Source organism: Carcharhinus amblyrhynchos, chromosome 14 (assembly GCF_965287045.1).
Source record: "Carcharhinus amblyrhynchos chromosome 14, sCarAmb.v2.hapA, whole genome shotgun sequence".
In the NCBI taxonomy this organism is placed as follows: domain Eukaryota; kingdom Metazoa; phylum Chordata; class Chondrichthyes; order Carcharhiniformes; family Carcharhinidae; genus Carcharhinus; species Carcharhinus amblyrhynchos.
Genome location: NC_137337.1, coordinates 40785637 through 41029429, shown reverse-complemented (window position 1 = coordinate 41029429; position 243793 = coordinate 40785637). Strand labels below are relative to the sequence as shown.

The 243793-nt window shown below is 43.0% G+C and overlaps 2 protein-coding genes and 1 non-coding gene across 6 annotated transcripts; 1 reads left to right on the top strand and 2 right to left on the bottom strand.

The window, feature by feature from the left end:
• Nucleotides 1-261: 261 nt before the first annotated feature.
• Nucleotides 262-27256, bottom strand: actr10 (actin related protein 10). The gene is made up of 13 exons (XM_080202775.1): nucleotides 27125-27256; nucleotides 18840-18912; nucleotides 15611-15693; nucleotides 10746-10854; nucleotides 8668-8775; nucleotides 6668-6735; nucleotides 6476-6555; nucleotides 6120-6155; nucleotides 5627-5706; nucleotides 5464-5537; nucleotides 3634-3715; nucleotides 2276-2477; nucleotides 262-847 (listed from the first exon to the last, which is right to left on the bottom strand). Exons 1-13 carry the CDS (start codon nucleotides 27199-27201, stop codon nucleotides 666-668), a joined length of 1254 nt encoding a protein of 417 aa, XP_080058901.1. The 5' UTR covers nucleotides 27202-27256; the 3' UTR covers nucleotides 262-665.
• A 104-nt stretch (nucleotides 27257-27360) lies between these two features.
• On the top strand, nucleotides 27361-170111 carry LOC145352631 (uncharacterized). 4 transcript variants are annotated; one of them, XM_080202768.1, is made up of 9 exons: nucleotides 27361-27545; nucleotides 42940-43160; nucleotides 74167-75480; nucleotides 90612-90878; nucleotides 92379-92651; nucleotides 94301-94525; nucleotides 155748-155779; nucleotides 156391-156525; nucleotides 162725-170111. In XM_080202768.1, coding segments are annotated over exons 1-9 (2538 nt in total). In that variant the 5' UTR covers nucleotides 27361-27543; the 3' UTR covers nucleotides 162794-170111. The 4 variants fall into 4 exon arrangements, with proteins under 4 accessions (XP_080058894.1, XP_080058895.1, XP_080058893.1 ...); XM_080202769.1 differs by having other exon boundaries at nucleotides 90609-90878; nucleotides 94301-94510; XM_080202767.1 differs by having other exon boundaries at nucleotides 90609-90878.
• Nucleotides 68460-68549, bottom strand: trnay-gua (transfer RNA tyrosine (anticodon GUA)). The gene is given in 2 exon segments: nucleotides 68460-68495; nucleotides 68509-68549. It is a non-coding gene; the product is annotated as a tRNA-Tyr (tRNA).
• Nucleotides 170112-243793: the final 73682 nt, after the last annotated feature.

Below are 243793 nucleotides of genomic sequence, written 5' to 3'. Positions count from 1 at the left end.
CCATTACTGAAACAAGCTTTTAATTCCAGATTTATTAATTGAATTTAAATACCACCAGCTGCCATTGTGGGATTTGAACCTGTCCTCAGCATTAGACTAGACCTCTGAATGATTGACATTACCACTAGCTTCACTAATTAATCAGTTTAAAATGTATTTATTTCAAAGTAACATTAGTATTGCACACAGTAAATGTTTTCTGGGAAAAGGCAAGTTAACTATAATATAGTGTAAGTTTGCTGTATTTAAAAACACTTGATGTAGCTTTAAGAAATTTTATTATTGTAAACAAAAGTATGCACTTGTGCACCAGGATTCATTTCTAGTCACCAACATTTGCAATTACACATCTTCAGAGCTGACTACATCATCTGCCAGAAAAATTCATCTCCAGGAGCACTTACAGTAAGAACTTAATGCCATACCTTTACTTCAGCTTTCAAAGTTCAGACCCTAAAATATTTCATGGAAACATGCAATGTTGAAGTAAAGAGCTTTTAGAATACACATCACTGTTTATCTAACAAGTGTTCAAATAGTTTTAATAGTTATAACCAAAGTATACAGAAAATTTGAGCAACATAATTTTGGAAAGCAGTTGACATATACTTGCTAGACAGTTTGTTACTTCTAAGGTCGGTTGTCTCAGAACATCAATGTTATCTCTATTTCTCAGTGGAATATGCTCTTTTCATCAGTGGAGGTGGTGCTTTACCAGTTTCATACATCATTTCTAATGGTGGATTACTCAGGCAGCACCAATCAGGAATACGACCTGTCTGGCTGTAATATTCTTTAGAGACTGAACGACTACCCAAAATGTCCTGCAGAGCACCAAAAATGGCTCCTAAAAGAAATGAAATGCAACACTTATAGTAATAAAACACCACAAACAAAAATATTGCATATTCTCTGTCTGACAGATCTGCCATTACTTTTTTCCAACCCCGTAGCTGATATTGTAAATATAGCAGCAAATGCAAATAGTCCAATAAAGCTAAATCACAGAGGGAAAGAAAACAACTTTGAAAAACTATGGATAGTTCTGAAATAATTTTTCAGGTTGGCTGCCAATGTACTTATTTGCAATATCAGTCAATTCAATGCTCAAAGATGCACCGATTGGCTTATGCATTGTTCCAACGTTGTTTTTCAATGGGAAAAGAAACGTGAAATGCAGTAGGGAATACAATCAATGTGGAAGGACATCTCGTGGTTGCAAGAATTTACCTCCATTGCTTTCAATACTAAAGGACATTACTGAAGTAGATTGTGTTTTACAACAATTGATGAGTTTCATGATTACCATTACTAAAACTAGCTTTTTATTTCAAATGCCACATGCTGCTACAATCAGACTTGAACCCATATCCTCAGAAAATTAGCCAGGGCCTCTGGATTATTACTCTCATGACATTACCACTATGCCATCATCTAAGCCACAAAATGATTACCTACCTGATATCTTAAGTGGATTGATCATATTTTGCTGTGCCCCTTGATGTTTTTTGTTAACAGTATTACATAAATACAAGTAATTATTATTTCAGATGGTCAGAAAGTGGTCAAGAGATAGGTTTCAATGAAGAGAAAACAGTTACAGGTATTGGGAGGAAATTTCAGAGGTTAGAACCTAGGTAGCTCATACAACCTGAATATACCTACTACAGATGCTATAGGAACTTTGAAAAGGCAACTAGTATATGAAGAGAATTTGCAGACTTAGGAAAAACTGGGATGTGGGAATAAATTGGGCAGCTCTTACAAAGAGTTGGAACAAGCACGATGGGTTAAATGGTCATTATGACTTTACATGATTTAAAATAATTGCAAGATGAATACTGAAATTGCTTTAGTTTGTTAGATTTGTAATCTTTGCAAATTGTCACTCTTACATCAAATCTCAAGCTTACTAAATTATTCTCCATTTGTACAGATAACCTGAAGGAACTATAGTTTTAAAATTACATACAACTTCAGAGTGCAGAATGGGGTAAAACAAAAGCACTGGACAAGCTTTTGCTGCATCAGCACCCTGAAGTCACACCTTCTTGTGCAAAAGCTCACTATGATAGGAATCTTGCTATGTATGCCCAATGTTGAATAAAATATGTTGAGCAGAAAGGACCACATGCAGAAAATTGGAGAGGTGTCCTACTGTGCAATGTTTTCACACTAGCCACCGGTTTATTAGTCTTAAACAATTCTCTCTCAATACAATAGAACTGTTCATAAACGCAAGACTTTGCAGATGCTACAAAGAATGTATTCTTACCTCCTAACCAAGCCACAGTATTTGGTTTTGCAGGTGGAGTATGAACTTTGAACGTCTTGGCAGCCAATACCTCTTTGTATTTTGGTTTCTCCACCAGGTACCGAATTTCAGCCATAATTCGATGTAGAAAACCAGGCAGCATAGCAGTTCCACCAACAATCACTAGGTTCTCTGCCAGCTGTTTTCTTGTGTCAATAGGACACTAGCAACAAGTATTACAAATTACTTCAGTAAACAGAAGCATCCCTCTATTTCTCTCAAACAATGCATCATGTATACTGAATAAGAGAATGATCTACTCCAAACCTCCCAGAATCACTCATACAAATGGCCAGGAGACAACAGACAGTGACTTTTCTTTCAAGATCATTTTGCCCTCTTGGATGTCATTAAACAGTGCAGGCTGGGGTGCTAGCAAACAGCAGGTAGCTCACAACAGAGATTTCATCAAATACTGTGGACAGCGCGGCAGAAACATTAAAAGATACGGCAAGGTCATCATTAGACAACAGAGGTCACTAAACAGCAGTAAGCACGTGACAGGGTATCAGCAAATGGCACAAAGAGGTCACTAAACTGTGTCGAGTGCTCAGCAGAGATGTCATTAAATAGCACGAAGAGCGTGGCAAAGATATTATTAACAGCTAGGGGTCTGTTGAATGACCGTGTAACGAGAAAAGTGAAATATCATTGGAAATTAGGTAAGTAATTTGTTAGCAAATATTTGGCTCATGTATCTTTCAAAACCCATGTAATTTAGTATACTGAGACATTAGTAGTAGCAAAGTTTGCTAGCAGTAGTAAAGCTAACTGGGAGTAGTCAGCTTGACTTATTATAAATAAGAAAAAGTGCTAAAATAACACAATCAAGATGGTAGGGCAGATGGTATATTGCAACTCCAGAATACGGGATTTTCTGAATGCCAATGTAATTCAGGGAAACAAGTCTGCAGCCTGAGGTGCTTTGGCTCAGAGTCATTGAGCTGTGTGCGCTTTGATGCATCAGGAAGGGGGACACTGGAAAAACTCTGTCTCTCTTCAAATACTGCCTTAAAATTATTCTTATCTACTTGAATAAAGCCTTGGTTTAAAATGTGTGAAGAATGCTATCAGAAAATACAGGCATCAGCCTAGATTGTGCGCTCAAGTAAAGCTTGAACTCAACCCAATACCACAAGTAATAGCACTACTGCTGAACTACGCTGCCAGTGAAGCTGTAGCTAAACATAAGTTCCATGATGGTAAAACAGCATTTAACTCTGCGACACTTTCAATAAACTATTATATGGTATCCAAAGAAGCTGACCAAATTTTTAAAAACAAATATCCATCAAATTTAGCACATTTCATCCTCTTACCTGTAAAAGAGAATCAAGGATTAAAGTGGCAATTGACTTCTCTTCATTATCTTGTTCAAAGAGAATTTCAATTACAGAATCTCTGAAGAAAAATTAAAAAGATCCTTGAACTGAAAATTCAATCAAATCACTTTGTTTATAACTATCACAAACAATTAAATTAACAATCATGTTACAATATACGCTCAGAATATACGATGACTCAACATAAATGTGAAAAAATCTTGACAAAAGGAGATTTGCATGTGGGCAACATTTATAGAATGACTATGTTAACAAAATTCCCAAGTTCATTATAAGTTTGCTTTAACACACCTATAGAAATCATAGGTCACTTTCTTAAAAAACTGTTAAGATTTCTAACTAACACTATTTTGTGGACAAGGTCACTTCCTATGGCTTCCTGTCAAACACTGCAAGTAATTTCCACATTTAATATGCTGAAACACGAATACTTGACAACTGATGCTAATTATATGTCAATTTGGGGTTAGTTGTATTTAGGTGGTGAGCATTGGGCGCCGCACCTGCGCAAGGATATTTTGGCCCTGGAGGGAGTGCAGAGGAGGTTTACTAGGCTGATACCGGAGTTGAGGGGATTGAGCTATGAGGAGAGGCTGAATAAACTAGGCTTGTACTCATTAGAGTTTAGAAGAATGAGGGGAGATCTCATTGAGACGTATAAGATGATGAATGGGATGGATAGGATAGAGGTGGAGAGACTCTTCCCGCTCAAAAAAGACAGTAGGACTAGGGGGCACAGCCTCAAGATAAAGGGGAGGCGGTTTAGAACGGAGTTGAGGAGGAACTTCTTCACTCAAAGGGTGGTGAATCTCTGGAATTCTCTGCCCGTTGAAGTGGTGGAGGCTGCCTCGCTAAATATTTTTAAGAAGCGGGTTGATGGGTTCTTGATAAGAGAGGGGATTAAGGGTTATGGGGAGAGGGCGGGAATGTGGAACTGAGACACGACAGATCAGTCATGATCTTATTGAATGGCGGGGCAGGCTCGAAGGGCTAGATGGCCTACTCCTGCTCCTATTTCTTATGTTCTTATTAATTGGGGATTCACCTGCATTCATAGATATAGGAGCTGGCTGAAAGTGTAGTTGTTGGTTGGAGGTGCACAGTGTGTAATGTGTATCTCTTTAAATAAAAGTTTAAATGTAAGAAGACTATACTCCAGTATTTATCCTTCACCACGTGACTCTAACCACTGAATCTGGTCACTTGTATATTTTCAACAGTACATGGAGTACAGTGAAAAAAATAAATCCATTACATTGATAGAGAAATATTTACTTGGAAGAATTTGTATTCGTATTAATCTTGTTTCAGTATCCACTGGCTAACACCAACTATTGCACACACTTAGTTTCTTCAATTTGTTCATGAGATGTGAACGATGCTGGTAAGGCTGGCATTTAGGTTGCCTTTCTCCAATTGTCGTCAAAAATGAATCACCTTCTTGAACCACTATATTACCCTTTGGAACTAATTTATTTTTTGGTTACTTAGATCCATTTTCCTCTAATCTGCCCTCTGGCTATATCCTTCACAAGTGGTTACTGATGGTTCCTCAACTGAAATACCAAATGAAATTATTCCAAATGGATGGATTAGTCAGAGGTAGGAAATGCATGATAACTGCCCAATTGCCCAATCCTCTACTCTTCCTTTGTTGCCTCCAAATTACATAATGGTTGAAACCAAGACAACTCAGTGGGGAGGCTGCAGTTGAAAGCTTCATATACCACATCAACATATTTTGCCCTTTAGCACAACCCAGTTATTATGCATTTTGATTTATGTTGTTTATACAAGTGGTCCAACCTGATTGATCCTTTTACATGTAAAATCCTCTCTCCATCCAGAGGGTATGCCACATCTGGAGGCTGTTGAGGGCGCTATAAACACAAAATATTAAATTACTGCCATGCACCTCTGACTTTGCAACTAGATTAGGCAATCTTATTCACCAGTAATTGACACTGACCTCAGCTTTTCCATCAATGTTAAACTTGGCAGCTTGAATTTTCAGTCCCCGCTGGAGATCACTCACAAAGCAAGTACGAACTGAAAAGCACAATTTAAGGGAAAAGCTTAAATTCTCCTAAAAGCTTAAATAAAACACACAAATTTCAATCGGGTGCTTGCTTACACAACACAGTTTAATACTAATGGCTTTTCTTGTGCTTCACCCTAATTACCATGTACCTTATGCAACTCCAGATTTCACATCAATGTGCTGTGAAGTTATTTCATGGTTTTAAAGAAAATGGAAAGTTTGTTAGTCCCAGTAGCAAGATTCTGGAACAGATGTAAAGTTCACATGCTAACTTCACACCCTCAAAAATAATTCAGATTAAGCCAGTCAAAGGTTACACCAGAAATATTATTTCCTAGATTTACAACATTTGTACTTTTTATTTGATAGGCAAATACATTTACTATATAAATCTTCACTAACAAGGAAAGATAGCTCTCACCTTTGATATCCTCTAGTGTTTCTTCTGGAAGTGAACCTGTTGAAATGAATTGGGAGCAACATTAAGAGCACAGATCATATAATAATACATTATAAAAATGTAGATACTGAAACTTATTACTAGATACTCTCAAAAATCTAATACGTTCAAATTCTTTGTAAAATGAACATTTTGCTATTTCATGTTTCAACTAATGTGCATACATAACTGGGACTACAGCACAAAGATGCAAAACATTTTAAATCAAAGAACTGTCTAATAAAGATGCTGCTTCTACTTTTATTAAAATAGAGAAATTATTGATGGAGCACCATGAAATATGCAATATATCAAAACACTGGTATTTCAATCCTTACTCATCACAGATGCTAAGCCTTCTCCAGTCTTAGTCCCCGTGTCCACACTACATTCTTCTAATAACCGTGACTGCAATTCCCTTTAGTAATAAAAATAATATTTGTTTTGGATTTTTTTCACTTCAATCTTTAAGCATGGCAAATATTAAAATATCAGTATATGTGCAGAAGTTACATATTTTAAATCCTTACACATGGATTGCTTTTCCTCCCAGTGGAAGCGCTTCCCAGGCATTCAAAATAGGAATTCCTTCATATATCTGATTAAGCTAAGGTTACATTTCAAACAGGCAAAAAATTATATAACACAAACATATTTTCTAGATTGCTTTGCATAACATTACAATCACCGTTTTCTGCAAAGGAAACATTTTATCCTCAAAACTTACTGGGCAGAAACAGGCCACCTAGCCCATCAAGTTTACTGCTCCCAACTCCACTTCTCCTCACATAATGCAACTTGTCTATACAACTTCCCTGCTTTCTCTACATACTTAATTTCCCTTTTAAGCATTTACAACCACTGGAAATAATTTATGGACTCTACTTCGGCAACAGCTTGTGTGGGGAATTCAACATCCTGATTAACTGATGAAGTATATTTACTCCAGCTTTTACAGCTATTCTATAACAAGTTACTGTAACCATAGTGACGTCAAGATTTTTTTTCCTGCATTTTGTGATGCCACAGATAAAACCAATCCTGACCTGCTCATTCACTTAATTTGAAGAAAGAAGTCAAGTTTTGCTACCCTGCGGTACAATTCTCTATTCCACAAAATTGAAAATTGTAGTAAGAACTTTCACTTTTTCTTCCTTAGTTACTGAGGATCCACAGATATTAAAACATATCACAAAGATATGATCAATTTAATTAAATTTTATATCCAACTTTCATTGAATAATCACCTCTACTGGATGTTTTACACCCATCCTTGATTGTTGCACAACATAAAAATCCATTGTGTGTTAACCACAACAAATAGCCAATTAGTATTTCTTTTACCCTAACATTTCATTGCAAATTTGTCGACTAACTAAACATTCTCCTCCTTTATTCTTTTTCTACCAAAATGCCTGTAATGGAGTTTTCTTTAAAAATAACCTTGTTCTTGTGTTAATTTTCGTATTCTCGATCTTGGTTGGACGTTTTTTACTCCTATCTGTAACTTAACTTTCAATATATATTGGCCCAAATATGCCTGGTAAGTGCTATTTTTGTAATAAGCAGCAGCCAAATTTGATTGAATCTCCCTTTTCCATCCATGAAACCCCAGCTTCCAATACACCTTTGACCTTTGATGAGGTGCACTATCACAGTTGAACTTGGTACCTTACTTGGCATTCTCCATGCAATAACCTAGACAGCAAGCGTGAGATGGTTATTTCTGGATATTAAAAAGGTAAAATTCCTTGTAGCAATCTATTCACCTAATGTTAATAAAGTTGTTATTACCAGTTTTAACTGCCAGATGTGGTGATGACTATTGAACCAATACAAGAGCGAAGGCGGGGAAGAAAATTGGGACCTCTGTTTAAAAATGCATTTTAATTCTTAAAATTAACTCAGTTACTGTATATAGAGAAATCCTGGTTTCCCTATATAAAGGGAAATATTTTCACTGTAACGTTGAAGAAAATGTGGCTTCTAACTATTTACATTATGAAACACTACTTCTACTGATTGTCTTATATCTTCTCTGGTCCCTTGATCTCATGTATAGATTTTAATTTAGTCTAAAACTATTCTAATTGTTTTCCTCCTAAAATATTTTACTGTTAATTTTTTTGCTAAACATTTGAAACAGAATAAGTTTCAGTATTTGAAAAGCTAAAGGACCTAAGATATTGCAATATTGCAAATGCAATCAAATCAACTCATTACAATAGGAAAGCCAGCCAATAAATGAACTATTTTGGTCATGGTCAACAGAGCCTGAAAGCACGGTACACTAATAAACACATCTACAGCATGCCCACATTGGAGGCCCTACTTTCTGAAACCTTACGACAATACCATTAAATTCAGACATTAAGTTTGCTTTTTAAAAATATTTTCTACAACTTAGCTTTTTATTTTACTAACAGTATTTCCCCCCACATGCTATATCGATGGTTTAAAAAAAGATGGATTGTTTTTAGTAACCACTTCTTCATTTATTTAAAAAAAAAACACATTTTCAAAAGGATACAGGTAATGCTAGTGCTTCTGTATATCCACAATCTAATACCACAGCAGAATTGATACCAAGAGTCAGGAGAGACATGAGATGGCTTGGAGCAAACAGCACTGAAGGAACCTACAAAGTATACAAAGTGGGAAATTGTATAACTTATTGTATAATGTCACCTCATTGGCTCATTTGTGTAACTAATAAGGCTTTAATTATTAAATTGAACTGTACATAAGCTTAGTGATGAAAAGTCTTAATTTGTATGTTAAGAAAGTTAACATCTAAGTGCCAAATACTGAAAGAACACATGGGTCCTTTGGCAGTGATTGAAGTTACAGCTAGGTACATTTGGGCTCCACCAAGTCTTACTTAGCAGTAAAAAGAAGCCAAACCTAGAATACTGATTGGCCAGGGAGGTGGCCCAAGGACTAGATGTTCAAAGATACAAGCTACAGTTTGGCAGTTAGAAGATTGCAAAGCTGATTGGTCTTAGGACTAGATGTTCCAAGGACATCTGGTTAGAAGTACAAATTAACGTTAGAATATTATGGGCGTGCTAGAAGTGTTCTTCCCATTGGTCAAGAGTTTGAAATATTGGGTTGAAAGTCATTAGCTGTTTTGATCCAGGTGCACATACTCAGACAAATGTTACAAAGCCATCTGCAAAAGAGCATGAAAAACAAGGTACATCAAGTCTTTGAAATGGTCAAGGGCTAGCATTTTCACAGGATGTTTTCTGGGCAGCATTTGTCAGAAGAAAGAGTTAGGAATAGGGCAAATGCAAGGAAGTAAGGATTTGTCTACGACATTGCCAATCGATGGGTATTTGTCACAGGCGAAAGGGTTTCCAAAAGAACCTAGCATTAGAGATCAGTGATTCTAGTATAGACAGGGTTACTACGGCTAAAGCAATTACCTTAAGGCGGTGAATAGAAAACATATAACCACTCAGTTTCTGAGCAATTTTCAGTTAAAGTTTAGCTTAGGAAAGTTAGAAAGTACAGTCTTGAGTCATTTTGGGAAAGCCACAGTCTTTATTGAAAAGCTGTTTCCACCTGAGAGAGAAAACTCTCAGATGGCAGCTGTTAAGTGTGTAGCTTCAGCAATTAAGATGGATTGGATGTGTCGGCTTGGATAAGATCCCATTAAAGTTGAAGTCCTAAAGCTGCAAAGGGATATAGGAGTTAAACTGACTTAATTAAAGTCTCGAAAGGCATTGTGATTCAAGAGACCAGGTTCAAGGAACCAAAAAGGAAAATCCCAGAAGACCCTGGATCCATAAAAAAGATAGACCAACATATGTTGAACTTGTGTATTGTGCCATGCCTCAACTAATGAGCTATTAACTTCTCTTTTCCAATAAACCTATTAGTTTACATTCTAAATCAATAATTATCTTAATTGCCAATATGGTTATTCCTTGACAAGAATTTTCTGACACTGGTTTTACAGTCCAAATCCCTACTTGTTTTTGACTTGAAATAATCACCCAGGTATTTAATTACTATGGAAAATTCAAATGTAATACTTTAAAAGTATTTATTTCCCATTTGCTCACACTTGTAGATTCTCTAACAGATAATTCTTACATCAACCAATTTTCTTTCCATTTCCCATTCCATCCAGAAATGGAGTGGGTCATTAAGGTGTGGTACTCCACCTAGTGGTATGGCAAAGAACTAACAAACCCAGTCTGGTTCTATAATTAAAAACATTGTAGAGATATTTTTCAGTATTTTCAATGGTTCAATAGTAAGCCTGATAGGTGTCATTCTGATAAACTTAATTTAATCCTGTGTGACTCACTGTACATACGGTCTTCTCCAATTAAAGTGGTAGATAATTCTCAATTATCTTCCAATGCTGCTAAAATCTTACTGGTAAAAACCACACAAGAGCTGCCTATTTCATGAAAATAGGTCATTGTTTGGTTGCACATTAGCTGTTTTTCACATCTGCTCAGGCAAATTACAAAATTTCAAACTCATCCAGAAATCTCAAAAACCAGTAACAGATTTATACAGCCAGTCACTGAGCTAACATATAAACTAATTTCCAATCAGATTACACTCGCAATTAGTTCCATTGCTTCCTACCTCAAAGTGCTTGAAGAATACTCTAGTAAGCGTTTCTCTGAAGTGTGATGGGCATAGAAGAGATTCAATAATAACAACTCGACGATCCCTTGGGTTTACTAGTAAATGTCTGTTAAGGTGAAAAACAAACCATGTTAAGTCAAATAGAACTGGTTGCAAATTTGGACATGGAAATTAATCAAACATAAATTAGTCAACTAGAAGCCACTTGGGTCTTAAAAATGGAGCAATCAGCATGTAACCTATAATTCAGGATCTATTGTATTTTGCTCAGAACCTCAATGAAAATTGCATTTTTAGGATATTTTTTCCCCTCCAGAGAAAATAGTATCTGACTGCAACTGAATTATGGAGATGGAATTAAAATTTGTACCCAATGTTTCCCAAACAGCGATTTTTCAATTTCATGCAATGCATTAAAAAGTGGGGAATAATTTTCGTCTGGCCTAACTTCAGTGTAAAACACCAGAGAATCAGAATAACTGGCTTTATTCACCACTTCTGAGGGTCTCTGCTAACACTCAATGACGTTATGGTGGGAGGATCAGCAATTCCCACCCCATCTCAGAAGCTTTAATGTGGTGCGATTTTCATTAAAAAAAATGCTTCTGTCCATGTTCTAGCAGCCAGATCAAGAGTACCCTTGTGCAGTGATTTGGAGTAAGTCTGCTCTCATTGGAAAAATGTAGACCTTCCCACACCAAAAAAAAAGTAACTGAGAAATGATTGTGTTCTAAATCTCAGCTTTCTTTGCATGTAGAATAGTGTGTTGTTCGTCCATGGTCATCGATGAGAACCTTGACACCATTAGTCATTTTGAGGCTGGTTACGGTGTGTCCAAAGATGACTAATCAGGCCAATTCAGACATAGAATGTCCTAGCACATACTGGACGGAATTGTGTAGGCACTGTAGTTGTTGTGCTGGTGGCTCTGGACTTGCGCAGCTCGCACTTACGTTGTGCTTTGCGTACACCTTGCTTCATAAGCTTGACAACCCTTGTGGATGAGACAGCGCCTGATAGGGCAGTTTTATGCCAGTGTTTCCCAGGTGGTCGTGTCGATGTCAAGTGACTTCAGGGAGGCCTTAAGCGTGTCTTTGAAACGTTTCTTCTGCCCTCCATGCGAGCATCTTCCAGCAGAGAGTTCTCCAAAAAGGAACTGCTTAGGTATGCGCTCGTCTGACATACAGATGACATGACCTGCCCACCGGGTCTGTGCTCTCATCAGCAGCATGTAGACTGATGGTAGACTTGTTCTAGAGAGAACTTCAGTGTCTGGTACTTTGTCTTGCCATCTGATGTGTAATATTCTGCAAAGACAAGTCACATGGAAATAATTGAGCTGTCTTGCATGCCTTCGATACACGGTCCACGTTTCACAGGCACACAGGAGGGTAGTGAGTACCGCAGCACTGCAGACCTTCAGTTTTGTTGCTGGGCTGATTCTTCAATGTTCCCATACAGTGGAGTGCAGCCTACCAATAGCAGAACTTGCCTTTGCTATTCTGCAGTTAACTTCTGTATCAATAGTCACTGCTTAGGAGAGGGTGCTGCCAAGATAAATGAACTGGTCCACTGCCTGTAGTTTCTACCCTTTGATTGTGATTATGGGTTCTGTGTATGGTGCATGAGGAGCAGGTTGGTGCACGACTTCGGTCTTTTTAATGTTGATGGGGAGTTCAAAGTTGTCACAAGCTGTGGAAAATTTGTTCATTCTGACTTGCATCTCTGGCTCTGAGCCAGTATACAGAGCGCAGTCATCAGCAAAGAGGAAGTCTCTCAGAACAGTCTCCTTCACTTTGGTAATAGCTTGAAGTCTCCTCAGGTTGAAGAGCTTCCCATCCACTCTGTACTTGAGGCTGATTCCAGCAATGCTTTCCTGGAAGGCATCATTCAGCATGGCAGTAAACATCATGCTGAACAGTGTGGGTGTGAGCACACAGCCCTGTTTGACACTATTGGTGACTGGGAATGCCTCAGAGGATTCTCCGCCATCCAGCACTCTGGTCATCACAGAACTGGCATATCATCCGAATGAATTTGGGAGAGCAGCCGAACTTTGCCATGATCCTCCACAGGCCTTGTCGGCTTCCAGTGTCAAAGCTTTCGCGAGGTCAACAAAAGGTTGCGTAGAGCTAGCAATTCTGCTCCTGACACTTCTCCTGAAGTTGGCAAGTAGCAAAAATCATGTCAATAGCCCCACGACCTTTGCGGAAGCCACACCGGTGACTCTGGAAGCAGGCCCAGCTCCAGATGAGTGACCAGATAATTTAGCAGGGCTCTTGCGAGGGTTTTTCCTGTGATGGAGAGCAGCGAGATTCCTTGGGTGGTTGTTGCATACTTGCTGGTTGCCCTTCCTCTTGTAGAGGTGTATGATGGAAGCATCTTTAAGTTCCTGAGGAATGGATCCTTGCTTCCAAACGGACTGGAACAACTCGGTGAGCTTCTCGATAAATACAGGACCGGCAGCTTTGTAGATCTCTGCAGGTATGGCATCCGCCCCTGGGACTTTGCCACTGGATAGCTGGCTGACAGCTTTCGTGACTTCGACTACTACTGGTGGGTCACCCATGGTGCTGTTGATATCAATCTGGGGAATCCTGTCTATTGCCTCATCATTAATAGATGACGGTAGGTTGAGTATGGCTTCAAAGTATTTAGCCCATCTCTGCAGGATCTAAGCCCTCTCTGTAATGAGAGTTGTACCATCCGTACTCAGGAGGGGGGGAAACTCCCAAGAGATTGAGGTCCGTAGAGAGTGTTGAGGGCTTCGTAGAACCATTTCAAGTCATTTCTGTCAACGTATCCCTGTATTTCAGCTGCCTTGGCACTCAGCCAGGCATCCTGCATTTTACAGTTTACTCTGGAGTGTCCTGCTAGCGCTGATAAAAGCATTTTTCTTGGCAGCTGATGATGGTTCGTTCTCAGGCCCAATGAAGACAGTGCTTTTCAACAAGTACAGCCTGTATCTCCTCATCAAACCAGTCATGCTGCTTGTGGGTAGAGGGCCTGAGCATCTTCAGTGCAGATGTATGGACAGCATCCCTGAAGCGTTCCCAGTCATCCTCAGCGCTGCCTGTGAGGTGTGGGTCAGCAAGCTTGATTTCTAAGTCTTCAGCCAGTGCTGAAGCTATGCTGGGGTTCTTTAGCTTAGGTGCATTGATTCTTTTCATAACCTTGCTTCCTTGTGGTTGCCTCTTGGATCTGATGCGGAGCCTCATTTTGGAGACACTGAGCTTGTGATCTGACCAGCAGTCAGCACCACACATGGCCATGGTCACTCTGACATCCTGCCTGTTTTTTCTCCTGACAACGACAGTCGATAAGATGCCAATGCTTAGAGCGGGGGTGCATCCAAGAGGTAGGCAGACGGAAGGTTGTGTTGGTGATGAGGAGGTCGTGTGCTGCACAGGTCTTCATTAAGAGTAGGCTGTTACTGTTACACACTTGCTCACTCCATGTCTCCTAATGACTCTCTGCCAGATTGCAGAGTTGCACCCTACTCTTGCATTGAAATCGCCAAGCAAGATCAGCTTATCAGTACTGTTCACTGCTGAAAGTAGGGCGTTTAGTTCTTCGTAGAACACGTCTTCCATCTCTTCCAGGTTGTTCATTGTGGGGGCATAGGTGCTGGTCAGAGTGGCTTGATTTCTGTTCCGTGGCGGAAGCTGTAACGTCATAAGCCGGTCGTTCACACCGTTGGGTAGACTATCAAGTTTCTGAACAAGGTGACTCCTGATGGCAAATCCAACGCCAGCATCACAACGCTCATCGCTGTCGCAACCGTTCCAGAAAAGAGCATATGCACCTCCAGTTTCAGTCAACTGACCTACGTTGGCAAGACGAGTTTCACTCAGGGCTGCAAAATCAGTGTTGTATCTTGCAAGCTTTCTGGTCTGTCTGCTGTAAGATTGTCCAAAAGCGTGTGCACATTCCAAGTGCCAATGGTGAGCGGTGTCACCTTGTGTTTTATTTTGTTCGCCTGACCGCAAGATGGACTCACCGCCAGCTGTGTAAACTGGCCAGGGTGTAGTGAAGCAGGCAATGTTTAGGGCACCTTTTCTAGCCCCTTCGTCATCCTACAGAGGTGGGCAGTGCGTTCCTGAAGATGACTTCTCAGTCGCCCAGGTAGATGCTGAGTTTCACTGCTGCTTCGGTCAGCGGAAAACGACCATTAGACCTGAGCTGCCTGCGTGTAGGTCTGTGACTACGGCTCCCAGTGTATCCACAACTGCTGCTTTGTCGCTCGCCCATCGTCACAGGACTTCAAGGGTTGAGCAGGACACTGGTGATGATGATGATGATGATGTCGATGTCGAGATTAGTGCTTGATTTGGATTAAAGTAAGGGAGCGTTGCGCAGCGTCAACCTCACTCTATCTTCCCAATTCCCATCTGGATCCAGTGGCAGGACAAGAGTCAAGACAGCTGGAGACAGGACTAGGCGCAGTGGATGACCAGGATGTCTTCTGTGTGTTGTCCTGCTCTTCGCGTTCCACGACACTTGCAGAGACCACCTTCTTGACCGTTGGACCTTCCATTGGTCTCGTTCGCTCAATCTGCCGGCGTCTATCTTCACATGCCAAGATAACCCTATCTCACCACGGGTTGAGACCCATCAGCTAAGCTCACCTGGTTTAGCCAGCTTGTCGAAGCCATTGCCTGGGGTGTGGCCACTATCGGTTATGGGGAACCACAGGTGAGAGCTGAGTGCCAGGTGGGAATAAAAGGTGGACAAACCACCCTGAAAGGAGGCAACATGTTCCCCCAACAGAGGTACTATCCCTCCCTGACACCCCATACACACCTGAATAGTATTTAAATATTGAATTACAATATTAAGAATATTTTTAAAATTCATTCTACCTGAAGTACAACATGTGAATGAATTCCTTCAAATAGCTATAAAGCTCTTCAGTATTGATGTTAAACTGAACGACTTTAACAGCCTGAAGAAAAAAACAAAAGCATCTTACCGACATTCTCGATGTGCATTTGAAGGTTTACAATGTTCAATCATTGCCTTGTAATCTACAGTGATGGATACTAATAAATTCATATATTACAGATGTAAAGCTTTCCTATTTGGCTCAGTTCATCACATGCAAAAACAAAACAATGCAAACAGTCAACTATTCTGATAGTAGTCAGTAAAAACATCTAGTATATATCAAAAACAGCTTGTGTGCAAATCATTCCATAGGCACCATCAGCATGTTATAGTATACAATAGTATGCAACAAGCTTAACACATTTGGAAGCACTCAGCTCATTCTGATTAAGTTGAAAGATTAAAACTGAACCAAAAATGTTGGAAAACTGGAAATGAAAAGCAGAACAGAATTGATGAAAAATTCTGAAAGAGCAATACTAAGTCTCAGCCAAAAATCAAAACAAAAAAAAATCAAGATTTACAAGTTAAAAATCATTTTGCTTAAAATTTCCACCCCAACTCCAGAAGACAGAAAACAGGACCAATCAGAAAATCAGACAGCTGCGAGGGAAAGGGATGGAATTGCGGGTTAGGGAATGGAGCTTGCACGGGGACCAATCTTCCAAATAGGTAATTGGAAGAAATTTGGGCTCTTCAATACTGGATGTCAGACAATCTGTCTAATAATTAAGAGACAGTGAAGGAGTTGAGAGGGGTGATGGTCAGGTAAATTCGGGTGCCCCTAATGCATTGTGAAAACTGATGTCAAGTGACAGCACGTAGAGAAGAACTAGGAAAGGGGCCAAGGATAATATCTTGGGGACACCAGAGGCAATGATATAGGAGCAGGAAGAGAAATCCATTGCAGGTGATTCCCTGGCTATAGTTAGCTAGATGACAGTGGAATGAGGGGAGGATAGTTCCACTCAGCTGGATGATGGTGCGGTCAACTATGTTATAAATTGCAGTCAGGCTGAGAAGAACAAGGAAGGAAGCTTACCTTTGACGCAGATATATAGGATATCAATTATGACTTTTGTAAGAGCCATTTCAGTACTTTGGCAAAGGCAGAAGAAACCTGATTGAAGGGATTCATGATGTGGAGATGCTGGCGTTGGACTGGGATAAACACAGTAAGAAGTCTCATGACACCAGGTTAAAGTCCAACCAATTTATCAAAATTCAAACATGGAGTTGCAGGAAATATGGATGTCGATTTGGGATTCAAAAACATCGGAAAGGAAAAGGGAGATGGGGAGATGGGGTGGTAGTTTACAAGGATGGCAGAGTCAAGGATTCTTTTTCAAAAAAAGAGTAATGAAGACCGATTTAAATGAAAGAGGGGGACACCTGAAGAGGGAGAAGTGTTAGCAGCATCGCTAACAATGGGGACCAGGAGAAGTTGAATAGTCAGCAGTTTCATGAAAACATGATTGAGGGAGCAAATGATAGATCTCCCTACACTTACTGTTGGATGTGATGGTGAATAAGACAGGGGAAAGGGCTTTAAGAAAATAGCAAATGGTAGAAAAAAAAGCTAAAGGTGATCTTCACATTGAGGATGATCATGGGAGTCACAAGCATTTTTGGCAGATGACAGCAGGACCCAGTGGTACTTTACATGGTCTAGCCAGATCCGACAGTAAATGGCTAAAGAAGTTATCCACCATATCTATTCTGAGTCCTTTTACCTATGAAATGGCAAATGAAGATACTGGGGGAATGGCCTAAGTAAGGCAGAGTAATGACTTTAGTGGAGTTGAAGTTATCACTGAGCGAAATAGTAGCTGCAAAAAATGTTGTGACGAGTGGAGGGCGAAAGGCTAGAGAATTGAAATTTTGAATGAGAAAACGTAAGTGAATTTGGGGATAGGTCCTTCGCCCTAGAGATAGACACAGTAGGAATTAGGCTCAAGGGCATTGATAGGGGTTGTGGTTCAGAATAATACAAGGAAATGTGGCCTTTAAGGTGGCCTTAAATCCTGGAACTCCCCATCTAAAAGGACTTTGAATGTGCTTTCGAAACAAGAGCTGAGTCTGTTCAAGGTGATGGTCTACTTTCTCTTGGGTAACTAGAAGGGTAATTATTTTTATTCTTGCCAGTGACACCCACATTCTGTGAACAAAATCCATCACATTAAAAAAGTATATTAAAAATATTAATGTTTATGAACTATTATCCACATTTTAAATTCATTGATAATCTTTTTTTAATTCATTCACAAGATGTGAGCTTCGCTGACTGGCTAGCATTCATTACCCATCACTAATTTCCTTTTAAAAAATGGTGCGAGCTGCCTTTTTGAGTCACTGCAGTTTATGCAGCATAGGTACATCCACAGTGCTGTGACAGAGTGTTTCAGGACTTTGACCCAGCGACAGTGAAGGAATGGCAATATATTTCCAAGTCAGGGTGGAGAGTGGCTTGGAGAGGAACTTCCAGCTAGTGAGTGGTGGTCCCATGTCAGCTGATCTTCTCCTTCTATATACTAGTGGTTGTGGGTTTGTAAGGTGCCTAAGGGGGTGGAGGGGGTGAATGTTTGTGGAAGAGATGCAAATCATGGTAATGTAATTGTTAAGTTTCGGAATTCTAAACCTGAGCAATGTTAGTAATTCATGCAGCAGCTTGTGATCATCTTAGTGCCTAAGTTTTGGTATATACTGTCAATTACACTGTAATAATACGAGAAAGCTACATTATCAACTAGTAAATACTTAAAAAAAAACAGACAGGACAATCTGCTTCTCAGAAGATTTAACTGTATAAAACACCTAGACAACCTGAATGGTTTTTTGACCCAGCCAGATAATGTACCAGTTATGTTCTATGCAGCATCAAGCCCTAAAAGCTGTCAGACAATATTCCTGAAAAATATTATGCTCCTGTGTCCCCAAGTCAATTGGATTACACCATGAACTGAAGTCTGATCTGCAATGTCAGAATTCTATTAGAAATAAAAACAGAAAATGCTGCACAACCTCAGAAGGTCTAACAGACTTCAAGTATCTGTAGTATTTTGCTTTTATTCCATTACCAATATCAGCCCAAAGCCCACTGTAGAAAAGCAAATAAAAGTTTTGCACTAATAGAACACTATCACATCTCAATTGTCACAAAGCATTTTAAAGTACTTTTTGAAATGCAGGTGAAAAAAAGCTTACTTGTGTTTTACCAAGCTTCTTAATTTCACTAGGGATGATGCATCTTGGCCCAGTTTCTCCAGCAAAACCACACCTAGAAGTTGAAAGAAATCTTCAATATACCAAACATTAAATATCATATCCACATTAATAGCTATTATGAACATGAAGCAAATCTTCAAAACACTATTTATGATGATGCTACACTTTTTTTTTCAAACAACAGATCAATTGGCAGAAAATAAGCATCAATACTCTTTTGGCAATGGAGTTTTTAATACTGGATTTCTTTCTCACCATGCTAGGCCTTTTCTCTGCTAATTTTTGCCCATTGGGGCTGTCAAAGTATAGCTCGAGAGGAAACAGTTTCATCACAACTTACTTTTCATTTCCTGGTGTCTTCTTGGCTACTTATTGTCAATCTTTGGTATGTATAATTTTTGCTATGAATTAGTCTAGGGCAGACATTCCATTTGAAAAGTTGTTGCATTTTGGAAATTGTGTTGTTAAGGAGATTATAGATTATGCATAAAACATATTGGGTCACAGCTACCATCTACTGATGTAGTAGCAACTGAGTTGAATTGCGACCCGGGGAGGGGATTGGGTTGGGCTTTGAGGGTTGGGCCACGTCAGGCCTCTTAGGGTGGGTATTGCGTGAGCATGGGGAGGACAGTTTCTATGGGAGAGGTAGTCTGGGGGACTACCCTGGCACCCTGTGGGTGTGGGATAGTCCTGTGAGGCATTGGTCTTGGTCTGAATCTGTGCAATAGTTACCAAGAAGTTAGAAGAGATTTTAATTCAAACCTTTTCTGGGTAACTATTAATGTGACACAGTCAGAAGCATCCAATGATTGCAATTTAAAATCACATTTCTGTATGATTCCCAGTACAGGGGAAGTTTGAATTTCTGGGCAACTGCCAAGCAAACCTTATTTGTGTACTTGTGGGAGGGTTCCTAGCAAATCTTTGGAGTATTCCCCAGTATGGCGCCCTGAACTTAGAGGTTACAGCCATTGTTTAAAATAAACGCTAATAAAAATGTTCTAATGTTTTAATATATTCTTTATCCAGCCATGGCATGTCCTTTTGTTTTTTTTTATTTCACATATAGGCTCTTTTTCTAAGTTATAGTGACAAAATGGCAAAGTAATGTACTAGATCACTTTGTACCTTTTTGCTCCCACATGGTGCAATGTATTTTATTTCTTCATTGTACTGCAATTATATTCAGGTTAGGGGATGCAGGATAGATTTGAACCATTTTGAACTATCTTTTCCTATCTCCAATTCCTCTGTTGAGGAAACTGAGTTCCTATCAAAACAGTTCAAATTTATAGTGCATGTAAGTGAGAGTGTTTACATTCCCTAAACACACAATTTAACCAGATAAATTCATACACCCAGTATCTCATCACTTACTTATTACATACAGTGCTTCACCAAAGCAGTGCAAAACTATTTTCCCCAGAGTACTGCATTATTACATGAGCCAGCTAGGTTTCAACTCTAAATTCAAACTCCATCTGTTTTCTAATATAAAATATAAAAGGCCTTTGGAGTTAGATTGTGGGATGCATGTGGTTAGCACTGCTGCCTCATAGCACCAGGGACCTGGGTTCGATTGCAGCCTTGGGTGACTGTCGATGTGGAGTTTGCATGTTCTTTCCCATGTCTGTATGGGTTTCCTCCCAGTAAAAAGTCTGACAACACCAGGTTTTAGTCCAACCGATTTATTTGATAATAGACTCACAAGCTTTCGAGGTTTCCCTGACGAGGTGAACCTGACGAAGAGGGAAACCTCGAAAGCTTGTGAGTCTATTATCAAATAAATCGGTTGGACTAAAACCTGGTGTTGTCAGACTTTTTATTGTGTTTACGCCAGTCCAACGCTGGCATACCCACATCATGGGTTTCCTCCCACCGTCTAAAGATGCACAAGTTAGGTGGATTGGCCATGCTGGATTGACTTAGTGTCCCAGGATGTGTAGGCTAGGGGGATTAATGGAGTGAATATGTGAAGCACAGGGATAGGGCCTGGGAAAGATGCTTTGTTGGAGTTGGACTGAATGGCCTCTTTCTGCACTGTAGGAATTCTACGGCTTCTACAGATCATGCTTCAACTTCAGGCACACTTGTGCACAGATGTAATCACAGAAGAAAGACAGGATTCCAACTAGCTAATGCTCAGTTATGCCCCCATGTCTGTGCTGGTTTCCTCCCACTGTCCAAAGGTGTGGACTGGTCATGCAGGACTGCCTCTTAGTATCCCAGGATATGCATATTAGGTGGAATAGCAGGGGTAAATACATGAGATTACAAGGATAGGATCTGGGAAAGATGCATTGTTGGAGAGTCAATGCAGACTCAATAGGCCAAATGGCCTCTTTCTGCACTGTAAGGATTCTTATAGATCTTGCTCCAACTCCAGGCAGACTCGTGCACTGACATAATCACAGAACAGACTCAGGATTCCAACTAGGTAATGCTCAATTGCATAAACAGACCAATTTGGAATTTTTTTTTCCTGATAATAAATTCAGTATTATCCAATAATATTATTCAAGAGGAAATGTAAGATCAGGCCAAACAGGTGGCAATGTTGTTTCACCATTATTTAGCAAGTGAAGAATTTATTCCATCCAGGATCCCAAGATATAGACAAAACAAATCACCGGGACAGTTCACCTACCAGAGAATGAAAATCACAAGCACACACAATAAAATATAGTGTCAGAACACACCAAACATACTTTTGTTTTATGGTAATCTGTGTTTTTTTATCCTACAGCTGACTAACAGCTTTATTTAGTGAATATGTCTTTGTTCTAATTTGACCTTTAAAGGGAAATGAGATATCTGACTCCAGCCTGCAAATATTCAGAATTGTTACAGTACAGAAGGAAGTAATTTAGCCAATCATATCTGCAGCAGCTCTCCGAATGAGCATTATGACAGTTCTCCGTACCCTGGCACATTGTTTCTATTTGGTGCCCTCTTGAATGCCTTAATTGAATCATCCAATGCTCTCTTGAATGTCTCGATTGATACCGCCTCCATCACACTTCGAGATGGTGTATTTCAGACCAGAACAATTTGTGCAAAAAATGTTTTCTCTCACATCACAGTTGCTTCTTTTACAAATCACTAGCTCTGTGCCCTCTCATTCTTGATCCATTTATGAGGTGGACAGTTTCTGCTTATCTAGTCTGTCCAACCCCTTCATGATTTTGAGCATTCTATCAGATCTCCTCTTAGCTTTCTGGTCTAAGGACAACAGTCCCAACCTCTCCAATCTATCGTCATTACTGAAGTTCTGTACAGGTTTAGCATAACCTCTTTCGTCTTGTATCTATCTATGCCCCTATTAGTAAAGTCCACAATACTGTATGCTTTATCAATTACTCTCGCCTTCAAATGATATATATCAGAAAAAGCACGAGTCCCAATACTGATCCCTGGGGAACTCCACTACAAACTTTCCTTTAGCCCAAAAAATATTCATTGACCATTATTCTCTGATTCCTATTACTCAGCCAATTTTGTATCCATATTGCAACTGTTCTTTTCATTCCATGAGTTATAACTTCTCAAGTCTGTTATATAGCATTGCATTGAATGCCCCTAACACCACATCAACAGCATTCCTCTCATCAACCCTTTGTTAGTTCTTCAAAAAACTCCAGCTAGTTAAACATGATTTCTCCATTAGAAATCCATATTTGTTCTTCCTAATCAACCTTCCTCGAACATATGACTAGTAATGCCATCCTTGTTCATGTGACTACTAATGCCATCCATGGTTCTCTGTGTCAGGCAAATGATTGGCTAGGGTAGAAATGCTACATAAGCACAACAACAATGTACTTTAATGTAGTATCTCTCGTGCAGTGAAATGCCAAGGTACTTCACAGAACCATTAGACAAAAAAAACGACCAGAATTAGTGATGTTTGTTTCACAACTGATTTGAAAGTTAAATATGTTTAAGCAAAGTCTGATGTTTTGATCTTTTTCTACTATTCAGTTCTAACTTTTCAAGATCTAATTATTTTAGCTTTTTTTTTACACTGCCTGCAATTGATATTCCACTAACTGAAAAATTAGGTAGGTCACAAAGGGATCATTAGCTGTGGGGAACAAAAAAAATCAGAAAATATCACATCGTTCATAAGCCTGCTTACAGAAGTAGTCTTTGGAATGATCATGGTGACTGACTGAAAATGGTAATTCCTATGGCTTGCGAGAGCTTCTGGACATGACTTGTCTTAGGGGGAACCATGTATGTGGGAAAGGTGTCCAGTTGCTTCCGCTTGAGGTCAAGATTTCTAAGCACGAGTGGCAGCTCAGATCACTGCACAGCAGTGAGGATGAGTCTTTCTTTGATTGTACATTCCATGAAGCGGCCACCACACAGGCAATAAGAGTTCAGGATAGTACATGGGTAGCTACCTGCAAGAAGGGGCAGGGAGTACAGGGGTTTTGGGGTGTTTGATACACTCAAGCAGGGCTCAGCACTGGAGGCAGCTTGGAGGACTGCAGTTCACACCATGGTGCATGCATGCAAGAAGCTGCAAAAGAGGGAACAACTGAATAGAAATTCAGTAATTATAGGCGTTTCCATTTTAAAAAAGTCATTTATGGGATGTGGGTGTCACGCTTGAGCCAGCATTCATTTACCTCCCCAACTGTCTTCGGGAAGGTATGGTAAGCTACTTTCCTGAACCACTGCAGTCCCTGGGTGGGTACATCCACCGTGCTGTTAGGCAGGGAATTCCAGGATTTTAACCCAGTGACAGTGAAGGAACAGCGAAATATTTCCAAGTGAGGATGGTGAATGACTTGGAGGGAAACCTCCAAGCGATGAGATTCATAACTATCTGCTGCCCTCATCCTTTGAGAGGATATTAGTTGAGAGTTTGGAAGGCGCTGCCTCAGGAACCTTGGTGAGTTTCTGCAGTGCAGCTTGTAGGTGGCGAACACTGCTGTCATTAGGACATTACCCTGAGGAACTCCTGCACAGATATGCTGGAATGGAAATGATTGTCATGGGGATCTATAAGAATTTCTGTCACTGTCATCAGCTTGGATAAAAAGGTGGAAAACAGCAAGTCGTGCTAAATGGTTTTTTTTTCAAACACAAAGACGGTAGGCAGTCGTGTTTCCTAATGGTCAATGCTAGGATCACCTTTCTAAAATTAAGTATAAATGTTTTGGATATTGGAATTCAGAGTAAATTTCAAAATTTGCTAAAGAATGGCAAACAGTGAGAATACCATTCAACTGAAAGAAGACATAGATAGGCCAGCAGAATGGGCAGACGAGTGGCAGATGCAATAGAACAGGTAATGTTGAAATACTCAGCAGGCCAGGCAGTGTCTTTGGCAAGAAACAGAGTTAATGGACTGGATCTTTATGGAGTCTGGTGGACTCTGAAGCCACTGCAAAATAGGGGATGGGGTTTGACTCTAGGATTCCCCCCCCGCCCAACAATTTTCCTTGATACAGGGTAACCCACATCTAGACTCCCAACATGGATAGTTCTATTGTTGGGATAGGCATCTCCTTGCCCCCTGCAATCTTGGGGAGTCAGTCAGCCTCTCTACGATTTAATGTTCATGGCCCCTCATTTTGAGTCACAGTCTGTGTTCAGGAACCTTTTGAAAGGTAACTTCAAAAGATCTTACCCGTGCCAATTATGTCCTCCATCTAACGCCATGGTCCCTTAAAACCCCCATGCCAACTCACGAGGGGATACTGGGGTTTTTGAGAAACATTAAGATAGACAAGTCCCCAGAGCCTTATGGGATATACTCCAGAATACTGAGAGAGGCAAGGGAGGAAACTGTTGGGCCCTTGAAAGAAACCTTTGCAGCCACACTGGTCACAGAGGGGAGGTCCCAGATGATTGGAGAATATCCAGTGCTATTTCTTTAAGTAGGGTGGCAAGAATAATCCAAGTAATTACAGGCTGGTGAGCCTTATGTCAATGGTAGGGAAATTATTGGAGAGGATTCTTCAAGACAGGATTTACTCCCACTTGGAAGTAAGTGGACATATTAGCGAGAGGCAATGTGGTTTTGTGAAGGGGAGGTCGTGTCTCACTAACTTAAAAACTTTGAGGAAACAATGAAGATGATTGATGAGGGAAGGCTAGTGGATGTTGTTTACATGGACATCAGTAAGGCCTTTGACAAGGTCCCTCACAGCATACTGGTGCAGAAGATGAAGTTGCATGGGATCAGAGTTGAGCTAGCAAGGTAGATACAGAACTGTCTGTCTCAGTAGAAGACAGAGGGTAGCAGTGGAAGGGTGCGTTTCTGAATGGAGGACTGCAACAAGTGGCGTTCCTTCGGGATCAGTATGGGAACCTTTGCTGTTTGTAACATATCGATTTGGAGGAAAATGTATCTGGTTTGATTAGGGTGTTTGTGGATGAACCAAGAGTTGGCGGATTTGCGGACAGTGATGAGGACTATCAGAGGATACAGCAGAATATATATGTAACTCGCTTGGAGGCTTGGGCGGAGAGATGGCAGACGGAATTTAATCCGGACAAATGTGGGGTAATGCATTTTGGAAGGTCTAATACAGAAAAGAAATATACAATAAATGGCAAAACCCTTAAGAGTATTGATAGAGGGATCTGGGTGTATAGATACACAGGTCACTGGAAGTGGTAATGCAGATGGAGAAGATAATCAAGAAGGCATACGGCATGCTTGCCTTCATCGGTCAGGGCACTGAGTTTAAAAACTGGCAAGTCATATTGCAGCTTTATAGAACCTTAATTAGGCTGCACTTGGAATATAGTGTTCAATTCTGGTCGCCACACTACCAAAAAGATGTGGAGGCTTTGGAGTGGGTACAGAAAAGATTTACCAGAATGCTGCCTGATGTGGAGGGCATTAACTACGAGGAAAGATTGGAGAAACTTGGTTTGTTGAGGGACGACCTGACAGAAGTCTACAAGATTATGAGGGGCATGGACAGAGTGGATAGTCAGAAGCTTTCTCCCAGGCTGGAAGAGTCGATTACTAGGTGGCATAGGTGGGAGGAACAAGGTTTAAAGGAGATGTACGACACAAGTTTTTTTTTACACAAGAGAGTGTGGTGGGTGCTTGGAACTCACTGCTGGGGGAGGTAGTAGAAGCAGATACGATAGTGAATCTTAAGGGGCATCTGGACACAAATAAGATGGGAAAAGAGGGGTATGGTCCCTGGAAGGGTAAGGGATTTTAATTTAGTCAGGCAGCATGGTCAGCGCAGGCTTGGAGGGCCGAAGGGCCTGTTCCTGTGCTGTAATTTTCTTTGTTCCCCCATCCACTTCCAGCAGCCCTACATATCCATGACTGAAACTACTTAAAAATACATTCATTCATAATTTGAAAAAAAACTGATGTTTCGACAACCGTATAAAAGTTCAAACACTGAAGTACCAATTTAAGCATATTGTAAACAGAGACATCAGAAAAATCTTGGAAATAACTTCTTAGAACCAGAGATGTCAGTTAAGTCAAGTCAAAATTTCTCTGCATTTGTGTAAATAAACTCATTCATTTGAACCTTTCATAAGAGTCTGGGTTCTCAGTCAAGCATACATAATGAGGCTTGGCATAGCTGTTGAAGTGGCGTACGACAACTTCCAGTATACTACATTAACAGCATTCTATCAAACCTCTATAAAATGTAACTCTAACAAACCTACACTAGCTTTGCTTTAATTAACTAGCATTTGCCCAAGCAACTATTAATTTTGTCTCAATTATTATTTTAAAAAGACTCCACATCACCAAGGTTGAACTGACTGGCTTGTAGTTGAACTCATCTTTACACCCTTTTTAACATTTGCAATTCTCCAATCCAGAGTCCAAGAAATACTGGAAAAACATGGCCAACTCCTTTGCAATTTCCACTTACATTTCCCTCAATGTTCTTGCATGCATCTCATCCAGCCGTAACGCCGGTTCAAACTGAAGTACAGATAGTGTATCCAACACCCCTCATCAATTTAAAACCCTCCCAGTGTCTGAACTAGTTCCACCAGGACCTGGGAAACTTCCTTAGCAGAGACAGATAAGAGTAGTGTGACAGATTCACTCAGGATAATTAGCTGCGTTGGGTACCAGTGTATCTGAAAACACCTTTGAATTTCAGCTGAGTAGGTTTTTATTTTTCCAGCCAGGAACAGGCCATTTAGCCTGAGTGTTGTTGACGATGATGATGATGTCTCTATACCGTCGTTTATCCCTCCTTGGACCCACCCTACATATCAGTAGAACCTACTAATCCTCTCCCCTAACTCACTTGGTGTACGCGGCTCCCAGGTCGATGACAACGGCCGTCTTCTCGCCGCCGGTGCCCAGACCCTCAAACAGGGGCATCTTGCTCACCCTCAGCCTCCCGCGCACGCGCCCCAGACTACAGGCCCTACTGACCCCTTACTGACATCACCGACCGGACAGCCTGGCTTTCGCGTTGCCTGATTCCGCCATCCTTTTTTTGTTTGCTCAGCAAGGATGACCCGCCTCGGCCTCGGTTCACTTGTCTCTATTTGCTGTGCACCGTTGAGTAATTGAAAAAATAAAAACCCATCAAAATTGTCAGGCACTTAATTCGGCTCAACAGTCCATGAGAAGCCCCACAGACGCGCAACGCGCGTCGAGGCCAAAGTACGTGGGAGCGGGGCTCTATGAAGTGCGTGAGCTTGGGGGCGGGGCTCTATCATGTGAGTGAGCTTTGGCGTGGGGCTCTATGAAGTGCCGGAGCTCGGGGTGGGGTTCTGTGAATTGGGTAACCTCGGGGGTGGGGGGCGCGCGGAGGGGGAGACGGGGAGCGCGCGGGGAGCGGGGCGCGCGCGGGGCGCGCGCGGAAGGGGGGGAGGAGAGGGGGCGCGCGCGGAGGGAGGGGGGCGCGCGCCGAGGGGGGGGGGGGAGGAGGGGGGCGCGCGCCGGGGGGGGAGCGCGTGGAGGGGGGGCGCGCGCCGGGGGGGGAGCGCGTGGAGGGGGAGCGCGTGGAGGGGGGGCGCGCGCCGGGGGGGGAGCGCGTGGAGGGGGGGCGCGCGCCGGGGGGGGAGCGCGTGGAGGGGGGGCGCCCAGGTGTGTTGGGGGGGGCGGTCGGGGGCGCCCAGGTGGGGGGTGGGGGGTCGGGGGCCGGGGGCGCCCAGGTGGGGGGGGGGGGGTCGGGGGCGCCCAGGTGTGTGGGGTGTGGGGGGTGGGGGGTGGGGGGGGGTCGGGGGTCGGGGGCGCCCAGGTGTGTGGGGGGTGGGGGGGGTGTGGGGGGGGGTCGGGGGTGCCCAGGTGTGTGGGGGGTGGGGGGTGGGGGGTCGGGGGTGCCCAGGTGTGTGGGGGGTGGGGGGTGGGGGGTCGGGGGTGCCCAGGTGTGTGGGGGGTGGGGGGTGGGGGGTCGGGGGCGCCCAGGTGTGTGGGGGGTGGGGGGTGGGGTGGGGTGGGGGTGGGGGGTCGGGGGCGCCCAGGTGTGTGGGGTCGGGGGCGCCCAGGTGTGTGGGGGGTGGGGGGGGGTCGGGGGCGCCCAGGTGTGTGGGGGGTGGTGGGGGGGGGTCGGGGGCGCCCAGGTGTGTGGGGGGGGGGGGGGGGGGTCGGGGGCGCCCAGGTGTGTGGGGGGGGGTCGGGGGCGCCCAGGTGTGTGGGGGGTGGGGGGGGGGGTCGGGGGCGCCCAGGTGTGTGGGGGGTGGGTGGGGGGGGGTCGGGGGCGCCCAGGTGTGTGGGGGGTGGGGGGGGGGGGGTCGGGGGCGCACAGCGGTGGGGGGGGGGGTCGGGGGCGCACAGCGGTGGTGGGGGGGGTGTGAGGGCGCACAGCGGTGGTGGGGGGGGTGTGAGGGCGCACAGCGGTGGGGGGGGGGTGGAGGTGAGGGCACAAAGTAGCGGGGCTGAACTTTGTGGTATGGGTCGGTCCTGTGTGAGGTGTGTGTTATAAGAACATAAGAAATAGGAGCAGGAGTAGGCCATCTAGCCCTTCGAGCCTGCCCCGCCATTCAATAAGATCATGGCTGATCTGTTGTGGCTCAGTTCCACTTTCCCGCCCTCTCCCCATAACCCTTAATCCCCTCTCTTATCAAGAACCCATCAACCCGCTTCTTAAAAATATTTAGCGAGGCAGCCTCCACCACTTCAACGGGCAGAGAATTCCAGAGATTCACCACCCTTTGAGTGAAGAAGTTCCTCCTCAACTCCGTTCTAAACCGCCTCCCCTTTATCTTGAGGCTGTGCCCCCTAGTCCTACTGTCTTTTTTGAGCGGGAAGAGTCTCTCCACCTCTATCCTATCCATCCCATTCATCATCTTATACGTCTCAATGAGATCTCCCCTCATTCTTCTAAACTCTAACGAGTACAAGCCTAGTTTATTCAGCCTCTCCTCATAGCTCAATCCCCTCAACTCCGGTATCAGCCTAGTAAACCTCCTCTGCACTCCCTCCAGGGCCAAAATATCCTTGCGCAGGTGCGGCGCCCAAAACTGCACACAGTACTCCAGCTGCGGCCTCACCAATGCCCTATACAGCTGCAGCAAGACCTCCCTACTTTTATATTCAATCCCCCTCGCTATGAAGGCCAGCATCCCATTCGCCTTCCTGACCACCTGCTGCACCTGCAAGCTGGGTTTTTGCGACTCATGCACAAGGACCCCGAGGTCCCTCTGCACCGTCGCCTGCTGCAGTTTTTCGCCACGTAAGTAATAGTCCTTCCTACCATTCTTCCTACCAAAGTGGACCACCTCACACTTGCCAACATTAAATTCCATTTGCCATTTCCTGGCCCATTCGCCCAGCCTATCTAGATCCTTCTGCAGACTCTCCACACCCTCCGCACAATTTGCCTTTCCCCCAATCTTGGTGTCATCAGCAAATTTCGACACCCTGCACTCGGTTCCCTCCTCCAGATCATCTATATAAATGGTAAATAGCTGGAAGTGAAGGAAGTTCTATTGTGGGACGGATGAATGCTAGTGGCCAAGGAGACTATAATTAGCTACATCGGGATGATAACTTACGAATATGGTCTGTTTAGAAACATTAAGTGTGAATTTAAAAGGCAAAATGTTCATTGAATCAAAGCCAGTTGTCTTGTCCCAAAGCAGTTCCTGCAGTTCTTGCAGTTCTTGAAATAGAAAATAGTAAGACCCTCCCCATCAGATCTTTTCTATATGCCCGGAGCCTTACTCTATCTGCTTTTGAGGTGATTGTGGTTTTGCGGGGAAGAGACTATTATCCACTGCCTTGTGGCATGTGCCTTTGCAAAAAAGGGGGATGAGTTGCCTTTTGTTGATTTTCATGCTGAGCTGCTCCATGACGCAGGAGTGTGTTCCACCCGCTGCTCCCAAGGACACACTGAGACAAACATCAGCTGTTGCTAGAAGGTCATCAACTCAGTGAAAGGTGACCTTTGGTTCCCCCAAAACATTTTGGTGTTCCAGTGCAAAGAGTTGCCCATGACTGAGTGTTTGCAGACTGGCACATTTCAATGTCCAATGACTGCATGCTAATGGACACACTAAAGTTTGGAGCAAGAAGCACAACAGCAAAACGTACTGTCTAAGATATTTCAGCTATGCTCAGGGGACACACATTGGTGTGTCAGACTTTGTCATGCATTGGTCATGTTAAGATTCTCCCTCTGTGCACCTGAACAGGTACTAGAACTGGCAACAAGGGGATTTTCACAGTAACATCATTGCAGTGTTGATGTAAGCCTACTTGTCACAGTAATAAATAAAATAAAATTCTCCAGCTTGTCAGGGAATGGGTGGGATTTGCTAACATGCTATTGGTCAGTAACTGGCGGATAGCTGCTGGTTGGATCATGTAAACCCCTGTCAAGTCGCAGTCTTTTGATTTTAAAAATCTACTCAAATGTCTGAAAAATAAAATAATTGTCTTCCTGTTCACTTCAAGTTTTGATCATAAATTTCTTGGCCATTCTAAGTTATGATCAAACCAAGTACTGGGGTTCATTTCCACAGGGAAGGAAAAAAAACCTGAAAAGTTATTAAACTTATATAAAAGTTTAGTTAGACCATACTTGGGAGTAATCTGCATGGGTATAGTCTCCATACTGCAGAAAAAGAAATGACACCAGAACTGAGCGGTTATAATTACCCAGGAAAGACCAAACTGGCTGAGTTCTTTTCTCCAAAAGATGTGAAATCTGTAAGGTTATGAAAGGATTTGTTCAGGTAGAGAGAATTGTTCCACTTGGGGGCAAAGTCCAAAACTGAGGGCCATAAACATATAAGATAAATCTAATATTGATTTCAGGAAGGACTTCTTATCCAGAGATTGGTTGAACTGTGGAACTTGCCTAACATTAGCGCCTTAAAGACAAAGAAGTAGACTTTGCTGAGGATTAGATGAAGATGGGTGGAAGGATATTGCAATATCACTGGTCTGGACCCGTTAAGCTGAGTAATCTGTTTTCTCTGTTGTACATTCTATGTAATAGTGCACTAAGTCCAGGTTGACAATTGATTGTATTCCTAGATCCTGATCATGAGGCATGTTCCCACAGTTTGCAATTGCCACTTATTTTTTGAAGGTTAGTGCCCTGTAAATGAGTAAATTTGCTTGTCATTTTGTGATAGTAGCTGCTGTGCAAGAAATTTGGAGAATCAGAAGGTTGTCCAAGGCCATTTAAGGGAAATAAGATTGTTCACATTTGCAATGTTGTACTTTCTCCTAGATTGCTAGAAGCATTGCCTGGGAGATTCATCTTCCATTCTCCACTTCTAGATAAACCAGGAGGTTTGGCAACCTTGGCATAACAATTAGCTCTCTCCAAACCATATACTGCAAGTCCTTGCTGAATATTCTAGTGGCATTGATGAAAAGTGCAACTTTAAATGAAACAATATTGAGCCAATCAGATTATCCCATTACAATCAATGCAAAAGTAGTAGTTAGGTTCTGTAGGAACTTACTCTCAGATAAAAATATTAAAACATACCCTGTAAGTTGAAATTTTTATATGGCTAAATTGCTATATTCAAAAATGAAATAATTTTTATCATAAAATAAATGGAAAAATATAAAAGACTCCACTTAGACTTGCTGCCTTTAAGTTATAAAAGGGGGATATTCAACCTCCAAATTCTCTTACTCAATATTAATTTGTTCATTTGAGCTTTTAGGCAATGGGAGATAATTTTGTGATGTAATTCAAGAAATAATTATCAAGCAACAAAATGTACACTTAAAGCTAGGAGTGATGTTACTGGTTCAACACAGTTCTTGCTTCCTGATTCAGCCCAGGTCACGAGGCAACATGGGGTCTTTTCTCCTTCCCTCTACCTGGAGTCCCCTTCCTCTGTTTTCAGCTGACAAGCAGTCTTCAATTTTAAATTTGGCATGCCTATTGGCTCAAAGCTGATGCTTCTTGACTCTTTCCAAACCACTATCAATGTGCATGATTAGTAAGATAAAGCAAAATGCTGCAGGTGCTGAAATCTGAAACAAAAACAGAAAATGTTGGAGAAACTCAGCAGGTCTGATAGCATCTGTGGAGAGAGAATACAGCCAACATTTCAAGTCTGGATGACCCTTCAATCTCTGACTAACTCCCTCATCAGTCAAGGTCCTCACCGGCAAGAAACACAGGCAAGAAACACAGATGGTTCCTACCAGCAGGGACCCGATGTGATGGCCTTGCCGGTGGCCATTGAAGCTCCTGGCTGGTTGGAGACAGGGCCATGCAGCGCCCATTGGGCAGTGCCAGCCTGCAGTGCCTGCCTGGCACTGATAGTCTCCACCAGGCAGCCTGGCACGAACCACCAGGCACCCTAGCAGTGATGGGCCAGTGCCAAGGGGATGTGCGAAGGGGGCAGTGCCTGAGGGGGGTGGTATCTGAGGGGCAGGGCATGAGGAAGGTGGGCTAAGGAGGTGGGGCCTGAGAAGGGGTGATGCCATGAAGGGAGGAGGTGAGATGTAGCTCCATCGGGGGTAGGAGGGAAGGGGAGATCTCTGCAGAGTGGGGGAGGGGTGTTGTTCAGTGGGGGCAGTGATTGGGGTGTGGGGGGAATTCTGCAATGGTGGCAATTGGCGGAGGGGAGAGTAGCACTGGGACTGATGGGTGGCAGGTCCCAATGCCCATGTGGCAGGGGAGTAAAATGGGATCTCCCAGTGCAGTGGGAGATCAGGTGCAGGCACAAGAGCACCCTAGAGCTCAGCAGCTGACATCACTGGCAAGAATTAGGCTTCGCCCACTCTGCTGATGGGAATCACATGACAGTTCATGTTTTGTACAATGTGCCGAAAATTCATGCATCTTACCTTGTTGAAATGACCAGCAAGAAAACCAAATGTTTTCTCACCCATTCGACACTTCGAACTTTTTTGGGAAAATTCTAGCCTATTTGGAACTGTGCATGGTTGAAGCTTTCAAGAAGAATTGTTATGTTAAATGAAAGTTTCAAGATCTCTCCATTCAACAATTGCTACATTGTCTAACATGTATATTGTAATGTTCATTTAGGATGTGGGTTGAGTAATTTGATTTTGTAGATTGTATAAAGAAGTTAAAGGGGAAAGGATGTGTGTGTGGAGTCTGTCTCTTTAAGACTGTAGAGTAGAAGTGAGTTACCTGCTTTGAGGGACCAATGGGAACTGTGGGGGGCAATCATACCAAAAAAATTCTAGATGCCAAATGAGTGTGAAAACGGGGAGAATCACACCCTCTTTTTGGGTGAGCTCCCAGACGCTATTGTATGGCACTTAGAAAAGAAAATGAGGCAAAATGTAATTTTCGTCAGTAGGGGGAGTGCATGGAGCCTATGTATACCGGGAAGCCAGCTCTGAACTGTTGGGGCATCATGGAGCAGATGCCCCGATCTCCCGGTGCAGTGTGTACAGTGGAAAATGTCACTCACCTCTCCTTTGTGGCATTGCACCCCCTCCAATGCCTCTCAGGACATCACACCACCCAGTAGTCCCCCCTCCAACATCATCACCCCACTCAACATTGCTCCTCTCCTTCAATCTCTGCTCAGTCGATTGGAGGCCCTGATCCCACCCCTTCGCCAGTCGCTGGTCCTGATGCAGGGTACCCCCATGGAGCTCCCCATCCCCCTGCCTTCCAACCTCCCTGTTCCTTCGGGCCTCCTTCAGGCCCCTCCCCCTCCCTTATTACCCACTCCCTTGGCACTGCCCGTTGTGCACTGCCAGGGTGCCCAACTAGTGATGCCAGGGAGCCCAGTAGGTACTACTAGGGTGCCAGGCTGGCAGGGAGCATTGCCTGCTCCTTCCGCTGACCACCCAGGGGCTTCAGTGGCCTCCAGTCCCATCGGTGAGGCCATCACATCTGGTCCATTTTGATGGGGACCATATTTGATTCTTGCTGGTGAGGACTTCTACTGGCGAGCAGGTAAGGACAAAGAACAACCCAGCACGGGACACAGGCCCTTCAGCCCAACGAGCCCCCGCCGCCGCATCTTTCTACACCTACCCTGCCCTGTGTGTGTGTGTGAATGGAACCCCTAATGTAGCCAGATTCAGGGGAGAATAGTGTCAATTTGATACACCAATCAGCCTAAGAGCACATCTTTGGGGTGTGGGAGGAAACCGGAGCACCCGGAGGAAACCCACACAACCACAGGGAGAATGCGCAAACTACCACAGACACAGGCCCAAATCCATGTATCTGCACAGCTAGCAGTGATAGTCACTGAGCTGTTGCGGTGCCTTGTCTGCTGGTCCAGAATTAAGCATACACAACGACACAAAGTACTAGGCCACTCTCGGAACCTCCAAGAGCAGCCCACGCATGACCCACCGTGTGCATGCCCGTCGTTTGACAACAAGGTGGACCGACACCTGTGGAATAAAAAGACAAAAAATTAACATGTAATACTACATTTCCGGTGTCGTCCCGAGGCTCTGACCCTATTTAATATCTTCTAACCCTCCATCCCTGTTTCGCTCATGTGTCTGTCTAAGTAAACCTTAAACAAGACTTGTACATCTGCACTCCCAGGTCCCTCTGTATTTCTATACTCTTAATCGGTCTACCTTTTATCACGTAATTCCTCCCTGCATTATTCCTTCTAAAATGCATCACCTCGCATTTGTCAGGATTAAATTCCTTCTGCCATCTATCTGCCCAATATACCAACCTATCTATATCCTGCTGTGTCACCTGACAGTTCTCCTCCAAGATGACACCAAGATGGCAGGATTAGCAGATACTGTCATCCACAAACTTGCTGATCACACCACGTACGCCCTGTTTCAAGTCGTTTATATATACTACAAAGAGGAGAGGTCCCAGTACTGAGCCCTGCGGCACACCACTGGTGACTGACCTCCAGCCAGAAAATGACCCACTACTACTCTGTGTCTCCCATTGCCCAGCCAGTTTTCAATCCACCTAGCTACCTGTCCTTGTATCCCATGTGCCTTAACCTTTTTTACCAGCCTACCGTGAGGGACTTTGTCAAACGCCTTACTGAAATCCATATAGATGACATCAACGGCTCGTCCATCGTCAACCGTTTTTGTCACCTCCTCGAAGAATTCTACCAGATTCATAAGGCAAGACCTCCCCCGAACAAAGCCATGTTGCGTATCCCTAATCAGATTGCAATGCTCCAAATGCTCATACATCCTATCCCTAAGAGTTTTTTCCAATAATTTTCCTACCGCCGATGTCAAACTCACTGGTCTGTAATTACCAGGGTTATCCCTACTACCCTTTTTGAACAGTGGTACCACATTAGCTACCCTCCAGTCCTCTGGAACCTCACCTGTGTCCAAGGAAGAGACAAAGATTTGCGTCAGAGACCCAGCAATTTCATCTATCACCTCCCTAAGCAGCCTGGGATAAATACCATCAGGCCCTGGAGCATTATCCATTTTTATGCTACCTAAAAACCTTAGCACTTCCTCCCTCGTAATGGATATTTCCTTCCACTGATCTACAGCTCCCTCCAAGGCATTACATGACACCAAACCCCTCTCCTTCGTGAATACCGACGCAAAGTATTCATTCAGGATCTCCCCCATTCCCTCAGACTCGATACATAGCTCCCTTCCTTTGTCCCGAAGAGGACCAATTTTCCCTCTAACCACTCTCTTGCTCCTAATATAAGAGTAAAATGCCTTTGGATTTTCCTTAATCCTATCAGCCAAAGCCATTTCATGCCCTCTTTTCGCCCTTCTAACTCCCCTTTTTAGCTCCCTCCTACTCTCTCTATATTCCTCCAGCGCACTCTCCGTTCCAGTTGTTTCGACCTAACATATGCCTCCCTCTTCTTCCTGACCAAGTCTTCGATACCCCCTGTAATCCACGGCTCTCTAATCCTGCCTTTCCCATCCTTCCTCTTTGCCGGCACATGCCTTTCCTGCAACATTATCAGTTTGCCCTTGAAAGCCTCCCACTTACCAACCGTGGACTTGCCAGCTAACAACCCCTCCCAATCAGTGTCCTTCAGCTCCCTCCTAATCCAGCTATAGCTCGCCTTCCCCCAGTTCAGCACCCTCCCCTTCGGATGGCACTCATCCCTTTCCATTTTTATCCTAAAGTAGACGGACTTGTGGTCAATGTTAGCCACATGGTCGCCTACTGCAACCTCAATCACCTGCCCCAGCTCATTACCCAACACTAAATCCAGTATAGTCCCCTCCCTAGTCGGGTTAGTTACGTACTGCTCAGGGACACTTCCAACACACATTTTACAAACTCCTCCCCATCCGTACCCCCAGCTCTAGGCACCTTCCAATCCACTCCAGGAAGATTAAAGTCACCCACTACAACCACCTTATTCTTTCTGCACCTATCTAAAATGCCTCTGCAAATACCTTCCTCCACTGACCTCGGGCTGTTGGGTGGCCTATAGTGTACCCCTAGCATCATAATCTCTCCCTTTTTATTCCTCAACTCCACCCACATCGACTCAATCCCTAACTCCTCCATATTGTCCTTCTGCACTGCTGTGATGTGCTCCTTTACTAACAGCGCCACCCCACCACCTCTCTTCAACCCTCCTCTGTCACACCTAGATGATTGTGTCCAAAACTCACTAATCATATTTAAATCACATGAATATTTAAATCCGCTGGGGCTCATTGATGCCACACCTGGCCAAATGCCGCTTTGATATCAACTAATTACAAGACAGCAACACTAGCACCCTTGAGATAATTCAAAACATATGTACTAAGAAACAATCAAAACAGCCTCCATTACACACAAATAGGCAATCCTGAGATTGCATTAGGTCTTGGAATTTTTAGCATCTAATTTGTATGTTCATTGGATTGAAAACTGCAGAGGCTAGTTATGTAATTAGTTTTTTTAGTTTTTACAGTTTATTAGTGTCACAAGTAGGCTTACATTAACACTGCAATGAACTTACTATAAAAATCCTCTAGTCACCATGCTCCAGTCCATGTTTGGGTACACTGAGGGAGAATTTAGCATGGCCAATGCATCTTACAAGCATGAGTTTCACATTGTGGGAGAAAACCGGAGCACCTGGAGGAAACCCACACAGAAACAGGGAGTATGTGCAGACTCCAGACAGACAGTGACCCAGCCAGGAATCGAACCCAGCTCCCAGGCGTTATGAGGTAGCAATGCTAACCACTTTGCCACTGTGTTGCCCCAAAAGTGGTCATTTTCTGAGTTCACAAAATAAATAACTTGGAGGGAGAATGCACAATGCTATAAATGTTAAATGAATAGAAGCAACAACAGATGAATCTTTCAAAAAATAAACTGAGATGGTTTCTGAAAGCGAAATGTCATAAGTTAACAAGTTCCAAAGCATAGTCTTGCCAAAGGAAACTCGTTTGCTTTAATTGCTTTAACGATGAGAAACAATTGGTGTGATAGAATAAACAATGGTGTAGGTAAAGCTGCAGTCATCTTCGAGCCCATTGGAATACCTGCTGAAAGAATCAGCATCCAGGAACGGTGTCAGGAAACTGGTAAGCCAGCTGGTGCCAATTTCGTTGTGCCCCATTTGCTTCTGTTCTGGCCTTCAGTTGTACCCCTTGTGGCTGACACTTGATACTTAACATCAGTTAAGGTCTGCAGCAGACAACACCAAAAACTTAAATTAATATAATGCCTTTAATATGATAAAACATCTCAAGGCACTTCATAGGCACATTACAAAACAAATTTTGATGCTGAGCCACTTAAGGTGATATTTGGGCACATGGCCAATGCTTGACTAACCAGAAAGTTTTTAAGAAGCGTTGTAAAAGAGAAAAGAGTAAAAGAGAGTTAGAGAGGTTTAGGGAGAGGACTTCAGAGCTAAATTAAACTGTTGACTATCCAATTTCCCTTCCTGTCTCCTATGTTTAGTTGGTTCTCTTTCATTAGGTGCTGTACTCTTTACCTTCAAATCTGGCATTATCATCATACTCCTGAAGAAAATAATCCTTGACCACTCTGTCCTTGTTATGTCCTCGTCTCCAATCTCTTTTTCCCATGTCCATTTTCTCTGGAACTCTATATTTGCATACTTCCAATCAGGCTTATGCTGTTGTCAAAGTCACAAACAATGTACTGTAAAGATTAGGCTATCTTCCCTTATCCTTCTTGAGCTGTCTGTAATTTCTGATAGCATTGGTCACATCATTGTGTTCCAGTACCCCTCTACCCTTCCTAAACCGGGTGAGGCTGTTAATGACTGGTCCAATTCTTAACCAAGTCAAAACAAGAAAATTACCTATAGTGGCTTCTTTTCCTGTTCTCAGTAACTGCTGGTGTCCTTCAAGGACCCATTCTTGACCCCCTCCACTTTCTCATCTACATGCTGCCCCTCAGCAACAACAACAAAAACTGCCAGTTTCCATGTATACTGATGACATCCAGCTCCATTGTACAACCACCTCCCACCGCCCTTCACCATCACTAAATTTGTCATCTTGTCTGTCTGACATCCAGTACTCAATGAACTGGAATTCCAGTAAATATTGGGAAGATGTTGGGCAGAATGCTCCCTATCCTCTGCTGGTGTGTATGATAGTGAGCACAATGGAAAAATATGAAGGAAGGGCCAGAAATCAGTTTCACACTGGGATGAATTTACACCAGGATCTTTCATTGGTGCCCACGGTGGCAGGCTGGAAAACCTACCAGAGGTCAGTGTGAACCTTATCGGCATCCCATCAATGGAACAGAGATGAAGGCCCGAACCCTCTCCCACACTCCAGATTCTCCATAATGCCAACAGGAAATACAATGTGTGTTAAGGTGACAGGACTCATCTGAACAATGCCTGGGGCTGTCTCCGGAATTCAGGATGGGGGCTGTCTGCAACCCTGGAACACCACAGCAGTGAGTCAGGGAAGAGTCTCCAGGTGGACCTTCCAGATTAAGTGTCGTGGAGTGTGGCCATCTTCCAGTCTCAGAATGTTCCCAGAGATCCATCTTCATTTTGAGGAGGTCCACTGTCTTTCTTCAGAAGGGGGGTCAGTGATGTTGAGTGCCTTTTCAAAATGGCACCCGGATGTGATGACAGATTACATTCCATTCAGGCCCAACCTGCCACTGAATATGGCGTGAAACACCCAGATGCATAACTAATGAGGTTGGGGGCCAGAAGATTTGGTGTGTTTTCTTGTTGCCCACTCTCAAGGAAAACACTTCACGTTCCCAACCCCACCACAGTACTTAGTCTCAAAATGGGAGAATTCCCCTCATTGTCTCAGTCCTCATTACAAACTTCATACCCAGCTTCTAGCTCTGTCCTTTTCGCTGACCAATGTCTGAGGCTACACCATACTGCTCGTAATTCTGGTGTCATATTTGATTCTGATATGAGCCGATGGTCACACGTCCACATCACCACTAAGGCCAGCTACTCCCATCTCTGTAATTTCACCCATCTTTGCTCCTGCCTTAGCTCATTTGCTGCTGAAACCCTCATACATGTTACCTCCAAACTCAATATCTTAATGCACCCCCAGCCAGCCTCACTTATTCTATCTCCATAAAGGTAAAGACATCCCAATCTCTTCTGATCAAGTCATCAGGCCCATTCACTTGTCATCCCTGTGCTTCTTCATCTAGTTTGGCTCCCAATTAAGCAACACCTTGATTTCAAGATCCTCACTCTTCTAATGTTTGCCCCCTTAAAAGGGTCGAACTGCAGAGTGAATCACATGATCCGATAATCAAATCAGGAACTTATACAAGGCACTTGCCAGACCTCAGCTGGAGTATTGTGTACAGTTCTGGATGCCACAGTATAGGGAGGATGTGAACGCATTGGAGAGAGTGCAGAAGAGATTTACAAGAATGGTTCCAGAGATGAGAAACTTCAGTTATGAGGATAGATTGGAATATTTGGGACTGTTCTCCTTGGAGAAAAGAAAACTAAGAGGAGATTTGAAAGACTGATCAAAATCCTGAAGGGCTGGATGGAGTAGATAGGGAGAAACTGTCCCTCGCTTGTAAAAGGATTGAGAATGAGAAGGCACAAGTTTAAAGTGATTTGCAAAAAAAAATGCAATGTGAGAAAATATTTTCTCTGGTACTGGAATGAATTGCCTGGGGCAATGTGGTGAAAGCAGGTTCAATAAAAGCATTCAAGAAGGAATTAGGTGATTATTTGAATAGAAACAATGTGCAAAGGTGCAGAGGAAAGGCAGCTGAATGGCCCAAATTGCACATTTGGAGAGCTAGTTGTAACATGATGGGTTGAATGGCCTCTCTCTACACCATAAAAATTCTGTGACATAAGTACAAGTTGTTATATATAACTCCAGTGCATTAGCAGACAATATACCAAGGACTTGCCTTCATGCAGAGCACTCATGAAAGTGAATAACTCTAGCCTCACACCTATGTGGTTGGCTTTTAACTATTATGAAATAGGCTAATGATTAATGCAGTTGTGGTTCATCACCACTTCCTCAATGGAGCTAGAGATGGAAAATAAATGCAGCTCTTGCCAGCAACATTCACAACTCACGAATCCATTATAAAGAGAGCAATTGAATCTATGCCATTGTTTACTTGAAGGTAAATTGAAAGAATTAAAGAATGTTAAAATTGGGAGTTATAATGTATTCAAATTCTCACTATGAACTGTTCAAAATATTGCAGAAGAGTTCAAACTTGTTTCCAACTATTGAGTACTTATCAGAGGAACTGTAGAGATTTGAAAGGTCATTTGGGAAATTGAGATGATTGCCTGTTTAGCCAGAGGTCGTGGCTCGTTTCAGTATCTCCAACTATGTTTGTGGTGAGAAAATTACATTTCTTTAGCTGCCGGTGGCAAGGACAGCTGAAGTTTCAGGTTAATAGACTTTAGGAATGTTCCAGAGAGGGAAGTGAAAAAATAACTTCAGCTCCATTAGCACTAAGATTGCTTAAACAATTGAAGCAACCGACAGCCAGTACGATGAGCCCTGTCGATATTTATGGAACTACTGTTGCACAAAGAACCAACTTGTCCAGATTCTCACAATTTGTTGCTGTTCGTTCAGAGAATGCTATTGCTGCTGCCCATATCCTTCAGCACCAAACAAAATAGCTGCTCAAAACACATAGACAAACTGTCTGATTTTTATTCCAGGCAATCTGCTAGAAGATAATGAACATGACGACAAAATACAAACTTCACAAAACACTGATTGGAATCATAATGGTAGATATTGTGTTTTAATCCCCAAAGAGACCAATGACTTTTAAAAAAAGATGCATTCCCCAATGGCTGATGGAAATAACCAAATGACAAGTTTTCACATTTTAAGACTTTTACTGCAACAAACTGAAATCTACAAAAACGAAAAACGTTTTGAAGGTTTCAAAGTGGGAGCGACTTTTGGGAAGAATTCCAAAGTGAGATCTTCAAACATACAGACTGAAGACCCTCGTAAGAAAGTGGTGGGATTTTCTGAGGTTTTTTTCCTAAGTGTCCAGCTGGTGTGAAAATAGTAGAGTTCCTCATCTGTTTCTCGGGTGAGTTGTCCCTCCCAATCTTATGCACTCAGTCACTGAAAATATGGGCTAGGCCATTTCTAGCCACTAGAGGCAGTGGGTGGGGCTTAACTCGCCGGACAGCCAGCAGCTTAGACCAGAGCCACAAACTACACATGCGCAGAAGAAGCTGAAAAAAAGAGCTCTCCAGATAAACCCCCCCATGCCAGATACAGTCCCCCCCCACTGACATTGGAGACCCCCACAACATTACTGACCCCCTTACCCCCCCTGACCCAATTGCACATGGCCCTCTCATCACTCCCTGGCCCTGATGGCTAAGTGACATGACCCTCTCTCCCCTACCCTGATCATCACAGAGGCACAAATTCACCCACCCTCTATCTGCAAGCACTGACTTGGCTTTCCCTCCATGGTAACAAGACAAACTGCATTAAACTCACTGAAATGTTCTAGTGGGCACGTGACCCACCCAAACTGCCTGCAGCTGATCTTCCCTAACAGGGGAAAGCTCCATAAAAGCCCCAAGGATGAACAGGCAGGCAGTGCAGGAAGAAATGACCTCCAGAAAGACAGCTCCCTGATTTTCAGATGCAGATCTGGCCAGGTTGCTGGAGGCTGTGGAGGCAAGGTGGGACACCCTCTTCCCCCCAGTAGGACTCCGTCCAGGGGAAGGAACAGAAATGCAGCCTGGGAGGCGGTGGCAGAATGTGTTAGTGCCAGGGCACTGGCCAGGAGAACCAGGAAGCAGTGCCGCAGAAAACTGAATCACCCAATCCAGGCAGCAAGGGTGAATGTTTAACCTCATCGAGCATCTTCCCCCTAAATCCCCCCCAGAACCCTGCATGTTTCCAGTCTCTGACCCCCAAGCACCGTCCTCCTTTCCCCGAAGAGTGTCACACCACTTGCCCTCTAAGGGCTACCCCCTGATGCCCTCCAGGACTCGTGCCATCAGATTTTACATGGCTTTTTCCATCTGCACAGGAGAAGAATGTCCATGATTGCCGAGAGAGGGCAAAGACAGGGGGTGATGTGCCTAAGATTTGGGCCCTGACCCACTTTGAGGAGCCGGCCCTGGAGCTTGCAGAGAGGAGGACCTGCGGACCATTAGTGACAGTATAGTCAGGCTGCAGCATCGAAGTAAGCCAATTCTCCACTTGTCGGAGATATTTCAAGTAGATTCCTCTCCTTTGCACTTAACCCTGTGTCCTGTATTGCAGGAAGAGACCCCAGTGCGACTGGGCCATCTGGTATTGTGGTCCCCAATGCTGCTCCCAACCATCCTACCCTGACAGCTTGGAATACTCCTCGGAGGAAGTAGATGAAGGGAACTCCGAGGCCAGCACCAGATTTGCGCCAGCTTCCGCCTTGCAGTTGATCAACCCAGAGACTCTCACATCAATGGGCCAAGCTTGTGGTGAGGCATCTAGATCATTCTCTGGTGAGCATGACACATCTGCTGATGTATATTGGGTGTTGGGGGGAACATCCGAGGCCTCTGGCACATGGGGGCCTGCCAGAGGCAAGGACTCAGCTGGCCCCAGGCTACATGCTGGGCCTCTGCGATCACTTCTCCCTCAGCTGCTGGAGATGCCAGGGAATGCAGGAGGGGCTGACGGCCACACTGGACCATCCACGAGGCTGTTGGGAGGAGTCCCAAAGCTTTCAGCTATTGCCTGGCATCACAGGACATAGGACGTGATAGGCAGCAGGCCACCTCCATCTCCGATGTGCATCCTAGGGAGACACCAAGACGTAGTGGTAGGCCATGTAAAGTTAAGAAATTGTAGTGGTTCTAAGATGGCACGGGTAAAGGGCAACACTAAATGGATAAAATATTTAGGCACTTTAAAGTCTCATATTCACATGTTTTTATATTATCACCTATTTTGAAGGCACTTTTATTTGCTTCAACAAGTGTTATTTCATCCCATACAAGTGACTAATTTGCCTCTGATTAGCTTCTAACAGGAACGTAGCTACCTTGGTGGTTGCCAGAAGGACTGTGCATGTTGATGTCAGTGGGGGAGGCCCCTCAGCGCATTGTTACTGTGAAAACCAAAGGTACTCAAATCATTCACTGGCTCCAGTGGGTGGCATGCATTGGCAGTGACTTACAGCATCTGCCACGGCAACCCCAGAACCTGGGCTAGATTCCTAGCTACCCTCCCCCCCGCCTCACCCATGGGGGTTTCATACTCCCTTACCCACCATCCAGATGTGGGCCCAGATGACAGCATGCATGTGGAGCTCAGGTAGGAGCCAGACTAGTTTGCACCAGGGCGTCATCATAATGGCGCATAGTTAGTTGTCACCACCATCCTGCCTTCCACAGAAACTTGCTAACACAGCATACAAGGGCCCACCATTTTGGTGTTTCAAATGTTGCACGAGATAGTAGGACCACACAGGGGTGGTGGTGGGAGCGGTGGAGATGGAACCCACTTGCAGCAACATAGGCCTCTAGTGACCAAAATGCGTGGGGACCAGGGCCTCCCTTGGCACCCTCACATGCCTGACCCCTGCTGCCGCCAGCCCTCCAGCGCCTGGCTGGTCTTGCTTGCCGTCCTCCTCCTCCTGCTAGGTGGCCTCCTCCTTAGCAACTCCCAGCTGTTTGGCCTCCACATCCTCCTTCTCCAAAAGGTCTCCTTGCTGCTGTGCCAGGTTGTGTAGAGCACAAGCACATGACCACAACACAGGACAATATCAGGAGGCTATATTGGAGGGCCCTGCCAGAGCAGTCCAAATACCTGAACCGCATTTTGAGGAGCTCAATGCACCACTCCAAGGGCCTCATTACACCGAAGCTTTGCATTAGTCTCAGGCCTCTGCGCGGATGTCATCAGCCAAGTCCGAAGCGGGCACCCCATGTCTCCCATGAGCCATCCCTGCACCCTAGGGTCCTCCTCAAAGATCTCTGGGACATTGGAGTTCCTCAATATAAAATTGTCATGCACACTGCTGGGATTTTGGCATGATGTTCAGCTGATGGTCACACACCAGCTGCACATTTATTGAATGGAAGCCCTTTCTGTTCATGAATTTTCCTGGATTCTTCACCGGAGCCTTGAGGGCGACGTGGATGCAGTTCATACCCCACAGCACATTTGACATCCCCATGATGGCCGCGAATCCTGCAGCCCGGGCTTCCTGCTGGGCCTGGTCCAGATCAAATTTAATATACTGGCCAGCCCAGGTAAACAGGGCATCCGTGACCTTCTTCACTTGTGGATGGATGGTTTGGAAATAAATGGCACAGGTGTCACACTGTCTCCTTTTAGATCCGGAGCTGTCGGCAGCACACGATGTCCAACAGTTGCTCAAAGGACACTCGTGTGGAATTGCCAGGATCTACACTCCCTTCTTCTCCTGTTTCCCGCAACCCCCTCCCCCCACCCCCAACCCCCAACCTGGGGCAAATAGTGGCCATGTCTTGCCTCTGGCATCTGTCTTCCTCTACTCCTGTGACTGATAAGCCCTGCATCGTCAGTCTGCAATTCATCCTCCTGCTCCTCCTCAGCTCCAGTAGCAACCAAAAGAACAGCAACATCAATGCTGGAGATAGAATTAGGGGAAGGAGAGATACAGATGGATAGGTTAAAGAGCTGTGCTCACCCCCAGCCCAGCAACACGTACTTCCCATATTCCCCTCCTACAGACCCCCAGCAACATGCACTCCCCACATTCCCCCCACAGTCTCCCAGAATGGCAACACAACCACCCTATTCCCCCCCACAATGGCAACATAGCACCCCCCCCATTCCCCCCCCACTCATAAACACAACCAGAACCCAAGCAAAAGTGGCCCCTGTCAATGCTGCTTGACAGAATTAGGGACCTTGCGGTGAAGGATCTTCTTGGGGAGAGTGATCATTGTATGGTGGAGTTTCTGGTGCAGATGAAGGAGGAGAAAGTGGGTTCCCGGACACGCGTCCTTTGTTTGAACAGAGGGGAGTACGGTAGGATGAGAGAAGAATTGGCGAATGTTGACTGGGGGAGTGCGTTGGAAGGTAGGTCTGCTGAGGAACAGTGGAGGATCTTTAAGGACATCTTTCTTGGTGCTCAGCAGAAATTTATTCCGATGGTTAAAAAGGACCGTGGGAAGCCGTGGATAACGAAGGAGGTGAAGTGTTAAATTAAAAGCGGAGGCGTTTAGAGTAGCTAAGAGTAGTGGGCGAGAAGAGGATTGGGAGAAGTTTAAATGTCAACAAAGATTGACAAAGAAGTTGATAAAGAAGGGTAGGAGAAACTATGAAGCTGGGCTAGCGCTTAATATAAAAAAGGATAGCAAGAGTTTTTATAAATATATAAAAAGGAAGAGGCTGGCTAGGGTGAACGTTGGACCCTTAGAGGATGAGAGGGCGGACTTAGTGGTAGGGGATGGGGAAATGGCTGAGGTCTTGAATAACTTTTTTGTTTCGGTCTTCACAGAGGAAGACGTGAATAATTTGCCGGGTGTTAGCGATGGAAAGGTGGTAGGACTGGAGGGTCTCGATGACATTATTGTTACTAGAGAGGCGGTGCTCGACAGACTGGAGGAACTGATTGTGGACAAGTCCCCAGGACCGGATGGAATGCATCCGAGGGTTCTGAAAGAAATGGCGGAGGTGATAGTGGATGCCTTGTTGGTTATTTTCCAAACGTCGTTGGATTCCGGGGAAGTGCCGGAAGATTGGAAAACGGCTAATGTTACGCCGTTGTTTAAGAAGGGTGCCAGGCAAAAGGCAGGGAATTATAGGCCGGTTAGTTTAACGTCTGTTGTAGGTAAAATGTTAGAATCGTCATCAAGGAGGAAGTAGCGAGGCATCTTGAGGGGAATTGCTTGATAGAGCAGACGCAGCACGGTTTCGTTAAGGGGAAGTCGTGTCTGACAAATTTATTGGCGTTCTATGAGGATGTGTATAGGGCGGTGGATAGAGGAGAGCCGCTGGATGTGGTCTTTCTTGATTTTCAGAAGGCATTTGACAAGGTACCTCACAAGAGGTTATTGCAGAAGGTCAGGGGGCATGGAGTTGGAGGTAGGGTGTTAGCGTGGATAGAGGATTGGTTGTCAAATAGGAGGCAGAGAGTGGGGGTTAATGGGTGCTATTTGGATTGGCAGTTGGCGACTAGTGGAGTGCCCCAGGGGTCGGTGCTGGGGCCTCAGCTATTTACCATTTATATAGATGATCTGGAGGAGGGAACCGAGTGTATGGTGTCGAAATTTGCTGATGACACCAAGATTGGTGGAACGGCAAATTGCGCGGAGGGTGTGGAGAGTCTGCAGAAGGATCTAGATAGGCTGGGCGAATGGGCCAGGAAATGGCAAATGGAATTTAATGTTGGCAAGTGCGAGGTGGTCCACTTTGGTAGGAATAATGGTAGGAAGGACTATTACTTACGTGGCGAAAAACTGCAGCAGGCGACGGTGCAGAGGGACCTCGGGGTCCTTGTGCATGAGTCGCAAAAACCCAGCCTGCAGGTGCAGCAGGTGGTCAGGAAGGCTAATGGGATGCTGGCCTTCATAGCGAGGGGGATTGAATATAAAAGTAGGGAGGTCTTGCTGCGGCTGTATAGGGCATTGGTGAGGCTGCAGCTGGAGTACTGTGTGCAGTTTTGGTCGCCGCACTTACGCAAGGATATTTTGGCCTTGGAGGGAGTGCAGAGGAGGTTTACTAGGCTGATACTGGAGTTGAGGGGGTTGAGCTATGAGGAGAGGCTGAATAAACTAGGCTTGTACTTGTTAGAGTTTAGAAGAATGAGGGGAGATCTCATTGAGACGTATAAGATGATGAATGGGATGGATAGAATAGAGGTGGAGAGACTCTTCCCACTCAGAAAGGACAGTAGGACTAGGGGGCACAGCCTCAAGATAAAGGGGGGGCGGTTTAGAACGGAGTTGAGGAGGAACTTCTTCACTCAAAGGGTGGTGAATCTCTGGAATTCTCTGCCAGTTGAGATGGTGGAGGCTGCCTCACTAAATATTTTTAAGATGCAGGTTGATGGGTTTTTGATCGAGGGGATTAAGGGTTATGGGGAGAGGGCGGGAATGTGGAACTGAGCCACGACAGATCAGTCATGATCTTATTGAATGGCGGGGCAGGCTCGAAGGGCTAGATGGCCCACTCCTGCTCCTATTTCTTATGTTCTTATGTAAATCCTGAGGCTGCAGCACTTCAGAGAATTTCCAGCCCCATCCTCACCAGCAATGGTACTTGTTGCTGACAGTGTTAGGACTGAGAGTCAGCACTAAGATCCGAAGCCCGTGCTCAGACCCGGGTCCATGTGTGAGAGTCCAAAGTCAGATCCCGTGAGCAACAACAGCCTCCCTCCCCACACACTCGCAGGCCCCCCCAACCTGAAATGCAACATTGCCTCCACTAAACAATCCCTCCTGAGCAGCACAGAGCAGTTTGAAAGAAGAGAATTACCTCCTCACTCACCCTCACTACCCCAGTGCCTGAAACTGACTTTTATACTTGAGATGTTTACCTGATCAATTCCAGCTGCACTGAACAAAGTGGTTAAGTCAGGTGAGCTGGGACGATTGGGAGTGAAGCTCACTAATTACATTGTGATGAATGCAAAGAAGTGCAAAGTGACATTTTGCCTATTTAGGGTGGGGTTCCGATTGTGTTGATATTTTTCTTGGTAAAATGGGAAGAGGCGCAAAAACAGGCACCATTACTGCGAGTTGCATCACACCCGATTTTATGATTTTTTTCCTGCCGCAAGATGGGTGCGATGAGGTGTTAAATTCCACCCATGATTTCAGCGAGATTGGTTGCCTCACAATGTTACAATATCTGGGTGTGTTGTTGAGAAATTTGTGGAATCTGTTTTGGCCACATCTATCAGTTATTGTATAGTGTGGTGTATTCAACCACCAGGTTGCCTGTTAATTTGCTTGAACCTCAATGCTGAACGCTAGAGTATAAGATAGAAATTGTAAATGGCTTTGTCTTTCCGAACTTGTAAAGCTTATTTTTATTTGTTCAAAATTCATGGGCCAAAACCACCTTTCCAGCCCTGGAATCGGGGTGGCTGAGTGTCCCAGAATGGAAACCTTCATTGGCCTCGGGTGGGATTTTACGATCTTGCTCAAGCGAGGCTGTAAAATCCTGCCCATAGAATCTTGTTCTTATGGGTTTATTCACTTAGTAAGCATCTTGAATTTCAAACTTTATCTACTTTAAATGGACTACTATTGCTCCCTAATTGATCTCCCCCTAGGGCCTAGCCAAGCATCATTGTAAGATATATTTTAGAGTTCCTTCATTATGCACTGCACTTCTGGTGGATTTGTAGCAATACAAGATCAAATCCCAAGTTATTCCCTGCTTTCCAGCTTACCTCTCCCTGCCATACTAATTTCAGCATCCTTCGAAAATCGTTCCAGTCAGCCCGAGTATTCCAGATTTGACTTTCAGCAAGACACACCATGGCGACTCCTTGTTCCGTACATGCCCAAAAGTCACGTCAGTCCAAACTTTTACAAGAATTCTGCTTAGCTGTTTACACAAAAGCAGTTCACCTTGCTCTTCACAGCAGTAAGCTGTGTTGTTCTTCTCTCTCTCTCTCTCTCTCTCTGTTACTGCATACAAAAATGGAATTGACCATATTTCTGTGTCAAGGTATGAAAACTTTAATTTGATTTTCAAAAGGTTTTGGATTAGGTTTCTTTCCCCATGACAAGATCACACAGGCCTGTCTCTGGGTAGAATTTTAGTATGATCACCATCCCCCTTTCTAGAACGTGCTGTTTCATCTTACATTGAAGAAGACATTTTAAAACATAGCCACCCTATAAAGTTCAACATTCCCAACAATAGGTGTGCTGAAAATTATGTAGATATTCAATACATATGAACAATATATTGAACTTTGTTTTAACCTGCAAACTATCATTTATTTAGATGATTAGATTAGCATATGCAAACATCTGACTCTTAATATATACAGTGAATATATTTCAACTGGTGAAAAGTATTTTGTACTATCTTACAATAGATTTCTTAGGTGGAATTTAGCAAAGGTGAAAGAGGTTTTGCCCATGAGCTGGAGAGCTAGCAGAGCCCCATGTTACCTCTTTTCAGAAGGCCTGCCTCATTAAGTGCCAATCAGTTATTAACTTGGAAACAGCAGGCTTACTCTGGGATCAATTTGTGGCAGGCATTCCCACAATGGACTTAATGGGTAGAGATGGGAAGTTGGCAGGGTCCCCACCCGCCACCTTCCTACCTGACTAATGCCCCCACTATCAATCTCACCACCCCAGAGGGAATTAAATTCCCTCCCTTGGGACTGACATTTCATGCCTAACAATGGTCTAAATATGTCTCAGACAATGGTAGCAACATACATTTAGATAGCATCTTTAATTCAATAAGGCCCAAGACACGTCACAGGCGTACACTTAACCACATAGGCAATATTTGGGAAGATAGCCAAAACTCAATCAAAGAGAAAGATTTCATGGATTGTCCTGAAGGTAATAGAGATAGAATGCCTGAGAGGTTCAGGGAGGGAATCTCAAAGTTAGAATTGGAGAGGTCAGCAACAGATGATTTAGAGAGTCACAGGATGATAGACTGTGTAGATGAGTCTGGATGAAGCCAGCATGGAGACAGCACCAATGCAGGGCTGAACTGTTTAAAGTTAGGTGTTAACAATAAACAGTTTACGTTCAATGCTACAAGCCTCGAGACTTCTTAGTGAGACACCAAGCAAGCTTACAACAGCCTTCATTTAATTCTCCTTGATCTTTGATACCAGCAAAGTAATGTTGTATTGTCCCCAGTTTGGATCTTAACTGTGTAACAAGTTTATTTAACAGAAACAGAAGTGGAACAGTTGCAGACCTGCATTACTCATTTGTAATTTGACATCATTGACATGGAAACAATTTCACCCTGCATTTAAAGAGTAGCCTCTAAGGACCAATTTAAACTATTTATTTTGTGAAATAAATACTTTAACCCAAATGTAGTACCTAAATGGTTAAAGATTAAACCACTTTCATTATGAAAATAAATCTTGAATAAAAATGTATGATAGCCAGGAGAATATTCATTTATTTGATAAATATGTATGCATAATTCTTTAGGCAAAATTATTAACTAAAAGCAATGAAGTAATTCAATATTGTACAAGTTTTTCTGAGATGAAACACTTGCTTCACAGTCAAATAATAAGATGGATCAGCAATATACTATGCCGAGATTAATAGCGTAAAAGATGTGAATGATCTATACAGTTTGGCAACTAAAATTCAATTTAGAATTGGTCAGTGACATATGCTAAAAACACATCAGATGCTTAAGTAGATTGGATTGACTTTTAGAAGAGTAGTTAGGAATTAAAACAGAAAATGTTGGCCCATATATGAAAACTAATAATGTTGGTTTTTGGGCTCTTGAGAACTGTGTACTTTAATTTGGCATTGGTGGTGCTGGAATTGCTTATGCCTTTAATATTTCAGAAAAAGAAATAAAAGAATTAAATTGCATTAAAACAAAGTAGTACTTTTGCTACCTTGCCAAGGCTCCATTTTTGCACCTTGGCGAACAGCACATTCGCTTGTGACAGATGGGGTAACTCTGTGTTGCTATCAGTCTAACTGATGACAGCAACGTTGTCTAATATGAAAGCCATGTAGCTAATTGGGAATCTAAACATGGCTAATAGCATTTCTGATTAAGAAATGAAATACACATAATAAGTGCTCTCAATGGCACATGATCTCAATATTCCTAATTGCATATTGTATGAATGTGTTCTTGGGCCCTTCTGTGCATTCACTGATAAAATATTAAGATGCAAAGTACAGAGCCTTTTGACTGTCGTATGTGCTTTATTAGCTTGGTTACTGCTTACTGGTAATCTGTTCAAATGCTGTGTAAATGCAACTTTCAGAACCGTAGAAGCACCACATTGTATACAGAGTTATCATCATGATCAATTTGAACAATCAACCTACCAGAATGGAAATCTTCGTTGGCCTCAGGCAAGATTTTACAATCCTGCCGTAGCGAGGCCGTAAAATCCCGCCCAAATATTTCTCTGTCAGTCGACGTGAAGTAAGTATGGCTAAGTATTAAGAAGCAGCTCCAACAGGACACATTCTGGCAAAGAGGAAAGAGGATCCCTCCACATTCTGGATAGAGATTTGGGGTGGGTCTGACAGGTCTTTTTCTCAGCAATTACACTAAGTAAAATTACACTCGCCAAGATGTTACTGTGTCCAATAACTTCATGCCTGAATTCCAAACTTTGTTGAAATAGAAAGACAGCAAAGTTCTGCAATGAACAGTGGTTAGATATTTGATAAGTGAATATACACATGAAGTACACCTACCTATTTTATGTGTGAGGCATTGTCTCATAATATTGCTGCATGTGGCTAAAAAGGTGTTGTCGTAGCCACACCTGTGATTAACCAGCAACCTCTAACGGACAACACTGGTCTAGGGTACAAGATGAGATTTTGAAAGTTAAGCCAATTGTATTTATTGAGCTTTGAGTAAGAAAGGACACTGCTACCTGCACTTTTAAAATGAATGAATGCGACTCCTTTAACATCATGCAGAGAATGCTTTTATGAGTGGACCTAATTCAGAGACATGGAATATTTTGCTAAATAAAAGGAATATTTATTGTGTGAGTTAGTTAAAACTTTTACACAAGCTATTAGGTCTACCATCCTATTGTTAAATTGTGCTTCCAATATGTAAATATGCAAGTGAAAGACAAAACCCATCTGAACAATCTGTTCTCTTGTATTATAATCTGTTATGTATATGTGCAGAAAGGTAAAACGTAATGTATCTGAACGACAGTACATTTGATGACGCAACTGCCACTCTGTAGCGCACTTAAGCGTCAGCTTAGATTAACGTGCAGGCCTGTAGTAGAGCTTGAATCCATAACCATTTGTGTCAACAGTTCCAGTTGAGCCAAGCTATCACTGAAGAGACAGGTAGATTCACTGTGTGACAAATGTTAATCACAGGATAATGAACAGCATAAAATTTGAATGTTTTTTTAATGGCGGGGGTGGGGGGGGGGAGTGGAAACAATAAAGTAAGTTAACTATAGTTGTCTCCTGCTAGATGTGATACTTGTGAGCCTGTCATTAGTTTGGTGCAGTAAACACAGTGTAAAGAAGGATTCCTTTTAGATGTGCTTTGTAGATTGAATCTTGAAGTTATTTCAGCTCAGCCTTTGCATGTATTATATCTCGCTTCCAGCTTCTGCATCCAGTTCTAATCTTATTTTTGTTCTTTCCATTTCCACTTCAGTATGCACCAAAGTAATAATCCGTTGTCATAGTTTCATTGTTCGTTTCTCCCAGTATCTGAATCTGTTGAGATACTTGAATTTGTGTCAGAGGTAATCAGCTTTCCGAGTCAGTGAGAATTATATTCTAACCGTTCCTTAACTTACCAGTCTTGGTGTTTTGTGATGATTTTGAAACACAAGACCATTTTAAGGCTGCAGGTTCAGAACTTGTTTCCAATACTGAAGTAAAACTCTGTGCTGTAACATGCTGTTGCTAATCATTACAGCATTACTGAACTAAGAAGTGTATGGATAAAGAGTAAAAATTGTCCAACCTAGTTTCCCAATAACAAGTTCTGTCTATATAATTCTTTTAACAATATTAAACATTCCAGGTGTGTTACCGGACAAATTTTGACATTAGGAGATATTAGTACAGGTGATTAAAGAAGTAAGTTTTAAGTTATGTCTCAAAGAAGGAAAGAGAAGTAATAAGACCAAGAGATTCAGGGAGGAAATTTCAAAACTTTTGGTAGATAGCTGAAGGTACAGCTACCAATTGAAATGCACAATAGGCCAGAATTGGAGGAATGCAGAGATATTGGAGGGCTGTTTGGCTGGAGGAGGTTAAAGATAGGGAGAGGTCTATGAATAGACAACCAGTGTACCTGGCTGTATCCTGATTTAAATATGCTGTCAGTAACTATATACTAGTTACATTTTACTAACCTGAAAATGACCCATTTATCTTGATTCTCTATTTCCTATTAGTTAGTTGATTTTCTATCCATGCTAATCTATCATCCCCAATTCCATGAGCTCTTACATTGTGCAATAACCTTTTACATGGCAACTTACCGAACGTCTTTTGGAAATTCAAATACATTCCATCTACTAGTTTCCCTTTATCTGCCCTGCTGAGTAAACTCTCAAGTAATTAAAAAATTGTCAAAAGTGATTTTGCTTTCACAAAACCATGTTGATTTTGCTTGATTGTCTTGTGATTTTCCAAATGTCCTGCTGCTACTTCCATAATAATAGATTCTAGGATTTTCCCAATGCCAGGTGTTAGACTAATTGGCCTTTGGTTTCCTGTTTACTTTCTTCCTCCTTTCTTGACTAACATTTGTAGCTTTACAACTCCCTGAAATCATTCCAGAATCTGGGAAATTTTGGAAGATTACGAACAATGCATTCAATATTTCTGCAACCACGTCCTTTAAAACGGATGGCCTGGTGGCACAGTGGTTAAGTTTATTTATTAGTCACAAGTAGGCTTACATTAACACTACAATGAAGTTACTGTGAAAATCCCCTTGTCGCCACACTCTGGCGCCTTTTCGGGTATTCTGAGGGAGAATTTAGCATGGCCAATGCACCTAACCAGCACATCGTTGGACTGTGGGAGGAAACCGGAGCACCCGGAGGAAGCCCTCACTGACACAGGGAGAACGTGCCGATTTTCTCCCACAGTCCAACAATGTGCAGGTTAGGTGCATGGGTCATGTTAAATTGTCCCTTGGTGTCAGGGAGCTTACCACGGTAAATATGTGGGTTTTACGGGGATAGGGCTTAGGCGGCATTGTGATCGATGCAGACCCAATAGGCCAAATGGCCTCCTTCTGCACTGTAGGGATTTTATGATTCTAACCTCAGTATGCAGGCCATCAGGTCCAGGGGACCTGTCAGTCTTTAGAACAAAGAACAAAAACAGCCCGGGAAACAGGCCCTTCGGTCCAAAGAGCCCGCGCCACCATTTTAACATTACCAGTCCCCCCCTCCACCCATGACCCTTATCTATTGTTTATGGCATTCCACATTGAGGGAAACTAATTTAGGGACAATTTATTACCTCCAATCAGCCTAATAGCAAATCTTTGGGGTGCGGGAGGAAACCGGAGCACCCAGAGAAAACCCATGCAAACACGGGGAGAATGCGCAAACTCCCACAGACACTGGCCCAAATCCATGTGTCTGCACAGCAAACAGTGATAGTCACTGAGCTGTTGTGTTGCCCAGCATCTGGTCCCGTTTAAGCGCACACTAACGACATGAAGTACTAGGCTACTCTTGAACATACAACAGCAGCCCAAGTACGACCCATCGCGTGTATGCCCCTCATTGGACAACAAGGCGGACCGACTTAAAACCTGTGAATTAAAAGAGAAAAACATTAGTATCAAACTACATCCTTTTACATTACCAGGGACATCCCAATGCTAATGAACCTTATTTAAAACAATCTCCTGTATCCTCCCATCTCCAACCCACTCATGTGCCTGTCTAAGTTACTCTTAAATAACTCCAGCGTGCCTGACTCCACCACCTTACTTGGCAGAGCATTCCATACCCCCACTACCCTCTGTGTGAAAAACTTCCCTCTAATATCTGTGTTATACCTCTCCCCCCTCACCCTAAGCCTGTGGCCCCTTGTACTGTGTGTCTCTAACATAGGAAATAGCTTACATCTGTTTACTCTATCTATACCCTTCATAATCTTATATACCTCTATTAGATCCCTCCTCAGTCACCGTCCTTCAAGGGAAAACAGCCCCAATTTGCTCAATCTTTCCTCATAACCCAGTCCTTCCATACCAGGCAACATCCTGGTAAACCTCCTCTGCACTGTCTCCAGAGTCTCCACGTCCTTCTGGTAGTAAGGCGACCAGAACTGGATGCAGTACTCTAAATGCGGCCTAACCAACGTTCTATACAACTGCAACATTAGACTCCAGCTCTTATATGCTATACCCCTTCCTGTAAAGGCTAACATACCATAGGCTTTCTTCACAACCTTCTCCACTTGTACTGCCACCTTCAAAGACTTGTGCACTTGCACCCACAGGTCCCGCTGCGTTTCTATACTCTTTAAAGGCTTACCCTTTATCATATAACTCCCCCCTACATTATTCCGGCCAAAATGCATCACCTCACATTTATCCGGATTAAACTCCATTTGCCATATATCTGCCCAATATACCAGCCTATCAATATCCCGTCGTATTGCCAGACATTGCTCCTCACTGCCCACCAATCCAGCCATCTTAGTGTCATCTGCAAATTTGCCGATCACACCACTTACTCCCTCTTCCAAGTCATTTATATATACCACAAAGAGAAGAGGTCCCAGTACTGAGCCCTGTGGCACACCACTAGTGACAGACCTCCAGCTAGAAAAGGACCCACCCACTACTACTCTCTGTCTCCTCTTAGCAAGCCAGTTCTCAACCCATCTAGATATCTGGCCTTGTATCCCATGAACCTTAATCTTTTCTACCAACCTACCATGAGGGACTTTGTCAAATGCCTTACTGAAATCCATATAGACGACATCAATGGCTTGAGTCCCATTAGCTTTCCTGGTACATTTTTCTCTCTTAATAGTGATTGTTTTAAGCTTCTCCCTCCTTTTCTACTGTTTTCCTATTATTTTTGGGATCCTCTAAAGACAGAATCAAAATACTTGTTCAAAGTCTCTGCCACTGCTTTGTTTCCTACTATTAATTCCCCAAGCTCACTCTCTAAGGGACCAGTGCTAACTGTCATTACTCTTATCCTTTTGATATATTTGTAGAAGTTTTTACTGTGTATGTGTTTATATTTTCCTGTTTTTTTTCATACTCCAATTTTCTTCCTTTATTTTTTGCCATCCTTTACTGCTTTCTAAATTTTCGCAATCTTCTGGGCTACCACTAATCTTTGCACCATTATATATCTTTTCTTTCAATTTGATGCTATCCTTAACTTCCTTATTTAGCCAAGAATAGTGCATCTGTCTCTTGAAATCTTTCTTTCTCAGTGGAGCATTTCTTTTTTTTGAAATATTTCCTTAAATGTCTCTCACTGCTTACCTTCAAAATTATTTTCCCATTCCATTTTTGCACCCCCATAACATGATAGAATTTAAATTTCAGTTTGATTACCCTTATATAGAGGATCTTTACTCAGGTCTAAAATAGCCTGTTCCCTGGTTGGTTCCAGAACACACAGTTCTAAGAAACTGTTCCAAATACACCCTATGAACTCATCCTCCAGGCAGCCTAAGCCAATTTGATTTGATTTATTTCTTTCTCTGTCCTATTGTGTAGCCACTGTTGTTGACCTATAAACCATTCCTGCCATTGACTTTCTTCCTTTGCTTTTTCTTATTTCCACCCAAAATGATGCTACATTTTGGTTCTCTGAATCAAAATAATTTCTCATGACTATACTGAAGAAGCTGTGATCTTCTATTATCTCAGCTATCCAAAGTCCTTGTCTTTTCCTCCTGTCCTTCTGAAATGTCAAATACCCAGCCCTGGCCATTTGCAGATAAAGGTTTTTTTCTTACCTGCCTGTCCTCCCCAGATCTAAAAGTCAGTCAGCACCTTGCTGACGTGGAACTTGACTGCTCTGCAGTAATAATATGATTGATTAGTGCAGGGTAGGACTTTCAGCCCTCAAGGTCAGGAGGACACACCCTAAAAAATGCCAGCCAATATGATTGGCTGTGTAGTCCCAGCCATGCTGGAAGACAGAAGTGGCCAATGCCGAGACTAAAACCAGTTTCTATGAAAAAGTGAAGTTATTTCCCAGACTTCAGATAAGTCTGGGTTTTTGGGCAGTTGGGCTGTAGTGCCTCAGCGAGGAATGAGAGGGCAAGCAAGTTGGGGGGCATTGGTGGTGGACAGTTTAGAGAGGCCAAGGGAGAATTTTGGGGGCTGTTCCTGATGGACACAGGGAAGTCCACAGAGGAAGTACCCCCTTTCCGATCCCACGGCAGCCCATGCTGTCAAAGATACCAGACTGCTAGCTTTGTTTCTGCCTTCCCCTATAGTCTGGTGGAGACAGAATGAGGCCTTTAAGTACAGTTAATTATCCATTTAAGGACCTGAATAGGCCTAAAAGTGGGTGGGTTGCCTGATGCCTTACCTACCCCCTAATGGATGGAAAAAGTTAGGGGTGGGCAGAAAGTGGTGGGCTTTTCATGGTCCCCAACTTCATATATACTGATGAGGCCCATAACATTCACCTGCTGAATCTCTAATGGCTATTGAATCAGACTCATTTATTTCTACTTGGCCTATCAATTTGCTCCTCTTGGTATGAATGCTGTGTGTATTCAGATTAAAAAGCCTTAAATTCTGTGTTTTTACCATTTTTTCCATACTTTGACCGTTCTTGCTGTTGTCCTGTCCCTTCCTGTCACACTGTGGTTATTATTACCTACATCATTACCTTGCACTACTGTCTTGTTGTTTCTCTGTAGCTTTCCAAATCATTCCTCAATATTTAGTTTAAAGCCTTCTCTTCAGTCCTACCATGCCAACTTACCAGCTGTTCAGGCTACACTCCTGCTGCAGTGAGGTTGGATGTTTGGCTAGCCAAATCTCTGTTTACTGTGGTGGGATGGGAAAATCCTGCCAGGGTGAATGGTGGTAAGTTTCTGGCCCATGACTTTCGATTTACCAAGACACTGTTTCCCCTGCCGGCCTGGTTCAGGTGAAAGCCATCCCAATGTTACAGCTCCCCTTTTCCCCAGTGCTGATGCCAGTGCCCCCGTGAATGGAAACCCAATTCCTCCTCCCAGCTCCCCCCCACCACACAAATCACAATGCTGTTTATGCCATTCCTCTGAAGTTTAACTCCAAAATCAGGTTGCAAGATCCTGAGAATCTCTGCAGAAAATTCCACATTCTCTCAGCATGGTGACACGGTGGTCAGCACAGCTCACCAGGGACTCAGGTTCGATTCCGGCCTCAGTTCACTGCCTGTGTGGAGTTTGCACGTTCTCCCCGTGTCTGCGTGAGTTTCCTCTGGGTGCTTCGGTTTCCTCCCACATTCCAAAGACGTGCGGGTTAGGTTGATTGGCCATGTTACATTGACCCTTAGGGACAAATTTTTCCATTCTGCCTGCCATGAGCATCATGGTGGGGGAGGGGCAGACCATGGAAAGGTCCAATGACCTTGGGTGCAATTTTCCAGTTTCAGTGCAAGCATGGCTGGAAAATCCTGCTCTTAGTTTGGGGGGGAGGGTTAGTGAGGTAAATATGTGGGGTTACAGGGATAGGGCCTGGGTGGGATTGTGCAGGCTCAATGGGCTTAATGGCCTCTTCCTGCACAGTGGGGATGAAACTGGAAGGGGGGAGCTTATACTTAAAAAAAATAAAACAGTTGAAATTTTATATGTGGGGATGTTGCTATCATTCTCAAGTTCCTGTGCAATTGGTTGCTTTATGACAGTGGGATTATGCCATTCTGTGTCAATGTTAAAGGTGAGTTTTGTAAATGAAGAGGTGAGGTTTGCACAGAGTCTCTAGCTCTGCTGCTTGCCAGTGTCGGAGCTAAGCCTGCACTGCTCCATCCAAACACACGGCGTCCTGGAGGATCCAGTGACGAGGGCTGAACATTACCAGCAACGTACAGCAACGAAGACAAACAGCACACTCACAAAAAAAACGCCTGCGAAAGGGACTTGCAGCAAAAAACAAATAAAGAATGTGAGTGAGATTGGGACGAGTCCCTTCTGGAGACAGGTGAGTTGCCTTTGGTTTTATTTCCCCCACTGCATGTCTCCTTGGAGGTTGTTACATTGCCCAGCAAGGGGGTTGCGGGGGGGGGGGGGGGGTGGCGGAAGGGGAAACATACAAACCCGTTAGCTGCATAAATCTGCTGGATGCTTTTGTGGGAAGAATGGGAAGGTTGTAATCGGCGGTTGTATTGCTGATGGAGCTAAATATGAGGCAAGAACAAACAGTGTTGTCTGTTCCACAGAAGAGGGGGGCGAACATTATGTTTTTTTTATTGACAGCTGCAAATTCTTAAATGCAACATTGGCGTTTTCTTCCCATTAAAGATAATGTACGGCGGATTTGTGCTGTAATTTGGGATTTAAAAAAATAGTTTCAAAATTCCGAAGCGTTGAGCTGTGTGTAGTGTATTCAATGTGACAGCTGTATCTTTGCAGTGTGCATATATATATATATGTGTGTGTGTGTGTATAATGTATATTGTGTGTTATGCTTACTAGCAATATTGTCCTGCTGGCTCTAACACATGTGTCAAATGAAATAACAACCCAAAGAACATATCACCCCAGGAAATGCCCTAACTCCATTCACTGCAGGCTACTAATATTTCAATAGACCAAATTTCCCTTTCTTCCCCTTCGTCCCCACCCCTTCCTAAAGTTTATCAATGTACTCAATGATTGAGCAACTGAATATTTGAAATAGAAACTTACACTTCTTAATTTTATGCTATATAATAAAAAAAAGTTGCTATTGGAGTTGACAGCACTCAGTTTATAATTTCTGGACACAGTTCCACAATTCTTGTGACATTTTTGAATATCCATTGATTACAGCATTTTCAATTGCATTATTAGCCCACAAAGGGTACACATAATTTTGCATTTAATTCTGCTATCATTTTTCCTAGATGGTTGAGATGCAGTTACAATTTACTTTTGTTGCTCTGATTTTATCTTCCAGTTATAAATGATGCAAGTGCTCCTGGCAGCTTTCTGGGAGAGTTTATCCTCTTGTCAAAATAGCCTTTATGCTTAAGAAGGAATTTAGATGGTTGATGTTGCTTATAGTTCTTGCTGCACTTCATTTCAAAGATTTTCTTTGACAAAAGTCATGAATAACACATACTATTTTAATTTGAATGCCCAGGAATGTTGGCGGTTTAAAAAACATATATATATATAATTTCTTCATTTTCTGCACCGTTCATATCCATTCAGCCACTCATGAATTATGGTTAGTGTCGCAAGTTATTCTTTGTGATGCAAGAAATTGGAGTGGTAGATGTGGAAATGTTATTCATGAGTAACTTTGAGAAAAGAACTAAAGGACATGGTTATAAACGCAGCTACTTCAAGCTGTCAAGGACAAACCAGCTTAAATTTGAAAATGGATGAGCTAAACAGTTTCAATTTTAACTCCTCATAATTTCAAAACTAGGAAATAGAATACAGAAGTCTTATTACCTTTCCATTTCAGGATAATAATTATTTAATCTGGCTCTGCATTGATTGCGTTAATATTGCAATCATTGCAAAACCATTTTTCAGATATAAGATTTAAATTTTAGAACACATCCAGCTAACTTGTTGGACTGTCTTTAAACCATGCTATCTTTTCTAACAATTGAAATTCCACCAACAATCAGAAGGTATTTTCCATCACAGGGAAAGGGTAGGGGAGTGAGACTAGCTGAGTTGCTTTTGTTAAGACCTGGCAAAGACATGATGGGCCAAATGGCATCCTCCTGTAACCATTCAGTAATTTTATGTTAACATTTTATTCAACCACATCACAATCAAGCCATTTCTGATCCACAGCTCAGACATGAACTCCATCAACCTTCAGGCTGAGTCCATTGATGCACATTTTGCAGCATCTGTTCACCTACAAGCCGGTCCTTCTACGTCATATCTGACTAATTACAAAGTCACTCCTTTCCTCTGCAGAATATTGCCTGCTTGTGTCCCTGTTTGGCACCTTCTACTGTCATACATTCATCATCTTGAAGATTGATCCAATCAATTATTTCTTCTCGAATATCCCCATCGGGTGGCACAGTGGTTAGCACTGCTGCCTCACAGTGCCAGGGACCTGGGTTCGATATCTTGGGTCACTGTATGGAGTTTGCATGTTCTCCCTGTGTCTGCGTGGGTTTCCTCCAGGTGCTCCGGTTTCCTCCCACAGTCTGAAGATGTACTGGTTTAGATGCATTGATCCGAACAGGCGCTGGAATGTGGCGACTAGGGGAATTTCACAGTAATTTCATTGCAGTGTTAATGTAATCCTTTCTTGTGACTAATAAATAAACTTTGACTTTGATATATGCCCGTCATGAGCTTCAGGTGTTCTGTGACTTGTATTTCACCTGTATACCTGTCAACTGCTTCCCACGCAACTTTCCTGCCTTCTTCTACCCCAGTGAGTTAATTTCAAGATCCCCATGATTGGTCTTGCATTATCTATCCTATTTTGGTAATTAGCTCTAGTTATATTATACATCTAGACAGCAGCTTCGACTCCTCTGATGCTTGATCGCTGTTTATCCCCATTTTCTCTGTTCCACCATTGCAGGCTGTTATTGCGATTATTATATTTCTGTGCTCTGGAAACTTCCTTCTTTCCAAATTTTTCAGAAAAAAATCTGTCTAATGACCTTTGTCTTGAATCCTATCCCAAATTATTTTATTTTCTACTAGATGTCTGACTCAATCCCCTGCAATAGCTTTAGAGAAGCTCCACTAGGGATTTGGATTCTATACCAAACCCCACAGTAAGAAAATTCCTGTTGAGGATTAAGCTGGGTTAGTGCAATGGTAGGCACTGTTGCCTCACAACTCTAGGGACCTGGGTTCGATTTCCGGCTTAGGTCACTGTCTGTGTGGGGTCTGCATGTTCTTCCCATGTCTCCATGGGTCTCCTCTGGGTGCTCCAGTTTCCTCCCACAGTCCAAAAGAGGTGCTGGTTAGGTGCACTGGCCATGCTAAATTCTCCCTCAGTGTACCCGAACAAGCGCTGGAGTGTGGTGACTAGGGGATTTTCATAGTAACTTCATTGCAGTGTTAATGTAAGCCTGCTTGTGACAAACAAATAAACTTACTACTTTAGAATGCAAACTAAAAACATTTGTTTGGCAATAAAGATTGATATTTAACATTTCACTATTTGAGACATGGCATGATATACAAGTTCAGTGTATGTCGGTCCGTCTTTCCTGTCGATCCTGGGACTTCTAGAATGTTCTCTCCTTGGTTCTTAGAACCTGGTCTCTTGACTCATGGCACTCTTCAGATATTAACTTCTAACACACATACAAATCCCTTTGCAGCTTTAAGACTTTAATTTCCCAGTCCACCCTAACTGCTGAAGCTATATACTTCCCAACTGGGATCTCTCACTCTCAATTTCTCTCACTCTCTTTCCTAACTGCTAACTATAATTTGTACCAAAATGGGAGACCTTGGTACACCTGCTCAGACCACCTTCCTTGAAATAATTAACTTCACAACCCTGTTGTCCCTTCTAAGTGCTACCTATAATTTGTATCTTTTTGACAGGAGGTCCTGGAACACCAGGTGCTCCAACCAACTTTCTGACCCAAAGTTCAATTTTTCTTAAAGCTATATGCCAGCTTTTAGACTTAACAACAAATCCCAAAATTCATAAAATCCCATTAACAGGTACAAATTAAGACTTTTCATCACTGAGCTTATTGACAGTACAATTTGATCATTTAACCCTTATTAATTACACAAATGTATGAACAATGTGAAGTTGCACAGTGGTTAGCACTGCTGCATTACAGCAATGCTAACAGGGACCTGGGTTCAATTCCTGGCTTGGATTACTGTCTGTATGGAGCCTGCACATTCTTTCCATATCTGCATGGGTTTCCTTCGGGTGCTCCAGTTTCCTCCCGAAAGACGTGCTGGTTAGGCGCATTGGCCATGCTAATTTCTCCCTCAGGTGCCGGAGTGTGGCGACTAGGAGATTTTCACAGTAACTTCATTGCAGTGTTAATGTAAGTCTACTTGTGATGCTAATAAATAAACTTAAGCTCAAGTCTAACCCTTCTTTTGTGGAACATTACATAAATACAAATCAATATTTGCACATGCACACTTCCAGCAAAGGTTGTTGGATAGTGGTCAGGATCCCTAGTTTAGTTTGTCCTGGCAAGGAAGCCAATTGTGGTTGACAACAACTAATTCTATACTGATCAGGGATAAATCTGGGCAATGCTTGGTGTTTTCTTCTCAGCTACTGTCTATTGTAACCATCTATTGGGTTTCCTCTTGCATGACATTCTACACCCCATTGTGGAGTTGCTGCTTATGTTTACATGGTGTGTGTAACTTTTCACTTGGTGAACTTGTGAAGGTACATTTTACAATGATACTTAACTATCTTAATGACAGAGAATTTACAGCACAGCACAACCGTCCATGTACCTGCCTAGTTTCCATAACTCTTTATTTCCATTTCTGCCAGTCATCCATCTGACTTAATATTGACATGAGCCAGGTTTGCTAGATAAGTAGCTGAAGGAGAAAGGAAGAAGATGGCACTGAGGATAACACTGCTGCCTCACAGCTCCAGCGACCTTGGTTTGATTCCCAGCTTGGGTCACTGTGTGGCGTTTGCATGTTCTCCCCATGGCCAGGTGCTCCAGTTTCTTCCCAAAGTCCAAAGATGTGTAGGATAGATGCATTGGCCATGCTAAGTTTCCCCTTAATGTAGATTAGAGGGATTGGTGGGGTAAATATGTGGGGTTATGGGGATAGGACCTGGTGGAATTGTTGTTGGTGCAGGCTCGAAGGGCCAAATGGCCTTCTCCTGCACTGTAAGGTTTCTAAAAAAAAGTATGTGCTTTTAGGTTTCAATGAATTAAGCTAGCAGGAGTCTTGTTTGGAACATAATCACCACCAGAAAGCAATTGGGCTGAATGGTCTGATTCTATGATGTAAATTTTGTCTAATTTTATGCACCCACTTTTCTGCTGTAACTCTATTGGAAGTGCGGCAGAAGCTGTATTCATCTGCCTGATCAGCATTTCTGCTGCACCTTCTGATGGACTGCAGTGGTGGAATGGGAGCAGCTCCGAGGAAATTGCTGACCATGAACTCTGCTCCAGTTACTAACTGAAGCACATTCCACATGCAGCCCCACAACCTTCCGTGCAAAAAATAAGTTTCTCTTGCTGTCTCTTCTAAATCTCTGCTATTTATTTTCACATCAAAGTCCTTTCGTTCTAAAACCCTCAGTTGCTGAAAAAGTCTATTTCAATCAACTCTGTCCCTTTATGCTTTTAACAACCCTTTTCAAAGGCCTCAAAAATGTCCTGTATTCCAATGAAGATAGTTCCCATTTTTGTAGCCTGTAATCAGATTTAAATTTCCTCACACCAAGCAGCATCCTGAATGAATCTGTGCTGTACCATCTCAGTCACCTGAACATCCTTCGACAATGTGGAGCCCAAAGAAGCTCACCACCACCTTTTCTCAAGATCCTATAAATATTTTAGTGTCACAAGTGGGCTTGCAATGAAGCAATTAAGGATGGGCAATAAATATTGACCTTGCTAGTGACATCTATACTCCATGAAAAAATTAAAAAAAAAGCCCTGCCAATGGTGACTTTATAAATATTAAATTCAATGTCAGTAAAGTGGGGTTAATACATTTGAAGAAAGTAACAATTCTACTTCGACAAAAAATCATCTGGACTTGAAACATCAGCTCTTTTCTCTCCTTACAGATGCTGCCAGCACTGCTGAGATTTTCCAACATTTTCTCTTTTGGTTTACAAATATTAATTTAGGTTTACTACCACATCTCAACTTTTTATAACCTGTTATAGTGTTGTATTAACTTTTTTATGGTCTTATTGATTTGAGCTGTTCTTTTACTATATTGTGAACCTGAATATTCCGTTTTATGAAGCTTTCTCTGTTCAAAGTAGAATTGTTACTTTCTGCAACTAAAAACGTATTAACCCCACTTTACTGACATTGAGTTGTTACCAGTTCCTCCATCTGCTTCACAACTTTGCTCCAAGGTACTATTTAGTGTGACTCCCATTTTAGTGCGTCCTGCATCTCTAGATTCCCTCTCACTCCGTAACCAATTAATTAATGTACACGGTAAACAGAAGTTGGTGTAGGACAGACCCCTACTAGATAAAACAACCCACTTCCAATCACTGAGAATCTCCTCTTTAATTCATCCTCTCTATTTCCTCCATTCCGACAAGTTTTTAATCCAATTTGCTGCCCTTCTTAGAAAGGGCTTGGATGAAGGAATGGAGAGCTGTACTTCTAAGTTTGCTTACAAGACTAAGTAATGTGACACAGTAAATCGTGCAGATAAGAGCAGGAAGTTGCAAAAACGACATTGATAGATGAGGTGAGTGGGCAAAAATTGTGGCAGTTTAATGTGGAAAAGTATGAGGTCATCCACTTTGGACCTAAGAAAGACAGATAAGGGTATTTTCTAAATAAGGAGGTGCCAAGGAATGGAAATGAGTGCTGAGATTTAGGATTCCAAGTGCAAAAACCAATAAAAGCTGATGGACAGATACAAAAGATAATTAAAAAGACTAATGGAATGTTGGTCTTTCTCTTAGAGGACTGGAATACAGAGCAGTAAAACTTATGTTCCAGCAGTATTATGTTCTGGTGAGATGCCATCTGAAATACTGCATTCAGTTCTGCTGCCCCACCTCAGGAAGGATATACTGGCCATAGAGAGAGTGCAGGGCAAATTCACCAGAAAGATACATAAGTTAAAATTGCTAAATTATTGGGGTAGGTTGGATAGATTAGGCTTGTGTTCACTTGACTGCAGAAGATTAAGAGGTGGATCTAATTGAGGTGTTTAAGATGAGGCGGCACAATGGCACAGTGGTTAGCACTGCTGCTCATAGCACCAGGGACCCTGGTTCGATACCCGGCTTAGGTCACTGTCCGTGTGGAGTTTGCACATTCTCCCCCTGTCTGCGTGGGTTTCCTCCGGGTGCTCCAGTTTCCTCCCAAAGTCCAAAGATGTGTGGGTTAGGTGGATTGGCCATGCTAAATTGCCCTTAGTGTCAGGGTGATTAGCTAGAATCAATGCATGAGGTAATGGAGACAGGGCTTGGATGGGATCATGGTCAGTGCAGATTTGATGGGTTGAATGGCCTCCTTCTGCAGTGTAGGATCCTATGATTAAAGGATTTCATTGTGTAGGTAAACTGTTAAGCAAATAGACAGACTGTTTCTTCAGGTGGATAGTGATGGTTCTAGCCTGTTCAGGGGTCATGCTAGAAAGCACTCCTTCTCACAAAGAAAGTCTGGAATACTTTCAAACCAGCCTCCAGCCTCCACCCCTCCCCCCCACCCTCCACCCACCTGAACTTCAAGCTACCTCTCCCCCCTCCAAAAAGGAAGCTGTTGAAACTAGATGAATGGAGAATTTCAAAACTGAGATTGATAGGCTTCTATTAGGCAATATTATTAAGGCTTATGTAACCAAGATAAGTAGATGGGTTAAGATAGTGATAAACCATAATCAAACTGAATGACAAGGAACTGAATGGCTGACTCTTGTCCACATGGTTCTTAAAACATTCCCTTAATTCCTTGGGCCTTAAACTTCTGCACTGGTCTTTTGTAAAAAGTCTGACAACACCAGGTTTCAGTCCAACCGATTTATTTGTTAGTAAATTCACTAGCTTTCGGGTTAGCCCCTTCGTTAGGTGAATGGCCTCAGACAGAGCATATAAAGCTCTGTCTGAGGCCAGAACTCTCCATTCACCTGACGAAGGGGCTAACCCGAAAGCTAGCGAATTTACTATCAAATAAACCTGGTGCTGTCAGACTTTTTACTGTGTTTACCCCAGTCCAACGCTGGCACATCCACATCTGGTCTTTTGTGACAGTGCATGTACATCACCACATTTACTACATTTTGTCGCCTTGCTTAATTTCATAGAATCATAGAATCCCTACAGTACAGAAGGAGGCCATTCAGCCCATTGAACCTGCACCAACCACAATCCCACCTTATCCCCGTAACCCCACATATTTACCCTGATAATCCTCCTAAAACTAGGGTCAACTTAGCCTAGTTAATCAACCTAACCCACACATCTTTAGACTGTGGGAAGAAACCAGAGTACACGGAGGAAACCCACACAGAATTTCCCCATTTATTGTATCCCTTTTCTTGCTTTTTGATCCTTTTCCTTTTTTTTGTTGAGTTTATTGCTGGTAGTTTTTTATTCACTCTTTCCTCAATTTATTTCCCTTAATGCTTTTACGCTTATGTTACAACTTCTGCAGATGTGGATTCAGCTCCCAACATGCACACCCACAGCGTTCAGCTCAAACTTCCCATTTGCTCACTTTGTACTTCCATTGCTTTGGTACAGACAGCTTGCTTGTCTGATATCCAGTCCTGGATCAACTGCAGCTGTTTCCAGCTAAACACTGAGAAGATCAAAACCATTGTCACCGAAAGCTCTGTACCTTGTCACCAACTTCAATCCTTTCTCAGTCACTATTTAGGGTGACTGCCCAAAACCTCGCATCATATTCAACACTAAATTGACTGACTCTATATTGTCCATGCATATCATAGAATCATAGAATTCGTACAGTGCGGAAGGAGGCCACTTGGCCCATCAAGTCTGTATGACCCATCTAAACAGCATCTTATCGAGGCGCTATCCTCATTACCCCACTTGTTTATGCCACTAATCCCCCTAATTGACACATCTGGGACACTAAGGGGCAATTTAACATGGCCAATCTGTCTAACTTGCACATCTTTGGAGCGTGGCTGGAAACTGGAGGACCCAGAGGAAACCCACACAGACATGGGGAGAACATGCAAACTCCACCCTGTCACTCAAAGCCGGAATTGAACCCAGGTCCCTGGCACAGCGAGGCAGCAGTGCTAACCACAGGGCCACTGTGCTGCCAAAAATTGAATTCCTTCGAGCTGGAATTGAACCAGCAACCTAAGGATACCTTTGAAAACTCTACAGTCCCCCCTCTGCTCTACCAGCTGAGCTATCGAAGGAGTGCTAAGAAGTATATCAAGAAATATTTGTAAAATTAACCTAATAGAGCAATTTAGCATCACAAAATTATTATATTTGGCTGTTCAGTTTGTTCTTTTAAGATTAATGCTGGAATATTCCAGTGGTTTTAAGTTGGCAAACTTAGATAATTGGGAGAAAGAGGTGGTTCTAGTCAAATAGAATTGAAGGCCCGGGAGTACTTAGTGGTAGAATATTTTCCTTGTGTAAGAGGAAAATGTCTTGGGATCAGACTCCAAAGTCAGTCCAAGTGGGAAGAGGAGGGATAAATGCTGGAATATGAGACAAGGAGGTAGGGTAGGGAGAAACACATGCTGGATTGGGAGCGGACTGTAATAAAAATTAAAAGTTTACATGAGAACCTCAATCAAACCAACAATGCAAATATAACCACTATTACACAGATAGTTTAGTCTTTATTGCTGTGCAGTCGTGTTTGATAGTCTTCCAGCTTATGCTAACTTGTTGGTACATTTATATGATTGATTTGGGATTTTTTAAAAATAGTCTTTACTTTTAAATGATCCTGTGTCAAAGCCTTTTAATGGCTTGTAATAAATCTGGGAATGCATAATTAATATTCTGACTGCAGTGTAAAATTGGAGATGTAAATATTAAGTTGTAACATTACTGCTCTAAGCACTTTCAGGATGTCATTTTGGATTAACAGTATGAATCATCCAATAGGCAAGTCCAACGCAGCAACTAACCCTGATCCAGCTTGGATGTTTCCCTCAACATTTGTATTGATATTTTACAGCTAAAACACAGGTTTCATAAACAGAGACACTGCATTGTGAATGAAAGCCTCTGTGTTTATTGATTACCATGTATGGATTGACTCCCAGCTGTGACACACAGCTCACTGAACAAATGGGATGCCTAAAATGTCTTGTTACCTCCAAAAGTAGGAAGTCCTGTGTTGCAGTGGGTAGTATCCCTCCCTCTGAGCCAGAAGCCCTGGGTTCAAGCTCAACGTCAGGACTTGTTGGTCACGGAAGGAGCATTCAGAACTAGGTTCAATGAGACGATTATCAGCTCGGGAATCCTTCCACTATCCTCCAAAGGACTTTCTCCCTAGTTCTGTGATGATATGTGTAAAAACAAAACCTCCAAAAATGAAAAATAATTTTTTTGCCTGAGCATTGTACGCAGGCTAAAATTTATTGATGGATAAAATATTAACTACAAGCAAAAATGACACAGCCACATATTAATACTGATATTAACTAATTGTTCAGTAACTCATTTACACCATATGTAGACAATGCTGACAGAAGTACGTCATTCTTATATTGTTTCTTAATGACGCCTTAGAAACAAACAATTTGCAATTCCTGGGGATCCTGCCAGTATTGAACCATACCCTTGACAGGAGACCCTCAGAGCCTCCTCACAAAATGAGGGCAAAATGCTTGTGCTGGATCCCCACCTAATCCAGGAGGTTTCTCTTTGCTGTAGGAAAGGTTAGAGCCTCCATTTAGAATCATAGAATCCCTATAGTGCAGAAGGAGGCCCATCGAGCCTGCACTGACAACAATTGCAGCCAGGCTCTATCCCAATAACCCCATGTACCCTGACTAAGGGCCAATTTAGCTTAGCAATCCACATAACCCACACATCTTTGGACTGCAGGAGGAGACCGGAACACCTGGAGGAAACCCATGCAGGCATGGGAAGAACATGCAAACTCCACACAGTCACCTGAGGCTGGAGTTGAACCTGTGTCCCTGGCGTTGTGAGGCAGCAGTGCTAACCACTGTGCCACCCCTACAAAGCAAATGATAGCAAAGTGGCAATTCAGGGGCTGTGACACAATGCCAGGATGTGCCCTCCTTAGGCTTAATTGGCATATCAATAAAGACCAATACGATGAATAGCATATTAGCCCTCTACATGGGTGAATGTGGCCCCAAGAGTAGAGTCCAGGCAGGGTAAGGGCTGAAGTCCCAAGGAAAAGAATATTAATTTTTTTTGATGGTTGCCACATTTATGGAAGGTAGTAGGTTGAGGTGGTGACGCAGTAGGGTAGCAGATGGCTAGGATGGCATGGTGGCAAGTGATGAGTTGGTAGGGTGACAAGTAGGGTGAGAGGCCTAGATAGAGTGGACATGGAGATGGTGTTTTCACTAGTGGAAGAGACGAGAACTTGAGGGCACAACCTCAGTGAAGGGACACTCCTTTAAAACTGAGATGAGGAGGAATTTCTTCAGCCAGAGGATGGTGAATCTGTGGAATTCATTGCCACAGAAGGCTGTAGAGGCCAGGTCAATGAGTGTCTTAATGATAGAGATGGATAGGTTCTTGATCAATAAGGGGACCAAAGATTAGAGGGAGAAGGTGGGAGAATGGGGATGAGAATTATGTCAGCCATTATTGAATGGTGGAACAAACTCAATGGGCTGAAAACCTCATTCTGCTCCTATCCTGAGGTCTTATGTAGGGTGTTAGTTGTGTCAGGTGGCATGTGGGTAGGGTGGCAGGTGGGTGATGGTTGATGGCTTGGGGCATATTTGGGTCAGGTCGGGAGAGATTGTCAGGTCTTGGGACTGGTCAGGTTGGATCAGGGCGAGTCAGGTTGGGTTGGGGGCAGTTGTAGCATCAGTGGGGGGTAGTTTGGTAGTGGGGCTAGTCTTGTCTGGTTGGGGGAGTCAGGAGGTCTGGGAGGAACCAGGTGGTGGGGTTTGGTCAGGCTTTTCTGTCTAACATTTCCTGGATAACTATTCAACTAATGCGTCAAAATTGAATAAAGTTTCCGAATCTAACCCAGCGTTCGAGACTTTTTGGAGCATCCGTGGGAAGAGGAGAATTGTCCATTGGAAGTTCAAACTACCCAAGCTTTCTTTGGAGTCAATGGGTTGGGATTTCTGAGGGGTTCTGTGGAACATCTTCTGGCATATATCTGTTCTTTGACTATCAGGAAACTGCAAGATCTGGGCCACATTCCTCAATCGTCAATCAATCAAAATGCAGACATTTTCTTTAACTTTTAACAAGGTATGAAGGGGGGACTTCTTTGCAAACTACTTGGATAACAAATTGGATATCATAGAAAGTGCAGTAAAATTCAGCTTTTCCCTGCGCAGCATGTTGCACTCTGATCTGTCTCAATACAATTGAAATGCACCTTGTATTTACTTTATACATTCAATGTCAAGTATGCAGCCCAAGAGGTTTTACATAGTTACCAGCCTCTCTGTTATTTTGGCTGGAAGGCCTTAGATTGTAAACTTTCCCTATTGTGCCTTTGCGGAGGCTGCCTCAAGCTTAGTGCTTCCTCAGCACATAGTCATGGACCTTGGAATGTTCCACTCTGTAACACTTGGCCATGGACAACTCTTTGCACTGGATGACCAAAAATCTTCAGGCAGACCAAGGAACATCTTTCACTGATTTGGTTATCCTCCAATAGTAATTTATTTATGAGTGTCACAAGTAGACTTACCTTAACACTGCAGTGAAGTTACTGTGAAAATCCCCTAGTCAGAGAGTTATAGAGGTTTACAGCACGGAAACAGGCCTTTCGACCTAACTTGTCCATGCCATCCAGTTTTTACTACTAAGCTAGTCCCAATTGCCTGCATTTGGCCCATATCCCTGTGTACCAATCTTACCCATGTAACTGTCCAAGTGCTTTTTAAAAGACAAAATTGTACCTGCCACTACTACTGCCTCTGGCAGCTCGCTCCAGACACTCACCACCCTCTGAGTGAAAAAATTGCTCCTCTGGACCCTTTTGTATCTCTCCCCTTACACCTTAACCATACTTCTGCTAGTTCTAGACTCCCCTATCCTTTGGAAAAGAAGTTGACTATCTACCCTATCTGTGCCCCTCATTATTTTGTAGACTTCTATAAGATCACCCCTAAGCCTCCTATGCTCCAGGGAGAAAAATACTAGTCTATCCAGCCTCTCCTTATAACTCAAACCTTCAAGTCCCAATAGCGTCTTAGCAAATCTTTATTGCACTCTTTCTGGTCTAATAATATGCTTTCTGTACACAGTTTTCCCGGTGTGGCCTTACTAATGTCTTGTACAACTTCAACAAGATGTCCCAACTCCTGTATTTAGTGTTCTGACCAATGAAACCAAGCACGCCGAATGCCTTCTTCATCACCCTGTTCACATGTGACTTCGCTTTCAAGGAGCTATGAACCTGTACCCCTAGATCTCTTTGTTCTATAACTCTCCCCAGTGCCCAACCATCGTACTTATCTTTACTTTGGTGTGCACCCCTGGGTACAGCTCATAGAATGCAGAGTCCAGCGTCATGCAAGTACTCAGAATGAACCTCAACAGAAACCAATGCATCTTTTTCCAGACCTACTTTGCAGTCTCTCCCACACTGCAGCTGCTTCAAAGGCAGTGTGCAGTGATGCTGAATTAGGTTTACTGCAGCTTTGAAACAGTGCATTTGTCAAAGTGAGTGCTTGGCTGCCATCTCAAGCTAGCGTATCACAAAACCTGCATTGGGCTCATTTACTTTAGTCTCATTACAAAACGGGCGTACAAGTGGCTGGGCCTAGCACTGCAGAAAGGCAGGATAACAGCTGCTGCAAGCCTCTTCGGCCTACTCTTGTGCCTTTGACCTTCGATTGAGGTGGAGATCAAGGAGCCAATTACCTCTAATCCATCTGTTGTTGGGGGGAGACCTTAAATGTAAAAATGTAACCAACTTTTTTATCTTTGGCCCTCTCCATAAATCCCCATGGAGACTTTAATTCCTGGTAAATTGTGGTGATTATTTGGAAAAAGCTATCATCTTGTGCCGTTGAATAATACACGAGGAAAATGAAGTAGGAGGTGAGGAACACTCACTTTCCACTTCATCTGCATTGGCATGTTGGCCCAGTGTCTACCACCCCCATCAGAGAAGTCTCAGAAATTCCTGGGCTGTGTAAAAAGGGCAATTCCTGATTAAACTGGTCTTTGTTTCTTTTAAAGTTGTATATTAGTGTCACAAGTAGGTTTACATTAACACTGCAATGAAGTTACTGTGAAAATTCCCTGGCCGCCATAGTCCGGGTACACTGAGGGAGCATTTAGAATGGCCAGTGCACCTAACCAGCACGTCATTCGGACTGTGGGAGGAAACCAGAGGACCTGGAGGAAACCCACGCAGGCACAGGGAGAATGTGCAGACATGATCCAAGCCAGGAATTGAACCTGGGTTCCTGACGCTGTGAGGCAGCAGTGCTAACTACCGTGCTACCGTGCTCTGTGCTTGATGAAATTACAGTTTCCCGAGGGAAATTGTTTACAAAAACATACACGTTCCAAGGGATGAAATCTCTATTTTCCCCACAAGCTGATGTTTCATCTAGCTATGGTGTACCTTATGTTTAAGTTATCTCATTCTACTTTATAATAGCAATCTGATTTTTGCTTAGAAGTGTGTGGAAATTTGATTTCTTTTATTCAGCAGGCAAATATATTTTTGTATAGCTTATTGCCCTGTACTTTCCAAACATTGATGTGCACATCAAGTGATGGTTGAGGTATACTTGTGCAAGATAGTTTACTTTGAACAGCATTAATACTGCGGTGGCAGTAGATAAATGTTTCGCAAATAATATTTGGCTTTTTTTATTGTTTCAGATTTCTTTGTGCAGCTCTCTTCAGGGAAACTCCTTAACCTTTGCACGTATTGGCTAATGATGAGACCAACAGAATTTCACGCTTGTGTGGCTATCTTGGCCACCCTCATCTGCTTACCAGGGTTGAGGTCATCGCCCATTCAGAAATGGCAAAGAAGGATCACACAAATATTTGAGGTTTCTACTGCAAAGCCAGAAGGTATCACAAGTTACAGTGAAAACAATAATGGGGTGAAAAGTAACACAGTGTTAAACAGAGAAACAGCAAGTTCCACTACTTCCAGTAATAATATAAGGTCTTCATTAGGAACATTAGCTGTGGCAATAAATCCTAGCATTGCCCATGTAGAAGAAACAAAACAAACCAATAAGGCAGAAAATGAAAATGTAATCACCATGACTGGCCTTGATATGTTGCCTACAACTACAACAATGGTGCCATTTCAGAATCCATTCAATGCAAGTACAGAGGATGCTGACTGGGACAAAACTCTACCATCTCAGCAGAAAGACGTTGTGACAGTCATAGTGACAAAATCCTCTTCCATTCCTGGTGCTGATGCCAGTGAAGTTAACAACAGTGTTTACACGACAACAGGAGCAACGCAGAACGATGCAGTCACCTATGTCGAAGAGGAAACTGAAGGAACAATGAAGAGCAAGAAACAAGTTCCAGCTCCGGTGACAATTTCAGCTGTATTTGGTGAGGTCGCCAAAAATGAAAGCAGAACTGCGACATTGGGGACAACTGATTCTAACAGTGAAAACTTTACACTGAATAGTCACGACACCACAGCGTTGCCTCTGACAAGTAAAACTATTCTTACTGTAAATACGACACAAAAAGACGTCAATGTATTGACTTCAGAAATGTTAAATTTCCCAGAATTCTCAAATACAAATGTTGACAGGAATGAAGAAGTAACAACAACAATAGTCAATGAACCAGAAGGTAATTACTTCAGCTGGAAAGTAAACAGTCCGAATGCTGATAAAGAAATGAATGAAATCATGGCAACTACAGTGGGTACAGTGACAGACAGCAGGGCACCCAATACATTTCAGGTGACGACCACGCCGAGAGTTACAACATCAATCAAGGGGGCTGCGATGACAGAGTCGGTGTCATCAGCTTCTACAGAAACAATGTTGAAAACAACTCAAACAACGCAAGCATTCAGCACAGAGGCTATAATTGAAACTACAAAAAAACCATATCAGGGATTGAGTTCAAGGTTGGCTGTGACAAATGGGATTCCAGCTGTCGGATCTGCTTTGCCAATAACACATCTCCCTCAGAAACAAATCCCTGAAGGTATAAGTGTAGATAAATTATTAAACAGTCTAATATTGCATGATTGTAATATTGTAGTGAGCCTCTGATGTTGGTTAAATTGTTCCATTGTTTCACAGGACATCCATCAATGAAACACTGGTAAAAGTTAAGAATTAATTTTAGCTTAATGATTCCCTACTCTCGCATCCTCTTAGTAAATTCTCTAGAACAGGCATTTTATTTGTTGTACTTTTCTTCCCCAAAAGTATTCCACCTCTAATATACTCTTCTCCCTGCCCACTATTTCCCAAATGTTCCGTTATTCTGTCTTCAAGGCCCACTTAAGTATTCCAGCTCACCACTGCATGCTCCATTCCCTTATATTGCATTTGGCACCCTTCAAACTGAAAACGTTCCCTGGTTGTGAGGCAACACAAATCTTTGATCTTCAAATATATCACAGAATGATTCTCTCTTTTGGTTTTAGTTTGAACTTTGGAACAAAACACAGGACCAAAAAAAACCCTCTGGGTTTAAAAACTATATTATCTTCACTTTCTCCCCTCCCTCAATTGTCTAGATTGGATGTTTGCCTAGTTAACCAGTCTCTCTTCCCTGCCAGATCATCCCCTCACTTGAATGACCTGTTTCCATTCCTTACTTTCACACTTTTCCGCTCTGCTCTCAGGCTCACCTTAAGTGTTCTCTCTTGGATTTCCTTCCCTTTCCCCTTTGAATATGTTATTTGTTCTCACTTTTACATCCTCCTTGCATCCCAGTCTCATCCCAAATCCCATTAACACTTCTTCATTTTCAGAAGGACATTAACTTTACAAGTATACCAAGCCTGTCCAGGAAAGCATGGGATACTCTCTGCCATTTATAGCTTGCATATTGATGATGAGTTAATTAAATTAGAACGATTTCACCAATTGTAATGTTCTAATATAAATGAGTTACGTATAGGCCTTGCATTGGAACAGTGAGCTTGTGCAATAATATAACTTATGCAATTATTTAAATTTAAACAGATGGAACACTGTGACCAAGATGACCCAACTGAATGGGTTTTCAGTGCAATAAATAAGAAACAAGTTAAAGCATTCACAGCAAATGAGCAATTGGATAGTCATGCAGAGTAATAGAACTTAGAAACACTGGGAGTGAAATTGAACTACACTGGTGTGCAAAACAGGATACACTGGATAAACCACTTGTTATACACGCTGCCTGATAATAATGTCAAATGAAAACCACATGGGACATCTATTTGTGGCCAATCTGTCAGCAATTGTTTTGTGCCCCAACCAGAGTTGAAATTCAGCTCCACTGTAGAAGTGGTTGGGGATAGGTTCCTATCAGGAAAGGTGGACCTGTGCAAGAAGGATGGGTTACACCTGAACTGAAGGGGCTCCAATATCCTGGCTGGGAGGTTTGCTAGTATGGCTCGGGTGGATTTAGACTAACTTGGCAGGGGGTGGGAATCAGAACAGTAGGTCAGTGAGTATAGAGACTGGGGATGAGCGTGGAACCAACCGAGGCCAGGCTGGCTAAGAGGAAGAGTAGACTGGGGGAAGTTGAAGTCAGTGGGCCCGGAGGTCTGGGGTGCACCTGCTTCAATGCAAGGAGTAGAACATGTAAGACAGATAAACTCAAAGCCTTGATTCTTGTGCGGAACTTGGATGTGGTTGCGATAATGGAAACATGGTTAAAAGAAGGACGGGACTGGCAGCTAAATATTCCATGTTATAAATGTTTTAGGCGAGACAGGCAGGAAGATAAAAGAGGTGGAGGAGTTGCAATACTGGTTACAGCTGTACAGAGGGAGGACATCTTGGAAGAATCATGTAATGAGACACTGTGGGTAGAACTCAGAAACAGGAAGGTGGCAATCACTATGATGGGGGTGTACTACAAGCCTCCCAACAGCCCACAGGATGTTGCGGAACAGATATGTAAGCAGATTCTGGACAGATGTAGAAATTATAGGGTTGTTGTATTGAGAGACTTTAATTTCCCTCATAATGACTGGAAATCCCTTAGGGCTTAGGGTTCGGATGGTGAGGAATTGGTTAAATGTGTCCAGGAAGGCTTTTTGCAACAATATGTGGATCGTCCGACTAGAGAGGGGGCTGCACTGGACCTGGTACTAGGGAATGAGCCCTGCCAGGTCATCAAAGTTGCAGTGGGGGGAACATGTGACGAATAGTGACCGCAATTCTGTAAGCTTTCAGATACTGATGGAAAAGGACAAGTGTTGTCCTTGGGTTAATGTTCTAAATTGGGAGAAGCCTTAAAAAACCAGATTAGGGAGGATTTGGAGGCTGTTGTCTGGGACAGGCTGTTTGACGGTAAATCCACATTTGGCATGTGGGAGTCTTTTAAGGAGCAGTTGATAGGAGTGCAGGGACAGTCTTGTGCCTATGAAAAGAAAGGATGGGGAAAGCAGAATTCATGGATGAAAAGAGAAATTGTTAGTCTAGTCAAATAGAAAAAGGATGCATACATGAGGTCTAGGCAATTAAAGACAGATGAGGCATTTAAAGAATACAGGGAAAGTAGAAAAGAGCTCAGACAGGGAGTCAGGAGGGCAAGTAGGGGTCATGAAATGTCCTTGGCAGACAGGGTTAAGGAGAATCCCAAGGTGCTTTACACGTATATTAGGAACAAAAGGGTGGCTAGAGAAAGAGTTCTTCCACTTAAGGACAAAGGAGGGGAATTATATGTAGAACCAAAGGAAGTTGGTGAGATCTTTAATGAGTACTTTGCATCGGTATTCACAAAGGAGAGAGATACGTTGATTGATGGTGCCTTGACGGGCTGTGTAAACCTTTAGAACTTCATCATTACGAGGGAGGAAGTGTTAGGTGAATTAAAAGGCATTAAGATAGACAAATCCCCAGGGCCAGATGGCATCTATCCCAGATTACTGAGCGAGACAAGAGATGAAATTGCTGGGCCTCTAACAGAAATCTTTGTTTCTTCATTTTTCCCAGTTGAGACATCAGAGGATTGGAGGATAGCCAATGTCGTCCCGTTATTTAAGAAGGGTAGCAAGGATAATTGGGTAATTCGAGGCTAGTGAACTTGATGTCAATGATAGGGAAACTGTTGGAGAAGATTCTTAGGAATAGGATCAATACACATTTAGAACTGAATGGCCTTGTTAGTGACAGACAGCATGGTTTTGTACTGGGAGGTCATGTCTCACTAATGTAATTGAGTTTTCTGAGGAGGTGACAAAATTGATTGATGAGGGAAGGGTTGTGGATGTTATCTTCATGGACTTTAGTAAGGCATTTGACAAGGGCCTTCATGGCAGGCTGGTGCAAAAGGTTAAATCTCATGGGATTAATGGTGAACTAGCCAGATAGATTCAGAACTGGCTTGGCCGTAGAATACAGAGGGTAGCGGTGGAAGGATGTTTTTCTGAATGGAGGACTGTAACTAGTGGTGTTCTGCAGGGATCATTGCTGGGATCTCTGCTGTTTGTAAATTTGCGGATGATACTAAGATTGCTGGAGTTGCGGCTCTTGATGAAGGTTGTCGGAGAATACAGCAGGATATAGATAGACTGGAAAATTGGGTAGAGAAATGGCAGATGAAGTTTAACCTGGACAAATGTGAGGTGATGCATTTTGGTAGATCCAATTCAGGTGGGAGCTATAAAATAAATGGCAGAACTATCAGGAACATAGACACACAGAGAGATCTGGGAGTTCAGGTCCACAAATCCTTAAAAATGTCAGCACAAATGGAAAAAGTGGTGAAAAAAGCATATGGCATGCTTGCCTTCATCGAACGGGGCATCAAGTATAAAAGTTGGCAAATTGTGTTACAGTTTTATAAAATGTTGGTTTGGCCACATTTGGAATACTGTGTCTAATTCTGGTCACCACACTTGGAAAGTGTGCAGAAAGGGTTTACCAGGATGTTGTCTGGTATGGAGGGTATTAGCTATGAGGAGAGATTGAATAAACTGGGATTGTTCTTCTTGAGAGACAGAGGCTGAGGGACGACCTGATGGAAGTTTGTAAAATTATGAGAGATATAGATAGTGTGAACAATTGAAAGTTTTTTCCCAGGGCAGAAATGACAAATACGAGAGGGCACAAGTTCAAGATAAAGGGGAAAGGTTCAGTGGAGATGTGCTGGGAAAGGTTTTTACACAGAGGGTGGTGGGAGCCTGGAATGCGTTGCCAAGTGAGGTGGTTGAGGCAATTACATTAGCCACATTTAAGACTTATCTTGACAGGCATGTGAACAAACGGGGAACAGGGATACAAGCGGTTGGTTTAGATAGATAAACCTGATTGGGTAAACCCTTTCTGCACTTTTCTCAAAGTCTCCACGTACTTCTGGTAGTGTGGTGACCAGAATTAGACACAGGATTCCAAATGTGGCCGAACCAACATTTTATAAAACTGTAACATAATTTGCCAACTTTTATAGTCGATGACCCTTTTCCACCTTTCTTCACCACCTTTTCCATTTGTGCTGCCATTTTTAAGGATTTGTGGACCTGTACTTCCTGATCTTTCTGTATGTCTATGCTCCTGATGGTTCTGCCATTTATTTTATAGCTCCCACCTGAATTAGATCTACCAAAATGCATCACGTTACATTTGTCCGGATTAAATTCCATCTGCCATTTCTCTGCCCAATTTTCCAGTCTATCTATATTCTTGGAGGGCCAAAGGACCTGTTCTTGTGCTGTACTGTTCTTTGTGCTTTGTTCTATCTATTATGCCCTTTTCAATGAGTACTGTTATAGTCCAGGTCTTAAATTTCAAGATATTGTATGAAGTCAGCTTAGACTATAAGACTTTGAATTTGGCACGGGTAAGCATAACATGTTTCACTCCAGATATGATTCAAACAACCCACGAGGGAGCTTTTATCAAAAGATGTTTATTTAAGAATATAGTTAACATTTAAAAAGAAAATTAGCAATGACATTTGGCAATTACCAGTGAGGAAAAAACATGATATTTTATGAACCTTAACAATTAAATGCACTGTTCCAATAAAACAAACTTCCTTACAAACATACACCCATCCCAGATTTTGCAGAGAAAATAAGAATGCTCAAGTGGTTTTGCAACTTTGCGGCACCTGCTGTGAAATAGTCCTTTGGTTGGAAAGTTGAAACTCTGGTTTCCCCATTCTGGAAATCCCAGCACCTTGAGGTAGAGATAGTGCCTCTGCTGGCTTCTTGCTAGCAAACCACCAACAGCAGAATCTTCACTTCAGGAAGGCAAGAAAACCTGCATCCAGCTAGCCAGCAGAATTTCTAACACCAGGGAGAGTGACAAACATACTGCCTCTAGTGTGGAGTCCAAACACCTTCTACTAGCCAGCAACCCAGAACCTAATGTAAAAGAATGCTTGGAGAGGAAAAAAAACTGTCCCACCTGACCTGTCAATCAATCTTCCCACAACAATGGAAAAAGGGTCGTAAACTCGTATGGAGTGCTTTAGGCTCAGATTAAAATAAACAAAAACCCATTTGAATCATTTAAGCAGCAATAAAAGATGCCACTACAGACCTCATGATGCCAATAACAAAAACAAAACAAAACATGTTTGCTTACAAATTTTAGAGAAAATGATTAAAAATACATTTGTTAAAGGCACAGTAGTGTCACTGTATCTAATCACAGTATTGATATTGGACCACTGGCTATGACAGCTGCCTTGGTTTTTTATAGCTGGAAGACTTAACTTGGAAGGAAGAAGAGAAATATCATAAAGCAATTTTTGTACCAAATAACTATACGGTATCTTCTTTGCTAAGGGATGAGCATGCTTCCGTTTCTTTGACTGTATACATAGAGGAGTTGGACTACTTTAGGCTAAAAGAATCTCCTCCCTTTTAGTTGACAGGCAATATGAGAAGATCTTTTTTATGTGCGAGTTGCTGTGATCTGGAATGCGCAGCCTGAAAGATGGTGGAAGAAGATTCAGTCCTAGCATTCAAAAGAGAATAAGGTGGCTACTCATCAGGAAAATATTTACAGGGCTATACAGGGAGCGAGCAGGATAGTGAGATTCATTAGATAGCTCCATCAGGCAGCTAGTGTAGGCATGATGGGCTGAATTATCTGCAGAAGGTTGGTTGTTTTGATATGAAATTCAAGTGATTAAGAAAATATCCACAGTAATTAAACCGAAGCAAGAATGAGTTGTTTATTGTTGAGATTTACATCAGTTTTGGGATGTAAGTATCTTAACATTCATATAAAAGAAACCAAGGAATGTGATCAGACCATTTAACACACTGGGCCGGATTTTAGGGCCTCTCTCAGATGAGACCAGAGGTTCCCGCCTGAGGTCAGCGGAGATTTCCATTGTCGGACCCTCACCCGTTCTGATTCCATGGTGGGCGAGGTGGTAGGGCTCCGGCCATTCAGTCCCTTCCATTAATCCCATATAATCAGCTCCATTATGACCTGTTCACTACTTATTTAGTCACTTGAGAAAATGTTGAAATCTCCACAAAATCTTTGCATGTTAAAACAGATGCTTTTCTATTTAACCTGTTTATTTAGTGTCTCACCTGAGAGTGGCTTTGTGCTACAAATTATGCTGCTATTGTGGTTTCTCTCACAACATTTGTGTGAATAACAATAAAATGTGGAATTAAACCCCAGCAGAAGCTGAGCTGTCTGAGCTACAGTTGACCAAATCTATATTTGAAACGTTACATCACTAAATAATTATGTGTTCTTTTAATTGAACTTTTAAAAACAATCCAGGATGGATTTGGGAACAGTTGAGGCCCACGATGTGTGGTTTATTTTGGAATTCAAATTTACTTACCGACTACAGTGAGATCTGAACCTGGAATGCCAGACAGTTGCTGTAGGTTGAGGTCTACTAGTTCAGTGGCCTATACTGCTAGGCCACAGGAAAGGTGCTTCATGATTGTCTGGTACCTGCACAATGTGGAAGGTTCTGGATGGTTGTTATCTAGGATACTCATACATGTGGGAGTATCTCTGACTCCCACCCCAATACTGATGCCAATGCCCCATAAATTCAAACCCATTCCTCCCACACCAATCCCTGAGCCACCCATTCACTACCTTAATCTTATCAACCTTACGCCCGTCTGCGCTCGGTTCAGGCAGTAGCCCAGAGACAACCACCTTGTCGGTTCTACTTTTTAATTCCATTCCCAGCTTTTCATACTCCCTCCCCAGATCCTCAGTCCGCATTTTGCCTACGTCGTTGGCACCCACATGTACCACAACGACCGGATTCTCACCCTCCCACTCCAGGTTCCTCTGCAGCCCAGATGTGACATCCCGGACCCGAGCACCAGGCAGACAACACACCCTTCTGTGCACTTTGTCATTGTGACAAAGGACAGTGTCAATACCCTTAACCCCACTATCCCCAATTACTACTACGTTCCTTTTCACCTTCTCTTTGCCTATGGCCTGCTGCATCACTGTACCGTGTGCAGTTTGCTCACCAACCTCACCTCCCTCGTTCTCGTCCAGACTGGAAGTGGGTGGGATGGGGTTGGTCTGAACCGTGCTGGGACCAGAGTCCTGGCGAATCGTGTAAATAGGACTGTAGACAGGGCTTTAAACTAATTGGGGGGGGGGAGGATGCGAGGGTAGGTGACATTACGGGGTCTAAAGTTAAGGAGAGGGTACAGGTAAGGGAAGAGGCCGAGGATGTCCCAATAATAAAGGGAGTAGGGGGCGTGAGTATGGTTGGTGGCATTCTGACAAATAGGGTCCAGGTGAAGGCTGGGATGAAGGCACTTTATCTGAATGCACAAAGCATTCGGAATAAAGTGGATGAGCTGGTGGCGCAGATTAGCACAAATGGATATGATCTGGTGGCCATTACAGAGACGTGGCTGCAAGGTGACAGGGACTGGGAGCTGAATGTCCAGGGGTATCAAGTGTTTAGGAAGGATAGGCGGGAGGAAGAAGTGGGGGTGGGGGGGGGGATGGTGGCGTAGCTCTGCTGATTAAGGATAGCATCAGGGTGGTAGCAAGGGATGATATAGGAACCAAAGAGCAGAACGTGCAATCGTTGTGGGTGGAGATTAGGAACAGCAAAGGGAGGAAGATGCTGGTGGGTGTCGTCTATAGGCCCCCAAATAATGACCTGGAGGTGGGGCGGGCTGTTAACGCGCAAATAAGTGTGGCGTGCAGGAATGGAACGGCGAGAATTATGGGGGATTTCAATCTACATATTGATTGGTTGACCCATGTTGGACGCGGTGGGCTCGAGGAGGAGTTCTTGGAATGCTGCCGGGATAGTTTCCTTGAACAGTGTGTGTTGGAACCGACGAGGGAGCGAGCTATCTTGGATCTGGTGCTATGTAATGAGGCGGGTAGAATTAGGGACCTTGCGGTGAAGGATCCTCTTGGGGACAGTGATCATTGTATGGTGGAGTTTCTGGTGCAGATGGAGGAGGAGAAAGTGGGTTCCCGGACACGCGTCCTTTGTTTGAACAGAGGGGAGTACGGTAGGATGAGAGAAGAATTGGCGAATGTTGACTGGGGGAGCGCGTTGGAAGGTAGGTCTGCTGAGGAGCAGTGGAGGATCTTTAAGGAGATCTTTCTTGGTGCTCAGCAGAAATTTATTCCGATGGTTTAAAAGCACCGTAGGCGGAGAGGTAATAAGCCATGGATAACGAAGGAGGTGAAGGAAAGTGTTAAGTTAAAAGCGGAGGCATTTAGAGTAGCTAAGAGTAGTGGGCGAGAAGAGGATTGGGAGAGGTTTAAATGTCAACAAAGATTGACAAAGAAGTTGATAAAGAAGGGTAGGAGAGACTATGAAGCTGGGCTAGCGCTTAATATAAAAAAGGATAGCAAGAATTTTTATAAATATATAAAAAGGAAGAGGCTGGCTAGGGTGAACGTTGGACCCTTAGAGGATGAGAGGGGGGACTTAGTGGTAGGGGATGGGGAAATGGCTGAGGTCTTGAATAACTTTTTTGTTTCGGTCTTCACGGAGGAGGACGTGAATAATTTGCTGGGTGTTAGCGATGGAAAGGTGGTAGGACTGGAGGGTCTCAATGACATTATTGTTACTGGAGAGGCGGTGCTCTACAGACTGGAGGGACTGATTGTGGACAAGTCCCCAGGACCGGATGGAATGCATCCGAGGGTTCTGAAAGAAATGGCGGAGGTGATAGTGGATGCCTTGTTGGTTATTTTCCAAACATGGCTGGATTCCGGGGAAGTGCCGGAAGATTGGAAAGAGGCTAATGTTACGCTGTTGTTTAAGAAGGGTGCCAGGCAAAAGGCAGGGAATTATAGGCCGGTTAGTTTAACGTCTGTTGTAGGTAAAATGTTAGAATCCGTCATCAAGGAGGAAATAGCGAGGCATCTTGAGGGGAATTGCTTGGTAGAGCAGACGCAGCACGGTTTCGTTAAGGGGAAGTCGTGTCTGACAAATTTATTGGAGTTCTATGAAGATGTGTCTAGGGCGGTGGATAGAGGAGAGCCGGTGGATGTGGTCTTTCTTGATTTTCAGAAGGCGTTTGACAAGGTGCCTCACAAGAGGTTATTGCAGAAGGTAAGGGGGCATGGAGTTGGGGGTAGGGTGTTAGCGTGGATAGAGGATTGGTTGTCAAATAGGCAGAGAGTGGGGGTTAATGGGTGCTATTCGGATTGGCAGTTGGTGACTAGTGGAGTGCCCCAGGGGTCGGTGCTGGGGCCTCAGCTATTTACCATTTATATAGATGATCTGGAGGAGGGAACCGAGTGTATGGTGTCGAAATTTGCTGATGACACCAAGATTGGTGGAACGGCTAATTGCGCGGAGGGTGTGGAGAGTCTGCAGAAGGATCTAGATAGGCTGGGCGAATGGGCCAGGAATTGGCAAATGGAATTTAATGTTGGCAAGTGCGAGGTGGTCCACTTTGGTAGGAATAACAGTAGGAAGGACTATTACTTATGGGGCGAAAAACTGCAGCAGGCGACGGTGCAGAGGGACCTCGGGGTCCTTGTGCATGAGTCGCAAAAACCCAGCCTGCAGGTGCAGCAGGTGGTCAGGAAGGCTAATGGGATGCTGGCCTTCATAGCGAGGGGGATTGAATGTAAAAGTAGGGAGGTCTTGCTGCAGCTGTATAGGGCATTGGTGAAGTCGCATCTGGAGTACTGTGTGCAGTTTTGGTCGCCGCACTTACGCAAGGATATTTTGGCCTTGGAGAGAGTGCAGAGGAGGTTTACTAGGCTAATGCCGGAGTTGAGGGGGTTGAGCTATGAGGAAAGGCTGAATAAACTAGGCTTGTACTCGTTAGGGTTTAGAAGAATGAGGGGAAATCTCATTGAGACATATAAGATGATGAATGGGATGGACAGGATAGAGGTGGAGAGACTCTTCCTGCTCAGAAAGGACAGTAGGACTAGGGGGCACAGCCTCAAGATAAAGGGGGGTGCGGTTTAGAACGGAGTTGAGGAGGAACTTCTTCACTCAAAGGGTGGTGAATCTCTGGATTTCTCTGCCTGTTGAAGTGGTGGAGGCTACCTCGCTAAATATTTTTAAGGTGCGGGTTGATGGGTTTTTGATAAGTGAGGGGATTAAGGGTTATGGGGAGAGGGCGGGAATGTGGAACTGAGCCACGACAGATCAGCCATGATCTTATTGAATGGCGGGGCAGGCTCGAAGGGCTAGATGGCCTACTCCTGCTCCTATTTCTTATGTTCTTATGATACGATTTGAATTCAAATTTCCTGAACTTGCGGAACACAAGGAGGAAGCTGAAGAATTCCTCAACGCAGTTGGCTATTTTGCTGTATCCTAATGTGTAAAAAGAAGACGAATGCCAGGGAAAAGAAAAATTCAACATTTCCACTATGGGAAAGAAAGTGATTTATTTCCAGCTGGCTCCCTTAAGAAATAGCCATAAGCAATGTTGTTTATTTATAATTGTCTATCTTCCTGTACCCTAATTAGTTAGGGAAAAATATCCCAGCATTTATCCAGCCTCATTTATTTACTTATTTCTTCGTTTGGATCCATTGCACCCCCTTGCAAAATGCTCTGAGACAGTTATTTAATTGTAAATTGAATCTCACTGTTTAGATGCATTATTTGATTCCTGTATCATCCAGACGATGTAGACGAACATATCTGTAAGTACCACTGACAGATATCAGTGAAATAATTTGTTTGTGAAAAGTAACCAACAATATTAATAATTTTCCTTCTTGCTTGTTCTTGGTTTCTGATCTTTCTGCTTTTAATGCCTCTCCTTTTAATTTTACTGCCCTTCACTCCTTTTGTGCTTCTGATACATTTTATATGTCTCTCGAAGCTCCTTATGCCTCTAGTGTTTCTTATGTTTACTCACACATCCCACCTCCCACCATGCCTGTTACATTTATTACGACAAAAGAGAAAGACTGCCTGGCAGTCTCACAGGGCGAGAGATTCAGATTCATGTAATGCCATTGTCAAGTATGCATGTCAAAGTCATTATTGTATCCTGGACATTTTGTATGCTGAAGGAGTCTCTGAACAGAGAATGGAGGGGGAAGAAAATGGCATATTCAACCACAAGTGCCCAAAGCACCTCATATAAGACTAAACGTTAGGTGCTCTTGATATGGAAGCTATTCATATAGATCTCTGCTTGGTCGCCGCACTTGTGCAAGGATATTTTGGCCTTGGAAGGAGTGCAGAGGAGGTTCACTAGGCTGATACCGGAGATGAGTGGGTTGGACTATGAAGGGATGCTGAATAGACTGGGTCTGTACTTGTTGGAGTTTAGAAGGATGAGGGGGGATCTTATAGAGATGTATAAGATAATGAAGGGGATGGATAGGCTAGAGGTAGAGAGATTCTTCCCGCTCAGAAAGGACAGCAGGACTAGAGGGCACAGCATCAAGATAAGGAGGGGGGGGTGCAGTTTAGAACGGAGCTGAGGAGGAACTTCTTCACTCAAAGGGTGGTGAATCTCTGGAATTCTCTGCCCGTTGAAGTGGTGGAGGCTACCTTGCTAAATATATTTAAGACATGGGTAGATAGGTTTTTGGTAGGCAAGGGAATTAAGGGTTATGGGGAGAAAGCGGGAAAGTGGAACTGAGCCACTTCAGATCAGCCATGATCTTATTGAATGGCGGGGCAGGCTCGAAGGACTAGATGGCCTACTCCTGCTCCTATTTCTTATGTTCTTATGTTCTCTGCTGGTGGGTAGGTATTTAGTTTCTTGAAGATCCTTATGAGACAGTTGGAGGTGGCTTATTTTACAGATATTGTCCTCTACATATTTGGTTTGGTTGTTTCGAATTGTGTAACTTTTGCTTCATTGTTTTGGAGAGTTGGTAACTTCCATTTGCTGACATATGATAAAAATTGTTCCTTTGTGCTGATGCCATCTTTTCAGGGGGTCCTGTTAGCTCAGTTTGCCACATGGCGAGCATGTGCTTCAGATTAATATCAACATTGTGGGTTCAGTTCCTGTTCCTGATTTGGGATCTGCCTCCTCTCCCTGCCCCTGAGAGAAAAAGGCTATGGCTAACCACAGTCTACGAAAAAAACAGCCCTGGGAAAATCAGGACGATAATGAATCTGGGACCTGCCTCTGGGCAGAGTGCACAGGAAGGAAGGAATCTTTTTCGATTTTACATTTGTATTTTCCAGCGTGATTTGCATGTGGAAGTGTGTAATTACAGTTACTTTTATTGATGAAGAGAAGGCTGTTTTTGAATTTGTTGATTATATTTTCCATGCTGCATTCTCCTGTGTCTGTTTCCTGGTTCCTAGTGAGGTGAACAGAGAAAGCCAGTGGCTTCAATTTTCTTTCCTTCTGAGTTTCGGCTTCTGTTCTTAGGATACCGCAGAACACTTTGTTAAGTAGTACATTAGGGATATTCGTTTTGTTGCCATTAATTGTTGCACTGCGTCAGTTTTCAGGAGGGCGTGGTGCTGTTTCACTCCACTGTCCACAGTGTTCTTTGGTTTTGTTCTTTGTGAGTCTGGGATTAAAACCATGGCTGGAATTTTCCAGCTGTTCACACCGGTGGGATCCTGTGGTTCCACCGATGGCACATCCTGGCTGGGAAATTCCTGGTGGTGTGGGGTGCAGTCACCAGGAGATCCTGTAGCCAGTCAACAACGTGCTGCCTGTCGCCACGGGAAACATGCCATGGGGAGGCCAGAAAATCCACCACCCCCAGTGCAAAATATGGGTGCATGATCAACATGTGATTGATCTTGGTGGGCAATGATCAGTTTCTAATGGGTTTCTCAAGGACGATGGTCATCTATTAGTGTCATTTCTCATTGTCCCTGACTGCCCTCTAAGGTGTCAGTTACTTGTGGGATCATCACCCTTATGAAAGTTTGTTTACCACTTACTTTTTGTTAAGATAAAAGAATGTTTCATGATATCTCCCTTGCCCATTTGTCCAGGATGGGGAAGTATGCTGTTTAGGAAAGTTTGCATCAGTTGTGACATGACGTAGAATCATAGGATCCTGCAGTGCAGAAGGATATTCGGGTTCAAGGGTGATGGACAGATGCATGAGAGAGACCCAGGAGTCCCTCTTTCTCAACAAATTCATCTGTGAAATGAGAGGACCTGCATTAAAGAACAAACAAAATGAGATTTTGTGGTATTCACGGTCCCTCTTTCCAGCTCTCTGTGTCTCCTTTCTTCTTGATGATTGACATCAGGCATGAGATCTCCTCATTCTCTTCCTTCTTCACTCCTGCCTCTGCAGTTGCCCATCTCCTCCTGCTTGTTGGCCAGTTCTATTATCTCCTCCTGTGCCAGTATGTCCTTATGTAGGTCACTCCTCCACCAGTTTTGCATGTTCTTTGGCATTATCTGCCATTTTCTCCTGCAGACAAAAGGGGAGAAGTAGTTTTAACTCAATAGACACTAACCCCCTTATTAGAACACATCCCTTTGGCAGATAATGGGGCCACCAAAATAATGGTCCCCTCTCCCACACTCATCATTTGAGCTTTGATAGGCATAAAGCTACAAATGTGGCCCAGGTACATTCAGACCTTCATTCATCTGCTGCTGTCCCTTACACTTCATTTGCCCACCTGCCCTTGTCTCTGAGGTCCATGTCTTGCTGCCTTCATGAGAACCTCAATGATCTGATGCCATTGTTGTACCCGCCCTGGCTTTGTGGAATTGGTTGCTGGTCCTCTTTCTGCATTAGCGTCAAGTGTGACTTTGGAACCCAAACCTGCTAATTTTCGCATTTGGTCAGGCAGGAGGATCTCCTGATGCCATCAGTGGGGAAGAACATCTGCTGTATCTGGGCAACCTGAAGGAGGAACTGCAGGGAGTCATCACTGAACTGCAGGGGCCGTACATTGTCTACTCTGAGCAATGTGAATTTGGAGGTCAAGATGATGATATTTGGGTCCTGTAACAGACTCTGCAAAGCAGATGCTGTTGACTTGGATACACTGTGTACAAGTCTGGGTGCCACTTAAAAATGGCATCTGAACCTCTGACTTTGTCAGTTAATGGCGGATTTGGCAACTTCCTTCCTGTCCCCACTGCGCTATTAGCCGGGCCCTGTGCTCCATCAGGTTTATTGGCTGGCTGGCTGCGGTGCACTCACGGTCGGCTGGCCATTTCTGCAGGTTCTGTCCACTTCCAGGTCTGACGTCAGGACCTGTGGTGGGACCACAAAATTCCACCCTATGTTAGTCTGTGATCTGTTGCCTTTACACAATGTCAAAGTGCACACTCTGCATCGTGGAGTAACACATGCGGGTCCAAAAGATGTGCTGATTAGGTGCATTGGCCAGGCTAAATTCTCCCGCAGTGTACAGGTGCCAGAGTGTGGCGACTAGGGGATATTCACAATAACTTCATTGCAGTGTTAATGTAAGCCTACTTGTTACATTAATTAATAAACTTTAAACTTTTGCTACAATGAAATTGCCCATTGAATTGTGGCAGGGTTAGAAAATGCTGCAACTCTGGGAATAAATTCCTAAGAACAGTATTGGAACTCTGATTACTTGCGAGAGTTTTACTGATGGATTTGTGATAGTTATTTCATGCTTCTATTTATTCTTCCTGTATGGTTCCTTGTCTGTTTTTTCATAATTTATTTGCAGTGCAGCTTTGTTACAGGATATGAGGCTCTATTTATTTTGAGTATAAATTTTATGTTGGACGGTTTTTGTGTTAACCTTTAAACATTTCCTTACAGCAGTAAACACAACTTCCACAGGAGAAATAGCACCTATAACTCCTACTGACATGGTGCTGCCGATTGCTGAAGCCGCAAGTACAAAAATAACCCAGGCAGTTACTTCAGACGCCAGCACAAGACAAACCATATCATGGAAAACTAAGAAAACCTCTACAGTGGCGCCGGATGTTACAGACAGAATGATGCTGCTGTTACTGACAACCATTGCTCCATCTGTGGAACCCACGGTGCCACCATCAGATACAGCTGAGCAACTTGAATCAGAAGGTACACATGTATCCTTTGTACTTCTTCTTCTTAGGCAGTCCCTCAGGACCAAGGATTACTTTCTTCCAATCTGAGATTGTGGGTGCTGAGGCAACCAAAAAAGACTGGATCCAGGTAGTGCTTGATGAGGTAGTGCTTGATGAGGCAATGTCCTAGTGGTATTATTGCTAGGCTATTAATCCAGAAACTCAGCTAATGTTTTAGGGTACGAATCCTGCCACAGCAGATGGTGGAATTTGAATTCAATAAAATAAAAGTTTGGATTTAAGAATCTGATGACCATGAAACCATTTTCAGGAAAAACCTATGTGGTTCCCTAGTGTCCTTTAAGGGAAGGAAATCTGCCATCTTTACCTGGTCTGGACTACATGTGACTCCAGAGCAATGTAGTTGACAGCATCTAAGGATGGGCAATAAATGATGGCCAGCCAGTGACGCCCACGTCCCACAAATAAATGAAAAAAGGCAGTTGGGTGGGATGTTCGGATTTTGGTACACTCCTTCCACTGTTTGCCCCTGGCCTCCAACTGGGCCTGTCAGGAGATAGCAACTTCAGGGATGCTTCTTCTCCAGTTTGGGTAGTCTCAATCAAGAGATATTGGTGGGGCTGTTGCATTTTTCAGGGCAGCTTTGAGGAGGTCCCTGAAATGTTTCCTTTGCTGTCCTGATAACCAGTTGTCATAATAAGAGCTTGCTTTGGGAATCTTGTGTCAGGCATGCGGATGATCCTTTGTACTGCGTGAGTAGCAGAAAACAGATGAAAAATGTAGAGCAAGATGATGAAAAAGTAATGTGTGGTATTCAACCTGGAGAAAACAGCAGATCTTGCTATATCTAACAAAGCATTTATCAAAATTGAAAATGCACTATGAAGTTTAAGTCTATTTATTAGTGTCACAAATAGGCTTTCATTAATATTGCACAGTTACTGTGAAAATCCTCTAGTTGTCACACTCTGATGCCCCTGTTCAGGTACACTGAGGGAGAATTTAGCATAGCCAATGCACCTGACCAGTATGTCTTTCGGACAGTGGGACAAAACCGGAGGAAATCCACACAGACACAGGGAGAACATGCAGACTCCACACCGACAGTGACCCTATGTTGGGGCAGTTTTATTCTTCATTTCATGTTCAAATATATGGCCACATTGCAATATTTTGGTTCATCAAAAGTAAAAAATTGAATATTTGTTCCTCATTCAACCATATTCACTGTAGCATACTTCAGATTAACTAGTAGCGTGCTCTAAGCTACTGCTTTACAGTTTAGTAATAGGATGTAATACACAGTCAAGCTGCAGGATAATAAATTATTTTGTTACTACTTGATCTCCAGCTATAATAAACCTGGCTGAAATTCCATTATAGCTAATACCATGATCATTTGAATTCAAATGAGTATAATTTATTGCTACTCAATGAAAGCTACTGTTAACTTCAGAATCAGTCTCATTTGTATTGTGATTTTCAAGTGATTTTTTTTCCCCTGTATTTACAGCAGTGACAAGTGCTACTGATTTACCACAACAGAAATCAATAGTTCCAGCCGAAAAAAATACACTTGCCGCCACGGAAACAGTAAACACCGAAACCAACCATACAGCACTGCAAGCACCCGCCACAAAGACAATGGAAATGGTAATGGTCAAGACTTCCATCTCATCCCCTGTGTTAAGAGATAACACATGGCCGTCCTTAACAGCGACAGTGGCTCCCTCTCTGAGTGACACAGAGCTGCCAACATATATGCTGGACACAACAGAGTCAGAAGGTATGGCTGATAACTTTGTTACTGGCTTTACTTAGTTACTTAGTTTACTGTTACTTAGTCACTGGCTTCAACTTTGGCATGATTGCACACTTTAACCGGAGCGGCTGCTTTCTGTTCCACTTTGTAATTTCATCTTTCTGCATCCCTTCTTTCTGTCAGCCTGCCCACTTACTTGCTTGCCCCCTCCCCATTGAGGTCCATCTTGCTCATTTAACTACTTGTCAATGTTTAATGATTCTGCATTTATTTCTTTGTCAATGACTTTTCCCCACTTTATCAGCCGGCCTGACTCTCTGCGTTTCTCCACCTTGGGACACCACTTCCCCATCTCTGTTCTTGTGCATCTTCCACTTCCTTAATAATTCAGTAGACTTTGAGACGCATTTACTGGCACCAGACATGGAGTGGGGTGGTGTATTGTGACAGGGATCTAGAGTGGTGGCTAGTGCAACTATTGTGAAATATAGTGTTTTGGAAAACCATTTGGGAACGGAATTCTCCGACCTCTCCTGTGGTAGGGATTCTCCGGTCCTGCTGCTGTGAACAGAGATTTGGCTGAGTGCCAATTTCTCTATTCTCTCTGGCGAGGTCAGCGCAGGATGCAAAACCAGAGAATTCCAACTTTAGTAACACAGCACGCAGAGGTTCTGACAGACTTTGGGCAATATTCTTCCATGCCCCTGTTGGTGGGTTTAATAACGCGCGGAGGAGGAGAATTTGGTGGGAGTCCAGAAATCAGCATAAGGCTGGCATGAATTTGCCATGAGATCTTCCATTGGTGTCCCCATGGCTGATTGCAAACCATAGAATCACTTAAGCACAAAAGGAGGCCATTTGGCCCATTGAGTCTACACTGGCTCTCCGAAAGAACATTTTACTCAGGCCCACTCCCCCTGCCCTATCCCCGAAATCCCATCCATTTACCATGGCCAGTCCATCTAACCTACACATCTTGGGACACTAAGGGGCAATTTAGCATGACAAGTTCAGTTAACCGGCACATCTTTGGACTGTGGGAGGAAATCAGAACATCCAGGGGAAACCCACAGGGAAAATTGGAAAACTTCACACAGTCAACAAGGCATGGTGGCACAGTGATTGGCACTGCTGCCCCACAGCCCCAGGGACCCTGGTTCAGTTCCCGGTTTGGGCTGCTGTTTGTGTGGAGTTTTCACTTTCTCCCTGTGTCTGCATGGATTTCCTCTGGGTGCTCCAGTTTTCTCCCGTAGCCCAAAGATGCACAGGTTAGGTGGATTGGCCATGCTAAATTGCCCCTTAGTGTCCCAAGATGTGCTCTTTAGTGTCAGGGGTACTAGCTAAGGTAAATACATGGAGTTGTGGGGCTAGGGCCTGGTGAGATTGTTGCCAGTGCAGACTGAATGGACTGAATGGCCTCCTTCTGCACTGTGGGATTCTGTGAGGCTGGAATTGAGCCCAAGTCCCTGGCACTTTGAGGCAGCAGTGCTAACCACTATGCCACTCTGCCGCCTTCACTGTGCATTTTAATGCATTTTGTTTCTACACTTCAATTCCCTCACATGTTTCTTCACAACCTTTAACTTTAAAAGAGTTATTGCACTGAATGTTCTTTTACGTATATATATTTTATACTGAGTTCCCTTCTATGTCAATGTTTTGTCCATTTGCAGAGGAAGATGATGAAGATGATGATGAAGAAGATGAGGAGGAAGAAGAAGATGAGGAAAGTGACTCGGACGAAGACAGCATGGATTATGATACAGAGGAGCCTTCGTATATAACACCCGGTGGGCCCATAAGAGACAACAGAAACTTGACAAAAGTGATGGAGATGTCATATCAGCTTCCGGATTCCTTTGAATGGAACCAGCATGATCAAGGTACGAAGAATCTGGGTAAGAATAAATAACCTTTTCTTTATGTACAGCCTATTTTTAAACAGCATTAAATTAGACCCGTTAAATGAGTGGTTGAACAGCAGGAGCTTTGAATATGATGACACAGTACTGGGAACTTATGCATGAATGCTCTCATTTGGGTTGGAACTTGTCTCTCTGCATGAAGGATAAGTATCAAAATTAATTTTGAATCCAAAAGAATCATAATTGCGTTGCAGCATCTGGAAAAGAAATCCAGTTAGATGACAGGAGAGATAGTCCTGATCTCTTCAGGAAAATGTGCACATACGTGTACACAATGAGATATTTTTCTAAATTTAATTTGTTCTGCCTATGTCTTGTTGGTCATAATGCAGTGGAAGAAATTACCTCTCTTTCATAGAAACTCTACAGTGCAGAAGGAGTCCATTCGGCCCATCACCTGCACCGACGACAATCCCACCCAAGCACTATCCCTGGAACCCCCACGTATTTATCCTTCTAACCCCCTGACATTAAGGGGAAATTTAGCATAGTCACTCAACCTAACCCACACATCTCTGGAGCGTGGGACGAAACTGGAGCCCCTGGAGGAAACCTACACAGACACAGGGAGAATGTGCAAACTCCACACAGTCACCTGAGGCTAGAATTGAACCCCATTCCCTGGTGCTGTGAGGCAGCAGTGCAAACCACTGTGCCACCATGCGTTCATTTTGGTGAGTTAGCGGTGGGAATAAAATGACAAATCTTAAACTGGCTCTGAATTTTCATATGGCTGGGATATACTTGTTGTACATTACAATGGTGATAACCAGCATTAGAATATCCCGAACTTGTGACTCGTACCTCATTGCTTCAAGTATGATTAACAGTGAGCTGCGGGAAGTACTTGTTGTAAATACTGGCACAAATACTTTACTCTGGATCCTGAAACAACTTTGAACCGTTGCTTTAGTAACTTGTTCCATTGATTAAGAACAAATATAAATGTTTATTAACCAACAACAACTATTTACAGAGTGGTACAGATTCAATGCTTCCAAACATGATTCTAGAATCTAACTGCTGGGACAAGCCCAGGCAAGTTGGCGTGAAGCCCCCAACTCAGTTCCCAAGTCGTCAGACCTGGGTCATGTGACACTTTCAGCAGATCACCCTTTAAATTGTCCCCAATACCTTAAGGCCACCTGGGATCACCCCCCTCCTTCCCCTTTCCCCTTGTCCCGTAAGGTGTTCTGTTGTGATTATGGAATTCACTTGGGCCATTCCCTTGTTTGTTATTTTACCGGAAGAGGAGGAAGGGGAACATTTGAGGAGGATGTACCTTAAAAGGTATTGACACACGGGCCACGCAGATTTGATGCAGATCTTATAAAAATGGGCTTTGTCTGCGAGGATGGTAGGTTGTAAGAGAGCTGGAAGAAGTCCAGTGACCAAGATCAGCACCTATATCTTTTATGCCAGCAGCTTAAACAGGCATGGAAACCTATACAATATCATCCAGGTGGCCATCCAAGGGTATATTTGCCCGGTCCCTGAGAGCATTATCATAAATACAGAGGATCTCAAGCCAGTTTGGCACGAATGTCAGACATCAGTGCGGCAGAGTCATACATTCTATCCAGTCACCAAGTTCTCTGAAGTGTGACAATGGAACAAGAGGTCACATCCAGCAGCTACTCCCACTCATTCCAATTGTGACAGTGCTATTCATCTGACCCCATCAGGAACCAGTGTCAGTTTGGCTGATGGCCTCTACTCTTGGGTGGATGATGGTCTACCAAGAACTGACACTGGAATCCACGTTGTCTTAAAAAGGAAAACATAAAAATGGCTGCAAGGCCATGAAGAGAGGAGGTTCTGCCCTGGGACTGTAAGAGAGAATGCAGAATGCTGTGAATTAAAAAGCATAATTTACAAAATGGCAAAGTATTACATGTTCTTTATTTTGTATCATTACACAAACCTATCAACCAGTTAATAAGGAGGACTCCAACAGTCAAGAACAGCTTCTTCCCTGCTGCCAACAGACTTTTAAATGGGGCTACCTTATGTTAAGTTGATCTTTCTCTACACCTTAGCTATGACTGTACCACAATATTCTGCACCCCCTTCTCTGTTTCTCCCCTATGTACTCTGTCAACGTTTTGCTTTGTATAGTGCGCAATAAAACAATACTTTTCACAGTACATGTGGACAATAATAAATCAAATCAAATCTAACTATTAAAATCATGTTTGATTTGAAAATTCGAGACTCCCTACAAAGGTTCACTTACCGTTAGATCTTCTTGCAATCTGTCAGTGACATCCTTGTACATTACTGCATTGGTGTTAGCAGCCTGCATGCATTATTAATTATGACGCTACCTGAGGCCAAATAATTTCCCCCATAAACAGGTTTTCCAAAGACATCCCATCTGCTGTCTCCTCTTTGAGCTCTTTCTGCATTGGTTTAGTTAATGATGTCACTAATATATGCAGACCTCAGTTTAGATGTTGGACTATAAAATCAAGCATCACTAAGAATCTGCACAAGTGTCATCAGAGTCCCACCATGAGTTACAGCAGTTACCCAAGCAGCTTTCCTGAGGCCACCAGGGGTGCACCTTGTGAAGTGTTCAAGTTTGTACATCTCTTCATCATTTTGTCTCTCTGACAACGCTGCTTTACCACCTCCACCCCATCCATCCACCCGAGGGACTGCCCTCAACAAGTCCCGCTACTCCAGCACAGAAGATATCTCAGAGGAGGGCCTCTGGAGGAAGCAGCACCAGAAACTCCGAACCTTTCCAGGCATCAGCTCAAATAATACAAAAAGCACCACAGTGTTCATCACTCGGAATGAGAGATTAATTCAAGGCAATTATTATGTTTGACATCAAATTAATCAGCTTGATCACATTTGATGCATTGGCCTGCAGTGTGGTTTAATAGGCAACCTCTGAGTTTGCATTGTCAGTTTGTTATCGATATATAAATTACTTGGAATGGTTTGAACAATCTTAGTTGCAGATCCAACAGAGTGACGAACAAGGATAGTTAATCAGAGGGCCAATTAGTTGATTCATCACATCTCTTGCTGCAAGTGTTTAGATTTGTAAAACAATTTCCACGAGAAATGCCAGCATTTGTAGAACTATGAACCTTTGTTCTATTCTTCCTTGCGGAGGTGATCCTCCTCCTTTTCCTACCTTCTCCAAAGGGCACATCAATATGATTCTATTAATTTTTTTTATAGATGTAACAGCACAAATCTGCTACTTTAATTAAGTGCAGACTGCTGCAGTTATAAAATTGATATTTCATTAATGAATAATATATCTAGGTGTGACCACATCTAAATAGGTATTCATCCCAGTATAGGTACAACATTGGCATCTACCCGACAAAGTGGAAAATTGCTCAGGTACATCTTACTTATAAGGTATCAGATAAATACAATCCAGCTAATTACCGCACCAATAACCTACCCTCAATCATCAGCAAAATGATGGAAGACATTGCTATCGGTGCTGTCAAGCGGTACTTGCACGCCAATAACCTAATGCTAACTCCTGGCTCTACCAGGACTTTTCAGCTCCAAATCTCATTGCTCCAAACATGGACAAAGTTCCAGAATTCCAGAGGGGAACTGAAAGTGACCCCTTGACATGAAGACAGTATTTGTCCTGATGACGATGGGACCTGCTGGTTAAAAGGTGAGGAAAATCAAGGGGGGAGCTCTCAACTGGATGGAGTCATATCCACACAAAGGAAAATGGCTACAGTTGCTGGAGGCCAAGACATTGTAGCAGGAGTTCCTCAGGGCAGTTTCTGAGGATGACCTTTCTTCTGTAATAATGTTCGGATGTGGAGATGCCAGCTGATGTTTTCAGTGTCCTGATCTATTTGCAACTCTTCATATTATGGACGGGTTTTTCCAGCCCTTCCTGCCAATGGGATCTTCCGGTCCTGCTGAAGGCGATCTCCCGTGAAGGGTTCCCCAGTGTGGATGAGCCACACAAAACGCCATAGATTTTGGTGGGACTGGAAGATCCCACCAACTCAGCAGTTGGAAAACACGCCTGAAGAGGGCCGGAAGTTCTGTCAAATGAGTCCCCAAATGCAGCAAGGCCTGGCCAATATTCAGTCATAGTCGATAACATAAGTAGCATGTAACAGTTATTCAAGCTGAAGAAGTATTGCTTCTCACAGAGGGTCATGAATCTTTGGAATTCTCTTTCCCAGAGAGCAGAAGCTGAGACATTGAATATATTCAAGGCAGAGATGGGCAGATTCTTGAACTATAGGGGAGTCACTACATGGAGCAGATAGGAAGCTGGAGTTGTGGCCACGATCAGATCAGCCTTGATTTTATTAAATGCAGTGAAACAGGATCAAAACATTGTGTGGCTTACTTCTCCTATTTCTTATGTTCCTGTGTGCCACCCAAGTGGCAGGTGGTAACACTCCAACAAGCGGGAGTCAAAATGTCTTCCTTTTGACATTCCATGACATTAGCATCACTGAATTCCCCTCAACATTCACATCCTCAGCGTTATTACTCATTAGAAACTTAAGTGGATCAGCCACCTACATTTAACCACAAAAGCAAGCCAGAGGCTGGCTGTTCTGTAGTGAATAATTCACCTCCTGAAAACTCTTCCACCATCTGTAAAGACACCATAGGTCTGGAGCATGATTAAACAAACACTCCAAGATGATTCAGGAAGCTTGACACCATTAAGGACAAAGGATCCCACAGGATTGCTGCCACTTCACCAGCAGTTCAGTATGGCTGCCGTGTGCAGCATCTACAAGATGCACTGCAGTAATTCGTGAAGGCCTCAATGTCAGCACTTCCCTAACATGCAAACCTGTAGCACACAGAAGGGTATCAGCAGATGCACTGACACTAACATCTGTGAGTTTCTGTCCTCACCATTGGGACTTGGAACTATTTTGTCATTCCTTCACTGTCACTGGGCCAAAATCCTGTAAATTCCTGCCGAACAGCACTGCGGAAGTATATTAATCTCACAGACTGCAGAGGTTCATGAAAGCAGCTCACTGCCACCTTCTTGGGGAACTCAACGATGCCTGCATCTCAAGAGTGAATTTTAAAAAAGAGGTGTGGCCTTGAAAGGAACCACTGGAGGGCGCCACATAAAAGGCAAGCTGTTTAAAAACAATCCAGTCAGAAGTGGATTTTAAAATCCAAACTGGATAGATTTTGAAAAATATTCAATCAAAATGGCCAATTTGAATTTAGAAATTATTTGGAAACACACTGCTGATTGATGCACATTTCAATATTTCAGCATCACTCATCACTAGCTACAGATTTTTTTTTAGATAGATTTTGTACTTGCTTGGTCATAAAAAGGTAGAAAATACAAATTTGTAAGGAAATTTAAAATAATTAATTTCGGTTGACTTATTTCATTGCTTGACCCTTGAAGCAGAAATTTGGAAAAATGCCGAATGTTTAAAATTATAATATGTTGCTTTAGGATACATAGAATCGCAGATGGAGGCCATTCAGCCCATCAAGCCTGCACCAACTGCAATCCCACCCAGGCCCTATCCTTGTAACCCCCTGTATTTATCCTGCCAGTTCCCCTGAAACTAAGGGTCAATTTAGCATGGCCAATCCATCTAACCTGCACATTTTTTGGACTGTGGGAGGAAACCAGAGCCCCAGGAAGAAACCGACGCAGGCATGGGGAGAATGTGCAAACTCCACACACAAGACCCCAGGCTGGAATTGAACCTGGGTCCCTGGTGCTGTGAGGCTGCAGTGCTAACCACTGTGCTGCCCAGTGGCATACATATTTACATACAAATATATGAAAATGCAGCAAGTTGTAAGGACTGTTCTAGTATTTTGTAAATGTGCACTATAATAGAATTTGATTTTCACTACAGCAATTCTTTCTGGTGAGAGTTACAAAAACTAGTTACTTCTATACAATAAACATGAAAGTTAGCCACTGGTTATACAATTTTTTTTGTTCATTCAAGGGATGTGAGCATCACCAGCTAGGCTGGCACTTATTGCCTATCCCTAATTGCCCCAAGAAAGTAGAGTTCAGCTGGTGAGCTGCCATCCATTATCACATTTTTATCAAACTGAATCCACATGTTGTTCAAATACATAAGATAACACTAGTTACCCTACAAATCCTTTACCTGTCCCTTCATTTCATAGGGAAGGTTTTAATTATTTAGTTGGCCCTCATATTTTAAACACATTATGGGCCAAAGCCATATATTTGAAGCCTTCTGTTTAAAATATGAATCTGACTGCACAAATCTAATGATCTGACTAGCTGCTGCGTAAATTTAAAACCTCTCCTCTTTTATTGATGACTTGGGACCAGGTTGCCGATCTGCAGTTCTTTCTTGACTATAAAATGCTGTGCGATGTATGGAGCGAAACATAAAGGGAGAGAAAATAATGAGAGCGGTTTGATCTAGTATTTGTGTTACTTGTAAGTACAATTGGGTTGTAGTTTTGAGCATCAGGAGAAACTGGTGGGATAAAATTAAAGTGGAATGGTGGAAGTTTCCAGTTAACCCCTCCATCCCTGGGAGGGTTTAATGGTGGGTTAGAAGGACAATATGACGGGAGCTGAGCAATCTGTTTCCCCACTGGATTAGAATGATGATGAAAACTTGCATTCCTGCTCAGCATTCCCACCAGAGACCGGCATCAAACCTATTTGCTTCCTGTTAATGGGATGCAGACGAAACCCCAACCAGAATCACACACCCTACCCGATCATCTGGACCGTCACCACTGGGAAAACACGCTGGTCCAGAACATACCTGAACTAACAAGGTATGCAAATGTTGGACTTACCTGCAAGATGGCTGAGGGCATCTCATGGAGATTGGAAGGGAAGATGGAGGAAAAACAGCATAATTATGGATCCCACACACCCTGGACATTCTCTCTTCCACCTTCTTCCATCGGGAAAAAGATACAAAAGTCCGAGGTCACGTGCCACCCGACTCGAGAACAGCTTCTTCCCTGCTGCCGTCAGACTTTTGGATGGACCTACCTCGTTTTAGAACATGGAATGTAGAACACTACAGCACAAACAGGCCCTTCGGTCTGCAAGTTGCGCCGATCATATCCCTACCTACCAGGCCTATCTATAACCCTCAATCCCCTTAAATCCCATTTTAAGTTGATCTTTCTCTACACCCTAGCTATGACTGTATCACTACATTCTGCACTCTCTCATTTTGTTCTCTATGAATGGTATGCTTTGTTTGTATAGTGTGCAAGAAACAATATTTTTCACTGTATACCAATACGTGTGACAATAATAAATCAGATCAAATCAAAAAGGCCTCCAGCAGCTGAACCCTGGAGCAGTTCGTGCCGCAGTGGGTGGGTGAAGCATCATTCAAGTGGATCCATCCAGGAAGGGGGTGTTCTTAGTGTAGCTTCTTCCAGGGGGCTGGTCTTTGTGCTCCAGGTGGACGATTGCAGGAGGTACTGCTGGGCGGTGATGGTCTGTGCTAAGGCGGGGTTATTAGATGGGGAGGAGAAGAATGAAGAGCAGGGATGGGTGTGGAGACTGAGTGTGAGGTGGGGAGATTGGGATGGAGGGGAAAGAGAGAGATGCCATGTGATCATGTAATGGGTGAAGTGGTCTGGAGCATGAGGGTGGGGGAATGGGGGGAGGGGTCGTGCGGATGTGTGTTGAGGCTTGGACAAGCATGGTGGAAGGGATAGCGGGAAAAGAGGTTCAGACGCTGAAATCGGTAGAGTCAATGGAAGAGTTCTGGGGGGTTATTTTCAGGGTACCAGTGATAGGACCCTATAGTGACAGCTAAAGGGGACAGTGGGAGCTGGTAGAGTCGGAGGGTAGGACAGTGGTGGGTTCAGGAGCATTGAAGCTCACTAGAGGGAATGCAGAAGGTGATGCAGATTTTGTGGGTTGGCAGGATGTACGGCGCATGTCAGTTATAATGAGGGTGGGCTCTTTGGGAGGGTAGGGGACTTCAATATTCACCTACACAGAATGGAAGATGAAGGGTAATGGTGGGAGGTTAAGTGTACCGCTGGGGGTGACAGGGGGAAGAGAAAAGACATTGAAATCAATGTGGAACGTTACTCGTATCATGGCTTTCCACAGCCATGCAGAGCTTCATGGTGGAAATCTCGAGACACTACGTGGAAGTTGGGTTATCGCAGGTGGGCAGAGATGTAGGTCAGCTCACCTGGACAACTGAAAGGGAAGCCCAGCTGGTAAGACTAATAATTCTCAGGCCTTGGGACAGATGAGAGTCTGAAGGGCAAAGGCTCAGCGTGCACAGGAGACAAGGAGTCCGAGCAAAGCCCTCACCTCCCTGCACATGTCTGATTCCAGGGACGGGGGGTGCGGGGGGGAGTGCCTTAGGGATCATTGCAAATAAGTCTCATCAAACATGATTAGAATGCAATTGAACTATAAAAATACGATCATTGTACACCTGTGCAACCAGTTGTGAAGCAAGAACTTCATAATCTTTCCTTCCCTACCATTTCTTCTAAGTGCTCCCCCAGCATCTGCAGCAGGATGGGGGTAGTCTGTTGACCAATTAGTCCTGTTCTCTTGGTTGATCTTAGCAGCTGTCCTTTGGAGATCCGAGGCCTGGAGAACCTTGACCTACTTTGGCTGTCCTGCTGTGGGGCAGTCACCCGTTCTGTGGTCACAGAGGGTGAGCCTGGAGGGGTCACAGTCAAGGAGGGTTTGGAAGGACTGGATGCCCTCGGAAAGTGGAGGTCCCGGGGTATGCAACTGTTGAGCTCCTCCCTTTGGGTGCTCATGGGGCCTGTACATGACTCCTAAGGAAAAGAGGTGGCTGGAGGGAGGTCAAAATGTCCTGTCTATCTCCTATATAGCCACTACGAAAGCTCACCCTAACTACAGTGATGCATGTGCATCTCTGACAGAAACTGCTGGATAAGGTTCTTCATCCTCTCCTGGAGACCACTACGGTGCACAGATACACGTCACTTCACCAGCCAGTAAGTGTGTGGTCTCCTCTGCCTCATGTGCAACTTGTTGGGAACCTCTGACATCTCTGCCTGATTTTCCCCGGTCTTTTATTGCCTCTTCAGCATCTCTTGGAAATCCGATTCCAGAGGCCAGTCATTGGGTGTGAACCTCTTCCCCAGCACCCCCCCAAGTATCGGTGAGCTTGTCTGAGCCTGCCTGCTGCTGTGGACATGAACAGTAACCACCAGATTGTGAGACCCTTCCTGAACCAGATCTAGTACCCACCAAGATGTGTGTCCCTGGGCTAGTGGAGGCTGCAGGTGGCTCCTGTGATGCCTCTACGTGTGCACTTTCTCCCTTTGCAATGTTCTTAGTCCTCGTCAGGATTTGAATGAGTGCTGGACAGAGCTTCTCCCCATCCTGCTGGCCCCTGTAAGTGAGAGAGGAGCGGGCGAGTGATTGCATGAGCTGTCTCCAACATGGAGGGAGGCATGAATGACCCTTAGGTTTCTATGACAAGCAAGGGTTGTGACTGGATGCAGGCCACAAACCAGTCTCTCCTTCGCAGTTCAACCTCTACCAGCTTAACTGCCTGCCCTCGAAGGTGGTGAAATCTTTGAAGTGTACCTCCCATCTTCTCCCTCTCTGTCCTGTTAGGCCTGACTTTTCCTGCACAAAGCGAGAAGATGGGGTGGAGAGTAATTGGGTTTTATGGATCTTTCTTGTGGTTCCAGTCTCACAAAGAACCCATTGGATTGTGTGCATTCTGATTGATGTCCACAAGGATTTAGGGGACAGAATAGTTAAAGCTTGCAGATATAAGGATAAGGCTCACAGAAGCACATCATAAGTGGTGCTTGCTGGTATCTTCAATGCCTGACGCCCTTACACCACCCCCTTCCCCTTCAGACATCATCTGACTCTCTGTTTGGAAGGATCAGGGACCCAGAGTGGCCTCTCCACCTGCAGAGAAGATGGACTATAGTGAGGAATCCCCTCTTCCAGTCAGTGAAATGAATGTGAGCAATTGAGGGTTGGCAGAGTGGATGAGGCCGTTCATCCACGTGAGCACTGATTGGGCAGCACTATTTTCCCTTGTGGTTCTCCACATTCTGGGTGCAGTTTTTGTGTCATTTTAAGAAGAATACAGATATGTTGGAAGCGATTCAGGGGAGGTTTAGTAGACCTGGAATAACTGGAATGAGCGGGTTGTCCTCTGAGGATAGGTTGGGCAGGCTGGGCTTGTCATCAGTAAATAACATCCTGAATAGTCTTGATAAGGTGGATGTGGAAAGGATGTATCCTCTTGTGGTTGAATTCAGAACCAGAGGGCATCGTTTTAAAATTAGGAGCCATCTTTTTAGGATAGCAATGATAAATATTTTCTCTGAGAGTTGTGCGACTTTGGAACTCTGCCTCAGAAGGTGGTGGGTGTGGAGGAACATTGGATATTATTAAGGTGAGGGTAGATAGGCAAGGGAATCAAAGGTTATCATAAGTAGATGGGAATATGGAACTTGAAACATTATTGAGTAGCTATGCAGGCTCGAGGGGCTGAATGGCCTACTTCTGCTGCTATTTTGTATGTTTGTATGTCCATATTCTACCTTGTTTTTATATTCTACCTGGGTGGTACAGTGGTTAGCTCTGCTGCTGCACAGAGCCAGGGATTTGGGTTCGATTCCCAGCTTGGGTCACTGTCTGTGTGGAGTTTGAATGTTCTCTCTGTGGGTTTCCTCTGACAGTCCAAAAAAGCGTGCTGATTAGCTGCATTGGCCATACTAAACTCTCCCTCAGTGTACCCCAATGGGCGCCGGAGTGTGACGACTAGGGGATTTTCACAGTAACTTTCTTGCAGTGTTAATGTAAGCCTACTTGTGACACTAATAAATAAACTTAAACATGTTTATGAAGACATAAGTGAAACTAACATGACATTATTGTCCTATTGAAGAAAATGAAAATGTGAGTCCATTGGTTATGGAGAGAGCAAACCTTCTTATTTTATTGAAATAGTGGTTTCCTCCCATGTTATTTATGTGGTTCATGGGGGTGCTGATGCTAATATACTATTAATGGCAATCTAGCTCAGAATAATGAGGGAACTCAGAAGAAGATGTACAGAAAAATTGTAAAGCAGCTCTGCAAAATGGGAAAGAACAGATTAAGACATCCTCTCTTTTGATTGTCAAACTATCCTTGACCACAGAAAATAGTTTGTGGTTATGCAGGGTTATCGAGCCTATTATATCAAAACTACAAACACTGAATTCTCAGAAGACAAAGCGAGGGGTTTGTTAAAATTCTTATTTTCCTTTGACTGCACTCCAACCGAGACATTAATACACTGACATTTTAAAATGAAAGGTAATAACTTAATTATCTGTTGGCATTCTTTGGAAGATGGATCAATCATTTCAAGCTGTTGTTATTTTTCAGCTACAATTTATTGATTTAGCCAATGTAAAGGACAAATAGTAATTTTATTGCTTATTTTGTGCCAAAGTACAAAAGGAAGTCAATGGATACTCTATCCTTGAGGACAAAATAATCTAAAATTAAACTAATCCTATATCAAGGAGTGACAATGCCTTAAATTATCTCTCTTTTGGGGAGCTTGTGGATATTTTAACCTTCTGATACATTGGCCACAGTGACAAGGGCTGGGGAATGGTTGGTAGTGGCCAATAGTACATGGAGAATCTGGAAGTCTGCATGTTGTGGAATTAAAGCAACAGTTGCATCTATTCCTTAGTAAAGACAACAGTGTTAGCAGGATGATTCTGTGTTAGTTATTGGTTAGCACGGTGCTACAGTGGTTAACATTGCTACCTCACAGCATCAGGAACCCAGGTTAGATTCCCGGCTTGGGTCACTGTCTGTGTGAAGTTTGCATGTTCTCCCCGTGTCTGCGTGGGTTTCCTCCAGGTGCTCCGGTTTCCTCCCACGGTCTGAAGATGTGTGTGTTAGGTGGATTGCCCCTTAGTATCAGGGGAACTAGCTAGGATAAATGCATGGGATTATGGGCATAGGGTTTGGGTGGGATTGTGATTGATGCAGACTTGAAGGGCTGAACGGCCTCCTTCAGCAATGTAGGATTCTATGATTAGTCATTTCATATAAACCCTATCGTGCTGAAGAGGCCATTCTGCCCGTAAAGTTTGTACTGACTCTCTGACTGAGCATCTTATCCAGGCCCACCGCCCCGCCACCCCCCCCCCCCCCCCCCACCCCCCACTTTATCCCCTTAACCTCACATATTTACCCTGTTAACCTCCCGAACCTACACATTTTGGGACACTAAGGTTCAATTTAGCACGGCCAACCTGCACAATGGGAGGAAACCGGACCACCCGAAGGAAACCCCCGCAGACACGGGGAAAATGCGCAAGCTCCACACAGACTCACCCAAGGCTGGAATTGAACTTGGGTCCCTGGAGCTGTGGGGCAGTAGTGCGAATGCCTGTGCCACTGTGCTGATTAAGAGAGAATTATCATTGTTTTACTTTAGTAGCCGTACCCTTACCTTGACTGGCACTCAATAAAATTAAACAAGTCTAAAAAATCCAAAGTGTACTGTGATTATTTTATCATTTATTTGTCAATTTATTTGGCAAATTTCATATTATTTGGCAGATTTTCATAGGTCAGGAGTCTGTGTTTTAAGATTAAACTTGGACTTACTTTGGGCCAGATTGTATAAATTCCCAGTGACCATGGTCAAGGATTATCAGTATCAAGTCATTTTTATCCAGTTCTGCATTATTGCCCTTCCCAACAGTTTGCAAAACAAAGCATTACTCTGCAACTTTGGGTTTGTATCTTTCTCCTCAGGGCTTCTCCCTTTGCTCTAAGGAGATTCCTATGGTCAGGTTATGTAGACTTTATTTGACATTTTGTTGAAGAAATGAACCTTCCATTTTTTTGAGCCTTTCAGTTATAGACAAAATAACACTTTTAACCTTCTAACCGTTCATTATGGCCAGATTTCGAAGGGTGGATTCCTTCACGTGATCCTTGACCCTGGCTGGGGGTCTCGGACTGGGGTCCAATCCCCAGTTGTGGGGAGTGGGATGCGTGACATGCGTGGGTGGAGGATGGTGGCTGAGGAGAGTCTGATCCTTGACCTTGGGTTGGGGGATCATGATTCTTGACCCTGGGAGTTGGGAGAGTGTGATCCTTGAAGTTAGGGAATGTGACCCTTAACCTCTGAGGTTGGGGGAACCATGACTCTTGAACGCAGGAATTGGGAGAGTGTGATTCTTGACTCTGGGGATAGGGGGAAGTGTGATCTCTTTTGTCAGATGGTAGATGTAAAGATGTTTACTACTGACAGTTGTATAAGATAGAAAGCCAGCAATATGAAGTTAAAAATTGACTTTCACTTCAAATTTGAGTTTTTTGTTAGGAAACAAAGTATGTTGAATTTTAGCTATCAAAGCTACTTTGAGCGAAATGAGGGGGAGGATGACAGAAAGAGGAAGGAAACAGGGGCTGAGGATGATGGTCCTTTTGATAGTTCATCACTTGACCTTGGAGGTTTTGTAAGCTCTGTATAAGTTCGGTTGGTCTCCTGAAGAGCTTCCAAGTCCTGTATAGTTTATCCTGTATAGTTGTAACTCCTTTAACCACATACATATATACAGTATCAGGCCCAAGCGAGGAACTGTCTCCGTGCTTGCCTTTACACATGTCTCTGTCCAGTGGAAGATTGGGGTGGCACGGTGGCACAGTGGTTAGCACTGCTGCCTCACAGTGTAAGGGACCCAGGTTTAATTCCAGCCCTGGGTCACTGTCTGTGTGGAGTTTCCACTTTCTCCCTGTGTCTGTGTGGGTTTCCTCCAGGTGATCCATTTCCTCCCATAGTCCAAAGATGTGCAGGTTAGGTTGATTGGCTATGCTATGCCTATGGGGATGAACAGAGTAAATGAGGGTTATGGGAATAGGGTCTGGGTGGGATTGTGGTTGATATAGTCTCAATGGACCGAATGGCCTCCTTCTGTATTGTAGGGATTCTATGAAACAGTTCTATTCCATGAAAACTGCCCTCAAGACTCAGGTCATGTGTTCCTTTACATCACACTTTTACATCACTTTGGAAGCATAAACAAGAGGCAGATTACTACCTGAATGGCTGTGAATTGAGAGAGGGGAGTGTGCATCAGGACCTGGATATCCTTGTGCGCCAGTCGCTGAAGGTAAGCACGCAGGTGTAGCAGGCAGTAAAGAAGGCAAATGGCATGTTGGCCTTCATTGCGAGAGGTTTCAAGTACAGGAGCAGGGATGTGTTGTTGCAATTATACAGGGCCTTGGTGAGGCCACACCTCGAATATTGCATGCAGTGTTGGTCTCCTTTTCTGAGAAAGGATGTTCTTGCTCTCGAGAGAGTGCAGTGAAGGTTTACCAGGCTGATTCCGGGAATGGCAGGACTGATGTATGAGGAGTGATTGACTAGGTTAGGATTGTCTTTGCTGGAGTTCAGATGTATGAGGAGGGATCTCATAGAGATTTATAAAATTCTAACAGGTCTAGACAGTGTAGATGCAGGGAGGATAACCCTGATGGTAGGGGAGTCCAGAACCAGGAGGCACAAGGATTCAGTGGAGACCATTTAGGATGGAGGTGAGATGACATTTCTTCATCCAAAGAGTGGTGAGCCTGTGAAATTCATTACCACAGGAAGTAGTTGATGCCAAAACATTGAATGTATTCAAGAGGCAGCTGGATATAACACTTGGGGCGAATGGGATCAAAGGTTATGGGGAAAAAGCAGGATTAAGCTAGTGAGTTGAATGATCAGCCATAATTGTAATGAATGGTAGAGCAGGCGCAAAGGACTAAATGGCCTCCCTCTGCTCCTATCTTCTATGTTTCTATGTTTCTATATTCTGAACAGCACTGTAGCCAGTCCCACTTCTATGTCAGACGCTTATACTACAGAAGGGAACAGGTCAAAGTGATTGGAGAGTGGATGAAGTTATCAGAGAAGAATGAATGACAAAAAGGAATGTATACCGGAGTTGAACAGGTAGCTTAAAGGGATATAATTAGAGGTTGTGATAGGAGTGAGTATAATCAATGATATTAATCAGAAGATAGTTGGAAGGGAATGAATTTGTGGATGGGAACGAGGATAAGGATTTTAACAAGATAAGGAGAGGAAAAGAGTTGAAAGAGAGCTATTGAGTGCTTCAGGCCTCCAATGGAAAGTGCAGCCTGAAGGCCTTGGCAGCAACACTATCCCATGCCAAATGTTTCCCAATTGAAAGGAAAGAGAAAAACGCAAGAGAACAGAGACTGAAGCAAGGATAGGAGTCAGGGGAGAGAAGCAGAGAAAAAGAGACCAAAGCAGAGATCTTGGGTGCAATTTTACGACCTCTTCTCGCCTGTTGTGAATGGGTAGGTAGGTGACTGAGGTAGGTAGGTAGGTAAATGAGTGGGTACGTAAGTGGATGAGTGTTTGAGATGGGTAGTCTGATAGTCTAGGGTACACATGGAGAAGGTCCCAAGTAAGGGAATGGGACAGGAAAATGTCCCAGAAGACAGTCTCATTAAGGGACAAGGACATGAATCAGGGACAGTCGACAAATCCATAGAATCTGCTTTGATGGCATCTGTTACTTGGTTTTAGGCTATGGTGTATTGGACCACAGTTCACCAATTAATTCATATGTACCGTGAATACTATAAGATCGATATTGTGTTATATTTACAAAGCAGTATGTATCTATAAAAGCATAGTTGGGGTGAGGGAATTTGACTTCCAGTTACCTGTGTTGTATTGAAATCTTCCAGCCTTTTTGTGAAGTGTAATATAGTTCATTTTTCTTGTTTAATAAATAATGTTAAATAATTTTTTAATGATTCTGGGTTAAAAGTACACCAGCAGACTCCTGTAAATGTGTTCAGTAACTGCCCTCCACAATGCAGAAAAAAAAATTAGGATCTCTCAGTCAGGTTTCACTCTGGGATCATAACAATAACTCTGAAATGATATTTTTCACTTGCTGCACTTACCATTGCCAGCTTAATATAAAATATGAGAAAGTTGATACTTAATAGCAAGTTATGGAGAATATCAACCTCATCATGTGAGTGACAGGGGTTTACAGGAACAAACAAATTGTGCAGGTACAGCTCATGAGTATATAAGAACATAAGAAATAGGAGCAGGAGTAGGCCATCTAGCCCTTCGAGCCTGCCCCACCATTCAATAAGATCATGGCTGATCTGTCGTGTCTCAGTTCCACTTTCCCGCACTCTCCCCATAACCCTTAATCCCCTCGCTTATCAAAAACCCATCAACCCGCGTCTTAAAAATATTTAGCGAGGCAGCCTCCACCACCTCAACGGGCAGAGAATTCCAGAGATTCACCACCCTTTGAGTGAAGAAGTTCCTCCTCAACTCTGTTCTAAACCGCTCCCCCTTTATCTTGAGGCTGTGCCCCCTAGTCCTGCTGTCCTTTCTGAGCAGGAAGAGTCTCTCCACCTCTATCCTATCCATCCCATTCATCATCTTATATCAAATTCTTTGTTTATTGCTTACCATTAAGTAATTCATTTCCCTCTTAGCTGTGATTTTAAAATTTAATTTTCATGTAATGGCTGCATCAATTGGGGTCTGTGTGACTGCATGTATGCATAATATATACTTTTATCGTCAGAAAGGTGAAAATACACTTGAAGCAAATGTGCAACAGCTATTAAACTGCCTTTTTTATTGGTTTTCCAGGGTTTCTGTAGTTTTATGGCAGATAAACTATTGAATCCTTGTAAAAGTTAGACCCTTAAATTTAGCTGCTGCGTTGAGATTTCCCTCCAATGAGCAATGAGAATTATTGAACAGACTGGATAAAAGAGAAACTACCTCAGTGGTCTCAGACCAGCATCTGGTACATAGAGACAGAAAGTAGGGGCTAATTCAGCCCCTTGAGCCTATTCCCCGATTCAGTTAGATCATCTGGATTTTAGTGCTGTCTACTCTCCTCAATTCCACAGATATTAATATCCTTGTCTGACTAAAATCCATCAACCTCAGTTCTGAAATTAACAATTGACCCAGCCTCAGCAGCTATGTGGGGGAGAATTAGGCCAGTTTCCCAATGCCCGCTATCAGCTCCAGAAAGATAAAACTTGGCGACTCTTTTCCCTGGTACGTGCAGGTAGTTGAGCAAAACTGGGACATATTAATTTAATATTGGAAGCAATATGCTGACCAGTTAAGTTCTACGATCACACATTGCCTGTGTCAGCACACAGGAACCATCATCTCCATTGAGTCTTTAATCATTTATATCCATCTTTAAGTTTATAACGTTTAATCCATCCTATAAATTTAAGTTAAACTATGCTTTAAATTTTCTTTCAAATTGCTGCAGTTATGAGTTTAGTCTCCAAGAATTGATTTACTTATAAATCAGCTACTTCCCGATGCCTGAAGTTTCAATTACAAGTGTCTAAGCTATCAAAAGTTGGCAGTGATGGAGTGCTTTAGGTACAAGAGGGCTTCTCGGTGTGCTTTTCAGTAAGGAAGAAATGGATAAAGTGGTCAGTGAAGAAAGGGACGAGAAATGATGATAGTGAAGAAATGAATTGATTAGGACACGGGAAGAATTTCCTGCTCTTTTTTTCTGTGATGCCAAATTTTGTGCTGCCTATTAATTTAAAGCATGCAGGAGGCTAGCACCAAGTATGCTTTAGAGTAGGGAGCACAGTAGAGTAGGGAGCACAGAATGATGGGAGGCCAGCACCAGGTAAAGTTGCACTACTTAAACCCAACCTGCACCTCTTAAAGGAGAGGTTTGCTGTAGCTGGTACAGACACTGAAAGTCATTGTGCAACTGATTCTGACCCAGGCAAGACAGAATTGGAGAGAGTGGGCTCTTAAGATTATTCCGACACTTCACTGGGGGCCGTGGTGCAGGTGGAGAATAGAGCAAGAGAATTCCACTATCCACACAGAACCAGGAGACTTCCAAACAAGGACTGAGAAGGTGGTGGAGCAGATAGCCGTGGCTGTCAGTGCCAGCAATCTGTTCCCAAGAACCTGGACCCAGATCCGCAAGAAGTTCAGTGACCTCACGGGAGTGGTTAGTGTCAGTGAAGGTATCTTCAAATGCTGTACCTCACCAATGGCATCACTCTCCTCCCATGCTGCACAATGCAACACTTCCCTATCAACAATCTCTATCACAAACACCACTCATGCCTCAAATTCATAGCCTCAACTCACTCTCACACACTCAACGTTTCTGTATGCCTCACATCTACTTGTTACAGATTGCACACGCTGCCAGCTATTCTACCATGACAGGCACATCACGAAATCAATTGCATCACAGTCACTGTCAGACTTCCCTGTTTTTGAGATGCTGGCATTGGACTGGGGTAGGCACAGTAAGAAGTATCACAACACCAGGACTCTGAAAGCTAGTGCTGCCAAATAAACCTGTTGGACTTTAACCTGGTGTTGTGAGACTTCTTATTGAGACTTCCCTGTAACAGGACAAGATGTGCACAACAGGAGGTGAGGGCACCTAACTGGCAGGAGCAGGAAATCACACTGATGGAAGAGACAGTTCCTCCCATTATTGGAGCAGGAATGATTGAGATCCTGACCAGCGGAAGAACTCAAACCCGACAAAGATGACAATATCTCATATCTAATCCTCCTCCTCACATTCCCTCATCCCCATACAACCTGCAGCTGTTCTAAGCATTCACTCCTTTCCCCCATACCCAGCCACTCCCCACCCCTCACCTCAGTCTCACTCTACTGCCTTTCCTCCAACAACTGCAGCCTGGAGGTTGGAGGAGGAGGACAGTGGTGAAGAAGAAACATTCACTTGCTCTCACACTCACTGCTGCTAATTTGGATACTGACAGTCTGCACACTGGAGAGGTTGTGGTGGTTAAATCCTTTAGGACACATACAAACCCAACCATGATGTAACTTCATGATGGCTAATGTCCCAGCTCCCAGTGCAACAGAAGCTATAGTCCTGATGACACGGTGGCACAGTGGTTAGCACTGCTGCCTCACGATGCCAGGGACCCGGTTCAATTCTGGCCTCGGGTCACTGTCTGTGTGGAGTTTGAACATTCTCCCCGTGTCCGCATGGGTTTCCTCCGGTGCTTCGGTTTCCTCCCACAGTCCAAAGATTATAGAAATCCTAGAAACCTGACAGCGCAGAAGGAAGCCATTTGGCCCATCAAATCTGCACGAACAGCAATCCCACACAGGCCTTCTCCCTGAAACCCCACATATTTACCCTGCTAATCCCTCTAACATACACATCCCCGGACACTAAGGGGCAATTTAGCATGGCCAATCAACCTAACCTGCACATCTTTGGACTGTGGGAAGAAACCGGAGCACCCGGGGGAAACCCACGCAGGCACGGGGAGAATGTACAAGTTCCACACAGACAGTCACCCAAGCCAGGAGTCAAACCCAGGCCCCTGGATTTGTGAGCCAATATTGCTAACTACTGTACTACCAGGCCACCCCTGTGATGTGCGGGTCAGGTTGATTGGCTAAATTTTCCCTTAATATCAGGGGGATTAGCAGCGTAAATACATGGGGCTACAGGGAAAGGGTGGGATTGTTGTCAGTGCAGACTCGATGGGTCAAATGGCCTCCTACACTGCAGGGATTCTGTGAAGATTTCTGACATGTAAATTCTGCTCTTTGAGCAAGTTTAGCTTACTGTGTGACACCCTTCAAGCTCAGACAGCTGCCATTGTAGCTGAGGATATCAGTGTTGAAGGAGGTTCACAGCGTTCACAGCAATCTGTCCTCCAACGGATCACTTGAATTGCTGAGGTGCAGGCCCAAGGGAGCGACAGTCGCTCCATGGAACATGAATCTGCTATTTGCTCTCAGGATGACAGCTTTTCAACATCTCACTACTGCAACTCCGTCAGTGCACTTGCTGTTGCGAGTCAGCCAGCCATGCTAGACTGCTGCTGCCCATCCTGGGATTGTGCAGTTCAAAACTGCATGATTTAGGGATGGAACTTCTCCAGCTCAGTCTCCCTTGCTAAAAGTGAGCAGTGTGTGGGAGCATTGGTGCAGGCAAAGACACAGGGAGGACAGGCACTAAGGGATTGCGTATGGATGATGATCTGACTTTTGGATGCAAGTACGTCATGGTTTAAATTATAAATTTACATTGGAATGTATATTTGTGTTGACTTTTACTTTTGCATTGTAGCCAAGTGCCCATTTTGATGGCCAGTGTCTGAGGGTAGCTATTGGTGAATGAGGATTTGTTTGAGGTTGTGTTTTACAGTTTTTGCAGTCAGATTTGATGATCACAAACTGTTTGATCATAAAGTAGTTATATTGATTATTTCCTGCCTCCCTTCGTTCTTTTCCTTCTCCTCCTCTTCCCTACTATCAGATCATTGTACACCTTAACCAATAACTTTTAAAAACAGATTTGAATTCTCAGTAACCAGCTTAAAGGAATCACACAATGAGATTCCAAGTTTTAAGACTTTTACTGTAACAAACAAACAAAAATCAATATGGACTAAACATGACTTAGTAGGCAACAAGAGAACTGCTTTTCTGAACTATAGAAAAGATAACCCATATTAATGCCATAATGTAACTGATAACCCCATGCTGTTTTACAGCACATTCTCCACAAAATGTCAATCTCTACAGGAAATACTACAAAGTCTTTCACAACTTCCAATGGGTTCACTTCTCCCCCATTTTGCTGAATTATAATGTCCAGTCTGCATTGAAGGTCCTGTGTCTCAGTCTTCAGTGAATTCCAGGACTGTTTTCCAGCAACAAGGCTTCGCGATAGCAAATCTCCCAGTAGAGTTTTCGCAAATTCTTTCTCGTTGTCCAGGGGAAACTCATTCACTAGCATTCTGCCTGGTAGCTGAAGAACAACAGCTTTTGCCTACTGCTCGAAACAGTTTTTTTCTTTGTCTCAGGCAGTAAGTCTGCCAAAGCAAAAAAAACCTACCATTCCCTTTGTGTTCCTTTGTTAAACATGGTACATGCGTTTTAGAGCAATTGAACTGGGCCCTTGGACCCCGTGGTGAGGAGACCTCACAGGCCAATCATCAGGCAGAACTTGTAGCAGATCATACGTCCCTCTTTATTACTCTGCTTCACCTTAAATTAAAAACAAAACCTAAAAAAGTTCACAGGGATCTCAGTCTCATCACTAGTAGCTGGCTGAAGTGCACATTGATAACCGTGTGTAAAAGCCATTACTTTCTTGATATATTATGCAGCAAAATTTCTATTTCTCACTGTAGTTAGAATCTAATGTTAGACAGCAGCGCATCAGTTGCTGGGTTTAAAACACCCACTTGATTTTCAGTGCCATGAACTGAGTACTGGGTGGAATGTATAACAGGCTCTCAATTTGACATCATCTATTTATCCTACTAACTAAGATGAATTTCTATACCAACAGCCAAGTCTGCATTATACTTGTGTGCACTCTGAATTTTACTCGTACGGTCAGAAAACTGGTATAAAAACGTTATTAATTGATCTTTCAATTCAATGTTTTCATAGGTTTTCATTTGCAGTTTGCATTCAGTGTCTCAAAGGAATACATTATTCCTGCAAAGTGCAATTGCAGCATGAGTGAAATCAAAGCAAAACTTCACAAAAAAATTGATAAATAAACACAACCCTGTGAGGAGGTGGTAACTAGAAGCAAATGTTATTAATAGTAAGTTCATGCTGGTGGACAACTCTATTGGGCTGTGTTTATAATAAGTTGGAACAAAGAAAATTCTGGGGTTGTCATTCCTCTTGCTCCCTATTATCAGTGGAATCCAGGTGAAATCGTAGAATCACTACAGTGAAGGAGGCCATTCGACCCATTGAATCTGCACTGACTCGCTTTCTGAGCATCATCCCTGGCCCACCCCTGCCCTAACACCATAACCTCACCTATTTACTCCAGTAATCCCCCTAACCTGCACATCTTAGAATCATAGAATCCCTCCAGTGCAGAAGCAGACCATTAAGCCCATCAGGCCTGCACCTAGACGCTAACCCCATAACCCATGTATTTACCCTGCTAATACTCCTGACACTAAAGTCAATTTAGCATAGCCAATCCACCTAACCCACACATCTGTGGACTGTAGGAGGAAACAGGACACCCAGAGGAAACCACGCAGACTTGGGGAGAACGTGCAAACTCCACACAGACCGTGACCCAAGGCCGGAATTGAACCTGGGTCCCTGGTGCTGTGAGGTAGCAGTGCTAACCACTGTGCCAGTATACCACTGGACCGTCCGTCAAACCAGCTGGAAAGATCAGGGAGTTTTAAATATCAGTCAGTTACTCACAAACTCCAAAGCTGATTCAGGGCTCACTCTCCCTGGATCAGATGCTGCCCACAACTCTGGCCACGCCTGGACACAATTGTAGAATTCTACCTATTCCACTTGTTTGGGAGGCCCCATCAAGTTTCAAACATTGTCTTAGGCACACAGGCACCAGTAGGCATGTTCTAAAAGTTTCTCATGTTAAAAATAGTTAAATTACTGAGAAATTGACCCTTGCGCAGCAAATAAATTATTGCTCGGTTCAGACTAGTTTTTTTGAAAGCCATTTTCAGCTGTTTAAAATCGGGTTACACACAGAAGGAGATAGGACTGGGGCGAATTTGCGTAAAAAATTGGAGTGATCACGCTGGTTTTTTTCAGCAAGGCTAGTGGGCCTGGAGATTTCAGTCCTGGGCTCGCTAATGATATTGAAATTATATTGAAATACACATTTAAGTAACTTATTCAGCTCCACGCCGATTTCTGGAGCAGAGCTGACAGTGCCGGAAATCCAGCATCCGGGGGGCTCACGGAGCCATGGTGTCCACCGGGAAGCCCGTGAAATAGTCTCTGCTAGAGCCTCCCAGCTGGGAGAATCAGCCGGACATCCTTACAAAAAAATGGTTTAGTGTTCTGATAAACCCATTTTCAGCTCTAGACTGTAACAGGTTACCACACTCTTGGAATGCCTTTTAATGGGAAGAAAAATAAAGAAACAATATGATGTGTTGCACCTGATTGTGCTGTTTGATGCAAGGTGTGGGATGAGATTCTCTGGCCTCCCAGCCACATGTTTTCATTGATGGGAGGTGGAACGTAGTTTGTTCGTGATGGGATTCTCTGGTCTCCCCATTAATGTCACTGGGGGAAGCCCGTAGGCAGGGGTGTGCTGCCGATGGGATTGGGGAATCCCCTTGGCGTGAATGGCCGGAGAATACCGACCTATATGTTCATGATTATATTTTAGTGGAAACTTGAAGCCTAATCTAACTTGGCACATTTCCAGTTCTTCTCACTCCGTAATGGAATTAATATTTCCCATGACAGAGGTACTGACGAGGTGAATGTTTGGGATGAGTCTCTGTGAAGAGTGCAGAGTTGCAGTGGTCAGTTTTTGGTGCATTTCTGCCATAAAATAAGCAGCCAACTGGCACATATTAATTATGGAAAATGTTTTCCGGATATAAAAACCCAGCATTAATTGATTTACTGATCAATTCAACAAAAGCCTTAAGGGACAGTGTGAATCCACATCATGCCAGGTTGCACCTAGCTTTAAAGCTGTTTTTATTGCCAGTTGATGCCTAATTGATATTAATAAATCATCATTGTTGCTCATGTAAATACTGCCAAATGTTCACTTGGTTTATTCACAAAGGAATTGTGGGAATTAGGTCAGGTAGAAAACACCAGCGACTCTGCAGTAAGTGTAATAAGATGTGAGTCACTTTCATTGATGCTGTCTCCTGCCTGCTTATCAGTTTTTAACTTAAGATACCAGAGCAGGCCCTGAGTATGGAGAAAGGTTAAGCAAACAACCTTGATAACTGAAATTAGAGATCTGAATCGTGTGTTTCTTCATAATCTCATGGAATGCCCCATAAACTGGTAATAGATGTTGAATTCCAGAACAATATTAACTTAAAAGATAACACTGCAATGATGAATCCTTTATTTAGATAAGTTAGATAACAGCCTCCCATCTCCTGTCAAGATAATACCAATATCTAGAAGACTAAGGAAATTTGGCATGTCTGCTACAACTCTCACCATCTTCCACAGATGCAGCATAGAAAGCATTCTTTCTGGTTGTATCACAGCTCTGTCCAAGACCGCAAGAAACTACAAAGGGTTGTGAATGAAGACCAGTCCATCACTCAAACCAGCCTCCCAGCCATTGGACATTGTCTACACTGCCTTGGATTAGCAGCCAGCATAATTAAGGACCCCATGCACCCTAGACATACTCTCTTCCACCTTCTTCCGTCAAGATCACATACCAACCGACTCAAAAACAGCTTCTTCCCTACTGCCATCAGACTTTCTAATGGACCTACCTCGCATTAAGTTGATCTTTCTTCACACCCTAGCTATGACTGTAACATTACATTCTGCATTCTTTCCTTTCCTTTTCTATGAACAGTATGTTTTGTCTGTATAGTGCGCAAGAAACAATACTTTTCACTGTATACTAATACATGTGACAATAATAAATCAAGTCAAGCAATAATAACAGAAGACACTACGTAGATTGTGTGAAAAAAGCAATGAGAAAAGTAATTCTAAAAAACAATAACATTGTTGGTAGGATCTTGGGAGGGATTATAACCCTTCACCCACCCTTTGGATCACCTTTCTTAACGATGCGCGATGAAGACCTCCAGAAAATGAGTGATAAATACCTTGCTGAAATGCTTATTGAATTAGTCCCATGAATATTAGTTCCATGTATATGCAATTCATTCACAGAAAGCCACACACCCATCATGTTCAATATATTGTTTAAAAGGAAGCCTTCACTGCAAACAGCTCGAGGAACATTTGTTTCAACTCTTTGAGGAATTGTGCTGTTGAAATGTTAAACAGATTCACTGAACCTATTTGTTTTGTGTGCTTCACCACCAGGTGGTCTAGTTCATTCCATTGAACTTGTTTTGTTTCATCTATTTGTTCTAATACATCAGTTTGTAGCAGGAGTAAAATCTCTCTCACTATTACATACAGATTTTAAAATAAAAAAAATTTGCATTTTTATATTGTGTCTTTCATGATCGCTTGACAGTCCCAAAGTGCCTCACAGCTAGTGAAGTACATTTGAAGTATAGCTACTTTTGTAATGTAGGAAATATGACAGCCAATTTACACAACAGCAAGCACCCACAAACTGCATCATGATAATGGATGGATAATCTGTTGATGCCATTGTTCTTTTAGGGATAGGTATTGATGGGACACCCAGAGATAACCCCCCTGCTCTCCCTTGAATTAATGCAGGAGATCTATAAGAGCCAACTAAGATGGATGTTGGGTCTTAGTTTGACATCCCACCTGAAAGATGCCATTGGCCTGAATTTCACCATGGAGGCTGGAATGAGGAATCGAGAATTTTCCCAACGTTGCAATCCCACCTTTGTCCCAGCAGTGCTTGCAGGTGGGATTCTCATCTCCTGAAAAGCGGGATGGTCCAAGGCAGAGTTGGATGTGGGCCAATATCAAGGCAGTGAGGTTAACAGAACCACTTCTGTGCACAGAAGCATTGGCCCAGCTCTTCAGTTCAGTGCAAAGCCCCCTTCACACACACCTCATTCACCCTCACTTGCTTCACCTCTACAATACCCCTTCACCCCCTTACCCCCAATCTCCCAAATATGTACGCCCCTTCACTCCCACACCCCTTTGGTAACTCAGCTCTTCACTCCCTTTACCTCCCCCAGCTCCCTGTAACCACATCCCCCCCGAACCCTGCTACCAACCCAACCTACTCACCCAGTAACAGCTTTGTAAACAGAACTCATAAGGCCTATAATAAATAACATTTTGATTGCTTTGAAATACTCTTAAATATGTCAAGATAAACAAACATTACTTGCATAGGGATTTTTATAAAATTTTCTTCTGAAGACCAATAACCAAGAGGATAGCTGCATACTTCTGAAAAGAATGGAAGCTCAGACATCTGTCGAAGTTTTCAAATGGTCAGATAGGTGGCTGAGCTCTTCTACAACAAATGAATGAAAGCTCCGACATCTGCCAAAATTTCAAACAGCCATGAGGAGTGTTTAAACAATGAGTTCTGAATTTTACATTGCGTCAGCTTTTCAATACTGCACCATGCAGAATAGCACTTTATCCAGTCAATAGGCTATTCCAATGCATCTGAAGGTTCTTGCACATGTACACTGCTGTTCTTTCACTTTATTGCTTGTTAGTTATTAGAGGGAACAACCTGGCAACCATGTTATTTAATAGCCGCTTGCCTATTCCAATCAGAGCACTGTTGTCACTTACTTTAGTAAACAATATAAATCATTTCAAGGATGAACTGTAAAGGGGACAACACCATTTTTCCTCACGTTACACACTCCCTGCCTCTAATCCATGTAAAAAGTCTGACAACACCAGATTTTAATCCAACCGATTTATTTGATAGTAAACTCACAAGCTTTCGAGGGGACTCCCTCTTCGTCAGGTGAATCAGACTTTTTACTGTGTTTACCCCAGTCCAACGCCGGCACATCCACATCATGTCTAATCCATGTGTCATACCTGTACTCTGCAGGTGTGATTTAGGAAGGCTTCTAAAATACAGTTGCATTGCTTAAAATTGCAAAAGGTCTGAAATGCCCATTTCTGGAATGGTGCCTGCAACTTCCAAACATCAGCATCAGGAATTTCCAAACCTTCCCCTTTCTCAGTCTGCTGAAAATAACCGGAGATAGCAACAGATTCAGAACTTCTGCCTTTTTTTCCAATTTCTGAATTCATGTGGCCCCAAAATGTGACTGCAGAGTCTGGCCACACCTTTTTCAGGACAGCACTCTCTCAGTACTGCACTGGAGTGTAAGCTGAAATTTGAGAAGTCCTGGAATGGGCCTTGAACCCATAACCTTCTGGCTCAGAGGTAGAGGTCCGGTTTTACGTAGAGTGGTGGAGACGCCATTGATGGCTAAAATGGTGGATGGGAATCCGGTCCAAAGACCCTACTGCCATTTCTGCCAGTAGGAGAAAGAGGACAGAGGATGACTCACATGTGTGGAAAACTCAAATGCAGCAGGACTTTTTGAACTCAGAGCTTTGTCAAACAGATCCCTTTTAACTGGAACATAATCCATAGTGTGGGAATTACATACTTTTAAAGTAGGTCAATCCTCTGGAAGGGTGGAAGAGATCTGTAGAACTGTCAAGTCATAAAGTTATTTAAATCCCCATCCCTTTAAAAATTAAAAAGCATCTGCCTTTTCCAAGAGAGGTAAAGAAAACTCAAGTTGTAAAGTTATTTAAATCCTCAGCTTTGTAAAATAAAAAAAATGGTTGCCTGTGTCAGTAGGAAATAAAAACAATTCTGGCAGTTACAATAGCTATTTGTTGACATCACCCTAAGGGCCATCATTATGTTATCAGTGCTTGGGTTACTATTACTATCCCAGGTGGGAATCCAAAATTCGCAGTCTGACAACTGAAAGAGGCTATTAAGTGATTGTCTGTAGTTTATGTGTGGTTATGAACATAAATTTGTTTTTATAATGCACCAAGTGCTTGAGAGAATTTAAAAATTTTGAATAGGCTTTAATGAATGAGACTGTTTTCATATAGTCAAAGCTATAATAGATACACAGAACATGTGGTCCCCATGATGGTTACTGGGTGAGCTGGCATGGAGGTGGTAAGGGCAGATAATGGTGGATATGTTGGCGTGAGTTGGTTTTGCAGCTAGGAGCAATGGAGGTATTTGAGATACATTCGCAGCTGACTGGAACATGAATAGAAATCCATTAATGTCAACGAAAGTCTCTTTCCAAAGCACTGATGTTGAAATTGACAGATCAGGGATTCCATCAGAGGGTTTCAAAGATTTTAAGCTTACTAAGAAGCCTCAGAGACTTCAGATCTAAGCTGTGTGAATACATTGAGGCTGAATGAACAACTATGCAGAATAGAACACCCTGTTTTCACTCCCTTTCCCACCATTGTGGGCACCTAGCCTGAAAATGGGAGAATTCTGCCTTTAGAGTGTAAAGGGGAGAATTGCTCCCACTATATAATCTACGAAGATCAAGTGTAGTATCGACATGCTGTACTTGGTTGAAGTCATTAGCTTACATTTCAGCTTCATTTGAAGCAATTTTTAAAAGTGGCATCTTGGCCTTTTGGCTAAAATGCAATAGAGATCAAGCCTTGGAGGAGGAGCTACACCTACTCCAATCAGCTTGGATCATGTAGATCAAGCCCTAGAAGGAGGTGAGAGCCCTGTCTTGTCAGCTTATTTTGGGAATACCCCAACTTGTTGAGACTCTGAATTGGAGTTGATTGGATTGAATTGGAATAAAAACAAAAAAAAAACAAAAGATCAAAGCGATGAATACTTCAGATTAATAGTGGAAACAGGCCAGTTGTCTAAACCTTATTTATCAAGTTTCCACAAGCTCAAGTTACAATAATTGAGCACCTTTTTCACTTTGACAGCATAAATTAAGAACTGGTTCAATGGTGGGATTGGAAGATCTTTACATAAGTAACGGCATCAAAAGAAATCTCTTTTGTTTAAAGCTTATGGGCGGGATTTTCCGGCTGCGCTCGCCCCTAGGCCAGAAAATCCTGCCCGAGGTCAATGGACTTTGCATGGTCCATGTCCCACCTGCTACGATTCCTGTGGTGGGCGAGATGGGAAAATTCCGTCCTATGAATGGGATTTTCCAGCCCCCCCCTCCTTCCCTGCAGTGTGTCTTCTGGCAGCGAATGTGGCTAACCATTGGGCACTGATGGAATCTTCCGTCCCACGCTCTCGGTGGGGTTTTGAGTGGGTCACCCAGCTCACCACTATGGAAGACTGCCGCAGTGGCGGACACACTTTCGGCGGGACCAGAAGGTCCCACTGGAAGGAAGGGTTGTAAAACCCCACCCTAAGTCCAAGCTATCAGTAATGAAAAATTTCTTAGGAACTTCAGTAATGTGTTTTCACAGAAGAAACATGTTCACGATCCAAGGGTATTATTTAGGTTTGATATGCCACCAAATCACACAAAAACAAGCTGCGTTAATTTTTATTTGGATCATTTCTCTTTTGTAATTTGAAATTTAAGAGCATGATATTTAAAAATAGCGCGGAAATTATTTGTAATCTTAATCAGCAATAAGAAGAGTTGAACAGTTTTTCTATGCGCTAGGATTGACGTAGACCTTCAGAGGATTTTGTGGGAAGGAGGTGACCTAGTGGTATTATCGCTATGCTATTAATCCAGAAACTCAGATAATATCCTGGGGGACCTGGGTTCAAATCCCACCGTTGCAGGTGATGGGGTTTGAATTCAAAATATCTGGAATTAAGAATCTACTGATGACCATGAAATCATTGTTGATTGTTGGAAAAACCCATGTGATTCACTAATGTCCTTTAGGGAAGGATATCTGCTGTCCTTGCCTGATCTGGCCTACATATGACCCCAGAGCCACAGTTATGTGATTGACTCTCAATTGCCCTTTAAACAAAGGACAACTAGGGATTGGCAATAAATACTGGCCAGCCAGTGATGCCCATGTCCCACGAATGAATAAAAAAAAATACAAATGTAAATTCTAACTCCACTGGACTGGCAGAAATCAGGTGGGCAATAAAAATGGAATGGGCTCTCAACCTTCTCTGCTATGACATAAAAATGTATTTCATCAGATATCAGAAGTGCCTAGCTGAGTCACGTGGGAGCCACATCTATGTTTGCGAATCAAAGTGATATAACAGAAAAAGGACCAAAACAGCACCTCAAACCAAAAGAGAGTGGAACACCCACGGAAATAACTAAAACTTAGTCTGAAGACCCAAGTGGCCTTTCTGGGTCCCACAGGGGTATATCCCTTCCCTCCTTGACTCCACCCACCTCCCTCACAGATGCTCTGTACCCTCCTCCCATGTCCTCATATCAATCGTGGGCCTAATGGCTGTTCTCTGGGTCACTTTCTGCTGCTTCCCACAGACCCCTGCCCCATTTTGGGTGGAAAATTTGCTCACGGCCTGCCCGTTCTGAGCAGAGCAGTTCTGGAACACAGTGGCACCTCAGCAGAGCCCACTGAGCCTGCACTGACAACAATCCCACCCCAGTCCTAACCCTGTAACCTCATGCATTTACCATGCTAATCCCCTTGATACTAAGGGGCAACTTAACATGGCCAATCAACCAAACTTGCACATCTTTGGAGTGTGGGGAGAAACTGGAGCACCTGGAGGAAACCCACGCTGACATGGGGAGAATGTACAGACTCCGCACAGACAGTGACCCAAGGCCAGATTCGAACCTGGGTTCCTGGTGCACTGAGGCAGCAGTGCTAACCATTGTGCTATCATGCTGTCCAGGTTAAAAAGTGAGGAACGGCATACTGTTGACAGTATTCCTCTCCCCATTATAAAGCTTTGACTTTGCTCTGTTCCTTTTGTGCAAAGGTCAAAGGAACACTTAGGACCTCACCAGGCACCAACCGCTCACCTGCCAACCATCCCTCACCCCTCCATGGCAGCCATCAGATATCCTGATGTACCAGCGCATCCACCTACTCCATACTGATGGGGTGTCCTCCCATTGACCTTGCAAACTTGGGTGGCAATTCTTTTCGAGAAGTGCTTAATTGTGTTAAAATAATCGGGCTAAAGTTTCAGAGCAGACTAAATACCCTTAAATACAATTACTCTGTAAGTCAGTATCCCATTATTGATGAAAATAGAGTTTATGTGGGATTATTGCTACTTGAACATATTCTAATTAATTTATAATTCTCCTTCCCTCATCTCCCCTATTTTATGTTTAGGTTTCTGATACAGTGGTAACTAAATATAATGGGGTAAATTCTAATGATGGCTGATATTGAATCGGCCACTAATTGCTTGTTTGACTTTCATATCCATTCAGTTCCATGGGAAAGAAATCAGGCTGAGTGTATAATGGTGGAAATTTGACATGGGGGTTGTATTTTCTGTTTCCTTTCTGGGGAGGAAGGCGGAGGGAGTGGCAAATCCCACGTGAGTCCCATGATGCGATTTATGCTGGTGGGATTTCCAATCAAATTGTGTGCCCCCCCCCCCCCAACCAATGACATAACGGGAATCCTGACGTTAAGTGCAGGGTCCAAATCTGAATGCAGGTCTTTACATCTGATAGCATTCCTCCGCCCCCCCCCCCCCCCCCCCCCCCCCAAAAGTTAGATTGACCATTTATGTCGGCGGGAGGACATGCCAACATGAAACACAACAGCTCTCCCACAGCGTACAACTGGCGAGCAGAACCCGCCAGAAGAGTTCTGGTGAATGCTTGACTCGGGGCGAAATGGTCATGCCCAGGCACAGTCCTCAGCACTGCCCTGACACTCCACCCGGGGGGCTACCCCCAGGCACTACACTGGCACTCATTCAGACAAGGTGTCGTGGGACCCGCCCCTTGGAATGTTTTTACCTATGTGCCTAACAGTTTGGCGGAGGAAGCTGCCATTGGCAGCAGGGGGTTTCCATGCCAATTTTCCCGCCTATTGCCAGAATCTGAAAAAAAATGAGAACATACCGTTATCCTTTCTGGACCTTGCGCCATTGTTAACACTAGTTACACACTGACCCCCCCCCCCCCCCCCCCCCCCTCAGTGTGTAACCTGAATGTATCCTGTACAGCTCTATGTTGCAGCATAGTAGGGACGTTGTTACTTGGCAGCACAATCAGGTTTTCTCTGATTTGCCACGGCCTGGGATTATGCAATTTATCAAAATGTAATATGTGGAAAAGCCATTTGCTTTTGTTGGCTTACCCCGTGAAGAAATTAGTTGAACCATGCTGGGAAATTATACCAGGACTTGGATCAATACTTTCACTTAATGTTGTTGGCTGAACTTCCCATCCAGCCAAAAAAAAATTATTTGGAGTAGACGTATTACATTCCTGTAGTGACCTTGCATTTATAGTGAGTTTGCGCTTTCAGCTTCCGTCTGTGCAGATAGTTAATATCTGTCCTGTGGATGCGAAGAAATTTCAAATTAAAAAATTTAAAGATAAATAACGCAAGACTTGGAAACAGGAGTTTTCACTGAATGTATTTGGCTTCCTCCACATCAAAATACTTAATAATAATGTAAAGAAAAACAGCTGCGTTAAGAATACATTCAGTCCAAAAATGCTGAGCAAGAAGTTCTTGTAACTTTGGAAGCACAAGAAGATAAAAGGCTGTTTGCAAATGATACAAAATATTACATTATCCCAGCCAAATTTTTGAAGTCTGCGCAAACACGGATAAAAGTGGAGACAAGCAATTTTGTTTTCCATGGGTAATATTTTTTAAGCTTTGTTTAGACTCAAGGACCTAGAAATTCAAACACACTCATTTTTAGATGAAGTGGTGGTGGGTTGGGGGGGGGGGACCGTTGGCGGCAATAGGATTTATGAAGGTATTATTTCTTGCACCTGAATGATAAGGTTCAGGGATGTTATGCTCCCCGTGGAGACTGACAACTTCTGAAAAAAATTGAATTCCTAACTTAAAGGAATTGCAAGACAAGATTTTAGGTTTGAAAACTTTTACTGTAATAAGTGAACTAAAAGCAACATGGACTAAACATTGATTAGTAGGCAACTGGTACTTGGAAGTACAGAGAGGACATTTCCCGTTTAACTTTTTAATATGATTGAAACCTCACACTACACCTTCCCTGTTCTCTGCAGAATTGCAGTTTTTACAGAAATCAGTCTGACATTCCTCCCAGCTTCCAGTGGGATTGCTTCTACTGGTTCTTTGGATCATAATGTCAAGTGAGTGTCAACAGCCGCTTCTCTCTGTTTTGGGCAAAGTCACAAACCAACTACAAACAGTATGGTCAACATTTAGTGATTCCTTCCATACCATAATGAATATTCCTGAAATTACCACAGATTAAATGAGAAAGGTAATTAAAAAATCCTTTCAATTACCACAGATGTATCTCTTTGACCAGAGACAGCGTTCCTTCCGCATTCTGTCTGGTAGTCCACAGAAAGGGAACACACTCCTCTACTGAACACACTAGCTGTAGCCTTTTATCTCTCAATCTTTCTATCCAAAATCTTAGGGACAGAAAGTCTGCCCAGAGTTGGCCCCTGCCTTTGTTTTCAGGTGCAGGAACATTGCACCTTGCTCAGAAAGTCTCAAGCCAGGCCTTCCAATCCCCCTGGTAACCAAGGCACTACATAAGAACATAAGAAGTGGAGCAGGAGTAGGCCATCTAGCCCTTCGAGCCTGCCCCGCCATTCAATAAGATCATGGCTGATCTGAAGTGGATCAGTTCCACTTTCCCGCTTTCTCCCCATAACCCTTAATTCCCTTATCGATCAGAAATCTATCTACCCGTGACTTAAACTGTTGGACAGAATTCAGAGCAGATCACAAGACTCCCTTCACAAGCCCACTTTATCTTAAATTAAAGAAACAATCCCAGAACATTGTCATCTTATTAAACCTCATTCATTCAAAGTGCACTTGATCTTGGGCTATGGGCCTTGTTATTATTTGGCCAGTGAGATCTGAGTAGCAGCCCTTGGGGGTTGAAGGACATTAAGAAGGAGAGCAACAGGGGACAGTTGTATTAGGAGGAACATGGGCTGTGAGGCAGTGGATGATGGGTGAGTGGTGGCCAGCAGTGACCTAGATTCATCTGTGGCTCCTCTTAGTTTCACCTTCAGGTAAGTATTGTTCTGACCAGGTTAGGAGGAGTGAACAAACTTGCTCTTTGTCAAACTCCAGGGCTGGTTATATCAGAGATTGAATTTTGTTTATTTCAGTTATTTATTCGTGTCACAATAGACTGCAATGAAGTTACTGTGAAAATCCCTTAGTCGCCGCAGTCCAGCACCTGTTTAGGTACACTGATGGAGAATTTTGCATGGCCAATGCACCTAACCAGATGTGATATTGCCAGTTTAATATGTACTCAACTGTGAATAGCTTGGTGTAAGAACTAACCCAGCCAGAATCCTTGATTTAACAAGTGAAGAGTTTGTTTTATTACTAAACCTCTAAAGCTAAAGATGCAGAAATCAACAAAAAGGTTGAAAATGCCCAACTTCCCCAATAAAGCAAAGGCCATACCCACAACTTCCCCGAACATGCCGAAAAGTAAATAAAACTTTAAGGAGTATCAGATGTTAAAACTTTGTCAAACAAAATAAGGGGAAGTCATAAAAATGTTTTATGGGTTGTCTGAATACTTGTTCCCAGCTAGAGAATCACTTTCCTCAGATGACTGCTGGTATTGTGGTTTCTCACTCAATTAGTTGCTCTGAGTCGTGGCTGCTTAATTTTCTTTTATCTTGAAGACAGTGGTATTGAGTTGGAATCTTCCTTTAAGAAGTTTCGGTGTGAGGTCTTCTGGTGGGTTTTAAAACCATAAAACAGGGCACTGCTTTGTTGAGAGAGGTTTTAGAGAGGGGGAGGTTAAGGCTATTGCCCCTTCTATCCCTTGGCTGGCCCTGGCCAATAGTTCAAAGCCAGTAAATTTTACACCCAAAAGTGGGCTCATGTGACCTCTGTCAGGTTTCAAAATGGGGGCTTAGCTTAGCCATTGTCTCAGAGCTCCGTAAGCTCCGTCTCTTCATAAAGTGGCTCATGGCCTTCACAATCAAAATGGTAGCTACTGTCAGCAAATGTCCTTTGTTTAGGGTAAAATGTTATTTTCAGAATGTTCAATATCTAGCAGATAACATTACAAATCAATATTCTTCATAGCACAGCTTTGTAGAAGTAAATGTTAAAACCATTGTGGCCAAACAAACCATTCCTTTAAGCACCATCTGTTAGCGCTGCATCCAGATCCAATTTCTTGAGTGACGCTGACTACTTCAAGGCTTCGTGTAGGGTCTTTGAAGGGTCTCAAACAGGCAATGGGCCCTTTATTTGCATTTTGGCACTGCTTCATATTCACACAAAAGCGGCAGTATGCTAAATCTTAAGGAGATGAGCTTCAATGAACCGTGTGACTTTCCTTGTCCCTCACTGTTGGTGGATTTATAGCAGATTATATAAATCATTCAGGAAATGCAAGCCACCTGTGGTGTGGACTTCGCTTTCCCATCTCTATGGGTGTCACTTTGACTTTGTGGGATGCTGGAAAGTGGGTGATAATAAACCTGCAGCACTGATGGGAAGTTTGCAGGTTACAGGTAATAAATCTGCAGACCTCTGTCTCTCCCTGATTCAGTATTTATCTTTACTAACTTCAGTGATACAAACGCATTACTCCCATCTATCTTAAATTCTCTCACAAAGTCAAAATGATCACCCTGACCATTCTCCACTGCCACTCTCCAAACTTATTGGATGCAAGTAGAACATTGCAAGTTGCCTGATGAGCCTGTTCATTAATTAATTGTGGAAATTGTTATTTATCAAGCTCAACATCTCATTTTGCTCCCTGACAGGGAGAGCAGCATCTGTGGAGAGGAAAACAGAGTTAATGGGCAGGGGTTTTATGGCCTCGTTCAGACAAGACCAAAATTCCTCCCTGAGGTCTACGGAGATTTCCGTTGTCAGACCCTTGCCAGTGCTGATTCCGTGGTGGGTAAGGTGGTAGGGCTCTGGCCAATGTTTGAGGATGATCTTTTCACCAGAGTTTGATTAAAGGTCAGCAATCTGAAACATTGGGGTGAATTTTTCCATCCTGCTGGCCACAGGAATTGGGTTGGGCGAGGGGAGGATCAGATCATGCAAAGGTCTGTTGACCTTGGGCGGGATTTTCCAGTTTTGGAGTAAGCGCAGTTGGAAAATTCTGCACTCTAGTTCTGTTTCTCTGTCCACAGATGCTGCCAGACCTGATGGATATTTTCCATATTATTTTGTCTCTATTTCAGATTTCCAGCATTCGCATTACCTATATTTGGCTTCTCATTTCCCCCCACCCCCGAATTCTATATTATTCATTTGTGGGACATGGGCGTCACTGTCTGGCCAGCATTTATTGCCCATCCCTAGTTGGCTGAGGGCAGTTGAAAGTCAACCACATTGCTGTGGCTCTGGAGGCACATGTTGGCCAGAGCAGGTAAGGTTGGCAGATTTCCTCTCCTAAAGGACATTAGTGAAGCAGATGGTTTTTTTCCGACAATTGGCAATGGTTTCGTGATCGTTAGTAGATTCTTAATGCCAGATATTTTTTATTGAATTTAAATCACACCATTTACTGTAGCGGGATTCGAACCCAGATCCCCAGAACTTTAGTTGAGTTTCTGGATTAATAGTCTAGCGATAATACCACTAGGCCATTGCCTCCCTGTTTTACAGTTGTACATGCGCTGAACACCCATTGTACACTGTCCAGGTGAAGTGTGAGCCAAGATAATAAAGCTTAAAATATTCAATCAGCGTTATTTTAATCTAGATGAGAATGTCAACAGGCTATTTGATAATGCAGGGCATCATAGGTGAGTCTAACGTGTGCATAACACAGATAGGTATATATAGGTATAACACAGATAGATATAATAGCAGGAGTCAGTTGACAGCAATCAGGTCTTAAATTTCACTTTACGCTGCACAAGTTTAGCGTTGGTGAAAATAGAAGATTAAACTTATAAATGAATCTTTAGAGACTAGAGGGTAAAAATGCTCAAGCCATTCTGTGCAGCAGTGTTGCAAATGTATTCAAAATTTGTCAGTGATGTTACACATTGAAGCTAAACAAAATCCATCCAGTGCCGACTAAATGAATGGAATGTAACAATTAACTTTTTTCTGAAACAATGTTCATTTTAAATCACCAGAAAAGCGCACCACTGCTGACCCACCATTTGTTTGACGACACAATACATGCCTAAGCTGCTTGTTGATGAGGCTGTAAATCCAAGATATAAAGTCACGTTCATTTCAGTTGCAGGCACAGTTGTTGTAAAATTTTCACACTATCCCCTACTCGAACGTAACCAGCTATGAATTTGTATTTTACGCAGAAGTCAGCATTTGCAGTTGACAGCCCAGAAATAAATGCTAATGATCTTCTGCTGACGAAAAGAATTCATACTTTGACTCTGCCACTTGAATCGTTCACGTGTAGCAAGAAGAATTTGAGCTCAGCAGAAAATGAACGAGAAAGGCTCACCAAAATATTCGTTCGATCTTCAATATAATCAGTTTATAGGAGTTCATTTCCACATTTTTAACATCAATTTTAGCATTGTGGCTTGTTCTTGATTGGATTTTGAAGTGTAAGATCAAATGGTATTAATTTGTATCCATGGTGCATGGGATGAACTTCACCTAAACTAAATGCGTGGGTTTCTTCTGGGTGCTCCTGTTTCCTCCCACACTCCAAAGATGTGCGAGTTAGGTTGTTTGGCCCTGCACCAGAGAGATTAGCAGGGTAAACACGTTGGTTTACGGGGATAGGGCTTGGGTGGGATTGTTGTCAGTGCAGGCTCGATGGGTTGAATAGCCTCCTTCTGTACAATTGGGATTCTATGATTCTAAATAAGATGAATTGGAGCAATAGAGCTTAAAAGATAACTATTGAGGCAAATCCAGATAATTAAATCAACTATCGTTAAAAGTATATATTAGAAAGAAAGACAAAAGTAACCCAGGCTTATACTTTGTTTAACACATTGACCAGGTAGAACAATGTAACCTGTTCCAAAGTAGTCTTTACCCTTTCCAGAGTGTCCAGAATGTCTGTGTTGCCCAGTTGATATTGGAAAAGTAACTGTTACCATGATTCCTCTTTGTATTAGGATCCATTTCTTTAAAATGAGTGTTACCCTTCTGTGGGATCTTTCTCCTCCATATTGTTTCATAGAATTATCATAGAATCCCTACAGTGCAAAAGAAGCCATTCAGCCCATCGAGTCTGCACTGACTTTCTGACAGAGTATCTTAACAGGCCCTTTCCCCTGCCTTATCTCCATAAATTCACCTAACCTACATATCTTACGGGGGGGAAATTTAGCATGGCCAATCCACCTAATCTGTAAATCTTTGGACTGCGGGAGGAAACCAGAACACCCAGAGAAAACCCATGCATACACAGGGAGAATGTGCAAACTCCACACAAATAATCTCCCAAGGCTTGAATTGAACCTAGGTCCCTGGCACTGTGAGGCAGCAGTACTAACCACTGTGCCAGTGTGCTACCCCAATCACCTTGCTGAGCAATCTGTTGTCTTATGCTCATGGGTCTCTGACTTAAATTATCAGAATGAACAGGGTGAGTTTGCCCATGTGCAGTGGATTGCACACAATGGGAGATTGAAGCAGTTTAGAGAGAGGGTTAGCAATATTGACCAGAAAACATGAGACCAATCGAACGGAAGTCCATTGTTGCCAATGTCGTCTTATGGCAAGGTATCTGCAGGGTTAGAATGGTACAAAGATAAGTCTGCTGTGCGGAACAAACATTTGTAGCCGGAACAAGGAAATACATGGGCCGGAATCTTGCCACCATTCACGCTGGTGGGTCTTGCCCATCCGCCTCACTGAATGGAGATTTGGCTGGCTACCAAATTCTCCGACCTCCCTGCAGCGGGAGTGTGGCGTCAACGGCAGATAAGACTGTGTCCAGGATCTCCAAGGAGACTGATTCAATTGAGAACAATGCTGTGGAATGTATATGTTCTGCGTCATCCCAATGCGTGCTACTCTTTGTTAAACAAAATAAATGGCATGTAGTGCTTCGTAAAGGAGCCGTGAAAGAATGTGAGGCACAAGGATGTTTACAAGAAGTTGATTCATGAATGAGAAAGACAAAAGGAGACACTTACTGTAGGAAGAGGTTCAGAAGAGCGTTCCCAATACACTGTTCAAATCTTAGTTCCATGCCAAATACTTCCACACATTCTAGAATTGATCACTTTTGCTAGTCATTTTATTCACATAAAATCCAAACATAAATTTGAGAACTGGTTTACCAGAAGCACTGGTTGTAAATTATGCAGTTAAACTCAGTGAGATGCATTATCTCATTAAAAACTTGCCAAAATGATTTTGCTTTTACAGTTTCTTTCTGGATTGATTTTGAATATGGCCTGCGTTAATGAATAAATTAGATCCTTTAGATATATAGTGCCATTTCACTTCATAATTTTGTCCATGTTCAGAAATGATTTGGAGTATGATGGCTACATTTTAACCTTGCTGAGTGCCTGTAAAATTGCCATGTGGGTCATGTGGAATAAGTGGCGATGTAAATCAGATAGATTCTATTATAGGCAGCAAATCTGCAATGCCAAGTCTGAGATCACATACCAACCCCCGACTCAAGGACAGATTCTTCCCTGCTGCCATCAGACTTCTGAATGGACCTACCCATATAATCCCCATCCACCACCACTCTTCTTCTGCCTGAACTTGTTCCATGTCTCAACAACTTCTCCTTTAACTCATCCCACTTTCTCCAAATCGAAGGAGTAGCAATGGATACCCGCATGGGTCCTGGCTACGCTTGTCTTTTTATGGTTTATATGGAACATTTCTTGTTCCAAGCCTACCCAGGTTCCCTCCCACAACTCCTTTACTAGTACATCGATGATTATTTTGGTGCCGCTTCATGCTCTCGTCCAGACCTCAAAAACTTCATCAACTTCTCTTCCATCACCTTCACTCTGGTCGATCTCAGACACTTCCTTTTCCTTCCTTGACCTTTCTGTTTCCATTTCTACTAATATCCATTACAAGCCCACTGACTCCCACAGCTATCTGGACCACAACTCTTCACACCCTACATCCTGTAAGGTTGCCATCCCTTTCAGCAACTTCGCCTCTGTCATATTTGTTCTGATGATGCCATTTTCCAAAGTGGTGCTTCTAATATGTGCTCCTTTTTCCTCAACCGTGGATTCCCATCTACAGTTGTCGACAGGACCCTCAACAGTGTGCAGTCATTTCCCACGCCGCGACCCTCACCCCCTCCCCTTCCTGCCACAAAAAGAATAGAGTCCCCCTTGTTCTCACATTTCACCCCACAAGCCTCCGCATGCAAAGCATATTTCTCTGCCATTTCGCCAACTCCAGAGTGATGCCACCACCAAATACATCTTCCTTCCACTCCCTCTGTCAGTATTCTGCAGACACTGTTTCCTCCGGGATAACCTAGTCCTCTCCTCCTCTGCACCCAACATCTCTCCCATCACTCATGGCACCTTCCCATGCAATCGCAGAAGGTGTAACACATGTCCCTTTACCTGTTCTATGCTTACCGTTCAAGGTCCAAAACATTTATTCTGGGTTAAGCAGCGTTTCTTTCAATTTGGTGTATTCGCTGCTCCCAATGTGGTTTCCTCTATATCGGAGAGACCAAGCGTAGACTGGGTGGTCGCTTTGCTGAGCACCTTCGGTCTGTGCACATCAGGACCCTGACCTTCCTGTTCCTTGCTATTTTAACACCTGCTCCCATGCCCACATGTCTGTCCTTGACTTGCTGCAATGTTCCAGTGAAGCTCAACACAAACTGGAGGAACAGCATCTCATCTTCCAGCTAGGCACGTTACAGCCCTCCAGTCTCAATATCGAATTCAACAACTTCTGATGATTTGCTCTAACCTACCTTTACTCCTTTGTTTTCATTCTATTTTATTTAATTTTTTACTATTCTCTATCTTTTATTTCTTTATTGTCTTTCTTCATTTTTCTTCCCCTCCACTTTCCCCATACTTTATTCCCCTCCCCTTATCTTTTCTCCCGCTTTGCTTCCCCTTTTCTAAATTTCACCTCCGTCTCATCCATCCCCTCTCCCCCAAATCTTCATCTTTCACAGTTTACCCTCTTATTTTAGCCTCTCTGCTGTTTGGCCAGTCACACCCTTTATTCTGTCTGTGGACAGCCATTAGCAGTCTTTTCCCTGGTTTCAGTGGCTATAACTCATCGCTCATTCCCTCACCCTGCAGTATAAATATCTCCCACTTTCTATGCCTTTTAGCTTTGACAAAGGGTTATCTAGACTTGAAATGTCAGCTCTTTTCTCTCCTTACAGATGCTGCCAGACCTGCTGAGATTTTCCAGCATTTTCCCTTTTGGTTACCCACACATTATTGCTGATCTCTCTCTACACCCTATGCCAAGATTGTAACTCTATGGCGGTGGGATTCTCCAGTCCTGCCGGCAGCGCAACCCTGCCCGCAGGTTCCCCGCTGGTTGAGGTGACACCAGTGGAAATTCCGATTGACAGTGGCGGGACCAGAGAATCTCACCACTAGCAAACAATGTGCCACTTCACACTGGCAGGAAACACTTAGCTGTGAGGCTGGAGAATCCCACCCTATATTCTACACCTTCTTTCCTTCTCCCCTACATATTCTATGAACAGTATATTCTGTTTGTATAGTGCACAAGAAATAATACTTTTCGCTGTATCCCAGAATATAGAATCATAGAATCCCTACGGTACAGAAGTAAGCCATTTGGCCCATCAAGTCTGTACTGACCATAACCCACCCAGGTCTTATTCCTGTAACCGCACGCATTTACCCTGCTAATCCGCCTGACACTAGGGTCAATTTAGCATGGCCAATCAACCTAACCTGTACAGCTTTGGGCTGTGGGAGGAAACCGGAGCACCCGGGGGAAACGCACGCAGGCACGGGGAGAATGTGAAGACTCCGCACAGACAGTGACCTGAGGCCAGAATTGAATCTGGATCCCTGGTGCTGTGAGGCAGCAATGTTAACCACTGTGCCACCGTGTCGCCTTAACATGTGACAATAAGAGGTCAAAATAAAAAAAATTGTAATCAAAGTTGCAAATCTACTCATGTGTCTGTGTTTTGAGAGAAGAGCTGTGTGATTAATGAATTGAAGAACTAACTGTGGCATTCTTATGTTCTGTAAAAAGAGGAGTTGAATTCCAGAGCAGTTGTTTGAGAGATGAATTGATAGGTATTTTATTGGCCAATGTTGTATTTCTCAGTTTAATCTGTGTGAGTGAAGGGAATCGCTGTTGGTGCAGTATTCAATGGTTGTCTGACTGAGACGTTTACTCCTGCTCATTAATTTCCAGTGTTTTCTTCTTCAGGAGAAAGTTTTGCACAGTAATGGTGGCAGAGTGTGCTAACCAGTTAATCGGCATTGTCAGACCAACTGCTAAATGACTTTCAGCGCGTTAACTAAATCAGCAAATCTTCTTGCTAAATATCAGTGTCAGGAGCTGGTCCCATCTGTTTTCACAATCAGCTGGTGAAAAGATCATTCACGAATTATGGGAAAGGAGGCCTCTACTGCATAGTACCATCCGGGAAATATTGAGCACACGAGATTTGGGAAGAATTGCAGAGAGGATAAGTTCAGCCTCCAGAATCTAACATCAATCAGCAACATGATGGCTGACTGGAGATAAAAAAGATACTGCTGAAGCAAGGCTAATTAAATACCTTTGCTTCTCCACTTCTGGCAACCTCCATAAAAATAACCTCTGACTATTCCTGGTCATTCTTCAGAAAATCTCCTTGTTTTTTGTAATGATACCGCCAAGCGATGGCTTAAGGATTTTCCCCATCAAAGGTGCATTGTAAGCGTTAGAAGTGTAATGCAGGTCTGAATGCTAAGTTCTTATTCAGTGCAGGCAAATCACAAAATTTATATTCATAATTCTGCAGTGTTTTTCTGAGGTAAACTGGCTATTGAAATGTCTACCATGTATTCCTGCAACATGGGGAGAATATTTATACTATATAACTCAAACTGTAGGCACCGAGAAACCTGAAAGGGATTTCCTAGAACGAACCACAAGATATCCTTGTAAGGCATCCCAGAGCATATTTACTTAGTTTAGATGGGTGGGAGGGTGTTGTTGTTCCTGGTAATAGCAGTTGCACGTCATTACCTATGCTGCTTAAACTAGAAAAATGTCAAGGCTCCATATCTGATTCAATATTGACTCATAGTTTGACAGAACAGAGCAGAAATTTAAATGTTTTCAGGCACTACAAGCCCTTGACAAAATGTGACGTGGCCACTGTGGTATTCAAAATATATGATAACATTGAGGAAGTAAGCAAAGGTGAAGCTTGAGGCTCCTACAAGCTCAGGGCTACCAGTTCTGTTCATATTATGTCTTGTTTCCCTGCTCAGTCACTGACGCACAACCTCAAAAACATCACAGTCCTATACAGTGCAAGGACTACTCATTTAAGCTATCATTGTGGTGTGTATTCTTGTTTTGATTTTGGCTACAAAGTGTGTTAAAAGACCATTGGTATAAATTATTTTTCATTAATATAGTTATAATGCATAATGTTCATGAATTCAATGGACATCTTTGAACTGTTAGGACATAAACATTTACACGCAATATACATATTTTGGAGGCACCCTGAATTGCCTTAGAGTTCCAAAATGGCATTCACAGCGTGTGTATTTAATTCTGGTGTAACAGAGGGTCGACGCCATATCGGCAAGCTACCTTGCACTTCTCGTTTGAAAGGCACAGTCTGGTTTTATGTCACGCAGACCAGTTTTAACCTGGGTTAACCTCTCAGGCTTTTGGCCACTGTTGAGGTGAACAGCCGCTCAGCAGTGCTGACTGAATTTATGGGATGTGGGCGTCACTGGCTAGACCAGCATTAATTGCCCATCCCTAGTTGCCCTCGAGAAGGTGGTGATGAGCCGCTGCCTTCAACCACTGCACTCCTTGAGGTGCAGGCAAACCCACTGTGCCTGTGGTAATGAGCAGGCAGCAGAAGTTGAACTACTCCCTGGACCACATTGAGTGGGTGTGGGATAATTGCACATCACCAGCCCCATGACCATATTTGGGGACGGTGCAGTTTAGCTCCATGGAACCTTTTGGCCCATTGAGCTATGCTGACCCTTTGAAAGAGCTGTCAAATTTAGCCCCACCTCCAAGGCTTGATCCTGCAAAGGTCTTCAATTACACATCCAAATGCCTTCTGAAATTTCCTAATGGAATCTCCTTCTGCCACCCTTTCAGGCTGGGCTTTCTCTTTCCCTCCCTTCTATCTCCAATTTTTTGCCAATTATTTTAAATCTATGACCCTTAGTTATCAACCCATTTGCCAAGGGAAACAGTTTCTCCTGTCTGTCTTAAAACTCCTCATAATTTTGTACATCTTTATTAAGTTTCTCCTTTACCTTCTCTGTTTTAAGGAGAACAATCCTGCCTCTCCAATCTTTCCACACAATGCAAGCCCCTCTTTCCTCCTCTGCCCCCTCTCAAAGGTTTTGAAATCTTTCCTGAATTTCCTGCCAGAATGATCAGCTTTTGGGAATGCATCCTGATCTTAACCTCCTGTGTTTCTGTGAAGAAATTGCTTCTTATTTCCCCTGTAGTTACTTGGTCAATTAGTTATAACCCATGACCTCTGTCAGAGGAACAGTTTCTCCTTATTTCCTTTATCACCCCCACACCCTCACAATAATTTTGAATATCTTTAGCTCTCCCCATAACATTCTCTACTCTAAGGGGAACAATCCAAGTTTTGCCAATCACTTCACATAACAGAACCCTCTCACCCCTACTATAATTTATTACGTAACCCATTGCGTATTTTGTGGTGGTGGAAGATAACCATTGGTAGGTGGAGGTATCTTCTGGTCCCACTGTTTACATCAGACTTTCCATCGAGTGCATTCCTCGCTGCTGTAAACCCCCGCGGCGGAGTTGCATTGTCGGCGGGACTGGAAAATCCTGCTGGCGTGAATGGTTGAAAGATTCCAGCCCTATACTTCTTCCAGGGCCTTGACATCCTTCCTAAATGTAGGGTGCCCAGAACGGCACACAACACTCTAATTGAAGCTTAGCCACAGATTTCTAAAATGTTGGCAGGATTTTCTCCAGTGTCCCTGTTTTCAAAGCCAGGCATCTCATACACTTCTTAATTGGCTCATCTGTCAACTTCTGACTGGCTGTATAGAAAGAAACATAGAATTAATGATGATGTACATAGAAACCCTATAGTGCAGAAGGAGGCCACTCGGCTCATCGAGTCTGCACCGACAACAATCCCACCCAGTCCCTATTCCTATAATCTCACATATTTACCCCTTTAACTTATGCATCCTGGGACTCTAAGCTATTTAACCTGGGCAATTTAGCATGGCCTGTGCACCTAACCCGCACATCTTTGGACTGTGGGAGAAGCCGGAGCACCAGGAGGAAACCCACGCAGACACGGGGGAATTTGCAAACTCCGCACAGACAGTGACCCAAGCTGGGAATCGATCCCAGTCCCTGGCGCTGTGAGGCAGCAGTGCTAACCACTGTGCCACCATGCCGCCCCATGCATTGTATCAGTGCAATCTATTTAATATTAATGGATCACGTGTGTGGTAACATGTGGACCATCAGTGTTTGTGAGCTCCACTTTTTAATGAGTCTAAAGAAGCTACTAGTATTTTCCAGTTGGCTGATTTTACTTACACTGCTGTAAAATGGAAGCATTAACCTCCCAGGATTTAGCTGTTTGCGCGGCGGTGATATAATCAAATGCAATGGTTCATTAACCGTGTAACAGTACACATAAAATGAGCAAATTCACATTATGCAACTACAAAATAATTAGCCGCGATATTGCAGTGCTGACCTGATGTTTATGAAAGAAGCAATAAAGTAATAAGTCTTTGTAAGAGAATTCATAGGAAATATGGTTGACTGGAGATGGAATTGTAAAATGCAGTGATTTCCTTGACTTAATTTCTTTTGCACAATGTAGGACCCATTAGGTAGTTTCACTGCAGCCAAGTGAATTCCCTTTGGGCTGGCAAAATATAAATGTCCCGTGAGAAGAAATTCTGCTAAATTACCTTCATGCCTTGAATGTTTTAACAATGTTTCTTTTATGTTAATGGCTATAAGCGAAGAGAATTGTTTTAATATAACTTCTCTCTATGGAATAAACCTTTTGAATCTGAGGCAGCCCATTTCAGACAGATAAGGAGGCACAGGGAACGGTGAGGTCTGTGACACATCCAAAATTGGATCACAGGCCTTGTTGTGTACACCTAATGGGCATCTATCTGCAGGCACCTCCCCGGCGAAGCACAATGGAAAATCAGGCTGCTGTGACAGTGGTAGCAGCCCTCGTGAAGAGAGGTAATCAGGAAATGTGGGGGTGGGCAATCGAGTCAGGAGGAAGAAGTGGGGGATCAGGTTGGAAGGTAGCCTGGGTGTGGAGAGAAGTACTGGGGTGGGCAATGGGATTGGCAAACGGGTGGATTGGGACAAGCAGATAAAACTATGTGGACACATTGGGTGAAATTTTACCATCCCGCTTGCCACAGGAATTGTAGTGGGAGGGACAGTGACCGTGCAAAAGTCCGTTGACATTAGGTGGGATTTTCTGACCTCAGGGTGAGTGTGGTCGGAAAATCCCGTCCATTGTTTTCCTGAGACCAACTGACTCATGGCAAACCAATCTTGGAGAAACAGCTTCAAATATTTGGCTTTGCAAAGCTGCCAACAGACACCCTGCTACTAACTATGGATAGTCAGAAGCTTTTTCCCAGGGTGGAAGAGTCAGTTTCTAGGGGGCATAGGTTTAAGGTTTAAGGTGCAAGGTTTAAAGGAGACGTACGAGGCAGATTTTTTACACAGAGAGGTGGGTGCCTGGAACTCGTTGCCGGGGGAGGTAGTGGAAGCAGATACGGTAGAGACTTTTAAGGGGCATCTTGACAGGTACATGAATGGGATGGGAATAGAGGGATACGGTCCCTGGAAGGGTAGGGAGTTTTAGTTAAGTCGGGCAGCATGGTTGGTGCAGGCTTGGAGGGCTGAAGGGCCTGTTCCTGTGCTGTAATTTTCTTTGTTCTTTGTTAACAAGTGTGGAAAGTAAGATAAAAAAATAGGAATTAGAGTTTGGTTCTTAAAGTATGTTCCTTATGCATACTGTGCTGTCCAGTAAGATTAATGACTTATTCATCATTAGCCAATATAAGATTAATGACTAGGACTCATGAATAATCTTCTATCTTGGCTTTAGCTTTTCTGTACTTTTTAAAAGTTGTTTTTATTATTCATTTTATGAGTCTATCCCTTAATTTTCTTAGTATCCATGGATCTAGTGACTTCTTCTTGAATATACTGAATGTTTAAGCATCCCCAGTTTTCCTCAGTGGAGAATTCTAAAGATTCACAACCCTTTGAATGGAAACTATCTTGTGATCTCAGTCCCTTCTGAAACAGTGGCCTGAGGTTAACATAAGAACATAAGAAATAGGTGTCGGCTCTGTGGCCTTTTGGGATCCCTTTGTCATTCAGTATGATTGTGGCTAATCTTCCTCAACTCTACTTTTCCACCTGCTCCCCATATGCCTTGATTCCAGCTGAGGGTGTCCTGGATTCTCCAGCCAAGGGACGTGTTTTTGCAGCACCAACCGATGTCTGGAGATTTTATCTGATTAAATTAGACCACCTTTCATTCTTCTAAACTCCAGGGAATAAAAGGATTTAAAACCTGGATGGCTGTTTGAATCAAAAACAGAAAATGCTGGAAAACCTCAGCAGGTCTGACAGTATCAATGGAGAGAGAATAGGGTCAATGTTTTGGGTCTGGATGGCTCTTTGTCACAGAAACACAGAAGTTAGAACCAGGAGTAGTTCATTTGGCCCTTCAAGCCTGCTCCTCCATTCATTTTGATCATGGCTGATCATGGAATTCAATATCCTGATCATCCTTTTCACCCCCCTCCCCCTATATCCCTTGATCCCTTTAGCCCCAAGAGCTATATATAATTTCTTCTTGAAATCACACAACATTTTGGCCTCAAATGTTCTGTAGTAGTGAATTTCACACATTCACCACCCTCTGGGTAAGAAATTTCTCCTCACCTTAGTTCTATAAGATTTACTTTTTATCCTCAAACTATGACCCCTAATTCTGGACACCCCCACCATTGGGAACATTCTTTCTGAATCTACCCTGTCTAACCCTGTTAGAGTTTTGTAAGTTTCTGTGAGATCCCCTTCTCACTGTTCCAAACTCCAATGAATAATCCTAACCAGTTTAGTCTCTTCTCATATGACAGACTTGCCATCCCAGGAATCAGCCTGGTAAACCTTTGCTTCTCTCTCTACAGCAAAGCTGTCATTCCACAAATAAGGACACCAAAACTGCACACATTACTCTAGATGTGGCCTTACCATGTCCTATACAATTGCAGCAAAATATCCCTATCCTTGTACTCAAATCCTCTAACTATGAAGGCCAACATTCCATTTGCCTTCTTTACTGCCTGCTGTACCTGTACGCTTACTTTCAGTAACTGATGCGTGAGGACATTGAGGTCTCATTGAGTATCCACCTCTCACTTTACATCCATTCAAGTAATAGTCTGTCTTCCTATTATTCCACCAAAGTGGATATCCTTATATTTATCCATATACTGCATCTGCCATGCAGATACCTATACACTTAGCCTGTCCAAATCACGCTGAAGCATCTCTGCAGCCTCCTCGTAGCTCAACCTCTCACCCTACTTTGTATCATCTGCAAATTTGGAGATAATACATTCAGTTCCCTCTTCCAAATCATTAATATATAATGTGTACAGTTGGGGTCCGTCCACAGACCCCTGTGGAACTCCGCTAGGCACTGACTTCAAATCAGAAAAAGACCCCAAAGCTGGAGACAAAGAAAATAGAATAAGATTTGTACTGTAAGGCTGGGGGGTGTGGCTTATAATTGACCAAGGTGTCATAGGCAAAAGGATAAAGGTTGTAAGGGCTGAGAGCTAATAGCGTCTGTTAAGTGACCGGAATGTATAAATGGCAGAACAAAGGTACAGAGTGTTGATGGACAACCTGAGGAATGTGGCAGATAGCCCTAGTAAGGTGGGCAGGGGAAATAGGGTGAAAAGTGAGATTTAGAAGTGGACAAATGAAACGATGGAAGAAATTAAAATTTCTGAGCGAATAGTTCAGGGACGCTAAAGTGCTGGTTGTCTTGGCAGGAATAACTAAACCAGTGAACCAGGGAGTTATTAATTGGTCAGTTGAAAAATAACTCTGGGGAGCGATACCATCAAGAGTGCTGTGACCCAAGGGAGAGAAGGTTTATAGAAGTGTGCCTTGTAGATGACAATCACCTTCATGAAACACAGAGGTGAAGCTGTTGTCAGGTAGAACTCATGACCCACTCAGTGTGAATAAATAACAACCTGTAGTGGAACTGGGTAGCAATGTAATGCCATACTCCTGCACAGAGCCATGTGAATGATTGTGTATGACGTATCTTTGTTGTATCAACTACTTCAAGTGAAATTTACCTTTTTACTTAGAGTATCGTTTGCCTGTTAATTCATGTTTAATTTATGTTGATTCTGAATACTGTTAACGTAAAAATTACAAGAAGTGAAATCTTGTTGATCATTTCATCATTTGGGGATTGTTTGGAAAATTTGTTGATTTTGGTCTACAGTTACCCCAAGGCAACTAACAATCACTGGCGAGGGAAACAACTTGCTTAATGTTAACATTTGCTTAAAGTTTAACATTTCAGGTGCATGGCCTTTCATCAGAAGGATCCCTCTGCAAATTTCCTCCACTGTCTCACCATTTAAAAACTTTTCTACTTATTTATGTTCCCCCCCAAAGTGGATAAGCTCACAATTTGCCCCATCTGCCATGTTCTTGCCCACAAACCCAACTTTCTGTGTACATTTCCTCCCCCACCGTAATGTTGACCGTGAAGGTCGTTGGTGCCTGAAAAAATCAAAATCATCAAAACTACTTTGTCTTGAAAAACCTTAACCTCTTTGATTAGTGTCTGAAGAACAGATGTTGCTTGGTCAAATTTCTACATGCAAGCATACAATTTAGGAGCAGGAGTAGGCCACTCAGCCCATCGAGACTGCTCCGCAATTCAATAAGATCGTGGCTAATCTGAATGTAAACTCAGCTCCACATCCCTGCCTAGTCCCAATAACCTTTCACTCCCTTGCTTACTCTCTCCAGCCCTACCTTAAAAATATTCCAAGACTCAACTTGCACCATCTTTTGAGAAAGAGAGATCCAAAGACTCATGACCCTCCGAGAGAAAATAATTCTCCTCCTCTGTCTTAAATGTGTGGGCCCTTATTTTTAAGCAGTGGCTCCCCTAGTCCTGGATTCTTCCGCAAGAGGAAATATTGTCTACACATCCACCCCACAGGATCTTAAGAGTTTCAAGCAAATTGCTTCTTACTTGTCTAAGCACTAGCAGACAGGCTGAGCCTGTCCAGCCTTTCTAGGTCAAGGTATTGACTAAACAGGAATATTGTTATGACTTTATTGCCTTGGCTTAATGCTATCTCATTCAATGTGACTTGGGCACTTAGGCCTGAGTCCAAGTCCACATTCATGCTGCAATATCTAGTGACACCATGCCAATGCTAACATTCTGGTTGTGTGAGTTTTGTGGACAAAATCCTATTTTGTCCAGTGTTTCATAAATTTTTACTGGTTTTCTGCAATCTACATTAGCCATTCCTGCTTGCAATCATTGATTGCATGTCAGAACACAATCCTTCCACCCAAAGTAACAGCACTTTTAACACTGCTGTGGAGTGATTGCTTTAAATTGTCTTCACTCAAAATTTATCCAGAAAAAAGGGACTGCAGAAATTTTGAAAGCCTTGAAGATATGCTTTGAACCCCAAGTGAACTTGACTTATGAACAGTATGTGTTAACATTAGGGCTCAAGGTGAAAAAGAGTCCATTGATCAGTAAGTCACTGCAGTAACAGTTTGCTGAATTCCGGGAACTGAAAGGTGGTTTCATTAAGGATGCAATTGTCTTCAGCATATGAGACCTGGCAATGAGAGCAAGTCTACTGAGAGAGAAGAAACTTACTGTCAAGAAAGTAATAGACATAGGCAGGAACACAGAGGATGTAAAATGTCAACCATATTACAGAGCAGGAGATAAGTTATGCTGGGAGACATTCCAGGCTGATAGAGAAGAACAATGGTGGACAAAAGGCAGGATGCCAGCACCAAAGAGGACATTATACAAAGGAGTAGAGGAATTGTCCAGCATGGGGAATGCAGTGTTTTAACTGTAAGAAGCTAAATCATTTCACACACATGTTTGGCTAGAAAGAAGCAAAACAAGTCTATACCGATGGCCCGTGGAGAGAGATCAACCAAAGAGTCTGATGAAGCATCATACACCATGTTGCTGATGTCAAGTCTATAGGTGATTAATGGTTTGTGACTGTTAGAATGATGATTGCAGAAGAAGAGCATCAAGTGAACAAGAAATATCAGATAGACACAGGTCTGTCATGTAACAATATGACCTTCACACACCTGTTCAATATGGCTCAATATGGCAATCTGAAAATGAAGCCCTCGAAAGCAGGGTTGAGGCTATATGGTGGCACAATATTCACTCAGAGAGGACAACTTTGTCTCAGAGCCCAATGCATTGGCGTGAATGAAGATCTGGGGTTCTAGATCGTAGATGGTAAACAATAGCCACTTATCTCAATGGGAGTAAGCCTAAAGCCTGATCTAGTAATCCTAAACATGTTGACAGAGATTTACAATGTGCTGCAGCACACCGAATCATTGACTGCTAAATAGATCTTAAAATACAAAGATGTGATTACAGGGTTGACACATGTTTGTTAAAATAGTGAGTACTGAGGATCTCACTGGAGATGCTTGTAGTTAAGAGTGGCAGATTGAGGGTGTAAAATGACCTGACTCACGTCAAAACCCATCAGTATCAGTAACTAGTCCAAATCAGATCACAAAAAATAAATAGGCTGGAATTCTCCAGCCGTGCAAGCCAGCAGGATTCTCCGGTTCTGCCAGCAGCGCACCCGCCCGTGGGTTCTGCAGTACCCTGGGGTGACATCAGTGGGAAACTCCATTGACAGTGGTGGAAGCAGAGAATCCCCCACTGTTAGCGAACAGCGTGCCACCTCCCGCTGCCAAGAAACGCATGGCTGGGAGGCTGTTTTTTTGGTTTTCTTACATTTTTATCATGGATTCTGTATTCATTGAAAAGAGGGACACTAGGAAATGCAAGATTTGCCAATTCATAGAACTCTACAGTGCAGAAGGAGGCCATTCAGCCCATTGAGTCTGCACCAATCACAATCCCACCCAGGCACTATCCCCTTAACCCCATGCATTTATCCTAGCTAGTCCCCCTGACACTGAGGGGCAATCCACCTAACCCGCACATCTCATTCCCAAGAATGAAGTCCAGCAGATTCTCCTTTCTCTCAGGACTGGAAACATACTGCTGTAGAACGTTTTCCTGAATGCACTCTAAAAATTCTTTCCTCTCTCTGTCCTTTACACTATTGATATCCTAGACTATATTGGGATGATTAAAGTCCCCCCCTTATAAGTACGCTACAATTCTTGCATCTGTCTGTAAATTCCTTACAAACTGGCTCCTCTACATCCTTCCCACTACTTAGTGGCCTATGGACTGTACCAAGCAATGTAATTGCACCTTTTTTGCTCCTTAGCTCTAGCCAACTAGATTCCTTGGAACCTCTGGGTTCCAGCACTCTAATATTCTCCTTAATCAATATCACCATCCCCTCACCTTTCTTTCCTTTCTTACCATTCCTGAGCACCTTATATCCAGCAATATTTAACACCCAGCCAGGTCTCTGTTACAGCCTCAACATGGTGGCATGGGTAGCACTGCTGCCTCACAGCGCCAGGGACCCGGGTTCGATTCCTCACTTCTGTGCAGAGTCTGCATGTTCTGCCTGTGTCTGCATGGGTTTTCTCCGGGTGTTCTGGTTTACTCCCACAGTCCAAAAGACTTGCTGGTTAGGTGTACTGGCCATGCTAAATTCTCCCTCAGTGTACCTGAACAGGTGCAGGACTGTGGCAACTGGGGGGATTTTCACAGTAACTTCATTGCAATGTTAATGAAAGCCTACTTGTGACACTAATAAATAAAATTTACAGCATTATATTTGCATCATAATCTGCACCCGTAACTCACCAATCTTACCTACCACACTCTGTGCATTCACATACATACAGTAACTCTGATTTGAACTTTATTACTTTCTCACATGCTCTTAACTGACTTAATAACTGTTTGGTCTTAATCTACTCCGATCAAATATGGAACTGTTCCATTCTTGAGCACTGTCTAATATTTGAACTTTATGTACCTTAATCCTCTGTTCTACTTCCTTTGTAAATGTAGTTTAAAACCTCCCAAACCACGCCAGTGACTACCCTATGGGGACATTGGTCCTGGTACTGTTGAGGTACAATCCATCCCTACTGTAAACCTTTATTAAGGTGAGACGATCGTAACATTTAAATACCCACTCGAACTGCAGCTCAGTCTCGCCTCCACTGCATAAATGAGTTTCCAGAGCCCCATGGTGAAGAGACAAAATTTAAACCTGAGCAAAATTCAATTTAAAAACACAACACTAATCTCTCCGAAGGACATTAATTGTCGCAATAATTATCCACATGCCTGCACTGATTAACACCCCAATTTTGGCACATCAATACCAGCAGGCATCCTTTAAACCTGCAAGTGAGCCTATTAAAGTGGGGCTGTGTTTGTGACCCCAAAATCTATCATTTTAACCTCTCACCAACCCCCAAGTTTTAAAGCTTATTTATTAGTGTCAAAATTGGTTTGCATTAACTCTGCAATAAAAGTTACTGTGAAAACCCCCTAGTTGCCACACTCCAGCATCTGTTAAGATACACTAAGGAAGAATTTAGCATGGCTAATGCATCTAACCGAGCACATCTTTCGGAGTGTGGGAGGAAACTAAGCACCCAGAGGAAACCCACGCAGACACACAGAGAATGTACAAACTCCACACAGACAGTGACCCAAGCTGGAAATTGAACCCGGGTCTTTGGCTCTGTGAGGCAGCAGGACTAACCATTGTGCCACTGTGCTGCCCCACCAGGGGGGTCCAAGTCTCCCGAAAGACGTCCTTTGTATTACGGAAGGAGCTAACGTGTGCTATTGTGAGCAGACTGTTATTTGAGGCGTTCAGCGCTTCAGCTAGGAGAAGACAAAGTGGGTATGACATGGCCAATGTTGAAATAAAATCAGTATCTGAGCAAGCCAGCCTGCGCCAGTCCCAAGTGAGCTATGGCTGCTATCCTGAGCTGATATGTTTATTGTATTTTACAGCTGGCCACAATGTGCTCGGTTTCTGTCGCAAAGGTATAACTGTCTAAGCAATGTATTAAATTATATTTTTATTATGCCATAGATGACATCACAATTGTCTGGATGATATCTGTGGTCCAAAGATGCTCACTTTGCCAAGAGTAAGATTATAATAACAAATATTTTATTTATTTTGCTGAATTGAGTGATAGCGAGAGACAAAGTTGTCCATTCCCACTGGTTGATCCCTTAAAGCAATTCTTTTTGAAAGCAGCACCAAGGATATTAGAGTTTCTAAAATAATATTAAGCAAACACCTTATATGCATTTATATATGGTCTGTGAGAATATCTGAGGAATAGGCAAAGCAGTCAAGCATTCCATTCTGGAATTTAGTACAGTACTTAAATCAGTCAGAAACATTTAATAATGGACAGGAACTTTGGAAATGGAGCCAAAATAAAATCAATTTCACTTAATATGGATGTGAAAATCATGATTCAGCAGACTCTCTTCTGTATGTAGGATTATAGGGGAAAGAGAAGGAGAAAGCTTTTAAAATAATTGTGAGCAATACATTTAGTAAATGTCAAGTAAATTTGATTCTATGGATGGTATTTAATGGAGATGATGGGGATCTTGCCTGCCAGCTGAGGTGTCAGTGAGAGCAACTCTTTGCCCACTTTTGGGAATGCTCGCTGTATTTATGCCAATCTGGCACATAATTGGGCAACCATGGGCCTTCCTGTGAACTAGGACCCGGGTGGCTGAAATCCCGCCCTCCGAGCTATCAGCAAATCAATGCCACCAGTTGCTGCTGGTAACGCACCCACCCAAGGCCCAGGATTGGCAATGCACTCTGCACACCACTGATGAGTGATGGCAGGACGAGGGTCATTGTTTAAAGTTTTACAAGTTTATTTATTAGTATCACAGATAGGCTTACATTGACATGGCAATGAAGTTACTGTGAGAATCCCCTAGTCACCATACTCCGCTGTCTGTTTGAATACATTGAAGGAGAATGTGGCTCCACTATCCAGCATGTCTTTCGCACTGTAAGAGGAAACCAGAGCACTCGAAGGAAACCCACGCAGACATGGGGAGAGCATGCAGACTCCACACAGACAGTGACCCAAGCTGGGAATCGAACCTGGGACCCTGGCACAGTGAGGCAGCAGTGCTAGCAGTGGCTTTCTTTTCGGCTCCACCCCAAAGTGTCTTTGGAAGAGGGACCCACCTTGGAAAGCTGCAAACAACCTCCACATGGTGTGTCCCTTTGCCTGCTGCTAGGTGAATACCGGTGGAATGAGACCCTTAAATGGGCTTCAGTCACCCACTTAAGAGCTTCAATTGGTGACAGACAGGAAGGCTGTCCTTGAACTTTCCCACCCCAGACTTAATCAGATCAGAGGTAGGAAAGTGGTGGAGTCCTCACCTGCTACCCTCCTCCTTGATTAAATGCCCCCCACCACCACATTTGCCACATTGGTATCTATTGGTATTTCCAGATGGGGCAAACATTTTGTAAGAAGTACTTTTCATATAATACCTTATCAATAAGTAAAGCAGGATAAATGGGTAATGTGGGAGATCAAAGCATACCAGAGGGTTGTAGTCAACTCACAACCGATCTTTTAAAATTTTAGTGACTGAAAGGTTTATGTTGCATAAAAGTCTCTGGATGAAATTGCTGCATTTATCAGTGTGGTTTTAATCACTGTCTTGCTCTGTGCCTACAATGAGTTTCATTTAAAGGCAGAATTTAACCTGGGGCATCATTACCAGAACCCACAAAGTTATTGCCTGCGTATAAGCCAAATCAACAAGTGAATTAAGTACAAGAGAAGCACTCTGGTAAAAAGATTCTATTGCAATTCTTGCAGGGTAGTTATTCTTTCACAGCACACTGCAGTGTTCAGCATTCCTCCCTGACAAGGAAACCACTGCGAATGGACAAATATGACTGCATTGTGTAGCTTTAGACTTGTTTCAATGCTTGCTGCTTGCAGATGCTATTAGAGCCAGAAATGTATGTGGGGAAATAATGGGAATGTACAGTAGAGGTCACTTTTTTTTCATCCTGCTGCACTGACTCATTTTTCCCAAGCGCCAGTTGTTTTGATTTTATTTCCCCGCTCCATTTGATTTTGGTCATGTCACTTCCCTCTGCCTCGTGCACCCACTGTTTTCCTTTTGTTGGTCAAATCACTCAAATGTTGTCAATTATTGCAGCCTGACGATGGCCAATGAAATTGAGATGCTGCGGTCGCTGGGAAATGCAGCTTGTTTCTTTGAATGACGTTATTGTGAAAGCAGTTCATGATTTGCTTCCTCACTGGGGTGGGAAAGGGCGTTTGTAATTTTTAAAGCCCAAAAGGATGGTAATCAGTAACGAGGGAGTTGATATACACCCAATATTTCTTTAAAAACTGAAATGCCTCTCCCTTCCAGTTGTTCCAGAGGCCACTGACCATACTGTTGTATGGCAAGGGGGAGAGTCTATGATCGGAGAGCATAATCTCAGAGTAAGCGGTCGCTCATTTAAGACAGAGATGAGGAAGAATTTCTTCTCAGAGGGTAGTGAATCTGTGGAATTCCTTACTGCAGAGGGCTGTACAGGCTGGGTCATGGTTCAAGGCTGAAATTTTTCAATCAGTAAGGGAATCTAGGGTTATGGCGATAAGGTGGGAAAGTGGAGTTGAGGATTATCAGATCAGTCATGGTTCTGGAGGCACAGTGACACAGTGGCTACCGCTGCGGCCTCACTGCCCCAGGGACCTGGATTCGATTCCTGGTTTGGGTCAACTGAGTTTCAAAAGGTCTAGAACAGGGGGCTTTGATTGACAGTTTTAAGAGATCACTAGGTGATTAACTGCCTGTATGTGATTAGTGAAAGAGATGGGTTTACTTCTACAACAGGCTAACCACTTTTGAATGGGTTTCATGAATGAGGTACTTTTTCAGTATCAGGTGTGTTTGAGTGTCAGAGTAATAGTTATTAGATTGTTAGAAGTTTACTTTATTTCATCTTCACATGCGTCAGGTCTTTTCATAATGGATATGGAGAGAGTCGCTATGGAGGATGTGTAGGTAGCATGGAGCCAGATGCAGGTGCCAACCTTACACTGTGGTGGAAACGGTCACCCAAAAGTGACTATCCTTGAATTTGCCAGTGTGTGTCCAGAAGGGATGCCTGTAGTCCAATTGATGATGGCGACTCATGAGATTATAGGGACCCTTTCAACAACTTTAAACAATCTGAAATAGAAAATCACCACAGCCATCAGGCCATCATTTTGCAAGAGAAACCCACTCCCCTCCTCCCACTGGTTGGCATAGCTGTAACGAGGTAGCTTGGGGAGAGTGGGATGGGTGAATCACGTGTGGCCTCAGAGATTGCCTTGAGCATGGTCCCCAGTCTCCCTTAGGAAGACCAACTCCAAGATAACGGAAGCTGCAATGGATTCATACATCTATAAGGTTATCAGGGGCTGAATGAAATCCACCTTCCAGTAGCAACACCTGACATCTACTGTTGCATAAGGGAGGCAGAGCGCCACTGAGCGCACAAGTAGACTGTTTGCAACCTTGGTGTCATGTTTGATTCCAAGGAGAATTTCACTCAGCTTCTGATAACCTTAATTGCCCTTAAAATTACTTTACTTACCCACTTGCAGGGCTGGGATGGAATTCAAGAGACAGTGACTGGATGGATAAGAAATTGACCAACTGACAGAAAGCAGAGGGTAATGGTGAATGGTCCTTTTTCAGAAGTGTCAGTGATGTGTCCCAGGGGTTGCATTCGGGATGACTAAACATTTAGTATGTAAATGACCTGGACTTGGGTAGACAGGACAAGATTTCAAAGTTTACAAATGGCAAGGAAGTTGGAAATGTAATTAACAGTGAGGAGAATGTAGTTGCAGACTTAAGGAGTGAGAAACTAGTGAATTGGCCAAATAAATGGGCAGGATTTTCACCCCAGTATGGACAGGAGGCAGTCACACAAATGATTTCACAACAACTCCACATCAAAGCTGTACAGTACTCCAGACCAAAGATCTGTATAGTTGCAGTTGTTAATTGTACCCGTATACTCTAGCCCATAGTGTAGAGGCTAATATACCACTTGTCTTCCTGTTTGCTGCAGTACTTCGTATAAATAACAGATTAGGAACTAAAGCAAGCAATGTTTTGGTAGTTACAATAAATGCAAATTGATTCTTAGCAATAATCAACTTTGGTATAACAACATACTTAATTATCAGCTCCACACAAAATAAGTAAATGGAAATAGGTACAAGGAAGGACATGGACAGGAGAGTTTTGGACAATAAATTTATGAAGGTTAGAATGTGGGAAGCTGGCCAGAATGCTTTAGAATTGTCAAGTCTAGAGAAACTATGGTATGGGTGAGAGTTTCAGCAGCTGAAGAGTTGAGATAAGGGGAGAGTTGGACAATGATACAGAAGTGGAAATAGTGGATCTGAGTGAGTGCGTGGATGTGCCACTGTGAGCTTAGCTTGGGATGAAATATGGCACCAAGGTTGCAAACAGTCTGCATGTGTACTTAGTGGCGCTCTGCACCATGAGGTAGTCTGCATCTTTTGCAAAATGGCGTGGCTGCACTTTTATAGCAAGGGAGAGTGAAATGTATGGAGCCCTCTTTGCATAATGAGCCTCATAGGCCTGCCTTATGCAACAGTGGATGTCAGATGTTGCTGCTGGAAGGAGACATGCTGATAAGTTGTCACGGTCACCTTCACAGCCACTGGCTCTGTGATTGCAGTTGTGGCAGATTTCAGTCTAGACATCCTTCTTGAAATGCAGACATCTGACATATTATTTCCCACTGAGAGGCTGAAGGAGGGATAAGGAAGTACAAATTTCCCCTGATCATCGTGGGTGGGTATGATCTCCTTCCCTTCTCCTTCCTTCTACAGCAGCTTATCTTGCTCTGTGCCACCACAGCTCAATCTCTGTATTATGGTGTAGCCAAGGGCAAATGCACACAGCTGCATCTATGTCTGGAAGCAACTGGTTTGTACAGTATCCTTGAAGTCAAGATAAAGTCCTACAGTACATGCCACACTGCTCACTATAGCCCACAGCAACTTTAAACAATGTTTGATTCTGTGAACACATGTACAATCACAACAAGGACCAGGACAAATCAATCAATAAATGACCTGTAAGTTTTCACTGACCTCTTTAAATAGTGCTGGTTATGTGGTGGGGTGGATGTTTAGCTGCGTGAGATTAACAGAGGTCATTATCTGGAGCATTGAGCTCCAAATGCCAGAGCTGGGATCAAATAAAGTTTCATATCAATTATTCATAATCTCCCCATACTGGAGGGTGCCTCTGAACACTCTCACTAAAATGGTATTTGGCACAGATAGCACCAGGCATGTAAGTATGCACTGCGAATGCCGTTTTAAGGAAAATGCACTTGTTGTGCTAGAAAACCAGCTGCAATGAAGCCAAACTTTGGGGCCAGTGATTTAGGTTGAGTAGTATCTTCCATTATATGCTTGCTTGAGTTTATATTCTCCTGCTGATGGCTAAGGACATTTGCAGGACAGCAGTTTTGTAATACCAGAAAGAGAGAATTCACCTTTATTTTAAACCTTCTGTATTCCAAGTAGTACAGAACTGTACATCGGTTAGTATGTCTTTACAGTTCATGATTTGAAAATGAATTCAATGATTATTTAGCAGTCAGTCCACAGCGATTTTCATCTAGTAAGTGGAGATGGTTGGATTTCAAAGGCATGGATATCAGATCAAATACATGAAGAATTTACAGTTTCTCAAAGGCTCATAATCTGTAATAATTTCATATTTTTTCTGGTAATATAAAAACAGTGTATCTGTGGTGTGCACAATTTTTCTGGTACAGAAGTTCTGGGTAATTATGGTGTGAGGAACTTACACATTTATTTGTGCCGCTTCCTAATTTCTGGGGATTTCTGGGCTGTGCTGTTATACTTCAGAAAAAAATAGCTCGAAAGCAAATGTCATAGCTCCAACTTCATTACCATCAATGACAATTGCAAATTTGCTGCACAGCCAGTGTTCACACTGCTGTCACACCGACTGAAATATAATGATGCTGAAGACTGGCAGCAAGGTGATTTATCTGCTTATTCAAGACGCTTGCTTCTGATGCCTCATTATTCACACTTAGTGCACACAAGATCAATTGGAAGAGAATCCACAGACCCATTATTATAAATGGAATCACAGTTATCATTTCTCCCCGCAGGAACACAGAGTTCATCACAGCAGGCAATAAGTTATTGATCAAAGCACTGTTATTGAGATCCAGCATTTGGCATCGTAATCATTTCCCTTGTAATAAGCAATAGGGTAATAGAATATTTCCTGTTATTTTATTGTTTTTGAGTTCAGTATTACCATTATAAGAACCAAATCATACACTGACCATCTCAAAAGCTCAATAATGACTATTTCCATATTAATATCCTGATAATGATTCTAGTGAACATGGATTGGAATCAGACTACAGTGTATCGTTATGTTCCTGAGTTTTGCAATGCTATTCATAGGGGCAAGTAAACAGATAACAATAATCTGATTCATATTGTGTAGCAGAGTGTGAAGTGTCTCCCTCAAGAATCTAATTGTTGCATCAATAAAGTATAACTGAGTAAGGAATGGCAGATGTCTAGTGGTGAGTGTTTATATATCCTATTAACTTTCTCCATTCTATTTATTAAGTGAGCTAGTGAAATCTAACAGTAGCTGTGATGGCCCTTAGGTACACAATGAAAGACAAATTGATTTATTAAGAAACACAACAAAGCATTTTTACAAATTCCATTACAAGTTGTTCTCAAAATGTGCTTTATCTCATGGAATTAAAAATCTTTGTGATAATTTAGACTTGAGAGGAGGAATATTACAATCTGCTACCAGTAACCATCTTGGGAACCATAAACTATTAATACGCCAGTAGATTAGTATTTGTGGAAACTCTATGACAATCAGAATTAACTACACAATTGGCAAGATCAATCCATTGGTTGTGCCATTTCTGATTTGCCACTGTGATCAATGGGGCATATTCTTGTAGATGTTGGCATAAACAATTTCACCATTCTTCAGTGCTTGTGAGTATTTATTCTCTATAACACAACTCTTTTCATCTATCCCTTTTTAGTAAGAAGCTGGCTGGAGAAAATCAAAGACAAAGTGAGTGCCTCAGGATGTCTCAGTTTTTGGGTCTGTACTACCTAGTCACTTATTTCATTCTTTGGTTCGACACTGAACTGTCTCTTCTTGTCCTGCAGTATAAATTACTCATTTAAAATAAGTCACTGTTGCCTTTTCACCTTCACTGTTTGTAACACTGCTTGAGGCATTTATACTCGAATGGACAAACACCAAATTTTTCTTGGTGTGTTCAGTGGGAATCTCTCATGTAAGTTGCATAAATACACACTCTTTACATGTTTTCAACACCGAGTCCCGGTGACATATGAGCATAGGAAAGTTTGAAGAGGAACAGGGCAAATTGGACAGTGACTTCTGATTACCGCATTTAATTATACAAGTGCAGAAGTTGCTGTTTGTTTACTTTTATTATTGGTGAATGATTAGTCTCACTGTTATTTCTACCACAAAAATCTAGGTTTATGGGTTTTATTTTTGTTAATTTATATACTATAATTTACATTAGATTCTGTATATTTCATGAGAATTCAATGAGTAAAGTTGAGAAAAATGATTTCCCCACGCACAATTAAACTGCAATGTTGTGACTAATTTTCACGACATACATGTTAAACCTTTTGTTATTCCAGGCAGGTTATATGTCCGGGATGCTGGTACCTGTAGCAGTTGGTGTGGCTGGAGCACTCTTCATTTTGGGAGCTCTCTATAGTTTCAAGGTGATGAACCGGAAGAGGAAAAATGTCTTCAAAAGACGTGAATCAAAGGTAATTGCTCAGGGAAGTAGTTTGACAAAACCTACAATGCGTACTCATCTATCTCTTGAAACGTCATTAACATCTTACATCTTCAGATCTTTGCTTTATTTTCTTGGGTTATCTGTTGGACTCTGAGCATTTGCTATCACTTCAATTGGGCATTCCCATTTTTAAAGTTTCATTAGATTGAGTCAGCTCACAATATCCAAAACTTCGTCTCATCTTCATCTAAATTGGAAAAAAAAGGACATGGGAGGGATTTCTCAGGCCGTTCAAGCCAGCCGGGTTCTCTGGTCCTGCTGGCAATGCACTCCTTCCTGCATGTTTCGCAGTGGCATTGGATGACAGCAATGGGAAATTCCATTGAGAGTGGCATTAGCAGAGAACGCCATCACCATTGAACAGCATTCCACCTCCCACCATCGAGAAAGACATGGCTGGGAGGGTGGAGAATCCCCTCCATTAAACTCCCACGCACAATACTCCACTGGAATGTCAGCCAAGATGTTTAGACTCAAATCTTTGGAGTGGAATTTGAACCTACAACTTTCTGACTCATAGGCAAGATTACAACCGCAGCCAACCCAGCAAATAGAATTGATAGGCCAAGCAACAGAACTGAACAACATTCCCCCTTCACCTCCACCATTTTGTGCCACCAGATGTTTTAACACTCTCTACTCACCACTCCAATAGAATACAGAGAGCCATTCAATCTCCCTTTTCATCCTCATGGACATTGAATCATCCTGTGTTGACAAAGATGCCTTGAACTGCTCATGTTTATTATTGAGCTTTTAAGAACGACACTTTGCACATTACTTAATGCAATGTTTCTGTAGCTGCAATATATATAGCTAAATATTGATTCATGAACTAAATTAAAAAAAATTAAGTGTAATGAATTTAGCTCACCTTCAGACGTACTGTTGAAATCCCAAGCCTACTAAAAACAAACTACCACAAACTTTACAGCAGCTCAAGCCCCATTAAAATGACAGACTCACAGAGGGCTGGATCTTTCATGAAGCAGCAATCACCAGCGGACTACTCTTACCTCTCTGCACCTTGGCACTGCTCCATACTTCTGGCTGTGTTATCTAGGCTGATTTTGTTAGAAAGGTCCCACAAAGAGCTTCATCATTGTGCTGGAGTGTTGGAGACAGGGTGGTGGTCTGGGTGGGGGGGAAATGCTATGCCCCCTTTACACATGCTAGTTGCCTGAAGGCAAGTTTGAATATCCAGTGTGGATTCTAGTGAGTGGGTGGATGGATGAGTGGGTGAGTAGGTGGATAAGTGAATGGGCAGGGTGCATGCAATAAGAGGGTATGGTGAGTGAGGTAAGTAGATAGTCTGGTAGAGTGGCAAGTGCATAGGGTGGCAGAAGGGTAGGGTGATAGGTGTGTAGTGTGGCAGGTGAATGAAATGTGTAGGGGGAATTGGGTCAGTGTTTTGGGGTAAAGGAGTTGGGTCTGGAGGGGCTTTCAGTTTGGGGGCCAGTCAGGTTGAATTGGGGAGGGTTGAAGTGGGTGTGGGGAGTCAGGATGAGGGGGTCATTATGAACATTTGGGGAACCAATTAGACAGATACTCAGGACTTAGACTAGGACTTTTCTGTCTAACATCCGCTGAATAACTATCCAGTTTCACAAAACTGCCCAACGTCTCTGACTCTATCTCAGAGTCAGACACTTTTTTGAGAAGGGTCCCAACCCAATCTTCTGTCATAGGTCGGATCTTTGATGATCCAGAGACTGGAAGATCTGGACCATAGTCTAGACTGGCATTCAGTGTAACAGAGAAGGAATGCTGCAGTCTTTCAGATCCCAGCTTTAAACTAAAGCTCCTTTTACCTTCTAAGGTAGATGTGAAAGATTCCATGTCGTCATCTGAAGAAGAGCACAGGAGTTGTCTTTGGTGCCCTGGCTAACAGGGCATCACTCAACCAATATCTCTAAAGCTGAAAGCCGTTTATCTCAGTGCTTGTTTGTGGCCATTCAGTGAGTGCCAAATTGGCTGCCATGTTTCTCTACAGCAACTGTACTTAAAGTGCTTAACTGGCTGTGAAGTCAGAGAATTATACAACAGTGGTTATGATACTGGACTAATAATCCAAAGGTTCAGACTAATACTCCAGTGAAATAAATTCAAATTTCACCATGGTGGTTGATGCAATTAAAATAAATTAACTTAACTTAACTCTCAGAAATTATAATCTTCTGGTTGACTAATGGCTTTGATGCAGAAGGAAATTTGCTGTTCTTATCCTATCTGGACTTGTGCGACTGCAGACGCACAGTAATGCGATTAATTTTTAACTACCCTCTGAAATAGTCAAATAAGGAACTCAATCTACCAAATCTTTATGAAAAAGCCAAGGAAAGAGAGAATTAGATGGATGCCCTCAGCTCTGGACAGATCGAAGGTCAGCCAAACCGGCCAAGTCTTCCTGACTAATCTATGAGGACTTGTACCAAAATTGCCAGAACCCTTCCACAGACGAGTTGAATAACAGCCTGACATGGACACATTTACAGAATCATACCTTATAAACAATATCCTAGACTCCTCCATCACTATCCCTGGATCTGTTGCCCCTACAGCAGCACAGACCAATAACAATTAGCATCTTACAGAGTTAAGGATCCCATAACCAACAGATGGGGTCAGAGTTTTGAGGTCTTGCCATGATAATAATAAATTGTGATGGAGGCTTCACATACCCATTCTCAGTGATGGTTGAGCCCAGATAGCAAAAGACAAGGCTGAAGAATTTGCAATTATCTTTAGCCAGGAGTGCCGAGTGCATAATCCACCTTTGTGTCACCCTGAGTTTCCAAGCATCACAAATACCTGTCTTCAGCCAATTCAGCTCACTCCACATGAAGTCAAGAAACTCTGAGCACACTGCCTACAGCAAGGCAATGGACCCTGATAACATCCCAGCTGTTGTACTGAACACTTATGCTCTAGAACCTGCCATACCCTAGCCTAGGTCTCCCAGTGCAGCTACGATACTGGCATCTATCCTACAATGTGGAGAATTATCCATGTATGTCATGTCCACAGATCCAGTCACGTCATTTCCCATCCCACCAACTTGTTCTCAATCATCAGCTCAGTGATTGAAGGCATCATTGACAGTGCTTCAAGTGGCACTTTGTCCGCAATAACCTTCTCACTGATGTTCACTTTGGGTTCCAGCAGAACCACTTGGCTCTAGATCACAGCACATCTTGGGACAAAAGAGCAGACTGAATTCCAGAGGTCAAGTGAGACAATAAGGCAGTTTCTGATTGAGTGTGACATCAAGGAGCTTGAGTAAAATTAAAGTTAATGGGAATCGGGGAAAATTCTCCACTAGCTGGAATCATACCTAGCACAGAGGAAGATTACTCTGGTGGATGGAGGCCAAACATCTCAGCCCCAGGACATTGCTGCACAAGTTCCTCAGAGTTCTGTCCTAGACCCAACCATCTTCAGTTGCTTCACTAATGACTGCCCTCCAACTTAAGATCAGAACTGGGATGATTACATAGCATTCAGTCCCATTTGCAACTCATCAGATACTGAAACAGTCCATGTCCAAATGCACAAGACCAGGACAATATCCAGGTTTCAGCTGACAAGTGGCAAATAATATTCAGGCCAGTCAGTGACCATCACCAACAAGAGATAATCTTAGTGCCGCCCTTTACTGTTTAACGGCATTACAGGCCTGGATTTTCATCCAGTTGGGTTAACTCGGGAACCTTTTCAAAATGGTGACTGGGTTGTGCTGACCCCATTCCCCGGATGTATGATTTTTGGGAGTATTAATAAAGGGCGCAGGCTTTTTTGTCAGAAGCCTGGATCCAGTATTCCCAACCTGGCTGGCTCTATTGTGGAGATAGGCAAGTCTTACTCATCTGCAATTTTCATTTGAGTTGGACGAGGTTTTGAAGAATTGTGGTTCGCAGAGTATGACCTTTCCATAGAGTCATAAAGGCTAATGTGCATGAGGAGACCTTTTAGAGTAAGTTCCAAAGGTCCCCTCATGCCCTCTATGCCAAGTTATGTCCCCCACTCATCCCCTCAGGCCCCTCATGATCCTCTGCCAAGCTCTGCCCTTCCGCCCAACTCTATGTATTCATGCTCCTCCCCCCATATCAAGTTCTGTCCTTTTGTTCCCTTGTGCTGCCTATGCCAAACTCAGACATTTTCATGCTCATTGAGTCACTGTAAATTTCCTAGAACCTATGAACCACAGTGTAATGTGACAAAGAGAAACTGTATTCCTTTGATCACATTCCTCGATGTTTGAATAAAAATGTCTGGATAAGATAATAGTAGTGTCAGTCATCCAGGCTCTGAGATTTCCAAAGCCGCAAAACATAAAAGTACTTGATTTGTGTAAAGAAGCACAATGCATCAACCACAGAGATCAGAGAGCCTGAGCTATCAATCGAACAATGTTTCATCTGGGGAGCAGAGATTCAGTTATTCTAATAGCTAACTGGGCTCTCAGACAAGTATACATAGTGAAACAACATTCCAGAAAAAAAGGACTTACATTTATAAAGTGCTATTCACAACCACCAGATGTCTGAAAGCACTTTGCAATCAATTAAGTAATTCAAAATACAATCACTGTTATAATGTAGAACAGCTTATCATTATTCAGGACAAAGCAGTTTACTTATTGTCACCCCATCCATCACTTTAAACATGTGCTCCATCCAGCACAAACACACCATGACTGCAGTTTGTACCATCTACAAGATGTACTGTAATAGCTCACCAAGATTCCTTCAGCGGCACCTTCCAAACCCAACTCTAACGCTTAGAAGAACAAAGGCAGAAGGCACATGGGAAAACTGTCACCTGTAAGTTCCTCTCCAAGCCATACACCATCCTGACTTGGAATTATACCATCATTTCTTCATCGACACTAAGTTAAAACCCTGGAGCTCCCCACCCTCCCCCCCGAACAGCACTGTGGATGTATCTACACCACCAGGACTGCAGCAGTTCAGGAAGATAACTCACAACTATTTCAAAGGCAATTAGCGAAGGGCTGCAAATAGTCACATCCCTTGAGCAAATAACAAGTGTGGGATTTCCCAAAGTTGTGAAACATACTATATTAATGCAAGTTCTTTGTCTCCCTCCTTTGTGGAGGAGTTTCTGTATTGATTTTGGTGTGAAATTCAAATAGTTTGTTTTATTCATTCTCTATATATCACTTCTCATTTTCTCATATTTAACTAATGGCTGTTAGTTTAGTGTAACATACTGGTGCTGAATAATTTGTTTTAATAATTTAACTTTTAAGAATTTGAACAAAATTTTAATTTCAGTGGACCCAAATTAAATTAAATTGAATCTATACACGTTGAACTTTTAAGCAGTAATAAAATGAAACAAAAACATATTTCCGTAGACTTAATGTACAATTCAGATCTTTCTAATGGATATTATGGGGCATATTTTCACAGTTTGTGTTGCAGGTTGAGAACCAAACCCACCAGCACTGTGCATTGGAAAATTGCGGATGTTTTGCACGTAAATTTTACATCCATTAGAATTACCTTTTTTAAAAATTGTCAATTAGCTAAATTGTACCACGGTCACCTGGTAACTTCAACTCCCAGTCCAGGACTTAAGTATTTAATCTAGGGTAATAGGATAGTGCAGTACTGAGAGAGCGCTGCTTTGGATGAGAGCTCAGGATTTCTTCTGTTACCCTGACAGGATTTAACTCTTAGCCAACGCCAACATAGGATTAACTGATCATTTATTTCATTGCCATTTATGGGATCTCACTGTGAGAAAACTGGCAACCAAATTGCCTACTTATCTGCAGTAAGTACACCTAAAAATTAGTTAATTGGTTATGAAATGATTGGGATATTCTTAGGACATTCTTGGCCTTTTGGCTAAGTTTAAATGTTGGATCAAGCCCAAGATGGGGTGCAATGCCTCATCTTGTCAGCTTGGATCTGTTTGTCTCCCATGTGGGGACCTTGAATTGGTTTCATTTGGAATTTGAATTTGGTTTTTGGAGCAAGCAAGGAATGGATTTGGGTTTGTTCACTCTATTCTGAACATTGGCTTTGTAACTTTAAGAGCGGAGTAAAAAATTTAATTGCAAAATCTTATAAAATGTGTATCTATGATAGATGTGTGATAGTTCAAAGTACTGCTAATATCTTTGTTTGAAATTGCAGCCTAAAGATTTCACGAGCATGCAAGATCGGGTGATGCTATTAGCTGACAGTTCAGAAGATGAGTTTTAAGTATGAATAATGCTTCTTTGATGCAATACGATAGTCTGAAGCTGCACTGGAGTCAGGGGATATAGGATGCCACTGCTTTTTGCTACTTGCTGTTTCCCTTTCAAGTGCTTTTTATTTTAATAGTCTTCAGAAGTTATTAAGGTTGCCAACGTTATTTGTGATTTGATGTATGGTCTTGTTTGATAGAAATTTATTTCACAGGGGCAGTCTCTCATTTTGATTTCACTCTAAATTCATTCTGAAGGATTAGAATGACCAGATGTTATGTGATGATGTTGCTATAGCCAATAACTGCTTGGTTGCTGTAATTTCAAAACTGCAATTTTTTGCTTTTTGTGTCCAAAATTCTGTTAATGCTTTGGAGACCACGTTACTAAGAGATACGGTTTCCTTAAACAGTCTTTATCAAGTCGGTAATGGATTTGTAACAATGCTGAGCAAAAAAAATTCACAGAAGAAGCCAGAGACAACTGCATGAGCATGTTGCTGGTATCTATCAGAGGCAACATCAAATTATTCATTTCCTTTCAGAGTGGATAACCTTCAATAATGGAAGTGATAAGAATGAATGGAATTCGTTGCATAACAGGCAGGTTTGATTATTGGATTGCCTTGAATTCTGTGTAGATTTCAGGATGAATGTGCAATGTGGGTGTATCTACTCCACCGTAGAGCATTCGAATTGCTCCCTAACAGCTAAACCTTTGAGCTGCAACTTAGAAAGTTAGCTGCACTTTTACCAGGTTAACGATAAGTGTGGAGGCTCCTGGGATAATCTTTCCATTGCTTTCGTCCACTTTGTCACATGCGCACGCATGTATCCAATGTTGGCAAGATTCAAATACCCAAGTCTTCTTAGCACTGGAAAACTTGCATCTCATCAACAGAAAGGTACTGTGTTGGCATTTGTTAAAAAATAGTTTTTAGAACCATGGATAAAAATATGATGTCATAACAAATGAAATGCAACCTATTTGTCACTTTCTGCCAACAGCCATAATGTTCAGCAAACCCCCTGAATTTTAAAAAATAATTTTATTTCTCTTCACTAATTTTCTTTCTTAAAAATACTAAACCCCAGATACACTGCCAAGTTTGATATAAATTAGGTAGGAATGGGTAACAAGGTGAAATAAAAATAAAATGTCTCCTAAGTAAGGATGATTGTAATTTCTGCAGTTTAGATTTGATGGTGTTTGGACTTTTAATGAATCAGCTAGATAAATACATGCATTACGAACAGAAAAGAATGTTTTGTCTGATTACATTTTCACTGTCTTACCATAGTAATGCAGATATCAAGATGTCTTCAAGCAGATATGGTACTAACTGACTGGTAACTAGCTGCAGAAATAGCTACAAAGCTTGTGGCCGGAAAGTTAAAATGATGTCTCGTGGAAGGTTGCATGACTCTGGTTTCTTGGTAGATAGTTGCTCCTTGGCTGTGATGTGGTAGGTAGACACCCTTGTTTCATTGTCAGTTTAGTGCACTTGAAACTGAAATAATCATCATTGGATTTCCAAACTCACTTCACTCTTACAAAGTAATTCATTTTGTGAAATATTTGAGATATTTTGATACAATAAGGTGCCATTTATATACAAGTATATCTTGTGGGAATGTATCCAGCTACCTAGCTAACAATCTGCTGATCCATCCTTGGACTGTTTATGGGGAAACACATTGGGAATTGGAGAATAGCTTTTGCATTCCAATTGAAATTAAATTGAGAATGGCTGGGGATGAAGGCAACGCTGGAAGACACATAGGCTGGAACTTATCGGCCATTCATGCTGGTGGGATCTTCTAGTCCAGCTGACGGTGCACCCCTGCCGTGGGTCTCCCAGCCGGGAAGGGGGTGGATTCAATGGGAAATTCCATTAACAATGGCAGGAACTAAGGATCATTGAGTACATTGCTTGAATGCAGTTTTCTGGGTTAGTTCATTACCATAGATCTCAGTTCCAAGTGCAGCTATTGGGGAATAGAATGTATAATTATGATTCAGGTCAATTTAAAATAAATGGACTTTTAAGTGGGAGCTCAGGGAGACTGAAATTCTTGGACTCGGTGGAAAGCTTCATAAGTTTTTGAACTCATTGGGCGGGATATTCTGACCTCGCTCACCCCAAAAACCAGAAAATCCCACCTGAAGTCAACGGACTTTTCCATGGTCCACCCTCACCTGCACTGATTCCCATGGCGGGCAGGATGGTAAAGTTCCAGCTATTGTAGTCTGGACCAAGGCTGAACGGGAAAGAAATAACAGACAGAAAGATATGCACATGTCTTGCATTCAGGTTGAAATGATGTGATTACAATTTTATTTAAATATTGTAGTCATCCTGTTTTAGGTATGAAGTGTATACCTAAACATTTAGGTATACACAACATTTAGTATCGCAAATGTGTATGATTTGAAATGTGTTTTCATTTATTCTTTCATGGGATGTGGGCATCACTGGCTAGGCCAGCGTTAGTTGCCTATCCCCAACTGCCTTTGAGAATGTGGTGCTGAGCGACTGTCTTGAAGTCATGCTGTCCATGGGGTGTAGGAATATGGGAAGCATTGCTGGGAGGGGAGCACCAAGATTTCGACCCGGCGACAGTGAAGGGTTTTATTAATTGGAAAATCTATCCTATGGGACCAAAAGAAACCCATTCTGGAAATGCAGGAAGATGCTCTGAGGAATTGGCTTCATTCAAATCAGACTGGTACCAGTGGATGAGCATATAAACTAGTGAGACAGGGGATGTGGTAGTTAACAGGACTAGAATCAAAGGAAGTTAGTGACATCAGTAGCTGAAAGATCAAATTAGGACAGGAATATTTTGAACAATTACATGTTTTTTATATGAATGCCAAGAAGGATGAGGAATAGAAGTCTGGAGTTAGAGATATATTCATACTAATATTAGTGACACCTTAACAAAGATGCTAGCAACAACAGATAGCACAGATCTGGAGCTGAGAAGGTGTGAAACCCTTCATAAGATTAATCTTCTGTAGCGAGGTGGAGCAATTGCATAACTGCAAATAAATGATACAATAATTAGAAAAATAATGGATTTGTTAGTAGAAAAAGATATATATTTATTTAGTGCCTTTTAATGTAATAAAATGTTCCAAGACATTTCAGTTTTAAAGTAAATTAATTACCCATTAAGATAAGGTGCTACTAAAGCAGATGATTAAAAGCTTTGTCAAAATTGTAATGTGCTTCTTAAAGGACGATTGAGAGGTTGGGAGTCACAGGGAGGACATTCTGATGCCTAAAAATCAGGGTTATTCAAGAGACCAGAATTGGAGGATTGCAGATATCTCTGTGGGTTGTTGGACTTGAGGACATTACAGAAGTAGGGAGAGACAAGGCCATGGAGGGATTTGAAAGCAGGAATGAGAATTTTAACATCAAGACATGGCTTGTCTGGGAGCTACAGTAGATCAATGAGCGCAGGGTGATTGGCAGTACTACCTCCAACTTCTGTCTGTTGTGCATGGCTGGCTTATTGACAACACGTTCCCGTTAAGAATGATCCATGGCTGTGGCATGCACGTTTCTTAAAGGGAAGGTTATTTGTGCATGGTTTGTTTTCCCTTTGTGGCATATTCCTAATTGCTCTTGGCTGTACATCCACAAAGCTAGGTATTAACATTGGTGATGGTGACTTGGTGCGAATTGATGTGTGGCCTCGAGTTTGCAAAGGATAGAGTGTTGGAGGCCAGCCAGGAGTGCACTGGAACAGTTAAGTCCAAAGGAAACAAAGAAATGGATGAAGCTTGTTGCAGCAAATGACATGAGACTGGAGCAAATTGTGCAGTATTTTGTAGCTGGGATCAGACGGTTTTAACAATGATGGGAATATGTAGTGGGAAGCTCATTATACAGATATAAACATCACCAAATTTATTAACCCAAGAGCACACAAGAAATAGAAGCGGGAGTTGGCCACCAGGCCCATCAAGCCTGCTCCACAATTCAATATGGTCACGGCTGATCTATGCCAGCCTCAACTCATTTTCTGTGCCATTTCCCCATTGCCCTCTATTTCTCGATCTATCAAACATTTATCCACCTCCACGTTGAAAACTTCTAATAATTCAGCCTCCTCCACCCTTTTAGGAATTCCAGAATTTCACCGCCCTCTGTGAGAAGAAATTTTGACGCACCTCACTTTTAAATGATCAGTTCTTTATCTTGTAGTTCTATCCCATTGGTTGAGACTCTTCCACTAATGAAAACATTTCACCATCTGTGCTGCCAAGCCCTCTCAGGATCTTACATGTTTGAATAAGGTCACCCCTCACTTTTCTAAACTCCAAGGAATACAGACCCAGACTATTTAGTCTTCCTTGATAGAACAACCCTCCCACCCATGGAATTAGCCTGGTGAGTTTCCTTTGGACTGCCTTCAATGTTACTCTATCCTTTCTTAGGTAAGGGCACCAAAACTATTCCAGGTGAAGCCTTCCCAACACCCTGTACAATTTCAACTAAACTTACCTATTTTTAAACTCCAACCCCTTTGCAATAAAGGCCAAGATGCTGTTTGCTTGTTGGACCTGCCTGCTAGCTTCTTCTGATTGATGCACTCGAACACCTAGATCCCTCTGTACTTCACTGACTGCAGTCTCTCTCCATTTAGATAATAATTTGCCTTTTGATACCTCCTACTGAAGTGCATGACCTCACACTTCCTCACATTAAACTCCATTTGCCGGGTTTTTGCCCAGTCACCTGTCATCTATTTCTTGTTGCAGAATCACAATGTTCTCATTACAATATGCCCTAATCTATCTTGGTATCATTGGCAAATGTGGAAATTTTCCATTCTGCACCTTCCTCATTAACTTAAGTAGTGAACAATTGTGGGCTGAGAACTGGTCCCTGCAGTGCTCCACTAGTTACATCTTTGCACTGTGAAAAGGACCCATTTATTCCAACTCTGTTTTCTATGTGACAGCCAGTTTTCAATTCATGCTAACACACTTCCTCCAATTCCATGGGCTTTTACTTAATGCACCAGCCTCTTACCCAGCACCTTGTCAAATGTCTTTTGGAAATCCAAACTCACCACATCTGCACTTTCCCCTCAATCTACTCTCCCTTTTGCATCTTCAAAGATTTTGAACAAATGTGTTTCCTTTGGTAAACCATGTTGACTAGGTTTGATAATATTCAGTTTTCCTAAATGATTAGCCATTTCCTCTTAATTGTTGACTCCAGCATCTTGCCAATTATAGGTGTTAAACTAACTGGCCCATAATTCCCTGCCTTCTGCCTTTCTTCCTTTTTGAACAAAGGCATCACATTGGCTGTTTTCCAGTTTTCTGGTACCCCCCGGAATCTAGCGAGTTACAAAAATTTCAACCTATAGGGCCACTATCCCTGCAGCCACTTCCATTAAAACCCTAGTGTGAGTTCATTGGGTCTTAGCGACTTGTCCACCTTTAGCCCCTTGAGTTTCTCTAAGACTCTAACCTTTGTGATTCGGATTTTTGTAAGATCTGCCATGCTATTTGAAAAAAGTTAATCTGGTCCCTTAGGGATATTTGCCATCTGGCTATTATTAACAGTCTGGTTTGAATTGAAGGTTGAAACAAGATGCATAGAACTTTGTGAAAGCAGGGAAACATTAATTTGTAACTGATTTAGACACATGGGCTGAAATGTTATGGAGCCTTTAGGGATACTCTAGGAGACAGACTGGCAAAATGGTACAGGATGGCAAGAGTGACATGTTTCAGTAGAGTCACTTAAACTGCCAGTTAAGAAATATGCCTCTTGTTGCTTTCACTGGCATTTGAGGGAGGGGCCCAGAGCTGTGGGGGGAGATGACCAGCCTCACAGGGGGCTCCGGGTAGTGTGAAAATAGTGTGTTGGGTCAGCATGCTGTCATATTCTTGTCTCCAAATGAGAGACAACAGTGGCTGGCTGGCAGTGGTGGTTAGTCAATTAGGACAACTAAGGGACCAAAATTGGGAGCAAATTGGTGATGCCACTGGTATTGTCCTGACATCAGACTGGTTCCCCACCAAGACGAGATCCTGGCAGCTATGTGGTGGCAATCTCCAACCACAGGTTGGGGGTCCAGATAAAACTCCTGTAACTCCAGCTTGCCATATTCCAGTGCCAGGAATGCCAGTCGGTCATTCCTGCCATCCTTTGGAGTGATCTCTTGCCATGATGGTCTGACAGCTGTGGCCACATTAACTTTCAATAATTTGCGAAGTCTTCAGAGGTTGCCTTCATCTTAAAGCGTCCTTGCAATTTCCCACCTATATTGACAATGCTGACTTTTCCTGGTGAGGGCTGCTGGCAGCCCAAAGCTCTGATTGACCCGCCCAAGTGCACAGACCATCCACCATTCTTAACTGGACCTCAACATTGGGACTAAATGGGGGTCCTGAGCTTTCCAATGATTCCAATAGTGGCCACTGACACCTTTTAGAGATGGCCTCTTAATGGCCACCTTCACACTCGCCACCCTAATAAGGGGGTGATTTCCCAGAACTAAAGGTTCAAGCAGAAGGTGCACAGTTATGTCTGAGAGAGGTGGGTGCTGATAGGCCAGGCAGGTGAACATGAAGCCTCTCAACATGGAGCCGCCCTTGGGGTGCCTGGCCAGAATTTGTGAAATAAGGAGGCTAGAAGCCAGTAGAGTAATTGGATTTGAGTCAAACCATCTCTATAGAACATGTGACAGATAATGCAGTGGCCTTTCATCTCTGCTGTCCCATCATTGGGCCAGTATAGCTTCCAGCACCACTGGCCTTTCCGCTTGTTGCCAGCAGGGTGCCTCATTTGCACTGGCAGCTTCAGCAGAGGGCAAGGGCTCCTTCACTAATGGCAAAAGACTGGCACTGTCGCGACGTGGCCACTAAGCGGGCTGTTTATACATAAGCGTTGTGCCAATTAGCTGTTGCCTCTGTGGAATGTGCAGCCAGCCCTGCTCCCAGCTCAACCCTTGGAAAGTCCTCCAGGGGCAGGAAGGAGCTGGAAAACCAGCCAACGTGGCTGCCCCATTGTTTTCCTGAACTCCAACCCCATCATCACAGGGCTGATAAAATCCTGTCCTAAAACAGTGAAATTTCCTGTGAACTATTAAGGTGATGGAACAGAAATTCAGGACCTTAATCCAAATTATTCCATTGCTGTAACTAATGGCCTTCTTTGGTTTTGGCAACCCCAGCAGCAGCAGAACGCAGAGTGGAATATTGTGGTAAATTAAACAAACAGGACAAAAGGTGGTGGTGGCGACAGCACTACAAAATCTGCAGAGCTGGAAGTTTAAATTTATTTATTAGTTTCACGAGTAGGCTTACATTAACACTGCAGTGAAGTCACTGTGAAAATCCCCTAGTTGCCACACGCTGGCAGCTGTTCAGGTATACTGAGGGAGATTTTAGGATGGCCAATCCTCAATACTGTAAAGATTTTTTTATTTATCCCTATTCTAACAACTTTCACTGTGGTTTCTACACTGATATTTACCCTTTTGTGACCACTCAGTCTATTGATAAAGTTACTTGTTAGTCTCATGGTATTTAAACAAGATTTATATTAAATGCTACTCTGAATAAATTATCATTATATTGGAACGGAATTCTGTTCTTGACTATTTATTATTGTAGGCGGCACAATGGCACACACAGCGCAAGGGACCCGGGTTTGTTTCCCGGCTCGGGTCACTGTCTGTGTGTGGAGGCCGCACATTCTCCCCATGTCTGTGTGGGTTTCCTCCTGGTGCTCTGGTTTCCTCCCATGGTCCAAGAAACGTGCTGGTTAGATGCTTTGGCCATACTAAGATTTTCCCTCGATGTACCCAAACAGCTGCTGGAGTGTGGCGACTAGGGGATTTTCACAGTAACTTCATTGCAGTGTTAATGCAAACCTACTCATGATACAAATAAATAAATTCAAAAAACTTCAAGTTTTGCGTGGTAAATGAAAAGAGATGGTAGACTGCTACTTGTGACCAATTTCCTCAGGGATGCTTCTGCGCTGTCAGTGTGTTGGGGGCAGCGTTGTGGCTCATTGGTTAGCAGTGCTGCCTCACAGCTCCCAGGACCTGGGTTCAATTCCTGGCTTGGGTCACTGCCTATGTGGAGTTTGTACATTCTCCCAGTGTCTGCGTGGATTTTCTCTGGGTGCTCTGCTTTCCTCCCACATTCCAAAGATATGCAGGTTAGGTTGTTTGGCCATGCTAAATTGCCCTTTAGTTAGTATCCGAGGATTTGTAGGTTGGAGGAATTAGTGAGGCAAATATGTGGGGTTATAGGGATAGAGCCTGGGTGGGATCGTTGTCGGTGCAGACTCAATGGGCAGAGTGGCCTCCTTCTGCACTCTAGGGTTCTATGATTTCTGTGCAGGGAAATTAAGGTTTCATTGTGATTTTGGTGATGTTAAGGCAAAGGATCGGGAACAGACCCAAGGCAATTCCTGGCCACTTTTTGTGTCATTCCCAGTTTACAAACTGGGGAGAAGGGAAGTGAAGAAGTTGAATCTAGAGGTTCCTATGACTGTGCTTAGTAATTCCTTCTTCCTTTAATTGACCTTAGTTTCTGATTAGAGTCAATGTTTTGCTTTGATATGGTTACCAAATGGTTCACTGATTTGATAAAGACTGTTTAACCGGTTTAAAAAAAATCAATACTTGTTCATAGTCTATGTACAGAGAATAACTATTTCATAAACCCGTTCAGCATGATGTGGCCTGATTTTAAAAAATGCTATTGCACTCCATCAACAAATGAATGTAATGGTGGTTCCAGCAAATCCAGCATAAAAATTGAGGTTCAATGCCCAGTTGATGTTACAAATCCTCATGTCCTGCCTTTTGCAAGTCATTTTGTGTGAGGACTGATTGTAGAATGATGTTCTTTGTGCAATTAAACTATTATAATTTTAACCAGAAGAAGTTACTGATGTAATTGTGGAATGTGATATTTAATTTGATTAAAATCTAATGAAACAAAATCTGTGGTCTCATTTTCAGTTCATAATTGCGTTCGGGGCTTTGTGACTTATAATGGAGAAAAGTTCATATTTGTTCGTTGATGTCTGCGAGGTGTTTGATTCTCCATAAAAAAATCTTTGTTTAAATTAATTACAGAGATGTTGATTTGTGGTTGGGCGATGATAGCAAAGCAGGATTTATTGCTCAACTCTACTTCCCCCAAAGACAGTCAGAGACAACCTGATAAACAAGTGTAGTCGAGACTCGGTTCCTTTCCCTGAACATCATGAGGGAACAGTTATTGTTGCAACAGTTCAGCAGCTTTCAAGGTCATCTTTTTGATGCCATATTGAATTGAATCATGCAGTGGTCCGCAATGGAATCTCTAGGCTACTGGTCAACACCATAACCAGTACAACTTAAAAAATGAAATTATTCTCAGCCTATAGCTTAATGGACCTTGTTTTAACAAAATGTAGCAATGATGGATTATTGCGTGATTCAGTTAATATTCCTTTCCGTTGTAGTACTTGCACCATTAACACACACCACCAATTTAACTGGCTCTTCCATTGCACAAGACAGTTACCATTTTATTGCTGTAATTGAAAAGTCAGTCTTGTCCAAAATTTATATTTTTTGGGGTGGGGGGGCGGGGGGGAGGGTAAGGGTGCATAACATCTTCAATTTAAACATTCAAATTTCTGCTGCACACGTTTTGCATTACAGAATCCACTCTCAGTGATCACTGGACGACTGTAAGTCAGATCCGAATGATTTCTTAGTTCTTTATCTCTTCCATTTCAATTTTCACCAACATGATTAGATTTCTGTTCTCTGGGAATAGAACTTAACCTTTGCAAACTGTGAGAGGACTTGCAGAGTGCATTAGTGATGAACTAAGATTGAGGGCCTAGTAGTAATCCATTTTCAATATTGCTGCTAGGTAGAAAATTGACCTCCTGCAGGCAGTAACTTTGACCCCAGTTGCAGCACAAAAAAAATCCTTTCTGTCTTTCTCTATAATTATATGGGGCAAAAAGCTATTATTAGCAATAAACCACCTTCAGAATTAAAGTTAGTGGTACCATAATGCTAACCATCATTGCACACAGGTACCTATACATGTACTTTGAACACAGATCTTTTCTCTTGATGTAAATCAATAGTGGTTCAGTAATGAAAATACAATAACCTTTACTTCATCATCGGCTATCAAAATTGGTTTGATTCAAATTGCATTAAGCAAAGTAATCTTCAAAGATGGAACACATTTGTGTTATTGATTGCAAGGTGACAGGTAGAAATTCAGATTAGAAGTCAGATTCTCTCTTGTATTAAACAAACTTCTAATTGTAAATGACTGGTTATCAAAAACTATGTGTGATAATTGGAGAGTATTAGTGCAAAATACAGGAGCAGCTTTCTGCTGTTATATAATCAAATCCCTGTAAAATACCTCCAATTACCAGTAACTATCCAGCATAGTAAAACGCTACTACTGCTCATGTTTGGGTTTGTGGAATTGGCTCTGGTATCCTGATCAGCAAACAGATTTTATTCCAAAATAAAACAACTACACTCGCAAGAGTAATACCTGATTTAATGAGAGATATTGCCTATTAAACAGAGCCACCAGATAGATCTTTTCTACATACCCAGAATGGAGTAAGTACGAAAAACTTTGGGACCTGTTATAGTGCAGTATTACAGTTTTGGATCCTTTTGCACCAATTCCTCGCTCAGCTGGTTTTGCTGAACCGCTTTTTCCTTGGTGTCATCTTCCTGCTGCTTTGCAGTGTGGGCAGGTCCTGAGATGAACAGATATCAGACACATGTCGCTTCTATTGGATTAAACCTAGTTTCATGGATTTCTTTGTCACTAGAATTGAGATGGTTTAATCGGTTGCTTCTGCCGAGTCCCTATTTTCCACCAACCCGTCTGGCCAAACTTCATTTAGTGCTCCTCCTTGCCCTAGCCCTGAACTTGCATCTTGCTGTAGTTTCATTCCTATCTTATGTCCTTTCTGAGTTTAGCTTTGCCATGAGACCTGTACTAACTTCAACAAGGCCCATGAGGTTGGGCTCTTGGAGTATGAGTTCCCTGATTGAGGCCATAATTGCCTGCTCAATCAGGGAGTCTCACCTGAATATAAATATGGGAGCGTCAGGTCTTCTGGATTTTGACTTTGTACCTGAAGCACTCTTAGGAGTGGAACTGAGTTTGTAAACAAAAGGGAATCTCGTGAAGGAACACTGGCCTCTGAGGATTTATTTCAACACCTGCACAATGTTCACTCTATTCTACTGTCACTATACTGCTAATCATCCAACTTCCCCTCCTGGTCCCCATGTTAGCCAACATTGCTCATGGTTCTCTCTCTCTTCAGGTGTTGTCCTTCCCTTTAAATCTGTTGTCATCATCGCTCTCAAAACAAACAAACCTTTGACCCCCATTACAACTCCTGCCCCAGCTCAAATCTCCCTTTCCTCTCCAAAACCCTTCAAGATGCTGCCTTCCAAATCTGTTATCTTTACTAGAATTAGGGAGCTTTATCGAATATTGCTGATCCTTTATTAGGGTTCATATTCTGTTCATTTATAATGAAGTCACTGGAAAATCAGCATCCCAGCCAGATCAGATGGCTGTTGGATTTAGAGTCCAGAAATGTGCCCAACTGCACTCATCACATGGTATTTTCACAATTCCAGGCGTATCTGATGTTGCTTTCGGTGATGTTTAGAGGTTTTTCAGTCCAGAACTCCAGGGGGAATTACCCGCCACATGTTTCGTGACAGCAGGAATGTCGAGTCCCTCCGTTGTCAACAGTTTTTCCCGTTGAACACACCTCTCGCTGCTGACGGCTGGACTGGAAAACCCTGCTAGTGTGAACAGCCGGAAAATCTCACCTTTCATCTTTGAATCTCTCCAAACAAAATTCCACCCCTGCCACAGTACCAGAGTGGCTCTTATCAATGTTCTAAACAACATCCTATTTGACTGTGACAAAGGTAAACTTTCCATTCTCGATCATCTGTAACCTTTGACATGGCTGACCACACAATCCTCCAGTGTCTTTCCATTACAATCCAGCTAGGTGGGACTGCACTTGCCTGATTCCATTTGCAGAAATTTCCAAATCTTAAAGGAATTCCAGCTTTCCATTTATGGAATTCTGCCTTTTGGAGTGTTTTCCTGACCCCCCGCCAACCCTTTCTGTCGTTCTTTGTTTCACATCATGCAAAGACAATCTAGATTGTGTCTTGTTCTATTCATGCCTGATCCTGCTCATTACCACCACTCAGAACAACAGCCGTTATTGCCCAAGTTATACACTCCAGATTTCCCACTCCTTCCATCCTCTCTTGCCTCATCTGAGGAGAGAGATGTTTCGGAGGAGTGGTGGACCTTGTAACTGTAGAGGTGGAAGACAGAGCAGACTCTTTCTTAAGACCCAGAGCGCAAGTGAATGGAGTGGAGGAAAGCATTTCCACCTGAATGCAAGATCACTCTACTGGAAAAGAAGTAAGAAGTCTCACAACACCAAGTTAAAGTCCAACAGGTTTATTTGGTAGCAAAAGCCACTAGCTTTGGGAGGGCTGCTCCTTTGTCAGGTAAGTGGGAGATTTGTTCACAAATAGTGCACATAAAGACACAATTTACAAAATAATGGTTGGAATGCGAGTCTTTACAGGTAATCAAGTCTTAAAGGTACAGATGATCTGAGTGGACAGAGAGTTAAGCATAGGTTAAAGAGATGTATATTGTCTCCAGCCGAGACAGTTAGTGAGATTTTGCAAATCCAGGCAAGTCGTAGGGGGTTACAGATAGTGTGACATGAACCCAAGATTCCAGTTGAGGTTCCTCATATGTGTGGAACTTGGGCTATCAGTCTCTGCTCAGTGACTCTACATTGTGTGTTGTGAAGGCCACCTTGGAGAACGCTTACTCGAAGATCAGAGGCCAAATGCCCTTGATTGCTGAAACATTCCCCAACAGAAAGAGAGCACTCTTGCCTGGTGATTGTCGAGCAGTGTTCATTTATCCGTTGACGTCGTGTCTGCATGGTCTCCCCAATGTACCATACAGGACATCCTTTCCTGCAGTGTATCAGGTAGACAACGTTGGCCGAGTTGCAAGCGTATGTACCATGTACCTGGTGGATGCTGTTCTCATGTGAGATGATGGCATCCGTGTCGATGATCCGGCATGTCTTGCAAAGGTTGTTGTGGCAGGGTTGTGTGGTGTCGTGGTCACTGATCTTCTGAAGCCTGGGTAGTTCGCTGCGCTCAGTGGTCTATTTGAGGTTGCGCGATTGTTTGAAGGCAAGAAGTGGGGGTGTGGGGATGGCCCTTGGTGAGATGTTCATCTTCATCAATGACATGTTGAAGGCTCCGGAGAAAATGTCGTAGCTTCTCCGCTCCGGGGAAGTACTGGGATGATGAAAGGTACCCTGTCTGCCGTGTCCTGTGTTTGTCTTCTGAGACGGTCAGTGCGGTTTTTTGCTGTGGTGCATCGGAACTGTCGATCGATGAGTCGAGCGCAATATCCCGTTCTTCTGAGGGCATTTTTCAGCATCTGGAGGTGCCTGTTGCAATCCTGTACCTTTAAGACTTGACTACTTGTAAAGACTCGCATTCCAGCCATTATTTTGTAAATTGAGTTTGTGTCTTTATATGGCCTGTTTGTGAACAGAACTCCCACTTACCTGACAAAGGAGCAGCAAGCGCTCTGAAAGCTTTTGCTACCAAATAAACCTGTTGGACTTGTACTGGTGTTGTGAGACTTCTTACTGTGTTTGCCCCAGTCCAACCCAGCATCTCCACATCCTGGAAAAGAAGCCCAGCAATGGCAACGTTCTGCAGCCCAGAGCCACTTGCTAGGCTGACTAGAACACCTGTTCACATTGGCTGTTGAGTGAAGGAGGCACAGCCCACTCTCATCATTTGGGTTTTGCTGATCTTTCATTAGGGTTAATATTCTGTTCATTTATAATGCAGTCACTAGAAAGGCAGCATCCTGGCCAGATCAGATGGCTGTTGGATTTAAAATCCAAAAATGTGCCCAACTACAATCATCCCATGGCAATTCCACAATTCCTGATGCATCTCATGTTGCTTTCAGTGATGTTCAGAGGTTTTTCAGTTCAAATATACCAGATTACAGTAGTTAATAGTTGAACAAAACCAGTTGTTAAAAAACTAGCAACTGCAGTGATCATTCAATTGTTGCTACCAGTATTCAGAGCAAACCAGCTAATTACCCTTATGTGGAATGTGGTCAGATACAAATATTTTCCATGATTTGGCTGATTTCTCTTTTGATCTTAAGTTATTTATGTGGGCGGTACAGTGGCACAGTGGTTAGCACTGCTGCCTTATAGCACCAGGGACCTGGGTTCAATTCCAGCCTCAGGTCACTGTTTGTGTGGAGTTTGCATGTTCTCCCTGTGTCTGCGTGGATGTGCTCCAGTTCCTTCCCAGTCCAAAGATGTGCGGGTTAGGTTGATTGGTCATGCTAAATTGGCCCTTGTATCGGGGGATTAGCGGGTACATATGTGGGATCATGGGGATAGGGCCTGGGTGGGATTGTGGTTGGTGTAGACCTGATGGGCTGATTGGCCTCCTTCTGCACTCTAGGGATTCTATAATTTGTAAAACATTTTGTCCTTATGAGCAACTATTTTTGAGCAATTTGACTAGAAGTTGTTCTTAACCACCAGCAGATATACAAATGAAAATGCTCTCTCATAATAAAAACAGCTTTACTTCAACGTGTAGAAAATTATTCTTGGATGATTTGATGGGGCTGTGATTTTTGCTTTTGTTCTTTCAATGAAACATACAGAGGTTAATTATCACAATTCACAATATACAAGTTACAATATTTGCATTATCCAGATAAATTCTCGAGGCTAAAATGCACCATTAACTTCTACCCAACAAGGTATGTTGAATTATCCTGAGGAATGTGATGACGACGTGTTTATTCCACCAATAGAAACAGAATTTGATGTTAATTCTTTGAATGGATGAATCTCCCTCAATCTTCACCTCTCTTTTTCTTTGTAATCCTACCTCAAGAATTTAATCAGCTGCTCTAATATTTATTAATTTGCATCTGTGTCAACCTTTGATTATGCATCTGTGAAACAGTTGTTTCTTCATTAACAGCATCAATGCAAGTTCTTCTAGAATAGACAGGGAGATTAGAGCCACCCCTTTTACCTTTAGAATCTGCTAAAAGGCAAATCAAACCAGTTAGAGCTTGTAGAGCTTTGTAGGATGTTGAAGGTGAAAGATTTATGAAAATGCTTTCAAGGTCATGTTGCATCATTAGTATTGACTTTGTCCTGTATTACATACATTGACAGCATTGAATGCTGAGGTCACTTTGGTGATTTGATACAAATGCATTCATTGCTCCACAGTCTTGACGGTAATAGAGGGTAAACAAAGAGAAAACAAATGTTTCTGTCCACCTGAAGTCCAATTAACTTCAAAATATTTATTCCCGTGATGGATAATGAATTCAAAATGTTCCACAATGTGTGTTAAATTCCCTTCCCTGAAACCCAAGGAGAACACAGCTTCAGGTAGTTCACAACCAAAACGTGACTCAAGTTTCCCACAAAAATATAAACAAAAGTAACTAACTTATACTTTCAATATTGAAGGCTGGATGGCAAAGTGTTAACGACTTTTAGTTCTGCGGAATAAAGCACATGCCTGCACAGAAATAAACAGAGCCAGGAAGCTTTCAACATTCACACACAACTAATGAAAACAAATTCCCTTATCATTCTCTTAAAACAGGAATGACATTCTTTTCTCACTGCAGTGTTAACTACTGCTATGGATATGCATCTTCTCCTAGCTCTTTACACCCCCACACAATCTTAAAAGCATTTTTATGGCACAGTAGCTGAAAGCCTTAGTTTCATGTACTAAGCTTTTTGTTCAATTTTGAACTGTCTTCTCAACAGTTTGTTTTGGTAAAGTAATTCTCTTTTTTTAAAAGATTAATTCTCCTCCTGCATTCTTACCTCATGAGCTTCAATCATGGCCAATCTAGTGTCTCGGTTATAGACATGCTGCCAAAACACCAAAGTTGTCGCACACTTTTTGTATAGCTCCAGATGTTGAACCCACTGTTGCAGTCGTTCCATTTCTTGACCTTTCTACTTAATAATCTCATCATCCTGCTGACCACAAAAGTGAACATTGTAAGCAGGAAAGTCTCTCACCCTTCCACTGGTTTATTTATTTATTAGTCACAAGTAATTTTACATTAAAACTGCATTGAAGTTACTGTGAAATTCCTCTAGTCGCCACAATCTGGAGCCTGTTCGGCTCAATACACCTAACCAGACTATGGGAGGAAGCCCACGCAGACACAGGGAGAACGTGCAAACTTCACACAGAAAGTGACCCAAGCCAGGAATTGAACCAAGGTCTCTGGCACTATGAGGCAGCAGTGCTAACCAGTGTGCCACCCTATCTTATCCTATCTTGGATAAGTTCTAGTTTCTACATTTAAGTTTCTAGTTTCTACGTTTAGCATTTTTAAAGAAAATTTTGTCTACTCTTTAAGAAAAATGCATCTCTCCATCTCTCTCCGTCTCTCTCTCGCCCTTAACCTCATGTCTTGTTCTGTTCTCGTCTCTGGATGGTCTTTCCCTCTACAGTGCAGAAAATAAAATGATAGCATCTTGCATTCTGGCTGTTATCCATTTAAGCCATCCCTCACCCCAATTTTCTTCAGTCCTTTGTGGGAAGACATTTTCCTTGATCAACCAGGAATCATTTACCTTACAATGGACAGCATGGTGGCACAATGGTCAATATTGCTGCCTCACAGCACCAGGGACCTGGGTTCAATTCTGGTCTCGGATCACTGTGGAGTTTGCACATTCTCCCCATATCTGCATGGGTTTCCTCCGGGTGCTCCGGTTTCCTCCCACAGTCCAAAGATGTGCAGTTAGGTTCATAGGACCATAGAGGTTTACAGCATGGAAACAGGCCCTTCGGTCCATCTTGTCCATGCCGCCCAGTTTTTACCATTGAGCACTATCCAGCTCCAGTTTTCCCTCTTTTTTGTCTCGGTCTTCACGGAGGAGGATGTGAATAATTTGCTGGGTGTTAGCGATGGAAAGGTGGTAGGAGTGGAGGGCCTGAATGACATCATTGTTACTACAGAGGCGGTGCTTGACAGACTGGGGGGACTGATTGTGGACAAGTCCCCAGGACCGGATGGAATGCATCCAAGGGTTCTGAAAGAAATGGCGGAGGTGATAGTGGATGCCTTGGTGGTTATTTTCCAGACGTCGCTGGATTCCGGGGAAGTGCCGGAAGATTGGAAAACGGCTAATGTTACGCCGTTGTTTAAGAAGGATGGCAGGCAAAAGGTGGGGAATTATAGGCCAGTTAGTTTAACGTCTGTTGTAGGAAAAATGTTAGAATCTGTGATCAAGGAGAAAATAGCGAGGCATCTTGAGGAGAATTGTTTGATAGAGCAGACGCAGCACGATTTCGTTAAGGGGAAGTCGTGTCTGACGAATTTATTGGAGTTCTATGAGGATGTGTCAAGGGCGGTGGATAGAGGAGAGCCGGTGGATGTGGTGTTTCTTGATTTTCAGAAGGTGTTTGACAAGGTGCCTCACAAGAGGTTATTACAGAAGGTCGGGGGCATGGAGTTGGGGGTAGGGTGTTAGCGTGGATAGAGGATTGGCTGTCAAATAGGAGGCAGAGAGTGGGGGTCAACGGGTGCTATTCGGATTGGCGGTTGGTGACTAGTGGAGTGCCCTCGGGGTCGGTGCTGGGGCCTTAGCTATTTACCATTTATATAGATGATCTGGAGGAGGGAACCGAGTGTATGGTGTTGAAATTTGCTGATGACACCAAGATTGGTGGAACGGCAAATTGCGCAGAGGGTGTGGAGAGTCTGCAGAAGGATCTAGATAGGCTGGGCGAATGGGCCAGGAACTGGCAAATGGAATTTAGTGTTGGCAAATGTGAGGTTGTCCACTTTGGTAGGAATAATGGTAGGAAGGACTATTACTTACGTGGCGAAAAACTGCAGCATGCGACAGTGCAGAGGGACCTCGGGGTCCTTGTGCATGAGTCGCAAAAACCCAGCCTACAGGTGGAGCAGGTGGTCAGGAAGGCGAATGGGATGCTGGCCTTCATCGCGAGAGGGATTGAATATAAAAGTAGGGAGGTCTTGCTGCAGCTGTATAGGGCACTGGTGAGGTCGCAGCTGGAGTACTGTGTGCAGGTCGCCGCACTTACGCAAGGATATTTTGGCCTGGAGGGAGTGCAGAGGAGGTTTACTAGGCTGATTCCGGAGTTGAGGGGGTTGAACTATGAGGAGAGGCTGAATAAACTAGGCTTGTACTCGTTAGAATTTAGAAGAATGAGGGGAGATCTCATTGAGACATATAAGATGTTGAATGGGATGGATAGGATAAAGGTGGAGAGGCTCTTCCCGCTCAGAAAGGACAGTAGGACTAGAGGGCACAGCCTCAAGATAAAGGGGGGGCGGTTTAGAACGGAGTTGAGGAGGAACTTCTTCACTCAAAGGGTGGTGAATCTCTGGAATTCTCTGCCGATTTAAGTGGTGGAGGCTGCCTCGCTAAATATTTTTAAGACGCAGGTTGATGGGTTTTTGATAGGCAAGGGGATTAAGTGTTATGGGGAGAGGGCGGGAATGTGGAACTGAGCCACCACAGATCAGCCATGATCTTATTGAATGGCGGGGCAGGCTTGAGGGGCTAGATGGCCTACTCCTGCTCCTATTTCTTATGTTCTTATGTTCTAGATCTTGCCTCTTCAACAGCAAAAAATAAAGAGTGGGTGTGGTTTGCACCATCAGTATGGCCTTGACCATGCTAAATTGACCCATGCTAAATAGTGTCGGGGGATTAGCAGGTTAAATATGTGGGATTACGGGAATAGGGCTTGGGTGGAATTGAAGTTGGTACAGACTCGATGGGCTGAATGGCCTCCTTCTGCACTGTAGGGATTCTATGGTTGTTGCTAACATCATCTCCAGTATATAAATGTTTTTATTTGCCGTGGTTCCTTATCTGGTAGGGAGACATCTATGTTCTCACACAAGTAATTTTCCACAAACAGTCCCCAAGGTCTTGTCATTTTTGCAGCAAATAAGCTCTTAAAACTTGACGCAAACTCCCAGAATTGCTGTACCTTGGTATCTTTTCCTTATTACATCCTACTTCAAAGTTTATTCACTTTACTATTCTACGAGGAAAGATGTCAAATCAAGTTGTGTTACTTAACCACAGGGTTAAATGTTATATTTCGAACAATAAAGTTGGATTTTAACAATTAGCATTCTTGTCCGTAACCTAATAATCTTGCAGCGTAGCCTACATGATAATGAGTTTGTTAACTTATTTTGGAATCAGTGAAATTTTCTTACACATCCTGTGAAGATGTCTCAGATCCATTTTGGCTGTGAACTGAGGGTGTTTTGAGGACAGGGTTACTGGCACGGGTAGGTAGTCCATTCCAGTGAAGGATGTGTGGTGACTCGGTTTAAACAGCTGAAGGAACAACCAGGTTGAGAAGGAGAGTGCAGGAGGTTAATTCATAGTTATTTTGTAAAGGCAAGTAAGATCATTCACTGATTGGGGAAACATGATATAACAATCCTTTTGTATTATATATAGGCAAATTGTACTCATGAAGCATTGTGAGGTAATCATAACTATTGCAATTGTTCGCTTACTGAGAAATAAGATAGTTTAACTTGTCTGGCCTTTACAAGTGATTTCTTGGTCCATCTTTAATGAGTTTTGAAGAAGCATGTGTAAAAGACACAAATATCTAATTCAGGATACAAAGACCTGCTATCCGTATTGTTTTTATATTGCAGGATGACCAAGACCATTGCTGTAAACTAACTTTATTACTAACACATTTTCAGAACAGGTAACTGTAAGGCATCTACAGCCTTATTATAACCCTCTGTCAGAAATGCTACCTGACCATTGATCCACAGGTCAGGCGTCCCCATGAAGTACAGAGTGTACTGTATTGTATCTAATACTGGAGTCTATAATTACAGTTGCCTGATAACCATGACATTTCCTTTTCAAAAAAAACACTTCAAACGAATTCCTATTAGAACAAACCAGGCTGTGTTTATTCGAGTTCACAAATTCACTTATCTATTCTTTCGCACTTCGCTTTGATCAGTCAGTTTTGGCTTTTCTTCATCTCTGTATCTCTATGGTGTTTTCACAATTCTTCCATCGAATGCGTGAACGGTGACAGAGATGGTTTTGAAAGACAAGGGGCCTTCTCCAGCTCTCTGTCACTTTCACTCCTTAGATTGTTTTCCGGACTCTGAGACTTTGTCTGGTCTTCTATTGCTTCATTGGTGGATTCTGGTTCTTGATCTGCAGTTACACTGTCTGGTTCAGAGCAGGCTCAGATAGGAGTTTCTGGTTTCTCAAGTACTGTTGTCTGGTTGAAGTCTGAACTATTAAAGACGTTGGTTCTCCTGTAATTCCCGTGACAGCAGGAGGATTCCAGCTCCCCTCCTGCTGAATCCTCACTGTCTTTCCCATGTTCAGTTCAGATAGAGGTCAGGCACCTTGATAAAAGTACTACTTCTGCTTCTGCTGTCTCAGTTTTACATTCTAACTCACTGACTGAAGAAATTGCAGTTGGGGCGCAGTTGGAATCTTAATTCTTGGTTTTCTCCCCATCAGGAGCTGCGCTGGAGATGATCCGACACTCTTCAGTAGAGTATTCCTGAGATCTACCAGGGTACCTGTGGGTCATGCTTATCACTGCCCATCGCTGTCAGGTACAAGCCAAAGTGCTGCTGGAATCTCCTCCAATTTTTGGTGAGATTGCACTCCAAACTGAACGCTGCTTGTGGTTTCACAACTTCCATTGTTACATTTTTACATTTAGTTTGCTCCTGACACCATTGGGGGGGAGGGCAATTTTCCTGTCCTGCCTGCCACGGGAATCACAGTGGGCAGGGTTCACAGAAGTCCGTTGTCCTTGGGTGGGATTTTCCAGATCTGGGTCGAGTGTAGCCGGAAAATCCTGCCCCATATCTTGTTTTTATGTTGTAGGAGGACCAAGACCATTGGTGTAAACTAATTTTATTACTAATGCATTTTCGGAACATGAACACACAGCTGCAAGATATCTGCAGCCTTATTACAATCCTCTCCTACATGTGCTATCTGATTTTTGGTCTGTTGACTCCATGAAGTACAGAGTGTACTGTATTAAATCTAATCCTGGAGTTCACAACCACAATCACCCTGTTACCATAACACTATTACTGTGTCCTATGTTTGCTATGACGTGGTTAGAGATAGGGAGCTATGTACACACTCTCAATGAAAGATGCTCAGACTGTCTATGGGGTGCAAAAGAATATCTAAAGCATTTTTCTGAGCATGTGTTTACATAAAGATGTCATAGAAGATTTGTCAAGAGTATAAACACCTTCAGGAGCAAATGTTTTGGCATTAAGGAATTCTGAATATTGACATAACGTAAGTTAAATTATTCTACATCAGGGGAGTTTATTGTAAATGTGTAAGCCCGTCTTTAAGACAGCTCCTTCATAAGGACATGAGGACATAAGAAGTAGGAGTAGGCCATCTGGCCCCTCAAGTCAACTCCACCATTCAATAAGATCATGGCTGATCTTTTTGTGGACTCAGCTCCACTTACCCACCTGCTCACCATAACCCTTAATTCATTTACTGTCCAAAAATTTATCTATCCTTGCCTTAAAAAACATTCAATGAGGTAGCCTCATCTGCTTCACTGGGCAGGGAATTCCACAGATTTACAACCCTTTGTATGAAGAAGTTCCTCCTCAACTCAGTCCAAAATCTGCTCCCCATTATTTTAAGGCCATGCCCCCTAGTTCTAGTTTGACCCACCAATGGAAACAACTTCCCTGCTTCAATCTACTCCATTCCCTTCATAATCTTGTATGTTCCTGTAAGATCTCCCCTCATTCTTCTGAATTCCAATGAGCATAGCCCCAGTCTACTCAGTCTCTCCTCATAAGCCAACCCTCTCAACTCTGGAATCAACCTATGAATCTTCTTTGCACTCCCTCCAGTGCCCGTATATCCTTTCTCAATTAAGGAGACCAAAATTGCACACAGTACTCCAGGTCTGGCCTCACCAGCACCTTATACAGCTGCAACATAACCTCGCTGTTTTTAAACTCCATCCCTCTAACAATGAAGGACAAAATTCCATTTGCCTTCTTAATTACCTGCTGCACTTGCAAACCAACTCTTTGTGATTCTTGCACAAGGACACCCACGTCCCTCTGCACTGCAGCATTCTGCAATTTTTTATCATTGAAATAATAGTCCATTTTGCTGTTATTCCGACCAAAATGGATGACCTCACATTTACCAACATTGTACTCCATCTGCCAGACCCTCGCCCATTCACTTAACTATCTATATCCCTTTGCAGACTTTCAGCGTCCGCCACATACTTTGCTTTTCCACCCATCTAAGTGTCATCTGTGAATTTTGACACACTACACTTGATCCCCAGCTCCAAATAATCTATGTAAATCGTAAACAATTGCGGTCCAAACACTGATCCCTGAGGCACACCACTAGTCACTGATCGCCAATCAGAAAAACACCCATTTACCCCCGGTCTTTGCTTTCTGTTAGTTAACCAAACGTCTATCCATGCTAATACATTAGCCTTAACACTGCACACCTTTGTCTTATGTCCTTTGTCTTTGGTGCGACACCTTGTCAAATTCCTTCTGAAAATCCAGATACACCACATCAACAGGTTCTCTATTGTCCATTGTGCATGTAATGTTTTCAAAGAATTCCACCAAATTAGTCAAACATGACCTGCCCTTCATGAACCCATGTTGCATCTTACCAATGGGACAATTTATATTCAGATGTTTCACTATTTCTTCCTTGATGATAGATTCAAGCATTTTCCCTACTTCAGAAGTTAAGCTAACCGACCTATAGTTACCTGCCTTTTGTCTACCTCCTTTTTTAAACAGTGGCGTCACATGTGCTGTTTTCCAATCTGCAGGAACCACCCCAGAGTCCAGTGAATTTTGGTAACTTACCACTAGTGCATTTGCTATTTTCCCCACCATCTCTTTTAGTGTCCTGGCATGCATTCCATCAGGGCCAGGAGCCTTGTCTACCTTTAGTCCCATTAGCTTTCCCAACTCTACCTCTTTCATGATAATGATAGCTTCTAGGTCCTTACCTGCCAAGGCCTTCCTGTCATCAATTTTTGGCATGTTATTTGTGACTTCCACTGTGAAGACTGACACAAAATACCTGTTCAATGCCTCAGCCATTTTCTCATTTCCAGTTATTACATCCCCCTTCTCATCCTGTAAAGGGCTAATGTTTACTTTAGCCACTCTTTTTCATTTCATCTGACAAACCTTTAGAATTTCAGTAAATAGGGCAAATAAACACTTGGACTTTTATCTACTTAATGTTTTTCAAACAGAGAAGAAATTCTTTGAAATGGGAGAAAAGTAATGTTGGCAAATAAATAGACAAGTTCTGGAACAAGTGAGAATGTTAACGTAACTTGGACAGAGTATTGGGAGTGTGTGGGATCTGAAAAAGAAGTCATTGCCAAGGCCAGCTGTGTTAGAGTGAAAGACATTTTCACATCAAAGAAACAGAACCTGAATCTTAGATAAATAATGTTGAGATGCTACACCTGGTCATCTGTATTATATACCTCAGAGAAATGAGCAAAACATGAAGAGTCTGTTGATAAGCTGAACGCTTTGAGATGCGGACATATCTCGGAGGATTTTCCACATACCCAACACAGCCAGAAAGATAATGAGAAAGTGCTGGAAATGGCTGGAGAAAAGAAGAAATGAGTGTGTAACATCGAAGAGAAAGCAATATAATATTTTGGTTACATTGTTTGGTCAGATGGTAGACAGCGACAGTTATTGGAAGGAAAACTGTTGGAAAACACAGCACAGGGAAGCAGAAAAGGAAATGGAAGACAGATATAATGGACTGGATGTGGTTGATCATGTAGAATGTTTTAGGGCAGCACAGGCACAGGTGGAGATTCAGGGCAGTCAACCTTCGGGAAGAAGATGACACCAATGAATAAAGAAATGTTGGCAAATATATAACTGCTGATATTACAGGTATCCCAAAACCCCAACATTCACTGAGTGAAACTTAGTGTTTCTTAGAAGACTATCTTAAGTGATAAGGTGGTGCTCTGAGGCATCAGTGATTGAATTCTGGCCTTGAGTCACTGTCTGTGTGGAGTTTGCACATTCTCCCCGTGTCTGTGTGGCTTTCCTCTCCATGCTCCGGTTTCTTCTCACACTCCAAAGATGTGTGGGTTTGGTTGATTGGTCATGGTAAATTGCCCCTTAGTGTCAATAGGACTAGCAGGGTAAATGTGTGAGGTTATGGGTAAGGGCTTGGGTGGGATTGTTATTGGAGCAGACTAAATGGGCCAAATGGCCTCCTTCTGCATTGTAGGGATTCTATGAAAGTTCAGTGGTATAGTAGATTAAAATAATGACTTTGTAAATGCTTGGGGGCTGTTTGCCAGAGTTAGATTTTTTTCACTGAAAGGTCATTCAATCTAAAACATTTGGTGGAATTCAGTGGTCGCCGTGGTGCGTCCTTCCACTAACTGGAGAGCCAATACTTCACAAGGGTTCCTGTGTTTCTGTCGGAGTCCCTTCATTGTGCTTCAGATACTGGGGAAGGAGGATTACAGTCTACTCCCCCCAACCCCAACCCTCACTAGGTCACAGGCATACTTGCCAAGATGTATCTGGCATGGCATGGTCCCTACCCTCTGCAGGAGGAATATCAGTGACAATGGGACAAGATATTTGAATGGACACTGAAAGACTTATGTGGCCTCCAGGCTGGAAGGTTGTCTTTGAATCTTCCCATCCTGTGCTTCACTGAGGGGAGGCAGTAAGGCAAAAGGGTCTTCACTCCCACACCTTCCTGCCCTATTATCAGGCTTCCCCTGCCTCTCAGCATGTTAACACTGTTTCCCCCTTCAGAGATACTGCTGACTGGCTGAGTATTTCCAGCATGTTCTATTTTTATGTCAACCATGCCTGATTTCCAGGCTTTATGGCATATTATATATAATGTGAAATACTGCAAACCTTTCAATATTCACACTTTATTGATTGACAATTTTTCAAAGTTGTTTCAGTTTATGCAGCACTTTAGATTAATTATGGATTGGAAATGAGCATCATAATAGACTGAACTTTCCTAAGTGTCCATTTTCAAATCACCAAAGAGGTTCTGACTTTGAATGAGACATGTGAGTTGTTTCAAAAAAAGCTGTGGAAAAAATATAGATCCTTCAACCCATTTAACAAATTAATGACTAGCTGTTGCCATTAGTCCCTGTCCCAGATAAAATCATCTTCTACCAGATTTGATTTTATCTTATTTTCTAAAGTAATCCATCAGTTGCTATTTGGACAAGGCATGCCTTGAAACTCAAAACTTGAAACAGGGGCAGCACAGTGGCACAGTGGTTAGCACTAGTGTCTCACAGTGCCAGGGACCCTGGTTCAATTTCCAGCTTGGGTCACTGTCTGTATCGAGTTTGCACATTCTCCCTGTGTCTACGTGGGTTTCCTCCGGATGCTCTGGTTTCTTCCCACTGTCCGAAGATGAGCGGGTTAGGTGGATTGGCCATGCTAAATTGCCCCTTAGTGATGGGGGCCTAGCTAAGGTAAATGTATGGGATTATGGAAATAGGGCTTGGGTGGGACTTTGGTTGGTGCAGACTCAATGAGCTGAATGGCCTCTTTCTGTACTGTAGGGATTCTATGATTCTATTCAAACCATAATCTAGAGATAGCCATTGGCATCTTCAGGGAAAGAGGGAATAATCAGGGAGAATGCAAAATTGCTGTAATTACTATGATGTGATATTAATCCCTTCACCAAATATTGTCTTGATTTAATTCTCCCTGACCCCATTAGGCCAACTGCCAATAAACTGTGTGGATAATGCTTGGAGCTTGCCAAACTTCATAAAAAAAACCATGACACCAGAATAACTTGTGCCTCTTGCACTTGTGAAAGCACACATAGAGCAAGCATTCTGCTCAGCTTTCTCAATGAAACTGACAAGTCAGACATCAGTGACAAACCACAGGCGCTAGAAAAAACATATTCGCATTGTTAGACATTTTGTCGTTGGGATGGAATGTTTAACCAATGTTTTCCCTGGATGCAAAAAATCTTGAGGTTCTATTCAAAGTGAAGCCCTGGCCAATTTTTATTCCTCAACCAATGTCAGGAAAAGGAAGATTACTGGTTATCTATTGATCTGCTGTTTGCTGGAACTTATTGTGTGAATATTTGCTGTTGCATTTCCCTATCTACCAATGTTCCAATAAAGCTGCATGTATGTGTAGACACACTGAAGTCCAGAAGTTATTGGACAGGTCTTGGTCTATCTTAGATACCAAGTGCGCAGTGGCTACAGAAAATTATTTAAACTGACCACACATAGTAACAAAACTATAGGATGTTCTAGAACCATAAAAGATTCTGTATAAAAAGCCCTTTCCTAAAATAAAGGCATCTTGACTGCCTCTTCATGATGGCGGAGATTCTTGTCCATTATTTTGATGGTTGCACTCAAGTTGTACATTGATTGGGTAGTTCATGCTTCTTTGCAATTCCTGTACAGGGTATTGTTATTGACTGGAGCAAGCAAAGTACTTCGAGAAAATCTGTCATTAAAAAATAAAGGTTCTGTCCAGTAGCTTTCTCTTATCTACAAGGGAAGTGAATAAATGGTTTTGTGGGTGCAGTGCAAAGTGAATGATATTTTAAAAAGAGCGGAGAGCTAAAAAGTCTAAAACATCTATCACCTTGACTGCTGTTAATGCTGTGATTATTCTACTGCTTAGACTGACGGTATCCTGCAAAAAAATGACACAATTCGAACAAAGCTTCACTGCTGAATCTGAGCCTCTGAAGTGATTGCCACCCTGTGAGGTTCAGGTAATTCCATTGAGCTGATATATTTGATATAAGAACAGTGGGATCCAGTAACCCAATAAAGAGAGGAGCATGAATCAAAAGACAGATGACTTATTAACCATTCTGATCTCGTTAGAGAATAATTTAGAAATTCATTGCCCCACATTTAGGGAGCTGAAATCTGACACACCAAATGATCTTACACTAATGGCTTCTGATTCTATTAATAATTACACCAGCAAGCACCTCTCATAATATATGTAATTTACTGAGTGTAAGTTAACCCATCTTTGCTGAAAATAATCAAGGAAACCAGACTATAAAACTAACAAATATTAAAACACTTAATATAAGCACCCACCCAGCAAGAAAATTAGAGTGTTTCTAATTGGCATTTACCCACCTGAAAGATGCAAGTGAGCCCATCCTGAGTAACCTGCCGGCCAGCCCTGCCATTCAGAGATTGGGGTGCCATTTTTAAAGGGTGTCCCAATCTCTCAGCATTTGGAGACATGTCCCCCTCGTCCCTTAAAAAGGAAATGTTGACCACCCTGCTGGCCAGGGGAGCACCTCCAGCAAAGAGTAGCATCCTCCTTCCAGCACCATTCAAAACAGGCCACCCCCTCACACCATGCAGGCATGAGGGTGACCCGACCTAGCCCCCGCATCAGGCTTCCCCTTCAGCCACTCTCCCTACTCAGACCCCACTCAACCCCTCCTCCCCCCTCAGTCCCACTTCCCCCCGTCCCTCAGTCCCACCTCCCCCTCTCAGAATTGACTGAGTGACAGAGAGCAATAGTTAATGGGTGTTTTTGTGCTGGAGGAAGGTTTGCAGTGGAATTCCCCAGCGACTGGTATTGGTACCTTGCTTCTCCTGATATATATGGATGACTGAGACCTTGATGTACAGTGTACAATTTCAATGTTTGTAGATGATAAGGAACTTGGGAGCATTGTAAACTGTGAGGAGGAAAAGGTAGAACTTCAAAGGGGCATGGCTAAGTTGGTAGAAAGGGTGAATAGATGGCAGATGAAATTTAATGCAGAGAAATGTGAAACAATTTATTTTTGTAGGAAGATTATGAAGAGGCTATACAAAATAAAGGGTGCAACTCTAAAGGGGGTGCAGGAACAGAGGGACTTGGGTAAATATGTGCATAAATCACTGAAGGTGACAGGACAGGTTGAGAGAGCAGTAAATAGAACATGCCATATCCTGGACTTTATTATCAGGGACAGAGAGTACAAGAACTTGGAGATTATGGTAAATTTGTATAAGTCACTGGTTCTGCCTCAGTTAGAGTATGGTATCCCAATTTAGGAAGATCCTAAAAGCATTGGAAAAGGTTCATAAAAGTGTCACGAGGCTCTAGGGATAAAGAACTTCAGTTATGTGAATAGACTGGAAAAGTTAGATCTGTTTTCCTTAGCAAAAAGGTGGAGAGGAAATTTGATAAAGATATTCAAAACCATGAGGATCTGGACAGAGTAGACAAGGGGAAAACTGTTCCCGCTCATAAAAGGATTGAGAACAAGAGGGCACAAATTTAAAGTAATTAGTAAAAGAAGCAAAAGTGATATGAGGAAAAATGTTTTCACGCAATGTGTGGTTCAGTTTTGGAATGCACTGTCTTAGTGTGTGGTGGTGGCAGGTCCAATTGAAATATTCAAAAAGGGATGAGACTGTTATCTGAAAAGGAAGAATGTACAGGGTTGTAGTGAGAAAATGGGCCAATAGGTGATTTGCTTAATCAGGGAGCCAGTGCAGATATAATGGGCCAAATGGCCTCCTTCTGTATTGTAACAGTTCTGTGATACCTCCACCAGCCTGACTTCACACCTTGTTGCCATGTGAGTAGTTTTGAGGTTGCTCAACATTTTTAGAGAATGGCTGTAACAAAAGACATTGATTTTGGAGGAACAGCTTTGGCTCCATGTAGGGGAAATTTGGTTGGTAAACGGGACAAAGTCACCCATCCCCTCCCCTCCTCCGTGATCTCAGTCATAGTGTCATAGACGTTTACAGCATGGAAGCAGGTCCTTTGGCCCAACTTGTCCAGGCTGCCCTTTTTTTAAATCATTAAGCTAGTCTCAATTGCCCATGTCTGGCCTATACCCTTCTATACCCATCGTACCCATGTAACTATCTAAATGCTTTTCAAAAGACAAAATTGTACCTGCCATTACTATTACCTCTGGCAGCTTGTTCCAGACACTCACCACCTTCTGTGTGAAAAAATTGCCCCTCTGGATCCTTTTGTATCTCTCCCCTCTCACCTTAAACCTACGCCCTCTAGTTTTAGACTCCCCTATCTTTGGGAGAAGGTATTGACTATCTAGCTGATCTATGCCCTTTATTATTTTATAGACTTCTATAAGATCATCCTTGAGTCTCCTACACTCCAGAGAAAAAAGTCCCAGTCTATCCAGCCTCTCCTTTTAACTCAAACCATCAAGTCCCGGTACCATCCTAGTAAATCTTTTCTGCACTCTTTCTAGTTTAATAATATCCTTTCTATAATAGGGTGACCAGAACTGTATACAGTATTCCAAGTGTGGCCTTACTAATGTCTTGTGCAACTTCAACAAAACATTCCAACTCCTGTATTTAATGTTCTGTCACACATTTGACTAGCTGGTCATCGGGAATTTATAGTGAGCTCTTGTCTTTAAAGTATTGAGTTTGAATTTTTCACCAAAGTTAGGAAAGGCAGTTCAATATCTCTTCATAACTTAAATCTTCCATCCCAGACAGCATTCTGGTGAAACTCCTCTGCACCCCCTCCAAGCACAATCACGTCCTTCTGATAATGTGGTGACCAGAACAGGACACAGCACTCTAGCTGTGGTCTTACCAAAGTTCTATACAACTCCAACATGACTTCCCTGTTTTTATAATCTATGCCTCGATTGAAAAAAATAAATGTCCTATTTTCATCACCCAAGAAATCTATGGACAAACACACCAAGATCTCTTTGTTCCTCAGAACTTTCTAGTGTCATGCCATTTATTGAATAATTGTCAAATTACACCTTCCAAAGTGTATCAGCTCATCCAGTAAGGTGGTTTTATTGTTATTCCTAATTAGTTGTTATGATGCACAACATGATTAACTGATAGAATTAATATCTGACAGTGCATTACTTTAACACAGCAATTACTTAGCTCTATTTCTTATCAATTAATATTCTGCTCAATAATGAAGATTATCATATCATCTTCAAGGTATTTGATCCCCATGGGGGTCTGTAAATTAAATCAACCAAACAACCCCAACTAAAGGAATGACTGAACAAGATTTTACTTTTTGTGACTTTTATCTCAACATGGATCAGAGTCAATGTAAATTAAACAAAAAATAACAGGAAAATCATGGTCAATATGGACTATAAATTGCACATGGAAAAAATTGCACATACAACAAAGATAGAACTCATACATCTTATAGGCTACTGCCTGCATAGCACCAATTTCAGCCACACAGTTCTTCCAAGCTTGAATTTTCCTCAAGCAGTATTCTAGTCCTTTTCTTTCAAGGACTTAGCCAATTCTCTGCAGGCAGCAGCTTCTGTGTAAGCAGAGTTTTGCCTGTGAAACCTTCCACTTAATGGCAAATGTTTTTCTGGAACCTTCAATTTTTAGGTCTCATCAATCATTGTAGAATGGATCTACAAGCACCATCCTCAACTTTATATGGTATGGTTGATTCTGGGCATTTAATCACTCGGAAGTGAAAGAAATAGCAGCAGCGTGAAATGTGCTTTATATCAGTAACCCAGACCCTCTGACTCAGCTCACTGACCACCTCCTCTCTCCATCCAGGTCCTCTCTTTCCTTTTTATTTCTCTGCCATGAAATCGCTATAGTTTAACTTCCTTCCTGTTGATACTGCTTCCAGATCAAGGGGTGCCAAACCAAGCCGCATGGATCAATATTTTTTATTACCCTTTCACAAGTGATACAAATTCTTATAATAATTTCCAAACATTTTTAAAAATAATTATGTATTCCCAAAACATTTTAAAGTAATTACAAATTTTGCTTACCATTAATGCTACTGGGTCAAGGCCATCACACTATTTCCCTTGGAAAATGGTGTTTGAAGTAAAGCAAGTTTCTAATATCATCAACACTTTAACAAATAGTGTAATACATATTATACAGGTAACAACAAGGGTACACTGTATTTTTGTTTAATTTAATTGTAAGACATGGGCGTTGCTGGCTGGCCAGCATTTATTGCCCATCCCTAGTTGTCCTTGAGTAAGTAGTGGTGAGCTGCCTTCATGAAATGCTGCAGTCCACATGCTGTGAGTGACCCACAATGCCGTCCGGGAGGGAATTCGAGGATTTTGACCCAATGACTGTGAAGGAATGTTGATATATTTCCAAGTCAGGATGGTGCGTGTCTTGGAGGGGATCTTACAGGTGGTGGTGTCCCCATGTATCTGCTGCCCTTGTCCTTCTAGATGGAAGTGGCTGTGGGATTGGAAGCTATCAAAGGATCTTTGATGAATTGCTGCAGTGCATCTTGTAGATAGTACGCACTGCTGCTACTGAGTGTTGGTAGTGGAGGGAATGGATGTTTTGCCAATCTAGAGAGCTGCTTTGTCCTGAATGGTGTAGAGCATCTTGAGTTTTGTTGGAGCTTCACTCATCCAGGCAAGTGGGGACTATTCTATCAGACTCTTGACTTGTGCCTTAGTTGGTTTTGGGGAGTCAGGAGGTGAGTTACTTGCCGCAATATTGCTAGCCTCCGACCTGTCCTGGTAGCCACTAGTTATGTGGTGAGTCCAGTTGAGTTTCTGGTAAATGATATTTACAAAACAAGCTTCATGACAATCATTGTTTTATTTTACAGTCTTATAAAGCCCAATGCATTCATCTCTCTTTAAGACATTGTTACCATTACTTGTTCCTTAAACTCTCAAAAGCGCACCTGCAATCACATTGCTTCAGTTTGCATTGTGCACTGCTTTTAATGTTAATGGCTATAGCATCAAACTCCAGGCAATCAGTCTTTGGTTCTTGGTTCTGAACAGTTCAGGAAGTCCAGTGGGTTTTAATCTGTACAAACCAGTACCCACCCCAATAATCTGACCCATTTCATCATTAAATATTCTGTCTTGGTAAGATTATAAGATGTAAGCCACAACGAAAGTAATGTGAAAGTCAAGATTTAAAGTCCAGCTGAGATCTTATACTCCCAACTTCCCTTAATGATGTGTTTTTCATGTTGATTTCTAAAATCTGTACTGGAGTTTGTACGTCAGGACTTTGGATTAGCATTTATCAGAGATCTAAAGGTTTCACCGTTTGTTTAGTCTCGCTATGTTCGCCATGAACAACATTGCTGGCAATCCATCTGATTTCTGAGTACTGGCAGCTGTGAACTGGAATCAGTGGAGAAATCCTCTGTCATTTCCTTTGCTTTACTTTAAAGTCAGACACTTTGGGAGCTATTTTACCATTTTTTGTCTAAAGTGCTGGGTGGACTTGAAACCGGGAGAGTTTCAGATCTGTCTTTTGGAATGTTTTTAGGCTCTCTGTCTGCAAAAATATCAGCGAGTCTGATTCTCACTCCGATCGGAGCCTCCAACTGTGCATGCACAAAAAAAAAATCTGCTCCCCTGCCACATCCTTCCTGGGCCGGATAATGCCTGCCCCTAACTTCCACAGACATTGCCCACCCCACAACGTTATTGACCCCTTATCCCCTCACTCCCCACCACCCAGGCCGATCATGCCTCCCACACTGATCGCAGGCAGGGTGGCAGCGGCCTCCCCTCCCCACCACCCCAGACCTACCTGCACTTAGCCCCCATCTCCCCTTGACTCCAATGGCTGTGAGACAGCTCCCCCTCTCTCCCCTGCCCCCAGTCTTTGAGGCACTGAACCACCACCATCCCCCTCCCCCTCAGCACACCAGCAAGTGCTCACTCGCTTTCCCCTCAATGCTAACAAGCAAACTGCATGGAACTTGCTGAAATGCTCTGTCAAACTGCCTGCAACTGATCTGCCCTAACAAGGGGCAGCTCCATTAAAAACCCCAAGGGTGGACAGGCAGGCAGACAGTGCAGGAAAAAATGTCAAAGCAGCCAGTGCCCAGGTTCACAGAGGATGACCATAGCAGGTTGCTGGATGCTGCAAAGGTGAGGTGGGACACCCTCCTCTCCTCAGCAGGATGCAGATCCGGGGGGGGCTGATGACAAAGCGGCCTGGGAGGCTGTTACTGACTTGGTTACTGCCATGGCACTGGCCCCCAGTACAGAGAAGCAGTGCCACAAAAAGATCAATGACCTCATCCTGGCAGCAAGGGTGAGTGCTTAACCCCATCTTCCCCTAAATCACCCCCTGATCCCCCCACTCTCAGCACCCTGCGTGCTTCCAGCCCCTGACCCGCAAGCACCCCCCACCCCAAGATCTACACTGTGCTTGTCCTCTAAGGGCCACCCCCTGATACTCTGCAGCAGTCATGCCATCATTTCTTTTATGGCTCCTTCTGTCCCTACTGGAAAAGACCAACTACAACATCCACCTGTGAGAGGGTGAAGACAGGGGGTGGTGAGCCTAACCTCTGGGCCTTCACCCCCTTTGAGGAGCGGGCGCTGGAGAGAAGAAGACATCTGAGTTGTCAGTGACACATGGTCAGGCTGGAGTCTAGAAGTGACCAATCCTCCAATCAATTTGAGGCAATTACCGGGGGGCCTGGGTTTAAGGTGTGAGGAGCAAAGTTTAAAGGTGTACGAGGCATGTTTATGTACACAGAGGGTGGTGGATGCCTGGAACATGCTGCCGGGGGAGATCGTGGATGCAGATACGCAAATGACTTTTAAGGGCGTCTTGATAGACAAATGAATGGGATAGCAATAGAGGGATATGGTCCCCAGAAGGGTATGGGGTTACAATGCCGATGGGCAGCCTGGTCGCTGCAGGCTTGGAGGGCCAAAGGGCCTGTTTCTTAATGTAAATTTTTTTGTGCTTTTTTTCTATGTTCAATGGAGGAATGTCAAGACGCATTCTGCCATCCCAGATTCCTCTTTCTCCCTTGCATTTAACCTTATCTCCTGTGTTGCAGGAAGGGTCCTGGACACGCCTGGGTCATCCGGACTCCAGGCCCCTACTAGAGCTCCCGCCCATCCTGAGGATGAAAGCTCCGCAGACTCCTCGGAGGAAGCAGGTGAGGGGACCTCCGAGGGTGGCACCATTTTTGGCATCAGCTTCCACCTCACAACTCACCATCCTAGATAATCTTTCATCGATGGGTCCAGTTAGTGGTGAAGTTTCTGGGTCAGTCTCTGGTGAGCACGACACATCTGATTATGTACATCGAGTGGAAGAGGGAATACCTGAGGCCTTTGGTGAGTGGAGGCCTGCCGGAGGTGAGGACTCAGCTGGCCCCCAGCCTACATGCTGGGCCTCTGAGATCCCTTCTCCCTCAGCTGCTGGAGATGCAACAACAGAGCCAGGGAATGCAGGAGGGACTGATGGCCACATTGGACCAACTGCGGGGCTGCTGGGAGGAGTCCCAAAGCTTTCAGGCAGATGAGCTATTGTCTGTCTTGCATGATTCCCAGGCCAACATTGGCAATCAATGTGTGCAGTGGAAAGCCTGGGGATCCTCACCATGAATGGCAGGTTCCAAGCGATGCCCGAGTCACAGCAGGCAACAGTGGAGTTCCAGAGGGCCTTGGCTGAGTCACAGCAGGCAACAGCTGAGGGATTGAACTGGACTCTCGAGGTTCTACAGCCCATAGCTGAGAGGCTGGAGAGTTTGCACGAGACCCAGCAGGACAGCACTGAGACACAGCGGGCTATGCAGCAGCCCTTGAGAACATAGAGGGTCATGGCTGAGGGGCTGCGGAGTGTGTGGTCCAGTCTCAGAGGGCTCTTGCTGTGGCCATTGAGAGGTGGCCCCCAACTCAAGTGGCCATCACAGAGGGCTCAACCACCATGGGTAGGATGCAGGTGGTCCTCCAAGACTTATAGTGGCAGGTAATGCCAGAGCTTCTGGAGCTCACTGCAGAAGCACTGGCATCCTACAGAGTGACCCAGGGGCCCAAAGGAACCACAAGGGAGGAGGAAGGGCTTGAGCCTGTGCCGGGGCCTTCCAGCCAGGGACCTGTGGCTGCGGCTATGCCTTCTGACTCTCCCCTTCCTGACACTGAGGCATCGCAGGGCAGTGGGATGAAGAGGGTGTCATTGAACCGTCCCAGACACCTGGAAGCCAGCTGGGGCCTCAAGGTCCAGGGCCTCCAGAGGATGCCCACCATGTGCACGGGTCATGGTAGGCAGCTGGCTCCCCCCCCCACCTCCGATATACATTCTGGGGACGTACTCCCCTGGGTCCATTCCCTCCCCACTTATATCCGGGTTCCTTTGATGTCCTGTGTCATATTGACACCTTCCAGTTTACAGGCCCTAACCACCTCCTAATTACCAGGTATGTGCAATGTCTCTACACTCCATCCCACACCAGGACTGCCTGAGAGTTGTTTGCTTCTTTCTTGAAAAGAGCTCACCTCTCTGTTGGGTAAAGACCCTCTTTGGCTACTTCATGAGCTTTATCGAGTTTATGTCCGTGCTCTGCTAGGAAAGCCTGATCGTCCTTTTTATTCTGTTCACGAATGTTCTAAATTTTATTTTGCTTTTCTTCTGAGTTCAAGTTTTATCTACTTCCATTCTAGCAAGAATGATTGCTTCATTTTAAGTTTTAATTTACCACCAAGAGCACATTTCCTACCTTGCAAATCTTTAATGTCAACACTGGATTGAGTTTTTTCCATTTTCCTTCAAAGCCATTCCTTTCCTTTATTTCATCATCAACTTTGAATACTGTTGTTATCTGTTTTGCCACTGCGTGGATCACACTCTCCTGCATTTTAATTCAGAACTTATATCCAACTGTTATTACTTTTTCCCTTTTAGCAACATGCTCCCACGTTCTGTTTAAATTAATGAGCTGAGTTTCTGGCTGTTCAATTTTGATACATCATTAAATGAAACATTAATTCTTGGGACAGGTTTACCGAAAGTAATTGATTCTTTTAAGCCACCCGTCTTATCCTGTACAACCTCAGTTTTAGCAGGTCAACAGGTTTTCCTGAAACACTGGGCTGACGAATGACAGGTGGAGTTTAATTTAGATAAATGTGAGGTGGTGCATATTGGTAGATTGACCCAGGGCAGGACTTACTCAGTTAATGGTAGCATCTTGGAGAGAGTTATAGAACAAAGAGATCCAGGGGTACAGATTCATAGCTCCTGGAAAATGGAGTCACAGGTGGACAGAAAGGTGAAGAAGGCATTCAGCATGCTTGATTTTATCGGTCAGGACATTGAATACAGGAGTTGGGATGTCTTTTTGAAATTATACAAGACATTGGTAAGGCCACTCTTGAAATACCGCGCATATTTCTGGTCATCCTATTATAGAAAGGACATTACTAAACTAGAAAGAGTGCAGAAAAGATTTGCTAGGATGCTACAGGGACTTGATGGTTTGAGTTAGAAGGAGAGACTGGGACGTTTTTCTCTGGAGTGTAGGAGGCTTAGGAGTGATCTTATAGAGGTCTATAAACTACTGAGGGGCACAGATCATCTAGGTAGTCAATATCTTTTCCCAAAGGTAGAGAGTCTAAAACTAGAGGGCATAGGTTTAAGGTGAGAGGTGAGAGATACAAAAGGGTCCAGAGGGGCAATTCTTTCACACAGAGGTTGGTGAGTGTCTGGAACAAACTGCCAGAGCTGGTAGTAGAGGCAGGTACAATTTTGTCTATTAAAAAGCCTTGGGCAGTTACATGGGTAAGATGGGTATAGAGAGATATGGGCCAAACGTGGGCAATTGGGACTAGCTCAGAGGTTAAAAAAAGGGGTGACATGGACAAGCTGGGCCAAAGTGCCTGTTTCCATGCTGTAAACCTCTATGACTCTATGACACTCGAGATGGTAATACCATTTCCTCAGCTAAGTCATTTCCTGATAAGAAATTTACATTGCTAAAAGATGAATGAGCAACAACACCCAACAGTTACTGGACCTCTGATTGTGTTGGCATTTTAAACCAATCCTATACAAGGGTTCAAGAAAATAGCTTTCATTGATCCCAGTAAACAATCTGATGTCATTAACTGAACTATCTGGGAAGAAATTCATGTCATGAGCCAATATCAGTGAGAGTGTCACCATCATATTCTTGAGGATAATAATAGATTTTCATACGTTACCTTAAGCACTTGGGGACACTTTACTCTCAAAAAATCCCAAAGGGCAAGGCCAACTGGTAAGATTGTAAGAGAACCGAGAAAACTGTTTGCTCCCGATTTCTTGCCTTTCCTGATCTTACCAGCACCAGATATCCGGTGAGATCCGCCTTGCCGCCAAGAAGGGTATAAGGTTGATTTAATATTTAAATAATATTACAAGTGAGCCCAGGATGTCCTTTGTTGCCATCTGTCAGCAAGCTAGGCCCCAGCTCCTTGCGAGAAACAAGTTTGGTCTTTTTTTTTGACAGAGTCAAGTAAGTTTCAATTTTTATCTCTCCCAAAAATACAAGGTGATTCTTTCCCCTTTTCTTGCTCATTTTTGGTAAGATTGCCTCTACCCTCTCCATGAATATGGGGGAGACTCCCTGCTTGCTGTGAACTTTATCAGTATTATTAATGGGGTAACACCCCTTAACTGGACAAACACAACAATTTATTTTTTAATTCACAGCATTCAGTCTTCACCTGTCCTCACATGACAAAAGTAGCACGTCGGCCCCCTTGAACTAAACCTGTCATCCAATTAAGTGCTTTGGTACAAAAACCTTCACTTTTTCCCATCTCCCTCAGAGGGGCCTGATCTCTTCTCATCATTCCTCTCATTCCAGTTTCTCTGGAAGATTCTAAAGTGGGGAGTTATCATTAGTCACATATGAATTAACTCATTATCATCTGCCATCACTGAGTCTCGCTCATTTGACAAATTTGGTAGCCTTTCAGATAAGGCACTATTTTTGAATTCCTCCACCAATGGCATCTCCCTAAGGTTACTGAAGTTCTGATCCACCTACATCACCTGGTGAACGCCATTTCCTATTCCCTGGCAAATGTCTGGCTTTTCTCTTCCTCACATTTTTAAATTTCTGCCTGTAGGCCTCTGGCACCAAGTTGTGAGTTTTGAGTATAGCATTCTTTACTTCCCAGTAATCAGACAAATGTTCTGCTGAAAGAGAGGAGTGCAGCTGCAAAGCCTTTCCTATTGAGACTCTTTGTCAGAGAAAACCCACTGTTCCCTTAGCTAATTCAGATTCATGGCAATTTTCTTCAATGACTTAAAGTTCATCGACACTCCCTCCTTGCTAAATTTAGATCCTAAGCAAAAATTCCTTTTCAAATCAAAAACAAGAGGAGTTTTCTCTGAGTCAGATTCACTTCATAGAATCATAGAATCCCCACACTGCAGAAGGAGGCCATTCAGGCCATCAAGAGTGCACCAACAACAATCCTATCCAGGCCGTATTCCCGTAACCCTACATATTATTACCCTGCTAATCTCCCTGACACTAAGGGGCAATTTAGCATGGCCAATCCACCTAACCCACACATCTGTGGAGTGTGGGAGTAAACCGGAGCACGTGGAGGAAACTCATGCAGACACTGGAAGAACGTGCAAACTCCACCCAGACAGTCACCTGACGCCAAAATTGAACCCGGGTCCTTGGCGCTGTGAACACCACTTCTCCTCATAAATTCAAGTTTGCATAATCGGAACTCTTGCTCTATTTCAGGCTTCTTTTTAATCTCTCTCTTGTTTCTTTCTCTCTCTTTATCTCTTTCCCCTCTTGCTAATTTCCTTACTTCTAAGAAAGTCTTTCTTAGTTCTATTTCTTTCTCAACTCTGGTCAGTAGTACTTGATCACTTACAGATCTGATCCTTTTTCCCATGGACCCCATTTCTCTTACCTCTTGATCTTATGTTAATCCCTATGTGTTCGATCACAGCCTGTAAATCATCTCTCCAGAGTCTGAACCTTTCCCTCAACAAAGGCTTGAAGGTGTTCATACTGATTTCCCAATAAAATACAACAACAGCAAATGTGAAATGCTGTTTGTTTAATTGATGGGATGTTCCAGTAAACCTTTTAACAGCCTCTGCGTTCAATCCCACAAGGGCCCCCAATTTTGTTATGGTCCCAATGGGGATCTATAAATAAACACACCAAAGTTACCAAACAACACCCAAATGAAGAATTCACTGCACAACATTTTACTTTTTGTGACTTTTACTTAAACACATGTAAGAGTCAACCTAAATTAAAGAATAATTAACAGGTAATGAACAATCAGTACAAACTACCAATTACACATTGGAGAGCATATACAAAAAAGGTAGCATTCATGGATCTTTTTGGCCTTCCACTCCACCTGTATTGCACCAAATTTAGTCAATCTATTCTTTCAAAATTAAATCTTTCCCAAGCAGAATTCCAGTCCCTTTTCTTCAAGGACTTAGCTGATACTTTGCAGACAGCCACTTCCATTTAAACAGAGTTATGCTTCTGTAATCTTCTACATAATGCTGCATTTCTTTCGGGAACCTTCTCATCTATTGGTCACAGTAGCTTTGATCTACCAGAACTGTGATAACCTTTTTGTGATCTGGCTAATTCTGGGCATTCAGTTACGCAGAAGTGAGACAAACTGTGGCAGCAACCTTAAATGTGCTTTCCAATGACTGAGGAATCCAACTTTCCAACTCAGCTTTCTGCCCACCTCCTCTCTCCAGCTCCTGTCTTTCCTCTTTTTCTGTCTATCCCATGGTCTCTGCATTTTAACTTCCTTCCTTAGTACTGCTTCCAGCTCAAGGGACACCAAACCACATGGACCAGTATTTATTATCCAAAAATTATAGCTGACCCTATTACAAGTGATACAAATACTGAAAGGTCATTTTCAAACAATTTTAAAAACAATTAGATATTCCCCAAAGATTACAAATTTTGTTTACTGTTCTTGCTTCTAGGTCAAAGGCTATACAATGGTTAGTTTGGATAGGATTAATTGGCAATTTCACTGAAGGTTCTTGTCCCAGTGATCGTCTTATTTTATCCTAATCCTCGCTCTGTTCTTTTTTGCTGTCAACTATCAATTAGATAGGATTGTATTGCTCAACCCAAGCTTTCCTCCCAGAAATAGCTCAGAAATGTTGGGCAAGTACTCATTCGATGTACCCATCCAGTTGTGCAGAGTTAAGGTCAGGCTCTTCATGTTACTAATTGATGGTAATTTGGGCTATCTGATGGATTACTTTCCCAATGAACTCACAAAAGACTCAAAACATGTTTTCAATTTCAGGCTGGAGCTTATGCCTGCTGGCAGGTGCCCAGCAGTGGATACAAGATTCTAAACAAGTAAGATTAACCATGACAAACAAATAAATAACTGTCCTGAAATTCTTCTCATGCATAGTTATGGGAACAAAATAATAAAGTAAACCCATTCTCAAGAGGAGGATGCAAAGCTGCAGACCTTGTTATAATCTTGTTTTATTATTATTAATAAAACTTTATAAGAACTTTAAAAAAATCTTGAATTTGGATGGACAGTGTGATTCTGTGCTTTGATTTTTGAGTGTAACTGTGAGTAGAAACTTCTCTTCTGGTTGCTTGCTTTTTTTTTCTGTGTCTTCTATAATTTCCAAAATATGCTTAAGAAAGTTGCTTGCATTAGTAAAGGTGGATCTTGATTTTGAATACTGTAGTCTTAATCTGGAAAAGTGTTGGACCACAGAATGTATATTAATCTCTGCCCATGAAGCAGTGTTCCAGATTTCCCACTTTATGGCTGGTAGCTGACGGCTGTAATTCACTTGGCATTGGATTTTTTGCACTCCTGGTTAAAGAGAGCAGATTAAAATCTGGAGATGTGGATGCTTCTGCCAGAGGCAGATGGGTGGAAAGTTTGCCAAAACATTAATTGTGGGTTAGCGCATTTTTGTGGTTATGTCACTGGGATAGTAATCCAAGGATTGTAAATTCAAGTCCCACAATGACCAAATTTATATTCAGTTCTAAAAAACCTGGAAATATAAAACTGTCATCAGCCAAAGTGACCACAAAGCTGTTGGACTTTTGTAACAATTCTCCATTAAGAGTTAAAAAGTTGAAATTTCAAGCCTTGTCAACTCTTATTTTGATAAATGAAGATTTACGAAAAAGTCCATTAATTTTGGAACTCAATCTGTGAATCTCCATTTCAACCTAATAGATGATGACTAACCACCTCCTTTCTAGTCACTGGATTTATTATATTCATTACCAATTCATCTGCTTTGAAAATGAGAAACGACTCCCTGGTGATTTGTTGAATTAAGTGAGGGGAAACCAAGAACATATCGGACTAAAATTTCGAGATGCTGTGATACTTTTTGCCAGTGTGGAGTAGCCATACAGGTACAGGGGATCAGGCAGGCTATAGCTTTTTATGGGCCATCATCCACATGAATGCAGTTTGAAAACTGCATGAAAGCTCAGCACCTGTGCAAGTGAAGATTCTGTGATGATTTTGATCAGGCAATAGAGGGTGCCTTACTTGAGCATGAACTCCCCGATCGAGAGCCCCCACTGCCTGGAAACACAGTGGCGGATTAACTACTACCTGGACTCCTAAGCTGAGCTTTAGTAAGGCCCCTTGACCTTGCCCCCTGTTTCCTGCCCCACGCTTTGTTGAATAGAATAAAGTGACATTAAGTGACGTTAGATAACTTATATCATTGTACTATGTATAATGTACTACATGTATAATATCATAAAGTTATATGAATCAATTACAGCCCTTTTATTCATTTAATTTTCATTTTCTTTACATTTGTACTTTATGCAGTGGTGATAGTGGGAATGATTTAGATGCTGAGGATTTTGATGTTGATATTGATGAATTATCAAATGATGATCATGAATTTGATGATACGTTGATTGTACTGGAGCCAGTAGTGACAGTCATCGTGCTGTGGTGTGGGACTAACACTATATAAAGGTTAATGTTGAACAAAGTACTATATGTAACTAAGTATGCACTAAAATAAGTACATATACATGTTATAGCATGACAATAAACTCTTTGTTGCATTTATTTTGTATTTATTTGCATGTAGTACAAGCCCGGGGATGAAGCTCCTCTATTTATAGGTATTTCTTATATTAGTTCACCCACAGGGTATAGTTATGAAAATTTATTCACCCTTAAAAGGGTTAAACAAATTTTTTTTTGCTCTCGGGCCCCCTTCCCTTCCGGGCCCCTAGGCTTAAGCCTATTCAACCTAATGGTTAATCCTAATGCAGATACACCTTGGTAGATCTTGTTGCTGCTGGGCGGCGAAGGTCCTCAGTGGAGGTCCTTCTATGGAGGGATCTCCCCCACTATCTTGGGGACCTGAGGTGGAGGCTACTGTACTGGTTCATGGGCTCCCAAGCATGCCCTTTTTGCAACCTTATGGAATCTGTGGACCATGTCTATGTTCAATGTTATAGGCTGCACAACTTTTTCAATTCCCTCAAAAACCTTTTATTGAAGTTTTGTTTGCACTTCAGCTCAATGCTCCTGACCTACGGGCACCTGGTGCGGAGATGGGGGGGGGGCGGGGGAAGGCTCCTGGGCCTGGCAAGGTGCGCCATCTACAGGTCCAGGCAGCGGGCAATGGAGGGGGTCATCCAATTTGACTGTCTGCCCCTCTACCGCAACTACATTCTCGTTCAGGTGTCCCTGGAAAGGGAGAATGTGGTATCCAAGGGAACCGTTGATGCCTTCTGTGCCCGCTGGACACCACAGGGATGGGGGTGTATTATTGACCCCTTTAATCCCATTTTAATTTGATGTTTTAAGTTTCCTTGCCGCTTTGCCTTTTGTTTTGGGCGGTTCCCCTCCTTTTAGGTAGCTTCCCCTTTTGAGTTGCCCCTAAGTTAATTTGATTTTGTTTATTTGGTTGGACAAAAAGAGTTCCCTGATTGAGAGCCCTTGTTTTCACCGTTGCAGCTAAATGTAATTAACATGGTTATTTGTTGATTGTTAAATACAATCTTTATAACTCGTAACGTACTTTTGCATCTGTATTTTGTACTGCTTTGTGATAGAAAGAGTACCCTGATTGAGAGCTAATTGCTGGCCCAGTCAGGGAGCCCCTTGCCATTATTTAAACAGGAGTACCAGTCCCTCTGCACTCCTGAAGCAGATAGCACATTGTGAGCACTTGGTATGGTGTGGTGTGGTATGGTGTGGTGTGGCATGGTGTGGTGTGGTACGGTGTGGTGTGGTGTGGCGTGGTATGGTGTGGTGTAGTATGGTGTGTGGTATGGTGTGGTATGGTCTGGTGTGGTGTGGTGTGGTATGGTGTGGTGTGGTATGGTATGGTGTGGTGTGGTATGGTGTGGTGTGGCATGGTGTGGTATGGTACGGTGTGGTGTGGTGTGGCGTGGTATGGTGTGGTGTAGTATGGTGTGTGGTATGGTGTGGTATGGTCTGGTATGGTGTGGTATAGTGTATGGTGTGGTGTGGTATGGTGTGGTGTGGTGAGATATGGTATGGTGTGGTATGGTGTGGTGTGGTGTGGTATGGTATGGTGTGGTATGGTATGGTGTGGTATGGTGTGGTATGGTGTGGTATGGTATGGTGTGGTGTGGTATGGTGTGGTGTGGTATGGTGTGGTATGGTATGGTATGGTATGGTGTGGTGTGATATGGTGTGGTGTGATATGGTATAGTGTGGTGTGGTGTGGTATGGTATGGTGTGGTGTGGTATGGTATGGTATGGTATGGTGTGGTGTGATATGGTGTGGTGTGGTATGGTATGGTGTGGTATGGTATGGTGTGGTGTGGTATGGTGTGGTGTGATATGGTATAGTATGGTGTGGTGTGGTATGGTATGGTATGGTGTGGTGTGATATGGTGTGGTGTGATATGGTATGGTATGGTGTGGTATGGTATGGTGTGGTGTGATATGGTATAGTATGGTATGGTGTGGTATGGTATGGTGTGGTGTGATATGGTGTGGTGTGATATGGTATAGTATGGTATGGTGTGGTATGGTATGGTATGGTGTGATATGGTGTGGTGTGATATGGTATAGTATGGTATGGTGTGGTGTGATATGGTATAGTATGGTATGGTGTGGTATGGTATGATGTGGTGTGATATGGTGTGGTGTGATATGGTATAGTATGGTATGGTGTGGTATGGTATGGTGTGGTGTGATATGGTATAGTATGGTATGGTGTGGTATGGTATGGTATGGTGTGGTATGGTGTGGTGTGGTGTGGTATGGTATGGTGTGGTGTGGTATGGTATGGTGTGGTGTGGTGTGATATGGTATGGTGTGGTGTGGTGTGATATGGTATGGTGTGGTGTGGTGTGATATGGTGTGGTGTGGTATGGTATGGTGTGGTATGGTATGGTGTGGTGTGGTATGGTGTGGTGTGGTGTGGTGTGATATGGTATGGTGTGGTATGGTATGGTGTGGTATGGTATGGTGTGGTGTGGTATGGTACGGTGTGGTATGGTATGGTGTGGTGTGGTATGGTATGGTGTGGTGTGGTGTGATATGGTATGGTGTGGTGTGGTGTGATATGGTGTGGTGTGGTATGGTATGGTGTGGTATGGTGTGGTGTGGTATGGTATGGTGTGGTATGGTATGGTGTGGTATGGTATGGTATGGTGTGGTATGGTGTGGTGTGGTATGGTATGGTATGGTATGGTATGGTGTGGTGTGGTGTGATATGGTGTGGTGTGGTATGGTATGGTGTGGTGTGGTATGGTATGGTGTGGTGTGGTATGGTATGGTGTGGTGTGGTGTGATATGGTGTGGTGTGGTATGGTATGGTGTGGTATGGTATGGTGTGGTGTGGTATGGTATGGTGTGGTGTGGTATGGTATGGTGGTGTGGTGTGATATGGTATGGTGTGGTGTGGTGTGATATGGTGTGGTGTGGTATGGTATGGTGTGGTATGGTATGGTGTGGTATGGTATGGTGTGGTATGGTATGGTGTGGTATGGTATGGTATGGTGTGGTATGGTGTGGTGTGGTATGGTATGGTATGGTATGGTGTGGTGTGGTATGGTATGGTATGGTGTGGTGTGATATGGCATGGTGTGGTGTGGTGTGATATGGTGTGGTGTGGTATGGTATGGTGTGGTATGGTATGGTGTGGTATGTTATGGTATGGTGTGGTATGCTATGGTGTGGTGTGATATGGTATGGTGTGGTGTGGTGTGGTATGGTATGGTGTGGTATGGTATGGTATGGTGTGGTATGGTATAGCATGGTGTGGTATGGTGTGGTGTGATATGGTATGGTGTGGTGTGATATGGTATAGTATGGTATGGTGTGATATGGTATGGTGTGGTGTGATATGGTATAGTATGGTATGGTGTGGTGTGATGTGGTGTGGTGTGATATGGTATAGTATGGTATGGTGTGGTATGGTATGGTGTGGTGTGATATGGTATAGTATGGTATGGTGTGGTATGGTATGGTATGGTGTGATATGGTGTGGTGTGATATGGTATAGTATGGTATGGTGTGGTGTGATATGGTATAGTATGGTATGATGTGGTGTGATATGGTGTGGTGTGATATGGTATAGTATGGTATGGTGTGGTATGGTATGGTATGGTGTGGTATGGTGTGGTGTGGTATGGTATGGTGTGGTGTGGTGTGATATGGTGTGGTGTGGTATGGTATGGTATAGTATGGTATGGTGTGGTATGGTATGGTATGGTGTGATATGGTGTGGTGTGATATGGTATAGTATGGTATGGTGTGGTGTGATATGGTATAGTATGGTATGGTGTGGTATGGTATGGTGTGGTGTGATATGGTATAGTATGGTATGGTGTGGTATGGTATGGTATGGTGTGGTATGGTGTGGTGTGGTATGGTATGGTGTGGTGTGGTGTGATATGGTGTGGTGTGGTATGGTATGGTGTGGTATGGTGTGGTGTGATATGGTATGGTGTGGTGTGGTGTGATATGGTGTGGTGTGGTATGGTATGGTGTGGTATGGTATGGTGTGGTGTGGTATGGTATGGTGTGGTATGGTATGGTGTGGTATGGTATGGTATGGTGTGGTATGGTGTGGTGTGGTATGGTATGGTGTGGTATGGTATGGTGTGGTATGGTATGGTATGGTGTGGTGTGATATGGCATGGTGTGGTGTGGTGTGATATGGTGTGGTGTGGTATGGTATGGTGTGGTATGGTATGGTATGGTGTGGTATGGTATGGTGTGGTGTGATATGGTATGGTGTGGTGTGGTGTGATATGGTATGGTATGGTATGGTGTGGTATGGTATGGTATGGTGTGGTATGGTATAGCATGGTGTGGTATGGTGTGGTGTGATATGGTATGGTGTGGTGTGACATGGTATAGTATGGTATGGTGTGATATGGTATGGTGTGGTGTGATATGGTATAGTATGGTATGGTGTGGTATGGTATGGTGTGGTATGGTATGGTGTGGTATGGTGTGATATGGTATGGTGTGGTGTGGTGTGGTATAGAATGGTGTGGTATGGTCTTGTAAATAAAGGAACTCTGGAGACAGGACTTTTACCTCTGTGGATTTATTACAGATTCATTCCCCAGTGATGGGATTATTTTTGAGGGGAATGCTTGTATAAAATGGCTGCTAAATTCCTGATCTTTATAGAATCCAGCACATATAGCTGCCATCCGTGCGGCTGGAATTCTTAAAACAAGTGTCAGATTGAGTGTTTCTCTCTTTAGGATTTTTGCAGGCAGAAGAAGAGGATGTATTTTATTCCGCAGGTGGAGGTCCACCTCGTTGTCAAACGAGGGGCATGCACACGGTGGGTCGTGCGTGGGCTACTCTTGGAGGTTCCGGGAGTGGCCTAGTACTTCGTGTCGGTGTGTGTGCTTGATCCTGGACCGGTAGACAGGCGCCGCAACAACTCGGTGACTAGCACTGCTAGCTGTGCAGATACATGGATTTGGGCCTGTGTCTGTGGGAGTTTGTGCATTCTCCCTGTGGATGCGTGGGTTTCCTCCGGGCGCTCCGGTTTCCTCCCACACCCCAAAGATGTGCTCTTAGGCTGATTGGTTTTACCAAATTGACACTGTTCTCCCCTGAATCTGGCTAAGTTAGGGGTTCCATTCGTAGACACGCAGGGTAGAATAGGTGTAGGGTGATGCGGCGGCGCGGGCTTGTTGGGCCGAAGGGCCTGTTTCCCATGCTGGGTTGTTCTTTGTTCTTTGTTCTAAAGACAATGCAAGGCCTTGCTTGTACTGATGGCAGACTGCCCAGATCCACCCCGAGCCACTCCATTTTGTGCATTGCCATAGGCACAACTACCTGGAAATATCCAAAATAACTGTCCTTTCAGGCTGTCTGTCACTGGAGAAATAGTAACCGAGTTTTACATCTGCTGAAATATGACCTGCAGTCAAAGCAAACAACAGATTTGGCCTTGTCAGTGACTGTGAAGTTGACCTCATCAAAGCTTCCTCGGGGAATATCAGTCTGTCAGTCAATATGCAGCACCAAGATCTTGACTTCCAGAATTAATGGGTTTTTTTGTAAATCTCCGTTTATCAAAAAGGAGTCGACAAGGCTTGAAATTTCAACATTTTAACCCTTTGTGAAGAATTTTTACAACAACCCGACAACTTTGAGATCGCTTGGACAAATTACAGCTTTTTATTTTCAGGTTTTTTTAAAAATTTGGCTATTGCGGGATTTGAACTCTTTGGATTATTGATCCAGGCCTCTGAATTGCACATCCGCTGATGTACTGTTCACCAGGGCAAATACCTTCAGAGATTTCATGGTTGCAATTTTCCATTAATGCCTATTTGGGACATTTCAGAGTGGAAATCAACATTTATCCTAAAAACTGATTCCCACCATGACTAAAGATTTCAACTTAAGCTCTAATTGGACACAATTTGACTAACCTAACAGAAGCCGTTGTTTGCTCCTTACAACCATCCAGCTGTTAGGAATTGAACCATAATAGTGACTTTTGGAAATACAGAGGTGGGATTTTAACGACGAACCTCCGAATTCCGGTTAATAGAGAATTCCGATTGGTGGAGTGCCTGATAACAGAAATACTACTGGATCAAGAAAATAATGCAAATTCTGCCCTTCAAGGCCGCTGTGAACTCAAGTCAACTTGGAGCAAATGTGAGCTCCACTGAGGGACCCATGAAGGCCCCAAGCTTTTACTTGGAAAGTTCCAGTATTGACCCAGGAGGAAATCAATTAGGTGCCCCATTCATTGGGAGTAGAAGAATGAGAAGCAAAGTTTCTAGATGGGCTCTTGCTAAGCCTCTGCCGTGTCACTGGAGACGTGGCATTGCTCTACCATCCTGACTAGCAGATTCTGTGAGCAATGACTGAACTAGCCATACAGATATGATGCACCTATCTCTGCCACATAAATTAACTTGTAGCAACAATATTCCAGGTGGGTCAGTAATGGGTTTAAGATAATGGGCCGAAGTGCCAAAGGGAAGACAAGAAGTATACCATTTTGCCTCATGAGTTGTTATGTTCTGGAACGCATTACCTGAAAGGGCAGTGAAAGCAGACGTAATATTAACTTCCGACAGGAAATTGGTTAAAGCAAGAAAATTGCCAGGCTGTGAGAAAAGAGCGGGGGAAGGGAACTGATTGAACGATTCTTACAAAAGAGCTGACATGGGCACAATGGGCTGAATGGCCTGCTCTGATTTCTGCAATTTTAGATTCTATGATACTGGAGTCTGCACATTCATGCTTGAAAAGACAAGAATTTCAGGGCCTGCACCTTTAACTGTGCAGCAAACTCCTCACACCCCTGTGCCCCATCCCCCCACAAACCACCTGCCGCGGCTGCGCTTAAATTATGTAATCAAGTCCGTTGGAAAGGAAGCTATGAACCGAGCCAAGCTGTCACACGAATTGCGGCTGTAGAACTATATTTAGTTCTTTCATCAACACATCCGCCTGAGGCCAAGCAATCTATTAAGATTGAAAATAGATTTAATCAATTATTTGGGCAAGCTACCTAAAGTCTCATAAATCTAAACCTCGGTATTCTTTCAGAGCTCTTTGCCCAGTGGTTCTTGCCTTTCTATAGGACTGGAACTAACTATAAACTGGCAGAACAACCTGAGAGAGCGTCTTCAATCTGGGTAATATTTCAGCTACCACCTCGCTCCACCTCACACTGTATTGGATGGCACCATTAGTTTCATGATATGTAATTCTCAATTCTGCCCGCAGGCTTGCCTGAGGCTTTATGGTAATAAAGATGAACTCCTCTTCTCTACACTTTTCAGGGCACATTCTGGATAACAAGCATAATTGCACTATAGGGGGGTTCAACCTGCTCAAAGTGGAATGGCAAAGATAATGTAAGAATTAATTGAAGCCCCTTTCTGTAGTACTGTAAATCATCGCTGTTCCTGTCAATTTAATCTTATATGTTCTTTTTATTTTAAAGCTTTGTTTTTCATTATTTAGAAATATGTAAATGTGGCTCCTGGATTGATGAATTTATAGAGTAAAACTTGCAGAAGAAAATCAATTCTTAAAGGGATTCTTCAGAGAAAGTGAAGTGGCTGCGCTCTGGATTAATTGCTGAATAAACGGAGATCTGATATCCCCAACATTTAAACAAACGCATAGGATCATTTTCAGTTTTGCTGACAGGGAGTAACGTAGCCAAATGGATTAATTCAACAGGTGGGTTGCCTTTTTTTGGTCAACAATAATCCCGTGCCCTGTTTAAAACAGTAAGAGGCAGTTTTCCTTTCATGAGATTTTCAGGCAGTTTGCTTGGCTCATTTTGAGAACCTGCAGACTACGGGTGGAAAACAAGTGCCCCAAGACAGCCTGCCTCTCCAGGCTGCCATTGCTATGAATGGAGAGGCACTTCAAGGGTGGGTGGGGGAGGGAGGAGGTCTGTTCTCGGCAAAATGGAACATGCTGCAGGCAGATTACTACCTGAATGGCTGTAAATTAGGAGAGGGGAGTGTGCAGCAGGACCTGGATGTCCTGATGCACTAGTCACTGAAGATAAGCGTGCAAGTGCAGCAGGCAGTAAAGAAGGCAGATGGCATGTAGGTCTTCATTAGGAGAGGTTTTGAGCACAGGAGCAGGGATGTGTTGTTGCAATTACACAGGGGCTTGGTGAGTGCAGTTTTGGTCTCCCTTTCTGAGGAAGGGTGTTCTTGCTCTGGAGGGAGTGTGGCGAAGGTTTACCAGGCTGATTCCGGGGATGGTGGGACTGATGTATGAGGTGAGATTGACCGGGTTAGGATTGTTTTTGCTGGAGTTCAGACGAATGAGGGGATTTCATAGAGATTTATAAAATTCAAACAGGACTAGACAGGGTCGATGCGGGGACGATGTTCCCATTGGTGGGGGAGGCCAGAACCAGGGGTCACTGTCTGAGGATTCAGGGTAGACCATTTAGGTGAGGAGATATTTCTTCACCCAAAGAGTGGTCAGCCTGTGGAATTCATTACTACAAGAAGTAGTTGATGCCAAAACATTGAATTTATTCAAGAGGCATCTGGATATAGCACTTGGGGCGAATAGGATCAAGGTTATGGGGAAAAAGCAGGATTAGGCTTTTGAATTGGATGATCAGCCATGAATGTAGTGAAAGGCAGAGCAGGCTTGAAGGGCCAAATGGCCTCCTCCTGCTCCTATCTTCTATGTTTCTATGTTCCTATACTAGCTGAGGTTATTTTTGAGGATCCTCACAGAGGTTAAAAATTACGGACCGACTGTATGAAATCTGCATGATGCCCCTGCCCTGTTGAGTCCTACAATGATGCTGGGGTTGTATTGATATTGTGCAACCTGATTGAAATATCCACATTAGCTTTGTGCTTTGTTCAGATGGACACCTGGATTGCCTAGTCCAGGGACAGCAGTAAAATGAGGATGGCCACAGAAATGGTGGGAACATTGTGAAAAGCTCTTCCCTATGATTTTTGTGATGCTATTACCCAGTATCTGCCTGATGGAAGGGGAAATCTTCGCTTAAGCATTAATTAATTAACTTTGCCTTGCCTATCATGCTTGTAATCTTCTAATAGTCAGCCACAGATAATTTATGAATATTTAAGCAGGAATTATGTTATAATTGATTACCGTATGCAACCTGTCTTCTCTCCCATGTTGCTGGACTGTAGACATTCCATCACTGCTTCCTGCGCCTGCTTGACCACAGAGTTCCATACTTGGCCACTTTCTCCTCAATATTCCACTGACAACATTGCCAGGAGATGAGTCCTGGGCTGGTCAGGATGTCAGGAAACCCAGAAAACCAGGTTCTCTGAATTTTTAAAAAATTCATTGAAATCATTCATCGAATCCATCCAGTGCAGAAGACACCATTCAATCCATCGGGTCTATACTGACTCTCTGACAAGGCATCTTACCCAGGACCTCTCCCCTGCTCAATCCCTGTAACCCCATACATTTACCATGGCTAATCCACCTAACCTGCACATCTTTGGACTGTGGGAGGAAACTGAAACACCCATAGGAAGCCCAAGAAGAAACAGGGAAAATGAGCAGACTCTACACACTCACCCAAGGACTGAATTGAACTGGAGTTTCCGGAGCTGTGAGGCAGCAGTGTTAACCATTGTGCCACTGCTGCCCATGCTGCCCCATTCTTCCATGGGATGTGGATAATGCTGGCTGGATCATTATACAATGCCCATTCGTAATTGCCTTTGAGATGGTGGTGAGCCACCTTATTGAATCGTTGCAGTCCAAATGGTTTAGGTTTAGTTTAAGGGTGTTTGGCATGGCAAGGATTACCATGGGACTGGAGAACAGGTAAAGGGTCACATGGAAAGGGAGCCATATATAGTTAAGCGTTACCAATAGATATTTAATGTTCAACCTTATGGTTCTCTGAATCTCTTCATGAAACCTGCTGCATAGGAACAAACCCTTACAACATGGTGGCAGCTCATGAATGAATCTAAACTGAAGAAGCTGGTGAAGGACCCTGGAGTCTGAAAAACTAAAGGAACAGCATCTTGACCTGCGTGAGCTACACCTGAACTGAAGACACAGAGATTGCCTACAAGGAAGTTTCATTGAGGAAGTGGGGGCTGAAAGGCAGAGGAAAAATTCACTGTGCAGCTAAAGGACTCTAACTGCGCCCATTGTGAGGGCTCCATTGTCTGCATCGATTGCAGAGTCAAAGGACCAAGCAAAAGTGACCAAAAATTCAGTTCTAAGGCAGATATAAATCCATTAATCAATCAAAGCAATCTGTTTCATTAATCATCGCCTCCAACCAGAGTTCAGAATTCACATCACACCACATGGTGACCACACTCCACAAAATAAAACATCATTGTAAACTGAATCGAAGCTGGGAATCACTGTTTAATCAGCCTAACAGACTCACTGCTCTTTCATTAAAACATTTGCTGTGTGAGATCAATTTTTTTGTGGTTGAGCTCATGAGGATCCCATCAAATCCCGATGAGCGGGGACAGAGGTAGTGAGAAAATGGTTACTGCGGCACCATCTTTAAAATAGCATTTATAACTGTACTCCCCTGCACTGAAAAGCAACCTGGGCAATAAATCAACCTCAACAGATCAAATTTTGGCTGATCCAAAGGCCAAATCGGATGCCAAATCGGAAGCTTTGGTGAAAATGATTTTCATATTACAGGATCGATTCAGGATGAGATAAGAAAACAGAAGCTGAATAAGTGAATACTCCACTGTACTCAGTAGGTCCGATAATCATCGACATCATTGTGAGAAGAATAAAAAAATCTTCATATAAGTTCGAAGGTGCTCTGAAATCCTTTGATATGTATGTTAATTTAAGAAATAATGAACCTTAGAGCAAGCAAATTTCAATAGCCAATTCCAACAACCTGGAGAGTCCGTTGACTCATTCATAAATTAATTGGACAGACTGGCTAAGGGTTGTGACTATAGTGACCTTACACATTAGACCAAGTAAGAGCTGGAACAGCTGATGTTGCCATTTTGGATATACTGAAGACAAAAGAAGACCTGTCTCTAGAAAAGGACATCAAATTAGACAGGCAGTCTGAAATTTGCCAATAACACCAGTCCTTTTTATGTGGTGAAGTTAAGCCATGGTATGGAGCAATCTCAACTGTTCAGCTCATAAAGCAACAAAAGGGCAGGGAGAGCCCACACAACAAAACATACCCAAACAGACCACATGATGGTGGGAGACAATGACAATGCTGTGGAACCAAAGGACAGAAAAAAATCTCACAACGCCAACTTAAATTCCAACAAGTTTATTTGTAGCAAACGCCCCAAGCTTTCAGAACATATTGTTCCTTCGTTGGGTGGCTGGGAGTTCTGATCACAAATAAGGCACGAAGACACAAACTCAATTTACATGCATAATGATTGGAATGTGAATCTTTACAGCTAATCAATTCTTAAAGGTACAGACAATGTGAGTGGACAGAGCTTTAAGCACAGGTTAAAGAGATGTATATTGTTTCCAGACAGGAAATTTAGTGAGATTTTGCAAGTCCAGGCAAGTTGTGGGGGTTACAGATAGTGTGACATGAACCCAAGATCCCGGTTGAAGCCGTCCTCATGTGTGCGGAACTTAGTTTCTGCTCAGCCTTCAGGAGAACAGTGACCTTTTAGAATTTTTCTTAACAACAGGGATATACTTATTCTGAGTATTCTGAAATATCCCTTAAATACCTGCTACTGCTTCTCTTTGATCTATCCCACAGCCCAGTATCCCAGTCCACTTCACCAAGCTCAGCTTTCATGTCCACATAGTTGCCCTTAGTTAAGTTTAAAATACTAGTCTTAGACCCACTCTTCTCCCTTTCAAACTGGATGTAAAGTGCGGTCACGGCTACCAAGAGATACCTTTACTCTGAGGTCATAATTAATCCTGTCACATTATGCAATACTAAGTTTAGAATGTGCTACTCTAAGAAACTATCTTGAAAACCTTCTAAGAACTCCATATCCAGAGTATTATTGCCAATCTGATTTTTCTAGTTTATTTGTAGACTAATGTCACCCAGGATTATCAATAGGACCTAATATTTCACCTTGTACACTTTGTCTTATATTATGGTTACTGTTAGGGGGCCTGCAGATCACTCCCATGAGTAACTTCTTTCCCCTACTATTCTTCATCTCCACCCAATCCAATTCCAAATCCTGATCTCCCAAACTGAGATCTTCAATTAATGTACCAAAGTCATCTCTGATTAACAGCGCTACCTCTCCATCTTCACTGAGCTGCTTATTCTTCTTCAATGTCATAGATTCCTCAATATTCAGAATCCAATCCTTGTCCTCCTGCAGACATGTTTACATAATGGCTTTCAGATCATATTTTCTTTTTCAATGTGTGCTATCAATTTCTTTACTTTACTATGAATGCTATGTGCATACAGTTACAGAACCTTTCCAGCTTTGTGACATCTGGTCTTGATTCTTTGTGCATTCTTGTTATTTCTCTCTGCCCCTTCCTGCTTTTCTCCGATCCTCATTTCCCATATTACTATTTTCCTCCCTTCCCCTTGTCTCTAACTTGGCTATACCACATCTTTCCACATTTGATCCCACGCTCCCACTATTTATGTTTAAAGCTCTCTCAGCTTCCCCAGATGTTCACAAGAACGGGTCCTAGCACGGTTCAGCTGTAGGCCATCTCAATGGTATAGCCCCCACTTTATCCAGTACTGGTGCCAGCACCCAATTCTCCCAAACCAGTCTCTGAACCACACATTCTCCTCTCAAACTTGATGTACCATAAGCCAATTTGCACATGGTTCAGTTAATAATCATAACCTTTGAGGTTCTGTTTTTTAACATTAGCGCCAGCTCCTTCTCCATACAGAACCCTTTTCCTAGTTCTACTTATGTTGTTGGTAGCGACATTGACGATGATCATTGGATCCTTCCCCTCCCACTGCAAGTTCCTCTCCACACGGTATCTGACAGCATGATTCTCTTTGCCTCACTTCATGATGGTGCAGCTCCAATGCAGCATCATTCAATCCTGCACTTCTCTGAGGGCACTGTGCCATTCGATTACCCAGAGACTCACTCATCTTCCTAATGCCAAGAAAAATAACTGCCCGATTTCCCACCCCAACTCTTGACAAACAGGAGCTGCAAAATTCTGGGGGCTAGGATTTGCAATCATGTCCATCATCCGCTGTATAAATATTGTACTCATGGCGATCTATTGTGCAAACTTCGACTGAGTTATTTAAAATGTGTGCTGAGCACACCCAAGTTTAAAGTGGTATGATTGAACCATATTCAGCTACAGTTGAAAGTTATAAATTTTTGCTAATGGTTTATTGCGTAAAGAAATTCAGCACTTTTATAGGCTAGCATTTGGTCTCACAACAAATTAGCCAACATTGACAAAAAGCAATTGGACAAATTGTACCAAGAGCTTGAAGGTTACGTAGTGGAGTTTACATTGACTTAGCAGGTTTTACTGTGAATATTAGGCAGGAGGTGCTGATGTGAAACACTTATCCTATTCTATTATGCAAATAAAGGAAGGTATACTTGAGTTTGATCCCATTAGCTTCAATCCTAACTGGATGCACATTTTTGGCAACTAGAGAATCACAGGCAGTTTTTTGGATTGTGCATTTGGGCTAAATGTGTAGCACCTTTTGTAACATCCTGTCAGCCAATTCAATCAGACATTGGATAGAGATTGCAGGTTTGGCAGGCACAGTCAGAGGAGCCTTGATGAGTTGCTGCAGCATATCTTGTAAATGGCACCCACTGCTGTCACTGTGCTGGAGGGAGTGAATGTTGAGGGTGATGGATGAGATGCCAATCGAGCGGGCTGCTTCTTCTTGGAATTTGTCAAGCTTCTTGAGTGTTATTGCATTTAGGCAAGTGGAGAGTACTCCTGACATGTGCGTGGCAGATGGTGATAAGCTTTGGGGAGTCAGGAGATGAGTAACTTGGAACAGAATTCCCAGCTTCTGACCTGTTCTTGTAGTCACGGTATTTATTTAGATGGCTGGACCCATTCAGTTTCATTGCACTCAAAGAAGGTAATAATGACACAGACGAATCACATTACATGAGGATTGGGGCAAATAGCAGAGGTGAATAGATAAATGGGATCATGATAAAACCAAAATGCTGCAGATGCAGGAAGTCTGAAATAAATATAGAAAATGCTGGAAAACATCAGCAGGACTGACAGCATCTGTGGAACAAGAAACAGTTATTGTTTCGAGTCGACGAAGAGTCATATGGATTCAAAACACTGGCTCCATTTCTCATCTCAAGGTTAGAAATTCCCGCCCGAGGTCAATGGATTTTTGCTGGTCTGGCCCCGCCAGCTATGATTCTCATGGCAAGAGAGGCAGGAAAATTCCACCCTAGGACTTTCTTAATCTCCATCCATCTCATGGTGATGTAACTGAATGCTATTAAATTAAGTGTAGCCCTAACTCACAAAATTAATCAACTATCTGGGCTTAATTTCATTGCAAGCAGGGTAGACACTTCAGGCAGGGCTTTCCCGCCCCATTGCACTGGTCGAGTAGTGCAGCACAAAGGGTTCAATGCTGTTTTAAGTATTTATTAGCTCATTTTAATGCAAATAGCTGAAAAGCTAAGATAAAACAGCAAGTGGGCTTACTTAGCTTGGGAATGGGAGACGAGGAAGGAATTTTCTCAGAAAATTCTAAGTAATCGGGAATTTGAATGTAATAATCCGGGCACACCTAGCTTTCCAATCTCGTCGGTGGAACTCCTCACCAGCGAGGATCACAGATGGTCCCCATCAATGGATCACATGTGCTAGCCTTGTGGTGGGACCTGAGGACATTGAAGCCCCCAAGTGATTGGAGGCAGAGCTGAGGAGTACCTTGTGGGCATTGCCACCCTGGCACTGGGCAGTGCCAGCCTGGCACTGTCAGCCTGGGACCCTGGCAGTACCAGCCTGGCACATAGGCACTGCCCACTGGGTATCGTGGCCTGAGGGAGCAGGGCCTGACAGCCACGGAGCCAAACGGATGATAGCAGGGGGTGTGGGAAGTCCATAGGATGGGAAGGAAGGGGGGAACTGTGCATCGGTGCATGGAGGCTGGTCAGTGGGGCTGCCGAACAGGAGTTGAGGCTAATGATCAGGGGGCCAGCGATCAAGGGTCTGGGGATTCAGCAGGCCAGCAATCAGGAGGGGGCCAGTGATTTGGGGGGCAGCAATCGTTGAGGGGGGGGGTAGCAATAGGAGGCCAGCAATTGGGGGGACTGCAATCAGAAGAGGGCCAAAGATCGGGGGTGGGGGGACAATTGAGGGGGTGGTCCATGGTCGGGGGGGGGGGGGTTGGGTTGACAGATCTCCCAGTATAGTGTGTACATTTTTATACAGTATACTGTTTGATCAGGGCATCTGCACAATGGTGCCTCTGTAACTGGCTTCCTGCCATGAATAGACTCCCCTCCCCTCCTCCCCGCCCTGCCCCCACTACTGCCATGAATCAGATTATAGCTTCTTATTGCACAGAGTGCTGTAAAGTCTTGTAATTTATCTAGCTGAGAAAATGGGTGAGAAGGCCTCCTGTTCTCTGGCCTGTTTGACACTTAGAATTTTTCTGAGAAAATCCAGCTCCTCATCTTCAATTCTCAAGCTAAGGTTGCTGTTTTATTTTACCCTTTTAGCTGTCAACCCGTTACGTCAACATAGACCAACCCCTGCAACCTTTTAACCTTTATCTGCATCTCTCCCATTTTCTACAGTGAACATTAATATTCTCAGAACTAAAAATTATCTCTCAAATATCACTGTGAACCATGAACTAGGTATTTCTAACAGCTGCCCTTGCCTTTTGTGCACCATCCCAAGTCAGCACAGTGATTGAGTCATGTGCGTGTGCTTCACACCTGCTGTGTGCAACTCGGTGACACAAACCCCAGACGTCAAAATGTATTGCTTCCGTTCGGCTGTGATCACTGATTCCGTCCTGAGATAACTTCCAACGCTTCCCCACACAATTTGAATCTTCTCCCCCACTGCCTCCTCTCACAATCTGCCTTCTCACTGAAATTGGGGTGACTTCTTCATTTCAAACACAGTTTTATAGCCTTCTGCCCTAGTGTTTTTCCTTTGGTTAATTCTCTCTGTTTGTTTATCCCCCTCAGTCTCTCATGCTTGATGGGCTCACGTACACAGTCTGCGCAGTCTGCTGGGCTAAACAGTTGTTGAGACAAACTGAAATTTGTCTGCAGCTGCTTTCGAGGCTTCGGAAGCCAAGATCTGATCGTAAAAAATGTGATCCTCATTTTCGATTACTGAGAAGAACATTCAGTGGAGCTTGGTTGTTTGGGGAAATCATTTGTTTATCCATATCTATGCTTGGTAAGCCATTTGGCTTCACTGTATAGATTTTGCTGCACTTCACCTGATCACAACAGAACTTTAGGTTGGCTAACATTACAGGGAAATTTCCTTTATGTTTTTTTAAAATATATGAGCCAAAATACTTTGATATCAAATGCTGCATATTTATAAAATAAATGCGCATCGGTTTTGAGAAACATCTCCCGAAAGAATGCTTCTTAATGCTGCACAGGCAGAATATTTAGCTCGGAAATCTTCTGTAATGCTAACAGCCTATTATCTCTGACTGTCCATGTTTATTGCTTCGCTCTGTGCTTCTGTGTCTATGAAACATTGATATGAAATGCTTACTAGTTTTTTGTTTTGTAAACCATCTATGACTTATATCCATTGCAAGCTTTACCATACATCATTGGAGCTTTTACGCTGAGTGCAATTTTATTTTGTCATTGTAGTTTTATCAGTTTAGACAGACCTCCTCCCATATCTGATAACTGACAGTCTAGAAGCTTTCACTCATAAATCCATTTTCTGATACTATTTCACAGAAATGCACTGAAGTTACAACAGCACTAGTAAATAACATGTACTGATACAGCATGTTTAACATGGTAAAATGTCTGAAGGTACTTCATGGGAGTGTTATCGAACAAAATTTGACAACACTCAAAAATGGGAACCTATGTAAGTAGTCCGAGAAGGAAGGAGCAAGGACAAAATGTGGGGAGAAGATTCCAATTACATCAAAAATCAGGAAAAAGTTAAAAGGATGGAGAACTCAGGAGATGTTATTAATGAAGTGTTAAAATTCAAAAAGAAGGTACAAAAGCTAGCATAAAGGCTTTTTATCTGAATGCTTGTAGCATTCGAAACAAGGTAAATGAGTTGACAGCACAAATCATTGCGAACGAATGTGATTTGCTGGCTATTACAGAGACATGGTTGCAGGATGGTCATGACATGGAGTTGAATATCCAGGGGTATCAAACTGTTCGGAGGGACCGACAGGAAGGTAAGGGAGGTGGTGTAGCTCTGATATTTAAGGATGACATCAGAGCAGTAGTGAGAGATGATATAGGTTCTATGGAAAAAAGGTTGAATCCATTTCGGTGGAAATCAAAAATAGTAAGGAGAAAAAGTCACTGGTAGGCGGCGTCTATAGGCCACCAAATAATGACATCATGGTGGGGTGAGAAATAAACAAAGAAATAACTGATGCAGGTAAAAATGATACAGCAATTATCATGGGGGATTTTAATCTACATATCAATTGGTCAAACCAAGTTAGTCAAGGCAGCCTTGAGGAGGAGTTCATTGAATGTATCCGCGATAGCTTCCTTGAATAATATGTAATGGAACCGATAAGGAAGCAAGCTATCCTAGATCTGGTCCTGTGTAATGAGACGGGAATAATTAATGATCTTGCGCATAGGGATCCTCTTGGAAGAAGCGATCACAGTGTGGTTGAATTTAAAATACAGATGAAGCATGAGAAGGTAAAATCCAATACCAATGTCTTGTGCTTAAACAAAGAAGATTATAAAGGGATGAGGGAGGAGTTAGCCAAGATAGACTAAGATCAAAAAATTTATGGTGGGACAATTGAGGAACAGTGGACGACTTTCAAAGCAATCTTTCACAGTGCTCAGCAAAAGTATATACCAGTGATAAGAAAGGACTGTAGAAAAAGAGATAATCGGCCATGGATATCTCAGGAAATAAAGCATGGTATCAAATTGAAAGAAAATGCATACAAAGAGGCAAAGATTAGTGGGAACCAAGAGGATTGGGAAATCTTTAATGGTTGGCAGAAAGCCATGAAAAAAGCTATAAAGAAAAGTAAGCTGGGTTATGAGAGTAAACTAGCTCAGAATATAAAAACAGATAGCAAAGGTTTCTACAAATATACAGAACAAAAAAGAAAGGCTGAAGTAAACATTGGTCCTTTAGAGGATGAGAAGGGGCATGAAATAACTGGAAATGAGAACATGGCTGAGGCATTGAACAGGTATTTTGTTTCAGTCTTCACAATGGAAGGCACAAATAACTTGCCAAAAATTGATGACAGGAAGGCTGTGGCAGGTGAGGACCTAGAAACTATCATTATCATGAAAGAGGTAGTGTTGGGCAAGTTAATGGGGCTAAAGATAGACAAGTCTCCTGGTCCTGATGGAATGCATCCCAGGATACTAACAGAGTTGGTGGGAGAAATAACAAATGCACTAGTGGTATTTTACCAAAATTCGCTGGACTCTGGGGTGGTTCCCGAGATTGGAAAACAGCAAATGTCATGTCACTGTTTAAAAAAGGAGGTAGACAAAAGGCAGGTAACTATCCGCTGGTTAGCATAACTTCTGAAGTAGGGAAAATGTCTGAATCTATCATCAAGGAAGAAATAGCGAGACATCTGGATATAAATTGTCCCATTGATAAGAAGCAACAGGGGTTCATGAAGAGAAAATCATGTTTGACTAATTTGGTGAAATTCTTTGAGAACATTACATGTGCAGTGGACAATTGGGAACATGTGGATGTGGTGTATTTGGATTTCCAGAAGGCATTTAACAAGGTGCCGCACCAAAGACTGCTGCATAAGATAAAGGTGCACGCTGTTACGGGTAATGTATTAGCATGGATAGTGGATTGGTTAACTAACAGAAAGCAAAGAGTAGGGGTAAATGGGTGTTTTTCTGGTTGGCGATCAGTGACTAGTGGTGTGCCTCAGGGATCAGTGTTTGGACCACAATTGTTTACGATTTACATTGATGATTTGGAGATGGGGACCAAATGTAGTGTCAAAATTTGCAGATGACATTAAGAAGGGTGGAAGGCCAAAGTGTGAGGGATGATGATGACCAGGTGTAGCATCTCAACATTATTTATCTAAGATTCAGGTTCCGTTTCTTTGATGTGAAAATGTCTTTCATTCTAACACAGCTGGCCTTGGCAATCACTTCTTTTTCAGATCCCACACACTCCCAATACTCTGTCCAAGTTACGTTAACATTCTCACTTATTTCAAAACTTGTCCATTTATTTGCCAACATTAATTTTTTCCCCATTTCAAAGTATCTCTTCCCTGCTTGAAAAACATTAAGTAGATAAAGGTCCAAGTGATTTATTTGCCCTATTTACTGAAATTCTAAAGGTTTGTCAGATGAAACGACAAAGAGAGGCTAAAGTAAACATTGGTCCTTTAGACGATGAGAAGGAGGATGTAATAACTGGAAATGAGAAAATGACTGAAGCATTGAACAGGTATTTTATGTCGGTCTTCACAGTGGAAGACACAAATAACACGCCAAAAATTGATGACGGGAAGGTTCTGGCAGGTGAGGACCTAGAAACTACCATTATCATGAAAGAAGTGGTGTTGGGCAAGCTAATGGGGCTAAAGGTAAATAAGGCTCCTGGTCCTGATGGAATGCACCCCAGGGTACGAACAGAGATGGCAGGGGAAAGAGCAAATGCACGAGTAGTAATTTACCAAAATTCACTGGACTCTGGGGTGGTTTCCGCAGATTGGAAAACAACAAATGTGACACCACTGTTTAAAAGAGGAGGTAGACAAAACACGGGTAACTATAGGCCGGTTAGCTTAACTTCTGTAGTAGGGAAAATGCTTGAATTTATCATCAAGGAAGAAATAGCGAAACATCTGGATATAAAATGTCCCATTGGTAAGATGCAACATGGGTTCATGAAGGGCAGGTCATGTTTGACTAATTTGGTGGAATTCTTTGAGAACATTACATGCACAATGGACAATAGAGAACCTGTGGATGTGGTGTATCTGGATTTTCAGAAGGCATTTGACAAGGTGCTGCACCAAAGACTGCTACGTAAGGTAAAGGTGCACAGTGTTAAGGCTAATGTATTAGCATGGATAATGGGTTGGTTAACTAACAGAAAGCAAAGACTGGGGGTAAATGGGTATTTTTCTGGTTTGCAATCAGTGACTAGTGGTGTGCCTCAGGGATCAGTGTTTGGACTGCAATTGTTTACGATTTACATAGATGATTTGGAGTTGGGGACCAAATGTAGTATGTCAAAATTCTCAGATGACGCTAAGGTGGGTGGAAGAGCAAAGTGTGCAGCGGACGCTGAAAGTCTGCCAAAGGTTTTGATAGTCTAAGTGAATGGGCGAGGGTCTGACAGATGGAGTACAATGTTGTTAAATGTGAGGTCATCCATGCATAGGAATAACAGCAAATGGACTATTATTTAAATAGTAAAAAATTGCAGCATGCTGCTGTGCAGCGGGACCTGGCTGTCCTTGTGCAGGAATCTCAAGGAGGTGGTTTGCAGGTGTAGGAGGTAATTAAGAAGATAAATGGAATTTTATCCTTTATTGCTAGAAGGATGGAGTTTAAAAACAGTGAGGTTATGTTGCAGCTGTATAAGGTGTTGGTGAGGCCACACCTGGTGTACTGTGTACAGTTTTAGTCTCCTTACTTGAAAAAGGATATACTGGCACTGGAGGACACTGGCAGAGGAGATTCACTAGGTTGATTTCCAAGTTGAAAGGGTTGGCTTATGAGGACAGACTGAGTAGACTGGGACTATAATCATTGGAATTCAGAAGAATGAGAGGAGATCTTATAGAAACATGTAAGATTATGAAGGGAATAGATAAGATAGAAGCGGGGAAGTTGTTTCCACTGGCGGGTGAAACTAGAACCAGGGGGCATAGCCTCAAAATAAGAGGAGCAGATTTTGGACTGAGTTGAGGAAGAACTTCTTCACAGAAAGGGTTGTGAATCTGCAGGATTCCCTGCCCAGTGAAACAGTTGAGGCTACCTCATTGAATGTTTTTAAGACAAGGATAGATAAATTTTTGAACAGTAAAGGAATTAAGGGTGAGCAGGTAGATAAGTGGAGTTGAGTCCACAAAAATATCAGCAATGATCTTATTGAATAGTGGAGTGGGCTCCAGAGGCCAGATGGCCTACTCCTGCTCCTCATTCTTATGTTTTTAAAATTTGACACCCAGTCATGTAAGGAGAAATTAGGAGAGGTGGCAAAAAGTTTTGTCAAAGAGGTGAGTTCTAATCAGTCTCTAAAAGGGGGAAAGAGAAGTAAAGAGTTACAGAGGTTTTGGGATGGTGTAGAGTCTTGAAAGCTGAAGGCACGGCTGCCAGTGGAGAAGTGATAAAAACCAGGGATGCCCAAAAGGCCAGAATTGGAAGGGTACACTAATTTCAGAAGGTTAGGCTGCTGGAAGAGGTTGTAGAGAGAGATTTGAAAACAGAGATAAGGGTCGGAATCTTACCGCCGTTCACACTGGCAGGTATTTCTTTTCAGGTACAACCAGTCAAACAAAATTAAATTAACTTTGGGACAACTCAAAAGAGGCAGCACCCCAAAGGGAGGGGGAACCGCCCGAACCTAAAAAACAAAGCAGAAAGGAAACTTAAAACATCAAATTAAAACGTGATTATCACAGTTGATAATACACCCCAGTCCCTGCGATGCCCAGTGGGCACGGAATGCATCAATTGTGCCCTAAGGGACTCATCAGGTAGCTCATACTCTAGCAAGCCAACCTCATTAGCCGGCTGAATTCATCACAGGGAGCTATACAGGAGCACCCAGAGGAAACCTACACAGACATGGGAAGAATGTGAAAACTCCACACAGACAGACCCAAGCCTGGGAATTGAACCCGGGTCCCTTGCTCTGTGAGGCAGCAGTGCTAACCACTGTGCCACCATGCCTCCCCTCCTGTGAAAGAAGGCTGCTGGACTCCTCCACATGGCCTTTCAGTTGTAGGCAAGGTTCCGGACACCCCCTCCTGTTAAGCATGGCTTTACTTTTGCATCCGTAGAAGTGCTGGGATCAACTTTCCCAGAGGATTGACATCTACCTTCAGGGCAGCTGGTTCCTGGGAGCCAGCATTCCTCCAACTGCCAGTTTGCTGGAGATGTCTTCCTCTACTTGATCTGCTGCAGTAGCTGCGTGGTGCTCACCAGAAAGCTTCCCAGAACCCTGACTGCTAACATTTCTCGCCGAGGTTAATGTATCTGCACCGTGGATGGTGCAGGTGACAGCAGTGTGAGAATGCAATGTCTTTGATTTGATTTGATTTATTATTGTCACATGTATTAACATATAGTGAAAAGTATTGTTTTTTGCGCTATACAGACAATTCATAGAGAAGGAAATGAGACAGTGCAGAATGTAGTGTTATGGTCATAGCTGGGATGTAGCAGAAGAGCAACTTAATGCAAGGTAAGTCCATTCAAAAGTCTGACTGCAGACGGGAAGAAGCTGTTTTTGAGTCAATTGGTATGTGACCTCAGACTTTTGTATCTTTTTCTTGAAAGAAGAAGGTGGAAGAGAGAATGTCTGTGGTATGTGAGGTTCTTAATTATGCTGGCTGCTTTGCCAAGGCAGCAGGAAATGTAGACAGAGGCTGGTTTGTGTGATGGAATGGGCTACATTCATGATCTTTTGTAGGTCCTTGGGGTCTTGGACAGAGCAGGAGCCATACCAAGCTGTAATACAACCAGACAGAATGCTTGCTAAGGTGCATCTGTAAAAGTTGGTGAGAGTCCTAGCTGACATGCCAAATTTCCTTAGTCTTCTGAGAAAGTAGAGGCGTTGGTGGGCTTTCTTAACTATAGTGGTGGTATGGGGAGACCAGGACAGGTTGGTAGTGATCTGGACACCTAAAAATTTGAAGCTCTCGACCCTTTCTACTTCATCCCTGTTGATGTAGACAGGGGCATGTTCTCATTTACGTTTCCTGAAGTCGATGACAATCTCTTTCATTTTGTTGACATTGAGGGAGAGATTATTTTTGCTGCACCAGTTCATCAGATTCCCTATCTTATTCCTGTACCCTGTCTCGTCATTGTTTGAGATCGGACCCTCTATGGTGGTGTCATCAGCAAACTTGAAAATTGAATTGGAGGGGAATTTGGCCGCACAGTCATAGGTGTATAAGGAATATAGTAGGGAGCTGAGAACACAGCCTTGTCGGTGTTGAAGATGATCGTGGAGGAGGTGTTGTTGCCTATCCTCTCTGATTGTGGACTGTGAGTTAGGAAGTTCAGGATCCAGTTGCAGAGGGAGGATCTGAGGCCTAGAGTTTGGAGATGAGTTTTGTGGGAATAATAGTTGTGAAGGCTGGGCTGTAGTCAATAAATAGAAGTCTGACATAGGTGTCCTTGTTATCAAGGTGTTCGAGGGTTGAGTGCAGGACCAGGGGAATGGCGTCTGCTGTGGACTTGTTGCAGTGGTAGGCAAACTGTAGTGGATCCAGGTAGTCTGGGAGGCTGGAATTGATTCATGCCATGACTAACCTTTCGAAGCACTTCATAATGATGGCTGTCAGAGCCACTGGCCGACAGTCATTAAGACACGCTGCTTGGTTTTTCTGAGGTACCAGGATGATGGTTGTATTCTTGAAGCAGATAGGGACTCAGATTGTTGTAAAGCGAGGTTAAAGATGTCTGTGAATATCCCTGCCAGCTGATCTGCACAGGATCTGAGTGCATGTCCGGGTACCCCATCCGGGCCAGTTGCTTTCTGTGGGTTGATTTTCAAGAAAGCTGTTCTGACATCTGTAATGGTGACCCCAGATACAGGTTCATCCAGGGCTTCCAGGGTGGAGGGCATGTTCTCGCTGACCTCTTGCTCAAAACGGACATAGAATGCATTGAGCTCATCAGAAAGAGGTGCGTTGGAGCTGGCAATTTTACATGCCTTCACCTTGTAGACTGTTATGTCTTGCAGACCTTGCCATAGTCGGCGGGGGTCGGTGTGGCTAGCCTGGGACTCTAGCTTGGTCCAGTACTGTCTTTTGGCACCTTTGATGGATCTCCTTAGATTGTATCTGGCTTTCTTGTATAGGTCAGTTTTGCCTGATTTGAATGCCTCAGACCTTGACTTCAACAAACGTCCCTGGAGCTGTGGTCTGGGGTGCTCTGAGGGATCGTGGGGGTGGGGGGTGCGCCCCAGATGGCCCAATCTCATTGGATGGTGATCCCGGAAGAGAAAGGACATGGGTTAGTTTTTAGGATCCTTAATACTGTGGAGAATGTTAGACTCACTTGAAATATGTATTCTGGATGAATACTTGGATATTCAGCACGGGTGTGTCCCAGTCCGTCTTCTCTCGCTCCTTCCTGTTACGTGCTGTCTGTTCCACTGGGGAGGGAGAAAAGAGATTTTGAGAGGGTGGCCAGATAGGTTTGGGGGGCTTAACATCAATACCACGTGTGAGATCTGGAGCAAGCCTGTGAGGAATCAATGATAGGTGTTGGGGGAGGAGAGAGCGGAGGGGGTGATAATGATAGGGACTAATGGGGGTGGGGAAGGTTCTGAGGGAAATGCTGCCAGGCTGGCAGCTGATTGAAGGCTGAAGGGTGTGATTCACTCCTGTTTTCCTGTCGGCCTCAGTCTCAAACTGAAAGAGCTCCTCCCCTATTAACTCTGTTTCTCTTTCCACGGATACTGCACATTCCCGAGTCTACTTTCACACAGAATATAATTACTATTGCTATTTTTAAACAAAATTCAGCATCTCATACATACTTACATATATTTCATCAGTCAGGTTTTAGCCCATTCCCCTGTCTTATCAATATTCCTTCCTAGCTTCCTTTGAAAGAACTGGCTGCACTTGCTATTTGATAACATCTGCAAATTGTGACATAACTCATTCTAGGCTAGTATCCAAATCATTGCTATAAACAGTGAACAGAAGCTGCAAACCAGAACCCCCCCGGCAACATTACCCACTTCCAAACACTCTAAAAACTGCTATGAACTCCTACTCACTGATTTCTCTCCTCTGACCAATCTTTAATCCAGATTGCTACATTACTAATTCCTTATCCTTCATTAGTTACCTCCCACGTGATGCCTTATCAACGTCTTTCCGAATGCCAGAGACAGAATTTTACCAATGATGGAGTTTTCCGCTCTGCTATTGGAGAAGGTCAAGGCAATTACAACCCTGCTGATCAGGAACCCTCCTCAGACATGTAACACTGGGCATTGGCTTGAGGTGAGACTTCAGCCTTGCACTCAGGCAGAAATCCTGGTTACCAGCACTATAGTCTCAGCAGTGCCATCATGACGGGTGGTCATTGCTGGGGCCACATACAGCCCTTAGAGTCAAGAGGCAGGATTTTCCAGTTGTGCTTGCCCCAAAACCAGAAAATCCCACCCTAGGTCAATGGACCTTTGCATGTCCGCCCCTCCACCTATAAGATCCCTGTGGTGGGTGGAATGGGAAAATGCCAGAAGACAAGGATACAGAGATATCCAAAATCTCATGGCAGAAAGGGGAGCAGATGCCAGAAGGGTTGTGATTTGAAGGGCAGATGGAATGAGAACACCTGGGGTATGCAGAGCTTGTGTATTGGCGGGTATGGGTGGGTGATAAAGGGGGTGAGAGAAGGGGGGAATACTAGACCCAGAAAGGAGGCCATAATGGAGGCTTTGCCCCATCCCACCAGAGACCCCAATAGGAGAACCTGTTGGACTCCCTCATTCCTGCTCTAAATCCCTTCCACAGGGCAGGAAACAATCTTTAAATGGTTATTAATTGGGATGAGGGCATTAATTGGAATGATGCCCATTCCCCCATAAAATTGCGGGCAGGTAGACACTTAGGCGGCAGGAAGGTCACTTGGAAAACTCTATGGGCACCCTCACCTGCAAACGCTGGCAGGGTCCTGTAAATTCCTGCCCCATAAGCAGTCAATCCACTGTATAGAATCATAGAATCCCCACAGTGCAGAAGGAAGCCATTTGGCCCATTCAGTCTGCACTGACCACAATCCCACCTAGGCCCTATCCCCATAACCCCATTCAATTACCCTAGCTAGTCCTTCTGACACTAAGGGGCAATTCAGCATGGCCAGTTCAACTAATCCACACATCTTTGGACTGTGGAAGGAAGGAAACTGGAGCACCTGGAGGAAACCCACACAGACACGGCGAGAATGTGCAAACTCCACACAGGCAGCGACCCAAACCAGGAATCGAACCTGGGTCGCTAAACACTGTGCCACCATGCCACCCATTGATCCTGGTTACAACCCACTCAAACAATTTTATAAGACTTGTGAAGCATTATTAACTCTTCCAAATCTGTGTTGGCTATGTCTAACTCTCTTTCCTTCATCTCGATACACTATAATTTCATCCTTAACTAAAGATTCACAAATTCAATAGTTTGTATCTTTACTGAATAGCACTGTAAAATATAATTTCTATGGTGTCTGCAATTTCCATCCTCATTTGTCATAGGCAGCAACTATCCCATTCCTGGCACTTTGTCTTCCTTTAGCTTAAATCATTTTCCAGAGCAAGTCATTGTCTTTGAGGTGGTTTTCCCAGAAGCTGCAGGATTTGAACATAGCTATGGACAATTCTCATGAGTGGAGGCCGGAACTCCAGACCTGATTTTTGGGATGCCATCTATTAGGGCACTTGGGCCTGGTGAGTATGGCTCCCCCCACCCCTTTATTTATGGGTTATTGAAGGCCATGATACTATGACACTCATCTGTTGGAAAGGATGGGCCAACCTATCTGCTGGTTTCACTTTACAGCTATGGGACGAACATTCAATTCAATGGTTTGCCGTTGCCTTCCACTCTCTGAGGGAGGTCCCATGTAGCCCCTCAGCTGAACTGGACTTAAACCAACAGTGTTGGCATTATTCTGAAGCACACATTAGCCATCTTGCCAACTGAGCAAACCAGCTGCCAAAGTGCCTTCTGCCAAATGGAGGTGATACAGGCAGCATGCAAACTCTGTGCTGTCTGCTTATCTAACTGACTACTGTGTGCTGTCCAGCACTAAATGTGCTGCTGACTGTCTGAAAAATCACCATGGGACTGAGCTTTGTGCAAGGCTAACACCAATTAAAGTTTTCTTGCACTATGTAAAATGAGCTGTCTCTTTTTAAAGTGGAGGTACATTCTGGTTGCAGTAGATATTAAAAAAATCTATCAATATATTTCTCAGAGGAACAAAGAGGAGCAATGGAACAGCAGACAAGAGAAAGGGCCCCAGATCCCTGCTGCAGCAATGGAGACCTTGGTGGATGAAGGACGTGAGGCACATTTTGAGAGGAGGTCAGAAGGTCCTCCTGAAATACACTTAGCAGGAAATGGAAGAAGTTAGCCACAGAGGTCAGTGTAAGGAGTCCAACCCTGAGGACATGACAGCAGTACTGGAAAATATTCATTTACTTCATCAGGTTATCAAAGTCAGTGAACCCATCTTCAAATGCTGTCTCCTTCCTTCTGCACCAACCAACAGGTAATCAATCACTAGTATTATTAGAAACTGTAAGTTTTATATCAGTATTGTAAATACTGGATTGTTTATCAGCATTGTAAAGGTCATTGGCAGTGCCAAAACTTATTGGAAGGTGTAGATTTTATTAATGATAAATTAATTAATCAGTAATTATTAAATAGTTAACACATAGTGGTGTTGGCAGGGCAGGTGATGTACTGCGATTGCAGGATGTGGGAACTTCGGGATGCAGGTAGGATCCAGAGCAAACACATCTGCAATAAGTGCTCGTGACTGCAGGAACTTCAGCCCCAAGTTATGGAGCTGGAGGCTGAGCTGCAGACACTGTGGCACAGCAGAGAGAGGAAAATTATTTTGCCACTTTATTTCAGGAGGAGGCCACCCTCCCTCCAGAATGGGCTCTTTCATTAGGTCGGTAGTTAGAGATAGAAGAGTGTGACCGCTAATGAGATAGGTTAGGGGACCAAGGTGGCAGGGATGCAGGAGCCTCAGCCTTTACAACTATCCAACAGATTTGCAGTATTTTCAGCTTGCTTGATTGGGACTGTGGGCTGCAGAGGGGCCATGACACCATGTATAAGAAGCCATTCAAGCAGGGGCAGTGTGGTGGTAGTAGGTGACAGCATAGTCAGAGGGATTGACCCCATTCTCTGCAGCAAAGAGCATGACTCCAGACAGTTGTATTGCCTGTTGGTGCTAGGTCTACTCAAGGTTGGAGAGGATTTTGTTGTCGGAGGAGGAGGACCCAGTCATCATGGTCCATGAGGGTAAAATGACAAAGGCAGGACAAAGAAGGAGGCTCTGCACAGTCAGTATGAGGAGGTTGACACCAAATTTCTACTTTAAGCTTTGAGGTTCATGAGAACCTCAAAGATCATCATATTTGATTATTACCTGAGTCATGTGCAAATTGGCATAGCACAAATCAGATTAGGGAGATGAATACATGGCTTAAAGACTGGTATGGGAGAAATGGGCTTCAGTTGTGCAGCACTGGCATCAGTATTGGGGAAGGTGAAAGCCATATTGTCGGGGTGGGCTACACCTGAACTGTGCTGTGACTGTTGTTCTGGGAGCCACATAACTCAGGAAACAGAGAGGGTTTTAAACTATGTGGTGCGGGTTGAGGGATCAAAGATGTGGTAAATGAAAGAGCAGAGACAAGGCAAAAGAGGAAGGAATTATTATTACAGGAAATGAAAAACTGTTTGTGACAGGAAGGGATAGAGAATACAAACCTAACAGTATCTCAACAAATGAGACTAGGGGTTATAAAAATAATAAAATCATAAAACTAAAGACTCTGTGTTATGTTGTGGCATTCTAGTGTTGTCAAGAGGTTTCAGGCTTTGTGAGAAAAGACCGGTATTTATTGATAAAAGAAGACATGCAGGAGTTGCAGCTCTAGGTTGCCCTGGAGTCAGGCTCCAGTCTTTCTGATGTTAACTACATGGCTGCTAGATATATTCTCCCTGAGAAAGTACTCCACCCTCTGGGGTGATCACTCACTCTCAATTCCCATTTGTCCCTCAGGTCAGGTGATTCTTTTCTGCTGTGCTGTCTTAAAGAGACAGACACCACATACACAATATCCCTCCCCCTTTAACTTGCTTATACCATCTTCAGAAGCGATATACTAAAACCAACATTTGAAATAAACATTATACACAGAAGTTAGACGTTTGTAAATTGTTGTAGCAATTGTTCAATGGATGCTTCTCCCAGCATTTTCGTAGTGCGTGTTTTTTCTCTTAGCCCAGATGTGGCTGGGTCGCTTCTCATTTAGGTTAGAGTCACGAACTTTTATCTAATCTTCTTTTTGCTGTAATTCTCAGTTAAGTTTATCCAACTCTTTTTTTCTTCACTCTTACTTCTTCTTCTGCTGTGTTGCTTGTCTTACTTTGACTGATTACAGCTTTATCGTTTCAATGAATGGACCTTGAGGCTTGCATTTATCATAATACTTCTAGAAAGTTTTAATTATGCACAGTTCCAATTATGGTCTTGCACGGGGTCCTTCCATACAGGCTTGGTGCTTTCTGAGTTCTGTCCTAGACAGCGTGCTGACCATGGGCCACATACTTTACTCTGCGGATGGTGTCACACTTCATTGATCCTTTTCTCTGTCAAGCGCCTTAATCTACAATGCATGCAGGTATCATCATTGCAATACAACACAGTCATACAGTTCGACAGTTTTTGTACAATCTCGGTTTGTCACTTATGAAAAAAATGGTCATGGCAATTTATTTCTGGTACTCAGGTCATGTGATAAAGTTTCTTCTTTCCCCAGCATTTCATTTCGGCATGTTCTCCATCAACTATGTCATCATATTGGTCCTTGTGTATTTCTATTAGTGTGACCATTTCAGCAATCTTGTTCGGGCATGTAATCCCAATTTCGTTCTCTGTCTGAATTGCTGCTTTGTCTACTTTTCTCCAGTTCATCTCCTTCTGCTGAGTGGCTTCATTTACCAATCTCTTCCTTTTGTCTTCTGTATCAAGCGATTTTCTGCTTATACTTGAGTTGTTCTTTATTCCACGCATCCACTTTTGCAATCCATTCAGTTCATTCATTTCTGAGTTTCTTCCAAGGTGAAACAAACATTCTTTTTTAAAAACACTTGATAATGATCTCTTTCCCTTCTCATGCTTTGCATGTTTGTTTTCGAAGAACTGACACGTTCTTTTTGCTGTAGTTGAAATTAATTTATAGAATCCCTACAGTGCAGAAGGAGGCCACTTGACCCATCGAATCAGCACCGACAACAATCTCACCCAGGCCCTACCCCCATAATCTCACTTACCAACCCTGCTAGTCCCCTGGCAACTAAGGGGCAATTTACAATGGCCAATCAACCTAACCTGCACATTTCTGGACTGTGGGAGGAAACGGGAGCATCCGGAGGAAACCCGTGCTGACGTGGGAAGAACGTCCAAACTCCACACAGTTGCCCAAGGCCAGAATTGAACCTGGGTCCATGGTGCTGTGAGGCAGCAGTGCTAACCACTTTACCACCGTGCTGCCCCCTTCTACGCTCTACATTTCCTCTGCAGCACCCTTAAACACTGGACAGTTTCTGCCTCTCTACAGAAAATCAATTTCTTCAGCTCATTTGTACTTCCCACATGACTGGTAGTTTGATCACTTAATTGAATATCTAAAGGATTCTCAGTAAGGCTCTGTGGAATGATAGCACTGCTCTCGTACTGCTTCAACAAGATGTCATATATGAGCACCATGCTCAAATCCTTGAGGTGCTTCACTCTGAGACAAGCAGTTTTCTCGCTGATCATGAAACTGATAGTTTCCATTACATGGGATTCTCTTGGCTCTTCTTGAGTTCCCTGCTGTAACCTCTGTTGTTGAATTCTGCGGATGTCTTTCCCTCTCAACCCTTTTCCTTTCCCCTTTATTCACATCTTTCTGCTCTTATTTAAGTTTCTCATTACTTGCTGGTGAATGTTATACTGTTTTTTACTGGCTCCAATAGATTTCCCAGTTGCTTTCACCTTTTTCAAAGTGCTTGTTTTTTTCTCTTAGCTTTGATGTGGCTGGGCCATTTCTCATTTAGATTCTCATTTCTGCTTATACTTGAGTTGTTCTTTGCACCACACATCCACTTTTGCAATCCATTCTGTTCATTCGTTTCTGAGTTTCTTCCAAGGTGAAACAAACATTCTTTTTTTAAAAACGTTTGATAATGATCTCTTTCCCTTCTCATGCTTTGCACGTTTTTGAAGAACTGACACATTCTTTTTGCTGTAGTTGTAATTAATTTATAGAATCCCTACAGTGCAGAAGGAGGCCACTTGACCCACCGAGTCAGCACCGACCACAATCTCACCCAGGCCCTACCCCCATAATCTCACTTACCAACCCTGCTAGTCCCCTGGCAACTAAAGGGCAATTTACAATGGCCAATCAACCTAGCCTGCACACTTCTGGACTGTGGGAGGAAATGGGAGCATCCGGAGGAAACCCATGCTGACGTGGGAAGGACGTCCAAACAAAAGTCATGAACTTTTACCTAATTTTCTATTTGCTGTAATTCTCAGTTAATCCGACCCTTTTTTCCTTCATTTTTACTTCTGCTGTGTGGCTTGTCTTACTTTGACCGATTACAGCTTTATCATTTGCTTGTCAGTTATTGCAAAAACCTTTCAAGGAACTTTGCATTACAGTAAAAAAGGATGGACACAACTGAGTCCAGGTTACTTTCAGTTCTTTATTTAGGGTGTTTGGTTGCACTCTTCCTGGAATATTTCAATGCCCTCCTTGGGTATTCTGTTGCCTTTCTGGGGTCTTTTCTTGCCCTCCTGCGGTTTTTTGTTGCTCTCTTTCTGGCTCTTCCCCTCTCCAGGGTTTCTCAGTATTCCCCTCTCAGGGAGTTTTTACTGCCTATTCTGAATCCAGAATTGCCTCTTACTTAAGGGCATGATTTTCTCCTTTAAGGTCTTATGTTGCCTTCTCTTTTTGGAGCTTCTCTCTATCTGGGGGGTCTTCTCTGATTTTTCCATCCCCTGTTCTTTGTTCTTTCTCGTGGTTGTTTCATTAAATGCTGTTCGTCTTTAAATGTATTACTGCTTTAAGACTGTCAACTGCCACAGCTGCTGTTTCTCTCTCTTTCTCTCTTTGTACTTTTCCCATGCTTCTGGAGGTTTGGTTGGAAACTACAGTTCCTCTTTCTTGTAGACTTTTTGTAGACTGTTAATTTATCTTTTTGCTGTCAGAAAATTTTACTTTGATTTTTTACAGTTTTCTCATCTTTCCTGGCTGGATGAAGGGTCTGTTTCTTTTCTAAATGCGATGTTCTTTCTGTTAATTTTACTCAGAGAGATTGACACTGTCCTTTCAGTACCATTATATTCTTTAAAGAGCTCTAATTTTTTTTTCTCTAAAAAAGGACTCTAAAGTCCTTTCTTAAAGGATTTCACCTCATGTACACTCTTACGGACTTCGCTGCCTGTGAGACCATAATTGCAGGGCTAGTTCCCTGCAGACTCCATTCAGATTGGGAGATCTGCAGTCTCAGCTTTTCATGTTCCCGCATTTTTGAGACAAGTTCTGCAGCTCCTAGGCTTTTCTTGCCTATTTTTAGCCTCTGAACTTATTTAACTGTGGCCAATATCTGCCTTATTTCAGGTTTTCACCTTTTTAAGGCTGAAACACAGCTTCCCTTTAGTTGGGTACATCTTTCTTTTTATTTCAAAAACTCCTGTCCTTTTTTTTAAACTCAAGTTTCACTTTCCTTGCTCCTGAAGGCTAATCTCTCTTCATTTTAATTTTCTATATCTTTCCGAACCTCTTGACTCACTGGCCACACCGGGTTCATTACTTTATCTGCCCCGCGGGGTCTGGCACTACCTCAACATCTCTCTCTGAATCTATTCACCCAAAACCAGGCACTTGGGTGGGTATCCCTCTTTTCTAAACTTCAAGTAAGGTAGGCTGTGCCGTACAATTAGTGATAAAATTAGTTAATGATCTTATAGTGAAGGCATTCATTGAAAGCAGTGATTTTACATTCAGTTTGAGGGGGAGAGGAGTAGGTCCAAGACTATGGATTTTACCATTTTAATTCTGAGTGCTGGGTGGACTTGAATTTGGGACTGTTTCAGATCTGACTTTTAGACTTGTTCTCTGGTGCCCCCATACACACTCTGCCTGAAAAAAAAAGCAGTAGTTCTGAATCGCGCTGCAGAAGCCTGTAGGCGGGGTTTATCGTGTTCGAAACACTGCAGCCCCGATTGAAGCCTTCAACTGTATATACGCAGTATAAAAATAGAAGACTGCTCCCCTGCCACGCTGCTCCTGGGCTCGATAATACCTCCCCACTGGCCCTTACAGACATTGCCCCACCCCCACAACATAAGTCTCACTCTTATCCCCCTACCCCCCCTCCACTACCCAGACCAATCATAGCCCCCAGCCCCCCTTCCTTCCTGCCGTTCGCACGCAGAGTGGCAGCGGACCCCCCCGTCCTGCCCCCACCAGAGAGTCACCTGACCCACCTCCCTCCCCCCACCACTGGTCTGAATCAGAGAACCTCAGGAAGCTCTGAACTTACCTCCTCAGAAGCTGGAGCGCCCGAATTGGACCTTCACGGGCCTTATCTGTTTTATTCCAAATCTGGATGGGTCAACAGAGTGGTAAAGAGGGAAATGCCAGAAAGGTTGGGTGTCCAGCCATTAAGTCAATTTAAATGCGTGTAAATTGCCATCGCACCCATTTCAGGCGCCGTTCTGATTACGGCCATTTTAGGCACTTGGTAAAGGGGGGAATGAGTGCAGAGGCTGTTGTGGATCACGCTACTCACCTCAGGCCCAATTTTACCAAGTTTTTGAGCCCGAAAATAGGCGCAACTTGATGGTAAAATTGAGCCCTATGTGTTTAAACTTAAATAAGGGTAATCATGAGGGTATGAAAGCAGATCTGGCAAAAGTGAATTGGCAAATTAGGTTAACGGATTGTCCAAAAGGGATGCAATGATAAACATTTAAGTGAATATTTCAGACTACACAGAATATTTACGTTACAATGAATGTGAAAATGTCCTAGTGATGGACACACCTTCTGTGGCTAACGAGAAAAGCTAAAGATAGTATCAAACTTAAAGAAAATGCATACAATTGTGTAAAAATAGAGAGCAGATCTGAAGATTGGACAGAATATAAGAGACAGCAAAGGACATCTGAAAGATTAAAAAGGGAAGGAAAATTAGAGTACTGGAGAAAGCTGGCTAGGAATATCCTCTTGCTGTATTCAGGCTTTCAGGGACCTTCCTGAAGCTGTGCTGTACAGAAAGGTGAGCAAGGCTGGGTGTGTCACCAACCCCAACCTGGAACTATCCTGGGATGTGGAAATTGACTTTGGTGACCATCTTGCCCTGTGCTGCAGCTGCAAGTCCCAATCACTATTCCATGAAGCATAGCCTTCTCAGACACTGCCTCTGGCTGAGCTGAAGGTACAAGTACTTTTGCAAAAGTCTGGATAGGTTTGACCTACTATTGAGGTCTCCTGTTCCTCCCTCTAATCACACATCTCTGCTCCATCTTCCCATGCTGCAGGGACAAGTTTCTGGCTTAGAGGCGTTTCCACACAACTCCCTGTAAAGATCCAGCACCTGACTAAATTCCCCGTCAGGCTCTGGCCTGACTGAATTCCTCCAATAACACAGCACACAATCCTTCCCTAACTGAGCAGCAGAAGAAAGTCAACAGAATCTCACCTGAATCTCACATGGTGGTCCTTTGAAAAAACACCAGTGGGGATTTCCTACTCAGGTATTTGCATTTGAGAGAGGGCATTACCAAGGCCAGTAAGATCTAAATGGCAGATATGGTGTCAAATCAATGTTAAATGCCAGCTGATGTTACAGTCTGCCAATTCATTCTATCACCTTTGCTAAAATAACAATCACAAGGTCCATCAGAGGTCATTAAGAATGGTTTCTGCGATTGTTTCGTATCTTGGGGCTCCTGTAATACTGAAAACAGCGGTGTTGTGGAGCTGAATTTTGCAGACTAAGTTTGTAAATCTTCGCAGCCTATCAACTCAGTGCAGGAAACCATGAACATTTATCAATTTTCACACTGATATAACTGCAGCAACTGTAAACAGAACCTATATTAACACTCAAATTCAATTGTACACCTCATTAATAATTCATTCCATTGCATTACCAAGCTTTCCAAATACTCTAATGAACGGTGCTTGGATGTTGCCAATGGTGATAGATTACAGCTCAAAAAGCAACAGCAAAATCAAAGCATTAAAATAATTGATTTTGGCCACATGGAACAGCAAATGCGATCAGATTATACCCGGAAGGTTATATTGGATAAGTTCCGAAAATAGATGTGGGGATCATACTTCACAATTAACTCACACCTGTTTGTTGCATTTCAGGCAACATGTTAATTGCTGTTAAATCCTTCAAGAACTGTTCTCCCATGTTTTACAGTGGTTTTTGATGACACGAACTTCAGTTTCCCCAGATGCTTTAATCATTTTCCCCCTCAGTATTAGCCTATTGCAGGGGCATTATGCTTGTTGAAGTTAGAGTTGATAGAATTGATCATTCAAAATTTCAGAAGAAATTCCCTTCTAACTAAAAAGTATCAAAGTCCAGATTTGCTGGCTGAATTATGCTGCAGGTGTATAATGCTAGTGCCATTATTTGTTGTCTGGTTTTTGGTGTTTTCTCATCCTGTGTTTCACTTGAATTAGAGGTAGAATCCATTGTCTTATGACTGTGACACCTTTATCAATCTCTCCTTTGCTCCAATTTTTCCCTGTCCATCTAACCTGCCCCATCTCCTCCAACTATATAGTTCATTACAGTTCTAGCCCTCTTCAGTTCTGTGGAAAATTCTGTTTCTCTCTCCACAGATTCTGCCAGGCTTACTGAGTCTAGTAAAAAGTCTGACAACACCAGGTTTTAGTCCAATCGATTTACTTGATAATAGACTCACAAGCTTTCGGGGTTAGTCCCTTCGTCAGGTGAATGGAGAGTTCTCTCCATTCACCTGATGAAGGGTCTAACCCCGAATGGAGAGTTCTCTCCATTCACCTGATGAAGGGTCTAACCCCGAAAGCTTGTGAGTCTATTATCAAATAAATCGGTTGGACTAAAACCTGGTGTTGTCAGACTTTTTACTGTGTTTACGCCAGTCCAACGCTGGCATACCCACATCATGATTACTGAGTCTATCCAGCATTTTCTGTTTTTATTTCAGATTTGTTTTTATTCATTCATGAGGCATGGGCGTTGCTGGCTGGCCAGCATTTATTGCCTATCCCTTGTTCAGAGGGCAGTTGAGAATCAACCACAATGTTGTAGTTCTGGAGTCACATGTAGGCGAGACCAGGTAAGGACAGCAGATTTCCTTCCCTAAAGCACATTAGTGAACCAGATGAGTTTTTCCAACGATCGATAATGGTTTCGCCATCATCAATAGATTCTTAATTTCAGATTTTTTTATTGAATTCAAATTCCACCACCTGCCATGATGGGATTCGAACCTATGCCCTCAGAACATGAGCTGAGTTTTTGGTTAATAGTCTAGCAATAATACCACTAAGCCATCACCTCACTGATTCCTGGCACCCGCAGTATTTTCCTTTTATCAGCTTTTCCTGTTTTGGTTTTGACTGGCTTAAATCCCCTATCCTGGAGGCTGATTCTGAACTGACAGATTGATCAGATGGCTAAAGTTTCTTATTCTCTGTTACATTTTGCTGAAGAAGAGATTGATAATTTTTTTGTACTTGAATTTTCTGGAGGGGGTCCTTGCATTATCTGCTGAGACTCCTGGCAATGCCAAGTTTTCTCCTCTACAGGAACAGTGTTGTAAATCAAAAGATTATTACTGAAGTTAGATTCAGTAGACACTGAAGACAAGGCTATCAGAGGAAAAAAATTACAGTAACTTCAGTTTATTTAGTGCTGGATGCCAATTCAATGTAGTCAAAATAGGCATCAGTGTCATAATGTGCTTACCTGCTAAGCATTTTACTGGTTCAAAGAGTTTTAACAATGAAGTTACTTCATAGTAATGGATCAGCAAGGTGACAGCTGTCCTTCCATTTGAGGATGGGGTCTATTCAGGTTCTTGAGTTTCTGCCATGGGCCTTTACGTGAATAAACATGCCAATTCTTGATCTTTGGGCACATGGGGCAGGATGTCCCATGAAGTAGTGGGATTTGGCATTTCGATTTGCTTCATTTCCTTTCCTTCTCTGCCACCACTCTAACTCATCATTAGGGTGTTGTGTATCAAAACATGGGACAGCTTGATGGACAAGTTGTCTCCATTCTTAACAATAGCTAGCAACCTCCTCCCAGTCATTAATGTTAATTCTGCCGTCCTTCAAGGAGAATTCCAGAGACAGTATTCTTGAAGCATTTTCTTTATCCTCCCCTGGAACATTGGCATCCACACAGCATTGCGTAAATTTGCTCAGGTATGTCTGGTTCACAAAAAGCAGGGCAAATGCAACTCAAATGCAAATGCAATTCTTGCCGATCAGTCTACTCTTGATCATCTGTGAAGTGGTGGAAGAGGTCATTGTAAGAGTTTTTTCAGAGGCTAAGTATGAGCTGGCTTTTACTGGAGGGATTCCCTTTCTTAATTACAGCTCAGCCAATGCAAAGATTCATGGAGACAGCATTATGGTCAAAGGTGTTTCTTTATTTCCCAAGCTTGGTCCACATACAAGGGAGAGAGATTTAGGGCAGTTCTAAATTGCTCTAAAATTACATCACTCTCAGTATTACAATTATACAATTTTCAAAAGTCATTTACCCACTCCCTGCTCACCCCAGCTGGGTATGAGCAATCACAGGAGTGTGTGCAATCTAAAAAATGCAATGCAGGAACCCATCAAGCCTTCTTGAACAGCACTTTTCAAATCTATGATCACTGCCACCTAGAAGGACAAGGGCAGTAGATACAGGGGAACACAATCACCTGGAAATACTCCTCTAAGTCACCCATCAGCTTGATTTAGAAGTATATCCCTGTTCCTTCACTGTTGCTGGGTCAAAATCTGGAACTTACTCCCTCACACACAACATGGACTGCAGCAGTTCAAGAAGGCAGCGCTATCTTCTCAAGGGCAGTGAGGAGGGGCAATGAATGCTGTTCTAGCCAATGAAGCCCACATCCCTTGAACGAATAAAAAATAAGTTGTGGGAAGTTTGCTTAGAGTCTTTCCTTCAAGGCCAGTCCTAGTTTCTTGTATACAGACTTGAACAGATCCAGAGTGGCTTGTAAACCTTGTGCAGAGTAACACCGCAATTGTCTGCAAACAGTAGGTCATGTGTATCTATGGCTGTTGGTTTAGTTTTGGCATGGAGACGATTAAAGTTAAAGATCTTTCCAATGATTTGGAAAGCATTTAAAACTGACATCAGAGGGCTGTTGATCCTTGATGTCAGGTGGATTGTAAGTAGTGTGTGCCTGGCTCTGGATTTTAAAGGCAATTGTTTCAGATCTCCCACTCATAACAATTGCAATCATGTTGTGAAACAATTGCAAGATTGTGATGAAGATTCATTGTTATAATTGGCATGGAGATGATAACTTCCAAAAAGAAATTTAAACTTTCTGTTAATAGCTCATAGAATGACTTGACATGATATTGTGTTTTAAACTTTTTACTGTAACAAATTGTTAAAAAAATGACTATTGACTATGCACTTTTATTTTTATAGACAACTGATATTTTACCTGCGGAAAGTGACATTTGTATACTTTTCAGCTATTACACTCCCTATGGAATTACAATCCTTTTAGCTAATAGTCTGCCTCTCAGCTTCCAACGGGT

Coding starts and splice junctions, on each gene's coding strand:
- actr10 (XM_080202775.1), bottom strand. CDS start 27,201: ATGCCCCTGTTTGAGGGTCTGGGCACCGGCGGCGAGAAGACGGCCGTT. Junction 5,538..5,626: donor ACATTGATGGAAAAGCTGAG/GTCAGTGTCAAT, acceptor TTGTGTTTATAG/CGCCCTCAACAGCCTCCAGA. Junction 2,478..3,633: donor TCCTTGATTCTCTTTTACAG/GTAAGAGGATGA, acceptor ACTTGTTGCTAG/TGTCCTATTGACACAAGAAA.
- LOC145352631 (XM_080202767.1), top strand. Junction 43,161..74,166: donor GGCATCTAGATCATTCTCTG/GTGAGCATGACA, acceptor TTATTGTTTCAG/ATTTCTTTGTGCAGCTCTCT. Junction 75,481..90,608: donor TCAGAAACAAATCCCTGAAG/GTATAAGTGTAG, acceptor ATTTCCTTACAG/CAGTAAACACAACTTCCACA.